This window comes from Podarcis muralis, chromosome 16, assembly GCF_964188315.1.
Source record: "Podarcis muralis chromosome 16, rPodMur119.hap1.1, whole genome shotgun sequence".
In the NCBI taxonomy this organism is placed as follows: Eukaryota; Metazoa; Chordata; class Lepidosauria; order Squamata; family Lacertidae; genus Podarcis; species Podarcis muralis.
In genome coordinates this window covers 4,239,491-4,523,227 of record NC_135670.1, presented here as the reverse complement: position 1 = coordinate 4,523,227, position 283,737 = coordinate 4,239,491, and the positions used below count along the sequence as shown (strand labels likewise).

The following is a 283,737-nucleotide window of genomic DNA, read 5'->3' as shown; positions in this document are numbered from 1 at the left end:
ACTCCCACATAAGTGAGAGGAGGGACACTTGTACAACACTTCACATGTGGTGGAAGTGTGTGTGCAAATAGACTAAAACCCAATTTAGATTAGCTAGGTGTGAAGGACGCTCAATTTTTGTGGGGGGTTGTGTGGCCGTTTAATGCACCAATGTTAATGCATTAGAAATGCTAAAATTGAATTATATGTTCTTGCCTGTTCAAGGTTCAATAGCGGACCCACTATGTGGATTTTCTGCCTCAAGTGACAAAGCATTTTGGGTAGGCAGAGTAATCTATTTCCAAATAGAGATCCTGACTCCCACCCCCTATTCAAAATATTTTATCTTCATAGTTACCCCATAGGACTTTCCCTTTTGGCCAAAGGGGGAGATTACTTATTTATAAATTTTTCTCTTCCACTTCCTAGTCTTTATGTGAGTCTCTGTGGCTTGTAATCTCAAGGGAGATCAGCTGCCACGTAGAAGGATATAAGAACAAAATGTTTTAAAGTATATATTAAAAAATGCCTAAAGCCAACAAAGACCTTTAAACAGAACTGTATTTTGGGTACACTCAGCAACAGTTTATCATTCTCCCCCACCCCCACCCCCCAGCAGCTTATAAAACCAGCAGCACCTATAGCAGAGAGACGAAGGAGCAGAGAGGAACTGTCTGGAGCCAGAACCACAAACCAGGAGAGAGAAGCCAATTCCGTCCGACTTCAATATGGCTATGAAGATACAGGTCCTTCTCCTGGTCTCTTGGTTCGTCCTGGGGCAATCTCTTCCAGGCTCAGGTAGACCTACAAGAGAATCCATCACTAACTACAAGTTGAGATTTCGCTTGCTTTGCTTCCCACTCCCTTTCTTTGTTCCAGACTAGGGCAAACGTGTACAGGATGTTCTGCGGGGTAAGGAGAGAGCTTGCCAAGCGAGATCTGCAAGCTGGCACAGTGTGGGTGGGCTTCAGAATGACCCCTTGCAAGGCAGGCTTCTTGGAAGATGATGACACAGTGTTGGTTTCCCTGAGCATCATGGCAGGGCAGACGTTATTCAGAGGTCACCAGGCAGTGCATCAAGGCTCTTTGGGCACCAAATCAGACCTGAGGCCGGATGGAAAGGGGGTCCAGATATTCCTTTTCCTCCAAACATGTCTGAAGTTGACCAGCCACCACTGCGTCAGCGACCGTGCCCACAGTCACTTCCCCACTCCACCTCTCTCTCTCTCTCTCTCTCTCTCTCTCTCTCTCTCTCTCTCTGTGTGTGTGTGTGTGTGTGTGTGTGTGTGTGTAGGTAAAGGTAAAGGGACCCCTGACCATTAGGTCCAGTCGCAGATGACTCTGGGGTTTGCGGCGCTCATCTTGCTTTACTGGCCGAGGGAGCCGGCGTACAGCTTCCAGGTCATGTGGCCAGCATGACTAAGCCGCTTCTGGCGAACCAGAGCAGCGCACGGAAACGCCATTTACCTTCCCGCCAGAGCGGTGCCTATTTATCTACCTGCACTTTGATGTGCTTTCGAACTGCTAGGTTGGCAGGAGCAGGGACCGAGCAACGGGAGCTCACCCCGTGATCGCGGGGATTTGAACCGCCGACCTTCTGATCGGCAAGCCCTAGGCTCTGTGGTTTAACCCACAGTGCCACCCGCATCCCTGTGTGTGTGTGTGTATAAAACCCAAATTAAAAATGTCTTTAAAAGTAAATCAAATCAAATTAAATGAGCCTGCCCTCTCCCACCCTGCCTCAAAAAGAGAGAGAGAGAGAGAGAGAGAGAGAGAGAGAGAGAGAGAGAGAGAGAGAGACTTGTCTTATACTGCCTACCACACAAGAAAAGGAAATTTGAGAGAGAGAAGTGAAGGAAGAAACCTGGGACTTAGCAAGAGGTGGTGGTGTCTGAGATAAAAAGCGGAGGAGACAGAGAGAATGAAATATAGGGAGGCTGCATTGCCTGCGTCCACTGAGGTCTCTGAGTCTGTGTGGTGGGACAGTATCCACTTGAGCTTTGGCACTGGGGAGCCTTTCCTGTGGAAAGGGCTTGACATGTGGGGCTTGTAAGGTAAAAAGGGGAAGGACCCCTGGACGGTTAAGTCCAGTCAAAGGCAACTATGGGGTTGGGGCACTCATCTCGCTTTCAGGCTGAGGGAGCTGACCTTTGTCCACAGATAGCTTTCTGGGTCATGTGCCCAGCATGACTAAACCGCTTCTGGCAATGGGACACAGTGATGGAAACTAGACTGCATGGAAACACCGTTTACCTTCCCGCTGCAGCGGTACCTGTTTATCTACTCGCACCGGTGTGCTTTCAAACTGCTAGGTTGGCAGGAGCTGGGACAGAGCAGTGGGCGCTTACCTCGTCATGGGGATTCAAACCGCTGACCTTCTGATTGGCAAGCCCAAGATTAGACCACAGCGCCACCTGCATACCTGTGGGCCTGTAGCTGTGGGGAGTTGCCTTTTCTCAGGTTTCTTCAAATTTATTTAACCAATTTATGGGCTGGTTGACGTGGCCATTTCTACATCCGTATGAAACTCACACAAAAAGGTCCCATAATTTTTTAGGGACTGTCACATTTGTAGAGTAGATGCTGGACTCAATGAGACTTGTTGGTCCCTTCCAGCTCTATGAATCTATGTCTACTAGGATCATTCGCTATACCTGGCGTAGGACCCCCCCCTCACATCCTCCACTGGGCAAGATGGAGGGCAGGGCAGCCCCCCCCCCAACACCTCCCTGCGCCAGTCCACCTGCCGCTGGGAGCAGCCATGTCACTCTGCCTAACGGTAGGACCCGCCCTGAACAAAACCTCCCTTTCTAGCTGAGCCCCATCCCACCATAGCTGTCAAGTGTCCCTTATTTGGAGGGACAGTCCCTTATTCCAGCGTCATGTCCCACTGCTGTCCCTTATTGATGGATGTCCCTTAAATGTCCCTTAAATGATGTCCCTGAAATTTCAAAGGAAGCAGCTCCTCTCCCTCCCTCCCTGCCGGCCAGGGAGGAGGGAGGCTCCAACTGTGTTGCTTGGCTGTGTTGCTCATCCAATAAGAAGTCTAAGAACGACTGGGGGGGTGGAGCTTGCATGCCTTGTGTGTGGCTAGTTAATGCAAGCTGAGGGGGTTTTTGAATGCTGGAAGCCATTTTGTTGGACGTGCTGCTGCAAATTTTGCAGTGCAAAGCCAGACAGGGGGGGCCATCTTAAGTTGAGGCTGCATAGGCCTTGTGGTGCATGTGATTCAGATTCTATTCAGTTGAACCTCTGGTTACAAAGTTGGTTGGACAGTGTTCTCGAAGCGACCAGCATGAGTTTGACCAGACTGCAGGAGGACAGGAAGACTGGAGTGCTTGGAACAGGTGAGGCTGCAGGTCCCTTATTTTGGCTGCTGGTCCCTTATTTTCAAGGCTGCTGGTCCCTTATTTTCAAATCTGTAAGTTGACAGCTATGCATCCCACCCCAATCCAGGAAGAGGCAACTGCATCCCTTAACTCAGGTATTAAGGAAGTTGTCAAGGACGTTCTTATGGTACGGTTGTATGGTGCCAGGGGTCAAACTGGGAAGCTCCTTCGTGCAAAGCAGGTGTTCTGCCGCTGAGCCGTGGCACTCCCCTTTTAAAATAAAGTAAGTCTCTAGTCCTCATGGTTCTGAGGAAAGGGCAGCTTCAAATAGGAACACCGGAAGCTGCCTTTGCTGAGCCAGAGCAGTGGTCCCCCTGACCGGGGGCGGGGGCAGTGTGTCTGTCTGAGTGTTCAGGCAGGAAGTCTCTCTAAGCCTCACCTGGCGATGCCAGGATCTGAACTCGGGACCTTCTGCATGCAAAGCAGGCTACAGCCCCTATGCACAACATCGAGTCCTGGCAACGCCACAGTCATTAGATGGAGCCATGTTTTCGGCTTTAAAGGCTTTTAGAATATTTTAACTGGAGCTGCTTTTAGATGCTTTCAAATGTAATAAGTTTTGTTGGGGTTTTTTAAAGAACGATCTAACTGTTTTACACTGTTTTAGCTTTGTGTTTCTGTTTGCTGACCTGGGTTCCTTGGAGAAGGAAGGGAGGGATTTTAATAATAATAATAATAATAATAATAATAATAATAATAATAATAAAATAAAAAATTTTAAAAACAAGACAAAACACCAAATTTTAATGCATCATTCTCTTTATTTTCTGATTCTCCCTACAGTTGATATGAAACAGCGACCGATACAGATTCCTGGACGAGGTTAGAGGGTCTCTTTTCTAACTACTATCCGTGTTGGGGGATGGGGCTAGTTTCTTAGGAAAACAGTCATTTAGAAATTTTAGCTCATGCAACAAAAGAAAATCATATACTAACAAATCAATGTATTTGATATGAATTGGCATTACTACGTATTTTATTGTTTTATATATATCGCTTTGAGACTTTGGTAGGAAGCGGTGAACAAATGGAATACAGTGGTACCTCGGGTTACATACGCTTCAGGTTACAGACTCCGCTAACCCAGAAATAGAACCTTGGGTTAAGAGCTTTGCTTCAGGGTGAGAACAGAAACCGTGCTCCGGCGGCGCAGCAGCAGCAGGAGGCCCCATTAGCTAAAGTGGTGCTTCAGGTTAATAACAGTTTCAGGTTAAGAACGGACCTCCAGAACGAATTAAGTACTTAACCTGAGGTACCACTGTAATGAATAATAATAGAGATATAAAGAGGGCGAGAGAAAGGTTGCTTCTTTCTTTCTTTCTTTCTTTCTTTCTTTCTTTCTTTCTTTCTTTCTTTCTTTCTTGTATTTTGATACAATTTATTAATTTTATGATAAAAAACAAAAACCCCCAAAGAACATCACAATCAAAATCATACATCTTAATTGACTTCCCTCCAACTCCCCCTCCTGGTACAATTTTTAAGTATTTTTTTACTTATTTATACACGTCTGCAGAATCACTCTTAACTATCCAATTTTAAAACCTTATATATATTACTACAAGTGAGCTTTTAAAAGTTCGACTAATGTAGAAATCAATGCACAAAGCTTACTGATTATGCCTGAACATTTCTCCCTTTAAAAAAAAAGGGGGGGGGGGGAAATTGTCTGGTGTGTCCAGTATAGTTTATTAGTTTGTTTTGCCAATCTCCTTCGTCATCTTTGGCAGTGTTCCTTCTATTGGGATGAGCGTAGTTTGATTTCCATCCTTCTCTCTCTCTCATCTTCCCCATGGGCTACTTTTAAAATGAGGTTGCATTTTAAATTGCATTTTAACCTGTAATTTAAATTGTTTTTTTTTTTTTTGGTTTTCCCCTATTATGTTTTTACTGTAATTTTTACTGTTGTTAGCTGCCCTGAGCCCGGCTCTGGCCAGGGAGGGTGGGGTATAAATAAAATTTCTTCTTCTTATTATTATTATTATTATTATTATTATTATTAGTAAGGGTTGAAGGAGGGCCAGAAAAATTCCCACCTGCCCGCCCCAGCGCCAGGAATATCGGGAACATCTGCAAGGATGGGAGTCAGAAGCTGTCCCAGGGCCTGAAAGGCTCCGATTACTCAAACGTCTATGACAAGGCTAATGTCCTCGTGGATCTGGGAGACGCACTGGGCAAGTGCTGCCGGCAGCCTGAAAAGGAGAAGCTCCCTTGCTCCCAGAAAGCAGTGAGTGCTTCTCATTGTCCTCCTTGGCCTGACAAATATGGCAACTGCTTTAATATGGGGACCTTGTGGGGTCAGGGGGGCGCTGCTCTTAGGCTCATTCCAGGGTAAGGGGGGCACTGCTCTTAGATATCCTTTGAAAGACTTGTAATCTTTCCAACTTTTTCCTTCCTTCCTTCCTTCCTTCCTTCCTTCCTTCCTTCCTTCCTTCCTTCCTTCCTTCCTTCCTTCCTTCCCTCCTTCCTTCCCTCCCCCTCCCTCCCTCCCTCCCTTTTCATCCTTCCTTCCCTCTTCCCTCCCTATCCTTCCTTCCTTCCTTCCTTCCTTCCTTCCTTCCTTCCTTCCTTCCTTCCTTCCCTCCCTCCCTCTCCTTCCTTCCTTCCTTCCTTCCTTCCTTCCTTCCTTCCTTCCTTCCTTCCCTCCCTCCCTCCCTCCCTCCCTCCCTCTTCCCTCCCTCCCTCCCTTTCCTTCCTTCCTTCCTCCCTTCTTCCCTTCTTGTCCTTCCTTCCCTCTTCCCTCCCTTCCCTCCCTCCCTCCATTTGGACACATATTAAAAAGAGGGTCTGAGTCGGCCCAGATTAAGAAACCCTACTTAGCCATCTTATTGACCATCTCATCTGTTTCTCTCCTGGTCCAGTGGTCAGCCCTCCTGAACAAGATGTGCGAAAAGCAAGGCGCAGTAAAGATGGAACAGAATGAGTGCTGCCTAATGGTTGGTGCCGCCAAGGAAAACTGTTTTGACCAGAAGTCCCGCTTCCCAAATTACGATTTCAAGAATTGATGGGCGATTCTGTAGTGACCAATGTAACATTTGCAGCTTCTTTGCATATATACTGCGTGTGATTTGACTAGTATTATGTAACTCCAATTAACATGAAGCTGATTCTTACCTGCCTTGATCCTTCCCTATAGAAGCAATCAATCATTGTGGCCGAGGTTGTTTAAATGTTTTCTTTTTATTGTGTTTTTTCAAAAAGATGTAGCCAATGTAACAGCTTTGCAACCTCAATAACTTATCTGTAACATGGGCAAGCTTTTCCTCTGAATGTATGAATCAATTTTTCTTCTGTTTGTTGCACTATACTAGGGTTTCACGGCCAAGTGCCAAATCGTTGGTAATGTTTATTTGAAAACTGCAGAAAAGAGGTTTTCTGGCAAATGAAATGTGACCAACGTAACATGACCGATGTAACAATGTGACAATTCTTTCCTAGACAATCACAAAATAAAGGACTTCATAGCATGTGACATCTTGTATAGTTGGCCAAGTTTAATTCAATCCCTCCAAACCAGATACCTTCAGATCTTGGTGAGATTTCTAGAGAATTATTATTATTATTATTATTATTATTATTATTATTATTAAGCACTGCCTTTTGTGCCACAGAACCTGCTTTTGGATTTGTGTAAAATCTAAATTAATCAGGATAGGTGGCACTGGTGTTTTTTACAACTAATCCAGAATGCGGCAGCTAGACTGGTGACTGGGAGCAGCCACTGAGATCACATAACACCAGTCTTGAAAGACCTACATTGGCTCCCAGTACATTTTCGATCACAATTCAAAGTGCTGGTGTTGACCTTTAAAGCCCCAAAAGGCCTCGGTCCAGTATACCTGAAGGAGTGTCTCCAGCCCCATTGTTCTGCCTGGACACTGAGGTCCAGCGCCCAGGGCCTTCTGGCAGTTCCCTCGCTGCGAGAAGCCAAGTTACAGGGAACCAGGCAGAGGGCCTTCTCGGTGGTGATGCCCAACCTGTGGAACGCCCTCCCACCAGATGTCAAAGAAAACAACTACCAGACTTTTAGACGACATCTGAAGGCAGCCCTGTTTAGGGAAGCTTTTAATGACTGATGTTTTATTGATGGTAGGGATGCGGGTGGCGCTGTGGGTTAAACCACAGAGCCTAGGGCTTGCCGATCAGAAGGTCAGCAGTTCGAATCCCTGCAACGGGGTGAGCTCCCATTGCTCGGTCCCTGCTCCTGCCAACCTAGCAGTTCGAAAGCATGTCAAAGTGCAAGTAGATAAATAGGTACCGCTCCGGCGGGAAGGTAAACGGCATTTCTGTGTGCTGCTCTGGTTTGCAGAAGCGGCTTAGTCATGCTGGCCACATGACCCAGAAGCTGTCTGCGGACAAACGCCGGCTCCCTCGCCCAGTAAAGCGAGATGTGCGCCGCAGCCCCAGAGTTGTCCGCGACTGGACCTAATGGTCAGGGGTCCCTTTACCTTTACTAGCACTGATGGTGACTGCCGTAAAATACTCTTATTCTTATTCTTAATTGAATTTATATACCACCTTATACTGGGAGGTTTCGGGTCGGTTCCCAGAACAAAATCAAAATATAAAACCACAAAACATAGAATCAAAGTAAAAACATATATATGTTCGTTCATATGTTTTATTTTTACAAATGCCTCCAGGAAATGCCCAAAGTGGCAAGCAACAGAGAAAGCAGGAATGCTTTTCAACACCAGACACTGTAAAACTGTTTCATAACATAAGAAAACAACAGGAGAAGAAGCATAACAGCATGCAGAACAACAGCAACATCCTTTTGGCACGGTGAATATAAGGAGATTGTATGAACAACATCCAATAATAGCAAAAACAGCAGAGGTATTTAACCACCAGGGTGCGCCTCTGCATTGGCACTGGCCACTTGCAGCCGGTCTGCAGTGCCAGATCTTTTAGACACGGTTTAATTTGCACCTCAGCAGGACTGGAGCTTTCCTGGCTCAGCTGCACCTCTGACACATCACTCAAGATAGACGCTCAGCCATTTGTTTGGGGAACAGATTTTTTTTTTTGGGGGGGGGTTGTCTCTTCGCCCCCTGGAAAGCCGGAGGAGTCGGAGAATGACAGGACGCATCTGCCTCATGTTCTGGTCATATAATGAACACGATTCGACATCCTAAAGGACACAAAGTCTCCAGGATAAAGCATTTAATTTGGAACCGGTTTAAAATGAAGAATAAATATTATTTTCTGGCAGGGGTAGAGGCAGTGGAAGGTTTATTATGAGCTTTAGGGAGTCAGTGGGGTGGGAGAGGCCAAAATCCATTCAATAGAGTGGGCCTTAGTTGTGCAAGCTGTGCAATGGGTGCAAAAAAAAGAAAAAAGAAAAAAGTTAATAAGGGGTCATACAGGCCTTTTCTTATTTTATTTATTGACCATGTTTCTGGACCAATCAGTCATCTAATTTAGGCACGTCCAACAGGTATCACTGGACGTCTGTGGTAGATCACTGGTAGATCACTGGCTCCCGCCAAAGAAGCTCTCAACAACTTTGGCTCCCCTAAAAAAAGCTCAACATTTTTACCCTGCACCCCAAAAACAGGGCTTTCCTTCTAAAAAAACCTCAACAACCTTGACCTGAACCCCCCAAAAGGGGGTAGATCACTGCTAGTTTTTAACTCTGTGAGCAAATCACAGTCTCTTGGGATTTGGCCACCCCTGAAAAAGAGCGTACAACATTTAAAAAAATGATATATAGATTCATAAAACCAAAAGAACTCGTATTAACGTAAGCTTACCTTTGCAGTTCTCTCTGACTTACTACTCTTTCCCCTTTTATGGCCATCAAAATTAGTGACCATCGCCGCACCTTGTGGTGCTGAGTTCCACAGGCTAAAGGCGCGTGGCGAGAATGGTCCCCAACATTCCAAACTGGCTCAGGGGGTTGAGCCTTTCATACATGGCTGTCGTCTCAACGCTTAGAGTTTATTCAGGTTTCAGAACAGACGTTTACCTAGATTTGGCCTGTTTCTAATTTCTCAAGGGCTTCCTGCGGCAACCTTACCTTGTCCAGGTTCCCTCCAAATGTAGCCAGGACTCCAACCCCCAAGCAGCCAGGATGACCAGTGGTCATTCGGAGATGCGGCCAGCTCAATATATTTTGGCACCCGAGGCAGACCCCCAAAAGGCGTTACCCCAGGGAAGAAGGGGTGAGGGAAGATCTACATCAGGAACAAGGGCAGGGGGCAGAGGAAGATCAGCTCTGGGATCTGCCGCTGCAGCAGATCTTGTCGCCCAATGCCGGCACTTCATCTTGTCTCAGTGAGTTCCACTGGCAGAGTGAGAATTTGGGGCCTTGTCTCTCCCAGGTCCTAGTCCAGGGGTCGGCAAGGTTTACCTCACCTGGGCCAGTTCACTCCAGCGGAGAACCCTCCATGTGTGTAAGCGCCCACACCCGCAATTTCTGGCATCTGCGCAGATGTGATTTCCGGCGCCACGGAAGCAAGTCCCTGCACTGCGATGGTTTAGCGCAGTGTGGGGGGGACTCGCTGAGTGGGTGTCTCGGTTTGGGGGCATCTTGTGGGCCGGTTAAACGACCCCTGTGGGCCTCTTGTGGCCCACGGGCCTTAGGTTGCTGACCTCTCTGCTAAAAGGTAAAGGTGAAAGGGCCCCTGACCATTAGGTCCAGTCGTGGCCAACTCTGGGGTTGCAGCGCTCATCTCGTTTTATTGGCCGAGGGAGCCGGCGTACAGCTTCCGGGTCATGTGGCCAGCATGACTAAGCCACGTCTGGCGAACCAGAGCAGCGCACAGAAACACTGTTTACCTTCCCGCCAGAGTGGCACCTATTTATCTACTTGCACTTTGAGGTGCTTTCAAACTGCTAGGTTGGCAGGAGCAGGGGTCGAGCAACGGGAGCTCACCCCGTCGCGGGGATTCGAACTGCCGACCTTCTGATCGGCAAGTCCTAGGCTCTGTGGCTTAACCCACAGCGCCACCCACGTCCCGACCTCTGTGCTAGTCCAACGCTAATTTTGGAGGGTCCCAGAGTTGGGAAGGAAAGTGCTAGCTTGTGGGGAGACGCTCTCCCATGGCTTCAGCTCATGGGGGCAGCGAAAAACAAACCATGTCAGATATTGATCCATCTCAGAAATGGGACCTTTCCCTCGGACGCAGATTTGGATTTCTTTTCTTTTGGTTCTAAGACGACGTGCCGCTGAGCTAATCCTTGGCTTCTTGTTTCAAAGCTGACCTGTTTTTTCCAGCGACCAAAATAATCCCAGTTCCTTTGGTTTGGAATGGTGAGAGAACGGACTTGTTTTGGGGGGGGTGCAGGAGTGGGCGAACGAAACTTTGCACGACGGCAGCGAGGGACTTGGCACCGGCTGTGTTTAAAACAAACAGGCCCCGGGGGCCTCCTGGTCACATATTGAGGAGGGTGGGGCCGGGCACCGGGCAGCTTGGCCAGAAGGGTGGGCACCCATCCCAACCAAACAGCGTGCAGCTGATACAAGGCCCCCTTTTAACAACACGTCCCCCTTTCAGGCCGCAAAGTTCACAGGGGAAAGAATCACACACTGTGCGGTGTTAGAAAAACCCAGTCTAAGATCACAGGGGAAGGTCCAGCTAGGCCTGGACTAAACAATGGCCCCCTGGCTGGGGGGCCTGATCCACCCCCACCCAACACCCAGCATTGCCCCCCCCCCCACTCCAAAGCCAGTAAAACAATGGGTGGCTTCGAAAGAGAGAAGAGTTGAATTGGAAGGGGGCAGGCGGGCAGAGGACGACAAGAGCGGATGTAAGCTGAGTCCATTTATCCTGGCAACCTCCTTTGGGGGGGGCTGTGTGTGGCTGTCGAAGGAACGCCAGAAGATGTTCTTTTCTTTTCTTTTTTTTAAAAATAGTTATTATTTAAAAATTCAACATAACAATTATCAAAAAATATTATCTTCATTTCCCCCCTCCCCAAGTTAAACCCTCCCTCCCCCACAAGACTTCCCTCAGCTCCTCTCTCTGATTTTTCAACACATGTTATTCTCTGTGTGTTGTAAAATTGTAAAGATCCTTAAATTATCTAACAATAATAAATTTGCGTATGTTTATGCGAAACCTGCCAAGGAATCCAATTGTAAAAAGTTCCCATTCTTCTTTAAAGTCACAGTTGTCCTTGTCTTGCAGTTTGTATGTCAATTTCGCCAATTCCGCATAATCCATCAATTTCTCTTGCCACTGTTCTTTTGTTGGGATTTCCTCATTCTTCCATCCTTGCACTATTAAGACTCTTGCCGCCGTTGTCGCATACATAAATAAATACTCTATTTCCCTTGGCAGGTTTTTCCCTACAATCCCTAACAGATATGCTTCTGGGTTTTTTTACAAATGTTAATTTAAACATTTTCTTCAACTCATTGTACCGGTATATCATTTCCCAATTTTTTTTTATTTCTCTACATTCCCACCACATATGGTAAAAAGTCCCTTATCAGAACACCAGTGTGCCTGCCTTACCCCATCTATGCCCCCCCCCGACCCCTCCAATCATAGCTGTCAACTGTCCCTTATTTGGCGGGAAAGTCCCTTATCCCAGCGCTGTGTCCCGCTGCTGTCCCTTATTGATGATGTCCCTTAAATTTCCTGGGTTTCAAAGGAAGCAGCTCCTCTCCCTCCCTGCCTGCCGGCCAGGGAGGCTCCAACTGTGTTTCTTGGCTGTGTTGCTCACCCAATAAGGAGTCTAAGAATGACTGGGGGGTGGAGCTTGCATGCCTTGCACCAATCAAATCGGCCACGTTGCCTGGGGACTCACCTTTGCTCAGCGCTTCCCAGCAGAGAGGTGACGGTGGTTTCCCTTGCTGCATCCCCTTTGCCGGGTTGCTGCGCTGTGGGAACCACCGCTTGAGGCTTCGTTTGGCTGCTGGCTGGGCTTTCTGCCTTTGGCTCGGAGGGGCTCAGAAGTTGAACATACCTGTGTTCGGAAAATCCCTTATTTTGGCTGCTGATCCCTTATTTTCGAGGCTGCTGGTCCCTTATTTTCAAATCTGTAAATTGACAGCTATGCCTCCGATCCGCAGAACCGGTGCTGTTACAGCTACCCTGTAATACCTGTTCTGCATTTGTATGCACTGGATCTTTTAGAGGGGCTTCGGCCACACTTGGAACTCCCTGCTGATTGACATCACCTTCTCCGCTGTCCTCTTTGGGGCATTTGCTAAAAACGTTTTTGTTTAGGCAAGCCTACCCGGACGTGTGTGTAGAACACGGGGCATGTGCTTCGCTCTGGTTTTTAGCTGGTTGTTGTTTTTCAAAAGAAGCTTTTTAATTTCTGGAATTACTGATAATTCCATTCCCCCTCTCAGAACTACACTTCGCTGGAGAGAGGCATTGGTCATTAAACTGACCAATTAGAATCAGATGGTCTATCAGAAAAAATAAAGAATAAACCAAAACAGGAGTTTGTTTCAAAATGGGTGGTTTTCAAAGAATATTTGAAATATAATTACAGTAGTTTACATTCTGTTGCAGCATGAGAGAAATTTCAGTAATAGTTGCAAGATAGACATAAGAGTTAAGATATATTAAGAAAAAGTAAAATTATGATAAAAGTGTGTATTGGCAATAAGTAATATGAAATTGAAGTAAGGAATAGATGGGATGTCAGGTCTATAGTGTTAAGACCAACTTATGTTTTATTGTTTGTTAAGAAAATTCTGTGTTTATTGTTATTCTTGTGTGTAATTCTGTATCTGTTTTCCTTTTTTGTTGTACAGTGGTACCTCAGGTTACAGACGCTTCAGGTTACAGACGCTTCAGGTTACAGACGCTTCAGTTACATACACTTCAGGTTACAGACTCCGCTAACCCAGAAATAGTGCTTCAGGTTAAGAACTTTGCTTCAGGATGAGAACAGAAATTGTGCTCCGGCGGCGCGGCAGCAGCAGGAGGCCCCATTAGCTAAAGTGGTGCTTCAGGTTAAGAACAGTTTCAGGTTAAGAACGGACCTCCAGAACGAATTAAGTACGTAACCCGAGGTACCACTGTATCAATAAAAAATAAAAAATAAACTGCTCTGGTAGGCAAATAAGGGTCTCCGCCTAATAACTCGCAGCACCCTTAACAAACCACAGCTCCCAGGGTGCTTTGGGAAAAGCTGTGACCATTTAAAGTGGTATTGTAGAAGTTTCCATGTATGGTAAAAGGTAAAGGACCCCTGGATAGTTAAGTCCAGTCAAAGGCAACTATGGGGTTGCGACGCTCATCTCCACTTTCAGGCCAAGGGATCCGGCGTTTGTCCACAGACAGCTTTTCTGGGTCATGTGGCCAGCAGGACTAAACTGCTTCTGGCGCACAGAAACACCATGTGCTGGTCCCGGGGGCTAACCGAGAGGCGAGGTCCAAGTCCAGTCCGAGGTCGAGGGTCCGGTATGGCGGCTGTCCGTTAAAGGCAAGGCGGAGTTCAAGGCAGGGAGTCGGGTGGGGTCAGGAACTCTGGCAGAAGAGCAGGACTGGGTGCAGGCAGGAACAGGCTAGAAGAACGTTGCTCCTGCAACCTGGGACTGGGGCTGGCTGGCTTTTATCTGCCCCGAGGCATAGGGCGGCCCTGGTCCACAGGTGACTCGCCTCTCCTGGCCTGGAGGCGAGAACTCCTCCTGCGGGAACTTAGTTCCCTCCGTCTCTCTGCCCTGAGCCTCTGCAGCTCAGGAGAGGCTGGAGGGTTACCGGACCCAGAGGCAACCTCACCTTCCCCTGACGGGGCTGAGAATGGAGCACCTGCAGGCAATGGGTCCTCCATCACCTCAGGAGCCAGAGCAGACTCAGCTGGTGCCTGCACCTGAGGATCCAGCACAGGTGAGGACCCTTCAGGCTCAGGCCACAGCCCCGGCTCAGCTGGTTCTGGAGGCAGGGAATCCTGTGCAGGCTGAGATTCCTCAGGTTCAGCCTCTGAGTCCGAATCCCAGGCCATCACACCCCGTTTACCTTCCATCCGCAGAGGTACCTATTTATCCACTTGCACTGGTGTGCTTTCAAACTGCTAGGCTGGCAGGAGCTGGGACCAAGCAACGGGAGCTCACTCTGTTGTGGGGATTCGAACCGCCGATCAGATTGGCAAGCCCAAGCGGCTCAGTGGTTTAGGCCACAGCGCTACCCATGCTCTATGAACTTGGCCATAGTTAGGGTGCGTCCCCTGTGATGCCATGTGGTCTGCGCACCGCAGTCTGCACACTTGCAAAGGCAACGACCAAAACCTCGGTACACAATAATCAAATGCTCTGCTTCAGCACATGCGAGGGCGTTGCAATAAAATCGCGATGTGCAATCGTCACGTTTGCCGTCCTCTCTTGAGGCATCGACATCCTGTGTTTTTCTTTCCTGGGGAAAGCGGAGAAGAGCTAGATGGAGCCCAGTTTGCTTTGGCAAGCACCCGTTGCCACTCTCCCGCTGCCGAAGCGACGTTTGCTTTGGCCCGGCGGTGATCTGTGAGGAGCAGGCCACCCTCCCCAGGCCGTCTCCGTCCCTTCAGCCTCAGCTCCGTGAGCCGGCCTGCCTTTCCCTTCACACCTGCATTCCCTCCCCTTGGCCCACAGGGCTGCCAGAAACCTCTTTTCAGTCCCACATTCCTCCCCCTTTCTCTCTCTCTTTCCCCCCACTCCTTTCGGATTGTTTCAGGCTCAAGTTAATGAAGCAAGGCGAAGAAACAGGCAGGCTCAGAGCATCGCGAGGCCGCTATGGGGTCACTGGCTACCTGGGCCAGGTGCAGCTTCCGGCCCCACATCACCTGCCAAAAGACTGCCGGGCGGAATTTTCATACATAGTTTGGAAACAAGGAGGTTGAGGGCTTCTCCGATGGCTGGAGTATGGGCTTCTGGCTGGAGCTGAGAGCCGCCAGCTCAGCTTTTCAGCTCTGCAGAAAAAGGCCTGGCTAAATTCCCCACTTTGAATGTTCAATTGCTGCTGGGCTGTCCTTATTTATTATTTTTTGCTTCCTCTAGCTGCCTCGAAGTTGTGCAAAATACCAGTTTTTGGTCGCGGAGAAGTTTGGTTCCTCACACTCCTCGCTTTTTCCAGTCGCAATTTCTGGCACCGTGTGATGGCAGCAAAATATTATCCGGGCCAAGCTGGGTGCAGAACTGAGCAGAAGGCCAGAAGAACTACATACCTTTTGTTATGGAAAAGTTCCGGGGTGAGAGACTACTCTCAACAGGGACGTGGGTGGCGCTGTGGTCTAAACCACAGAGCCTAGGGCTTGCCAATCAGAAGGTCGGCGGTTCGAATCCCCACGACGGGGTGAGCTCCCGTTATTTGGTCCCTGCTCCTGCCAACCTAGCAGTTCGAAAGCACTTCAAAGTGCAAGTAGATAAATAGGTACCGCTCTGGCGGGAAGGTAAACGGCGTTTCCGTGCGCTGCTCTGGTTCGCCAGAAGCGGCTTAGTCATGCTGACCACATGACGTGGAAGCTGTATGCCAGCTCCCTCGGCCAGTAAAGCGAGCTGAGCGCCACAACCCCAGTCGTCTGCGACTGGACCTAATGGTCAGGGGTCCCTTTACCTTTAGCTGCATCAAAGTTGTGCAAAATACCAATTTTTGGTCACGGAGAAGGTTGGTTCCTCACACACCTCACTTTTTCCAGTCACAATTTCTGGCACTGTGTGATGGCAGCAAAATATTATCTGGGCCGAGCTGGGTACAGAACTGAGCAGAGGGCCAGAAGAACCACATACCTTTTGTTATGGAAAAATTCCAGGGTGAGAGACTGCTCTCAATAGCCCAGCTCATCGGGGTACAAGTCCCCCACAGGTCTATGCGGTCAGTAAAAGAAGGAAGTTCCAGCTAAGTAATTTGGGGCAAAATAGCGGTCAGTAGACCACGATCTTTATTGTTGCGCAACAGGTCCCCACAGGAGTAAGCACCCCGAGCCTGGGGTGACGTCCTCTTTGAAAACTTCCCTCTTTCCCACAGAATACACTTCAAGAGGCATCATTGATACATCATCACTACATCACTAGCATGTCACAAATGGGGAAGGGTATACCAGGATTACACAAGTTCAACATTAGGTCCCTTTATCAGACAACTTTCCCAACACCTCTTAAGTACCCACCACCGAAAGAGCAATAAAACTCTTTCTATATCCTTCCCTCAGGACTTGTCTGGAGATGGGCTTTCAGAACACCTGACTTGCTAAACTGCTTCTGTGGATGTATATCTGAAATAAACTCGGAGTTGAGAGTGGATTTCACGCTCTTTATTCAGCTCATAGTGGTGAGGAGGAATGGAAGTTCCCCCTGAATGTCTGCCTTATATACATTATTTACACAATGGGCCCCACGTGATTGGCTAATTCCGGGATTCTCCTGTAGGCCAATCATATTGCGGATTCCCTTCCACCTGGAGCTGGATTGGGTGGCTCCTGTGGACCAATCAGACTGCTGCATTCTGGACCCTATTGTTCTAGGACATAACACTATCGTTGCCCCCTTGGTCACTCCCTGGGTGGGGGGCCGTGTCTGTGCTCTCATGCTTGGGGAATTATGCCCTGTTCCTGCTGCCTACGTGACTTCCTGCTTCTTGGTTTGTGAAGGGAGGTGGAGCCCAAATTCAACTATCTTAAGGGTTAAAATGGAGGGTCGGTTAAAGTATGGATTTTCTATGGATTTATAAAGCTAGGCATCTTCCCTGAGCTGTCAAGTCAAAAGGATACATTCAGGCATAATATTTGTAACATTGAAACAACTTTAAAGATGTGCCCACCCCCCAACCTTGTCATTTCTGTAACACTTACAAGCGAACAACTTTTTTTGGTAGAATCACAAAATTGTTGAGTTGGAAGGGACCTTGAGGAATCATAGCTTAAAGGATCCCTGAGAGGCGGCTGTCTAACCTCTGCTTAAAACCCCCCAAATAAGGAGAGTTCATCACCTTACGAGGGAGTCCGTTCCACTGTGGATCATCTCCCATCGTCAGAAAGTTCTTCCTAATATTTACTCAGAATCTCCTTCCTTGTCATTTGAATCCACTGGTTTTGGGTCCTCACCTTTCGAGCTGCAGATGTCAGGAGTGTGTGCAGGAGCCGGGCCCTGTGACCAGTAGGACTTTGCAGGACTGGACCCTTGCTAAGTTTGTTCTGGAGAGGCAAGGCGCGGCCGCACAGGTGAGGCCGATTGGTAACTCACAGCACCTGGTGGCAAGAGCCGGGAAGGGATATAAGGTCAGCATTTCCCTTCAGCTCTTTGCCACAGCAACACATTCCCTGCCTTGTTGTGTTTGACTCCTCGCTTCCTGACCCTCGGACCCCTGACTTCGTGACTCCTTGCTTCTTGACCCTTGGACCCCTGACTTCGTGACTCCTCGCTTCTTGACCCTCGGACCCCTGACTTCGTGACTCCTTGCTTCTTGACCCTCGGACCCCTGACTTCGTGACTCCTTGCTTCTTGATCCTCGGACCCCTGACTTCGTGACTCCTTGCTTCCTGACCCTCGGATCCCTGACTTCGTGACTCCTTGCTTCTTGACTCTCGGACTCTTGGCTTCCTGACTCCTGGCTTCTGGACTCCCGTTCCTGCTCCCACCCCGCCATCTTGCCCCCGGTCCCGACGTCCCCAGCCGGGACTTTGATCAGCTGTGAACTGGACCCTGACAGCAGAAAACAGGCTTGTGACAGCCCTTCTGATATCTGAAGATGTCTGTCTTATCTCCTCCCAGCCTCCTCTTATCCAGGCTTTTGCCCAAGAGTTGGGAGTTAAACTATTTGGCCTCCTCTGGCCATTTGAATTTGGTTCAAGTTTTGGGGTGTGGGGCTCAGAGACGCTGTTCCTAAACACCCCAGATTTCTGAGAGACGGAGATCTCTGTGGTCGTGCTTTTTCCGGGGAACAGTGTCTTCGAAAGCAAAGCGAGCAGGCAAGAGACGCTTTCTAGAAACCTTCCTCCCTCTTTCTCCCCCCTCTCCAGATGTGGAGGCTTTTGCCGGCAGCTGCTTGGATCCATCTCGGCCCAGGCGCTGCTGGTCTGAAACGGTTGAGTCGTAAATCTCCACATTTGGGATAGACTCTGAGAAAGGTTGTCAAGGCCTGAATGAGAGCCCATGGTCTGTGGCTTGACAGGAAAGGGCTAAGGAACTGAAGGCCTTTGGAAGTAGCAGGTTGGCCTGTTATAAGAGAACTGCAGGAAGGGCCTCCGAATGTCATCTGGTACGACCGCTTGCAATGCATCCATGACAGAAATTACACCAATTTATCTTTGGGTATTGAAATATACTCGGAGTCAAGAGTGGATTTCATGCTCTTTATTCAGCTCATAGTGGTTGAGGAGGAATGGAAGTTCCCCCAGAATGTCTGCTTTATATATATTATTTACACAATGGGCCCCATGTGATTGGCTAATTCCGGGATTCACCTGTAGGCCAATCAGGTTGCGGATTCACTTCCACTTGGAGCTGGATTGGGTGGCTCCTGTGGACTAATCAGACTGCTGCATTCTGGATCCTATTGTTCTAGGACCAATCAGACTGCTGCATTCTGGACCCTATTGTTCTAGGACCAATCAGACTGCTGCCTTCTGGATCGTATTCAACTCAGTACATAATAGGTATGTATGTCCTACTCTGTTCCATCTAGACTAGCTCAGTGAGGCTGTAGCATGCTGTACTTGTGGGTTCTGATCATTCACTCTGACAGAAACAGGATTCTGGACTACATTATTATTATTATTATTATTATTATTATTATTATTATTATTAGCATTATTAGCATTCATATCCCACCTTTTTCTCCATGGAGCTCAAAGTGGTATGATGGTTCTCTCCCTCCTCCATTTAATCCCCCAAACAGCGCTGCAACTGAGAGACAGAGACTAGCCCAGGGACAGTTGAACCTGGGTCTCTTTCATCCTAGTCCAAGTGTCAGCAAACTTTTTCAGCAGGGGGCCGGTCCACTGTCCCTCAGATCATGTGGCGGGTCGGACTATATTTTTGAAAAGAAAAAAGAACAAATTCCTATGCCCCACAAATAACCCTTTTATTTAAAATGCACCTTTTACTCATCTAAAAACACACTGATTCCTGGACCGTCCGCAGGCCGGATTGAGAAGGCGATTGGGCCGGATCTGGCTCCCAGGCCTTAGTTTGCCTACCCATGTCCTAGTCTGACTCACCAACCGCTGCACCACACTGTCGCTCAAAACCACCTTGTTTGTTGAAATCTACACATCTCCTCTGAATTTCGCATGCATGTAAAGTGTACAAAGGTGCCTGTATTGCGGTAAAGTGTACATCAGTCGATGAAAACAATGTACAAAGATGCATAAAGACGTACAAAGAGGCCTGTAGCTGGACCAGCCCCAAAGGGGGCGGGGCTACCTAGTCCAGCATCCCTGTTTTCACAGCAGCCAGCCAGATCTCTCCAGATGCCTTTCAGCTTAACCTACCTCGCAAGGTTGTTGTGGGGATTAAATGAGGAAGGGGAGAACCTTCCGCGGCACCTTGAGCTCCTCAGGGAGAAAAGTGGGATGCAAATCCAAGAAATGGATACTGTATTTTTCTGTGTATAACACGCCCCTGTGTATAAGACGACCCCTATTTTTGGGGGCCCCAAATTAAGGAAATGGGGAGAGATTGCCCAGAGTTGTTCAGCATTTTTTAGGGAGGATTGCCAACAATCGCCCGCCTCAACCCCGCTGACAATCGCCCACCAATTGGAGGGAGAAGCCACCAATCGTCTGCCCGCTCGCCGCCAGCAGCCGCCAACCACCCGCCAAATTGCTGCAACAGCCAATCGCCAGCAGGCTGACAATCTCCTGCTGGCGACTACAACCAATCGCCTGTCCCCCCTCTGCACTATCTGTGTATAGGACGACCCCCAATTTTTAATGATTAACATACCTTGTTTTATACATGGAAAAATACGGTACATAAAATTTCAGTTCCTGTACTCGTTTACGAGGAGTGCAATTAGGACGATTGCAGCACAAAGCGACTCATGTTTACCGCCCCCTCGATTTCTGGGCATATAATTACGGTACCTGCTTTCTTTGATTTCAAATTGAGGGTAGACTTGCTTTCCCTCTCCCCCCCCCCCAAAACAGAACTGAAGAAGGCGGTTCAAAAGATGCAATAGCTGTTCGTAAAGACTGTACGACTCCTCTTGCTTCTGGTTTGGAAAGTTTTCGTGTGTGTGTGTCCTCCCCCCTCCCCAAGCCTGTTTGATCAAAGGTGAGAGGAGGGCAAGATAAATGTTCACGTGTATTGCAGGGTGTTAGACTTGATGGCCCTTGGCGGCAATAATAATAATAATAATATTTACACCCCGCCCATCTGGCTGGGTTTCCCCAGCCACTCTGGGCGGCTTCCAACACAATATTAAAATACAGTAATGCCTCAAACATTAAAAGCTTCCCTAAACAGGGCTGCCTTCAGATGTTGTCTAAAAGTCTGGTAGTTGTTGTTCTCTTTGACATCTAATGGGTGGGCGTTCCACAGGGCGGGTGCCACTACCGAGAAGACCCTCTACCTGGTTCCCTATAACTTGGCTTCTTGCAGTGAGGGAACCGCCAGAAGGCCCTCAGCGCTGGACCACAGTGTCCGGGCAGAACGATGGGGGTGGAGACACTCCTTCAGATATACTGGACTAAGGCTGTTTAGGGCTTTCAAGGTCAGCACCAACACTTTGAATTGTGCTCGGAAATGTCCTGGGAGCCAATGTAGGTCTTTCAAGACCGGTGTTATGTGGTCTCAGCGGCCGCTCCCAGTCACCAGTCTAGCTGCCGCATTCTGGATTAGTTGTAGTTTCCGGGTCACCTTCAAAAGTAGCCCCACATAGAGCGCATTGCAGTAGTCCAAGTGGGAGATAACCAGAGCATGCACCACTCTGACGAGACAGTCTGCGGGCAGGTAGGGTCTCAGCCTGCATACCAGACGGAGCTGATAAACAGCTGCCCTGGACACAAAGTTGACCTGCGCCTCCATGGACAGCTGTGAGTCCAAAATGACTCCCAGGCTGCACACCTGGTCCTTCAGGGGCACAGTTACCCCATCCCTCCCAACTCTACGACCCTGCGTTGTGTATGCATAGCGCACACCACAGGGAACGAAACCACGCTCAGATTCTCAATTCATTTTTAGAACGACCACAGCGATAGCCTGTCTGCGACCCCAGATGCGATAACTGCTCGGGGGAAAAACGCAGCCGTCTTGCGGACAAGATTTGGCTTTTCGTCAGCGGCTCCATTATTCTGCTTTCATTTCCAAGCAAGCTTGTTGGAGATGGCTCAAGCCCAGGCCTGTTCTGTCAGTGTCTTTTTCCAGGAGAGCTTCTTGCGAGATTCAGAGGCGCCATTCCGACCAAGTTCTTCTGGCAAAATCTCTTTGCTGCCTCCTTCTCCACCCCCACCTCAATTGAATCTCTTCCATGGATCTCTGGATCGGATCCTGACTGATCCTGGTGGCAGGGTGCCAGCACCAACATGCAGTGACCCTATTTCGGCCCCAGTGGGGGCGAAATCTTATTTTTGTCTTGAGAAACAACTTCTGGAGGCAATAATCCATTGAAATGTGCAGGTCTCTGGATTATGTGTCGTACTAGGATTGCCGATACTAGGGGGAAAGCATGCATAAAAATGGACCTGCTTGTGAAATTAATGTGTAAATCACTTGCAAAAAAAACGTGCAAATTAGTCGAAGCTGCAAATGTGTATTTTGGGAGGAACATTTGCATATTACTGGAACCTGAATTTAAGACTGGGGAAATGGGGAAACGAAAGAAACTCAAACTGATTGATTGGTTGCTATCGTACTTGTGGTCTGATAACAGTTAAGTGGGGACCCAGCTGTGCCCTGCAACGAAGGCAGGTTTCAAACTGTCTTCAAGGGCAGCCCCATAAACAGTGCATTGCTGTAGTCTAACCTGGAGGCTATCTCAGCAAGGATTACTGCGGCCACAATTTCCCTTGATAAGCAGGCTGAGAACAGAGTCTGTTTTTAAAAAGAAAAAGTATAAGAACACACCTGCCAGATCAGGTCTAAAGGTCAGTTTAGACCAGGGGTTGGCAAGGCTTACCAGCCATGGGCCGGATCACTCCCGCGGAGATCCTCCGTAGGCCAGACTGGCGCAGCACGATGCTGGAAATCGAATCCGCACGTGCCCAGATGAAGAAAACGCACCTGCGCAGAAGCAGTTTTTTGGTGTCTGGGCATGCGCAGATTTCCAGCACCACTCAGCGAGTCCCCATGCCGCGCTGCACCGGTTTAGCGCAGCGCACAGGAAACTCGCCAAGCAGGCGGCTCGGTTCCTGGACCGGTAAAACGGTCTTCATGGGCCGCATGTTGCTGACCCCTGGTTTAGACCCACCCCTGACGTGGGCAAGCAGATAATGCAATTTTATTTTAATTATTTGTGTTTCCTTCAGGAATGAAGCACAGCGGAGACTGTGTTGTCTTTAGGATTTAGGGCTTATTTACACATATTTACAACCTGAGCCATATATACAACCCGCAGAGGCTCGCAGCATTAGCACCCCCAGTAAGTTCTTGCTTCTCCCATAGCCGCTGTTTGGATTCAAATAAGAATCAAGCATGTCTCTCCTTCACAGGATTCAGCCTGCGGCCTGTTCCAAGCTCTCTCACACCTCAAATCTCTGGCCCACTTCCTTCTTAACAACAACCAGGTGAGGGAACGGGATCCACCGCTTTTATCATCTGGCACAAAGCCACTTCCTTTGTTACCTTAATGACCCATATTTAGGGGGTCGCATTACCAAGAAGCTCTCCTGGCCATTCCAACCATTGAATCCTTGCTGGATCCAGAAATTAAGAGGCACTCATACGCGGGTGGCACTGTGAGTTTAACCACAGAGCCTAGGACTTGCCGATCAGAAGGTTGGCGGTTCGAATCCCCAGGACGGGATGAGCTCCCGTTGCTCGGTCCCTGCTCCTGCCAACCTAGCAGTTCGAAAGCACATCAAAGTACAAGTAGATTGATAAGTACCACTCCGGCAGGAAGGTAAACGGCGTTTCCGTGCGCTGCTCTGGTTCGCCAGAAGTGGCTTAGTCATGCTGGCCACATGACCCGGAAGCTGTACCCCGGCTCCCTTGGCCAGTGAAGCGAGATGAGTGCCGCAACCCCAGAGTCGGCCACGACTGGACCTAATGGTCAGGGGTCCCTTTACCTTTACAGGCATACAGCCTAACTTCCCCGCCAAACTGAAAACACCACGAATATTTTTAAAAACCCAGTACGTAGAGCTTATACCAGAATCACACGCCTCAGTTAGGCCTTAGCTTGACCATATCGATCCGTACCAGTACAGTAATTGTTCGCTGCTCTTTCAGACCATCCTTTTTCCATCTGGGAGCAGAATCCGACCCAGGGAGTGTGAGCTTTTGCTTCCCAACCATAAAACTGCTTTTTTTCCACCCTCTCCCTCTCTTCCACGGTATGTTAGCTTAAATATTTGCACATGGTGTGCGGCAAGAGGTGCCAGCAACCAGAACCTTCCCTCTCGCCAAACCCAGAAGCCGCCAGTCTCCTGCCAGTTAGTGTGAGGTTACAGGAAAATGGGGTGGCAGCCAGTTTTGGGGAGCCCAGGCAGGGCTGGAAGGGGGCGCACGCATTTATTTGGGGAGACCGCCGCCTGGCTGGCCGTGCTGAGTGGCCCGTGTGGGGAAGGAGGCCTCTGGGCTCTCTGGGGTGTGAAAAATAAACAGGTCTCTCTGTAGGAAGCGGGGAGGCCAGCCAAGATTACGAGGCTCCCCACATCTCCGAGCTGAAAGAAGGAGCGCTCAGGGTCAACGGGAAAACGCACCGTCTCTGTTTTCGTGTGTGTTGCATTAACTCTGCTCTGAATGTGGCTGAGTGTGTACCGATGAGAGAGAAGGGACCGTCCTTCTCCAGAGTTCAAAGGAACAGGGCAGCATGACCAGAACCCCTGAGGTGGAAATCCCAGCCTTGCATGATCCAGAAGGAAGCCTCGTGTTGCCTGTGTGTGCATGTGTGCATAGCCTCCAACGTTTCTCCAAAGAAAATACAGTGGTATAGAATAATAATAATTGGGTTGCCCCGGCCACTCTGGGTGGCTTTCAACGTATATAAGATGCTGATGATGTGAGCTGGAGTCTGTCAGCATTGCGTGCTGCCCTCGATTATTACTTTGCTGAGTAAAGAAGCATTTGGCTCACCTTCAGGAGAGTTGAAAGGCCTAAGGAGATAAAGGGATTAAATTGGGAATATTAAGAGCATCCTGATGGGAACGCAAGTGCTCAGAATCGAAGGCATGAGGGCGGTTCCGCTGAATCGGATCACCATGACCCAACCATCCATTTACAGTGGTACCTCAGGTTACATACGCTTCAGGTTACAGACTCCGCTAACCCAGAAATAGTACCTCGGGTTAAGTACTTTGCTTCAGGATGAGAACAGAAATCGGGCTCCGGCGGCGCGGCAGCAGCAGGAGGCCCCATTAGCTAAAGTGGTGCTTCAGGTTAAGAACAGTTTCAGGTTAAGAACGGACCTCCTGAACGAATTAAGTACTTAACCTGAGGTACCACTGTATTTTTTAGAGTCGTTCATTCGTTTTAAAATTGCCACCCTTTTTTTTTAGCTGCTTACCCAAATAGGGGAGGGGGCTGTTTAAAAGTACAGTGGTACCTCAGGTTAAGTACTTAATTCGTTCTGGAGGTCCGTTCTTAACCTAAAACTGTTCTTAACCTGAAGCACCACTATAGCTAATGGGGCCTCCCGCTGTCACTGCGCCGCCAGAGCACGATTTTTGTTCTCATCCTGAAGCAAAGTTCTTAACCCAAGGTACTATTTCTGGGTTAGTGGAGTCTGTAACCTGAAGCGTATGTACCACTGTACCCTCCAAACAAACATTCACCGATTCCCTAGCTGTGGCTCCTGCACCATTAAGTGAGCTTGGGTTGGATTTGAACCCGGCACCTCCTGCGACTTGCTGTGAGTTACTTACTCGAGACTTGCTGCCATTGTTATTTACTGCACTGATATTCTGCCTTTCCCTCCAAGGAGCTCAACATGGTATATGTGGCCCTCCCAATCCCCCCCCCCTTACAACAACCCTGTGAGGTTGGTTAGGCTGGCAGACAGGCAGTGACTGGTCCCCAAGGTTGCACCCTGGGAATGTCATGTGGTCACATGGGGGGAACCCTTGTCTCGCTCAGGTCCTAGTCTAACCACTACACAACACAGCCTTGTATTCCTGGACCAGCGAGCCAGCTCTGAATCAGATTTCTGTCTTTTCTTACTTGAGGCCACCTGAGACACACACACCCCAAATCCCACTGCCACCCCATTTGGTACCCCCCCCAATTATTATTGAAAATAGCTTGTTGTTGTTTAGTCGTGTCCGCCTCTTCGTGACTCCCTGGACCAGAGCACGCCAGGCCCTCCTGTCTTCCACTGCCTCCCTCATGCTGGTAGCTTCGAGAACACTGTCCCACCATCTTGTCCTCTGTCATCCCCTTCTCCTTGCACCCTCCATCTTTCCCAACATTGGGGTCTTTTGCAGGGAGTCTTCTCTTCTCATGAGGTGGCCAAAGTACTGGAGCCTCAGCTTCAGGATCTGTCCTTCCAGTGAGCACTCAGGGCTGATTTCCTTCAGAATGGAGAGGTTTGATCTTCTTGCAGTCCATGGGACTCTCAAGAGTCTCCTCCAGCACCAGAATTCAGAAGCATCCATTCTTCGGCAATCAGTCTTCTTTACAGTCCAGCTCTCACTTCCATACATCCCTACTGGGAAAACCACAGCTTTAACTATACGGACCTTTGTTGGCAAGGTGACGTCTCTGCTTTTTAAGATGCTGTCTAGGTTTGCCATTGCTTTTCTCCCAAGAAGCAGGCGTCTTTTAATTTTGTGGCTGCTGTCACCCTCTGCAGTGATCATGGAGCCCAAGAAAGTAAAATCTCTCACTGCCTCCATTTCCCCCCCTTCTGTTTGCCAGGAGGTGATGGGCCCAGTAGCCATGATCTTCGTTTTTTTGATGTTGAGCTTCAGACCATATTTTGCGCTCTCCTCTTTCACCCTCATTAAAAGGTTCTTTAATTCCTCCTCACTTTCTGCCATCCAGGTTGTGTCATCTGAAAATAGCTTAGTGGAACCTAAATGGACAGTGATAGTCTACCTCCGAATGCCGGATCTTAGGGACAAGTGACAGGGGACAGTCCCCTCCGCTGTGCTTCGAGGACTTTTTAAAAAATTGTACAAACTCACAGTGGGATACGCCTACCAACAGATTTCAGGCCTGGCAGATGAACAGAACCTCCCTGTCCAGATGCAATGTACCTTAAATATTAGCTGGGGGTAGGCAAAGGATGGGGAGAAGGGAGGTCGCTGAAGGATGCAGGCCATCATTGCCTGCTTGGGCCTTTCTGGTGCATCTGTCTGGCTGCTGTCGAGAAGAGAACATAAGAAGACCCTTGTGGATCAGGCCCATGTGGTCCAGCATCCTGTTCTCACAGTGGCCAACAAAAGGCCTCTTTTAGGAAATCCGCAAGCAGGATTCTAGGGCAAGAGCAAGCCTCCCCTCCTGGGGTGTCAAGCTATTGGGGTTCAGGAGATTGAAGCCTCCGCAAGTGGAAGCAGATTATACTGGGCTTTCGTTGCAGAAAATCCTCATGTTTGAAACATGGACCACTTATAAACGCCATCTCCAACTCCTTGAAAGTTTCCATCAATGGTGTCTCCTAAAAAATTGTACACATCACTTGGGAAGACAGGTGAACTAATGCCAGTGTACTGGAAGAAGCAAAGATCTCCAGTGTTGAAGCAATGATTCTTCAACATCAACTTCGTTGGACTGGTCATGTTGTGCGGATGCCTGATGATCGTCTTCCAAAGCAACTCCTCTATTCCGAACTTAAAAATGGAAAGCGTCATGCTGGTGGTCAACAAAAGAGGTTTAAAGACTGTCTGAAGGCAAATCTAAAAAAATGTAATATAAACACTGACAAGTGGGGAACACTGGAATGCGAGCGCTCCAGTTGGAGAACAGCCTTTCCCAAAGGTGTCATGGGCTTTGAAGACACTTGAACTCAGGACACAAGGGAGAAATGTCCTAAGAGGAAGGCACGCTTGGCAAATCCACACTGTGCCCTGAAACCAATGTCCCCACTGTGGAAGGATGTGTGGATCCAGAATTGGCCTCCACAGTCATCGTTAAAACCGTGTTTATGGAAGACAATCTCACTTGGCTACTCGGCGAGGAGCGGAGGGTGTGTGACATTTTAAAACATATTAATTGGCATTGGGACGGAAGTCTATTTCGGGGAGGTAGGCACAGCCAGCTATAAATAGCAGGTTGGATGTGGTTATATTTTCATTTTATTTTTTTTGTTCCGTTGACTCTGACGGATGGCAAATCAGTGGTGGGGGTATTTGTGATGCAGTTGAGAGCATGCTGGACTCCTGCCAAGCCCAATCCTTTCTGCCTCATTTTCCCTCCGCTGTTTATCTTGGGTGTGTGCGTGTTAATGTTCAAAACCGTACATGAGAGAGATGCAGAAAAGAGCATTGAAATTGGGATGCGTGGGAGAGAAGAGGTTAGCAGTCCTAGTTTCTCGCCAATGCAACAGGATCTCCTCTTGTCTTTCTCTCTCACTCCCACCCTTTCTTTTGCTGGCTTCTCCAAGACAGCAATTTTGCACCCGAAAGTCAAACTGGTGTGCCTGACCTTCTCGAAACTCTCCAACAAGTCACAGCAAGCTGAGAAGCTGCTACAGATCATGCCCTCAGATTCCTGTGCCGGCAGGGAGCAGTGCGTGGAGTCAAGCACTCATGACCACAACTGCAACTCAACAGGAGGAAAAAATCCAAAAATCTCACACTGGATGCTTGGCAACACTCACTCTGGAATATTGCTCTAACGGAGAAAATCATGCACAATTTGAGATTTCAGCAAGGACTTAAGAACCTAGGGTTGCCCTATTTAACAAAGTAAAAACAACCGGGATACCCCAAAATTTGTTGAGCTTTTTTTAGACAAACCCCAAAGTTATTGAACTTTTTTTTATATACATAAACACCAAAAGAAGCCACAAAACCCCGCAATTTGACTTCCTAAGATCCAGATAAAAGTGTAAGATTCCCCACAGATGTCAATTCCACCTCTGAATTCCCAGTAATGTCCAGGAAAATCTGGCGCTTTCTATAGAACTTCCAGGCACTTTCTATATCATTTGACATTGCTTTACTACATATACAAGAGAGCCACCATTTTAAAGACAAAAGCACCAATATTCTTTACTTGGGCCGTGTTATTTTATTCCACGTGCCCATTTCATTGTCTGTTTCCCTCATTTTGATTTTCATCTGACGTTGTTACTGTTCTCTCTATTTCATTTTTACAATGTATATAAAGCAAGCTTTTTTTTTTTTAAAAAAAAAGTTTTCATGAACACCGGCCTCCCTGAAAACTTGCGCGTCGTTTTTCCCCGTTTGCTTGTTTCGTATCACGTTTATTGAAGCTTTAAACTTATAAGAAAAGGAGGATTTTTAGGGAAGGAAAATGAAAGAGGGAAGATACCGGAAGGGAAGCATTATACAGCATCGACACAGACGTGGAGCACGAGTTCTGCAGAAATATTGTTGAGGTTTAACAAATGTTCCTACATAATTGGATAAGAAAACGCTGCGGCAATTGCCAACACGTGGACTGGATCAAACAAAAATGGGTTGCGCATCATCCCGCTGCTTTTCCGCTCATGTGCGCACCATAGGAATAAGGTAAAGGTAAAGGTACCCCTGCCCGTACGGGCCAGTCTTGACAGACTCTAGGGTTGTGCGCTCATCTCACTCTATAGGCCGGGAGCCAGCGCTGTCCGCAGACACTTCCGGGTCACGTGGCCAGCGTGACAAGCTGCATCTGGCGAGCCAGCGCAGCACATGGAACGCCGTTTACCTTCCTGCTGGTAAGCGGTCCCTATTTATCTACTTGCACCCGAAGGTGCTTTCGAACTGCTAGGTTGGCAGGTGCTGGGACCGAACGACGGGAGCGCACCCCGCTGCGGGGATTCGAACTGCCGACCTTTCAATCGGCAAGTCCTAGGCGCTGAGGCTTTAACCCACAGCGCCACCCGCGTCCCATGTGATAAACATAAAATATGATAAAATGAAACAAAACGAAAGGGCATGGGTGTGTATGGATTGTATTTTCACGTAACCCATATTATAGCGTTAGTTGGAGGGACCTACTGTTCATATGCCTCCTTAATCATAAACGATATTTTTGTGGGGTGTGATCCATGAGAGGCAGTCAAGTACAACATTCCTTGTAATGTATGGTTACCAGACATCCCCGTTTCCCGGGAGAGTCCCCGGATTTACAAATCCGTCCCCGGACAAAATCCGTCCCCGGAATGTCCCCGGATTTCATTTAATGTCCCCGGATTTATATTTTAAGTGTTGTAGATTTATTAGTAGGGAACGAATGTTGCGTGATTGGTTCAACGGCACAAGACACATCATATGGGGAGGCAAAATGGCGGGCGCCACAGCAGAGAGCAGCTCCTGAAGCCAGCCGGAGTCAACTGCGCTAGCAGGCTGGCTCCGGGCTGCTGAGGCTGCTGCTGTCACTGCCGAGGGGGAACCGGGGACGCCTGGCGAGTCAACTGGGGGAACCGCTGACCCTGCCCCCATGACCCAAATTGAGCCGGGACTGAGAGCACCTGGCTATCCGGCCGACTGCCCAGCGGTGCTCTGGAGCCGTGAAAACCCTGGAGCTGTGTGGGGCTAAAGAAGCCATAGCCGCGGGCAGCCTCTCCCGGCTGGAGAGATTGCGCGTGGCTAAAGAGGAAGCCAAGACAGCCAGTGGGATGGATCCCGATCGCTGTCTTGGCTTCTTTGCTCTTTGGGGCTGGGGCGGGGGGGACCCGGGCTTTCCCCGGCAGCCCCAGCAGCTCTGGAAGAAGCGGACATAATAAGATTTCCCCCCCCTTGATTTCCCCCTCTAAAAACTAGGTGCGCCTTATGGAGCGAAAAATACGGTACATAAAGTCACACCTCATGTTACGGACGCTTCAGCTTACATGTTTTCGGGTTACAGACCGCGGGGAAGCCAGAAGTACCGGAACTGGTTACTTCCGGGCTAAATCGCTCTTTGCACATGTGCAGAAGCACCAAATTGTGCCGGCGCCTGCGCATACACTTCAGGATGCGAACGCTGCGGGTTGCGGGCGTGCCTCCGTCACTAAACGGTATAATTTCTGTAAAATATGCAGGGATTTATGATATGTAAAATGAACCATGGAAAGAGAAGAAGGGAAGTCATTGATATCTTAAGGATGTAAAAATGAGTACATTAAATTGTAAAATATATCTATATCCATATCTATATCTATATATCTATATCTATATATCTATATCTATATCTATATCTATATCATCTATATCTATATCTATATCATCTATATATCTATATCTATATCTATATATCTATATATCTCTATCTCTATCTCTCTCTCTATCTCTCTATCTCTCTATCTCTCTATCTCTCTATCTCTCTATCTCTCTATCTCTCTATCTCTCTATCTCTATCTATATCTATCTATCTCTCTATCTCTATCTATCTCTATCTCTATCTCTATCTCTATCTCTATCTCTATCTCTATCTCTATCTCTCTCTCTCTCTCTCTCTCTCTCTCTCTCTCTCTCTATCTCTATCTCTATCTCTATCTCTATCTCTATCTCTATCTCTATCTCTATCTCTCTCTCTCTCTCTCTCTCTCTCTCTCTCTCTATCTCTCTATCTCTCTATCTCTCTATCTCTCTATCTCTCTATCTCTCTATCTATATCTATACAGTGGTACCTCGCAAGACGAATGCCTCGGAAGACGAAAAACTAGCAAGACGAAAGAGTTTTTCGTTTTTTGAGTTGCTTCGCAAGACGAATTTCCCTATGGGCTTGCTTCGCAAGACGAAAACGTCTTGCAAGTTTGTTTCCTTTTTCTTAAAACCGCTTGAAGAGGTGCAGTTGCGACTTGACCGTGCTTCACAAGATGAAAAATTCGCAAGACGAAATAACTCGCAGAACGAATTAATTTCGTCTTGCGAGGCACCACTGTATATATAACTGGCTTGGGGGCTTCGGTCCAAATTGGAGGCCCCTTCGCTCCAAATTGGCTGGCGGTAGTTTGGTGTTCTGTCAGCAACAGGTTCTCAAAGATGATGCCCTTTCCTTCCTCCCTCGGTCCGGACCCCAAATAATCGCCCCAGAACACCTCTGTGCTACCAGTTCCTTCCGCCTCCTCTCGCGCCCGGCGGCCTGTGTTGAGAGAAGCGATGTCTGAGGAGCTGTCATCGCGCCCAGGCGGTTGGTCTGATGTCTTCCAGCCTTCTAGGCTGGAGGACTAGGGACATCTCAAAGCTTTCCATGTGCTCCTCAAAGCTAAGCAATAGCTTTTCAGAGGAATAATTTTTCACATGGGTGTCCAATTATACACACATATATGCTTAGAAATCCAGTTTTTCCACAGTTCCTGCCCATAGCAAGTGCTTTTATGTATCAGTCAGCAACTACGGGGTGGGGGGAAATGTTTTTGAGCCTGCACTGGGCATCAGTTCTTACTGAAAGCAACAGGATTTCATACCCTCCAACATTTCACTGAAGAAAATAGGGACATGCCCTATTCCATAATAATAATAATAATAATAATAATAATAATAATAATAATAATAATAAACAATAATAATACCCCACCCATTTCAATATATATATATATAAATGTCCTGTAGCACCTTAGAGACCAACTAAGTTTGTTCTTGGTATAAGCTTTCTGCACGCACATGAAAGCTTATACCCAGAACAAACTTAGTTGGTCTCTAAGGTGCTACTGGACAATTCGTTTATTTTATTTTTATATATTTTGATTGCGTCAGACCAACTCAGCTACCTACCTGAATCTACCCCACCCACCTGACTGTGTTGTCCCAGCCACTCTGGGCGGCTTCCAACATATATAAAAAACATAATAAAACATTTTAAAACTTCCCTCTACAAGGCTGCCTTCAGATGTCTTCTAAAGGTTGTATAGTTACTTATCTCATTGGCTGGGGAGTTGCATACCATATATTCGAATATTTCTCCGATGAAAACAGAGACGTCCTACCATAGCCTCTAACATTTCTCCGATGAAGATATGGATGTCCTAAGGAAAAGCAGGAGATTTCAGGATCAAATCAGAAACCGGGATGACTTCTGTAAAACCAGGACTATTCCTGGAAAATAGGGGCACTTAGAAGGTCTGGAATTTGCCAGTTTGTTGTTGTTGTTTTAAAAAATAAAAATAAAATGACCACTAGTTGGAAAAAAAAAAAAGGGAGGTTGGAAAACCCTGGCACTCTGAGCATGTGCAGAGTGCTGTCAACCTGCAGCAAGCTCTCCTGCAGATCCCGGTGCATTCAAGAAAAGGGCCTAGAGTGGGAGCTGCATCTGAGCATGTACAGAGTACACAAGAAATACAGCTGCCATTTAAAGATCACAAGGACCTGTGTGCATGTGTAATCGAAACTGCCCTCCCTCTGTCCACAAAAGTTACCTTTAAAAAACAAGCAAACCACAAGTGCATCTCTCAGTGCAAAACAAAATAATAATGAAAACAGTCAGCAAAACATCCCTCTGAATTTGCCTCTTACATTTTAAGGCCAGAGGATGAATGTCTGCTTAAACCAGGAAAAATCCTGGCTTAGCAGAAAATTGTCTTTCTGATTCCGAAATCTGATTCTGCCTTTCTTCCGATCTTCTTCCTTCACTAAAAGGTTCTTGCAGCAAATAAGTTTATTCCAAGACGAGAGAGAGAGAGAGGGAAGGAAAATCCCCTTGAATTAAATACCTTTCAGCCACCAGCCTCTCGCAATGTCCTTACGATAACAAAATAACTCAATCCGCTTTGATCCTCGTTTTTATTGGAAATGCAACCCATTTTGCAATGAGGTGTTTATTAAGAAAGCTGGCGCGGATGTTCTCAACAATACGATACGAAGGGAGCTTTTGTAGCCACGGATGCTCTGGAAGCAATTCTAGGATGGGGGAAAGAATGTAAGGTTTGTCTTTCTGGGGGCAAACAAAAGGTCTGTTTCGTCCTGCTTTCTAGGCTGGCTGGTCAGATGAGTCCAGAAAAACCAGGCGCAATAGCTCCTGCCTTCGATTTGCCCCTTCAGCGTATGGTGTTAAGGGGTAAATTACCCTTACATACCCTCCAACAATTATCCGATGAAAACAGAAAAGCCCTATTCCATCATCATCTTCATCACCATCACCTAGTTTTTGGAGGAGGAAAACAAGAAAAAAACATATTCTGAATCTCAGAAGCCAGACCAGCAAGAGGGATCGCTGCGCAGTGAAAGCAGCGATCCCTCTTGCTGTTCTGGATTCTGGGATAGCTGCGCAGCCTGCATTCGCTTCATAAGACGCACACACATTTCCCCTTCCTTTTTAGGAGGGAAAAAGTGAGTCTTATAGAGCAAAAAATACGGTATTTATGTGGTAGTTCCCCCCCCTTCCCTTTTGATTTCTCTTTTGTAACCTGAGGTACCACTGTATATGAATATCTATCATGTCCCCTCTTAACTTGTCTGCCCTCTAAAAAAGCACCCAAATGTTCTTCAACTCCAAGAGTCTTTCTTGAGGTGTGTTTATTTTTTTTCCAATTCAGGAAGAAAAAGCATGCCCGGCCTGCTCTAGATTCCCTCGTGCCCTGATAACCTCGCCAAATCCCCGGCAACTGAGGCAACGGCAGGCTTGCCAGAGGGGAACCCCTGGATCGTTTGAGGACAGGTCATGGATCCACCAGATCTTATCAAAACCAGCAGGCCTCGCCGCCTGCCCCTACGAAACCTCGGTCTGCTTTCGACCTTCCCGTTGAAGCGAATTGAAAGTGAGCCTTGGACTGCCTCCCCCGCTCCCGCCGCCTCGTCTATCTTTAGAAAATTAAGCGGTGACCTACAAAAGGCTAATTCATCGGATCATTAGCGTCGCAATCCCTGGCATGCTGAGGGAGGGCGGTTCTGGCAGAGAGATTTGTTTGGCGGTAGATCCAGGGGCAGATGAAGGAGAGCCCGCCTTGATGTGTGGAACTCCTTGCCACAGGATGGCGGCCGCCAGCATCCGGACCGGTTTAAAAATGGGATCGGATGAATTTGTGAAGGGGGAGAAGCAGCTATTTGCGATGACGGGACGCCCATGTTCAGATGGAACCTCCATGTTGAAGGGCAGACTGAAATATACTCGGAGTCGAGAGTGGATTTCATGCTCTTTATTCAGCTCATAGTGGTGAGGAGGAATGGAAGTTCCCCCAGAATGTCTGCTTTATATACATTATTTACACAATGGGCACCACGTGATTTGCTAATTCTGGGACTCTCCTGTAGGCCAATCAGGTTGTGGATTCACTTCCACCTGGAGCTGGATTGGGTGGCTCCTGTGGACCAATCAGACTGCTGCATTCTGGATCCTATTGTTCTAGGACCAATCAGACTTCTGCATTCTGAATCCTATTGTTCTAGGACCAACCAGACTGCTACATTCTGAATCCTATTGTTCCATGACCAATCAGCCTGCTGCATTTTGGATCCTATTCAACTCAGTACATAACACAGACCCTCCGAGTGTCCCTGTTTTCCAGGGACAGTTCTGGATTTACAGAAGCCGTCCCGGCTTCTGATTTGATTCTGGAACATCCGGCTTTTCGTTAGGACGTCCCTATTTTCATTGGAGAAATGTTGGGAGGGTACGGAGTTATGCAAACCGTGAGCCCAGGAGATAGGTAACTATGCAACCTTCAGAAGAAGGCAGCCCGGTATAGGGAAGTTTTTAAATGTTAAAACTTTTATTGTGTTGTTATATACAGTGGTACCTCGGGTTAAGAACTTAATTTGTTCTGCAGGTCCGTTCTTAACCTGAAGCACCACTCTAGCTAATGGGGCCTCCCGCTGCTGCCGCACGATTTCTGTTCTTAACGAGTTCTTAACCCAAGGTACTATTTCTGGGTTAGCAGAGTCTGTAACCTGAAGCGTATGCAACCCAAGGTACCACTGTATACTGGTAGGGGACGTGGGTGGCACTGTGGGTTAAACCACAGAGCCTAGTAGGACTTGCCGATCAGAAGGTCGGCGGTTCGAATCCCCGCGACGGGGTGAGGTCCCATTGCTCGGTCCTTGCTCCTGCCAACCTAGCAGTGATTATAAGTCACCTTGCACGAGACAGAGCGACTAACAAATTTATTAACCAACAGTCTTAATAAACTGAAAGGATAAGGGGCACCTGAGCACGTGCAGAGTGTTTTCCCCTGGCCAGCCTTATTTTAGCCGAAGGGTGAGGTCATTCGCTTCCCATAGGATCTCTGCAGGAGCATCCCAGGAACTCTGAGCCAGTGGGAAGACCGGGAGGTCGGAAGCGAAGTCCGGCTGATAAAACAGATCCTGTTATCTTGCTGGAGACAAATTGTACACCCACTGAGGTTTCTGTGCGTATTTCGTGGGCTAATCTTAGAACATTTTTGTCCTGGTTGCTTTCCTGTTCCGTAGCAAAGGAAATAGGGATAGAGTGAGTCACAGACACCAAAAAGGGTTTTGTTGTTTTTAGTGTGTGTGTATTTAAATAAAACAGGAGATGGAGGGGAAGGTCTTAGCGCTTAATTACTGGGACATCTCCCCAAGGCTGAACCTCTAGCATCCCTCCCCAGTACCAAATCTTCAGCCTATGAAATGAGACGACCACCCACGAGCATGTGCAGAGTGCATTATTACCCTTAATCAACTGCTCACCAGGTCTTCATATGTTAGGATTTAGGCAAGTCGGGGATGCCTTTCAGACCAGAGAGTGATGCTTCCAGAAATATCCAAGCCCTCGTTTTTCCTTCTGGAAATTAAGCACCAGGAATTACTTGCATTGGACAAAAGAGCTTGATTATTTTGGGAGCCAGCGAATGTTCGGAGAAAATAGAAAGCGTAATATTTAGGACCACCCCAAGAGCAGTTGGATGAGAAGCTCGGACTGCAGCCAGTTTCTAGCAAGACGGCCAGAGCTCAGTTTTGGAACAGCTGCCTTGCATGACGAAAGCCCCAGGTTCCAGTCCCTCGTGGCATTTTCAGGTAGGGCTGGGAATTGTCCTCTGTTCCTGAAACCCCGGAAAGTCACTGCCAGTCCGTGCAGACAATATTGAGCTAGATGGACCAAGAATCTGACTCTTCCTAAGTCAACCCTAGATTCAGGACCATGAGGACTGGAATCTTAGGACAGTGGTACCTTGGTCCTCAAACTTACCGTATTTTTTGCTCTATGACTCACTTTTTCCCTCCTAAAAAGTAAGGGGAAATGTGTGTGCGTCTTATGGAGCGAATGCAGGCTGCGCAGCTATCCCAGGAGCCAGAACAGCAAGAGGGATCGCTGCTTTCACTGCGCAGCGATCCCTCTTGCTGTTCTGGCTTCTGAGATTCAGAATATTTTTTTTCTTGTTTTCCTCCTCCAAAAAACTAGGTGCGTCTTGTGGTGTGGTGCGTCTTATAGAGCGAAAAATACGGTGATCCGTTCCAGAAGTCCGTTCCAAAACTAAAGCGTTCCAAAACCAAGGCATGCTTTCCCATAGAATGTAACGCAAAATGTATTAATCCCAGACTTTTAAAAACAACCCCTAAAGCAGTAATTTAACATGAATTTTACTAACGAGACCATTGATCCATAAAATGAAAGCAATAAACAATGTACCGCGGTCCCACAATCAATCAATCAATCAATCAATCAGCGAGTAGGTGAACTGGGTTCCACACAGTCACAAAAACAAAACAAAAAAGAGCTGCAAAAACAAAAAATGCAAAATAAATAGCAAAAACAGACAGACCTCAATGTAACACTCAAAACAGAAATGTGAAAACTCAAAACGGAAGTGTGGCATTCAAATCGGAAGCATACCACTCAAAACAGAGCACGTTCGGCTTCTGAAAAACGTTCGCAAACTGGAACACTTACTTCCAGCTTTGCAGTGTTTGGGCTCCAAGTTGTTTGAGTACCAAGGCGTTTGAGAACCAAGGTTCCGCTGTATTCTTTTAAAGCTAGTCACAGAGTACCTGCTTCGCATGCGGAAGGTCCCAGGTTTGATCCCTGACATGGCATCTTCAGGCAGGTCTAGGAAAGCCCCTTTGCCGGGAGCCCTGGGGAGCTGCTGCCAGTCCGTGTGGACAATATTGACCTAGAGAAACAAGGGTCTGATGCGTCCTATGCACCCCAAAGACAGAGTAAATTGGGGGGGGGTGCAGGGCAATTAAACCCGTTCTTCTCCCAGCAATTGAGGGGAGCTGCGGTGAAGCCCCAAAGCCAGGCCGCTGTCCACCAGGATAGTCTGCTGCGTTTCTGGGGGGGGGGGTGATTCGTGCCCCCCCAGATATCACCAGGACCCAACTCCCATCCACAAAGAAGGCATCTGGGAACACTGGAGCAGAGAAACCTGCTTTACCCTGAGCCATAACATTGGGTTCCATCTAATGCAGTGCTGCCTACACGGACTGGCAGCTGCTCTCTCCAGGGTTTCACCTGGGGGGGGTGCCATGGGGTGGAACTCGTGACCGCCTCTCCTCTCCTCGTCTCCCCTGAGACAGCCTCTGTTGCTTTTCCTGGTCTTTCTGTGTATATCGGCTGTAATCTTTTAAGTCCTGGTATTATAAATATTATTAATACTGTTCCATGAAAGGAAAGTCTCTCTCACTCTGTTTTTGTGGGAATCGTTCCTCCCTCCTCCCCATTTTCTCCTGACGACAGAAAGCAATGCTCTCTCTCTCCACCGGCGAACCCAATGGGCCAGATGCAGCCCTTAGAACCTAGGAATGCAGATAGACTGCCTCTGCGCCTGGAGGCTCTATAGGTACACCAGAAGATCCTGGCTGCTGGATCGGGTCCAAAGGGGCCCAAGTCACCCAGCACCCAGCAGGAAGAACTACCGACGAAATTAAAATGGAGGATGAAACTGATGGACCATGCAGAATTCGATAAACTAACAGGAGGAATTCGAAACCTGCGGGACCAGAGATTCTCAGAAGATTGGAGTAAATTTACGGACTATTTGAAAAGTAATTGCGATGAGCAGATTACGCTGGTAGGTTTGCAAGAAGTTTTGTAAGGTAAATCATTTGAAATAGTGCAAAAAAAGACAATGAGGAGAATTATTAGTTAAGGATACTAAAGGCAATATGAAATTAAGAAATGCATAATGTGTGATTAAATAATGGGAAATGACCAGAGGCGCTGATGGAAGTCCAAAAATATTGTATAGGAAGAGAAGTTAAGTTGTATGAATGCTGGAAATAATATGTTTAAAATATTAATAAAAATGTGTGTGTGTGTGTGTGTGTGTGTGTGTGTGTGTGTGTGTGTGTGTATCCCCTCTTTGGAAGCCCACAAACACGATCTCTGTCCCCACTTCTGTTTCCCCCAAAACTCGGGTTATTCACAGACATTTACTGCCTCTCCTACATTGAAGTCAACCCTTATTGAGCTGCCCTGTTCCGAAACCCAGAGCGATGTTTTACTTTTTTTTCTTAAAAAAATACATCTCTATCAACTCCACTTTCTAATCATAACATAACCGCCCCTTCCAACCACCCCATTCCCCCTTCTGCACCACAATCAAATATTTGGGGCTAGCGGATGGGGTTGTTTGGCAGCTCAGTCTTGTGATTATGGCCAGAAGGGGAGAGAGAGGGGTGTCTTCTGCCGGCATCTGTTCGTTCTTGGGGCGGCGACGGGGTAGGGGAGAGATTGCGAGCTTTCAGATCACACAGCCTGCGGCGCACGTGGGTAACCAAGCAATTGCTAGTTCAAGAAAAACCCCAGAAACCTCAGTGGCCTGCGGGTGATTCTGAGCTGGCCTAGGAGCAGGTGTCTTGGAAGAAGAGAGCTACTGAGTTCAGGACCTGCTTGCAAGCTTTCCACCACTGAGGCATCTGGGTGGTCAGTGTGAGAAGAGGAGCCTGGAGGAGATGGGCTTTGGCCTGATCCAGCGAGGGCTCTTCTGGTGTCTTCCATGAGGACTACGGTTTCCATGAGGAGCTCTGGTTTTCCCAGTAGTGATGCATGGAAGTGAGAGCTGGACCATAAATAAGGCTGGTCGCCGAAGAATGGATGCTTTTGAATTCTGGTGCTGGAGGAGACTCTTGAGAGTCCCATGGACTGCAAGAAGATCAGACCTCTCCATTCTGAAGGAAATCAGCCCTGAGTGCTCACTGGAAGGACAGATCCTGAAGCTGAGGCTCCAAGACTTTGGCCACCTCATGAGAAGAGAAGACTCCCTGGAAAAGACCCTGATGCTGGGAAAGATGGAGGGCACAAGGAGAAGGGGACGACAGAGGACGAGATGGTGGGACAGTGTTCTCGAAGCTACCAGCATGAGTTTGACCAAACTGCGGGAGGCAGTGGAAGACAGGAGTGCCTGGCGTGCTCTGGTCCACGAAGAGTCGGACACGACTAAACGGCTAAACAACAACAACATGAGGACTAGAATCTTACTTTATTTTTAGGGAAGGACTGCGGCTCAGTGGCATGGAGTTCCCCAGGCTCAGTCCCCAGCCAGATCTCCAGGCAGGGCTGCGAATGCTCCTTGCCCAAAACCCTGCAGTGGCTGCTGCCAGTCAGTGTAGACATGATTGAGCTGTTTGAGGTAACATTTGCTGAAACCCAAAGAGCAAAAAGAGCGTTGGCTGAACTTCAGGAGCGATTTACGGAGACTCTGTGTAGATTTAATCTTGCGGGTCATCAATGGGCAGCAAAGTCCTCTCCTTGTCGCCACAAGAGCGAAGTCTTTCTCAATCCTGTTTCCAGAGGGTGGGGAGGCGGCTGCCTTTTCCCGTCCAAAATTCCTGGACCTCTGTGCATTTTTTAATTTTTAAAGCGAAGGAGCCTACACAGTTGTCTTCTGTTCCTGGGGACGGCACATGTTTTCCTTCCTCTGCGAGAGTGTTGCGAACAGTCCGGCCTTTATGCACAGAGGTGCTGAAGAGTGCATTAACCTGGCGTCCAAAATCCACAGCGCCTTGGTCAGCGCTAGAGACAGGAAAAGGCTGTGCGTGTGTGTGTGTTTTTTAAAAAACTAAAACTCTGGAGTTTGCCGTTCCAAAGCGTGGAGGAGTTTCTGCTCCCCGTCTTTTTCTCAATCCCGGGATATTTTTGGAGACCCTCGAAGCGAGGGTCACCTCAGGGGCAAGAGAATTCCATCAGGGCTTGCAAAAGTATCCTTTTCCAAACTCAGCCTGCATCAGGGGAGGCCTAGGACATTTTGCTGCCCGAGCTGAAGAGCCACCCACTTTTGCATGCACCCAAAGGCAACTTTGGGTGAGAGCTGGGCCATCAAGAAGGCTGATCACCGAAGAATGGATGCTTTTGAATTCTGGTGCTGGAGGAGACTCTTGAGAGTCCCATGGACTGCAAGAAGATCAAACCTCTCCATTCTGAAGGAAATCAGCCCTGAGTGCTCACTGGAAGGACAGATCCTGAAGCTGAGGCTCCAAGACTTTGGCCACCTCATGAGAAGAGAAGACTCCCTGGGAAAGACCCTGATGTTGGGAAAGATGGAGCGCACAAGGAGAAGGGGACGACAGAGGACGAGATGGTGGGACAGTGTTCTCGAAGCTACCAGCATGAGTGACCAAACTGCGGGAGGCAGTGGAAGACAGGAGGGCCTGGCGTGCTCTGGTCCAGGGGGTCACAAAGAGGTGGACACGACTAAATGACTAAACAACAACAACAAAGCCAACTGGACTTTGTAAGGATGAGCGAACCTGCCCATTTCAGTTTCTTTCAGTTTCTCATTGGGTCAGGAATTTCCCCCCCAAAAAGTCCTCGTGAAAACTGGTCAGGGTTCGAGGGGCAAACTTCCACACACACAACACACCTCTGGGTACATTTCTGTCACTAGAGGCTCCAATTTTCTCAGTAGCCAGGAGCTGTGTGAATGTTCGGGCAGGCAGGAGAAGATATCTTGTTTATTAATGTCCTTCCTAACTTGCGCTAGCAAGTTCTATAACTTAGCAGAGTTTTACATTCCCCTTTTAAAAGCACAGCGGGTAGCTGGTTGCAGGCTTGTTTATGCCTCTCAATATTAGATTCCTGGTAAGTTCCCTTATATCCCTCTTAAAAGAATAAACACGCCACAGTCTTGTGTAAAGTATATAAAAGAAGTTTACTCACATCATCAGTTCACAGTTGAATCCCTGAAGGCAGACTTAGTTTCAAACAGGTCTCTCAAAGGACCTGTTGAAGGCATTTTACCATTGTACTGTTGAGAGTGTATTAACTTATGGTCTGTGTGTGTGGTTTGGGAGCTGCACGGTCAGGGGAAAAACAATGCTGTCAAGGGTTGTAAAGACTGCGGAGAGAATAATTGGGTGCACTCTTCCCACCTTGGATCAAATCTATGCTTCCAGGTGTCACAAGAAAGCTGCAGAGATAGCGCAGGATAGTGTGCACCCCGGAAATGATTTCTTTCAGCTTCTGCCTTCTGGAAGAAGGTACAGGGTTATAAAGACTAGGACTAGCCGCCTGAGAAACAGTTTCTATTCAAATGCGATTTTGGTTTTAAACGCAGTGTAAGGTAGTCTCTGTGGGAGTATATTGTATTTAATTGTGGGGTATTAGAGTTTTTAGGGGGCTAACCAGGTTGGGATAGCTGGGATAGCAGGCTTGTTGGTTTTTGAATGTCTGATGTAGATTTTTTCAATTTCGTTGTTCTGTATGGGACAATGACAATAAAGATTATCGTATTGCAAAGTATATACATGTGGAGATGCGTAATAATAATAATAATAATAATAATAATAATAATAATAATATGGCTTTCTTGTTGCCCTGTCTTGGTGTTGAATAACCGATACCCCGAGGGAAGGCTGTTGAGTGAGGTCTTGGGCCAGTGCCCTTGTATTTCCCATGGGGGTGACAATAAATTGAGTCAGGGCTCATTTGGGGCCTCGTCAGAGCGGCTTTCATCTGCTGGTGGAGCGTGAGACTGGCCGTGTCAAAAAAATAATAATCCGTAAACGGAGCGCAGAGACTGACCCTTTTAGCAAATGACTAATTAAAGGCTACAGACAAATTGGGGGCGGCTGATGGTGGTGGGGAGAAGAAGAGAATCATTTCTCCCTGTCTGTGGGAGAAACTTTCTATGGCCAGGCAGACATAACAGGCACCCCACCCCCCAAAAAAGTCTGGAGGGCTAAATCTGGCAGACTCGATTTGTGGATTTTAGCCGGGATTAGCTGTCCTCCTCGCCCCCACAAGCCGATGGATATTCCAGTAAGGGGACTGAGCAGAACCTCATGGGTGAACACGGGTTGACTGCAAAGTTAGCTCTACCTAGAGTAGACCCATGCAAAGCAATGGACAGGGCGAGCCAAGATCTGTTAATTTCAGCTTTTGAGCAAAACCTGGTTGGGCACAACCCCGAATCTCCATCTCCAAAGCACGCCTGGTTCCTAGCTACGCTTTCGTCCCATTTTGGGAGGTTTGCCTCCTTCTGACTGCCCCATCGAACCCCCCCAGACGGCACTTAATTTATTAAGATAATATAGATAAATTGTCAAAAGGTTTCCGGGTATTTTGAAAGCTCTGAAGCAGCGGCTTCCCAATGGGTGCTCCAGAGAAGATATTTGCTCCCAACGTGGTATGCAAGGCATTGGTGGCGACTTAGGGGTCTGGTGGTTGGGTCAGGCACTCTGCGCATGCTCAGGAGTAAGGATGGCCACGCCTGTCAGTTTTGGTTGCTCAACCTTCAGTTTTCCGCAGCAGTTTGTGATTTTAAAAAAAGTAAAGGCAAAGAGACCTCTGACCATTAGGTCCAGTCGTGACCGACTCTGGGGTTGCGGCACTCATCTCACTTTATTGGCCGAGGGAGCCGGCGTACAGCTTCCGGGTCATGTGGCCAGCATGACTAAGCCGCTTCTGGCGAACCAGAGCAGCGCACGGAAACGCCGTTTACCTTCCCGCCCGAGTGGTACCTATTTATCTACTTGCACTTTGTGACAGGCTTTCGAACTGCTAGGTTGGCAGGAGCAGGGACCGAGCAACGGGAGCTCACCCCGTCGCGGGGATTCGAACCGCTGACCTTCTGATCGGCAAGTCCTAGGCTCTGTGGTTTAACCCACAGCACCACCTGCGTCCCTTTTCTTTTATTAAAAAAAGTACTTTTAAAAAAGTACTCGTGGCTAATTCTATCTGTATTTTAGTGCTCATTTCAGCTCATCTACACATAAGACACTTAATCTCACGGTTGTGGGTTCAAGCCCCACATCGGGGCAAAAAGATTGCAGGGGGGGGGTGCAACAGTTGACCCCCGTGGTCCCTTCCAACTCTGCAATTCTATAATTCTATGAGGGATATAAAAAAAATTGCAAGCTGTTTTTCCTCAGTATGTTTCATTTCTCATGACGTTTTCCTGGATATAAGCCTTTTCCACACACTTGCTCCTCGCACGTATCTCTCTTACATTATTTTCACAGCTTCCTTTTCTTACACACTTTCTTTCCTCGAATAATTGCAATTTTCGTACGCGTCCTTGGTGGGAGATTTCCGGCATTGCAAAATTCAGAGAAGTACGATTATTTTATTTTTTTCCAAAGGCTCGCTGCTTTTCAGTTTGCTCACCGCTTGGGAAAGTGTGGGTTAGTTGGGTTCTCACCAACCACATTTCATCCCAATCTCTGCTCGGAAGAGAATTTCTTAGCTCCCGAAAACGGGGCAATAATAGCTTTATCGGGCCAGCTTCAATGTCACCCACAGCGTGCCAGCTTCTGGGTCTTGCAGAATTCTTCGTCTGAGTAGAATGGTAGATGAAACGAAGTCTGAGAGGGAAGAAGGGGGAAATCTAATTGGAAGAAATTTAAAGACTATTTGAATAAATAATGTAATATTAAAGATATGTAACCACTTGAAAGAAACTATTAGGCCTAGGATTAAACTGGATTAAAATCTATAAATAAGAAAATGTAAGATAAGGAAAGTTATGTAATATGATTAGGACTGTGATATGGTCTTTTGAAATACTGATATTGGAAACTGCTACATATAATTACTAAGAAATTCGGATGGAAGAGATTCGAGGAAGTCAAAAACTATGTCTATGAAGATGGATGGTACTTAATTTTAATTAATTAAGTGGTAATATGCTGTATGTATCTTTTCATTTCATTTTTCTTTCTTTTATCTTTCTTCTGTTTTATTCTGTTTGTTTTTAACACTGTTACTTTTTTATTATGTTTATCTATTGAAAATAATAAATATTATTTGAAAAAAGAAGAAGGGGGAAATCTGCAGTCAGTGGCAAAGTTATCCATAGCCGGTTCTGACAGGGTCGCTTTGTGTGTTCTAGGAATGGGGAGGCTGTATCGGAAACAAGATTCAAGGATAATCCCTGATGATGAGCTTTGACTCAAACTAAGGCCTAGTTGCATGAACATGCAAATACACTGCTCCTTTATCTGGGCAAGTGTTTCTACATTCCAGACATGCAACTCTCCCAAAAAAACAGGAGGAAGGTATGGATTTCTGAGAGCCTGATAGAGAGGGAAGCTTTCACCCTTGGCTTCAAGAACCTGTTATTTCTTATGTGCGTCTCACCATCACTGCCACCAATGATTAAATATTTTAATTACTGTAACTTTTAAGCATTTCATTGATGCCTAGCGGGCTGTAAATAGATTATATTCAGTTCTCCTGTGCAGCTCTCGAATGTCCTGTCCTCCCCCATTTTGCATCTATTTTGTCTTGGCAGACAGAATTCATAAACCTCTGTGTGTGTGTGTGTGTTGTGAGAGAGACGGGAATTTAAAAGCAAGAGATTCGCCGCGAAACCGTGCGATCTCACCCCTACAATTGCTTCTCACGAAATTAAAGGTAAAGGTACCCCTGCTCGTACGGGCCAGTCTTGCCAGACTCTGGGGTTGTGCGCTCATCTCACACAAGAGGCCGGGGGCCAGCGCTGTCCGGAGACACTTCCAGGTCACGTGGCCAGCGTGACATCGCTGCTCTGGCGAGCCAGAGCCGCACACGGAAACGCCGTTTACCTTCCCGCTAGAAAGCGGTCCCTATTTATCTACTTGCACCCGGGAGTGCTTTCGAACTGCTAGGTTGGCAGGCACTGGAACCGAGCAACGGGAGCGCACCCCGCCGCGGGGATTCGAACCGCCGACCTTTCGATCGGCAATCCCTAGGCGCTGAGGCTTTTACCCACAGCGCCACCCGCGTCCCTTCTCACGAAATTAGGGCTGCGAAATTAGAAGCCTTAGGCTGCGATTCTAGGTGTTCCTTGCCTGGGACAGAAAGCCCCCTTTGAAAATAACAATAATCGTGCAATCTCATACATGCCCTTCTCAGATGTAAGTCCCATGGAGTTCAATGGGGCTTCGCACCAGGAAAGTGGATATGAGACCGCAGCTTAATTTTTGGCCAAAACGCCCAGTCCCGATTTATCGATTCATTACATCCCTACGTGGAATAATGCAATTAAAAATCTTTGCTTGCAAGCACACTGAAATTGCTCCCTCTCTATATGTGTGGATTCAGTACAAATCATGGGGCTTACAATGATATTAAAGGAATTCATGTTTTCTTTGGATTTTTTAAAAAACCTTCTTACATTGCTTCTAAAAATGACCATTCCTTTCGCTCTGCAAACAGATTGGAATTTTTGGAGCAGCTTGTGTTGTGTGTGTGTGTACATCTATCTATCATTACTGTGCTTTATTAATTGCACTGAGCTCATGAGATTCCAAAACCCCCCCCCCCATTGTTCCTTTGTGAAAACCTTCACACATGACTGTCACAATTCCTCTGGGAAGTTGCCAAGAGAGCTCTGAAGCTGGACATATCCCGTAAATGTGGCAAAACAGCCTTATTGGGAATGTCAGCGGAGGGGAAGCCTTTTGGCATATTTTCTGTGGGCCTTTATTAAATTAGCATTATGCATAGCCTGCCCAAACTGGCACAAAAACCACATTTTTAATAATAATAATAATAATAATAATAATAATAATAATAATAATAATAATAATTTACTTATTTTGGTCACGTTCTAGATGTCCATTTTCCAGGGGAGAAGACCTCCCTCTTACCCATTTCCACAAACTAATTTCTGAACCTCTGAGCATGTACAGAGAGCCTTCCTGCCCCAATCCCAGAGTAACTGGTGTTTGTCAGGTTGCAATTAATGAGGGAGGAGGTCTCGGCCGCCGAGACCACATAACACCAGTCCTGAAAGACCAACATTGGCTCCCAGTACATTTCCGAGCACAATTCAAAGTGTTGGTGCTGACCTTTAAAGCCCTAAACGGCCTTGGCCCAGTAGACCTGAAGGAGCGTCTCCACCCCCATCGTTCAGCCTGGACACTGAGGTCTAGTGCCGAGGGCTTTCTAGCGGTTCCCTCCCTGCGATAAGCGAGGTTAAAGGGAACCAGGCAGAGGGCCTTCTCGGTGGTGGCACCTGCCCTGTGGAACACCCTCCAATCAGATGTCAAGGAAATAAACAACTATCTAACTTTTAGAAGACATCTGAAGGCAGCCCTGTATCGGGAAGTTTTTAATGTTTAAGGTTTTATCATGGTTTTATATCTGTTGGGAGCCGCCCAGAGTGGTTGGGGAAACCCAGCCAGATGGGCAGGGTACAAATTAATAATAATAATAATAATAATAATAATAATAATAATAATAATAATAATTATTATTATTATTATTATTATTATTGCTACCTTCCTTTTGAGGATGAAAATACAGTGGTAACTCGGGTTAAGAACTTAATTCGTTCTGGAGGTCCGTTCTTAATCTGAAGCTGTTCTTAACCTGAGGTACCATTTTAGCTAATGGGGCCTCCTGCTGCCGCTGCACCGCCAGAGCACGATTTCTGTTCTCATCCTGAAGCAAAGTTCTTAACCTGAGGTACTATTACCACTGTAGTGTTTCCTGTCTCCCGTGACTGCATACAGAGAACGCAGCCCCCAAATTCTGTTTTTCCCCCTCCTTGCAGTTTCTGGATCACCATAAGAACGCTTCTGGATCAGGGCCAAAGGTGACCCACCGAGCCGGGCATCCTGTTCTCAACCAGGTACCTCACTGAGAAGCCTGCAAGCAAGTGGGAAACACCCCTTCTCTCCCAGCTTGTGACCCTCAGTGACTGGTACCCAGAAGCATATTATCTCAAATCCTGGAGGTAACATGCAGCCATTGTGACTATTAGCCATTGATGATCTTATTCCCCCCGAATTGGCCTAATCCTCTTTTAAAGCTGCTTAAATTGGTGGCCGTTTCTTGCAGGGGCAAATTCCATCCTTTAAAACGAGCCAGTCTTCCGAATGATGCAGAGAGGCACAGACCCAAATATGCTGAGCTTTTGGGGTAATGATATCAGTTTCCCTCCAGATTTTGCTGTCACACTCCAAATAATAAATACGCAGGAATGCACATTTGTTGTTTAGTCGTTTAGTCGTGTCCGCCTCTTCGTGACCCCCTGGACCAGAGCACGCCAGGCACTCCTGTCTTCCACTGCCTCCCACAGTTTGGTCAAACTCATCTTAGTAGCTTCAAGAACACTGTCCCACCATCTCGTCCTCTGTCGTCCCCTTCTCCTTGTGCCCTCCATCTTTCCCAGCATCAGGGTCTTTTCCAGGGAGTCTTCACTTCTCATGAGGTAGCCAAAGTCTTGGAGCCTCAGCTTCAGGATCTGTCCTTCCAGTGAGCACTCAGGGCTGATTTCCTTCAGAATGGAGAGGTTGGATCTTCTTGCAGTCCATGGGACTCTCAAGAGTCTCCTCCAGCAAGGAATGCACATAGGCCATACATTTAAAGCGCACACACCCCTCCCCAAAATGAAATAATTCTGGGAACCCCTCACAGAGCTACAGCTCCCAGGGCCCACAACAACAAAAAACGGTTCCCAGGATTCTTTAGAAGGCGAGGTGTACTCTGTTATATTTTATAAAATTTGTGTGCCATTTGATTGAAAGGAAACCAAAACCTCAAAGCAGTTTACAAGAAAGAAAGAAAGAAAGAAAGAAAGAAAGAAAGAAAGAAAGAAAGAAGAAAGAAATTATCCGTAAAAAAAAAAAACCCCAGTTGAAAGCAACTATTAAGCTAAAACCTGAATATAACACATGGATGTAAAGGCTTGCCTGAACAAAAATGTTTTTAGTGCACAATGAAGGTGCCTGCTGGACATCAATAGGCAGGGAGTTCCAAAGACCGATTTCTTATGTTATTTTTGCATTAAATGGGTAGTGTGAATGCAGCCCTGGGTTTCACCCTTGATGACAATGAGGTTCTTAATTTGCCCCAGTGGGAGAGAAGGTGATTGACAAACAAGTCCTGAGAGACTACAATCTGTTTGGAAAGATTGGTGTTAAATCCATCTGCAGAAACCGACAGTGCAATTATGCCCAAACGAATCTTGGGGGAGGGAGGAATCTATGGAAATGATAATTTGGACGGGCTTGAAGCCAATGCTGGTCCTAGCCAGAGGAGACCCAATGAAATTCATGGGCACGTCTTCACTTTACTCCATTGAAGTCAATGGGCTGCATCTCTGACAAGTCCATCTAGTTCAGTATTGTCTACACCCAACACCAGCAGAAGCTCTCCAGGCTGTCAGGCCTTACCTGGAGTTGTCGGAGGAACTGAACCCAGGACCTTCTGCATACAAAGCAGGTGTTCAACCATCTGAGCTTCGGCCTTCTTACAATTAAGGTTCCAGTCCTCATTACAGTGGTACCTCTGGTTACATACTTAATTCATTCCGGAGGTCCGTTCTTAACCTGAAACTGTTCTTAACCTGAAGCACCACTTTAGCTAACGGGGCCTCCTGCTGCCGCCGCGCCGCCTGAAGCACTATTTCTGGGTTAGCGGAGTCTGTAACCTGAAGCGTATGTAACCTGAAGCGTCTGTAACCCGAGGTACCACTGTATTCTGATTTAATGGGCTGATTTAAACAGGATCACAGACCTACTGAAACAGACAACAATTTAGCCACATCCATTCACTTCAATGGGCCTACTCTGAGCAGGAACTCCAAGCAATGGCTTTAAAAGCTGTCCTCGATGGTTTTCAAACTATTAAACCGAATCCCAACCCCTATTCAACTTAAGTGCTTACAGGCGATCATTGTGGAATGGGATGGAAAACAACCAATGGTTTTTTAAAAACTATTTGCAATGATGTGTTTTTTAAAGCGTTAAGCTGAATCCCAGCCCCTGCTTAACTATTTACAAGCAATCATTATGGGATGCGAATCTAGCAGTGCTTCTGAGCCATCACCCAGCTGTTCCCTTCCAGCCAGATTCCAATTAGAGTTTTTATCCTGAAGTTGTTCCATTCAACGCCCATTCCTTTTACTTTCTGTTTCTGATGGTGGGGAGAGGGGGGGGGGTTCCTTTCTCTCTCCCCCCCCATCCTCAGCACCACCTCTGGGCTATATATTAGCCTGGCAAGGGGGGGGAGGGGGGAGGGCTGGCCAGGAGCAGAGAAAGGGGTGGAGCTACTGGATTGGGGGGGCGTGGTGGGAGGGAGGGAGGTGTTGCCAGAGCGAGGAAGGGAGAGGAAGAGTGAAGGATCGATGCATCTGAAAAGGGGAAGGGGCCAGAGGCAGGCCAGGGAGGGGGGCGGCTTGGGGGCGAAGTGACCGAGCAGGAGAAGGAGGGGGGCAGAAAACGCGGAGAAGAAACAGTCTCTGCGTCCAGTCCAACCTCTCTGCCTGCCATCACAGCCCCCAAGTTTTCCTCCCGCTTCCCCGGGAAAACAAGACTGCCCGGGACCACCAACAGAGGTGCAGAGAGTCCAGGAGGGAGGCGGAAAGTGGGGAGGGGGAAATCTCTCTTTGCAAGCCCTTCTTGGGGTCCCCCCAAAAACCTGCAGCCCGGCCACGCGCTCTGTCCTGGAAAAGGCTGGAAGAGGAGGAGCGGCAGCAACAACAGACTTGGATAAGACACCACTGCCCCACTCCCTCTGGAGAGAGAAACAGAGAGAGAGAGAAATCCATCAGGTTGGGGAAGGCAGGAGAGCTACACCAGGAGAACTTCCACCCGCTTCCAGGGGCTCAGGTGAGTCTTTTGTTTCGCTTGCCTCTGCAACTTTATCCCAGGGTGCTATCATAGGAAGACTTCAAGGCAGGGGACACTGCAGACATTCCCCCACCTCCCAAAACAGTCTTAACTTTGGAAGTACAGGGGTACCTCTGGCTACGTACTTAATTCGTTCCGGAGGTCCGTTCTTAACCTGAAACTGTTCTTAACCTGAAGCACCACTTTAGCTGATGGGGCTTCCCGCTGTCACCGCACGATTTCTGTTCTCATCCTGAAGCAAAGTTCTTAACCCGAGGTACTATTTCTGGGTTAGCGGAGTCTGTAACCTGAAGCGTCTGTAACCTGAAGCGTCTGTAACCCGAGGTACCACTGTAAAGGAATGGAACTTCCCTCCTCACTGACATCCCCCTTCCGTTTACTTGCATTCAGGAAAGTTGTCAAGTCAGTATTATTCTGAGCTGGTATTTCGGTTGGGGTGGGGCGCAATATACCTTCATGAAGCCTTCACACTGTTTTTCCTAGCTGCCGCCTGAGAGACAGAGTTTTGTTTTTAAAGCTGCTCTTTACGAAACTCACGTTATTGTTGCGACGAGGAAGGGCAGGTGGGAAGTTTGACGTGATAATTGTGTGACTATATAACCCTCTGAAGAAAGAAAGGGAGGGAGGTATATCGGACCTTGAAGTCCACATTCTAAACTGATCTCACCAAATCTCTGTATCTATATCTCCCTCCCTTCGTGCTACGGGCATCTATCTATCTGCTCCAAAGTCCTCTGCCCACATTTCCCCGCTTGCCCCCATATCACATTTCTAAATTCCGCCTGCCTGTCACTCAACCGCTCTGCTTGACTTGCTCTTCCATCCACGCGTCCAACTCTTTTATCCTTTAGCCATCCCTCGCTGGACGGCTCCGATTCTCTGCCCATCGCTCCACCAGTTCGCTAAGCCAGACTGCCGTCGAATGCGCTCCTGTCCGGGGCTGTTCTGAGTAGGACTGCAGCCCTGGGGATGGCAATTAAATTCCGTTTGCATTCCAACGAGGAGCTACCCAGTTCACACTTCTCAAAACCCGGTTAGCCTTTGAAATTTGCGCTCCTGCAAATTTCAAAAGACGCAGTTTTTCCCGCGGAACAACACACTTGTGCATTCCCAAAAATGCATGCGTCTGTGAAGATGCCATACAGATGAAAACATTAGGGGAATTTGCTTGTGAATCAAAACTGCATGCAGAAATGCGTGTCTCAGGAGAAATCCTCACTCAAGCAGTGGCGAGTTTTTCACAAGGATTGGAATGCGGAATTTAAGACTGGCGAAATGAGCGAAATGGGACTGATTTGACACTCCCTAGACCAGGATCCCTGGGGTCTTTAATCCTAAACTTTGCTCTGTGGTGTTGGTAATTCCTACGGAGCCAATCTGTTATTCTCTCTTCTACTCGTCTAGGTCTGGAGCTATCGACCGAAATGTCCATTTCCCTGTTCTCCCACTTCAGTGTAGACATCCTTGTCTGAGGTTAACTTTCCTTTCCTGACCCCCTTTCAAAATCTAAGCTTGTGTCTCTTCCCACCTTGGAGACACGCTATTCCTCTCTTGACAGCCTTCCTGAATTTTCCGCCTTCTGCTTCCTCAAAATTTTGACTCTTCCTCTTCATCCCTCTATGTTCCTTCCGCTAGATCACCTGCACATTTAAAAAGACAGGCGTCCATCTGACCATCCTACAGCCAAGACTTTACCTTCCTCTTCTGTTTTCCTGAACTCAGCTCTTCACTCCAGACCGATGGCCAGCAGGTTAGTGCACTTTTAACTAAGCAAAAAAAGAAAAAAAATCAATTGTGGTTTTATTTATTTACCCGCTTGATTTAAATTTGGGGCAAGGAAAAGGTGGCTGAGGTCAACCCTGTGGTTGAGAAAGCGCAGGGTGATTGTGGTTTGTTTTGCAGTTGGGGAGAGCACTCTGCAGATGCTCAGAGGCACAGTCTTCTGAGGAGTCAGACCGAAATGATATCCAGGGCCGAATTCTCCCCATCAGCAATGGTGGTGGTTGCCACTGTGGACTGTTTTAATTTCATGTCAAAGTTTTTAAAAGTGGGTTGCGGGGCCAGAAGGAGAGAAGCGGGCTCCGTTCATGTCTTGCGATGACATCGTGGGTTAGAAATAGTTTGGGTGCGATCCAGCGGTGGCTCAGGACAAATTAAGTCCTGTTGGCTTCAGAGGGCGAGTCAAATCTTTCTGATTTAAATCAATGAGACTTTCTTCTTTCTTTCCTTCCGTCCTCCCCACCTGCTTGTTCCTCGTGCCTCTGCGTTTTGAATAATTTTGGCTTCGGACCACCCACGACAGAGAATGCTTAAAAAAGAGAGAAAAATGTGGGGAAGGAGTTCAGTGTGGCAGATGAACGGTGACTGCGGTCTTGTAATGTAGGTAGTCGTATCGCATGCAGATCTTCCCAAACCGAGCTGCCCTTTTAGGGAGAGAGGACATGGCCTTTTTAATTTTATTTTGCAGAGAATCAGGCCCTACCTAGAACTCAGTATTACCAACACTGACTGTCTCCAAGGTTTCAGGCAGAGAGTTGTCACCTGGAGATTCCGGGAACAGAACTTGCGAACGTTTCGCGAGCGAATCGTGCACTCTGCCAACTGAGTTTTCTATTTTTTCCAAAGCCCCCTTTTTATAGTGCCTTGTCAAATGGTGTGCTCTCGTTACCATTGTCTCTCCTCTGATCGCCAGAGGTTAGTAACCTGATAGGGGAGAGAATGACATTCCACAGAGCTTTGGAAAGCCTAAAGCAGCTGATTTTAATATGTGTGTGAGAGAGGGGGTGCGTCCTCTCTCCCCCCCTGCCCCAAGTACTTTTCCATCCAAGCCTGAGAAAGTAGGTGGAGACGTTTGCGTACAGTACTTGCATTCTTATATAAGAGTCCAAGAACTGTTGGATCGCTGGTGTTCGCTGAGCCCAGAGCGAGGCTTCGGGTGATGGTCAGCCGGACGATTCCAAGAATCTCACAAGCAAAGCAGGAAAGCAGCTCCCTTCCCTTGTCGTATCCCCCCCCCTGTTCCCCAGTGCTGTAGAGATAGACTACCACTGCACCTGGAGGTTTCACTCATCTATCGAGTCTTTAAAGGGCCGTATAAAAATCTCTCTAATAAAGAGTTGACACTGGTGGTGCTGTGGGTTAAACCACAGAGCCTAGGACTTGCTGATCAGAAGGTTGGCGGTTCGAATCCCTGCGACGGGGTGAGCTCCCGTTGCTCGGTCCCTGCTCCTGCCCAGCTAGCAGTTCGAAAGCACGTCAGAGTGCAAGTAGATAAATAGGTACCGCTCCGGTGGGAAGGTAAACGGCGTTTCCGTGCGCTGCTCTGGTTCGCCAGAAGCGGCTTAGTCATGCTGGCCACATGACCCGGAAGCTGTACACCGGGTCCCTCGGCCTATAGAGCGAGATGAGCGCGCAACCCCAGAGTCGGTCACAACTGGACCTAATGGTTAGGGGTCCCTTTACCTTTACCTTTAAGAAAGAGTTGGGTGAACCTGCCACTTTATCTTGGCTTCGCATTCCCCTCCCCGCCAGCCTTTCTTAAGTTTCTTTTGAACCATTTCCAGCATCAGTTTGCAAACCGTTTTTAAAATAAAATATTCTTATTTGCAACAGATTTATTTTTAAAGCCATTGCGAAAGCTTTCTGATCTTTTCGCATTTGTGTCTCCAGTGGCTGCCCTTAGATCTCAGGTTTGGGACCTGAAATCTCAGTTTCTGGGATACACCTGACTATCTGGGCCCAATCCAGCCGAGCAAAGAGGAAACGTGTCTGCTTGCATTGAACCGCTTCCTGTTGTCAAAGGCCCCATTATTAACTATCCCTTTCTCAGAGCTGGAGGGGGACACACATACACAAACAAATATTTGGCATTCTTTTCATCCAATGGCTCTGTGGAAGAAAGCGACGGGGTTTGTGTTTGTGAGAAAGACTGTTTACCACCAGCAATTTCATGTTAACAAGGTCTTGGGTCCGACCCAGCTGGCTTAAGTGATTGCACAGTGCAATTTACATGCGTGTTTACTCAAAAGTCAGCCCTACCGAATTCAGCAAGTCCTAAGGGAGCAGGCCACTCACTGGTCACTAATTGAGCCAAAATTGCGGTTTTACTCCTGACGTGAAAAGCCATAAAGGCTAGAGATGGAGGCATGGTCCTGAATGGGTGTGGCCAAAGACAGGGGAAGTTCTAAATGGGTGTGGCCAAAGACAGGGGAAGTTCTAAATGGGTGTGGCCAAAGACAGGGGCAATTCTAAATGGGTGTGGCCAAAGACGGGCAATTCTAAATGGGTGTGGCCAAAGTCAAAGGGCTGGTTCTGAGCTAGCATGGTCAAAGTCTGAGAGAGTGTTCTGAATTTAGTTTGCTTTTTATTTATTAAATTTCTATACTGCCCTTCATCCGAAAATCAGTGGGCGGTTTACAAAATGAAAACGCAAAAGTATATAAGTCCTAATAACAATTGAAAACAATACAGTTTAAAAGGCTAGAGATTGTTCGCCAAAGACTTGGGAGAAGAGGAATGTTTTTCCCTGGCACCTAAGTAATGAAGGCATCAGGTGCGCCTTCCTCGGAAAAGCATTCCACAAGTGGGGAGCCACTGCAGAAAAGGCCCTGTTGTTGCCCTCCAGACCTCTTGCGGAGAAGGCGCATGAAGAAAGACCTCAGAAGATTTGAGGGTCTGGGTCGGTTTTATATAGGGAGAGCCAGTACTTGAAGTATTGTGTGGGGTGTTTCACTTGCTGAGCTTTTTTTAGGGAACCCCCAAAGTTGTTGAGCTTTTCTTACAAAAAGCGCTGCTTTCCAGAAATTCCCAACGGACGTCAATTCCGCCTTTCAAATCTCATATGCCAGCCCTAATATTGGGGTCCTGAGCTTCATAAGAGGTCAAAACCAGCACTTTGAATTGGGCCCAGAAACTAACTGGCAGCCAGTGCAGTCAGACCAGGATCGACGTTATACAGTGGTACCTCAGGTTACATACGCTTCAGGTTACAGACTCCGCTAACCCAGAAATAGTGCTTCAGGTTAAGAACTTTGCTTCAGGATGAGAACAGAAATCGTGCTCCGGCGGCGCGGTGGCAGCGGGAGGCCCCATTAGCTAAAGCGGTGCTTCAGGTTAAGAACAGTTTCAGGTTAAGAACGGACTGGACCTCTGGAACGAATTATGTACTTAACCCGAGATACCACTGTATGCTCAAACCATCGTGCCCTGGTGAGCAACCGAATTCTGCACCCGCTGAAGTTTCCGAACCGTCCTCAGGGGCAGCCCCACGTAAAACGTGTTGCAGTAATCTAGCCTAGAGATTACCAGAACATAGACAACAGAATGGGTCTGGCCCAAGACAGAGGTGTATTCTGCATGAGATGGAGGGGTAAGGTCTCGTGTATTCTTATGGCCTTCCTTCACCTGCCTGCCCCTTCCCATCTCGTTACGCAAACGAGATCAAGCCAGTGATTTTCCACGATGATTCCTGCCACTCTGGAATTCCCTTCTGAGGGAGGGCCTCCCAGATTGATCCTTCCCAGCGCCACCCCGTCCGCCAAGCTCCTACTTATATCAAAAGCCTTTTGTCTGCCCGTCTTGTGTGTGTTTTGTTTTAAAGGAGAATAGAAAATCTTTCACGGGTATCTGTGGCTTTGTGGCTTGGCGGGAGATCACTCGAGAACCTTGCACTGTGGTGGCGAATTCCTTGAGCTCCGAGGGCGTTTCGGGATTAGATGTTTTAGCAGTTCCAGGCTTTTTGTATATAATTGCAGCATATATGTTTGGCTGTGGGATTTTGCCCAGAGAGAAGCTTTGGCTGCGACGCTGGAGTGTACTTTGCACGTAGAAAAGTGATATATCAACACTGAGAAAAGTGTCCAAGACCAACATTCCTTAGTGTGTGTTTGTTTCGCCGCTTAACATTGCTGAAGTTAAGGACGACTCTCCCAGCTTTTAAGCAGTGCAGGCCGTGGTTGTTCTAGAAATGTAGCCCTTGAATCTTTGGCAACATGCTCACAACATGGAAATCCTGGGAACTCTAGTTTGTCAAGGGTGCTGGGAATTGTAGCTCAATGAGGAGTCAACCACAGCAACCTGGATTCTTTGGGGAAGCCATATGCTTTAAATGCAAGTTTTGCGGACATGGCGTTTGTTATGCTGAGCAGTTCCGTAGTACGTATATATTTCTATCCTTTGTTTTGAATCACACACAGGCCACCACACACCTTCCTTTTGCAGACTGGTTTGGGAGGTGTATTGTTGACGTCACAGAGCCTTGCCAATAGGTCCTCATCACAGCTGTAACACAAATGTGGCATAGAAGGAATCTGCTTTTCAACCAGAAATCTGGTTGAATTTTCATAGGGAACAATGGCGAGCCACAAGCCTGAGGGTCTCTCCTTTGCAGGAGTCCCTCAGAGGCGACTTGCTGCTGTCCCTGAACTGTGGCTAGAATCATTGAGCTATTGCTCATGTCAAAAACCAAATATTGCCAGAGATTCCCTGGAAACTTCCTGTATTTGCCCTAGAGGTTGATAATTTTGCAGAGGCAAACATGGCCCTACAAGATTGATGTCTGTGCTGAAAAACCTATCCACTGGTTTGTGCAGCCTGATTGCTGCTACTTCAGGAATTGGTGGACTAGCACTCTGCACATGCATAGAGGAACCAACCAATATAACAGCTCAGGACTGAGTCCTGGCACGGGTTCTGGGGCCAAATCCTGAAGTCATTTATCCCTGCACCGTAGATATAGTGAGGGTGAAGACAGAGAAATGATATAAGGGATGATTTGCCTGACTGATGCACAGTTTGGAGAATCAGAAACGAGCTATGGGCCTCCAAACCAGCAGTATTTTTCAAATTCCGGAATTGTTTCCGGCATTATCTGCAAACCACCCGGTAGTCGCTGAGCAGTTTGCCACGGTTTGCAAGCAGCGTGCTGTCCCTTCCAGCACAACTGTTGACATTAAAAAAGAGAGAGAGAGTTCAGTTCCAGGTTGCGGGATGGAGGGGAGGAAAAAGATGGGTAATGTTTTCCAGGTATTAAAAAAACCACCCTGTTGCAGAGCCAGGGTGTGTGTGTTTGGCTGACACGTTGAAAGCAGTTGCGACGCAGTGGAAGAATTGCTTGCCTCCCCTTTTCGCAGCCTCCCCGGGTGTCTGTCGCCTGAAGGGATGAGCGAGCCTTTGGAGAGACCTGCCCAGGTGCAGCAGGGTGATTTAGGGAGCACAGGCAGAAGAGCCCAATGGGTGTCTGTGTGTTGCACAGAGAGGAAAGAATCAAGGAGGAGACGAAAACAACGTCTCCAACGCAATTGGTTACAGTTATACCTTAGGCATTTCTGTAACCAATTATACAGTTATACCTCAGTTATACCTCAGGCAAGGGACGCGGGTGGCGCTGTGGGTTAAACCACAGAGCCTAGGACTTGCCGATCAGAAGGTCGGCGGTTCAAATCCCCGCGATGGGGTGAGCTCCCGTTGCTCAGTCCCTGCTCCTGCCAACCTAGCTGTTCGAAAGCACATCAAAGTGAAAGTAGAGAAATAGGTACCGCTCCGGCGGGAAGGTAAACGGCGTTTCCGTGCGCTGCTCTGGTTTGCCAGAAGCGGCTTAGTCATGCTGGCCACATGACCCGGAAGCTGGACGCCGGCTCCCTTGGCCAATAAAGCGAGATGAGTGCCGCAACCCCAGAGTTGTCTGCGACTGGACCTAATGGTCAGGGGTCCCTTTACCTTTACCTATACCTCAGGCTGAAGTTGCTTCAGGTTGAGCGTTTTCGGGTTGCGCTCTGCGGCGACCTGAGAGTAACGGAACGTGTTACTCCTGGGTTTCACCGCTTGCACAAACGCTCAAAATGACATAACGTGCATGCGCAAAAGCGGCGAATCGCGACCCGCGCATGTGCAGATGCAGGTTGCGTTTGCTTCAGGATGCAAACAGGGCTCCGGAACGGATCCCGTTCGTATCCAGGGGTACCTCCCACTGTACTTTTGATCTTAATCTAGGACAGAGGAAGCAGGCCTATGTCAATATATCCAGCTCACTATTGTCTACCGTAAATGGCAGAGGCTGTCCAGGGTTCCAGACCAGAAGTCTCTCCCAAGCCTTGTCTGAAAATGCCAATGATTGGTCCCGGAAACCTCTGTGTTGAGCAAAAGATTCCTGCATTGCAGGGGGTTGGTCTAAATGACCCTCGGGATCCCTTCGAACCAGAGCTAGATTGAAGGGTTGGCGTGGGTTGTTCTCCCGCACAGGGCGCTGAGACGAGGGGACACAAAAGAGTTCGCTTGAGAGCATGCGCAGAACAGAAGGCAAGAAAGGCGAAGGACCCCTTTCTTCCCAAAAGGAATTATTGTGAAAATAAGAAATGCTCCTCGCCTATTATGGACTGGTATAATACTAAGGGGGGGGACACGGGTGGCGCTGTGGGTTAAACCACAGAGTCTAGGGCTTGCTGATCAGAAGGTCGGCGGTTCGAATCCCTGCGATGGGGTGAGCTCCCATTGCTCGGTCTCTGCTCCTGCCAACCTAGCAGTTCGAAAGCACGTCAAGTGCAAGTAGATAAATAGGTACCACTGTGGCGGGAAGGTAAACGGCGTTTCCGTGCGCTGCCCTGGTTCGCCAGAAGCGGCTTAGTCCTGCTGGCCACATGACCCGGAAGCTGTACGCCGGCCCCCTCGGCCAATAAAGCGAGATGAGCGCCGCAACCCCGGAGTCGGCCACAACTGGACCTAATGGTCAGGGGTCCCTTTACCTTTACCTTTATAATACCAAAACACTTTTGGCCTTTGGGCTTAAAGATTTACAAATTACAGCCGTACCTTGGATCTCAAACACCTTGGTACTCGGACATTTTGGCTCCTGAATGCCGCAAACCCGGAAGTGACTGTTCCGGTTTTCAAACGTTCTTTTGGAAGCCGAACGTCCGATGGGGCTTCTGATTGGCTGCAGGAGCTTCCTGCAGCCAGTCAGAAGCTGTGCCTTGGTTTCTGAACGTTTTGGACCGTACCTCCTTTGGTCATCCAGATTGCTGTTTCTACCTCGTTCCTGTTTTGTGTCCTCGGGTTGCTTCAGGTTCTTTCTCTCTGTGCATCAACAAGCAGTGCCGGAACTAAGTCCCCAGACAAGATTTGTTATGTGCGTGTTGTTGGTTATTATGAATATATGAAGCGGTTTCTGCACCACAGCCTTAGGATCAAGTTCTTTGACTGCAAGGTCTGGGGAGGAAAAACTTGTATGTCATTGAAGAGATTTCTTCCCCAAAAGCAGAAATTTAAAAGGGCCAACTCTCTTCTAGCTTGCAAAATAATAATAATAATAATAATAATAATAATAATAATAATAATAATAATAATTAATAATTAAAAATAATAATAGGGGAACTTTTAAAAATTTGTGGAATGCTCTCCCCAAGGAGGTTTGGCTGGCGCCTTCCTTATACACCTTTAGGCACCAGGTAAAAAATGTTCCTCTTTAACTAGGCCTTTGGCTGATTGACATTCAATGCCCTTTTAAAACATGCTTTTATTGTGTGTTTTGAGTTTTTATATTGTGATTTTATGTTGCAACCACCCTGAGACCTGCAGGTATAGGATGGTATTTTATTTAATAATAATAATAATAATAATAATAATAATAATAATAATAATAATAATAATAAATGGCCTGGTCGCTTGTAGCCATTGCTGAGTCACCACTGGTGACTAGGCAACTCAAAAGCCCTGGAGTGTGTTTGACAGTTCCATGCACGTGAAATGACAGAACTCTTACAGCTGCGCCCCAGCCAAAGGGAAGGGATGGTTTTGACCCAATTTTGTGTGTGTGTGTTTACATGGGAGAAACCATTACTCATCCCACTGGCGATGGGTCTCTCTGTGTGTGCTTGCCAGGTGCTCTGTAACAAAGAATATTCCTTTCCCTCCTCCATCCTCTCTGAAGTTTGCTGCTGCTGCTGCTGCTGCTTAACCCTCGATTCGCACCCGTGCCCTACCACTGTTTGCATTCGCGCCGTCCGGGCCCCACGGGGAAGGAAACTTTGGCTGGTCCTCAAGCCTTCCTTTAGAGCGCAGCAGCAGCGATGAAGAGCGCTCAAAATTCTCCCTTTCCCTTGACGGAGAGCGAAAGAACAGCCCTCATTGCTTCATCGGTTAACAATGAACAGATGGACAAACGCGGCTGGACGGGGAGCCTCCCATCTGCAGGAATTGTTGAGTGGTGGAAAAGAGAATCCCAGGCTCACTCAGAACGTTTCTTGGCCCCGCCGTGAGAACGTAAGAAGTAGACCCTGCTGGATCAAGGCCAATATAATAATAATAATAATAATAATAATAATAATAATAATAATAATAATAATAATAATTTATTTATACCCCGCCCATCTGGCTGGGTTTCCCCAGCCACTCTGGGCGGCTTCCAACTGAATATTAAAAACAGTACAGCGTCAGACATTAAAAATTTCCCTAAAGAGGGCTGCCTTCAGTTGTCTTTTAAAAGTAAAATAGTTGTTTATTGCCTTGACATCTGCTGGGAGGGCGTTCCACAGGGCAGGCGCCACCACCAAGAAGGCCCTCTGCCTGGTTCCCTGTAACCTTACTTCTCGCAATGAGGGAACCGCCAGAAGGCCCTCGGCGCTGGACCTCAGTGTCAGGGCTGAACGATGAGGGTGGAGACGCTCCTTCAGGTATACAGGACCGAGGCCGTTTAGGGCTTTCAAGGTCAGCACCAACACTTTGAATTGTGCTCGGAAACGTACTGGGAGCCAATGCAGATCTCTCAGAACCAGTGTTATGTGGTCCCTGCGGCCACTCCCAGTCACCAGTCTAGCTGCCGCATTCTGGATTAATTGCAGTTTCCGGGTCACCTTCAAAGGTAGCCCCACGTAGAGCGCGTTGCAGTAGTCCAAGCGGAAGATAACTAGAGCATGCACCACTCTGGCGAGACAGTTCGCGGGCAGGAAGGGTCTTAGCCTGCGTACCAGGTGGAGCTGGTAGACAGCCGCCCTGGACACAGAATTAACCTGCACCTCCATGGACAGCTGTGAGTCCAAAATGACTCCCAGGCTGCGCACCTGGTCCTTCAGGGGCACAGTTACCCCATTCAGGACCAGGGAATCCCCCACACCCGCCCGCCCCCTGTCCCCCCAAAACAGTACTTCTGTCTTGTCAGGATTCAACCTCAATCTGTTAGCCGCCCGTACTAACATGGCCCGTACAGCCTAGCCTCCTGCTCTCATGGGAGCTGAATGCCTTTAGAAACCTAGAAATGCAGGTAGACTGCCTCTGGACCTGGAGGTTCCATTAGAACATAAAACGAGCCTGCTAGATCAGGCCAATGGCCTACCTGGTCTGGCATCCTGTTCTCACAGAGGCTAGCCAGATTTAAGGAAAACCCGCAACTAGGAAATCCCATCGCAAGAGCCCTTCCCCACTGTGGCTTCCAACAACTAGGATTCAGCAGCATTTGTTGTCGTTTAGTCGTTTAGTCGTGTCCGACTCTTCGTGACCCCCTGGACCAGAGCACGCCAGGCACTCCTGTCTTCCACTGCCTCCTGCAGTTTGGTCAAACTCATGCTGGTAGCTTCGAGAACACTGTCCCACCATCTCGTCCTCTGTTGTCCCCTTCTCCTTGTGCCCTCCATCTTTCCCAACATCAGGGTCTTTTCCAGGGAGTCTTCTCTTCTCATGAGGTGGCCAAAGTCTTGGAGCCTCAGCTTCAGGATCTGTCCTTCCAGGGAGCACTCAGGGCTGATTTCCTTCAGAATGGAGAGGTTGGATCTTTTTGCAGTCCATGGGACTCTCAAGAGTCTCCTCCAGTACCAGAATTCAAAAGCATCAATTCTTCGGCGATCAGCCTTCTTTATGGTCCAGCTCTCACTTCCATACATCACTACTGGGAAAACCAGAGCTTTAACTATACGGACCTTTGTCGGCAAGGTGTTGTCTCTCCAGCTGTGAAGGCAGAGAATATCCATCAAGACTAGTAGCCGTCAATAGCCCTCTCTTCCTCCGCAAATTGGTCTAATCCTCTTTTAAAACGGAATAGGTGTGCGGCCATTGTTGTCTCCTGTGGAAGGGAGTTCCAAAGTTCCATGCTGCACGAAATGCTTTTTTTTAACATCCACCAGTTCTAGCGCTACAAGAGAGGAAGAAGACACATTTCTCAGAGCCTCCAAGTGTCCCTATTTTCCAGGGACATCCCTGATTTAGAGAAGGTTTTTGATTTGATCCCAGAATGCCCCGCTTTCCCTTAGGATGTCCCTATTTTCATTGGAAAAATATTGGAGGGTACGGCATTATCTGACCCCCAAGCCGTCTGAAGACAATCCTGTCCCATGTTTTTAAAGGCTGCTCCCACATCTGAAAAGGCTTGCGTGGCGTGGGTTGGGAGAGCTCTGCAACTCTCAAGGTTTCTTCAGGATTTTAAATATCTATCTATCTATCTATCTATCTATCTATCTATCTATCTATCTATCTATCTATCTATCTATCATCTATCATCTATCATCTATCATCTATCTATCTATCTATCTATCTATCTATCTATCTATCCATCTATCTATCCATCTATCTATCTATATTCTTTTTTGCAAGAGAGAGAGAGAGAGACTGAATGCCTGTATTAATTCCTTCTCCCACAGGCTGGTGGGCTCCGGAAACCACCAGCCTTCCAAGGGTTAAGACCCCAACTTTTTATTTTAGGCCCTAATCCTGCGCGCAAACCCTTTTAAATCCCTTTCCGGTGTCAGCCTGAAGCTAGCACGGAAAAGAAAGGAGATCTCTTTTCGCAGGAGCTAAAGCCAACCGATTGTGACTCTCTGCTAGACGTCCTTCCCAAAACCAGATTTTTACCCCGGCACCTTAATCTTTCATCAAGTTTTTTATTATTGTTGTTTAAGAAAAGACATTGATCCAACAGCACACCTTTTGCGCGAAAGCGCCGTGCCTTAAATAAATGTGTGTGCTTGGACAAACTTCACCCGTTGGGTTTCTGCCTGCTCAGCAGCTGTTAAAGGAATGGAGCCTTATGTCTGCTATTCCCCCCCTCCTTCAGTGAGCACACAGTGGTGAGCTGGACAGAAAACATGACTCAGGTCCCCCCCCCGTCCCCGGTGAAATGCTGAGTCAGATCCGAAAACAGGAGCCCCGCCCCTTGACCCACAGGGCTCCGCCTCTTGCCTGATGTACTTCCAGGTAGGGAATGGACATTTCCACAGACCTCATTCCAGCATTCATAGGCGGGAGGGAATCCAAGTTGTTAGCAGTCAATGGCTCCTGCGGAAGTGAGTTACACAGTTCAGCTATGCACTGTGTAAAGGACTTTCTTTTACCTAATGCAGCCTAGGACCCACGTACCTACGGGACCTCCTCTCCTGGTATGCCCTGCGGAGGACCTAAAGGTCCACAAATAACAACACCTTGGAGGTCCCGAGCCTCAAGATTGGTCTCAACTAGGGCCAGGGCCTTTTCAGCGCTGGCCCCGACGTGGTGGAACGCTCTGTCCCAAGAGACCAGGGCCCTGCGGGACTTGACATCTTTCCGCAGGGCCTGCAAGACGGAGCTGTTCTGCCTGGCCTTTGGTTTGGACTCGGTCTGACCCTTATGTTTCCCTCCCCTTGTGGTCTTGATTTATCAGCTACTTTAAAACGAGGCTGCATTTTAAATGCCATTTTAACCTGTATTTTAAATAGGGTTTCCCCCCCTCTTCTCTTTCCCCCCTATTATGTTTTTACTGTGAATTTTATTGGTGTTAGCCGCCCTGAGCCCGGCTCTGGCTGGGGAGGGCAGGGTATAAATCAAATTATTATTATTATTATTATTATTATTATTATTATTATTATTAATTATTTATTACAGTGGTACCTCAGGTTAAGTACTTAAATCATTCTGGAGGTCCGTTCTTAACCTGGAACTGTTCTTAACCTGAAGCACCACTTTAGCTAATGGGGCCTCCTGCTGCCACTGCCACCGCCACGCGATTTCTGTTCTCATCCTGAAGCAAAGTTCTTAACCTGAAGCACTATTTCTGGGTTAGTGGAGTCTATACCCTGAAGCGTATGTAACCCGAGGTAAGGTAAAGGTAAAGGTACCCCTGCCCGTACGGGCCAGTCTTGACAGACTCTAGGGTTGTGCGCCCATCTCACTCAAGAGGCCGGGGGCCAGCGCTGTCCGGAGACACTTCCGGGTCACGTGGCCAGCGTGACATCGCTGCTCTGGCGAGCCAGCACAGCACACGGAAACGCCGTTTACCTTCCCGCTAGTAAGCGGTCCCTATTTATCTACTTGCACCCGGGGGTACTTTCGAACTGCTAGGTTGGCAGGCGCTGGGACCGAGCAGCGGGAGCGCACCCCGCCGCGGGGATTCGAACCGCCGACCTTTCGATCGGCAAGCCCTAGGCGCTGAGGCTTTTACCCACAGCGCCACCCGCGTCCCTGTTGTAACCCGAGGTGCCAGTGTATTATTATTTGAATCTTCCACGATCAGCTGCATTTGATGCCCACGAAATCTAGTGTTAAAAGAGAAGAAAACTTCTGTCTTTTTCCATTTTCCTCAGGCCATGCGTAATTTTCAAAACTTCCATCCTGCTGCCTCTCGCTCGCCTTTCCTCCAAATTAAGAAGCCCCAAGTGCTTGATGGATCGGCTTGCCCTTTCCTGAACCTTTTCCCAAACTCCCCCATTTCCATTTTGAGGCAAGGCTTTTTTTCCCCTCCCCAAAGGGACCTCAAATTCCAGGGATGTGCCGCGCCCTGGCAGGATCGCAGTGGCGAAAGTATGAGCAAGGCGTTTGCCAAGGGATGCGATCCGCGTGGGGAGGAGACGTCGCTTGCCAAGACCTCTGGCCTAGCTGGCAAGTCCCTTCAGAGAAAGGCCGTGTCCTCCTGGCTCCTTCCTCCTCCTCCTCCGAACGTCGACGCCTGTCTTCTGGGGTCCCTCGCTAGCCGTCACACCAAAGTGTGACCAACGGAGGCGAGCTCTGCCGGCCTGGACGCCTCTCCCACCCAAAAACTCCTCCTCATTCCCTGCGTAGGTCGGCAAAGCTTGGCTCCCCGAGGACGACAGGATGAGCTGGAATGTTCCGGCTGAGCGAGGAGCACGGATCGGAGCCTCTCCGAAGGCTCTCCGTTCCAAAAGTTTGCTTTTTAAGACTTCTTGTGGCGTAATTCCTCCCAGCGCATCAGCCGCTCGTTCTGGCAGAGATCTTGAGCTCTGGAGCAGGTGCCTTGGGGGGGGGGTGTTTCCTGCACCTGGAGGAAGTGGGGGTCTTCAACATCCCATAATACACCAAGCTGGAGACTGAGCCACCCAGGCTGCACCAGATTCGCAGGCCCTCTCCCCATCGCCAGCAGGACGCGTCTGTCAGAGGGTCAGACTAGGCAGACCTGAGTTCGAATCCTCACTCGGCCGCAAAGTGCACTGGGTGTGACCTTGGAGTGGGGTGGCCAGTCGCTGCCTCTCAGCCCAATCTGCCTCACAGGGTTGTTGTGGGGGCTGAGTGAGGAAGGGGAGAACCACACATGCCACCTTGGAGGAAAAAGGTGGGGTGCAATCACAATCGACCGACCGTTCAACCTCCAGGCTGCCAGCTGCCCCCATTCGCCCAGAGCAGCCTTGCCAGCAGAATAAAGATAAAGGTAAAGGGACCCCTGACCATTAGGTCCAGTCGTGGCCGACTCTGGGGTTGCGGCGCTCATCTCGCTTTATTGGCCGAGGGAGCCGGCGTACAGCTTCCGGGTCATGTGGCCAGCATGACTAAGCAGCTTCTGGCGAACCGGAGCAGCGCACGGAAACGCCATTTACCTTCCCGCCTGAGCGGTACCTATTTATCTACTTGTACTTTGACGTGCTTTCGACCTGCTAGGTTGGCAGGAGCAGGGACCGAGCAACGGGAGCTCACCCCGTGACGGGGATTCGAACCACCAACCTTCTGATCGGCAAGTCCTAGGATCTGTGGTTTAACTCACAGCGCCACCCGTGTCCCTGCCAGCAGAATAGGAGACCCTTAATCTCATGGGTCACGGGTTCGAATCCCACACTGCGCAAAAGATTCCTGCATTGCAGGGAGATGAGCTAAATGGCGCTTGTGGTCTCTTCCAACTCTCCAGCACTACGCTTCTATCCCCATGCAACCATTTTCCGCTCCCATGAGCCAAGGTGGCTTGAGAGGGGAGTGGGGGGTGCTTAGGAAATGACCCCCCAGTTGAAAACAAGTTTGAGAAACGTGGCATCGGGAGAGGGCAGGACCTTTCAGCGGTAGAGAACCTGCTTTGCATGCAGAAGGTATCTTTCTTCAGAAACATGAGGACTGGAACCTTGCTTTATTTTTAGAGGAGGGCCATTGCTCAGTGCTGTGAAATCCGCCCTGCATCCAGGAGGTGCCGTTTTATCGCTTTGATTGATTGCTGGAAACTGCAGGAGGGGGGAGTTGCTCTTGTGTTCGAATCCTGGTATCAGATTTCCCACCTGGTTGGCCACGGTGAGAACACGATGCTGGACCGCTTTTGGCCTGATTCTGCAAGCTCTTTTTAGGTTCTTAAGCTCAGCTAAGGGTGATCAGGGCTTTGAGTTGCAAGGCGTCAGGTCCTTGGTGGTCTTCGCAGCACCTTGCCCCTCCCCCCCCCATGGTGAGCGGAATAAATTATGCCCAAATGAGTTTAATTTGCATAGATTATTCAGGCCATTGCATCTGAGTTATGTCTGTTTCGGGGGCAGGGTATGCAGATGGTCAAAACTCAAACCTCCTGCTCCCGGGTTTTCCCCAAATACTGCACAAGGAAAATCCAGATTTTGCAGCTTGCATATATTAAGCTAAATGGCAAACATTTGCATCGTTTTTATTCTAGTTACAGCTGAAAAGCTCAGTATCCCAGCTGATTCCTTCTGTTTTCTCATGCCCTTTTGAGCCTGCTTTTGCAACCATGTGGACTAGAAGCTCGAGCTTCATGGGGAAAGCTGTTCATCTGTGGAACTGCCTGCCTCAGGACGTGGCGGGCTCTCCTTTGCTGGGGATGCTTAAATAGAGCAGAGGAGGAGAACTGCCCTACCCCACTATGGGCCAAATTTGACATCACGATGCTTGGCAGGTGATGTGGAGCTTTGAAGTCCCAACAACCAGCTGGTGGTTGGGACGTCAAAGCCCTGCCCTGTCCTTTGAAGTCCGACTGATATGCTGATCAAGGGGAACTTTAGAAGCTGTTTTGTCAGCCCCAATCAGCTGATTGTCAGGACTTCAGGAGTGTCTAGACTTGCTGATTATCAGCCGGTTGTTGCTGCTTAAGAGGCTGCTTTCAGACTGCCTTTTTACCTGCCCACACCTGGCATCATAGGTGCTTCCAGGTGATTGGCAGGTGGGCTTGGCCTGGCAAAATGGGGAGCCCTGATGCACAAGCCAGAGAAACCCTTAAAGAGATGCTTGATCCCTGACACTACCAGAATCTCTCGCGGGTTCGATTGGATGACCTCAGTGGTACCCCTTCTAAATCATAAATAAATTCTATGATTCTTGTTGTTTAGTCGTTTAGTTGTGTCCACCTCTTCATGACCCCCTGGACCAGAGCACGCCAGGCACTCCTGTCTTCCACTGCCTCCCGCAGTTTAGTCAAACTCATGCTGGTAGCTTCGAGAACACTGTCCCACCATCTCGTCCTCCATCGTCCCCTTCTCCTTGTGCCCTCCATCTTTCCCAACATCAGGGTCTTTCCCAGGGAGTCTTCTCTTCTCATGAGGTGGCCAAAGCATTGGAGCCTCAGCTTCAGGATCTGTCCTTCCAGTGAGCACTTAGGGCTGATTTCCTTCAGAATTTGATAGGTTTGATCTTCCTGCAGTCCATGGGACTCTCAAGAGTCTCCTCCAGCACCAGAATTCAAAAGCATCAATTCTTCTGCGATCAGTCCTCTTTATGGTCCAGCTCTCACTTCCATACATCCCTACTGGGAAAACCATAGCTTTGACTATACGGACCTTTGTCGGCAAGGTGATGTCTCTGCTTTTTAAGATGCTGTCTAGGTTTGCCATCGCTTTTCATCCAAGAAGCAGGCGTCTTTTAATTTCGTGGCTGCTATGATTCTATACAGGTCAAAATTGGGAACATAAAGGGCACCCAGGTGGCAACTAGTGTGTCTGTCTATATAAGAGAGGGCGGAAGTCTAGGCGTCTTTGTGGTGTGCTTTTCGAAGGAACAGTCCTTCTGTCCCCAGGGACTAGTCTCTTGATCGCTCTGAAGCTCGACCTCTGCACTCGCAAGCTGCTTGCCAAATCGCAGAAGGGTGGGGTGGGGTGTCGAGTTGGCCCGCTCCCTCGGAGAGGGAATGGCGTGGTGTGTTTAACCTTGGCTTTCAAGTTCCCCTCGGCTCGCTGCTCTTTTATTTCCCAAGGAACGAGAGCGCTCCGTTCTTTTCCAAACACCCCGGCCAAACAGCTAAACGATTTCTGCTCCTTCGGGTGAAGTAATGCGAGGGGAATGTTACTGTAACTGTCCAGGCCAAGAGGAGGAAGAACTTACGCTGGTTCAGCCTTTTTTCCCCTTTCCCCTTTCTGCAAAGCTGAAGTTCAGGAGTTCAGCTTAGTTTAAATATATACAGTGAGGTGGGGGGGGGGGACGTATTTGATCCCCTGCTAAATTTGCCCGTTTGCCCTCTGACGAAGAAACGACCAGTCCATAATTTTTATTGTAGCTGTGACTTTTGTCTTCTGGGTTTCGGGGGGGGGGGGGTTCCTGTTGTTATTCTGTCTCTCACAGCTACAATAAACCTACCATTAAAGTTATGGACTGGTCATTTCTTTGTCAGAGGGCAAACGGGCAAATTTAGCAGCGGATCAAATACTTTCCCCCCTCACTGTGTGTATACACACACACAAACACACAAGCAAAAGCCTTCAGAGGCTGACAAGTCTCTGGGGATTCTAGCCTGATACAGTTGCCCTCCCTTGTCCCACATTTATTCCTCCAGTGAAGAACAGCAGGCACTCTGCACGTCCTCAGGAGCACCATTATTTTTGGTTACTACTCCAGGTCTGAAATATACTCGGAGTCGAGAGTGGATTTCATGCTCTTTATTCAGCTCATAGTGGTGAGGAGGAATGGAAGTTCCCCCAGAATGTCTGCTTTATTTACATTATTTAGACAATGGGCCCCAACATGATTGGCTAATTCCGGGATTCTCCTGAAGGCCAATCAGGTTGCGGATTCACTTCCACCTGGAGCTAGATTGGGTGGCTCCTGTGGACCAATCAGACTGCTGCATTTTGGATCCTATTCAACTTAGTACATAACAAGGTCTTTTTGCTTCAAAATCATCCGTGCCAGGATGCAACCTTCCACCCTGATCCAAATTAGGGTGTGTGGGTGTCCTCTTTTATGGGAGCAGTCCTCCTTGATGGGGAACTTTTTTCCAGCCATATTGGGCAATCTCCCAAGGGCCATGTGGCGATGGTGGGCGGGGCCAGAGGAGGAAGTGGGCGGGGCGACGAATGCGAAAGAAAGTTCCCTTTGGGCAGGAAAACAAAATGTCATGATTTCTGTTTGCCCTGTGGGACTTTCACCCCCTCTGCTCCCCAGAGCAATAGGGGAATCCCAAGAGCAAATTTAAGGGGAGAGGAAAAGCCTGTTGTACAGATAAATCCTTGCGATTATGGGACACATTGCTCATTGCCACTCTGGATACAGCGCATTATTTTGTCGTTATAAATAGCCATCCTTTTTTTACATTATTTTAGCAGTTGGCTAAATATTTGTTCTATTTATTTATTTTTTAAATGCTCTGCTAGGTTGTAAGAAAACAACAGCCTCAAGGGGTTTGCGAAAAAGATACAACAATAAAATTACCAGGGGGAGGGGAAGCAATAATTCAAGACTTTAAAAACAGTTAAAGTAACATTATACTTTTTTTTTTGAAAGACTTTAAAAACAGTTAAAATAACTGTATACTTAAAAACTTGCTTCAAATTTCCAAACAGCTTGAGTAGGCTTGCCTAAACAAAAAACGTTTTTTAGCAGGCACCAGAAAAAATACAGTGGGTTAGGAAGTATGTGTCTGAACTCAAATGCGTGTCCAGCACTCACAAGTATTCATGCACAAGAGTTTTAGGATGTGGGATTCATTGAGAGCGCTGACTAAGTTCCTTGTCGCAGCATGGAGAGAGCTAACTAACTATTAGGATTTCTGTACTAATTTTAGCCAATGTGTTCTCATGGAGAAGGGGGAGGGGGTTTGAGATGAGCAATTCCTCTAATTCCAATAATTCTGTTGTCTCCTCCCGGAGTTCCCTGCCCGTTTCTCATTTTGTTTATTCCGCTCCATGAAAAGATGAAGGAATATAATAGCAGTCAGCAAAAACTGGTTGTCCTCGTTTGCTTTTTCCTTTTGCCTGTGGAGCCGCCTTTCCTTAACAGGAGGTGTTGATTAGATTTTACTGGTAACTAGATTACGAGCGCTGATCTTTATACAAGGTATTAGGAGCTCAGGATTCTTCAGGGCAGCTTTGAGATAAGACTGGTACCGGGGTCAAGGAAGTTCAAAATGGGGAATCTCCTGCCATATTAAGTTAGGCTGACCTTTTTACTCGCGTCAATAAACCACAGAAAAAGTTGTGATTGACACGGGTAGCGCTGTGGGTTAAACCACAGAGCCTAGGGCTTGCCGATCAGAAGGTCGGCGGTTCGAATCCCCGCGACGGGGTGAGCTCCCGTTGTTCGGTCTCTGCTCCTGCCAACCTAGCAGTTCGAAAGCACGCCAAAGTGCAAGTAGATAAATAGGTACTGCTCCGGTGGGAAGGTAAACGGCGTTTCTGTGCGCTGCTCTGGTTCGCCAGAAGCGGCTTAGTCATGCTGGCCACATGACCCGGAAGCTGTACGCCGGCTCCCTCGGCCAGTAAAGCGAGATGAGCGCCGCAACCCCAGAGTCGGCCACGACTGGACCTAATGGTCAGAGGTCCCTTTACCTTTAGCTATTCACAAGCGAAGGCGCCTGCCTGGTGTCAATAGGCAGGGAGTTCCAAAGTTACACGAAAATATCAAGTTCTTCCAAATGCAGAACAGGTGTAATAATGGTACCTGTAGCAGCACCAGTTCCGCCAGTCAGCTGGGCACCTTGCAGAAAAACTGGTCCCAAATTGTTAATGGCTCTATATACTAATAAGAGCACCTTGAACTTGGCTTGCTAATTATATTAGATATCATATTTGATTTGATTTTTGTGGGGTGGGAAAATCAAATTACCTGATTTGACCAGACCTTTCCATTTCAGTCAAGGTCTTGTCATCTCCTAAGGCCAGATCCTGCACTTGCCTTCCAAAATATTCTAGCACAGGGAGTGAGTGAGGCCCAGTTGTCCTTCGGAAACAATGTTCCTTCAAGGATTTCCCCACACTTCCAAAAAAAATACAAAATATTCCCCAACACCAGCGATCTTGGCAGCTTCGAGGGGTGCTTTTAATTGCTCCTTTTTCAAAGAGGGTTTTTGGATAGCTGACCGTGTCCAAACCTGATCTGTGATTCGTCTCACGGTTTTGGATGTGAAAACATCTGCCTTCATCTGTTCCTTTGGCTGGGCGTTTTAATTCCGCTGGGATGTCTGCCTGTCCTAACCGCTGTATGCCAAATCTTGTCCTCGAGTGCTGGGAAACAGAGGGAAATATATCTCCTCTCTTTCTCCCTTCCTCTTCCTCTGGATATCAACTCTCCCTTTTTAAAACACCTTTCTGTAAACTGAGGCAGCATGCACAGAATCAGTGTCAAGCTCCTAGTCCTCATTGTTTAGGCTTGCCATATTGTTCAGCTTATATATATATATAGAGAGAGAGAGAGAGAGAGCGCTTTTTAGAGCCATTTTTTAGGACAGCCCTAAAATCTCCTATTAATCCCTGTTTCCTCCTCCTCCTCCTCCTCTATTCTAAGCTAGTAAAAGGTAAAGGTACCCCTGCCCATACGGACCACTTCCGGGTCACGTGGCCAGCGTGACAAGCTGCATCTGGCGAGCCAGCGCAGCACACGGAACGCCGTTTACCTTCCCGCTAGTAAGCGGTCCCTATTTATCTACTTGCACCCGGGGGTTCTTTCGAACTGCTAGGTTGGCAGGCGCTGGGACCGAGCAACGGGAGCGCACCCCGCCGCGGGGATTTGAACCGCCGACCTTTCGATCGGCAAGTCCTAGGCGCTGAGGCTTTTACCCACAGCGCCACCCGCGTCCCTTCTATTCTAAGCTAGTTTTTCCCAAATTTCTAGCTGCAGACAAATCCTCTTGAAAATTCTTCTGCATTTCTATAGAATCACGAAACATTAGGATTGGAAGCGATTCAAAAGTCATTTCGTCCAACCCCCTCAGATGTAGGACTTGCAGTGCACATTTCTCCCCACGGACACATTTTTTGCAAGCCGTTCCCCCTGATATAATGCGTTTTGTGTTTTATTTTCACTATTATATTAATTTATATGTGCACTTCCCCCGAATAGATCCACACCCCCCCCCCAAAAAAAACCCCACCACGTTCTGGTTCTCAGTATTTTGGGAAGTGCAAATTTGGTGGATTTGCTTTGAAACGCGAGCTGAATCGAATTCCATCGCCTGCTCCTCCTAGGCTGTGCTTGCAAACTGGCTGAAATGCAGCAATAATTAAAAGCCTTAGGACCAGCTAATTGTCATCCTTAGAAGGTCATTAGAAGGTCAAAAGATAGCCTCTTTTTCCCCCCTTCTTGACTTCCTGGGTGAAAAGATTTCTGCTTCTGTTCTTCGTTCGCCTCGCCGCTGAGGGCAGCCTTGCTTGGAGAGGGCCGTTTGTTTGCAAACAATCCCATCTGATTTACCCATCAACCGTCACTTTCCCAGGCTCCTTGCCAAGATCCTGCCAACCTGTGGCCTGCGCCCACTCAGCCCCTGCTGAACGGATTAGCACGGGGTGGGGTGGGGACGCTGCCATGTCCTCAAGGCCCCGGCCACATCTTTTTTCCAAGAGGGATTTTAAAAGCTACTTTCCATGGATGTAAACAACAAAGCCCTCCACCCCGGACCAATTGCATTTCGCCTTAAAAACCACATCGCTTGCTGAAATGTTTGTGTGCCAAGGGTGCTTTCTCGGGGTGGGGGGGATTCTGCCCCTGAAATGCAGAAAGCACGTCCCTGGGCCAATGCTGGAATTAAGGCACAAGTGCAATGAAGTTGATTAAAACAGTGTGGCATTTGGGCGTGTTGTGTTTTTCAATTTTCAGATTCCAAAGAAGGTGGGGCATTCATTGCCTTGGGCAAATACCAACTTGATCTGATTTTAGATTGCAGATGGCGGAGAATTCAAAAGAAATTGTGTGTTAAATTGATATAATTTCATTTTGCTTTGTAAGTAAAATGTGTGTAAGGTTGCCTGTTGTCGTTTAGTTGTGTCCGCCTCTTTGTGACCCCCTGGACCAGAGCACGCCAGGCCCTCCCGTCTTCCACTGCCTCCCACAGTTTGGTCAAACTCATGCTGGTTGCTTTGAGAACACTGTCCCACCATCTCGTTCTCCGTTGTCCCCTTCTCCTTGTGCCCTCCATCTTTCCCAACATCAGGGTCTTTCCCAGCTAGTCTTCTCTTCTCATGCGGTGGCCAAAGTATTGGAGCCTCAGCTTCAGGATCTGTCCTTCCAGTGAGCACTCAGGGCTGATTTCCTTCAGAATGGAGAGGTTTGATCTTCTTGCAGTCCATGGGACTCTCTAGAGTCTTCTCCAGCACCAGAATTCAAAAGCATCCATTCTTCGGCGATCAGCCTTCTTTATAGTCCAGCTCTCACTTCCATACATCACTACTGGGAAAACCTCAGCTTTGACTATATGGACCTTTGTCGGCAAGGTGATGTCTCTGCTTTTTAAGATGCTGTCTCAGGTTGTCATCACTTTTCTCCCAAGGCGCAGGCATCTTTTAATTTCGTGACTGCTGTCACCATCTGCAGTGAGTAAAGTTGCATAGAAACCATGAAAAAGATTGCCAAGTACTTGCAGATATGATGATGATGAAGAAGAAGATTAAGCATTACCTGAACTTTTCAGAGGGTAAAATTAAAATTATTTGGTTTCCAAAAGCAGTTTATGTATCTGGATAACTCAGTTGATTAGGCTAGAGGATTATCAAGGCCTCTTCCAACCCTACAATTCTTTGATTCTTTGATTCATCAAACGTAGTCTTGCCAAGCTAAATGTTGCACGGTCACATAGTAGCAAATCTGAATCCCTCACACCTCAAAATATATTTTTAAGACTGAAGAAATGTGCAAAAATTAAGTTTCACACCTGTAGTGATAGCTGTGTTAGCAACATGGGTTTTAAACAGGAGAGAGAGAGAGAGAGAGGAAGGAAGGAAGGAAGGAAGGAAGGAAGGAAGGAAGGAAGGAAGGAAGGAAGGGTTTGGTGGGTGCTTTCTCAGGTGCAACTACCTTCCAGGCGTGTTTTGATAAAACAGCATGGCTTTGTTAAGTTGCTAGTCCTCATTGCTAATTTCTCTTTCCACGGTGATACTTACATTAGCAACCTGTGGGTTTTAATAGGAGAAGAGAGAGCGAGTTTGGCATTTGGGCCGAGCGTTCTCTTGGGCGCAGTGACCTTTTCAGACATGTTTTGATTCCACAAAGCGGTGACCTTTCCTTCCACAACTCCCAGCCAAGGGTGCCTTTTTTTTAATGTAGCCGATGTAACTGATTTAGAAAGATAAGTGGGGGAATGTGAGCGGGTATATTTGGACGGTCCACTCCATGTGGTGCCAACGCAACAAAGATTTGGACGGTCCCCAGCCGGATAAAAATACCCAGGACTGGATTAAGCAAAGATTGACCAAACAAAGGGAGTGGGGCCCAGACCTCGCAGGGCTGTCGCTCTTTGAGGATCCATGACAACCTTGCGCCTGGCCAAAGGAGGTATCCAGTCTCTCCTCTTTTTCCTGTGATAACCGCAGTAGCGGGACTGGTCCATGCGACATCGAGACATTTTGGTTCAGGTGGGTGATGCTCAGAGGAGGATGGAAAGGTGAGGGAGGAGCTTTTGGGAGGCGATTTTCTGTGTCAGCTTGCAATAAATAAGGATATTTTTTTATAAACTAGTTGATATAATGAAATGAAGAGGCGACTGGATGGTTGGCACCAAGCTTATGTCGGAAGGTTGTTGCTGAGGACTAGAAACCTAGGGCCAGATTCAACCAATGGGTCCTGCTGGAGGAAGTCCATGGTGAGGACATCGGCGCAGTGGGGCTTTCCCCCCTCTCGCCTCCCCCTGCACCGCCCCCATTCTCCCAAATTGGCTCGGGGTGCCAGGAGAACCCCGACAATGGTGCCTTGGGGCGGAGAGCGGAGATGGTTCTCTCAGGCAAGCAGAAACTTGCCTGAACTTTTTAAAAACATAAAAATAAAGCTGGGAGACTCTGCTTCCTTGGAGGTTTTGAAACAGAGCTCAGTTGGTCATCTGTCAAGGGTTCTTTGGCACTGATTTCTGCATTGCAGGGGGTGGGACTTCCAATGACAGTGGAACCTTGGTTCTCAAATGCCTTGGTACTCAAACAACTTGGAACCCAAACACTGCAAACCCGGAAGTAAGTGTTCCGGTTTGCGAACTTTTTTCGGAAGTTGAATGTGCTCCGTTTTGAGTGTTACACTTCCGATTTGAGTGCCAAACTTCCAATTTGAGTGACACACTTCCAATTTGAGTGTTATGCTGAGGTCTGTCTGTTTTTTCTATTTATTTTGCGTTTTAGTGGCTCTTTTTTGTGTGACTGTGTAGAACCCAGTCCAGCTACTGATTGATTGTGTGACTGCAGTACATTGTTTATTGCTTTCATTTTATGGATCAACGGTCTTGTTATATAGTAAAATTCATATTAAATTGCTGTTTTTAAAAGTCTGGAACGGATTAATCCATTTTGCATTACTTTCTATGGCAAAGCGCGCCTTGGTTTTGGAATGCTTTGGTTTTGGAACGGACTTCCGGAACGGATTAAGTTTGAGAACTAAAGTACCACTGTATACCAGTCTATGGTTCTCTGTGTTATAAGAAAAAACTGCGCCTATATCCCTTATTGGGTATCCAAGAGCCCGTACAGAGTCCTTATGTAGGTTCTCTATCGGTAGGAGAAAATAACAGAGGCCAACCAGAAAATATTGAGAAGCAAAGCAGCTAGCAAGCCTGATCTTTATTCAACTGTTGCAACAGGGTCCCCCGCTCACCCCACGCAGGGAGGGAGGAGAGGAACCCAGAACATTGGTGTCCAAGCTCTTACACACAGTATAGACTTTTGAAATTGCCTCCCCTGTAGCTCAAGACCACCCCCCAAAACATCATACATACATCACCGAAAGAGGTGGTCCTCAGCAGAAATACATCACAGGGGGCAGTCTACAGCAGAAAACCTGTCTGTCAGGGTATCTGATAATGGTCACTGATTGCTTTACCTGGGCAGCCTGGCCATTCCCTTTGAGATGCTAAATACTTAGTTCCTGAATCCAGGTCACTGCTCACCCTATTTATACACAAATACACCCTAAAGACAGGAGTTGGGAGCAAAGAGACAATGGGGAGAATATTTGAGGTTGCTGAAAGATTCAAAATGGCTTCAGGGTTGCTCTCCTGTACTATTTCAGACACGTGTACGTATGTGTTTGCCTTGTAAATCGGGTCCTCCCTTAAAGGGGACACGTATTGTGATGAGTCCATGGGGCGTGCTCTGGTCCAGGGGGTCACGAAGAGTCGGACACGACTAAACGACTAAACAACAACAAACAACAATTGCGATAAGACCTTTAAAAGCGACTCCCTGTGTTGTGGGTGGGTACAACTGGTCATCCACAACACCAGATTAGTAGGTCCCCCAAAGCTGGGTGCAATCTGGCCAATGGGACGCAGTCCAAACGGTTCGAGGGACCTATTTATGCCCATGAATGTGACCCAGAGCTTCCTCTTTCGGCGCGTGCATTCGGGACACCCGCCCACCTCTCCCTACTTTTAGGGCTTTGCGCTTGACCTTGCTATGCCGTCGTGTGTCGTCTGTCTTTGGGACAGGGGCACGGCAGGAATTGCCCCCACTTGGCTGATTGGCTGTTGCCATTTGGGTTCTGCCTGCCGTATAGCAAATCGTCACAACTTGTAAGGTTGCGGATAGGCTCTGGTTCAGGTGATAGGGATGGGAGAACGCTCTTGCCATCCCTATGTGAAGGGTATTCCATTAAAGGAATCCAGGGATTTGATGGTGGGTCAACCCCTGAGAGGGGGTTGTGCCCGTGCCTGAGTCCAGGGGGACATTTGGGTGGCGGAATTAGCCCGTTCCTGGCTTTCCGCTTATCCAGGTGTTCACCCTTGGCTGACCTATGCCGGAACCCTGGGTCAGCGCTACCTGCATGGCAGGGAGCTAGTCGAACCAGAGCCTGTGCAACCAGTCACTTTCTGTAATCAATAAAGTTGTGGCCTAAATTCTGCCCAAATCAAAATTTGAGTCATGTGTGAATTTATTTAAGGGGGAGGTTTCTGGGTCTGAACACGCAAATTTATGAACATTTATTCTATCTATCTATATCTATCTATCATCTATCTATCATCTATCTATCTATCTATCTATCTATCTATCTATCTATCTATCTATCTATCTATCTATCATCTGTCTGTCTGTCTGTCTGTCTGTCTCTGTCTATCTATCTATCTATCTATCTATCTATCTATCTATCTATCTCTATATCTCTATATCTATCTATCTATCTATCTATCTATCTATCTATCTATCTATCATCTATCTATCATCTATCTATCATCTATATCTATCTATCTATCTATCTATCTATCTATCTATCTATCTATCTATCATCTATCTATCTATCTATCTATCTATCTATCTATCTATCTATCTATATCTATCTATGACCTTAGAATTCCTATAACAATTGACTGCTTCTGTATTCTGCTCTTTCTCTTTTGCAAGTCTTGTGCATGGGGTAATTCAGCTCAGAACATGAGTTGTGTATTTTTTCATTGCCTAGGAAAGGATGGGCCCCAAACAGATTTGAGTGCTCGGTTCCTCTTTCTTTCGTTTTGCAAAAAAATCCAGCCTTTGAGGCACAGAGGCGAAACACAGTTGGCACGATGGAGCCCGGTTGATCGGAATCTGTTGCACATTTTTATGAGCCAATTTCCTCTTCTGGTTCTTCACCCCCCTCCCAACAAAAAATGCACTGAGTGACTGATTTATGAGTCACCCAAAACAAGAGTCTGGGTCAGCTTTCCCCCCCTCTTCCTTTCAGAAAGGTCAACGAGGGGTTACGAGTTCAGGCATCGTTCAGGGGGCTTTTACGAGCGAGGCGAGCCCACCCACCCTAAATATTCCCCCTCCAGCCTCCTTTTACAGGCCCACTTCTATAAGTCAACATTTAAAAGTGGCAGAGACACACAAAGAGGTTCCAAGCTTCCGTTGTTGACTTTTGAACGCTGACATTTTCCTTTTTTTTAAAAAAAATTAAATTTGTTCCTTTAGGGAGCTGGAAAGGTCTTGAAACTGGGGGGTCGTCCCCCACGCCCAGGAGAAGAGGTGCTTTGCGGCAGAGAGAACAGGCTGCTACGCAGATGGTGAGGTTGCGAAAGGGGTCTGGTCTTCTCTAAACCGACGGCATGAATCAGAAGGCGATGGGGGCAGCAAGCCACGGCCAGATTGGCAGGTAAGTAAGGGGGCAAACCCCATTTTGGGGGGGGGTTCTGGGGTGGCAGGGTGTCTGGATGGGCTATAGGTAGGGAAAGACTCCTCCTCTGAACCCTTGAGAGCTGCTGCCAGCCAGTGCGGGCCGTACAGAGCTTCCTAAGTTAGCCCTGCATTTGGAACCATGAGGACTGGAATCTTGGCGTTATTTTAAAGCCACTGGTGGAGCGCCTTCTTTGTATGCAAAAGATCCCAGGTTTGATCACTGGCAGATCCCGGTAAGGCTGGGAAGGACTCTTGGTCTGAAACCCCAAAGAACCGCTGCCGACGGAGAAAAAGGGATGCCACTGTCTGATTCTCTAGAAGGCGGCTTCCTGGGTTCCATATGCGCATAGTCTTCTGTGGCACGTGCGATCTCTGCCCCGTGGCGCTTACAGTGCAGGAAAGGAGGCCAGAGAGAGAACTGAGCAAAAGGCAAACGCAGCGTAGTCATTAGAGTGTTTTACTTAGATCCTGCGAGCCCAGGGTTCGAGTCTCACGCTCAGCTACATTAAAAAAAATTATTTTAGCCTTTTTTCTGAATAAACAAATGCTGGGTTTTTAAGCTAGCTCCTTGTCTGTTCTCATTATTTTGGAAGGTTTTAAGTTGCTGTTCTGAATTGGTTGTTGTTGTTTTTCTGGTTCTGTTCTTTTTTTATGGTAAACCGCTTTGAGGTGTTTTTTTAACAATAATAAAACAAATTTTATGAAATAGATAAATAAATATGTTCTATCCTGCCCTCCCCAAAAGAGATAAGGGCATCAAACACAAGCGTGTTAAAACAATACAGTTTAAAAGCAAGCAAGAATGTGTTTAAAACTTTTTTAAAAAATCCTTAAAACTATCTAAAAGCAATTTACCAACCACGTAAAAACATTTGAGAGTACCTAAAATCCTTTTAAGGGACGCGGGTGGCACTGTGGGTTAAACCACAGAGCCCAGGACTTGCCGATCAGAAGGTCGGCGGTTCAAATCCCTGCAACGGGGTGAGCTCCCGTTGCTCGGTCCTTGCTCCTGCCAACCTAGCAGTTCGAAAGCACGTCAAAGTGCAAGTAGATAAATAGGTACCACTCCAGCGGGAAGGTAAACGGCATTTCTGTGCGCTGCTCTGGTTCGCCAGAAGCAGCTTAGTCATGTGGCCACATGACTTGGAAGCTGTACGCCGGCTCCCTCGGCCAATAAAGCGAGATGAGCGCCACAACCCCAGAGTCGGCCACGACTGGACCCAATGGTCAGGGGTCCCTTTACCTTTTTAAAAATACTTTAAAAAGGCATTGCAGACCCTCACAGTTGTCCATTATCAAGCAGCTTTCATGAGGCCTTCATGGAACCACGGTCTCTCAACCTTGAGCCTACCTCAAAAGGTTGTTGTTCTGAAAAAGGAAAGGAAGAGGATCTGCTCCTCTAGCTCCTTGGAGGAAAAGGATGGCTATAAATGTCACGATAAATAAAAATGAACACAGGAAAGTTGGAAACGGAGGCTAAGGCTTCAGCCAGGGGGCGGATGACTGTGGGAGTTATACAGACTTAGCACTGAGAATTAGGGCTAAGCAACTGGGGTCTGTGCTGGAGATTTAACAGGAGAAGGGGAATCTGAAATAACAAAGTCCCTGCATATGCACTTATTTAAACAATTTGCAAGAGTGCGTTTAATCCCACACATGCATTTATTTAAATAAGAATGCTCTTATTTCCACATATGAGTTTATTTAAATTGCCCTGCTTTCCAAAGGGTTTTCCAAACGTACAATAAACGGAGCCTGTTTCACGGCGAGTTCAGCCAGAGGGCTGGACCCAGTCTCCCTGCAGAACCCCTGCAACGCTTTGCGTATTAATTTGACCATTTCACCAATATCCAGAGGGTTTTTTTTGCAATTCCTTTTCCTTTGATTGGTACGACTTGTATTGTTTATTTATTGAATTTATATATCGCCCTGTACCTGCAGCTCTCAGGGCGGTTGACAGAATAAAGTCAAAATATAAAACCACAAAATCCATAATCAGAATAAAATAAAAAAAATTAAAAAGGGCATAGGATGTCAATCAATGGCCAGTAAAGCTATTCTTTTAGCATGTTTTATTTGGGGAGCCTGGATTTTGAAAAAAGTGACCCTTACCTCTCTGGGCTTTTGTTTCTGCTTTTTGTTTTTTGTTTCATGAGAACTAGAAACTTGCATTGCCTCCCCACATATTCCTGGTTTGTGGCATTTTTGTACTGAGGCAGTTTGAGGTCTTTCTCTGTGTATGTGTGTTTGGTTTTAAAGGCTTCTGGGCATAGATTTTGGCAGGGTCAGAAAGGAATCCATCTCTCGCCCCCAGAAGCAGAAGCCAGCCAGGTGCGCCCTGGTATTTATTGATTTCCTCTCTGTCTGGAGTGTTTCAGGTAACAACCTTCCCTGCAGGGCACAGATAGCAGACGCGGTCCAGGTGTTGCACTGATCTGCTTCGACAACTCCCGCCCCCCCCCCGCCGCCATGCCCCCCTACGGCCCTAATTGCAAGGCAACGAACAAATTCACCCCCCCCCTGAAAACAAAATGGAGGCAGCAATGTTCATTGTTGTTGATGTTTAGTTGTTCAGTCGTGTCCGCCTCTTCGTGACCCCCTGGACCAGAGCACGCCAGGCACTCCTGTCTTCCACTGCCTCCCGCAGTTTGGTCAAACTCATGCTGGATGTTCCAGAACACTGTCCAGCCATCTCGTCCTCTGCCGTCCCCTTCTCCTTGTGCCCTCCATCTTTCCCAACATCAGGGTCTTTTCAAGGGAGTCTTCTCTTCTCATGAGGTGGCCAAAGTATTGGAGCCTCAGCTTCAGGATCTGTCCTTCCAGTGAGCACTCAGGGCTGGTTTCCTTCAGAATGGATGGGTTTGATCTTCGTGCAGTCCATGGGACTCTCCAGAGTCTCCTCCAGCACCAGAATTCAAAAGCATCTATTCTTTGGCGATCAGCCTTCTTTATGGTCCAGCTCTCACTTCCATACATCACTACTGGGAAAACTTTAACTGGGAAAGCTTTTACTGGGAAAGCTTTAACTATACAGACCTTTGTTGGCAAGGTGATGTCTCTACTTTTCAATAATGTTCATTATTGATCCCTTTATTTAGCAGAATACCACTTTGACTGTAGCAAAACCTCTCAGCCATTTGCAAGAAGTATTGAAATCACCCACCTGGGAAAAGTTCAAAACTTTTAAAGGTATTTAAAGTTAACAGAAAACAACAACAACAACAAAAAACAGATTTAAACCCTTCAAATTCTATGCGTCTGGGGGCAGGCTTGCCTAAATGACTGCGTTTTAAGCAGGCGTTGAAGAAAAGAGTATAGAAAAGGCATCAAGTGGCAGGGAGTTCCAAAGTTTAGGTCAATTTCTCGCAAATGCAGAACGGATATTATGTGGCGCTGGCTCCGCAGGTCGATGCAGTTGAGGGAGCACGTATCGAAAGGTGAGATCCGAGGGCCAGACAGAGACTGCTTGAGGGCCGCATTTGGGAGTTTGAGGGCCGCATTTGGTCTAGGATGATGACAGGAACTGGAAGTTGGGGGGGAGGCACCGGTCCCACACCCCCTAGCGTGACCTCTTGGGGTCACGCAAAGGAAAAGGGTGTGTGTCTTTTTTTCCATCAAGATTTACGGGATTCCTTTTCACGCATTTCAGGCAGAAAATTCCCACTGAAAGCTCACGGGGCGCAACCGGAAGACCCCCCCCCCCAAGCTGGGGTTCCAGTCCACCAGATGCCACTCCCTTGGTGGGGTTCGTCTGCGTAATGTGGGGGGAGCCAGGAATTTGTTAGCGTTTCCTACCCCAAAGCGTATGCATTCCAGATGGCATAGCAACAGCTTTTCTTTTCTTTTTCTAAAAAAAGGATATAAATCAAAGAGGGGGGTTTTCTTTGGGGGGTGGGATAGTATCTTCTGCCACCTTCCTCTGAAATCGGAGGGCTTTCATCCTTTAATAATTGGCGAGTGGTAGAGACACCATTGTTTCTGTGACATGAGCAGAGGGAACAGGCTGCTAAACCTGAAGTCACGTTAGTCGTCTTCTTCTTTGGCGATCCCTCATAGCAGAGCAAGATTGTCTTCCATAAACAGTTTTATTTTTATTTATTTATTTTTTATTATTAATTTTTATTGAATTTTATAGAAAAAAAGAAAGAGAAACAAAGAACGATACATAGCACTGTAAACACATTTATATACATGTTTTCCAAAATGCAAACTAAAATAAAAAAGACAAAAGACAAAAGAAAAGAAAAGAAAAATACTTTTCATAACCGCTAATATTACCAAATTCGTGCTTCAAACATTACAATATATAAATCCTAGTTAAAATATTATAATAGACTTACACCGCATTCACCGCACATCTCTTAGTTATCTTGCTCGCCTTTACATCTGTTCTTCAATCGTTTCCCTTCCTTAGGTTCATAATCCGTCAAATCTTTATGTTCTCTATATTCTTCCATAAACACAGTTTTAACAATGAGTCCGTAAGTGACTGTGGAGGCCAATTCTGGGTCCACACGTCCTTCCACAGTGGGGACACTGGTTTCCGGGCAGGGGTTGATCCCGGTGTGGATTTGCCAAGCGTGCCTTCCTCTTAGCACGTTTCTCCCTTGCGTCCTGAGTTTGAGTGTCTTCAAAGCCCATGACACCTTTGCTATAGGCTGTTCTCCAACTGGAGCGCTCGCAGGCCAGTGTTTCCCAATTGTTGGTGTTTATACTACATTTTTTAAGATATGCCTTGAGAGAGTCTTTAAACCTCTTTTATTGACCACCAGAATTACGCTTTCCATTTTTAAGTTCGGAATAGAGTAGTTTCTTTGGAAGACGGTCATCAGGCATCCGCACGACATGACCAGTCCAACGAAGTTGATGTCGAAGAACATGGTTGATTGGGAACATGCGACTAACCCCAAATGGGATGTCTGAACTATTTCAGTGAACTAGTTCCTTTCCCCCCACCCCAGTAAATACGCTGAGGGTATATATCTTTTGTGTATTTGCAGGACCTCCATTGAAAAGTTTCTGGGAGCGAAAATCCCGTTGAACTCTTGAAATGGGTTGGGTGGTTCAAAATGGCCGGCAGCAAACTTGTCTTGCAGGGGGGGGCAGGAATCGAACCCTGAATTCGGGTTTTGTTTGGCGGGCATCTCGGAAGCTTCCAGAACAGCTTGCCTGTGGCCCATCAGCTCTCGTTGGGCGGCCTTGACCACGACTGCCGGGTCCCTCCTGAGAGAACGTTTCCTGCCGCCCTTTTCAACGGTTGGCCCTCGTGGCTGCTGGCCATGTCCCACCCTGTCTGGAGAGCATAGTTTCCTGCCCTCCCGAGCCCTTGGCTTTGGAGCGATCAAACTCAGAGAGGCTGAACTCTCCCCCTTCTCAAGAGACTTCTTGTTTGTGGAAATAACTTATCTCTCTTCCAAGCTGCGCGGGACCTCTGCAATCGTAATAATCAAAGGGAGAGTTGACCTGTCATAAAGAAGGAATTATTTTAGGAGCAGAGAGACAGAACGCTGAATTTTGAGACAGATCGCAATCTCAGTTCCAAGAAGGCCTGACGGGGAAGGAAAGCATTTTCCCGCCCCGTGCGACAGAGGCCTGGGACCATGTCCCGTACCCTCCCACCCAACCCAAAAACAAAGTCAAACATGCACAAAAGAATGTCTGCGTACCCGTTATATTTTCACAAGTGCTCGTTCTCTGCTCCCCGGGGTGTTTGCTAGCCGAGGGTGACGTTTGCGATGTTTGGTGACAGTTTTGCCGCGTGGTCAACGAAGCCCGTTGTGAAAGCGGCTTTGAAAATTGTGCCACCCAGGTTGACGTTTTCTGGGAAAGGGGCCTTTCCTCTACCCAAAACCACAGGTTGTGCATGAGCCATGATGGCTGTGTCCCACCTCCCGTGTCGGAGGCAGTAAACACCACTGGATGAGAACAGTTGCTGGGGATCGCCAGGCAAACGAGAATTGCTGTTGCACTCAGATCATCCTTGCGAGTTTCCCTAGTTGCCCCCTAGGATGGGGGTCAGCAAGGTTTATCTTGCCTGTGCCGGATCGGTTCCGTGGAGATCCCTCCGTGGGCCGGATCGCGCCCTTGCCCATGATTTTCGGCGTCTGCGCATGTGCAGGCGCAATTTTCACACCTGCGCAGATGCGATTTCTGGTGCCACGGAAGCGAGTCGCTGCGCTGGTAGCTCGGTTTGGGAGCGGCTTGTGGGCCGGTCAAATGACCTCCGCAGGCCGCTTTTGGCCCATGGGCCTTAGGTTGCTGACCCCTGCCCTAGGAGGCCAGGATTGCTGGACTAGGTGGCCTAGATCCAGGGCTCTTCTGATGGAACCTGCAGGCCCAGAGGCAGTCTACCTCGATCCCCCGGTTCTTGGGGGCATTTGGCTGCTGTGAAAACAGGGCTCCTTTCGCCCTGATCCAGTACCTCCACCTATTCTTATGTTCCTGGAATCTCATGTAGTAGAAATGGGCTAAAGAACTTACCTCCAGGATTTAGATTCTCCGATTTGGCCTTGATCGCCTTGATTCAAGGTATACTGCCTTGAAACAGGGAGGCTCCATATATCCATAAACACATTGGAATACGAGAAGGGATATTCAGCAGCTGGATCTGGCCAACGAGGGGCACTTGTATTACGGCAAACTCTTCTCCCTGCGGCCAGCCAGGTGCCCAAATTGGAAAGTTCAAGAGCAGGAGCTGAGCATAACAGTGGTGCTCTGTGATTCCCTCAAATTCTGCCCCTGATTGGAGAGGTAGAATGTATGCAGCTACCTAGGCAATGGTCCTTACTGAACCCCAGGTAAAGCCACCATTCATCACACCTTGTGACTATGGATTCTCTAAATTAAGTCTCCACTGTACTGCACAAAGGTTGCCGCAGACATAGTTCTCCACCTCAACATTTAATCCCCACGGCAATCCTGTGAAGTAGGTCAGGCTGAGAGAAGCAGTGGCTGGCAGCCCCCAAGGGTCACTGCCCCCCCCCCCCCGTGAGCTCCCAGTCAGCCGAGTGGGAGGATTTGAATCCATGTCTCCTGGGTCCAACACTCAGTGGTGTCCAAACTTTTTTCAAAGAGGGCCAGATTTGATGAAGTGGAGATCTGTGGGCACTGACCAACGGCCCGACCAAAGTTGTTGAGCTTATTTTGGGATTGAAGTTGTTTTTTTAGGGTTGAAGGTGTTGAACTTTTTTTAGGATTTTAGCCCAGGAAGTAAACTTCCACAGGGGCCAGATTAAACGGACCGGCGAGCCGGATTAGGCCCCCAAAATGGACTTTAGACATAACCACTACACTACCACCGTCTCTCTCTTGCGTAAGAGAACTAGTTTTGAGCGGCACGTTAAAAAACAACTGAAAGTCTGGAAGAATAAGAAATCAAGATAGCAAACTTTTTGTAGCAGAATGGAAATGGTTTACTGAATATTTACAGAGAAATTGTAAACAGATAAAAACATGGGCAGGATTATTGTAATAACCTGCAGTTTTGTAAGAGTATATATTTAAAAAAGATGAATTAATGAGCAAATTAAGTTAATTAGGAGATGCAGAAGATACTAAAAATAAATTTGAGGAACCGCAGAAAGAGGGGGAAGGAAGTCAAGCTTTGAAATGTCAAAATGATTATAAAATCAGTGAAATGTATCGACCTGAAAAGCATAAATAAAAAAATTAAACAAAAATGAAAAAAACAACAACCGAAAGTCCGAACAGCATTGAAAGCTGCTGAACAGGAAAATATTTTTAGTGCCAGCCGCTCTCTGCAAGGTGCATGTTGACGGATTAATGCGCTGTGCATTGAGTACAGAACCATGTGTGCGCGCATTAGGGAAGAGAGCGTTCTTTTATTGCTCTGTTGGAAGAAACTCCGAGGGCTGTCTCATCATCACGGGCTCCGTCCTGAGCCAGGACAACCTCTGCAAACATCCCGACCAAATTCCTGTCCAACTTTTTTTCTCCCTTGCAAAAATCATAATTAAAAAGCGCCCCTGGCAAAGGAGATTCCACAGCCGCCTCCCTGCGTGAGTCACCTTCGCTTGGTTTTGCGGCACTTGATTCCTGCTTGCGTAGGTTGATCTCCGGGCGCGGGGGGGGGGGGGGGGCACGTCTTTTTCTTGTGGGGGTTGTTTTGCCCCAATCTGGTTGGTGACAACGCAGGCTACCCATCTGAGCCAGCCTCTGACTAATCCTTGGCCTGCCGCGAGAATCTCTTGGCGGTCACACAGGGTAATAAAACTGCTGCACGCTTGTTCCCTTTATTTCCTTTTGTGCAGGATGGGCGATTTTTCAGGAGAGATGGGGAAGGTGAGAACCGCCCGTCCCCTCTTAGTAAGTGACTCACTTCAGCAAAAGGACAGGGCAGCCTGTTGACCTCTGGATAGGAAAGGATTGGAGCCAGAAAGTTTGTGGTGGGAGGGCACGTGCCCCTAGGGTGAAAATGGGGTAGCTCTCGTGAAAATTTCTTTGGGGAAGAGATTTTGATTTAAATCTGCATTTAAAAGCAAACCTGCCTAATCTGCAATTTCTGCAAAACGGGTATGTGACCCAAAGCACAGCCCTCCCTGGAAATCTCTGAATTTTGCAGGGTAGTTTTTCCAGGCAAGTATCAAAAATTGCATATAACTAGGGTGAAATGTGGAAAGAATGCAGGAAGAACGCATCGAATCGGGCATCGCCGCTTTGCAAAAAAGTGTCCATTCGGCAAAATCACGTTCCGACGTGGGTTTTAGTGGAAATGCGAAACGAAAATGCATCGTATAAGGGGAAATGGCTTTGCAAAAAAAATGTGTCCGTTGGGCAAAATTGCACCAGAAATGTGCGCGTTATGAGAAATTCACACTAAATTCACAATTTGTAGAGTCGTAAGGGACCAAAGGGGTCATTCTAGCCCAGCCCCGTACAATGCCAATGAGTTTTTGCGAGGAGTTAAAAACAAAATCACAAACTGGTATGAAGAACTGAACTTGAGAGACTGAGAGAAATTTGCAGGTGTCCTTCATCCCTAGTACACATTACCCTTTTCAGTCTGCCAGAAGGGTACTCTTAAGATCGGCCGATCTACTATACCTGAGCCATAGAAGGTGCCCAAATGAATGCCATGTATGTTGGTTTGTGTTAGTGTGCTGGTTGTCCCCAACATCGAGTTCGACAAATATTTCCTTTCTTTTTAAATATATTTTTAAATTTTATTAGTATTTTCCACACAACAACAACATGAAAAATATCGAAAAATAACAATACACAAAAACCAACATACAAAATAAACCCAAATCCATATCTTACAAGTTAAAAATATAAACGCTAAAAAGAAAAACAAACGCTGACTTCCACCAATCCCACAAAACCTCCTTTACCTCTCATTGTGTCTTCCTGTTTTCCTTATCACCTCTATCCTGGCATCTAGATATAAATCTAGATATAAATATTTTCATCAATAGGCAGGGAGTTCCACAGTTCCACACTAAGAGATCAGTTCCGTACAAATGCAGAATGGAGTGAGGGAGCTGGCCTATTATTTATTTATTTATTTATTTATTTATTTATTTATTTATTTATACCCCGCCCATCTGGCTGGGCTTCCATCAAAGGCCCCGGTGCTCTCTGAGCAAGGAAGCGCCCATAGTTTCACCCGCCAGATGTCCCCCACCACCCTCTGGCTCTGATGTGCTGGCGCCGTGGCAGCCAGAGACTGATTCGATCTCGGTGCCTGGTGACATAACCGTTGCACGGTTGATGAGGATCCCCAGGGATGCGAGCGAGAGACTCGGAGGCCAGCAAAGCTCTCGCTGCTTGGAATCTGCCTTGACGCAGTGGGGGGAAGCGCTGAAGTCATTGGTCCCGGCGTGAGATCTTCCTCACAGCCAGCTTTCAAAAGGGAGTTTTCTTCTGTACGATTAAATCATAGCGACAGAAGTTGCTGAGCTGGTTTTAAGGCGCATTCCTTTCTCCACCTACCCCAGATGGTCTCGCGATAGCCAACGCAGCGCCCTCCCGAGAGCCTTGTACTCCAGCGCTGGGCGGGCAGCGGCGCTCAGTGGTTAGGGATGATACGAGTTGTCGCCAAGCCAGACCTGTGGGGCCGCTTCCGATTTATTGAAAACATTTTACCCCACTTTTTAACCTTGTTTTGGAGAAAACAATCCCAGGATTACCAAAAATCAGTGGTAAGAACATCCCGAAACCTGGGTGTCCCGAAATACCGCCTCTGGGTGCAAATAGGCATTTTTGGATCTGAATGGGTATGTATTTGGCTCTAATGCTAGTTCTTCACAGAAAAAAACCATGGATGTTAATAAACATGACTACCAATGACTGCTAACCACAATGGCTATGTTTTCCCTTGATGCTCGGAGCAGAACTGCTTCTGAATGCAAAGCGCAGAGAACCGTACTCTAAAGCAAACCACAGCTTTTGCAAGAAGAATCTGATTTTTAAAAATATTATTATTACAGTGGTACCTTGGTTTACGAACTTAATCCATTCCGGAAATCCGTGCTTAAACCAAAGCGTTCTTAAACCAAGGCGTGCTTTCCCATAGCAGCGGGGGACTCAATTTACAACACACTCAACAGGAAGCGAAACGTGTTCTTAAACCAAGGCAAAGTTCACAAACCAAAACACCTACTTCCGGGATTGCAGCTTTTTTCTTAATCCACGTTGTTCATAAACTAAGCTGTCCTTAAACCAGTATTATTAATTAGATAGATTAATTAGATTCAGCAGTGAGTGCAAGACCTCCACAGCTTGCAGGGAACCTTCCTGTGTTCATTGAACGGATCCTCCTTGACTATAAAGCGATGGGGTATTAAAAGCAGGGATATTCCCATCATGCTTTGCTCAGGAACTTTCCTGGAGAGCCTGCCTAACTCAGCACAGCTGCCATCTTCCTGCCTCGACCACAAACAGCAGCTCCCTGACATTCACTGCCTTGTTTTCATTTCCAGGTTTCCCTTGGCTTCCATCTCCTTGACTCTCTCCGCGCTGATGTTGACGGCCAGCCTCTGCCAAGCCGCCGAGAAGGTGAGTCAGTCTGCAGCAATAGGCTTACTCACGAGCAAAGATCTTTTTGCAAAGATTAACTACCTTCGCTTGGAGAAATCGATTCCCCAAGTGAAGGCAGTTAATCTTTGCCAAAGTTCTGGATGGAGAATAAGAATAGGGAGCTGGAGATTGACAGAATGAGAACTCAGAAAAGTGAGGGCTAGCGGCTTGGAGTTTGGTAAGAATCTGCCTGCAATCTGATTGCATTAAGGACATCAGAGGAGCTCAGTTGGATCAGGCCAAGGGAACAAGTCCAGTATCCTGTTCCCAGAGTGGCCAGCCAGAAGCACACTAGCAACGCTCTCCCCTCCTTGACTATGTACCAGTTCTCTTTTAAAGCCATCCAAACTGGTGTCCTGCAGCAGTGAGTTCCAAAGTTTAACTATGTGCTGGATGAAAAAGGTCTTTTTCATTTATCTGCCCTGAATCTTCAAGCGTTCATCTTCTTTGGATGTCCACAAGTTCTTTTCGCTCTTTTCAACACGAGGACTGCCTGAGTCACTCAGCCTCTGGATACAGGTTAAGTGGCCTCCCAGCCCTCAGTTTTCCCCATCTGTAAAATGGGCATAAGAAGCAGCAGCACATTCGGCTTGTTGAAATAGCGTTCTCTTTTCCTCCTTGCAAGAACAGGGGGCACACAAACACACACACAGTTTTATTATCTGCAAAACAAAATTTGTTATAGAGTTGTGTGCAGGCTTTTGCCGCATTAATAGAACTGCTATTTTTAACTTTCTTTGTTTGTTTTTCCTGCCTCTGTTGAAGCCGGAGCAAGGCAACCAGGAAACTTTAATGGTGGGCAGGAGCTAAAATAAATGGGCTCAAGGCCCCCTCACTCCACACTTTGGGGAAATCCTTTTTCAGTGATGGGAAAATCAAGATTCTGGCTATTTCTGGAAGGTTAAAAGGGAGATCTGTTGCCTCCGGAGGCCTAAACATCGGCCTCGATTGTAATCAAGGCTCTTATTTGTTCCACAATAATAATAACAAAAGCTTGTTGTTGTTTAGTCGTTTAGTCGTGTCTGACTCTTCGTGACCCCCTGGACCAGAGCACGCCAGGCACTCCTGTCTTCCACTGCCTCCCGCAGTTTGGTCAAACTCATGCTGGTAGCTTCGAGAACACTGTCCCACCATCTCGTCCTCCGTCGTCCCCTTCTCCTTGTGCCCTCCAACTTTCCCAACATCGGGGTCTTTCCCAGGGAGTCTTCTCTTCTCACGAGGTGGCCAAAGTATTGTAGCCTCAGCTTCACGATCTGTCCTTCCAGTGAGCACTCAGGGCTGATTTCCTTCAGAATGGAGAGGTTTGATCTTCTTGCAGTCCATGGGACTCTCAAGAGTCTCCTCCAGCACCATAATTCAGAAGCATCCATTCTTCAGCGATCAGCCTTCTTTATGGTCCAGCTCTCGCTTCCATACATCCCTACTGGGAAAGCCATAGCTTGAACTATACGGACCTTTGTCGGCAAGGTGATGTCTCTGCTTTGTAAGATGCTGTCTAGGTTTGTCATCGCTTTTCTCCCAAGAAGCAGGCGTCTTTTAATTTCGCGGCTGCTGTCACCATCTGCAGTGATCATGGAGCCCAAGAAAGTAAAATCTCTCACTGCCTCCATTTCTTCCCCTTCTATTTGCCAGGAGGTGATGGGACCAGTGGCCATGATCTTCGTCTGTTTTTTTGATGTTGAGCTTCAAACCATAAAAGCTTACAAGCAAGCAATTCCTGAGCATTATCAGCCTTTAGCCTCATCCCCATAACCTGTGAAATGGACATATTCCAGACCTATCTGGACAACTCAGTTGTGAAGATCATGGCTGACGTAAAGAGCCCTGCACTTTTAACAGTGTGGGGAAAACGTTTGTGAATAAGAAATACTGAACTGAGCAGTGCGTATCAGTGGCGGCTCCACCCCCTCGATCATTTTGCTAGCTTTTTTCTGAACCTTTTCCAGCTCTACAATATCCTTTTTCAAGCGAGGCAACCAGAACAGTCCTTAAAATTCAGTCCTACCATCCCTTTGTATAATGGCCTTATGATAGTGGCAGTTTTTCGATTCTTTTGCTAATGAACTCTAACATGGAATCTGCCTTATTCAGGTGTGGTTGAGAAAGTCAAAGGGCATCTTAGGAGCTGAATAATAATAATAATAATAATAATAATAATAATTCATTATTTATACCCCGCCTATTTGGCTGGGCTTCCCCAGTGTGGGAAGCAGAGAGTAGGGAGTTAATGTGGGGCCGGTGTGGGGTTGGCCGGTGGAGAGAGCAGCCCCCTAATATATACATACTTTCTGCAATATAAATATGGCAATCTTGATTAATGACCATCTAAAAACAGAATCCAAAGAGTCTCTAGATTTGTTCCATCCTTTCATTTCCAATTTAACCTTTTAAATACATGTGCGTAATAAATCAACTCGTCCTTTTGGAAATTATTATTGTGGCCCACGCTTTCTGCCAGGCAGCTGATAAACGTTGGCGTGACTTTGGCGTCGATCGGCACGCTCCCCACCAAGTCTTTATCCTTCGGATTAACTGTATCTTTAAAAAGTCCAAGGAATATAGCATCTGGTTCGAAGGATATTCTATATATCCTATAATTCTGTCCCCCACCCCACTCCCAAAATTGGGTTTTTTTTCTTTTCTACAACAGTCTACTTGCACTTTGACGTGCTTTCGAACTGCTAGGTTGGCAGGAGCAGGGACCGAGCAATGGGAGCTCACCCCGTTGCGGGGATTTGAACCACCGACCTTCTGATCGGCAAGCCTAGGCTCTGTGGTTTAACCCACAGTGCCACCCGCGTCCCTTACCAGGTGGGAACTGGAATCCAACAGAATATGGAGGTGGCCAGGCTGAAGGGGGGAGATGTATATGCAAGCCATGGGTGTGGATTCTGAGCCCTCCAGATGTTTCTGGATTCCAGCCCTTAGCAAGCCAGTGGGGCCGGCCGGAGTCAAGGGTGATGGGAACTGTAGCACAGCAACATCTGGAGGATGCTAGCACTTAAATAACACAGGGGCAGTCCAGAGAGAGAATAAATCCCGATAACACTTTGGAGAGGGAAACTGAACAAAAACAGCGTATGATTCGAATCGAACGAAACAGAGAGGTTTTGTCCCCCTGCTCCTTTGGCGCTTTTCCTCCTCTTCTGCACATGCAGAAGTGCTGAACGGGCAAAGCTTTCCCCAAACTGACTCCCCAGGGACGTTTGCCGCCGGCCGGATTTGTTGCGCGCGAAATAAGGCCTCCTTCTTCGGAAGGGGGACAAAGCGAGAGGTTGTTCAAATGAAAGACCCTTCTCTCCGGTCGGTGTGAGAAGAAGGATCTCAGTTTATTTCTCTCTGGGTCGTATGCGCTGCGTCAGCTTGGACCAGTGTGCATTGAGCATCTGGACTCAATTTTCTAGATGTTGATTTTGTAACTTTAGACGGAGACCCTGGAAGGCGGTGGTTTGGGGTGTTGCATCACGGACGAAATGGAAAGCAGGGGAAAGTTAGCCCCCAAAGGCCCTTCTGATGAGGATCGCTGGTGGAATCAGAACGGGGAATTATTCCAGCCAGAGGTCAAATGTCCTTCCTCGTTGTGCTTGGGGTCAATCATCGCCTCTTAATTTTTTTAATTTATTTTTTTTACACAGGAAATTACTATCTGTACAACAAACCTGTAAGGTAGACTGTTGATATTCTGGTTTTTACAGACACAGGATCACAGCTGAGAGATAACAGAACTCCTATTTGGGGACTTCCCTGGCTTTTTTCTGGCCCACGCAGGACCAGTCTGGATAGTTAGCCTTGGTGAAGACTTGACGTTTTCATCCCCAAAAAAGTTTTTGAGTTTCTGCTGAAATAAGGCTGCATTTTAATGTTGTATTTTAATCTTGTTTTTAAGTTGTATTTCAATCAATCTGTTTTATATTTGGTGTTAGCCGCCCTGAGCCTGGTCTTGGCTGGGGAGGGCGGGGTATAAATAAAAGTATTTATTATTTTTATTTCATTGTTGTTGTTGTTGTTGTAACAGCCCGCCGTCTTTGTAGGTTCTGCTTGGCATGCAGAACGTATCGGGAAGTTTTTAATGCACAATGTTTTATTATGTTTTTATATTTTGCTGTAAGCCGCCCAGAGTGGCAGGGAAATCCCAGCCAGATGGGTAGGGTATAGATAATGAAATTATTCTTTTTATTATTAACGTTCCTGGTAGTCATAAAACTCCTGTTAGAATTATCTCAGGTAGCCAGCGATTCCCTATTTACTTCGTTAAACTGTGGAACTCACTCCTGCAGGAGACAGTGACAGATGCCAATGCAGTCGGCTTTAAAAAAAGAGGGGATTGCATGTTGTTGTTGTTGCATGTTGTTGTTTAGTCGTTTATTCGTGTCCACCTCTTCGTGACCAGAGCACACCAGGCCCTCCTATCTTCCACTGCCTCCCGCAGTTTGGTCAAACTCATGCTGGTAGCTTCGAGAACTGTCCAACCATCTCGTCCTCTGTTGTCCCCTTCTCCTTGTGCCCTCCATCTTTCCCAACATCAGGGTCTTTTCCAGGGAGTCTTCTCTTCTCATGAGGTGGTCAAAGTATTGGAGCCTCAGCTTCAGGATCTGTCCTTCCAGTGAGCACTCAGGGCTGATTTCCTTAAGGATGGAGAGGTTTGATCTTCCTGCAGTCCATGGGACTCTCAAGAGTCTCCTCCAGCACCAGAATTCAAAAGCATCCATTCTTCAGCGATCAGCCTTCTTGATGGTCCAGCTCTCACTTCCATACATCACTACTGGGAAAACCAGAGCTTGAACTATACGGACCTTTGTTGGCAAGGGGATGTCTCTGCTTTTTAAGATGCTGACTAGGTTTGTCATTGCGATAGTGGCCCTTAATCTCATTGCACCCTCGATAAACCTAGCAACCTTTGCTGTTGTCTGATCATTTTGATCTGATAAAAGAAAGATGGTAAGTAAGATGATCTCATTCCTCAGATCTTTATAAAGAAGGAAGTCCATTCCGCTGTCTGTCTTTTCTTCGCCTGGCTAAACATACCCAACTCCCTCAAAAATCAAAATTACTTGACTCTGACTGTCATTAGTTGTGGCGCCCCCTAACTGTTGGGCACCCCGACTTTTGCCCTCTCCCCAGTCCCGACGGGCAGCAGCCACCTGCAAGAGCCTGATTGGTCCATCTGAACCTCCACATTCAGTGGAAGTCTACCTCTGAAAACCAACTGTGGAGGCAATAATAATAATAAATTTTATTTATACCCTGCCCTCCCCGGCCAGAGCTGGGCTCAGGGTGGCTAACACCAGTAAAATTACAATAGAAACATAATGTGTGTGGGGGGGCAATTTAAAATACAGGTTAAAATGCAATTTAAAATGCAGCCTCGTTTTAAAAGTAGCCCATAGATCAGAACCGTAAGGGGAGGGGAATACGTAAGGGTCAGACCGAGTCTAAGCCAAAGGCCAGGCGGAACAGCTCCGTCTTGCAGGCCCTGCGGAAAGATGTCAAGTCCCGCAGGGCCCTGGTCTCTTGTGACAGAGCATTCCACCAAGTCGGGGCCAGTACTGAAAAGGCGCTGGCCCTAGTTGAGACCAGTCTAACCACCTTGCGACTCGGGACCTCCAAGGTGTTGTCATTTGTGGACCTTAAGGTCCTCCACGGGGCATACCAGGAGTGGCGGTCCCATAGGTACGTGGGTCCTAGCGCTTTAAAAGTCAAAACCAGCACCTTAAACCTGACCCTGTACTCCACCAGCAAATAACCCACAATCCTTTTGATTGCCTTTTAGAGCAAAAGCAACCCAGGTTCCCTTTCGCCCGACGGACTGGTGCCTCTGTTATCTTCCGCCCCAGCGCTATCTCTCCCTGCGACTTGGTCCCCCACTCCATAGTGCCAAGGATTTGGGTTATAGAGCACACCAGCCTTTACACATTATTAATAATTTCCTTTTTTGGCTGAAAAATGTGCCCCGTCCAGACCTCTCCAGCTCTGTGCATCCGCGACGCCCTCGCCCAGCGAGGGAGGAAACCAGCTGCCCGGTCAGACGGTCAGCAGCTGGGAAAGATCTCCTGGCACCCCGGACAGTTCTTTCTGTGTCTGTTTGGAACAGGGTGGAAATAATTCTGGCAAGCGGGTAGCCAATTTGGATCGGGAAAAGGCAGAGACCCTTTCCCCTCCTCCCCAGCAAGGCGAAAGTTATAGGAACATGATTAGGGGTTTTTTTTGTACAGAGTGGTGTGGTGCAATGGTTAGAGCACTGGATTTGGACCTGAGGGAGATCACTTGGCCAGAATAACAACAACAACAGCAACAACAATTTAATAGTTATACCCCGCCCATCTGGCCGGGCCTCCCCAGCCACTCTGGGCAGCTGCCAACAAAATATTAAAATGCAGTAATGCATTAAAAGCTTCCCTAAACAGGGCTGCCTTCAGATGTCTTCTGAAAGTCTGGTAGTTTTTATGGCAAAAGTAAGCGTGATTTTAGGACGCGGGTGGCGCTGTGGGTAAAAGCCTCAGCGCCTAGGGCTTGCCGATCGAAAGGTCGGCGGTTCGAATCCCCACGGCGGGGTGCGCTCCCGTTGCTCGGTCCCAGCGCCTGCCAACCTAGCAGTTCGAAAGCACCCCCGGGTGCAAGTAGATAAATAGGGACCGCTTACTAGCGGGAAGGTAAACGGCGTTCCGTGTACGGCTCTGGCTCGCCAGAAGCAGCTTTGTCATGCTGGCCAAGTGACCCGGAAGTGTCTCCGGACAGTGCTGGCTCCCGGCCTATAGAGTGAGATGAGCGCACAACCCTAGAGTCTGGCAAGACTGGCCCGTACGGGCAGGGGTACCTTTACCTTTACCTTTTAAGCGTGATTTTTTAAAAAAGGTTAAAAATTATGGCATATGTAAACTGCTAAAGATGAGGTAAAATGAAAATCAGATAGGGGGGACTTGGGGAAGTCCACCTAACAATGTTTAGAAAAATAAGGATAAGACAAGAATTTGTTCGTATTGTTTCGTTTTTTCTGTTTGTGTTGTTTTGTTGTGTTATAAAATGAATAAACATTTTTTGGGGGGGAAAACAAAAACTTAAACTGCCATTCTTCTCCAGCAGGGATTTTGTCTTTTTTCCATCTTGGGCTCTTCTTATGTACGTGGAGAAGGGGTGACGGGTGGCAACGGGTGGCGGGTTCCGGTCCCGACAAGGGCCACCCCACTGACGATGTATCCCTGCTTCTTCCACCCTCAGGTCCCCCGCAGGAGACCTCGCCAGGCCGCCGAGGAAGATGGCCCCGGGAGCCGGGTGCCCGGCTTGTGGAGCGCCTGGGCATCATGGTCAGCCTGCTCGCAGCCCTGCGGCCTGGGGGTCATGGAAAGGACTCGTGCGTGCCAGTCCCCGTACCAGCGCGTCCCCTGGGCCGGCCGGCCGGAGCTGGCCCCGCAGCCGCTGTACCCTCCGCAGGCCCACGAGAACCGGCCCGCTAGCCCTTACCCGGGACGGCCATCCTACCCTCTCCACACTGAGGGCAGTGCCAGGCCAGGTCTGCCCTTCCGCGGCTCAGCTCTGACCCTCCACGGCCAAGCCCAGCCGCCTCGCACCCCGCGCCTCGGACCCCAGAACCGCCACACCCGCCACCAGGCGCTCCCAGCTGAGGAACTGCCCTCGCGAGACGCCGTCGCGCCCCAGCATGGCCGCCGGAGGGACCCTGCTCCCGCACAGGAGGCTGGGGTCCACCCGCCAAGGCCTCGGGGGAGCCAGGAATCTCGCCGGACCTCCAACCAGCCCTTCAGGCACAGCGCAGCCGCCCGGACCCCTGTCCGGGACGCCATCCCCTTGTTTAAACCCCTGAGGAGGGACAGCCCTGAGGCGGGCTTGAGTCCCGACCGGCCGCGCCACAGTGGTCAAGGGGATGGTGACCACCGCAGCTGGGATACCTCTCCTACGCCGGAGTTGCTGGCGGCCCGGAGGTGAGTTTGGGGTCTGGTTTAGGGTGGGCCTGGACCCTGATTAAAACAAAATATGAGGCTTGGCCAGCAAGACTCTGGGAGGAAGTGCGGATCATAATCTGTCACACCCCGGCCCAGGTCCCTTTTATTAACAAAATAACTTTTAACCCAGTGCTTGTAAGAACCAATCAGATTTCCTCTGAGCATTTCAAAAAACCCACCACGTGGGAACCAGTTACCGTATTTTTCGATCCATAAGACGCACCTAGTTTTTGGAGGGGGAATGCGAGAAAAAAAATATTCTTTAAAGGGAGCGCTGAGCGGAGCCTGTATGCATCAGCAAATATGATGTCCAACACTGAACAGTGATTCCGGATATTTCGAATGAATGTATATAAATGAAAATATCAAATGCTGTGGAACAGTGCTCATGTAATAATGTAGTCACATAAGATGGGTTTATGAAGCAATTCTATATCCTCCCACCACGCTGACGAAGAATTCTACGAAACAGTAGTCAATATCCGGAATCACTGTTCAGTGTCGGACATCATATTTGCTGAATACACAAAGCTTCACAGCTTGCCTTTCATCGTACAAAGTCTGGTACCTCACTCATTCAAAGATTTTCAGAGACTTTTAGACTAAAGATTTCATTTTGTACTTATTATGGTTTGAAGGAATTCTCTAAAGATTGTCTATTGCGTATGTACATGGTCATTGTGTTGCCTAGACATTGCTGACGTTCTCTTTGCAACACAGAGGTTTGTTTGGTTTCAAATTCACATTGTGGCACTTTGTGCCCTCCAGGTCCCGGGTTCGAGAGGCGATCAAGCCAGGCAAGTACGGCTACGGGAAGCTGCCGTTCGCCTTGCCCCTCCACACAGACCTGGCCGAGGGGACCCAGCCCCGATTCAAGAGGCACCACGGGGGCAGAGACGGGGAGCCCCCGTCCCCGCCGCCCCCTCCTCCTCCCCCTCCTTCAAAAAAACAGAGGCGCAAAGCTGTCCGCTCTTCCTCCCGCGAGGAAGAGGAGCTGGAGGAAACTGGCGGGCAGAAGAGGCCCCTGAGCTCCAGGGCCAAACCCAGGACCCCCCTGAAGCCAAAACAGCCTCTGCTGGCGGACGCTGCTGCCCAGCCCCACACACAGGCTGGTGAGGGGTTGAAGAGCCACTCAGAGGGTCATGGGCATATGGCAAACGGAGGGGGCACAGCGGACACAGAGCAGCCCACGGAACCGGGTACGGCCACGCCACAGAAGAGCGAATCTTTGGGGGAAGCAGAGCATCGGGGGAAGGCAGGAGCAAGCTCTCCAGGGTCGCATGGCGAAGCTCAACAGGCAGGGGGCGCCACAGCACCTTCGGGGAACCAGCATCTCCCCGAATCCTCAGCAAGGTCCCACGAGAAGCATCTCCCAGAATCCTCTGCAAGACCCCAAGAGAAGCATCTCCCAGAATCCTCTGCAAGTCCCCACGAGGAGCGTCTCCCAGAATCCTCTGCAGGGCCCCACGACAAGCGTCTCCCAGAATCCTCTGCAAGTTCCCACGAGAAGCACCTCCCAGAATCCTCTGCAAGTCCCCACGAGACGCCTGAAGTGACAGAGAGTTCCACGGGCGGCTCGATCCCCACGTCGGGCGGCGGCAGAGAGGGAGGCGGCCACCCCACAGCGGCCGTGACGCATTCCTCCTCTCAGGGGCCCTCCGTGGCTGGCAGCCCCCTTCCCCATGCGCAGGGGGAGCTGCGGCTGACCCACCACGTCCTCAGAAACAACGGCTCCGCTGCCAAGAGGAAGGGGCCCGGGGCGGGCAAGAGCCACCGGGCCACGCCAGAGCCGCCCCGCCGCCCGGAGAGCAGCTCCATGGCCCAGCCTGATGGGGCGGGACACGCGAACCGCCCGCCCCACGGGCAATCCCGGTCACGGAACCAGAGGCAGAACGAGCACCAGGCGGGGGGCCAGGGCAGGCGGCCTTCGCACAGCGTCTTTGTGGACCAGCCCGTGGCTCCTCGTCCTGCGGAGCCGGACATTTGGCTGCTGCACCGGGGCAACCCTGTTCAGTTCCACGCCAGGGGGCAGCCGGGAGGGGTGCGCCCGGGTGGCGAAGCGCCGCAGTGGAACCTCTACTATCCTGGCACCGAGACATTCCACTGCGAAGGAGAGAGCAAGCAGTTCAAGGCTTGCAGGCAAGAGGTAAGAGATCAGGGTGGGGTTTTTCCGCCCTATAGCAGGGGCTCCCAAATTGTGGTCCACCAGCGGCCTGCGTGCTTCATTTTAATGTATTTGTAATCTTTGATGGAGACGCGGGTGGCGCTGTGGGTTAAACCACAGAGCCTAGGACTTGCCGATCAGAAGGTCGGCGGTTCGAATCCCCGTGACGGGGTGAGCTCCCGTTGCTCAGTCCCTGCTCCTGTCAACCTAGCAGTTCGAAAGCACGTCAAAATGCAAGTAGATAAATAGGTACCACTCCGGCGGGAAGGTAAACGGCGTTTCCGTGCGCTGCTCTGGCTCACCAGAAGCGGCTTAGTCCTGCTGGCCACATTACCTGGAAGCTGGACGCCGGCTCCCTCGGCCAATAAAGCGAGATGAGTGCCGCAACCCCAGAGTCGTTTGTGACTGGACCTAATGGTCAGGGGTCCCTGTACCTTTAATCTTTGTTGGAAGCCGCCCAGAGTGGCTGGAGAAACCCAGCCAGATGGGCGGGGTACAAATAAAATATTATTATTATTATTATTATTATTATTATTATTATTATTAGGGTGGCCTTTGACATGCCTGAAGAACAGGGCAGCAGTAGCTGTGAGCAGGGCTGCTCCATCCTTCTTTAAATTGTTTGGTCCACCCAGAAAGCGAACAGCAATGGAGCAGAAGCAACAGATGTAGGAGCTGTTTGAAAGGAGTGGAGAGGATCAGCAGCGTAGATGGGAGGCGAGAATTAAAGGAGTTTAATTTTAATTCACGGGTGCATATTTCTTGCATTGCGCTTTGCCGTACAGTGGTACCTTCGGTGCTCCGTTCACATCCAGAAGCGAACACAACCCAGTCTGCGCGGGTCGTGATTCGCCGCTTCTGCGCATGTGCATGACGTCATTTTGACCATCTGCGCATGCGCAAGCGGCGAAACCTGGAAGTAACACGCTCCATTATTTCCGGGTCACTGCAGCGCGCAACCTGAAAATACTTATCCCAAAGCTACTTCAACCCAAGGTATGACTATTACAGTTTGAATTCCTCGGACTTCAAATTGCGGTACAGTGGTACCTCGGATTTTCGAACGTAATCCGTTCCGGAAGACCGTTTGAGTTTGGAAACCGGAAACTCAACACAGAAGCCTCAATACGGAAACTGCGTGGCATGTTCAACTTCCGAGGCGTGTTCAAAAACCGAAGCGTTTGCTTCTGGGTTTACGGCGTTAGGAAACTGAAACGCTTGTCGACGTTCAAAAACCGAGGTGCCACTGTAAACAAAAATACAATATCCAGGAAGCAATAAAAATGCAACCCAAAATTGCACAGTGTCTAGCGCAGCGCATTGCGATTGGTACAAGAGGCAGGGGGGGGAAACATTAAGCGGTCTGCCAAGACTTGTTTTATCATTCTTACAGTCTGGTGGTGTGCCCAAAAAATTAGCAGAATGGACCGGACGTAGCAGAGGTGAAGAGACACTTGAAAGGAGTGGAGGGGGTTAGCAGCAAAGTTAACGGGAGGCTAGAATTAAGGAGTTTAAATTTAATGAACAGATATTCCTCCTATTGCATTTTACTCTGTTAGTTGTGTTTCACTGCAAAACAGCCCTGATTCAGCTAATTGGGCTCCTTACATCCCGAGTTTAGAAGCTGGTGCTCAAACTGTTGTTTATTTGCTGATGAAGAGGGCGTACCCAGCACACATTTAAAGCACGCTTTCCACCCCCAAAGAACCCTGGGAACTGTAGTTTGCAAAGGGTGCTGGGGATTGCAGCTCTTGGGGGGGGACTACAGTTCCCGGTATTCTCTAGGGTGGGTGCTTGAAATGTATGGGGTGTACGTATGCAGCCTAAGACTTTCAGAAACGTATGGTGCAGTCTCCTGTTTTTTACTTGTCTTGTAAACAAAGAGTTTTCGAACAGTGATGGGAAACAGACCTCTTTGTTCAGAGAGATGGCTCTGGCGAATTCTTAGGGACTAGAGCCATGGGCGTTTTGCGTGGCTGCTTCCAAGCTTTCCTGTTTGGCCCGTTGGGACCAGACAAACAGCTGCCTTCAAGTTGGGGGGAATTATTTGTAGAAGAGGAAGGCTGTCCGTGAACAAGTACAACTTGGAATTAAACAGACTTGGGCCCTTTCCTCTTTAACTCTACTGGATCCTACTCCTAACTTTGAGCAATTCTGGAAGCCCTAGTGGTTAGAGCAAGGGGTGTGTGTGTGTGTGTGATGATCTTTCAGAGATGACCTTTGGCTTGAGGCAAGCAATTATTTTTTTAAGAGATCCAGAGGGGCATCATTTGCTAGATTTTTCTCATTTTCTTTTCAGCTGCTCTTGACTCCGGTCAAACAGATCCAGCAGGTTTTGGAATCTATGCAAAAGCCTACACAACCTGTTTATCCATGCACCGCAAACCCCTCTTTCAAACCACTTTTAATGCACTGGGAGGAGGCGGAAAGGGAATGTTTTCTCCCAATCCTATATGACCTCTCTGGGCGTCCAGCTTCTCTGCAGATAATGCCTCTATTGTTACCGGCCCTTTGAAGTGAGCAGGAGATAAGCTCGTGATTGAATTTCCTGCTTAATTTCCCAAACCTCCTTTATCGTTAGTACGAGGGCAGCATTTTTGTGCTTTTTACGACGGGTGGGAAACCAAACACCAAAAACGTCCACGTTTTCAAAGACTGTTCGGACAACAGCCATTAATGAATTTGCTCTTAGAAAAGGTTATTAGGATGCATTGACCTGATAAAACCGGTTTCAAGCGTCTTAATTTCCTTCCTCCCCTCCCGACAATAATCAGAGCGGGCTTGCGGCTTGGAGGATGCGAGTTCGAATCCCTGCTTTGATCGCGAAACTTATTGCATGCGCTGGGGCCTGCTTTTCTCTCTGTCTGTTTCTTTCTCTCTTTGACCTACCTGCAAGGTTGTTACATGGATGAAAGATCGGTCTCATTTTGTGCGTGTCCCTCAGAGGCTAAAATCCAACACATTTCTACTCAGAGAAGACCCACTGGAATCAATGGGCCTGCGTTAGCCATGTCCATCAATTTTAATGGGTCTACGCTGAGTAACGTGGGATATAAGGCAATGTAAGGGCTGTACGCAAATGTGTCAAATTACATCCTTTCTCCGAACTGGGAAGTAAGAAGTTTTGCTATATCTCAAGTTCATCTTTTTAAAATCCAGGAGTAATCTGACTCTCTCTCTCTCTCTCTCTCTCTCTCTCTCTCTCTCTCTCTCTGCCCGCCCGGCCTTCCCCCCTTTCCTTCCGCAGCCATGCCCGCCCGATCGACCTGATCCTCGGGCCGTCCAGTGTGCAGCATACAACAACCAGGAGTTCATGGGACGCCTGTACCAGTGGGAGCCCTTCACGGACGGTAAGAGTCCCACCTCTCCAAATTTTAAGGTTGCCCCAAACCTATTTTCAAATTAGGAGTGACTGCCCCAGCTGTTGGTCTGCTGCCTTTGACAGCTGGTCGTACATCTTGTGTCAGTGAGTTCCGCAGTTGACCCGCAGTGCCTGAAGACATGCTTCCAGCTGCTCGATGCTTTGTTGCTATGGTTTGCACGGTCCAGAGAAGGCAGGGCAGGAGCAGGAGCAGAAAGCTGGCGTGTTGTGTTGTGTTGTTGTATTGTGTTGGTGCTGACCTTGAAAGCCCTAAAGAAGCCAAGTTACAGGGAACCAGGCAAAGGGCCTTCTCGGTAGTGGCACCCGCCCTGTGGAACACCCTCCCACCAGATGCCAAAGAGAAGAACAACTACCAAACTTTTAGAAGACATCTGAAGGCAGCCCTGTTTAGGGAAGCTTTGAATGTTTAATAGGTTATTGTATTTTAGTGTTCTGTTGGAAGCCGCCCAGAGTGGCTGGGGAAACCCAGCCAGATGGGTGGGGTATAAATAACAAATTATTATTATTATTATATTGGCCAGGCTTAGATCCAGCATCCGATGTCCCCGGATCAGACACACCGTACCCTTTCGCATGTGCCTTTGCGGCCTTGAGGACTAGCGGCTTGCTCTCAAAGCAGAAACAGCTTCTTTGAGAAGCTGAGTTGCTGTGTTGCTGCACAGATGGGTACCCCACACCTTTTAGCATATGACGGGGGCCTTTTCTGGGGTGTTGGCTTCCTCCAAGCCGCCCTCCCCTCCTGAGCGGACAGCTGGCCTCTGCCTTCTCCAGCTCGCTACGGGCCGGCAGATCTTGGCTCTGCCAGTCGGGTGGGATGCCAGATATCCCTGGCAATCTAGAAGCGCGATCTCGAAGGTTTATACGCTGCCCGCCTGTGACTTTTCTCCCCGTCTGCCCTCTGCGAACAGCAGCTGAGCTCTCCAGCAACCTCAGGGAGGGAGCTGGGGGGGGGGGCTTAGGGAGTGTTTCTTCCCCTCTTTCTCAGCCCCCCCCCCCTATTATTTTAATGAACAATTTATACCAGCATGGGGCCAGTGAGTATTTGTCACTTACATAAGCAGATTTGGAGAGGTCACTGCAAGGACGGCGCGGCTTAGGGAAAAGAAGCTCAGGCGATGCCAGGCTTGGGAGCAGCCAAGCTTGCAACTCCTTGAAGCTGGGGACTGAGGATGATGATGATGATGATGATGATGATTATTATTATTATTTAAAAGACCACACTCTTTCCATTCTGCCCAGAAGGGTCTCCCAGGTTTCCAGACCCGTTTTCTGCAAAGCCCTCCCGCTTAAGCTGCGTTCCTTGTGGGCCTGCGGAACTCCTTGCCACAGGACACTGTGCAAGGGCAATGAAAGGCCGAGTGCTGCCGTTTTCCTGCATTGCTGCAGAGGAAGCTACACCGGTGGGATTTCTGCCTTTCGGGGAAGGTGTGCCGGAACCAGTTTGGAAAGTGAGGCAGGCGGGGGGTGGGAAGGGGACGGCAAACGGCCACCCCCTCATTTCCCACGTGTGTCATTTTTTGAGCTGATCTCATTGGTGGCCCGGGGCCAAAATCTGTATTTATGCTGGGAGATTTAAGGCCTCTCTTCTGGCTTGGAACGAAGTGTGTGTGAGAGAGGAACAAAATTTAATTATTGCCAAGGATTATATATGATATCTTATCGCTTCCACCCATCGCACCCATGAATTTGCTTTATCCCTGGGGTCTTCACCCTCCAACCGTGCCCCAAACATTTGTGGGCGACTTGTGACGTAGGCAGAATGCCAGTGCCCTCTGCTGGCCAGCTGTGGAGAAGACGGCCGCTGTGGCCGTTTCCCTTTTTCCAAAAATACACAACTTGTCAGATCAAAGTACATATTGTGGTTTTGTTTTGGTTTTTTGCAGCAAACAGCTCTCACCCAGCTCGAGGGAACACAGTTCTCTGCCCCTTCCCTCACGTCCTCCTCCTCCTGGGAGGACAGCGTCAGAAAAGGAAGCACTCTTGACATGCTCAGAGTCACACTTCTGAGAAGGCTGATCCTGTAATGGGCGTCTGTCTGTCTCCAAAGACCCCCCTGCTATTAATGTCTTCAGGGAGAGTCTTAATCTTAGCCGTGGCATCTTCTTTCTCAGCCTTGGAACTCCTCGTGACGATAATACGAAACAAGACGACTCTGGAGCATGCGCAGAGTGCGTTTCCCTCTCCCTGGTTAGCTACACCTTGGGGCGCAGTGATGCTCTGAGTCCAGCTTGAGGTTATGGCCTCCAGCCCAACGTGACCCCCAAGACCTCCATCATCAGTATTAGTCTTTTGGTTCTGGGATTCATAGAATTGCAGGCTTTGAAGGGGACCTAAAGGGTCATCCAGCCTGACCCCCTCTGCAATGTAGGAATCTCTGAAATTCTGGCATTATCCGAGCCCTTTATCTTTCCGACTATGCTTTGGGCAGGGGCGCTTTCGGCCTCGGTTATACAGAGATGGTACAAAGCTGCGCAGCTCGTTTTCCAGGCAAGGGAAATGGCATCTGAGCATGTACAGAGTGCATTTGATTGCAGTCTCCTCTCACATGCTGTCAGTAGGTCTTTCTGGGCCTCCAAACCTCCCTCTCTCTCTCTCTTTCGAAAGAGAGTCGTTGCCTCTTTGCCTGCAGCCTGAAACTAAATCCCATGCAAGCTTCCAATGAGCTTAAATATTCTTAAATAAACAAGGGGGGAGTCTGCAGACAGAGTTGTCTCGACCTCCTTCCTCCCCTCTGCCGGCCTTCTTTGTTGACGTCCAGAGCCAATATTTATGTTTTTAAGCACTTCAGGACGGGGCAGGGCTGGCGGTGGCGGCGATGGGGGAGACTTTGCACAAAAAGGCACTTTGTTCTTCGCTTCCTTCGTTCGGCACAGCCCTGGTCGGCCGGGACAGAGGTCTCCATGCTATAGCAAGGGAAGCCAGAAGGGGGCGCTATTGAGCCCTCTCTTGCCATCCAGGCCTTCGCTTGCCATCGCGGCCCTCGCTTGCCAGCCTGAACCGGCAACTTCTTTTTAAAAACAAAACCTGGACAATGTGAAAAACTTCTTCTTGTTGTTGTTGTTTAGTTGTTTAGTCGTGTAGGCCTCTTCATGACCCCCTGGACCAGAGCACGCCAGGCCCTCCTGTCTTCCACTGCCTCCCGCAGTTTGGTCAAACTCATGTTGGTAGCTTCGAGAACACTGTCCCACCATCTTGTCCTCTGTCGTCCCCTTCTCCTTGTGCCCTCCATCTTTCCTAGCATCAGGGTCTTTTCCAGGGAGTCTTCTCTTCTCCTGAGGTGGCCAAAGTCTTGGAGCCTCAGCTTCAGGACCTGTCCTTCCAGTGAGCACTCAGGGCTGATTTCCTTCAGAATTTGATAGGTTTGATCTTCTTGCAGTCCATGGGACTCTCAAGAGTCTCCTCCAGCACCAGAATTCAAAAGCATCAATTCTTTGGCGATCAGCCTTCTTGATGGTCCAGCTCTCACTTCCATACATCACTACTGGGAAAACCATGGCTTTAACTATACGGACCTTTGTTGGCAAGGTGATGTCTCTGCTTTTTAAGATGCTGTCTCAGGTTGTCATCACTTTTCTCCCAAGGAGCAGGTGTCTTTTAATTTCGTGACTGCTGTCACCATCTGCAGTGATCATGGAGCCCAAGAAAGTAAAATCTCTCACTGCGAAAAACTTATTGGCGGCCAAAAAAAAAGTGGGAAGGTCGGGGAGGCAGCCTTGGGACTGCATCTGGAAATGGGCTGTATGACAGAGGGAGGTTCTGCACCACGTTGAAGGTGCTAGTCCTCATTTTTCATAGGAGGCACCTGCTAAAAGCTGTGTTGTTCCAGCAAAGCCTAAACAGGAACAGAGAACGATGAAATGTATTTCTTCCTTTTTTAAAAAATAATCTTTATTAATTTAAATGACACACATGTACAAAGAATTTACAATCTCGTACTACAAAAAGAAAATTAAAGAAAAAAGAATTAAGGAAAAGGAAAAGAAGAAAATATAGTAAAAAGAAAGAAGAAAAAGCAGATTTATGTGCATAAAAAACTTAATCTTCCTAATTAATACTTAAATAAACACTTAAATAAAAAAGACTTCTGACAAAACGAGTTTTCCAATTATTCTCATTGTACTGTTTATACTGTCGTTTTTTTCGCACAGTTTTATATTCTTTAATAGAAGACGGGAAATGTATTTCAATCAGGTTTTTAGTATATCATTGATTTCAACTATATTTTGAAAGTTTAAAATGGTTGTTGTTAACTGTCTTGTGATTTCGTTGTATACCTTTTGTAAAACACTTGGAGGGTCCCCCCCCCCCCATATTTGAGCGGTATATAAATTTTATGAAACAAACAAATAAATATGTCGCTCTCCTTAGGACGCATCTACATCAAGGGCTTTTGCAACAGATTTGATAGGGGTTCTCCCGTTACTATTTGGAAAACTTCTAATTCTGCAAGCGGAAATTTTTTAGAGGTCTTGAACAGAGTATCTTTCACAGATCCCACCAAACAACGACTCAGCTATACAGCTGCAAATAAAATGTTTTAAGTGTGTTTTAAGCGCAATATACAATTTGACACTAGGTGGCGATGGCGAGCCTAATGGAAAATTCAGTGTATTTTAAAAAACGCTTTTTAAAGAGCATTTTCAGAAATGTTTTTATGTGTGTGTAGATTCCACCTAAGGGGATGCGGGTGGCGCGTTCGAATCCCTGTGACGGGGTGAGCTCCGTTGCTCGGTCCCTGCTCCTGCCCACCTAGCAGTTCGAAAGCACCTCAAAGTGCAAGTAGATAAATAGGTACTGCTCCAGCGGGAAGGTAAACGGCGTTTCCGTGTGCTGCTCTGGTTCGCCAGAACCGGCTTAGTCATGCTGGTCTCATGATCCGGAAGCCGTACGCCAGCTCCCTTGGCCAATAAAGTGAGATGAGTGCCGCAACCCCAGAGTCATCCACAACTGGACCTATTGTTCAGGGGTTCCTTTACCTTTAGATTCCACCTAATTCTTACCAAGATTCCCAAGGCAGGATTGGTATTTTAAAAAACTGGCCAGAGTTTGCAGAGCAGCTCTGACTCCTCGTTAATGTTTTGCCTCGGTCTCAAGATTCTAGTCCTCAGTGTGGGAGCTTCTAAACACCACCATCTCGCAACCCCTTTTGAACAATCCTTTCTTGCCCACAGTGTAGGGGATAGTCATGACAACCAAATCAATTTATTCCTTTGTTAAGAGCAGATAGGGCAAAAGTCTTTGTCTCTCTGTCAAGGCTTTGACTCGGGTTCAAGGTCCTAGAGACACAGCCTTGCAGAGGGTCCCCAAAACCCCTAACCCTAAACTTTACTGCCCCCTCCTGAGGTCCGTTGGTTAATTTGCGCTTGCTTCCAGTACTTTCTACTTGCAAATTCTTCTCTGGTTACCTGGAAAGGAGCCCATGATCGCCCCAGGCGACTAAGAATGAACGTGGTCCCCCCCCCCCCCTGATCCTACTGACCCTTCTCCTTCCCTCTCCTCCCATAATGCAGTTCGGGGGTCCCAGCGCTGCGAGCTGAACTGCCGCCCCATCGGCTACCGCTTCTACGTGCGACACACGGAGAAAGTGCAGGATGGGACCCCGTGCGAATCCTCCTCCCAGGACATCTGCGTGGCCGGGCAGTGCCTTGTGAGTTACTCACTCGTTGTTGACTTGTTAACCTGGAAGGGATCTGGTTGTTGTTGTTTTTTAATATTAAATTTTATTTAACATAATTATTGCAAAATACATACAAATACATACATACACATTTTTTCAGATAAGCACACACATATAAAAAAAGAACAAAAAAGAGAATAGAAAGAAAATAAAAAATAAGAAGAAAAATTGCAAAAAGAAGAAAAACTGGAAGAATTTCCTCCAAATTCACTCCACAAATATCTCAACAATAAAACTTCCTTGTTTGACTTCCATCGCATTACGCTGCACTTCCTATATACATTTTAAGCAAATTTGCATCTGTTATTCCGTATTATTCCCATACAATCTCATACAAATATTCTAATCAATAAGTTTTCTAAATCTTTCATAAATCTGTTCTAAACACAACCAACACCTTACACTTAATCCTTGCCTACATAAATCATCATTTAAACATTTGCATTGTTTCTGGATTATATTTTTGGGGTTTTGTCTTATCAGATCTGTCAGCTTTGCTAATTCCAAGGGAAGGGACCTGGTTTTTTTAAGGAGGGCTTGGAGGAGGAGGAGGTGGCAGCACCCGAGAGGGAGGAGAAAATATATTTCTGGGCTGCAGGGGGATGAAGGAGGCATCAGAGAACATCTGGAGAACCAGATGTTGCCCTCTGTATGAAAGGGGACGCCCCTTGTCCTTGCTCAGACTTCGGCTCATCTCTCGAACTCGTTTCTCTTTTCCCATGGCCTCGCCAGACTCCCGGTTGCGACGGGGTCCTGGGTTCGAATCGCACGCTGGACAGCTGCGGGGTTTGCGGCGGGGACCACACCACCTGCAAGCTGGTCGTGGGGAATTTCAGCGACACAGACGTGCCCATTGGGTACCACCGCATCCTGGAGATCCCGGCAGGCGCCACCCGAATCCAGGTTAAGGAAATGACCCGCAGCCCTAACTACCTGGGTATGTGTTTATGCTGTTTAGTCGGGGGGTTGTAGTTTGTTTAATTCGGTGGGTTTATGAATCCGCTTCTTGAAGATGTTCTCCGTGCACGCACATAGAAATTCAACAGTTGGACAAGCGGAGCCTCTTACCAGCGCAGACAATTGGGCCATCTAGCGCAGTATAGTCTACACTGACTGGCAGAGGCTCTGCAGGGTATCATAAAGGGGGACTTTCCCATCTGGAGAGGTTGAGGACTGAGCCCAGGGACCTTTTGCCTGCAAAGTGTGTGCCCTGCCATTAAGCTGCAAATCTTCCTGTAAAAATAAAGTAAGATTCTAGTCCTCATTGTTGTTAATAAAGGGCTGGTTTCACTGGGAACAGCTCAAGCGGGGAAGAGTAATAAATCATCATCATCATCATCATCATCCAAGGTAGAAGCCCTCTACTCCTTAATGTGCTGGCTTAGGCCCCTCGTATTTACGGGACCGCCTCTCCTGGTCTGCCCCGCAGAGGACCTTAAGGTCCATGAATAACCATAGTTTAGAGGTCCAGGGTCCTAAGGAAGTCAGACTATACTCCACCAGGGCCAGGGCCTTCTCAGCGACGAGACCGGGACGGGATGAGGGGCGCTGCTCACCGGACTCCATGGCCCAGTGTACCACCGGTTGACCCTCTGGCACAGACCGCCATTGCATGCCCTCATGTCGGCTGGTTTGGTGCCGGCGCAGTTCTCCTCCACCTGCCCATTGGCGGCGCTGGAAAGGCAGACCACCGAGCGCCGCTGGATCCCCGTCCCGCACTCGGCTGAGCACTGGAGAGGAGAAAGAGGGAATGCAAGTGACATTTCATAAGCTTTATCATACAACTGGCTCTTATAACCATGGTTTAGAGGTCCCGGGCTCCAAGGAAGTCAGACTATCCTCCACCAGGGCCAGGGCCTTCTCAGTGATGGCCCCGACCTGGTGGAATGCTCTGTCCCATGAGACTAGGGCACTGCAGGATTTAACCTCCTTCCATTGGGCCTGTAAGACAGAGCTATCCTGCCTGTCTTTTAATTTGAATTCAGCCTGATGTTTTATTTAACTTCCCTTCCCGCCCCTTTTATGAAGATCACCCGCTCTGAGACCCCACAGCTAACTCTCCCCTGACCTCCTCGCTGGCCCAAGTAGGAGCAATTCAGCCAGCTAGCCCTGGGGATTATCTAATTGATTTTTGAATTTTATTGTCATTCATGTTTTTATACTGTATTTTATGCTGCTTTGATATTTATGTGTTTTAAAGTGTTTTAAATTTGTTGTTAGCTGCCCTGAGCCCGGTTTTTGAACTGGGAAGGGCGGGGGGGTAAATAAATTTTTTAAATTATTATTATTAATGCCAGATCTATGGGCAGGGAGAAGGCAGGCAGGCTGCGTTTCTCTCTGGCGACCCAAGTGCACTCTGTACGGGCTCAGAGGCATTCTGCCATTCTTTCCAAGGTGGCTTCAGGGTGGGGGCCTTGGTTCTCTGAGTTACCCCACCCTCCTTCCCATCTCATGACTCTGTTACAGGTGCCACAAAATACTCACCCTGTGTTTGTAAGAAACCAATTTTTTAGTGTGGCAGCGCCCGCACTTCGAAACTCCCTGCCGATTGACGCCAGGTGGGTGCCTTCCCTCTCCTCTTTGCGGCACCTGCTAAAAATATTTTTTTTTTGTTATAGGCAATGTGTAGAATGTTGACGAGCATTTTAGCCTTGACACGGAGTTTGATTTGAGCGTTCCGTTCCTTTGACCTGTTTTGGGACGCGGGTGGCGCTGTGGGTTAAACCACAGAGCCTAGGACTTGCCGATCAGAAGGTCGGCGGTTCGAGTCCCCGCAACGGGGTGAGCTCCCGTTGCTCGGTCCCTGCTCCTGCCAACCTAGCAGTTCGAAAGCACATCAAAGTGCAAGTAGATAAATAGGTCCCGCTCTGGCGGGAAGGTAAACGGCGTTTCCGTGCGCTGCTCTGGTTTCGCCAGAAGCGGCTTAGTCATGCTGGCCACATGACCCAGAAGCTGTACGCCGGCTGCCTTGACCCGTAAAGCGAGATGAGCGCCGCAACCCCAGAGTCGACCACGACTGGACCTAATGGTCAGGGGTCCCTTTACTTTTACCTTGACCTGTTTTGACTGATAATCTTGTAAACCCAATTGAGCGGTTGTCTTTATGAAAAGCAAGCTGCACCTGGAATGAGGGAATAAAAATATAAATTGCAAAATTGTACGGGAAATTAAAAAAAATGGAAGGAGATAATATAATGTACGTAAAAATCCTGAAATTAAAAAAAGGGGGGGAATAATAAAAATAATAAAAATTAAAATTGCAATGGCGGTGGATGGGGGGGCCACAGAGCGAGGGGAGGAGGGACTTTGAAGGAGCTGTAGCTTCATGTTGCTGTTGACACTCTCTCTCTCCCCCCCCCCAATCCCTATGCCCCCAAATCTCCCAGCCCTTCGGAGCCACAGTGGCAAATCCATCATCAACGGGAACTGGGCGGTGAACCCGCCAGGGCGCTACGAGGCAGCTGGCACCGTCTTTGTGTACAGCCGCCCAGGAAGCGACCGGAGGGAGGGCGAGTCCCTGACCGCAGAGGGTCCCACGACAGAACCTATAGATGTGTATGTGAGTACGCAGTGGGGTGGGGTGGGGTCTCAGGGAGAGGAGAGGTTGAATCGGGTGCTGCTTGGACGTCTGTGGCTCACCCCAAATGCAGATCTCTGCCTCTTTTGTCAAGGAGGAGGTGGGGCTCCGCTTTCGTTGATTCGCTTAAAAAACCCAAGTTCCTAGTCCTCAGGACTCTCAGATTTCCCTCGGTTTTGTTTTATGCTGGTTTTAACAGGTGTGTGAATTTATTTATTGTCGCAAGTGGCTTTGAGTTACTTTTGTTATTAAAAAAAAAGCAGCAATTGATAAGTTTAAGAAATAATCATTGATCCTTAAGCTTTCTGTTATGTAGTCTTACCTCGGGTTCAGCCACTTCACGTTGCGTTTTTTTGGGTTACGGACCGCCGAAACCCGGAAGTACTGGAACGGGTTACTTCTGGGTTTTGACAGTCACGCATGTGCAGACGCGCTAAATTGAACTTTGTGCATGCGCAGACACGCCGAATCGCAACCCGCACGTGCGCAGACGCATTGCTGCAGGTTGCGAACTCTGCAGGTTGCGAACGTGCATCCCGCATGGATCACGTTTGCAACCTGAGCGTCCACTGAACTAAGCTTGGATCCTAGAACAATAGGCAAGTAGGATCCTAGAATGCAACAGCTGATTGGCCTGCAGGAAAAGACCAATCAGGCTCCAGGAGGGAAGCAGGATCAGCCAATCAGACGGGACTCACTGTGTAAATAATGTATATAAAAGCCTGAGGTTTGGGGGGCAATTTAATCCCTCTTTTAAAAGCAGCAATAAAGAGCATGAAATCACTACAGGACTCCGAGTCTATTTCAGCTTCTATTTCCAGGTTGGAAAAGTGTGGTTTGCAAAGTCATAAGGCAGTCCAAAGATTAGAAGTATGAGCACAGATAGGAGCAAAGCCTTCTGTCCAATGCACCTTGGCTCTCCAAAATGGCCTAATCTATAGAGATGCAAATATAGGCAAATGAAATGGGTGTAGTTTGAAGAAAATCCTTTTCTTTGGGTTATTTGGGTGCAGAGTATGTGGGGAAGAGAATCCGAAATTAGCCATGGGAGGGGTCTGTCCGTATTTGGGTGGGAGGGGCCTCCAAGACAGGATTTGTCCTTCTCCACCTAAGGAGCAGCAACAGTGGTAAGAATGTGCTTGAACCCTTTTTTTGCCACGCATGGAACTGCAGGAGACGGTGCACGACAATGGGCTGTGTCATAAACAAAAATCTGCCCTTACTCCCTTATGGGGGACACAAGAGCCCTTATAGAGTCCTTTGTAGGTTCTCCATCGGTAGGAGAAAATAACAGAGGCCAACCAGAGAATATTGAGAAGCAAAGCAGCTAGTAAGCCTGATCTTTATTAAAGCTGTTGCAACAGGGTGCTCCCCTCACACGCAGGAGGGAGGAGGACCCAGAACCCAGGTGTGCTTGCCCTTATATAGACATTTCCCTGCCCTGGAGCTCAAGGCCACCCCTCCATACAACCTACCGGTACATCACAGAAAGGGTGTATCCCAAGACACCCCCCCAAAAAAATCATACATATACATCACAGAAAACGTGGTCTACAACAGAAATTTGAATGTTCTTGTTTTTCCTGTCTGCCAGGTTATCTGATAATGCCTTACCTGATTGCCTTTCCTGGTAGTCTGCCCATTTCTTTGAGATGGTGATTACCCGATTCTTGCCCTCCCTCCTTGCAGAGAAAACATTTGGTCAGTTTGGGAGTCAAAATGGTTTCAGGGCGGTCTTCCTGTTCTGATCCAGACACGTGGTCCGCACATCTATGTATGCGCTTTGTTGGTACATTTATAAACATATATATATATATATATATGACCTTAATTTTTGTATTTCAGCTGAGACGTCTTTAAAGTGGGGAGAGAGTTCAAGGCAGACTGATGATGGGGGGTGGGGTCTGCAGTAGCTAGGTAGAGCCCCCAGATCCAGACAGAGTCTACCTTCATAATCAGATTCTGAGGACAGACAATAGGGGCTTCATGGAGGTGATTTTGTCTGACCCAGCAGGACTTTTCTCTGATGTTCACACTGGGAAAGGGATCCCAAGGCTCTGTTTCTGCCCCCCCCCACCAAAAAAAGAGGAAGGGAACTGTTAATTCCCAACGGGGAAGGGGACTTGAGGTGCTCATTTTACGTTGCCCCCCTTCCTCCCATGCCCTGCTTTAATTCCTTTTCTGCTGCCTCCCACAGATGATCTTCCAGCAAGACAATCCTGGCGTCTCTTATCAATTCTTCCTGGCCTCTGTACAGCCGGAGACCCCCACTCCTGACCTACGTAGCCCCCGGCAGGACTTTGGTGAGCAAACCACCCCCTCCCCTCATGTGGCAGGCAAAAAAACCCCAAACCTCTGTGTTTGCTTCTTTCCTCCTCCATCCCAATCCGTTTTCCTTCGGTGCTATGCCTGTTTTAGGTGGCAGACTTGTGTTTTCCTCCTCCATCCCTGAGCATATTCCTTTTGTGCCATGTCTTTTTTAGCCGACACCCTTTGTGGAGCAAAAAAATCACCTTTCTCTTTCTTCCCACTCCGTACCTGCCAGGTGCCTTGACTGTGGTTTCCTCGGGCAACCAGATGGAGCCCCCGCCCAGCCACCAGCGCCCTGTGCCCGCAGATGCCCGGAACCTCAGCCCGGCCCGCCTCCCAGCTTCGTCCGGCCAATCGGGGAGGAGCCGTGCCGCAGCTCCGCCCCCTCCCGTCTCGTCTGGCCAATCGGGGAGGAGCCCCGGGACCCTGCAAAGGAATGTCCGTGTCCCGCCCCTCCCGCCCCCGCCCCCTCCTGTCCAGCACGGCTCGGACCCCCTGCAGGACTTCTACTGGAGGCGAATTGGCAATACCGACTGCTCTGCCACCTGCGGGAAAGGTAAGTCCTATTTCCCTTGGCAGCTGGTATTCAGAGGTAGACTGCTCCTGCACATGGAGGTTTGGGTCGACTTACTAGCCTCTTACAGCTGGCGCCCATTGGGACAGTAGGGGGCGCCAGAGAATAATAATAATAATAATAATAATAATAATAATAATAATAATAATAATAATAATAATTTATATCCCGCCCTCCCCAGCCGAAGCCGGGCTCAGAGCGGCTAACAACAATAAAAGTAACACAGCATTCTAAAATCAATTCCTTTTAAAATCAATTCAAAATCAAATTAATGGCAATCATTGGGCTAGAGTTCTGTGAGGATTACGGAAGGAGGGGGTCAGACTGTGTCTTGGCCAAAGGCCTGGTGGAACAGCTCCGTCTTGCAGGCCCTGCGGAAAGATGTCAAGTCCCGCAGGGCCCTAGTCTCTTGTGACAGAGCGTTCCACCAAGTCGGGGCCAGTACTGAAAAGACCCTGGCCCTAGTTGAGGCCAGCCTAACCTCCCTGTGCCCTGGGACCTCCAAGATGTTTTTGTTTGAAGACCATAAGGTCCTCTGTGGGACATACCAGGAGAGGCGGTCCTGTAGGTACGAGGGTCCTAGGCCGTATAGGGCTTTAAAGATTAAAACCAGCACCTTAAACCTGATCCTGTACTCCACCGGGAGCCAGTGCAGCTGGTATAGCACCGGGTGAATGTGATCTCGCAGCGAAGACCCCGTAAGGAGTCTCGCCGTGGCAATTTGCACCCGCTGGAGTTTCTGGGTCAATCTCAAGGGCAGCCCCACGTAGAGTGATCATTCTAGTTTTGTCCCACCTCCTTACTAAGTTGCGTCCATTGCATGCGCATCCCATCCACGCCGCTCCAGAAGGTGTGTGCAGTTCTCCTCATTTAAATCCCGCCAAGAACCTTGCGAGGTAGGTTGGGCGAAGAGGTGGCGCCTGACCCCCAAGGTCACACCCAGAGGGGATTTCTGAACCCCGGTCTCTCCCAAGTCCTTGCCTGGTGCCCTAACCACTGTGCCACACTGCCTCTCGATTCTGCAAGGGCGGAACTGAGACTTAAGGTGGAAGAAGGCGACCGGCAGTGTCGCCCGCTGGACTTAGAGGTAAGCAAGAGGTCAGACAGAGTACAGTAAGTGGCTGTCCATGCCTGCAATGGCCCAGTCCTCTCTCGGCTATTAGCAGTTTTAATCCCCCTCTATGGCTTTATAGAGCGCCATGGAGTAGGAAGATTAGCTGCAAATTGGGGAAGTCCCTGGTTTGAATCTCAGAACTGCCACAAACTCACTCGCTACCCATAGCTGAACCACGCGCTCTCGGCCTCAGTTTGCCCCATCTGCAAAATGGGGGGAATTTTAAAATGTATTTGCTTTTATTGAAACGCCGCACCTGCCACTCAGCTACGGCGGTCTCTTAAGCGCTTCACAACCCTCAGAAGGCCGTTGTGGTAAGGATTAGGCCCGCGGAACGCTCTGAGAAAGCGCCAAACAAGCGTTGCGAGTTTTTTTTAATCCTCTAAGCTCGTTAGGCGCCCCCGCAGCAATGGCGAGAACGAAGCCACCGCACAAAGGAAAGGGAGAGGCGTTCAGACCATGTGGCAGGACCACGTTTGCCAGTAGATGCTGAGTTCTCTGGTTCTCGGCCCCTCGATTGCCTTGAGGACTAGAAACTTGATTTTTAAAAGACACAATTTGCTAGTATCACCACCTTTCTCTACAGGTTTCTGGCAGTCTGTCTACCAATGCATCTCTCGCGTTACACAAGAGGAGGTGGGAGAGGAGAAATGCCACCTGATCCCCAAGCCCATCGTGTCGGAGGAAGCCTGCAACACGGAGCCCTGCCCAGCCTAGTGAGTGTCCAGTCCACCCTTGCCTCTTATGGGTCTCCTTTTGAGGCAGCTGCTGCCCTCTGCAGGCCTGGAGGCCTCGTGACAACACCCCCGGACTCTGGCATTGGGCAACTTCCTCTGTCCCTATTAAAATTTGCTTGTGTGGACTTTGGGGAAATGACGGTCTACTTTTGAGTAGGTCACCACCATCTTGAGCAAGACACCCCACGGGCCCCAGCCGCCTCTGCTTGTCACAGAGATAGAAACCCCTCTCTGCAGAAACCCTGGTGCCCCGTGATTTTGCTGTCCCTTGCTCAACGGAGGGTTTCAGCAGCAGCAGCAACAGCAGCCTCTGTTGCAAGAATACAGAGCACAATTTGTCCCCAGCGGATATTATAGGTTTGCATAACCCTGGCAGGTTACCTGTTAATGCTCACTTGATTGGATACCCTGGGGAGCCTGGCCAGTCTTCTGTAGTGACAAATACTTACTTCCTGAGCCAGGTCACAGGCTCACCCTATTCATACACAGATATACCCTTAAGACAGGTTTTGTAAATGAAAAGACAATGGGGAGAGGCTTTTCCATTTTCCTTTGACCTTGCAGAGAAAACATTTTGTCAGTTTGGGAGTCAATATGGTTCCAGGGGTGTTTTCCTGTGCTGCTTCAGACATGTGGTTTATATATTTATGTATGTGTTTGCTTGGTACATTGATGAACATTTATTATATACCGTATTTTTTGCTCTATAAGACTCACTTTTCCCCTCCTAAAAAGTAAGGGGAAATGTGTGTGCGTCTTATGGAGCGAATGCAGGCTGCGCCGCTATCCCAGAAGCCAGAACAGCAAGAGGGATTGCTGCTTTCACTGTGTAGCGATCCCTCTTGCTGTTCTGGCTTCTGAGATTCAAAATATTTTTTTTCTTGTTTTCCTCCTCCAAAAACTAGGTGTGTCTTGTGGTCTTGGTGCGTCTTATAGAGTGAAAAATACGGTATATAAGACTGTTGAATAGGATCCAGAACGCAGCAGTCTGATTGGTCCACAGGAGCCACCCAATCCAACTCCAGGTGGAAGTGAATCCGCAACCTGATTGGCCTACAGGAGAATCCCGGAATTAGCCAATCACGTGGGGCCCATTGTGTAAATAATGTATAAAAAGCAGACATTCTGGGGGAACTTCCATTCCTCCTCACCACTATGAGCTGAATAAAGAGCATGAAATCCACTCTCGACTCCGAGTATATTTCAAAGACCTTAATTTTTTTTATTTCACTTGCGAGGGGATATTCCTTTTTTCTCTGCTCATTCGACTCCCTCCTCACCCTGTCCGTCTCTTTTCCAGCTGGGAGGCGGGCGAGTGGTCAGCCTGCAGCAAATCCTGCGGCCTGGGCACCCAGCACCGCCAAGTCCTGTGCCGGCAGATCTACGCCAACCGCAGCACCATGGTGCACCCCCAGAGGTGCGCACAGCTGGAGAAGCCCAACGCCACCCAGGCCTGCCAAGTCCAGGTTTGCAGCCGCTGGGAAGTCCGCACTAACTGGAGCTCGGTAAGGGATTCGGTGGTAGCCGGGGGGAGGAGAGGATGGGGCGTTGGGGGGGTTGTTTCAGCGTGGGAAGCAGCAGCAAAAACTAGGGGAGGGTATCAGGGATGCCTGCAAAATGGGCATTGATGTAAGGCAATGTGAAATGTGCGTTCAGCAGGAGTGCCAGGAAGAATGGATGAAATAATAATAATAATAATAATAATAATAATAATAATAATAATAACAACAATAATTTATTATTTATACCCCGCCCATCTGGCTGAGTTTCCCCAGCCACTCTGGGCGGCTCCCAATCAAGTGTTAAAAACAATACAGCATTAAATATTAAAATCTTCCCTGAACAGGGCTGCCTTCAAATGTCTTTTAAAGATAGGCTAGCTGCTTATTTCCTTCACATCTGGTGGGAGGGCGTTCCACAAGGCGGGTGCCACTACCGAGAAGGCCCTCTGCCTGGTTCCCTATAACCTCACTTCTCGCAATGAGGGAACCGCCAGAAGGCCCTCGGAGCTGGACCTCAGTGTCTGGGCTGAACGGTGGTGGTGGAGACGCTCCTTCAGGTATACAGGACCGAGGCCGTTTAGGGCTTTCAAGGTCAGCACCAACACTTTGAATTGTTCTCAGAAACATACTGGGAGCCAATGTAGGTCTTTCAAGACCGGTGTTATGTGGTCTCGGCAGCCGCTCCCAGTCACCAGTCCTCAGAAGCAACGGCTCTTCGCCCCGGGCCCCTTCCTCTTGGCAGCAGAGCTGGAAGCCAAGAGAGCATCTTTGACTAAGCAGATGTTGCTTCTTCGATGCATGTAGTCAAAGAGAGAGAGATGGCTGCCCTGCCCTGTGCTTTTGTCGTTACCTGCACAGGTGAGGCCACGCCCACCTCTAGTGACACGCAGAGGAAGTCTGTCCCAGCCCAGAAGGAAACAGGAAGTTTACCTGCCGGCTGGACAAACATTCCTCCCCATGTGTAAACATCTTCATTCTAGGAATGATGTACTTGACTGCTCTTGTGTTTCCCATCCCACACTCCTTCCCCCTTCTAGTGCTCGGTCCTCTGCGGCACCGGACATCGGACGCGCCACGTCCGCTGCGTCAGTAACCACGGCGACTTGCTCCGCGACAGCGACTGCCCGGGGAACCATCGCCCGAAAACCAGCGAAGTTTGCGACATGGGGCCTTGCGTGCGCACCTGGTTCTACAGCGACTGGAGCAACACGGTACCTCCTCTCCCCCTTTTTTTAAACCCGTGGGTCTTCCTCGTCTCTCTTCCCCAGCCCGAAATTCCCCATTTCTCCAAGAGCTAGATTAAAACCCTGCAAAGGCGTTTCCTGCTACGCGGCTACCCTCCTGCCTCGCTTCCGTTTCTGGCCGCGCAAACCGCTCTCCGATACTTCAAATAAATAGCTGCGCAATCTTGCTCTCCTCTCTATTTAAATCTCCCTTTGTGTAGAGATTTTCAAAAGGGAAACATGACAAATCTGAAGTATCTTGAATTGTGCAGGCTGTTTACGTTAGCCAGATTTAATATGATAGTAAGAGGAAGATATTTAGCTCTCCCAGAATCAGAGCGTCTCTGCAAATGTAGTAAACAGGAACCTGATACTTTGGAGCATATTTTCTTTTCTTGTGATTTTGGCATTTATGCCAGAAGACCATTATTAGAGGCCTTAGAACACAATAAGCTCAATTCTATGCGACCAACAGTTCAGGACCTGCTCTCGGACAGGAATGATCAAATTACTTTAATAGTGGCTGAATTTTTGAGTGCTGTCCATGTAGAAAGACCTGGGCCATTATAAAGAGATTTAGTGGTTCTTAATTGATTGGTGGTGTGGTAATGTTGTATTGTATTATTTATGCAACTTGGTTTTCTCTGGAGTTAAAGATCTGACTGTGACAAACCTTCTTATGTTGAGCTCGTATTTTTGCTCAATTTGTATACGGTGTCTGTTTGATAATGTGTGGTTTGCTATGCCTAATAAAGGATATATTTGGGGGGGAAATAGCTGCACAATGCACTTCGGTTCACTTGTGTGACGTTCAGTTAACTCCAAGGCACTTTTTGAACGGAACCCCAGGAATTGCTGCAAGTGAGATATGAATGGTTTGTGGGAGATAGGCTAGAAATGGCTGCCTCTCTTCCCAGTCTTTGCTGGGAACCTCTTCTGAACCTCTCCGCTGTCCGGGGCGATTTAAAAGCCCCTGGGAAGGCAGGCAGGGGGGACAAAGACTTTTGCCCCCGCCAGCCTTCAGAAGAGGTCCTTTGCAAAGTCTTTGCTCCCCCCCGCCTGCCTTCAAAAGCTGTCCGGCCAAGGCTTCGCGGACCTCTCCGCAAGCAGCGGCATCGCTGCCGCTGCTTGCGGAGAGTTGCCGGCATGCCGAAGCCTGCGCGCGCTGAGATCAGCGCGCCCAGGCTTCGCGGACCTCTCCTGCCTTCAAAAGCCGTCCGGGATAGCGGGAAGCGCTTCCCTGCTATCCCGGACTGCTTTTAAAATGCTGGCGGTGGGGAGCAAAGCCTTTCGGCCCCCGCCAGCCTTCCTGGACCTCTTCTGAAGGCCGGAGGGGGGGGGGAAGGCTTTGCTCCCCACCGCTAGCATTTAAAAGAGGTCCCCGGAGATTTCCCTATGGGCTTTCGTCTTGCGAAGCAAGCCCATAGGGAAATTCGTTTTGCGAAGCGCCTCCAAAACGGAAAACCCTTTCGTCTAGCGGGTTTTCCGTCTTGCGAGGCGTTCATCTTGCGGGGTACCACTGTATTTTAAATTGGAAAAGCAGGAAATTGATAAAAATTATATACAAAGAAATAGCTGCCTCTTGGGCTGCTGGGATATTGAGGAGGGGAATTATGATGATGATGATGATAAAATTTTATTTATACCCAAAAACCGGGCTCAGCTAACAACAAATTTAAAATACTTAATTGTAAAAGCAGCATAAAATATAGTATAAAAACACGAATAACAATAAAATTCAAAATTCAGAAATCAATTTAGGGGAAATAAGCATTAGATAATCTCCAGGGCTAGCTGGCTGAATTGGTCCTACTTGGGCCAGCGAGGAGGCCAGGGGAGAATTAGCTGTGGGGTCTCAGAGCAGGTGATCTTCATAAAGGGGGAGGGGGAGGGAAGAGAAGGGAAATAAAAGATCAGGCTGAATTCAAATCGAAGGCCAGGCGGAATAGCTCTGTCTTACAGGCCTGACGGAAGGAGGTTAAATCCTGCAGGGCCTTGGTCTCCTGGGACAGAGCATTCCACCAGGTCGGAGCCATCACTGAGAAGGCCCTGGCCCTGGTGGAGGATAGTCTGACTTCCTTAGGGCCCGGGACCTCTAAACCATGGTTATAAGAGCCAGTTGTATGATAAAGCTTATGAAATGTCTCTTGCATTCTCTCTTTCTCCTCTCCAGTGCTCAGCCGAGTGCGGGACGGGGATCCAGCGGCGCTCAGTGGTCTGCCTTTCGAGCGCCGCCAACGGGCAGGTGGAGGAGAACTGCGCCGGCACCAAACCAGCCGACATGAGGGCATGCAATGGCGGTCCGTGTCAGAGGGTTAACCGGTGGTACACTGGGCCATGGAGTCCGGTGAGCAGCGCCCCTCATCCCGTCCCGGTCTCGTCGCCAGCATCATTTGAACCCGGTTTGCAAAAGCTTAAGGCGTGCACCCCCAGGCTCGGCCCTCCAGATGTTTTGGGACTACAACTCCCATCATCCCTAGCTAACAGGGATGATGGGAGTTGTAGTCCCAAAACAGCTGGAGGGCCAAATTTGGTGATGCCTGGCCTTAAGGCATCCTGGGAATGGTAGTTTTTTGCAAACGAGCGACTGGCGACTAACAGGAGGAGTCCTGGCTTCCTCACAAAACTACAGATCCCAGCATTCCTTGCTGCTTGCAGGGAGCCCCAACAGCTAGACGGATTTTGGACCCGAATTATAGAGTTGGAAGGGACCCATAAGGGCCATCTAGTCCAACCTGCTGCAATGAAGGAATCAGTTGACGTGTTTGCTAAGGGTGTTGAGAGTTGTTAAAGAGGAGACTCCCTATTCCCCTTCCTCACAGAGCCAGATTTCCCAGAATTCCCCGGGTTGACTGTTAAACCACTCTGAGGACTGTGAGGGGATTTTTTTTGGGGGGTGTAGCTCCTTACAAATTTCAGCACCCTTCGTTTTATTTCTTTTTATTTATTTCATAAAATTTATACACTGCTTGATTGTAAAAAAAAAAGCAACACCTCAAAGTGGTTTACAAAAAAGGAACAATAGATTTATCAGTGAAAAAACAGTTAAAAACAACTACCGTATTTTTTGCTCTATAAGACTCATTTTTCCCCTCCTAAAAAGTAAGGGGAGATGTGTGTGCGTCTTACGGAGCGAATGCAGGCTGCGCAGCTATCCCAGAAGCCAGAACAGCAAGAGGGATTGCTGCTTTCACTGCGCAGCGATCCCTCTTGCTGTTCTGGCTTCTGAAATTCAGAATATTTTTTTTCTTGTTTTCCTCCTCCAAAAACTAGGTGCGTCTTGTGGTCTGGTGCGTCTTAGAGAGCGGAAAATACGGTATTTAAAATGAAAAAAAAAATATTGATAGACTAAAAACAGATTAGAACACACATCAACATTCTACAAATGTGGGTTGTCAGGCATAAAACCGAGTCTGAAAGTACAGCTAGCTAAGAGACCTAGACCTTATTCCAGGCATCCCCAACATGCGGCCCTCCAGATGTTTTGGCCTACAACTCCCATCATCCCTAGCTAATAGGACCAGTGGTCAGGGATGATGGGAATTGTAGTCCAAAACATCTGGAGGGCCGAAGGTTGGGGATGCCTGCACCACATTTAAGACACTATCGTAGCACTTTACACAATCCTGGCTTCCCCCAAAGAATTCTGGGAACTGTAGCTTGTCCCTTGCAGAGCTACAGTTCCCAGCACCCTTGGCTTCTCGCAGCGAGGGAACCGCCAGAAGGCCCTCAGCGCTGGACCTCAGTGTCTGGGCAGAACGATGGGGATGGAGACGCTCCTATATTCAACACAGAAAAAATTATTGTTGACAAAGGACAGCTGGACATATAAAGGGCCCTGTTACCTTCAATAGGGGATGCGGGTGGCGCTGTGGGTTAAACCACAGAGCCTAGGACTTGCCGATCAGAAGGTCGGCGGTTCGAATCCCCGCGACGGGGTGAGCTCCCGTTGCTCGGTCCCTGCTCCTGCCAACTTAGCAGTTCGAAAGCACGTCAAAGTGCAAGTAGATAAATAGGTACCGCTCCAGCGGGAAGGTAAACGGCGTTTCTGTGCCCTGCTCTGGTTCGCCAGAAGCGGCTTAGTCCTGCTGGCCACATGACCCGGAAGCTGTACGCCGGCTCCCTCAGCCAGTAAAGCGAGATGAGAGCCGCAACCCCAGAGTCAGCCACGACTGGACCTAATGGTCAGGGGTCCCTTTACCTTCAGTAGCTTAGGGCCTCATCAAACCTGAATCCGGCCCTGATCCGCCCCACCCTCTGCCTCTTCGCCCCCCCCAGTGCTCGTCGGACTGCAGCACGGGCACACAGCGGCGCGACCTCATCTGCATCAGCAAGCTGGGCGCCGAGTTCAACGTGACGGACGCCTCGGACTGCGCCCACCTGGAGAAGCCGCCTTCCTTGCAGCCCTGCGTGGGCACGTCTTGCGAGGCCCGCTGGTTCTCCACCGCCTGGAGCTCTGTGAGTGAGGGCGAGGGTCTGATGCGGGTGGGGCGGGAACCCCCTTCCACACGTAGGATTCGGAGAACGGGCAAAACGGGGAAGGGGTTTGCGGCAGGGAAAACCCCAGGGCGGGTTTGATTTAGATTGAATCAATTTAAATCACAATTTATTTATTTCCCCCCAAAAAATTCTTTATTCATTTTATAACACAAATAAACAATACAAACAATACAACAAATTCTTGTCTTATCCTTATTTTTTCTAAACATTGTTAGGTGAGCTTCCCCAAGGCCCCCCCTATCTGATTTTCATTTTACCTCATCTTTAGCAGTTTCATATATCATAATTTTTAACCTTTTATTTTTATTTTTAACCATTTTCCCTTTCTAGCAAATCCTTATATCTTGTCCAAACATTGTACAAAGATTTTCTAATTACCGGTATATGATTTTTAAATCCTTTGTGAGCTTTTATCTTATCATACCATAAATATGCATGCCAACCGATTTAAATCACAATTTAAATCTCTAGTCAGTAAGTCTTGATTTAATAATAATAATGAATAATAATAATTTTTATGTATACTCCGCCCTCCCCAACCAAAACCGGGCTCAGAGCGGCTAACATCAAATGTTAAATCAATTTTTTTTACAGAAAGACTCATTCTTGCTGGTACAATCTTAATATTTACAACCAGATGTAGGTTACTGTCAGGGGTTCAGGAGCAGAGGCAAGGGCAAGGGAGGAAACAGAGAGCGAAGGGGAGGAGGCAGAAGAAAAGATGAGTGATGACGACGACCCGAGATCTCCGAGTCTTTCCAGTGAATCGGAGGATTCACAGAAAGGAGCACCAGTGGCCAAGGCAAGGGGGGAGTTTAGGGGGGCACCCCAGGAAGATAGAGCCAGAGGGGACTCAGAGGAGAGCAGTTGGAGATCGGGACCAGCGTCACCGCCAGAGAACAGGGAAGAGGAAGGGAGCCAGGGGGCAAGCGCTGGCAGCTCACAACAGGAGGGAGGGCACGAGTCAGGAGTGGCCACACCTCCATCTGGGAGCGAAGAGACGGTTAGACGGAAGGTGGAAGGTTGGGCGCGCGCGCCAAGTTCAAATGCACAGGAAGGCGGCGCAGTAGGCAGCCCGGAAAGGGAGCCGGGTCCTAAAGCCCGGCGCAAGGAGACAGGAGGGTCCGGGGGGTCAGCGTCAGAAGAATCCCGGAAGGAAGAGACCCAGGGGGGCAGAGGGACCCAGAGAAGAACAGTCAGGCGGAAAAGGTGGAGCAGGGCTAGGATATTAAGTTGGTGTACAAGGGGCGGAGATTCAGACGGAGCTTCGCCGATCTAGCTACTAGACGTAGAGTTGCACGCAGCAGCTTGAGAATGGAAACTGTAACTCAATAAAGACTTTTACTTAATGACCGTTGGCTAGCGTGATCCTCTGTGAGCTAGGATCTTGAAGCAACTCTGACAGTTACGTTTTTGGAATAATGAATTTTCAGAGGAGTTTTTGCAGTCCTATCAAAAATCACTGATTTGGTTATACTATTAGAAATACTAGACAGGTAAATTATGAAATTATTGTGAGGTTTAAGAAGTTAACTGTTTATATTTGGACAACTTTTCTGCTGTACCTTCTAAATCCAGCCTGCGGACAGTCTGGGAATCAGCGTGTTTTTACATGAGTAGAATGTGTCCTTTTATTTAAAATGCATCTCTGAGTTATTTGTGGGGCATAGGAATTTGTTCATATTTTTTCTCTTCAAAATATAGTCCGGCCCCCACAAGGTCTGAGAGACAGTGGACCGGCCCCCTGCTGAAAAAGTTTGCTGACCCCTGATTTAGATTTATACATTTTTGCCAGTTTACTCAGTGTTAGAAACCCCCGATATATCATTTTCATATAATTTTCTCTTAAACCGTAACATGCTGTAAATTTTAGGTCCATTTTCCACAACTATTCCGTTTCCCCTTTGTCCTTTCAGTGTTCCAAGTCCTGTGTTGGGGGCGTCCAAGTGAGAGAGGTCCAGTGTCTGACCCAAAACAAGACCCTGAGCAACCTCTGTCCGCCAGATCTCAAGCCCATCAAGAAACGGCCTTGCAACGTTCAGCCCTGCCTCCTGGACCTAGGTAACCCACCCGGCCCCCTCCTCCTCCCTACGGCCAAAAATGGGGGGAGGACGGGCAGGCTGGCTGAAAAACTCCACACGCCCAAGGGGTGCATTTCTGCAAGGTTGTTTATTTGCAGAGATAGTTTTTCTACCTCCAGTTCCTATAGTATGACGTGGTGGTATATGGTGTAGTCATTCAAAGCGGGGCCTTCTGTGTGGCTGCCCCTCTTCCGTGGAATGGCGTCCCTGTCGAGATACGGCAGGCCCTCACTATCTGCCCTTTTCAGAAACAACCGAAGATGGTTTTTTGGTTTTGTTCCAGCAGGCTTTCCCAGCTGGGTAAAAAGATTCTTACAAGCGTCAGCTTGTTAGGATTTTAATCTTGATATAGAATTGGAAGAGACCCTGTGGATTGTCTATTCCAGCGGTTCTCAACCTGTGGGTCCCCAGATGTTGTTGGACTACAACTCCCATCACCCCTGAGCTCTGGCCTTGCTAGCTAGGGGTGATGGGAGTTGTAATTCAACAACATCTGGGGACCCACAGGTTGAGAAAGGCTGCACTTTATTCCAACCCCCTGCAATGCAGGAATTTGCAGCGGTCCCTTATGGCAGTATTGGGACACGGGAGGCGCTGTGGGTTAAACCAACAGAGCCTAGGGCTTGCCGATCAGAAGGTCGGCGGTTCGAATCCCCGCGACGGGGTGAGCTCCCGTTGCTCGGTCCCTGCTCCTGCCAACCTAGCAGTTCGAAAGCACGTCCAAGTGCAAGTAGATAAATAGGTACCGCTCCGGTGTGAAGGTAAACGGCATTTCCGTGCAATGCCCTGGTGCGCCAGAAGCGGCTTAATCATGCTGGCCACATGACCCGGAAGCTGTCTGCAGACAAATGCCGGCTCCCTCTGCCAACAAAGTGAGATGAGTGCCCCTGACCATTAGGTCAGTCGTGACTGACTCTGGGGTTGCAGTGCTCATCTCACTTTATTGGCCGAGGGAGCCGACGTACAGCTTCCGGGTCATGTGGCCAGCATGACTTAAGCCGCTTCTGGCGAACCAGAGCAGAGCACGGAAACACCGTTTACCTTTCCACCAGAGTGGTACCTATTTATCTACTTGCACTTTAGACGTGCTTCCAAACTGCTTGGTTGGCAGGAGCAGGGACCGAGCAACAGGAGCTCACCCCGTCGCGGGGAATTGAACCGCCGACCTTCTGATCGGCAAGTCCTAGGCTCTGTAGTTTAACCCACAGCACTACCCGCGTCCCTGTAAAAACGTCAGATAGTTGTTTTAAATTATTCCGGGAGCTGTGGTTATGAGGTCACTGAAGACGTGAGCCGAGAACTTATCCCAGTGAACAGAGTCGTATTTCCCCATCTGTCGAGAGAGTTAACGGGGCAGGGGACATTCCCAGTCTCCTTGTCAGGTTCGTCAAGTTGGAGACCCCCCAACTCTTTGGGGTTTTTCATGTTGCTTTTCCTCTTTGGCCGGCAGATGAGAACTGTAGGGACAAATACCACAACTGCCCGGTGATTGTGCAGGCCCGCCTCTGCGTCTACTCCTACTACAAAGCCGTCTGTTGTGCCTCATGTACCCACGCCTTGGAGAGGCGCCACGCCGGACCGAGCCGATAGCGCCGGCGAGCGGACGGGATCCTGGACTCCTCGCACCTTTACTTGAACCGGGGACGAGCGAATATATTTCGTGGACTGCGGGAGCCCCCGTCATCTGCAAAAAAACCCAACCCCATCCACTGGAGAGGGATCGTGGCAAAGGCATTGAAGGACCAAATGGGATTCGAACTCGAGGCTTGAGAAATTCCCATCAGCGTCCTCTGCTCTCTCCAGAAGGAGTATTTCATAGTGTACCCCAGTATTTCCAGAGAAACCTACCCCAAGCTACAGACTCATCGTACTTCCTGCATTTCCTTTTAAGCTGTCCCCTTTCACGGAGGCCAGGAAGAGGGGAGGCAAATTGCGACGGCACACACGGCGTTCTGGCAGACCCACAGGTGATCTTGGTGGCCTTGGCTTTTAAGGAACTCCCAAGGGGTACTTTTGCACCCCGCTCGGCCTCCTCCCTCCCTCCCTGAAGACACACCGCCAAAATTTTGGTTCCCTCCTGTTAAGCCATCCCCAATCCCATTCTCACACACACAAACACCCCGAGATGCTCATTTTGCAACCAGCTAAAAGGAGGTCAAAACTGTCTGCACAGCTCCAACTTCAGCTAAGGACACGGCACTACGGGCCGTGCACGGACGACCTGACATTGCCGGCGCTGGGTTCGATTCCTCGCGGAAGCCCTTTGGAAACGCACGGGACATGGTGTGGAGTTCTGTGGTGGGTGGTTTTGGTCCCCGAGGCCTGTGAACTTGCCTGAGACAAAGCCCAGATGGGGAGGGAGCTCTCGACCCGATCCACGCCACCCCGGCCAGTAAAACCCCGCCAGCTGCGGCAAAAAATGGCTGGTGGGTGGACCGGAACTCTGAGCCCTTGCAGTTCCACACGCTCCCTTCCAGAGGGCAGCACTGAGTCTGACACCTCCCAGCCATATTGGCTTTGCTCTAGTATTTCCTTAGGGAAGCGAAAAATATGCATTATTTTTTTTTCCTCCTGAAAATATACAGTATTGGTGCTACTTTGGATTGTGAGGAAAGCTGATTAGCAGCCGAGCAAGACGGTTCCTACAATCTTGCCACTGTTTCCCGATTTACAGTAGGAAGGGGGGACCTGCGGACCCCCAAAGGTCACTGGACTCCAGCTCCCCGCAGCCAGCATGCCCAATGGTGATAGAAGTGGTCAAGCGACCAGCCTAAAACTCCCTCAGTCCAGAATGGACCTGGATTCCCTCGGTTTTGAGGAAACAACACAGAAGGGCAAACGCTTCTGTAGAAAGACGGATCAACTCACAAGTCGCAGCTGGGTTTTCCACGCAGTTCTTGAGGTTGCCAACTTTTTCCTCCTGCCCGTGCTCCTCTGTCCTCGACACCAATTCTGCTCCTCTCCATCCCTAGAGAGAAGCACTGCAGGGTTTTGTTTTTACACATCAAGGTGTCCCTTAAAGGCATGTGAGCTTTGGTTTTTGCTGAAGTTGGCAACCTTAGCACTCAGAGATGTTTCCTTCCTCCTTCCTAGCCTGGGCGGTGTTGCCAAGTGACTAGAAAACCCAGCCCAGCCTGCTGTTATGTTTCCAAGAGGAGCTTTGTCTGCAGAAATGTGGAAGCGAAGCTCCTCTTACAGCCTAGAGATATATTTTTTTTAAAGCGGCTTGACGATGTCTGCAGATGACGCGGCTGCTAAACGCACAGGCGCAGGTCTCAGTAAAACAGTTGGCAACCCTCACCTCTAGAAACAGGAATACATTGCCTCCCCTTCTTTGCAGCTCAAATCAACACACTTTTGTTTTTCTCTCTGCCCTTCCCCCTTCCGAGGGTAGCTTCTGTAAAGGGTTGCCAACTTATTTCTGGGCAGATTTCCTGCGTCGCTAACACTAAATCCAGTAGGAGCAGCCGTTGCCATGTCCATGTCTAGGAGGGGCCTGATCTGTTGGATTTCTGCCTGTCACTGAGCCATTGAATGCAGAAGAACCCTAGCAGGGTGGAAGAAAAGTTTGGAGGGCACACAACCGTAGCATTTATTCTGAAGCTGTGAACCCTTAAGGCTTTGTGATGGAGTTTGTGGGGTGAAGCTTAAGAAATCAACGAGGTCCTGCAGTTAATATTTGGACCTGGAGACAGGGGCGGAGCAAGGGGGGCAGACAGCCCCAGATGTCATCTCCGGGGGGGGGGGGGGGAGCTGCGGTGCGCTAACCCTAACCTTCCCCCTACCAAAAAAAATGCTCTACAACAACTGACAATGACAGTGATCACAGCCAGTCTTTTTATACTGTGAGTCGATCGCAGTCTCTTGCGAGTCCAACTAGATTTCAATGGGGGGCAAGAAATTTTCTGCCCCGGGTACCACCTGACCTTGCTACACCACTGCAGGGAGGGCAGGTAGGGGGAGACACATTTCCGGGGGGGGGTTGGACTAGATGACCCCTGAGGTCCCTTCCAACGCTGCAATTCTGTGATTCTAGATTGACAGAATATCCTAAATCCCATAGTTGACACCTGGCGCTGGATTTGCTGCCCACACTAGCTTCTCCTCACAGGCCCAGGTGACACCTGAGGACAGATGTCATCACCTTGAGTCCTTTGCCAGGGGCCTTTTTTAAATGACAGAAATTCAACAGGTGAAGAGGCATATTCCTCCCTGTAGCAGCAGCTGTGTCATGATGGGGGAAGTACCGTATTTCTCTGTGTATATCACGCCCCCGTGTATAAGATGTCCCCTATTTTGGGGGCCTCAAAATTAAGAAAAGTGGGGGGAGTGTATAAGACTACCCCCCCTTTAGCATTATTTTTTGGTAAAAAAAAAACTAGTCTTAATACACGGAAAAGTACGGTACATCTCTCGGATTCCAGCTTCCTATGCAACCATTTTAAACATACATACATGCGCACAGTGCCGGATTTACATATAAGCTAAACAAGCTATAGCTTAGGGCCCCACTCTCTTGGGGCCCCCCAAAACATGTAAAGGAAAAAAACACTGGATGTACATTTCCAAAATATTAATATACTTAATTGTATTTCAGTTCAACCATTACTTTGACAAAATACATATTTTGTCATGTGCAAATGGCTTTAGATACTTACAAGGTCCATAAATAAATAAATATAGCATATATTCAACACAAAAAAACAGCGACAATTTGTTGCTGGCAAAGGACAGCTGGACGTATAAAGGGCCCCATCACCTTCAGTAGCTTAGGGCCTCATCAAACCTAAATCCGGCCCTGCATGCGCACATACATAATTTGATTTGTATGCCGCGTTTCAAACTTCCAACCCTACAATTCTATGATTCTATGAAACTTATGCTCAAGGCAGCTTACAACATGGGGAAAAAATGCATAACTGCAACATTGCAAAAGTATAGTCATATCTTGGTTTTCAAACAGCCTAGTTCTCGGACGTTTTGGCTCCCGAACGATCGAAACCCGGAAGTGACTGTTCCGGTTTTCGAACGTTCTTTTGGAAGCCGAACATCCGACGGGGCTTCTGATTGGCTGCAGGAGCTTCCTGCAGCCAATCGGAAGCCGCGCTTTGGTTGTCGAACGTTTTGGAAGTCGAATGGATTTCCAGAACGGATTCCGTTCGACTTCCGAGTTACGACTGTAGTCCTATACGATAAATAGAACATTACAAAAACACACAGTCAAACTGAACAGTTTCCACATAAATTACAACAAGACCTAAAACGAAGATACAAAAAAATACCGACAAATGACACAGGAGCCTTTCTGGAAGAAAAAGTTGGCAACGTCCTGTCTTTCTGGTAGGCCAGATGGTAGAATGAGCCACAGGGGAGGATATTGGGCAGTACCAATGTGGAAAGGGCTCTTGTGCATTGGGAAGAGAGAAAAAGCAAACCACCCTAAGTGAATTCCCTGAAGCACTGAGAAGAGAAAAGAAACAGCACCTGTTGAATTTCTTCCTACTACACCACTCTTAAAAGGTACAGGAGCCCTCTTGGAACCAGGGCTTGGCTTCCCACTGAATTGCAAATAGCTGCATCAGATTATCGGAAATGGACAAAAAAAGGAAAAGCATTTATAGGAAAGACTTTTTATAGAAACGGCTCAGAGTGCTCAGATTATATAAATATATATAAAATATATATATTATATATAAATCTCTATGATAAAGCTGAATGTATCTAGGTTTGGTTTGGTTCCCCCTTCCCCAAACACACACATCCCTTTTTTTTTCTTGGTCCAAATCTAATTTATTTTTTATTAAAGATTTATTTGAGGTTTTATGCCTGGAGTTTTCTCTTTATTTCTTTAGATGCACTTTTCTAAACCACTTCACTGTTGTTGTTTTTCCTCTAATCTGCCGGCATTGCAACAGAAAATCAAGGGAACGGTATTCTTAAAAATGGGAGATTCCAACCCAAGTGAAACAGTACTATGGATACAGGAATCTTGTAATCTGGAGAGCCAGTGTGAAAAAGAAATTAGTGCTGAACTAGGACCCCCCCCCGCCCCAAGTAAACCACAACTAAACCCCCCCCACGCCCCAATGATCTAAGTAATCTTACAGGCCTACACAGGGGTAGCTGATCGGCAGCCAGTGCTGCTGCCTCAGTCGACACAGCTGTAGAATGGGCGCATCCAGGCAATGTGGCCACAGAATCCTGCACCTGATGCAGCTTCCAGACCAGTCTCAAGGGAAGCCCCGAATCCAGTATATTACAGTAGTCAGGGGCCAAAGTGCCAATTCCCACTCCCCACCCCACTTTTGCTTGTAAATAAAGGAAGGCACATGGCCCATTTGACCACATCAAAACGGCGTTTTACCGATTTATTTGGGTGAGGCATGTACCAGACGGCTTTGCAGGGGAGTGCAAATTCCTTCCAGGTATGGGAAGATTCCCCCTTAAATTGCACAAAAAATTGGTGTCCTAGAGGACTAGTAACTTGCATGGACCAATCTGCAAAGTGAAGTTGGGGGTTTCCATCTGGGCTGCTGAGATCATTTTGGCGTTGCTTCAGGGAAAACAAACAAAGAATCTGCTACTAAGAGAAATCCCAGAGGATCTGCTGTGTTTTATCTGCTGCAAGAGAGTCAACCAAGACACCACGCAGTCGCTGCTTTAGGAAGTGAGATGAGAGGTGCATTTTTGCCTGGGCTCCCAATTTGCTTAATTCTAATATTATCCACCCTCCAGCAGAGGGCAGCGATGTCCTAGTTCAGCATTCCCTAAGGTCACAATTAGAATAATTCCTCAAACAGCATTAAAAAAAACAACCACCAATCATTAAATGAAAAAGGCTTTGAAGGGCTAGTGTTTTGTTTCGTGATTTTATTTTCCTTAAGGCTTTCTGCGTATGGAAAGCTGGGAGGAGATTTATTTATGTGTTTATTCTTTCCATCAAAATTAATTCCAAAAATCTTGTACCTTGCCACCATAACTGATAATGCACCGAGCTTATCACAGTCCCTCCAGCCATTGGGTGATGCAGAAGAGGACATTTTTGACATTTGCAATACAGTAGCACCTCGGGTTAAGAACTTAATTCGTTCTGGAGGTCCATTCTTAACCTGAAGCACCACTTTGGCTAATGGGGCCTCCCACTGTCGCCACGCCGCGATTTCTGTTCTCATCCTGAAGCGAAGTTCTTAACCCGAGGTACTATTTCTGGGTTAGTGGATGTCTGTAACCTGAAGCATCTGTAACCCGAGGTACCACTGTACCATTTTTGACTGCAATACCATCTGCATAGTGATTGCAACCTGGTGGGTGTGGCTGGGTGTAATCCTGCGCTTTTTCTCAGCGCCTGACTCAGCTGCAAGACAGCAAGTGCCTGGGGCAAAGGCGTTGGCAGAGGGACGCTGAGGTTTCCTTCTTCCTAACTCTCTCTTCTCTGCCAGGACATCCTACCTGCCTATAATTGCCCCAGATCTGCCACCTGCCCTCCTCCTCCTCCTCCATAACTGCACCCAGAACCAAAACAGCCACATGGGAAGGGGACAAGCAAAGTTCAGTTCTGCAGCTGGCCAGCACTGCAAGGAATACCGTATTTTTCGCTCTATAAGACGCACCAGACCACAAGACGCACCTAGTTTTTGGAGGAGGAAAACAAGAAAAAATACCTATTCTGAATCTCAGAAGCCAGAACAGCAAGAGGGATCGCTGCGCAGCGAAAGCAGCGATCCCTCTTGCTGTTCTGGCTTCTGGGATAGCTGTGCAGCCTGCATTCGCTCCATAAGACGCACACACATTTCCCCTTACTTTTTAGGAAGGAAAGAGTGAGTCTTATAGAGCAAAAAATACGGTAATCATAGAATGGTAGGGTTGGAAATGAACCCCAAGGATCATCTAGTCCAACCCCCAGAAATGCAGGAATCGCAGCGTAAAGGATCCCTGACAAATGGCCATCCAACTTCTGCTTAAGAGAGTCCATCACCTTCCGAGGGAGCCCATTCCATTACTGCACAGCTCTTAATCTGAAGCTCCTTGTCATCTGAATCCACTGACTCGGGTCCTGCCGTCCTGGAGCAGCAGAAAACAAGCTCGCTCCATCTTCCACCCAACGTCCCTTCAGATATTTGAAGAGGATTTTAATAAGTAATGGGGAGGGGGAATCATAATTTATCTTAAAAATCATTGCAAACAGTTAAAATCATTAGTAGGATTGGAATAACACTTGTAGTGAATTTTGAAATTGTGAATTTTGGATATACAGTAGTGGCGATGTAAAAAAGAGTTGGATTATTATAAAAGATGCAGGAGGAAATGATTAACAACAGGCAATTCTTTGGAATCTTGCTTTTACGATGTATGTTGGATTGTTGTTGTTTAGTCATTTAGCCGTGTCCAACTCTTCGTGACCCCCTGGACCAGAGCACGCCAGGCACTCCTGTCTTCCACTGCCTCCTGCAGTTTGGTCAGACTCATGCTGGTAGCTTCAAGAACACTGTCCAACCATCTCGTCCTCTGTCGTCCCCTTCTCCTTGTGCCCTCCATCTTTCCCAACATCAGGGTCTTTTCCAGGGAGTCTTCACTTCTCATGAGGTAGCCAAAGTCTTGGAGCCTCAGCTTCAGGATCTGTCCTTCCAGTGAGCACTCAGGGCTGATTTCCTTCAGAATGGAGAGGTTTGATCTTCTTGCAGTCCATGGGACTCTCAAGAGTCTCCTCCAGCACCAGAATTCAAAAGCATCCATTCTTCGGCAGTCAGCCTTCTTTATGGTCCAGCTCTCACTTCCATACATCACTACTGGGAAAACCAGAGCTTTAACTATATGGACCTTTGTCGGCATGGTGATATCTCTGCTTTTTAAGACGCTGTCTAGGTATGTTGGATATCTGATTACAAAACTTTAATTTGAAAAACCAAATGAATAAATTTATTTAAAAAGAACAAGAAGAGGATGTCACCTCTCTCAGTCTCTTCCGTGCTAAACAGCTGACCCCAAAACTGTGTGCTTTGCATTAAGTCTCAGGTTGCATCCCCACTGACTGGCGTCTCCAGGTACTCCTTCTCTGAAGCTCTGAAGAGCTTCTGCCAAATAATGCTGACCTGGAGAGAACCATGGCCTGTCTCCATGCAAGGCAGCTTAAGGTAAATGGGTCTCCTCTGAGCAGCTGCAAACAGATTCGATTTTGGAGATCGGGAAATGTGGGCTATAAATATTATTATTTATTAAATTTTCATACCGCCCTATACCCACAGATCTCAGGGCGGTTACAACCCAAAATCCCAATATAATACAAAATTAAAAACAACCCAACAACACCCCCAATTAATAATAATAATAATAATTCTTTATACCCCGCCCTTCCCGGTTCAGAAAACAGAAAACAACAAATTTAAGACACTTAATTGATGCAACAACAAAAAAGCATAAAATACCGTATAAAACGTGAATAACAATAAATTCAGAATTCATACTAATGCATAAAGCTATTTAAAAATAATAAATTGTATAAAACCAATTACAAGCCACTTAATAGTGTTTTTAAAGGGAAGGTGTGGAAGGGCAGGTTTCCTCGGGAATGGCCCGCAATGACCATCGAGCTTGCAAGGGCGGCCCCGATCCCCGACCCCTCCACGCAGCCACTGACTGCGCCGCTCGCGACTCACAGCGGGGAAACCCGCTGCGCATGCGTGCGTCCCCGGAGCGCCGGCCCCGCCTTCTTTTTCCTCCTCCTCCTTCCCAATCAGGCGCTGGCATAGCCACCTACGGCCCTTCTCTCCATTGCCGCCAACGGGCCCTGACTTGGGGTCCTTCGCCTTCTCCGGGGAGGGGGGGGGAATCGGTTAAATTAATAAAAAATAAAACGAACCCCTCCCCATTCGCGTGTGAGGAGAAAGTCAATCTGAGGTGGGGGGGCGGGAGTTTTAAAAAAAATGTATTTATTTACCTCACGGCGGAGCGGATAGGGAGAAGAAAGAGGCCCCCTCAGGCGGCGGCGAGGGCAGCCCCGGAGCTGGGCCCGGCGACGGCGGCGGCTGGAAGAGGCTGAGGCGGCCGGAGGGAGAGAGACTGAAAGACTGAGAGAGAGAGGCCGCGGAGGGGCGCCGGCTCCTGCCTCCCTCTCTCCCGCCGCCGCCTCTCTCCCATGGACACGGCGTGAGGTGAGTGCGGGGAAGGCAGGCAGGCACCTCCCGGGGCACCCCTGGGGGGTCCTCCGTCCCCTCCCCCCTCAACGCCCCCTCCCTCCAGGGCCCCTGCCCCCTCTCCTGCCCCAGGGGCCCATGGGAGATTTCGCGCCCCCTCCCCTTCAAGCCCCCCCGAACACAGCCAGGAACTGCCCCCTTCTTTTGCCCCAGGGGGGCTCAAGGGTCTTTCTCCCCCCCTCCAACCCCCGCCCCACTGACTCCTTGGGTCTCCCCTCTCCTGCCCCAGGGGCCCATGGGAGATTTCGCGCCCCCCCCCCGCACAAGGCCAGGAACTGCCCCCCTTCTTTTGCCCCAGGGGGGCTCAAGGGTCTTTCTCCCCCCCCTCCAACCCCCGCCCCACTGACTCCTTGGGTCTCCCCTCTCCTGCCCCAGGGGCCCATGGGAGATTTCGCGCCCCCTCCCCTTCACGCCCCCCCCGAACACAGCCAGGAACTGCCCCCCCGTCTTTTGCCCCAGGGGGGCTCAAAGGCTCTTCCCCCCCCACCCTCCAACCCCTGCCCCACTGACTCCTTGGGTCTGCCCCCACCCCACTGCCAGGCCGCCTCTGGATCCGGCCCTCCTTGCCCCCGCCCCAGTTCCTCCTCCTCTTCCCCCGTTTCTTCTGACACGTAAGAGCTCCCACCGTTCAGGTCTCCCTGTTCTCCCCCAAAACTGCCCCCTTGGCTCCTGGGGTTTCTTTCCTCGGCCCCCTTTCGCCCCCTTCTCAGTTTCCTCAAGTGGATCCCACCCCCCCCCCCGATTTCCTCTCCCCCTGCCCCACACCCTCTTGCCCCCATTGGCTTCTGGGAGCCTTTGGCCTCCCAACCCCCCCCTCCAAAATATTATTTCCCTTACGCCCCCTTGTTTTGCATCACTCCCCACACCCCAGCCTCCGCTCTCTTGTCCCCCTCTCTTTGCCCCACTGATTCCTGGGATTTAGTGGCCTCTGTCCACCCCCCCTTTCTGCAAATTAATACTGGGCCCCTTTCTGCTACTGGGCCCCTCACTTTGACTCTTTCCACTCCATTCCCTGACCCCCGTTTTCCCTTCTCCTGTCGTTGGATATGAGACACCTTCCTCACCATTGCTCCTCTGTTACCTCTGACCCATTTATCTGTAACGTTAATGTCATGCAGCGGCTTCTATGGTTTGAATCAGACGACTTCTTCTAAAACAAAACATATTTGGGAGGCTAGTAACTTTATGCAGGAGTATTTCCACACCAGTTGTATCCCACAACTCCTCAAGACTGCCATTTTTTGTTCTTAATGTTAAGGAGTGCTGGGGTTTTAACACCTCACCTTTTCCCTCTTCCCCACCCCACTTTCTCTAGGATTTTTCAGAGTCCTTTTCACCCTCCTCGCTGAGTTGCCAAGGAGCAAGTTTCTCTTTTAAAAGCTCTTTTAATTATACACTCGCTTCCTTGTAGGGACGGGAAGATGCGGCTTTGCCTGTGGTGTGGGGAAAGGAGAGTCAGAGCAAGTTTGCCAACGGTCCTCAGAGCGTTTCTGAGTCCTTGCTGGTTTTGCAGCTCTCGGTGCTGAGTGAGCTTTTCTAAGCTTCAGAGACATCCGATTCCAATTACATTCTTACTTTGCAGTTTCTCTGCCTCTTCCACCCCTCCTCTTCCAAGCATTTCCACTTCAGATTGTCTTATAAACCTACCCCCCAAGTTTATGATTGTTTTGACATCCCTATATCCCTGCCCACCTTTCCCCCTTGTGAGAACAGGCACAGGATTTGAGCCAGGCTTTGCACTTGAACCATAGTGTCCTGAATGTGTATACCAGCTTAAGTTCTGATACAGTGGTACCTCGGGTTAAGTACTTAATTCGTTCCGGAGTTCCGTTCTTAACCTGAAGCACCACTTTAGCTAACGGGGCCTCGCGCCGCTGGAGCACAATTTCTGTTCTTATCCTGAAGCAAAGTTCTTAACCCGAGGTACTATTTCTGGGTTAGCGGAGTCTGTAACCTGAAGCGTATGTAACCTGAAGCATATGTAACCTGAGGTACCACTGTATTGCAGTCTTCAAGGATGAACGCTACCCTTCACCCCTTCAAAAATGGACCGTGCTTTTGAACATGAAGTGATGCGTGGCATCCCTCCAGATTTCTGCAAACACCTTCCTGGTATTTCAGTGTTTGAGAGAGAGATGCTGTGTTTAAAAAGCAGACCAAAAACCCCTGCCTTAAAACTGAAAGGTTGAGCGAGACGTTTCCTCCATTTCCCCTCCCAACGCATCTCGCTTTTCTTCCCTACAGCCGTGAAGGATCATCGCAGAGAATCCCTTTGAGTCCCCATCTCCAAAGATGGCTGACTCGGCTGGCATTGTGGGCGAGCGTCTCAGCAGGGGCAAGCTGCCTGGTTGGATGGGCACGAGAGAGGTGAGTGGTGGACGGGCCTCTTTCTCTGGGCATGCATGATGGGCCTCCTCTGTGGTGTATCGGGCTGTTGTTGTTGTTTAGTCGTGTCCGACTCTTCGTGACCCCATGGACCAGAGCATGCCAGGCCCTCCTGTCTTCCACTGCTTCCTGCAGTTTGGTCAGACTCATGTTTGTAGCTTCAAGAACACTGTCCAACCAGCTCATCCTCTGTCGTCCCCTTCTCCTTGCGCCCTCCATCTTTCCCAACATCAGGGTCTTTTCCAGGGAGTCTTCTCTTCTCATGAGGTGGCCAAAGTCTTGGAGCCTCAGCTCCAATCGGGCTAGTACTTCCCAATTCTTGGGTTTTCAAGAAGAGGAGGAGGGAATCATGATTAACCGCAAGTGTGGGGGAACCTCTGGCCCTCCAGTTGTTGCTGCAGTACCGCCACCCTCATGGCTCAGTTGGTTAGAGCAGGGCGCTGCTAATGCCACGGTTGCAAGTTCAATCCCTGTGTGGGACAACTGCTCAGGGTCCCTTCCAACTCTATGATTCTATGATCCCTGACCTTTGCCCGTCCTTGCCGGGGCTAATGGGAGTTGTAATTCAGCAACATCTGGAAGGCTAGAGATTGCCCCGCATCCGATTTCCTTCTTTCTTACCTCTCAAGTCTGGGCTGTTTCCTTCCCTTTTTATCTTGTGCTCCAATCCGAAGCAGACACACACCCCTACTTCTTCCAGCCTCTTTGCCAGTAAGAAACTGGGGGCCCTCAGCAGCCTGTTTATTTACAGCACCGGTGACACACGAAAAGGCTTCCAGAATGGCTGGTTAAAACAAGGCAGTCTCTGCTCACAGGCTTGCAATCTAAAAGGCATGGCACAAAAGGGAAGAGGGGCAGGGAGGGAAACTCAGGCACAGATTCTTAAAATGTTTAAATAGCAGTTCTATTTAATGGGAATAGTTCAGGGCTAGGAGGCTCCTGATGGAGCTGGTCTTTCTGTGGAGGCGACAGAACGAGCGCTGCTTTCTAACCTGGCTGGCTGAGGCTCCTTCCAGGTGGGTGTTGAGGGGAGAAGAGGCACGATGGAGCTGGTCTTCCAGCAGAGCTGAAGGGCTTCCCTGAGGTTCCCATGAAACACCCTGCCTGGGTGCCTGTTGTGTCCTGTGCTGGTACTGCTGTTCCCTTCTCACTGTTTAGTTACTTTTGTCATCCTTTCCAGAGGGTGCAGCTATCTCTTGCGTTAAGAAGGACAGAGCCTTGCGGCACCTTAAAGGGCTAACAAACTTATTGTGGCACAAGCATCCTTCAGAGACATGAATTGTTGTTGTTGTTTAGTCGTTTAGTCGTGTCCTACTCTTCATGACCCCATGGACCAGAGCACGCCAGGCACTTCTGTCTTCCACTGCCTCCTGCAGTTTGGTCAAACTCATGCTAGTAGCTTCGAAGACACTATCCAACCATCTCGTCCTCTGTCGTCCCCTTCTCCTTGGGCCCTCCATCTTTCCCAACATCAGCGTCTTTTCCAGGGAGTCTTCTCTTTCTTCTCATGAGGTGGCCAAAGTCTTGGAGCCTCAGCTTCAGGATCTGTCCTTCCAGTGAGCACTCAGGGCTGATTTCCTTCAGAATGGAGAGGTTTGATCTTCTTGCAGTCCGTGGGACTCTCAAGAGTCTCCTCCAGCACCATAATTCAAAAGCATCCGTTCTTCGGCGATCGGCCTTCTTTATGGTCCAGCTCTCACTTCCATACATCACTACTGGGAAAACCAGAGCTTTAACTATACGGACCTTTGTCAGCAAGGTGATGTCTCTGCTTTTTAAGATGCTGTCTAGGTTTGTCATTGCTTTCCTCCCAAGAAGCAGGCGTCTCTTAATTTTGTGGCACAAGCATCCTTCAGAGGCGTGAATTGTTACCCTGAGTTCTCTAGTGTTGGCTGCGTATGATGCGTATGCTTTGCCTCTATGATCTGGGGCAGTAATGCTTCTGAATACCAGCTGCTGGAAGCTGCAGGAGCGGAGAGGGCTCTTGGGCTCAGATCCTGCCTGTGGGTTTCCCACAGGCTGCTGTGAGAAAAGGATTCTGGATGAGATGGGCTCCAGCAGGGGCCCCTCTTCCGTTCCTAGGTCCAAGTTACCACTATCCGTCCTCTGCATTTCATTTGCCTCTGACCTTGCCGCTTACAATTCTCCCCCCACTCCTGAAACTGCATACAGTCATACCTCGGGTTACAGACGCTTCAGGTTGCGCGTTTTCAGGTTGCGCACTGTGCTGAACCCGGAAGTACTGGAGTGGGTTACTTCCGGGTTTCGGCACATGCGCAGAAGTGCAGAATCGCAACCTGCGCATACACAGACGTGGCGCTGCGGGTTGCGAACGCTGCAGGTTGCCATCGTGCCTCCCGCACGGATCACGTTCGCAACCCGTGTCCACTGTGTAGCTCAATATAACACTTTTGTATTGCCTACCGTACTTTGCAAGAGTTTATGCCACACACAAAAAACCATTTATCTTTTGAAGTTGCCAAAATACTTTGTTCTTGTTTTTAAATTGTAGCAGCAGTGGTTTGTGTTTAGGCATTCAGTTTGAAACACCCAGAGGACTCTGTGCATGTGAGCCTTCCCCACCCTGATGCCCTCCAGATATTGTTGGATTACTATACCATATTCCCCGAAAGGAGGAACACAGGAAGCTATCAAGTTAGGGGTGGGGGGCGCTGCTTTGCAGTGGTTACGTTCCTAATTGGGTGGTTGTTTCCAGAGGGTGATACTTTGGGAGGGCTCTTTGGCGCCGCGGAGCCTTCAATGTCGAGTTCCTCCGGGTTCAGTTTTATCCCCCTTGCTGTTTTAACATCTACATGAAACCGCTGAGTAGGGTCATCCAGAATTTTGGAGTACGTTGTCAGCAATATGCTGATGCCACATAGCTCTTCTTCTCCTTTACATCTGCAAGTGTGGCATTGGCTGAGCTGAACCGTTGTCTTGCCTCACTAATAATAATAGTAATAGTAATAATAATTTATTATTGGTAGCCCACCCATCTGGCTGGGCTTCCCCAGCCACTCTGGGCAGCTTCCAACAAAGATTAAAAATACATTATGCACTGGATGAGAGCCAACAAATTGAAGCTCAGTCCAAATAAGACTGAGGCTCTGTTAGGGGGTTACACTCCCCCTGAAGGAGCGGGTACGCAGCTTGTTGCTCAGCTGGCCTCAATGGCATGGAATGCCTTCCATCAGCTTTGGCTGCGCCCCTATCTGGACAGGGCTAGCCTAATTTCTGTCATCTGTACAGTGGTACCTCGAGTTAAGAACTTAATTCGTTCTGGAGGTCTGTTCTTAACCTGAAACTGTTCTTAACCTGAAGCACCACTTTAGCTAATGGGGCCTCCTGTGCTGCTGCTGCACAATTTCTGTTCTCATCCTGAAGCAAAGTTCTTAACCCAAGGTACTATTTCTGGGTTAGCGGAGTCTGTAACCTGAAGCGTATGTAACCCAAGGTACCACTGTACTCTGGTAACCTCTAGGCTAGATTACTGCAACACATTATACATGGGGCTGCTTCTGAAGGCAGTTCAGAAACTTCAGCTGGTGCAGATTTCAGCGGCCAGGTTGCTCGATGGGGCAAGACGGATTGAGCATATTACACTGGTCCTGGTCCAACTGCGCTGACTGCCAATTAGCTTTGGGGCCCAATTCAAAGTGCTGGTTTTGACTTAAGAAGTCTTGAACGGCCCAGGACCACAAGAGCTCAAGGACTGCCTATCCCTATATGAACCGACTTAGATCCTGCGACCGTCATTTGAGGGCCTTCTTTGTGTGCCTTCTCCACATGAAAATGAGCCTTTTCTGCGATGGCTCCCTGTTTATGGAATGCTCTCCCCAGAAAGGTTCAACTGGCACTTTCGTTACATATCTTTAGCTGCCAGGCAAAAACATTCCTCTTAAGTCTTTGGCCAATATATATTTTTATATAGAAAGAGAGAGCGCGCACGGTTAATTGGCCAAAGACTTAAGAGGAATGTTTTTGCCTGGCAGCTAAAGATATGTAACGGGAGGAGAGGTATTATTATTAATAATAACATATTTTACCAAGTCAGACCCTTGGTCTGTTTAGCTCCATATTGTCTACACCGACTGGCAGCAGCTCTCCTCTCTCAGTCCTACCTCCAAATGCCTGGGACCTTCTGCATGTAAAGCGGGTGCCCTATGTCACTACCTTTAAAATTAATACTAAGATTCCAGTCCTCATAGTCATGATCCAAGATTTGACTTAGGAATCTGCTTTATACTCAGACCCTTAGTTTATGTAGCTCTGTATTGTCTATGCTGGCAGACAGCATCTCTCTGGGTTTCAGACTGAGTCCCTCCCAGTCCTGCCCGAAGATGGCAGGGATTGAACCCAGGACCTTCTGCATGCAAAGCAGGTGCTCTACCACTGAGCTACTGCCTTTCCCCAGGTTAGATCAGTTAGGCAAATTACCTCTCTAATCACAGACACACAGAACTGCAGAGTTGGAAGGGACCCGAGGGGTCATCTTGTCAAACCCCCTTTCATTGCTCACAGCGATCCTTTCAGGCACGGGTGAGGAGGCTGTGTCCCTCCAGCTCCTGCTGGACTACATGTCCCACCATCCTCCCTAACCTTTGGGCATGCTGGCTGCTGGGAGTTAGAGTCCAGCGAAAGACTTCCGATATGCCCCGCCCTTCCTGTAAGGTAGACCAGCATCATTCATCGCCCAGCGCAGGCAGGTGGTTGCCAAGCGGGTGAGTCAACTGCGACAGAATGGTGTGGGATGGCAAAGTGGTTTTCCAGCGCTCGTGGCCCTCTGTGTGCATGTGAGCACATGGCTGTGATATTCCAGCCTGCAAGAACTCTGGGAGCGATGACTCTTGTCGTCGCTGCTTCAGAAGCAAACCCCCGGCAGTTGCCACCATCTCTGTGTGACTCAGTGGCTTGGTTCAGACTTGCCTCTTTGTGTGTGTACATTAAAAAAAAAAAAGTATACTCATCCTGCTAAATTGCCCTTGCACAAGTTCAGCTGTCTGCTCCTTCCCACCCCCTGTTGAAGTTGCAAAGTTCCCTGGGATCACTGCCTTCTTGGGTAGAAATCTAGGGCCTTCATTTCAGTCACTATCATACCACTTTGTTCCGTTGTGGCTTTTCCCCAAAGAATCCTGGGAGCTGTAGTATGTTCAGGGTGCTTAAAGTTGTTAGGCGCAAGCCTCAGTTCCCTTTACAGCTGACAGGGTAGTTTAACCACCCCTCATTAGCAAGACATGGAAAGGTTCCCCCCCCTTCTGTTTCTGTCTTATCGTTTGCATCATTTTTCAGTTTGCAAAACCTGGTTTAAAACTTGTTTGCGCAAACCCGTTTGGAGGTGGTTTGCAAGAGCCCGTTTCCCTGCTGCTGCGGCCCCCAAGGCATCCTGGGAATGATAGTTCTTTGGAGGAGCTAGGGGTGACTAACAGGAAGAGCCCTGGTTCCCTCAGGAAACTACAGGTTCCAGGATTCCTCGCTGCAGCTATATTTTCCAGTCCCCAGAGAGAGGGATGGATTGTTAAACCGCTCTATTAATTGCCGCTCTGTGAGGGGGAACAAGGGTCTCCTGCTGATAATTTTCAGCACCCTGAACAAACTCCAGTTCACAGTGTGTTTTGGGGGAAGCTGTTTAAAGTGGAATTATAGGGCATATGGGGCCCTACCTATTTCAGAAGCCCTCTCCCGGTATGTGCCTCCAGCCTCTGGCGTTTCAGTGGTAGACTGCCTCTGCAAGTGGAGGTTGCATGCAGCATCGTGACTATTAGCCTCTCCAGGATTACAGGCTTCCAAATTATTTTCCCGGCCTAGTTCAAGGTCTGGGCTTTGAGCTTTTTAAAGCAGGGGTGTGGGGACCTGTGGCTCTCCACATCCTGTGGTTGGGCTCTCAGCTCCCATCAGCCCTAAGAGCCAGTGTGGTCAAGGGGGATGATGATGATTATGATAGCTGGAATGCTGCAACACCTGACGCGCCACAGGATCTCCACCCCTGTATTAAAGCCCCAAAACAGCCCAGAGGTCACACCAGAGACGCACCACCTCCAATCATGTCCTTTTGTGTCCTTTAAGGCCCTCTGCAGATACCCTGCTCTCTGCCCTTGGTGGCAGCTTCCAAGAGCAGAGCCTTCTCTACAGTGACCCCCCCCCCCCCACCAGGACCCTTGTAGAATTCCTGGCTGAAGGAAGAGAGGACAGCAACCAAGGAGAGAGATGTAAGAAATTGTTGACTTGTGAAGACTGGAGGGAGCATGGAGGTGTCTTGGGAAGGGAGGGGAGGAGATTACAGGCCAGGACCTTGAACAGTGAGGACTAGAATCTTGGTATTTATGCAAAGCATCAGCACAAGGGGCCTGGGGTTGATTCAGAGGACTGGGTGACCCTTCCCGCAGCTGCCAGAATCTATCAGAGTGCGCATGTTTTTGACGCGTCCGTAGTGCTTTGGGCTGACCGAACAGGAGACTTTTAATTTATTTATTTTTTAACCTTCCTTGGCTCGGCCTCTGTGGAAAAAGCCTAATTCCCGTCCAGCGAGTCTTTCCTCTACGCCAAGAAGAGTCCTATGCTTGAAAGATGGTGGGGGTTTTCCCAACTGCCCTGTTTAATTTAGGTCTGGATTGGTGCTGCCTTCATAGGCAGGTGTAATCCTGTTCTTCACCTGCCCCCACCCCACCCCAAAGCCCCTGCTTTTCCTGTTGTCGACTTCAGGCTAGGCCTGCTTTCCTTGACCTTTGAAGCGATTTCTTGACATGGAGTCGGAGGGAGCTGAGGGGAGGTTGTGGTGCTTAACGTAGGCCTTGTAAGCGAAACTTCAACGAGAGCCACGTGTTCTGTCCTTGGGAGGTGGGTGGGCAGCAAATTTTGCAAAACGCTCAGCCTTGGGGAGGAAAGTAACACCGTTTAATAGCCACCAGATGTCTGGAGCTTATCCTGGCGCTATCTGGGCTGGTTCCACAATCCCAGCTTCCAGCTTCGAAGGCAAGGCGTAATTAACTTGGAGAGATCGCTAATCCTCTGCCACGGGGTGCAGCCATTGCCTCGGACAGCTTTTTAAAACAATATAATAATATTTATTTTTAAGTTTAGCTCTCCTGGATGGCTGTGAAAGAGCTTTGGATGAATACATGATGCAGGAGAAGGCCACGAGTCACAATGGCTGTGCGCTGCCTCCACGGTCGGATGCAGTAACGCTTCTGAATACCAGTTGCTGGAAGCCATGGGAGGAGAAAGGGTTCTTGCACCCGGGTCCTGCTTGTGAGTTTCCCACAGGCCCCTGGGATGGGCCATTGGCCTGATCCAGCAGGGCTATCCTTGCGGAGGTCTGTTGTGACAGCAGAACCTCCATGCTCAGGAATAATCTACCTCTGAATACCAGATACAGTGGTGCCCCGCAAGACGAATGCCTCGCAAGACGGAAAACCCACTAGACGAAAGGGTTTTCCGTTTTTGAGTTGCTTCGCAAGACGATTTTCCCTGTGAGCTTGCTTCGCAAGACGAAAACGTCTTGCGAGTCTTGCGATTTTTTTCGCCCCCCCCTTTTTCTAAGCCGCTAAGCCGCTAATAGCCTTTAAGCCGCCTAGCCTTTAATAGCCGCTAAACCGCTAATAGCGCTAATCCGCTAGGCCGCTAATAGGGTTGCTTCGCAAGACGAAAAAACCGCTAGACGAAGAGACTCGCGGGACGGATTATTTTCGTCTTGTGAGGCACCACTGTATTGTGGAACGACAACTGGAAAATACTGGGGCACTCCGGTCTCGCTTGTGGCCTTCCTATTGGGGCATCCGCTTGGCCACTGTGAGAACAGGATGCCGGGCTAGATGGGCCCCCTTGGCCTGATCCAGAAGGCAGGCTCTTTTGATGTTCCTAACTCCTTTTGGATGGTTTCACATCCTTAACTTTGTGTTTTGCATCAGGTTGCCTCCGATGCAAAGACCCGTCAAAATGAATGTTCGTGTGACTAAGCAAGGGTGATTAATTTCAGTGGGTCTACTTGGAGTAAAATTTAGCTGGGTACAGCCCATTGACTATGCTGTCACCCTCCCCCCCCTTCAGATATATACAGTGGTACCTCGGGTTACATACGCTTCAGGTTACAGACTCCGCTAACCTAGAAATAGTACCTCGGGTTAAGAACTTTGCTTCAAGATGAGAACAGAAATCATGCTACGGCGGCAGCGGGAGGCCCCATTAGCTAAAGTGGTGCTTCAGGTTAAAAACAGTTTTAGGTTAAGAATGGACCTCCGAAACGAATTAAGTTCTTAACCCGAGGTACCACTGTACAGTCATACCTTGGGTTACAGCGCTTCAGGTTGTGTTTTTTCAGGTTATGGACCACCGAAGCACCGGAACAGGTTACTTCCGGGTTTCGGCGGTCGCGCATGTGCAGAAGCGCCGAATCGCAACCCGAGCGTCCACTGTATATATTTAAAGCACAATCTGTTTTGAGTACTCAGATGAGCAAGGTGAAGGAAAATGTGGATAAATGTGACAGGAGGGCCTGTGTGGGAATCCCCTGAGACATCTTGAGCTGCCTCATCCTCTGGCAGTGGAGAGCTAATTGGCTCTTGGCCTCAGGCACGAACTCCCTGCTGGAATTCCCCCTCCTTGGTTCTCTCCTGCTTCCTACGAAAGAGGAGCTGCGAATTTGGGGAGTGACCATGGGCAAACTGCTTCTCTTCCTTGCCAAATCCCCCCAAAACGTGGGGATGATGACGCTGCCCTGCCTTGCAGGGCTGTTGTAAAGATTTGCAAGAGATCCCTTGAGGAAACGGATATATAAATATGATATAGTGGGGGGGGGGGACTGGGTAAGGCTTCTCTGCAGGGTTCTGTGGTAGAAGTTGCTGTGGGATGGGTTCTCTGATTCTCTTTGGGCTTGTTTACTTTGGAAAGCTGCTGCAGTCGTGGATCCTGGACTACCAATCCCCTATTGCTAGTCCCTGGATTAACCTGAGTCCCCTGAAAGCAGCAGCTCCTCCACATTTATTTTAAGCATTGGTGTGGGAGAGGGAGAGAGGGACAAAAGATCATAGAAGGCAAAATTCCTCTGGGGCTTTTGATGAGAGAAGCCGGCCGTGCCCATGGCCCCACCTTCCAGTGGTTACATCACACGCTAAGCAGATAAAACTGGGTATTCATTCCATCCTTTAATTAGAAGGGAGTCATTTCATTTCGGACCCTGTGACCTGCTAGCGTGTTCTTCGCAGGCTGCAAATCCTCTCTTGTGTGGCGCTTTGAATTTGGGAGTGTTATTGGCAGGAAACTCCTCTAAGTGAAAGCTTCCCTTTTTGGAAAGAAGGGGATTAATTCTTCTGCGCTCTGTGTGTGTGTGTTAATCTCTGGGCGCGTGAGGAAGCATAGCTCTGCTGCAGTGACTCTTAACATTTGAAGATCACAAGGGAAGGGATGACGCTCAGGGCCAGAGCATCTGCTCAGCATGCAGAAAGTTCAGCCCCCGCCATCTCCAGGACAGGCTCCTTACCTGAAGCCCTGGAGAACTACTGCCCGTCTGTGTAGACAATACTCAGCCAGTGCGACCAAGGGGCTGACACTGTGAAAGGCATCTTTATGTGGTTTCCTGTTAAATCAGCCCTTTATTCGCAGCCATGAGGACTATTTGTTGTTTAGTCGTTTAGTCGTGTCCGCCTCTTGGTGACCCCCTGGACCAGAGCACGCCAGGCACTCCTGTCTTCCACTGCCTCCCACAGTTTGGTCAAACTCATGCTGGTAGCTTGAGAACACTGTCCCACCATCTCATCCTCTGTCGTCCCCTTCTCCTTGCGCCCTCCATCTTTCCCAACATCAGGGTCTTTTCCCAGGAGTCTTCTCATGAGGTGGCCAAAGTCTTGGAGCCTCAGCTTCAGGATCTGTCCTTCCAGTGAGCACTCAGGGCTGATTTCCTGAAGAATGGATAGGTTTGATCTTCTTGCAGTCCATGGGACTCTCAAGAGTCTCCTCCAGCACCAGAATTCAAAAGCATCCATTCTTCGGCAATCAGCCTTCTTTATGGTCCAGCTTTCACTTCCATACATCACTACTGGGAAAACCATAGCTTTAACTATACGGACCTTTGTTGGCAAGGTGATGTCTCTGCTTTTTAAGATGCTGTCTAGGATTGTCATTGCTTTTCTCCCAAGAAGCAGGCGCCTTTTAATTTTGTGGCTGCTGTCACCATCTGCAGTGATCATGGAGCCCAAGAAAGTAAAATCTCTCACTGCCTCCATTTCTTCCCCTTCTGTTTGCCAGGAGGTGATGGGACCAGTGGCCATGATCTTCGTTTTTTAGATGTTGAACTTCAGACCATATTTTGCGCTCTCCTCTTTCACCCTCATTAAAAGGTTCTTTAATTCCTCCTCACTTTTTGCCATCGAATTATCTTTTGGGGAAGGACAGCAGTGAGCACCTGCACCGAATGCAGAGGGCCCCGGGTTCAAAGCCCTGTGGCACCTCGGAAAGACTGCCTTTTTAAACCACTGGAGAGACTCTGCCACTGAGTGTCAGCAGCACTGAGCTGAGTTGGACTCTAGGGTCTGAGTTGGTGCTGGGAGCTTTCTGCATCCCAGGGACTCGCAGGTTCTGGCTTCAGTCAGTAGCCAGCTGTTGACTTCTGCTTGCCACGGATCCATTCATTTGCCTGATAGATTTGTGGCTCTCAGTAGACTCAGGTGGGGCCTCTCCATCCTCTCCTCTGGGCTTACTGCCATCCTGCCCAGATCTTCCCACTTCCTTCACCTGCGTTCGGTTCACCTGCCTCTATATCTGCACCTGTCCTTTGGCGCTCTTGACACTTCTCCACGTGTTGCCCAAGTTCATTTTTTCCCTTCAAAATATAGTCCGGCCCCCCACAAGGTCTGAGGGACAGTGGACCGACCCCCTGCTGAAAAAGTTTGCTGACCCCAGATCTAACCTGTTGCTGTAATTTGTTTAGAACTTTTTTAATGCTGCGTTTCAAAGTGTTGCAACCTGCCCTGGAACCTTAGCTTGAAAGGCGGGCAATAAATCAAATTATTATTAATTATAATATTCATTTATTCATTGCATTCATATCTCAGCTTTTTTTTTTTTTTTTAATCCTAGGAGCTCGAAGTGGTGTATGTGGTTCTCCCCTGCCCATCTCATTTAATCCCTGGCACAACCCTATGAGGCAGGTTAGGCTGAGGGAGGTAGCAACTTGCCCCCAAAGACACACCCAGTGAGCTTCATGAGGCAGAGTGGGGGGATTTGAACCTTGCTCTTTCCCAGGTCCTGGTCTGACACTAACCACTATGCCGCCACCAGAGGCTCTTGCCGACAGGGCTGGCGTTTTGGCTGGGCCCAGTCAGTAAAGGGCACACAGCTCCCACCAGACTACAGATCCGTTAGACACTTGCAGCGAACAGAGACTGCTGCCTGTCAGCCTACATGCTTTTCCTGTTCCAGTACCATTAAACTAATCCTGTTAACGACTTCTCGGTCTGGTACGACCTGTGCCGTGGACCTGTGCTGGATCTACGGAGCGGTGGGGGAGATTTTAGTATTTAAACAGCGCCTTCTTGCTGCACAGGCAACATTCTTAGTTCTGGGACGGCCACAAGTTGAGTCACCAGATTCCAAAATGGCGCAGCTGCTTTCGTAAGGCTGCTCTGGGACCAAAATTACTACATTCATTTTTTTACATCCCACCATTTTCTCATACTGAGACTTCAGGCGGCGTACACAAATTAAAACAACACAGATAAAATACAGGACACTGAAAACATATAAAAAATAATAGTAAAAATAAATTAAAGCATAATAGAATTAACGCAACATCAAAACAGATATGTTAAAATATAGATAGTAAATTCATCACAGCACTATTTAAAATCCAGGCAGTTCCCGAAGACCTGTTGGAATAAAACAGTATCCACCTGCTGGCTGAAGGACAGCAAAGAGGGTGTCTGTCTGGCTTCTCTAGGGAAGGAGTTTCAAAGTCAGGGAGCCACCACCAAAAAGGCCTGCCTTCTCCCACCAAATGTGCTTCTGATGGTGGCAGGAGGGAAAGAAGGATACAGTGGTACCTCTGGTTACGAACTTAATTTGTTCCGGAGGTCCATCCTTAAGCTGAACCTGTTCTTATGTTGGGGCGTGCTTTCGCTAATGGAGCCTCCCGTTGTGAGCGCACTTCTGGTGCGCAATTCTCATTCGCATCCTGGGGCAAAGTTCGCAACCAGGAGCAGCTACTTCCAGGTTAGCGGAGTTCGTAACCTGAAGCATTCGTAAACAGAGTAGTTGTGAAGAGGTAGCAGCCCGCAGCCTCTGCCCACATCGTGAGAGAAGTATTCCCACTCTCTCCCTGCCTTCCACACTCCAGGAGTCTCTGGTGGTTTCCCAGAGGTTAGAGAAACTTTAAGCACATGTATGTGGCCAGCGGTAAAAAAAGGAGGGGAGCCTCTTTATGCTCTGCAGTTAACTTTTTAAGAATCTTCTGCCGTGGCGTCAGGACTGGAGGTCACATGCAGGCCTTGAGCTGGTGACCCCAGGGTTCTTGGGCCGGGTTCAGCCCAAGGTGACCACCTCTGGCCAAAGGAAAGAGCCACAGTGAAAACTCAGTAAACCAATAGTATCAATAGCGTTGATACTGCATGGGAGCAGGGTTTGTTTCTACCTTAAGAATGGGTGGCAAAAGTGGGATTTGAATCCTAGCCGCGCTCTGTACATTGGGCCACAGTCTCTCTCATCAAGGGGGAAAGCAAATTCGCTTTAGGCAGCCTTGTCAAAACGCTGGTCACCTGTGGTAAGTCAGAAGTTGTTTCTGGTGACCAAGGAGGAGGAACATTGGCACTCATTCCCCCTTTTTTAAGGCTACAGAGGACTGGCATAGGTCTATGCACTAGCAATCTTGTGGCCTTTTTCCAGCCTGTATTTGCTGCAAAAGAATCCTCTTTCTATGAATAACCATAGTCTTGGTGGCGGAATGTGAAACGGGATCGTCCGTTTGTTTGTTTTTAAGCACTGAAATACAGGCTGTATTTAGCAGGACCACAGCTCAGCGATAATCTGCTTTGTGTGCACAAGGTCCCGGGTTCAATCCCTTGCAGCGTTTGAAGGCAAGGCTAGAAATGTCCCCTGCCAGTCAGTGTAGTCAATACTGAGCCAGATGTACCTATTAAACCAGACCGTTATTTGCAACGGACTAGAGCCTTAGTTTGCTTTTTGGGGAAGGACTAGAGCCTTAGTTTGCTTTTTGGGGAAGGATGCAAGCTCATAGAGAGAACACCTGCGTAAGGCCAGCACTCTGTGCTCCCAGGCTGCCTGGTGAGCGCACGTTCTCTTTTAATTCCCTCTCCTGGTTTGCTTTCCAGCTTTGAAAGAGCACAGCCCGCCTTGGATATGAGTGACTCCGACGCAGACGTGCCGCCGCCAGGGGAGGAGGAAGAGGAGGAGGCGGCGCTGGCCGCAGCGGTGCTGCCGCCCCCAGGAAATGGCGGGGTGGCGGCCCTGGGGGTCATCACGGAAGGCGTGGGCGAGCTGGCGGTCATTGACCCCGAGGTGGCCAAGAAGGCCTGCGAGGAGGTGCTGGAGAAGGTCAAGCTGATGCACTGCATCTCTCCCGACGGGTCCATCCAGCTGAAGGACGGCAGCGCAGGCGCGGCTCGCCGGCCCGGCCTGGCCCTGCTGAACGGCAGCCCCGGCGAGTGCTGCGAGATCAAGTGCCTGGACGACCCTCCGGACAAGATCCAGGAGGAGGAGCAGCAGCACGCGGCCAACTCGGTCAAGAGCGCCCGGCGGCGCCAGAAGAACAACTCGGCCAAGCAGTCGTGGCTGCTGCGCCTGTTCGAGTCGAAGCTCTTTGACATCTCCATGGCGATCTCGTACCTGTACAACTCGAAGGAGCCCGGCGTGCAGGCCTACATTGGGAACCGGCTCTTCTGCTTCCGCAACGAGGATGTGGACTTCTACCTGCCGCAGCTGCTGAACATGTACATCCACATGGACGAGGACGTGGGCGACGCCATCAAGCCCTACATCGTCCACCGTTGCCGGCAGAGCATCAACTTCTCCCTGCAGTGCGCCCTCCTGCTGGGCGCCTACTCCTCGGACATGCACATCTCCACCCAGCGCCACTCCCGCGGGACCAAGCTGCGGAAGCTCATCCTCTCCGACGAGCTCAAGCCGGCCCACCGGAAGAGGGAGCTGCCGGCCCTCGGCCCGGCCCCCGAGGCGGGGCTCTCCCCCTCCAAAAGGACTCACCAGAGGTCCAAGTCGGACGCCACCGTCGGCATCCACCTCAGCAGCAACCTGAAGAGGACCGCCAGCAACCCCAAAGTGGAGAACGACGACGAGGTAACGAGGGGGATAGGTTACTGGGGGGGTTTATCCTTTTCGCCGTTATTCAGCTTTTAATCCTTGTGAAAATGAACAAATCAGGAAAGGGGAAATTCTGCCTAGGGTGGGCTTCCGGCTCTGTGGCAAGTTGGTAGGCAGAGGCCATTCTCGTGCCAGAGAGCTGGGCATAAGGTAAGACATGTGCCAACCAGGTTGTGGCTGCTTTCCTGGCTCAGCCTTGTCCTCCTCCTTTTGGAGTTGAGCCTGATTTCGCTGCCAGCTTTCACGCGGATCCAGCGTGGGACGGGGCGGTTCCATTTCTGCTGCTTATCAAGGGACCGCTTGATCTCGAGCGTCTCTTGGGATGATGTAATTGGGCATTGCCAACCAGTCCCCCCAGTTGCGGTAGAGGAAAATAGAAAGGCCAGGGGGCACAGGTGTGTTGCCCTGATCACCCACCATGGCTCCAATCCCGTGTTTACAGTTTTTATATATGTACCCTGTTCCTCAAGGGTCTTACGGTCGAAAATCCACACGTATTGGGGCAGCCTTGGGAAAGGGCTGTGTCTCTGGGGTGGAACACCTGATTGGCGTGCAGAGTGTCCCAGTTTCCATCCCTGGCACCTCCAGGCAGGGCTGGGAACGTCCCCTGCTTGAAAACCCTGGAGAGCTGCTGCCGTTCAGCATGCCGGCAGGACTGTGGGTATAACTCCATCTAAGGCAGCTTCTTGTGTTCCTTCCGCACCATGACACCTTCCAGATGTTTCAGGCTCCCAGCCGTATTGTTTGCTCCAGGCCAGTGGTGCTGGCTGGGTTGATGGGAGCTGTGAGCCTGAAACATCTGGGGAAGGCCGTGTTAGATAAGGAGATGCTTACAGGAGTCGGCGTCATTAATATGACATATTGGGAATATGTGGGTGAGTTTCTATGCCTCCCGCTCTGAGAAATAGGGTAAGTGGACCTGGGGGGGGGATGGCAATCCCAGGGGGCAGCCGCGCTCACCGTCTGGAGAGTCTTCTAGCCCCTGGCTAGCCACCGATTGACAGTGCCATGGGACAGTGGGCGGGACCTAATTTTAGCTCCGCCTCTACAGTCGATAAAGCCGTCTTGGCTCCGGTATTTTGTTCTCTCCACGAATTCTCTCTTCCACCCAGTGGTGTTGATGGTGTGATTTCTCTCTTTCGGGAAACAAACAAATGTGTAGAAAAGAAACTTTGAAACCCAGAGTATTAATTTGCTTGGCTATCCTTGCCAAAATTGGTGATAGACCTTGGCTGAGATAGAGAGAGGGAACATAAGGTCCTGTGTGTTCTATGGGGAAATCCCATCAAAAATCCTCTTGGTTTTTTATGGAGACAGGGATGGCGAGCATCGGTGGCCTTCCAGATGTTCCTGGACTGCCACTCCCATCGCCCCTCATGGTTGGCTATGCTGGCAGCTGGGGCTGTAGGGAACTGGGGGTCCCAGCCATACCTGAAGGTTCCCCAGCCTTGCAGTAGAGGGGAACAAATGTATCCAGGGGTATTCATGGAATTATGATCTAGTTTTGCATGTTGTAGTTTTTAATCTCAAGCTTCTACCAAGGAGCTCAGGGTGGGTATGTTGCTCTTCCCCATCCTTTCATGTGGACCCTCACAACAACCCTGCGAGGTATGCTAGGCCTAAGAGGTCCTCCAGGAACCTTACTGGCCAGGCAGGGGTATAAACCCACGCCTTGCCAGTCCAACACTCTCAAGAGCAGCCAATGTGGTGCCTTTCAGATGTTCTTCGGCTACAACTCCCATCATTCCTCACCCTCATTTATTATAATTAATAAAACGGGCTCCCAGCCCGACCCAGAGCAAGATCCTTTCTGCCGTCTGCCTTTATTAAAGAAGAAAAACTGGTGAAAGAATTAAAAAGTGGAGGAAAGAGATTGTGCTGGGGGCGGATACCCAATGCTACACCAGCTGCAGAATCTCAATGGGTGTGGACATAGTGAAAGACCCTCGGGATTCCCATGCTTGTGGGGCGGGGGAACAAAAGTTGGAGAGCTTTAAATCATGGGTGGGGATCCCTTTTTTGGCTCCACAGACCAGATCCTTATCAGGATCAGCCTCCAGGGGCCAAATTTGGTGTCAAATACGCGACATCATTTTGGCGTCATGTGATTGACAAGCGGGAGCTGAAATGCACCAGGCCTCTACGGTGCTGCTGGATGTGCCTGTTCTGGCGTCCAGATGTGCTGCTGTGGTTGTCTCTGCCAGACCGTCATCTCTCTCTCTTTCCAGCCCTCGATCTGGCAAAACATTGGTCCGTGAACTCAGCCGCCAGAGGCGAGCCAAGAGGTCTACTTTCACTCTCCCTTTCTCTCTCTCTCTCTCTCTCTCCTACCCCCTTGGCGCACGTTGTTGGAGATCATCCGAGCAGAAACTCTGGGGTGGAATTTCAGTATCGCCGGAGCAGCAAATGAATACTTAATGCGCCAGAACTTTCCCTGTCTTTCCGTAGACTCGGGCTTGCGTCAGACGCGGTTGCCGAGTGCTCTTTGGGTGTGGGGCATTTGAGAGATGCGGGGGTCCCTTGATAAAGCCCAGGGGGAAGTGAGGGGGTGGGTTCGCTGGAATTTTGTGATAGAACTGGGAAACTATGTGGTATATCTACTTAGGACCTCGTGGTGCCATAAGAACATCAGAAGGGCCTGGCTGCTGGATCAGGCCAAAGGGGTCCCATCCTGTCCAGCCTCCTTCTTTCACAGTGGCCAAGCAGATGTCCCAAAGGTGCAGCAGCAACAACTCTCCCCGCCTGCGAATCCCAATTACTTTTTGTTAATCCTCATCCTGGAGTGGGGAGTACACAGCCATCGTGATCAGCAGCCTTCGATAGCTTTATCCTCCATGAATTTGTCTAATCTGCTTTTAAAGATTGGGGGGGGGGGCGGTGAACATGCTAGAAATGCCGAGTTACCAGGAGCCAGCCTCAAGTTTTTTAGCGTATGCAGTGTATAAAAGAAATTCCAGAAATTTCTTTTTCAGGCGTTGAGCTGCATGGAATTCTTCAGAGCTTATGCATGTGGAGAAACCGGGCTCCTTTCCTCCCCTCTTCTCCAATGCAGAGGCTGTACTCTCATTTTTTAAAATCGCATTTCCACCCCATGTTTCCTCCAATGAAATTGCATTTGAGTGCTTGGGAGAGGTATATCTAATCCTGCCCACACAACAACCTTGCGAGGTAGGCTGGTATGCAAGATGCGCAGCCGATTGGCTCCGCATTCGGAAGCCGGCACACTGTCAGGTGCTGCATGCTGACTTGGGGCGCGAAGGCGATCTTCCCCAGACCGTCCCGGCCAAGCCAGAACAATTGACCACCCTATTACGCTCTCGATTCCCAGGCTTGTCTTCCAGATGGCCCCAAAGGCGGCTCGCAGAGCCCTTCCCACTCCCTGCCGCTTCATTGTTCGCAGGGGAACAATGGTCTGATAGAAAGCCGGGAGCTCGGAGGCCGCCGGTTGCCCAGGATGATCCCAGCCACTCGCCAACTGGAAACCGGAGCCCGGAATGCTTATTAATTCACGCAGGGCTGGATTTCTCCTGGCGACGTCCAGAGAGTCTTCTGGGCCCGAAGTGCCGCAAGAGATGTTCCAAGGAAAACGTGGGAAGTGCTGAGGCTGAGCACTTCTTAAAATTGCAGTTCTGGTTGCCTCACCTCAAACGGGATAGTGTAGAGTTGGAAGAGGGAGGGGACGGAGCAACCCCCCTATAGAGAGAGGTTGCAGTTTGGGGACTTTTGCGTTTAGAGAAAAGGCGAGTAAGGGGCAACATGATAGAAGTTTATAAAACTATGGAGAGAGAGAAAGTTTTGTTTTGTTTTGTTTGTTTTATTTTGTTTTGTTTTGTTGGGAAACCCTTTTATTTACACGCAAGACACGAGCCTTCCGAAATCCCCTTACTTCAGAGGAATGAACCGAGAGGAGTGGGTGGCCCCGATTCCAGGTCGGCCGTGCTTAACGGGCTTGTAAGTGATGGAGAACTCTCCCAAATAGTGGCCAGTCACTTCAGGCTTGATTTCCACCTGGTTGAAGGTCTTCCCATTGTACACGCCAACCATGCTGCCCACCATTTCCGGAAGGATAATCGTGTCTCGCAGGTGGGTTTTGACCACCTCAGGCTTCTCCAGGGGCAGGGCCTCTTTCTTGGCCTTGCGCAGCCGCTTGAGGAGGGAGTGCCGCTTGCGGCGCAGGCCGCGGTTGAGCCGCCAGCAGTGGCTGGCGCTGTACAGCTGCATCAGCTGCTCGTAGGCATGTCGAGGAGCTGGTCCGGGTCAGCACCCCGAGAGGTGAACTTCCAGAAAGTACACTTCTTCTTCTGCTTCACTTCCGCCATCTTGGCTGCAGTCTCCTCCAGGAAAAAGAGAGAGAGAGAGAAATATTTTACCTCTCCCATGACACTAGAACTCAGTGACACCCTGAATGCTGGAAGAGTCAGGATACAGTGGTGCCTCGCAAGACGAAAATAATCCATTCCGCGAGTCTCTTCGTCTTGCGGTTTTTTCGTCTTGCGAAGCAAGCCCATTAGCGGCTTAGCGGGCTTAGCGGATCAGCTGATAAGCGGCTTAGCGGATCAGCTGATTAGCGGATTAGCTGTTAAACGGCTTAGCAGATCAGCTGATAAGCGGCTTAGCGATCAGCTGTTAAGCGGCTTAGCGGATCAGCTGTTAAGTGGCTTAGCGGCTTGGGAAAAGGGGGGGGGAGGGAAAAAAACCCTGCAGGAACTCGCAAGACATTTTCGTCTTGCGAAGCAAGCCCATAGGAGATTCGTTTTGCGAAGCACCTCCAAAACGGAAAACCCTTTCGTCTAGCGGGTTTTCCGTCTTGCGAGGCATTCGTCTTGCGGGGCACCACTGTACTTAAATTAAAGGACTTCTTCACGCAGCACAGAGTTAAACGGTGGAACTCCCTGCCACAGGAGGGAGTGATGGCCACCAACCTAGATAGCTTTAAAAGAGCATTAGACAAATTTGTGGAGGAGGAGAGGGCTATTGATGGCTACCAGCCATGATGGCTGTGCTCTGCCTCCAGTCGGAGACAGCAGTGCTTCTCCATACCAGTGACTGGAGGCCGAAGGAGAGGAGAGGGCTCTTGCGATTGGATCCTGCTTCTGATTTGTCTATTGAGGCATCTGTTTGGTCACTGTGGGAACAGGATGCTGTGCTAGATGGTGTGGGAATGTTGAGGGTGGCAGGAGAGGATATATTGATTATTAACATCCTTCCTAACTTGCGCTGTCAAGTTTCTTTATATAGCAGAGTGCGTTCCCCTTCTTACGCAGCAGAAAGCTGGTTGCAAACTTGTGTGAGTCTCTTAAGACAACAAACAATTCAATCTGGCTTGCCCAGATTGAGATATGTTCTGTTATTCCTGGTAAGACCCCTTTGATCCCTCCTAAAAGAATAAAATGGGATGTGGGTGGCGCTGTGGGTTAAACCACTGTGCCACTTGGGCTTGCCGGTCGAAAGGTTGGCGGTTCGAATCCCCGCGACAGGGTGAGCTCCCGTTGCTCGGTCCCAGCTCCTGCCAACCTAGCAGTTCGAAAGCACGCAGCACAAGTAGATAAATAGGTACCGTTCCAGCGGGAAGGTAAACGGCGTTTCCGTGTACTGCTCTGGTTTCGCCAGAAGCGGCTTAGTCATGCTGGCCACATGACCCGGAAAAGCTGTCTGCGGAAGCGGACAAACGCCGGCTCCCTCGGCCTCTAAAGCGAGATGAGCGCCGCAACTCCAGAGTTATTTGCCACTGGACTTAACTGTTAGGGGTTCCTTTACCTTTACCTAAAAGAATAAAGACACAACAGTCTTATTTATAAGTAACAAGAAAGTAGTTTTACTCGTGATCAGGCAGAGCACAGTGTGATCCCTGAAGCAAAGCTTTAGGCTTAAAGTTACAAACATGTACAAACAGGTTTACCCCATATGGGAGATAACCTGGGGGATTGCTGGCAGCCAGCAGTCCAGTCCAGGTGAATTAGGACGTTCGCAGGACGAGAAAGAAGATCAAAGAGAGGGAGTTGGCTGCGTGACATGGCCTTTTACCAGGTCTGAAAGGTCACGCCCCCCTACTAGTCACACGCAAGGAAGGATGCTCCAGGCCAGGAGGAACAGGAAGTTTTGACTGGCTGGACCAACTCTGGCATGACCACTCTGGCAAAACAGGTAATGTTGTACTTGATTGCTCCCAGTGGATTACAACCGACAGATGGGACATTACCCTGATCCAGCCGCCTCTTCTTACGTTCTTATGCTTTGGCTGGTCCGAGCGCCTCTTCATATTACCCCTTAGTCTTGCCACCTCTTAAAATGCACACTTTAGCACGCAAATTGCTAACTCCATTAGCATTGACTGCTTTGGCAGGAGGCTTCCTGTGATTCCTTTTCCCTAATAATCTACATTGTGGCAAGGGATCCTCATATTCCTTGCTTCGGTTTATGACAGGGAGGGAATCCCTGCCCACTGTACCTGCTCTTCTGTTACGTACCGTATTTTTCGCCCCATAGGGCGCACCGGCCCATAGGGCGCACCTAGTTTGGGTGGGTGGGGAATAAAGAAAAAACATTTTATTTCCCCCCCAGGCGCGGGGCTGGGGCGGGGGAAGCCCGAGCTTCCCCCGACCCCAGCCCCCAGAACAGGCTGCTATCCGCAAGCCTAGGGAGCCCGGCGGGAAGTCGCGCCGGTCTCCCCCGGCTTGCGGAGAGCTGTCTGAAGCCCGGGGCACGCTGTTCAGCGCGCCCCAGGCTTTGGGATGCACGCAGCTCTCCGTAAGCCTTAGGAGACTGGCTCCCCAGGCTTGCGGATAGCTTCCTGAAGCCTGGAGAGCGAGAGGGGTCGGTGCGCACCGACCCCTCTCCCTCTCCAGGCTCCAGCGAAAGCCTGCATTCGCCCCATAGGACGCACACACATTTCCCCTTCATTTTTGGAGGGGAAAAAGTGCGTCCTATAGGGCGAAAAATACAGTGTGTGTGTGTGTGTGTGTGTGTGTTGCCCCTACGAATGCATCCTCCTCCTCTTCTGACAACTTTCCACCGAGCTAGTGAAACCTTTAGCCATAAAGCCATAGGCCTGCCGTGATTTAATTTGGTGGCTGGACCTCTGGGCGTGTCATTCCCCTCTCTCCAGCCCTTGGACCTCTCGCTGGGCCCCCACCCTTCTCTCTGCCAGTGCTGTGGGCCCCCCTTGAGTGCCTTCACGTAGCTGGAACATGTCCTTGAACTGTGATATTTGGGTGGAGAGGTGCGTCTGCATGCAGGGGAAATATCTTACTTTTTGCACAGCTGGGGTGTAGGCCTGTTGTGCAGAGGTAAGAGCTGCCTCTGTCGCCCTGCCTCCTTTCCCCTCTGGCCCCCGCCCACCGCTGGCACGCGGCCTCCTGAAGCTTGCCAAGAAGGAAATGCGGTCCTCGTGACTGAAAAGGCTTCTTCAACCCCTCTCAACCAGGAGCAAAAGGCAGATGAAGAGTCTACCAGGAGATCTCTGGGCAGTTGGCAGCTGAAAAGCTCCTGCTTCAGTTGTCGGCGAATACCAGGTGTGGGTTTTTCCTTCCACGGAAGGGCTTTGCATGCCAGGCTCTGGGCTCAAAAGGCATGCCCTGCCCCTCAGAGCCAGCTGTGCATCTGCCCATCTGGGCCACTGTTTTGAAATCTGCTTCTCGGCAGCAACAGATCCTGCAATCCTGATGTCTCCCCACTTTAAAGTACAGCAGTACCTCAGGTTACATACGCTTCAGGTTACAGACTCCACTAACCCAGAAATAGTGCTTCAGGTTAAGAACTTTGCTTCAGGATGAGAACAGAAATCGTGCTTTGGCGGCTCAGCGGCAGGAGGAGGCCCCATGAGCTAAAGTGGTGCTTCAGGTTAAGAACAGTTTCAGCTTAAGAACGGACCTCCGAAACGAATTAAGTACTTAACCCGAGGTACCACTGTATTGCAGAGTTACCAAATGAGGACGGTCTATTTTTCTTCACTTTTTAAAAAAAGCGTTAAGAACAGAAACTTGAGCTTTTTTTTCTCTCTATCTCTCTCTTTCTCTCTCTGTCAGTCTCGCTGTGGCATTTGCACCTGGGCAGGTAATATTGCAGGGGGTGCTGGAGGAGGAGCCAGTTGTGTCCTGCCAGGAAATCCTTGCTGTGTAACATGAGAGCACTTAGGAACCTGCTTTGCGGTGACACAGCAGGCAGGCGTTTTGTGTGTGTGTGTTTGGCAGAGCTGGGCAACCTTTGTGCAAGGAACGCTCCCCTTGCTCTGAGGTCTCTGTGGCAACTGGGTGAGAGTGACTCAGGATGATTCAGACACCGACAAGTGGGGACCGGGGGAATATCGACATCACTGCAGAGGTTTCCTGTTTGGGTTTGGAAACCAGGTGAAATCGGACAAGGGTTTCCGCCGTCTCTGATCCCTTGCGAAGAGGCCTTTTTAATGTCAAGATGGGCAGGCCTGCAGCCAGTCAGCTCAGCAGGGAGGGATGTACATTTCCAATCGGTTCAGTCAGAGAATCACGGAATTGTAGATTCCTGATGAGCATTCTTTAACACTCATTTTCTTATTCATTCATTCATTCTTTCTTTCTTTCACATGAAACAGCATTAATCCAAGGGAAGAAATGGAAGTGATAAAAAAAATTGTTTAATACAGTGGTGCCTCGCAAGACGAAATTAATCCGTTCCGCGAGTCTCTTCGTCTTGCGGTTTTTTTGTCTTGCGAAGCAACCCTATTAGCGGCTTAGCGGCTTTAAGAAAAAGGAAACAAACTCGCAAGAACTCGCAAGACGTTTCGTCTTGCGAAGCAAGCCCATAGGGAAATTCGTCTTGCGGAACGACTCAAAAAACGGAAAACCCTTTCGTCTAGCGAGTTTTTCGTCTTGCGAGGCATTCGTCTTGCGGGGCACCACTGTAATGGAAACTTGATAGTACATATTGCTTTCCTGATATACATAAAACCTCCATATAATTATACAAGAACGCATTATGCTTTGCCTAATCAAGTGTGTGTGTTTGCATTTTCCTGCACTTTATTACACCAGTTCAAGATAAAAAGCTTTATTCTTTTTTTTTCTTTTTAACCACACTGGTGTGTTAAATTTATTTATTTGTTTATTTTATTTCAGGACATTTATACACTGCTTGATTGTAAAAACAAAAACCTCACAGTGGTTTGCCATTATGGATGCATTTGCCTCCCGGGTTCCTTCCGGAGGAACGGTGGGATTTATTATTATTGCAAGGGGTTGGACTAGATGATCCTCAGGGTCCCCTTCCAACTCTGATTCTGTGACATAAAGCTGCTATCTATGAGAGGTCTCAAAGTCCTCTGTAGGGTGTCATACACTGTGTGGGCTTTGTGTGTGTCTGTGAAGGAAGCGCAGTGTTCCCTTCCTCCCCCCCCCCCCCCTTTTAAAGTCTGATCATTTTACATTTTTCTAATGGGCCCAACAGCTACTCCTTTCTCCTGGCCTCGTTCAATTTTTTATTTTTATTTTTTTGGCCCTTTGAACATAAAAGAAGAATTCCAACCATTTCTGTCCCCTCGGTGACTTGGCCAGACTTCTGGCTTCTATGCCTGCTTCTGTTTTCCATAAACTGGGGGGGAACGGTCCTCATTGCGTGATTTGGCCCAGTTTTTGGTACTCTTGGAAATAACACCATCTTCCCTGCGCACGAATAACAAAGCCTATCCCTGTGCTGGGGAGAAAAGCATCGTCAGCGAACCCAGAGCCAGGATGGGGGGAGCAGTCGGCCATTCATCTCCTCTCGACTCGCCCCCGCGAGGACTGCAAGCGGAAAACCATCATTAATAGCCGGCCGTAAATGTGGGGCGAAGTCCATCCATCCATCGCTGCGTCAGTTCTGCAGGAGATAATCTTAATACATAGACCAGGCTTCCTCAAACTCAGCCCTCTGGATGTTTTTGGCCTACAACTCCCATGATCCCTAGGACCAGTGGTCAGGGATGATGGGAATTGTAGTCTCAAAGCATCTGGAGGACTGAGGTTGAGGAAGCCTGACATAGGCTCTTTGGATGAGAGAACGATGGATATTGTGGCCGGTCCATATGAACAGGATGGACTGTTCCATCCACAGAATGGGTCCCTTCCAACCTTTCAGTGATTCTATGAATTTATTAACTCTGGATGGAGAGAAATCCTGTCTTCTGTGATTCCTGCATTGGACTAGAGCAGGCATAGGCAAACTCTGGCCCTCCAGATGTTTGGGACTACAATTCCCATCATCCCTAGCTAACAGGACCCGTGGTCAGGGATGATGGGAATTGTAGTCCCAAACATCTGGAGGGCCAGAGTTTGCCTATGCCTGGACTAGAGGAGCCTTTGGGGATCCTTACAATTCTACAATTCTATATATACAAACACACCCTTCCTCTTGGCATCAATACTGTCTTTTCCTCTCCCTTTTCCTTATGCCGACTTGGTTCTTACTCTCCTCATCCTTTCCCGCATTTGGAAATAGTTGTGCTGAGACGTAGCATAGTTTCCCCCAATCCATCTCAAATAAAATGATAATGGCGAGCTTAAAGGGATGCAGAAAAACATGCCCATGCATGTGGAATGCCTCCCCAGTGAGGAAAGGTCAAAGTCTCCCTTGTATGCTCAGGTTAGGAAGGGAGGAAGCGACTGAAAGATTGGAGAACACAACAGAGGTGTGCAAAATTATGCCTAGCGAGGAAAGCGTGCAAAGCCCTTCTGTGTTGGATCGCCTGGAGGCCTTCGAGAGTCGCCCCAGGTGACCAGGCGACCTGGCTGTTTGAAGCCTGTGCTAGATAGCCCTTGATACCCGCCCCTGGTGTTGGTTTCAGCAGAATGACTCTGGGTTCAGAGGTGGGGAGCATTTCTGGCCCTCCATGCTCAACTCCCAGTTCCGATCAGCCCTGGCAGCCAGCGTGACCAGTGGTTGGGGATGGGAGCTGCAGTCCAGCAGCAGTTTCCACACTTCTATCTGTAAGCTGGCCGAGAGACAGAGTCCTTTCCAGGGTGGTTCATCTTCCTGAAAAAAAAGAAGTGATGTGATTAAGGGAAACTTGTCAAAACAACCACACTGCCCGCTTTTGGTTTCACTTTGGTTTTCTTAAGGTGCGTTCTCTCTCTCCTCCTCTTGTTTTTATTGTTATTACTGGTTTTACATCTTAGTAAGGTTTGGCTCGGATGAAACCCTGGCCTCTTTTTGTAAAAAAAAAAAAAAGTGACACAGTCGACTTGCCCTAAAAGGCTTTTAAAACTCCCTTTTTTGCAAAATGGGAGGGGGTGTGAGATTAATGATGGGGAGGATATAACACAGCCTGAGAATCTTCCCAGTTCTCTCTGTCTGATTCTCACTTTTGTAGAACTCCCCCCCCATCCTCCTGCTAACAGAATTGCTCCCTGTTTAGCACCAACCTGTTCCACCTGTTGCAAACGGGTTATTTTATAGTTTTATTACCTTGCTGTCCATCCAGGGTGTTGCCTGTGTTTTCCTCCCCGAAACCCACCATTCTGTTCTCACAAGCGACTGTCCCAAGGACACCCAGTGGGCTTTGCGCCCTGCCTCGTATTAAGCTGACGGATCTGTCCCAGAAGAGATCCTGGGAGCTGCTGTTCCAGAGTGGATCTGGGTATCTGGTCTCTAAAATCCTCAGCGCCTCTGCCAAGCCTCCAGTTTCCAGAGGCGTTTTGGAAAGCAGGCGACCTCTGGAGAGAGAAAAAGAGACAAGTTCAACCTGTAGGCATTAAGCCAGACCTCTGCCTGCTGCCTTCCATGGCATCCAAGTGTCTTAATTATTCCGCATTAACTTAAAGAATTTGTGGGCTCCAGGGAGCGCTTCTAGCTCAGATAATAATACAGTGGTGCCTCGCAAGACGAAAAGAATCCGTTCCGCGATTCTCTTCATCGTGCGGTTTTTTCGTCTTGCGAAGCAAGCCCATTAGCGGATTAGCGCTATTAGCGGCTTAGCGGATCAGCTGATAAGCGGCTTAGCGGATCAGCTGATAAGCGGCTTAGCGGGTCAGCTGATTAGCGGCTTAGCGGATCAGCTGTTAGGCGGCTTAGCAATCAGCTGTTAAGCGGCTTAGCGGATCAGCTGTTAAGCGGCTTAGCGGCTTGGGAAAAGGGGGGGGGGGAGGAAAAAAACCCTGCAGGAACTCGCAAGACGAAAAGCAAGCCCATAGGAAATTCGTTTTGCGAAGCACCTCCAAAAGGGAAACCCTTTCGTCTAGCGGGTTTTTCGTCTTGCGGGGCACCACTGTAATAATAATAATAATAATAATAATAATAATAATAATAATAATAATAATAATATAATATAATATTATTTGTACCCCGCCCATCTGGCTGGGTTTCCCCAGCCACTCTGGGCGTCTTCCACAGAAACGAAAAATACACTAAAATGTCACACATTAAAAACTTCCCTGAACAGGGCTGCCTTAAGTTGTCATCTGAATGTCAGGTAATCTGGTGGGAGGGCGTTCCACAAGGCGGGCGCCACTACCGAGAAGACCCTCTGCCTGGTTCCCTGTAGCTTTGCTTCTCGCAATGAGGGAACTGCCAGAAGGCCCTCGGAGCTGGACCTCAGCATCCGGGCAGAACGATGGGGGTGGAGACACTCCTTCAGGTATACTGGGCTGAGGCCGTTGATAATCTTCAAATAAGATCATAGGACAGGTTTGCCAACTGCTTGTAGCCTGGATGGCTTAAATCAGGGATGGGGAGCTTGTGGCCTTTACCAGATGTTGTTAGTCGGGGAGTCACAGCTCTGCAGCATCCAGAAGACCACGCAGTTGCACTGGCTTCCAGAATGTACCTCTGAATACCAGGTGCTGGAGCAAGCAGCAGGAAGAGGAGTTGGCTTCCTCTGGCTCTCTTACTTCGGAAGCAAAGCGCTGTTTCTCTGAAGCCCTTCCTCTCCTGAGCAGGAGGACAGAATATTCCGCCACTGAGTTGTTTCGCCTGGAGGGGGGGGGGGCGCGTTGTTTTGCCGTGCAAAGCGCCTGCAGTTTGTTCTCTGTGTTGAGATGGGGCAGGTGGGGAGGGAATGTGCAGAACTGGTTTTTTAAAAAACAAAAAACTTGCCTTTTCTCTCCTCGACTTTCTCCCTCCCTCTCCCTTCCTTTTTTACATTTTTTAAAAAATGAAAACAAAAAAAAACCCCACCCCTCTTCCCCTCCCTCTCATTCATTTCTCAGGAGTTGTCATCGAGTACGGAGAGCCTTGATAGATCATTTTGCTCCGTAAGTGGCCTGCGTTTTAGCTTTTTTTGTTTTTCTCCCCCGCCTCTTCCAACTGGGCTGCCTGCTTCCCTTCCCGTGATTTACCAAAAATCAACAACAAATAATTTCTTTCGCAGCAGCATTTCCTCTCTGTTGTCATCTTAAGCCACTTTGCTAAGCCCGCCAATCACCCTTGGCAAACGCATCTTGCAGAGCATCAAAGGCAAAATCCATTCCTCTCTTCTCTTCCACCACTTTGGGAAAAAATGAAATAAAGTCACCCCAGCGAGCACAATACCACACTGCTGTTAGTCATTTTTGACTGAGCCTCTTTGGCTAACCGACTTCCTTGGCTGTCATGCCTCTCTCTCTCTCTTCCATCACTCATGCGCCACCCGCGTGCATGTTGAGCTTGGGAAGGGGGGTTGTGGAGCTCTGCATGGTATGAGGCTCCCCAGCAGGTTTGTCTTGTTTATACTAAAGTCATGTCAAATGCAGATTGGCAGCCAGCGGTCTCCATGGCGCATAACGCTTAACCATAGTTAATAGAGGCACAGTTGGAGCCACGCCATTGTTTAAAAAGCCTTGGTTTACTGTGTCACCGAATACAGTGGTACCTTGGTTTACGAACTTAATCCGCTCCGGAAGTCCTTTCTTAAATGAAGGCGTTCTTAAACCAAGGCGTGCTTTTCCATAGCAGCGGGGAACTCAATTTACACTCAACAGGAAGCAGAACATGTTCTTAATCCAAGGCAAAGTTCACAAACCAAAACACCTACTTCCAGGTTTGCCGCGTTCTTAATCCAAGTGGTTCATAAACTAAGCTGTTCTTAAACCAAGGTACCACTGTAGTTAAAAAGTGTTAAATAATACAGGCAGATTCCAGGCCGAAAAGCTCTGATAACACTTCACAGAGCAAAGCTGAACAAAACCACTGTATAGAGGAGATAGGAACACAAAGGCTTTTTCTTCCTTGGTTCAAGCCCTTGTACATAGCAGCGAGACGGTGGACCCCATATACAGAGGGGGAAAACTCGATCACAATGACACAGCCAATCAGGGCATGTGCTGCCTTAGTGAATGCCATGCCATTCTATTTCGTTGCTATGCAAAACCTCCACCCCATCCCCCTTTGGGCCAGTTAAGTTGAACGCTTGACAGATTTAACCCTTAAGGTACAAACTAAATGAGCCTTCTGTTAACAGATCCAACAAAAAGCACCAGCCAATAGCTGCTGAACCTTGAAGCAATTTGGACTTTTAGCTACTCTTCACTCGTAAAGCTTTGGGGCAGCAACAGCTCCTAACCACAGTTGAGGTGGTCTCTGTTCACACGTAATGCTCACCTATGCTTAACAGTAAGTTTAATAAATCATTTCCCTTAACGAGCAGCCTCTAACCATAGTTAAGCTGCTGGGCAGCATTCACGCATAGCAATAAACGATGGTTTGACAAACCCTGGTTTGGTAAACCATGGTTTAGTGCTCACATGGGTGGGGGGCAGTGATCCAGACAGACAGTGGAATGGGGAAGAGATATTTCGGAGTTTTGATGGCCCCACAGAGATCTATACAGTGGACCCTCTGGATACGAACGTAATTCGTACTGGGGGTCTGTACTTACCCCGAAAAGTCCGTATCTGGAGGCGCCGCTTCTGTACACTCGCGCGGTGCGATAGAGCGCTCCTGCGCATGCGTGAAGCGAAATCTGGAAGTATACACTTCCGGGTTTGCCGCGTTCATAACTCAAAATTACGTTACCCAAAGGTAACGTCACTCGAGGTACCACTGTACTCCCAAACAGGCAGTGATGTTTCACAACCAGAGTGTATCCCAGTAGTCCCTTCTTATATGATTCCAGCCCTTGCCCTGTGCCATTCTCCCAGGTCTAGCCACACACACACCTCATAGCCCTCAAGCAGGTATTTCAGGCTCTGTAAATTGTGAGAAGCAAACCCGTTTCTAGAAGTGCACCCAGTTTGATTTTCCTGAAATGTTTATAAGTGGAAGGAAGCCTAGCTGCTGCTGCTAAACTATTACATTTTATCCTCTTACAGCTAGAGTTCTAGACCTCCTACAAAGCAAGTACAGTAGTTAATCTCGTGGCCTTTCTTCGTGGTCTTACACGTGGCATTTTATAAGCCCAAAGGGCCTTTTATACATAGGGCAGCCCATTGTTAATTCATATCACTCATGAAGAGTTCAGCATTCCAAGAGCTTTGTTTAGACCTTAGCATTGCATTTGCAGTGACTTACTATTTTATAATATATATGAAGCATCTGAACCCAAACACACAAACATTTAAAAAACAAGATAATTTTTACTTCCTGTTGGCTTGCATTCTAATATACACTGCACCAAAGGAAAATGAATGGGGAGGGGAGAGGAAGCTGAGTAATTTCAGATGCTGATTTTTGATGAAACAAGAATTGACTCCTCCCTTGGGCTCACGGAGATGGAGTCGGCTTTTCAAATTGGATCACACTGCGGAATATTTCATTCTGAATTACGCACTCTCTTCTTATTTTGGGAGCAAAGGGATTTTTGTGTTTCATTTTTCAAAGTCAAGTTCAGCGTATCCACAGCACTACCTCGGGCTGCACAAGGGTGCTGGTGGTGGAAGTCTTGCGGCAAGTGACCTGCCTGCTTTGAAGATACGGCCTGAGCAAGGAAAACATTTGGAACCACCATTGAATTGTTCGTCGCAGGCCTTCCGTATTCATATTTTGTTTCTCTTTGCTCAGATGAGCAATTAAAAGAGGAAATGCTGTTCTCTCTGCTGCCCTTAAATTATTACATATATTTTTAATTTGGCGCGCCTTGTGTTGAGTAGAAATTTTCATTTGCTTGTCTTCTTTCTTCCCTCATCTGTCTACAAATAATTTCCCCCCTCTTTTCGTTGGAATTTTTGCTTTTATCAATTTCACCTGATTCTTCTTCTCCCCTAAGAATACCCGACCCTCTTCTTGATAATGGGTGGAATCAACGTATGAGCTCGTGATGAGAACATAGGCTTGGACTTTGGGGAAGATCCTTCAGTTCCTCCAATTGAAAACTCCTCCCTGTCTTTAAATCCATTCTGTCTTGTGTCAAGCAACCAAGCCTCTCTCTTCTCTCAAATCCATCCCATCTCCCTCTTGCTTCAATATGGGACAAGGGGAGGGGAGGGGATATCAATTTTGGTTCATGTTTAATGCTTCTTAAAACCCAGTACGCAGTACCCCACAGTTCTCTGAGTTTTGCAGTGCAATTCTCCAAAGTTGAATTTATTTATTTTTGTAAAATAAAACAAAAAGTAATGCATGTGCATATTAGGGGAAAGTGTTTACAAAAACAATTCATTTAGAAAACAAGCATGCAGGAAATGTGTATGTTTGGGGGGAGATCGCATCCGAAAATCAGTATATTAGGAATGACGCACGCTAAAACACCAGTGAGTTTGTGAGTGCTTTAAAACTATCCTAATTCAAAGACTGGTGCAGAAATGTGGCAGGCAGAATTTCAGGTGGGAAAGAGGTTGAGAAATCGAAAGAAAGTGGAACGGAAAGATTTGCCTTGCTTCAGTGGACACCATCTTGCTTGCTTGTCAATCTGTTTGGCCACTTCCAAATGTAAGCAGCGCCCCCCCCCCCTTTCCTTGGTTGGCCCTCCCCAGCTCAGGAATACAGTGGTACCTCGCAAGACGAATGCCTCGCAAGACAAAAAACTCGCTAGACGAAAGGTTTTTCCGTTTGCGAGTTGCCTCGCAAGACAAATTTCCCTATGGGCTTGCTTCGCAAGACGAAAACGTCTCGCGACTTTGTTTCCTTTGTCTAAATAATAATTCGCAAGACGAAAAATTCGCTAGACGACAAAACTTGCGGAACGAATTAATTTCGTCTTGCGGGGCACCACTGTAGCTGTAAGGCTTTGCTATAATGTGGGTATGAGGGTGAGGGACTCCGACTCCCATCAGCCCCTGCCAGCATGGCTAAGAGCCAGGGATGATGGGAGCTGAAGTCCCAACGGCATCCAGAGGAGCTGTAGGTTCCTACAGTGTTGGTTTTTTTAGGGGTGGGGGAAGAAGAACGGATCTTCACCTGCTTCCTCTTTGGGTTGTTGCTTATGGTGCTATCTGAGCACTTAGCACTTAACAACAGGCATAGGCAAACTCCAGATGTTTTGGGACTACAACTCCCATCATCCCTAGCTAACAGGACCGGCAGTCAGGGATGATGGGAGTTGTAGTCCCAAAACATCTGGAGGGCCGAGTTTGCCTATATGCCTGCTTAACAAAGTTGTGCCAGCCCCAAGGAGCCTACAGTCTGAATTTGGAAAGGAGACGAGAAGAGATGATTGTGAGCAAACCATAGCTATACATTTGGCCTGACCTGCACGTAACACTAAACCGTGGTTTATTCAGTGGTTTCATGGAGGGCAGGAACAGGAACCTGACTGCAGAAGGCGGCTGAAGCCAGCCAGCCCACCCAGATCAGACACTTTCAGGCCTTAGTTTTTTTCCAGGATCTCAGGCAGTTGATCTTCTCCAGCTCCCACAAACCATACAGATCCCCTCTGCAGGTTGGCCTATAACTCTGCTTCAGACCCTTGCCTCTTCCCCTCCCCTTTGCTGGAAAAACTCTGGAATCTGGAAAACCCAGAGTTCTTTGTTCCAAAATCTTTTTACAGAAACGTTAAGAGATTTCCTATGTTGTTCTTGGCTGCGGTCCTATAATTCCGATTAGGCCAGGGGCAAGTCTCAGCGGGGCCAGGGCTTCTTGGTAAACAGCGCTGCTGAGAACTGACTCCCAGCTACCCTAATTTGCTGCTTTGTGGGGCTCTGTAGCAACCCGAGGTGGGGTATTACCTGTTCGGGGGGGGGAGAGAGAGACCCCAGCAGGGAGTCCTGGTGGCTCCTTAAGGCGTCTTAACGTGGCAAAAGTTCCACTTGCATCAAGCGTGACCTGATTCCCCCAGTGTGGGAGAAATGGGGAACTTTGTTTTGACAACACAGCAGCCCCAAAGCCCACCCCCTTTTCCCCACACACCCCAAAGCTGTCAGGGAATCCCTTCCTACCTCCAGCCAGGGCAGTCTCTCTCCTCTGTGCTCAGTGCCTTCATTCCCCCTCTTAACGTTCTCTTCCCCCGCCCAAAAAACCCCCTTTCCCCCCTCTTTTTTGCGTGCTCTCTACTTCATCACCAGCTTCATACAGTTAACACCCTTCTCTTGCTCCCCCCCCCTTTATTGCATGTCTCTTTGACCAGCGCTTGGTTTTGGTGGTGGCAAGAATGGCTTATTAATTTCAAATTATCCTTTTTTAAAAAATAATAATCCTTCCCTCTGACGGGAGAGTAAACTGCTGAAGTGAAGCTGGTTATTTTTGAAGAAGGGAGGTGGGCAGGGAGCAGTTATTTAGGAAATGGATTTTTCTCCCCACTGCGGTGTTAATAATCACCATCATCAGTGGAAATAATTAGCTGCATATAGTTTCCAGTGCCTAAATCGGTCCAACGTCTCAGCATCCCGATGGCCCTGAAAGATAGTCCAATGTGGCTTTATTGTGAGGGTGACGGGGTCCGAATGCCTTTCTGGAGTGCACCCAAGAGGTGCGCTGACTTCTGGTGCCCTTTGGGTTCAGCCTTCTGTGGTTTTAACTCCAAGGGTGATGGAGGCATCTGTGGCCATCCAGGTGTTTCTCGGACCACGCAACACCCTTCCCTGACCATTGGCCATGCTGGCCGCTGAGACGGGTGGGAGTTGGAGGCACAGCTGTGGGACTCCGCAGGTGTTCCTCATCCTCTTTTCGCAGGTGACGGTTCCTGTGGGTGTCTTCTTGACATTCCTAAGCATTTAATCACTTAACAATTATAAATCATATAAATTCCTTGCTTAAAAAGCAAACAGGAAAACACACAGTCTCTTCTCTTCCTTACTAGGTTGGTTTTATATATATACTGTACAGTCGTACCTCAGAAGTCTTGCGAGTCAAACGTTTTGGCTCCCGAACGCCGCAAACCCGGAAGTGAGTGTTCTGGTTTGCGAACGTTCTTTGGAACCCGAACGCTGGGTCCGATTGGCTGCAGGAGCTTCCTGCAGCCAATCAGAAGCTGCGCCTTGGTTTCCGAACGTTTTGGAAGTCGAATGGACTCTCGGAACGGATTTGGTTCAACTTCCAAGGTACGACTGTATATATAAAGCTGTATATACAAACACTTGTTAACAATTTGGACTTTTTAGCAGCGAGGGCAGCAGCTTCTGTGCAGCACTGCTTGGTGTTCTTTCAAAGGATTCCTAGCTTTTCGCACCCTCTGCTGGCTATTTGAGAAAGAGCAGCCTCTCTCTGGTGTTTTTTTTGGAGAGGAAGGCTGGTGTCAATCAAGAGTAAAAGGTTAAATGTTTTGCTGGGGTTTGAGGTGGGTGGCTTCAGGTTTCAAGACATCTGCAAGAAAATGAGAATGTTGCAAGAGGTGGTGGTGGTTAAAGAAGATTCAAATGTGGATTTGTTGCCTTTTTGCAGTCTAAATCACATCCCCACCATCGTTTTAAAGCACATGGCTTGCCACCAAAGAACTCTTAAGTAGTGTAGCGTGTTTAGGATGCTGGGAAATATAGTTCCATGGGGATAAACTACAGTTCCTGCTTCTCTAATGTTTAGTGTGGATGTGACCCAATAGTGGGCAGGGAGCCTATGTTGTTTAGGCAGCCCCTGTCACATTGAACCCTCAATGCCGTTACTAACCTGTGTAAAAAGGGGAAAAAAATATAATCTTTCAAAGTGAACTCAAAGAATTGTAGCTTATTGCAGGGGTGCCTTCTAACCACTCCCAGTGCCCTTACAGTTCGCAGAATTCTTTGGGGACGCCATGACTGTTCAAAGTGATATCATATTGCCCCACCTGTGTTTCCTATTTAAAGCAACATCATGCTGCTTTAAACAGTCATGGCTTCCCACCTACCCTAAAGAATCCTGGGAACTGTAGTTTGTTCAGGGTGTGGAGTGTTCTCGGAAGGCTGCTTAGGAGGAGGAAAGAGCTACAGTCCCAGAGCTCCCTTTTAAACCACTTTGGGAACTATAGCTCTGTGCGTGGAATAGAGGATCTCCGAACAACCCCCAGTGCCTTTAAACTACGGTTCCCAGAATTCTTTGGAGGGGGAGCCATGATTGTTTGAAGCCGTATCATAGTGCTTTAAATGTATGGTGCGAATGTGGCCTGAGTTAGACGTGAGCTGGATCCCACCCCCAGGGTGGCGGGCAGAAGACTGAACTAGGCATCCTCTCTGCCCGACCTAATCCTGGTCATTCAGATATTAGAATAGGAACCTTTCTCTCATTTGTCAGGCAAAAATTGGCATCCCCCTGTAAGTCTGAGGGTCCTGAAGGCAGGCACCCTCTGTGCAAAAACCGGTTCCAACTTCTGTCTCCTTCTCTCCCTCCCTCTAAAATTGGGGGCGGGGGAGCCCCACAACCCTGTGCAGCCCGTCCGCCTGGCCCCGGAGCGAGAGTTCATCAAGTCTCTGATGGCCATCGGGAAGCGCCTGACGACGCTGCCGACCAAAGAGCAGAAGACGCAGCGCCTCATCTCCGAGCTCTCCCTGCTCAACCACAAGCTGCCGGCCCGTGTCTGGCTCCCCACCGCTGGGTTTGACCACCACGTGGTGCGGGTCCCACACACCCAGGCCGTCGTGCTGAACTCCAAGGACAAGGTAAGGGGGCTGAGGAAGGAACGGGGGCAAGAGCTCCAGTGGAATCGTGTTGCGCCCAACTAAATTCTACTCAGAAGTAGATCCCAAGGCTGAAAACGCATCAGCTGTGTGCGGGAGAAATTGTAAGGTCACCGGCTCATGGATCCACATGTGGTGGCAGTGTCCGAAGTCTTTTTGTTTTGGGCAGAAACGGGGAACGGCACTTCTGTCCTACTGCTGGAAAACTGCTTGACATCTTTCCCATAAGGATCTCGTTTATCACCTGATGACTGCAGCACGCCTTGCTACTGCAAGCCATTAGAAGACTAAACACAGACCTGCTTGAAAATGAAACTCAAAAATCTGGGACTTAGTATTAATGGACAAACCAACAACCCACACATGAGTCAAACAGACAAGAAAAGCACTGCATTTCTCAAACACATGGCTGATCGGTTTTTAGTCCTTTCAGTAGTGGTTGATATGTATACCATCGATGCGTAACTTTGAATGCATTTTTCTGGATCCATGCTGAAACAGTTTGAAGGGAGCTTTTCCCAAGGACATTTCCAGATTCCCCTCCGAAAGTTAATAATGATGGAGGCAGAGGCACACTTTGCAATTAGAAGTAGGAGCCAAGTGTTAGGAAGACCAGTGCACTGAGCCTTCCTTCGCCCAGAGTAGAAATAAGCTGCCTGTCCCCAAAACATCACCACAAATCTCCCGTTCTATTTTGTCAGACGTTGTAAACTTGTCCAGTCAGAGTCCTTCTTTCTCTTTCTCCCTCCCTCCTCCCCGTCTCCAGGCTCCTTACCTAATCTATGTGGAAGTACTTGAATGTGAAAACTTCGACACCACTAACGTCCCGGCCCGGATCCCAGAGAACCGTATCCGTAGCACGCGGTCCGTGGAAAACCTCCCAGAGTGTGGGATCACGCACGAACAGCGGGCCAGCAGCTTCACCACTGTCCCCAACTACGACAACGATGATGAGGCTTGGTCTGTGGACGACATTGGGGAGCTGCAGGTGGAGGTATTTCGATGCAATCATTATCATTTAGCTTTGCTTCGCAAATATGAAAAGGTTGACTTTTTAACATTTTGGTGGAATATTTCCAGTCACTTTAAACTTGTCTTATTAAAACCTTCTGTGCGAAAAAAGGGGGGAAATGCATAAAAATCATTAAGAATTATCGGAGCACATCAGATGCCAAATCTCCTTTATGCATAACAGACATGTAAAAAAGGAGGAGGAGCAAGAAGACGAGAGAAGAAGGCTTGATAAATATAAGCAGAGAAGTCAGCAAGGGGCTTCAGTGCCGTCCAGTGAAATAATTTTCTCTGCTGATGAAAACGAAGGACAAATAGCTGGTGCCTAAGATGAAAATGGGGACGCGGGTGGTGCTGTGGGTTAAACCACAGAGCCTAGGACTTGCCGATCAGAAGGTCGGCGGTTCGAATCCCTGCAACGGGGTGAGCTTCAATTGCTCGGTCCCTGCTCCTGTCAACCTAGCAGTTTGAAAGCACGTCAAAGTGCAAGTAGATGAATAGGTACCGCTCCGGCGGGAAGGTAAACGGCATTTCCGTGCGCTGCTCTGGTTCGCCAGAAGCGGCTTAGTCATGCTGGCAACATGACCCGGAAGCTGTACGCCGGCTCCCTCGGCCAATAAAGTGAGATGAGCGCCGCAACCCCAGAGTCGGTCATGACTGGACCTTATGGTCAGGGGTCCCTTTACCTTTAAGATGAAAATGATGGAAGTTATGAATTGGCATTAATTACACCAAGTACGTACCGCTGCTGCTGTCACCACTTTTATGTGTGCTGACGTGATCACTGATGAAGACAAAAGGCTTATAGTTGGTCACAATAAAGCCAAAAAGGCCCAAGAAAAATCCCTGGATCAGGAATTTGATTACTTTTGTCAAAAGGGTGAAATGGGCTGCATCTTTTTTTTTATGGTCTTGAAGGTACAGCTAAAGCGATGCTGAAAGCAGGGCTTTTCCTTCAACAATGTGCCACAGAAATGGATGAAACCTCTCTGCTTCCACTGAGCTCTTCCTTCCTTCCTTCCTTCCTTCCTTTGTTCTCCAGCTTCCAGAGATTCACACCAACAGCTGTGACAACATCTCCCAGTTCTCTGTGGACAGCATCACCAGCCAGGAGAGCAAAGAGCCCGTCTTCATAGCTGCTGGAGATATCAGGTGAGTGGGAGTCTAGAAGAAACGTCCCCTGCTTGGCAGTGAGGGGTTCAGGTCTAGGAATAAAACATCCCTAATAAAAACCCCAAAAACCTGAGAATAGTATAATCCAGTTCCGCTTCCGTGTGTAGCAAAATCCCACCCCCACCCCCCAAAAATTAACATTTCTCTTCCCTCTTGCAGGAGACGCCTCTCGGAACAGCTTGCCCACACTCCAACGTCCTTCAAGAGGGACCCCGAAGACCCTTCTGCCGTCGCCCTAAAGGAGCCGTGGCAGGAGAAAGTCAGGTGAGGGCACTGCGGGGTCAGAGCAGAGGGTGGCGGGGCCCCAGTTGTGTCTCCACGGCCTGACGTGCTAAGAAGCCAGGCATTGGCTGCAGATGGCGAGGCTCTCCCCATCTCTTGCGTGGGGCAACGGGGCTGTTCGGGTTCCTCAGGGCTCGGCAAGGGTGGCCTGAGCCTCCCGCGCCAGGCCAGGGCGGAACCAACTGCTTCCTGCTGCTTTTTTGCAGGCGGATCCGGGAGGGCTCTCCGTACGGCCACCTCCCAAACTGGCGCCTCCTCTCTGTGATTGTGAAATGTGGCGATGATCTCCGGCAAGAGCTGCTGGCCTTCCAGGTGCTCAAACAGCTTCAGGTAGGGAATACCACACAGCAGTGCCTCAAGGCGCTCTTTCTCTTTCTCCATTCTCTTTCCTCCCTCAAGGGCTTCTGAGTTTGGTCAAGTTGGATGCAGTGCTGGTGTAGTGTTTAGAGTGTCAGACTAGCACCTGGGAGAGTTGTTGTTTAGTCGTTTAGTCGTGTCTGACTCTTCGTGACCCCCTAGACCAGAGCACGCCAGGCCCTCCTGTCTTCCACTGCCTCCCGCAGTTTGGCCAAACCCATGCTGGTAGCTTCGAGAACACTGTCCCACCATCTTGTCCTCTGTCGTCCCCTTCTCCTTGTGCCCTCCATCTTTCCCAACCTCAGAGTCTTTTCCAGGGAGTCTTCTCTTCTCATGAGGTGGCCAAAGTATTGGAGCCTCAGCTTCAGGATCTGTCCTTCCAGTGAGCACTCAGGGCTGATTTCCTTCAGAATGGAGAGGTTGGATCTTCTTGCAGTCCATGGGACTCTCAAGAGTCTCCTCCAGCACCAGAATTCAAAAGCATCCATTCTTCGGCAATCAGCCTTCTTTATGGTCCAGCTTTCACTTCCATACATCACGACTGGGAAAACCAGAGCTTGAACTATATGGACCTTTATCGGCAAGGTGATGTCTCTGATTGGGTTCAAATTCCTGCTCAGCTCTTGGGGGCCTAACCTCCCTTGCAGGGTTGTTGTGAGGATAAAATGGGGCGGAAGAGAACTAGGCATGCCACGTTCAGCTCCCTGGAGGAAAAAAGTGGGATATAAATTTGAATAAAAATCATAATACAGTGGAACCTCGGTTTTCGAGAGTCTCCTCCTGTTTGGGACATCCCTGTAGTCTGTAGATGCCCGTTAAAATTCTGCAAGGGACATTTTGCGTGCTGGACTTCTCCCCCACCCCACCTCCGAAAAACACAAGGGTCTCCTGTTGCAAAACACCTTTAATTTTGTTTTCTTTCCTCCTCCAGTCCATCTGGGAGCAGGAGCGCGTCCCCCTGTGGATCAAGCCATACAAAATCCTCGTCATCTCTGCCGACAGCGGCATGATCGAGCCGGTGGTCAACGCCGTCTCCATCCACCAGGTCAAAAAGCAGTCGCAGCTCTCCCTGCTGGACTACTTCCTGCAGGAGCATGGGAACTACACCACCGAGGCCTTCCTGACCGCCCAGCGCAACTTCGTGCAGAGCTGCGCCGGCTACTGCCTGGTCTGCTACCTGCTGCAAGTCAAAGACAGGTGAGGGGGCCTTTGGGGAAGCTGGGGCGAGGCAGTGGGCAGAGAAGGAGCGCTCAGCACATTGCAGAGAGAAGCCTCGCTGCTGCCAGTTTCAGAGCAAGAGGGAGCAACCCCATAGTGCATCAGTGACAGGGGATGGAGATGGAAAGAAAGGAGAAAGCCACTTTCCAACAATTAAGCCTAGAGCCTAATTAGTCTCCACAATCCCTCAAGTTAAACGCCAATGGTTCCCAAACTTTTTCAGGCAGCGCCAACCTTTCGGTTCCAGAAATTCACCCCCAGTGCACCCTAGGTAAAGGTACCCCTGCCCGTATGGGCCAGTCGTGTCCGACTCTGGGGTTGTGCGCCCATCTCGCTTAAGAGGCCGGGGGCCAGCGCTGTCCGAAGACACTTCCGGGTCACGTGGCCAGCGTGACAAGCTGCATCTGGCGAGCCAGCGCACCACACGGAATGCCATTTACCTTCCCGCTAGTAAGCGGTCCCTATTTATCTACTTGCACCCGAGGGTGCTTTCAAACTGCTAGGTTGGCAGGCGCTGGGACCGAACAACAGGAGCGCACCCCGCCGCGGGGATTCGAACCGCCGACCTGACGATCGGCAAGTCCTAGGCTCTATGGTTTAACCCACAGCGCCACCCGCGTCCCCCAGTGCAGCCTACCCTGCCCTATAAGAAACATGGTTTGGAATAGCGGTTTGCACAACCCACTAAGGAAGGTAACAGCACAATAAAAGTCAAAACGGCAATGATTAATTGCACATTCATTCAAAGCCCAGTTGAAATTATTTAGCTTAGTGAGTTCAGCATAGTGGATGAACTCCATCCAGCGATCTCGGCTTTTCGAAGTCTGAGGATCATTGACAGCTCCAGCGCCAGCCCCTTGCCTCTTAGTGACCCCCTAGTGCAGGGGTCTGCAACCTTTAAGACAAAAAGAGCCACTTGGACCCGTTTCCGAAGGAAAAACAACAACTGGGAGCCGCAAAACCATTGCGACATTTAAAACAAATATAACACTGTGAACGGCTTACCGTGCTTGACTATTTCCTGAGCGGCTACAAAACTAGCATATGTTGTGGAATTTGCAGACTTCACCCAATTCTTGAAATTATTTTTGCTCCTATCAACCTTCCTCATAAGTTCTGCAATGGCTTTTCGTCTCTCATCTCCATCTGGATATTTTTCAGCAAAGGCTGTGTGTTTATTCTGGAAATGTCTTGAAATATTTGACTTTTTGTTGTTTGCAAATTTCTCACCACATATTAAGCATACTGGTAAACCAGTCTTGTCAGTAGAGAAGGCAAATGATTCTGTCCATGTATCATTAAACATTCTGTTTTCTGGGTGGCATTCTGGGTGGCATCACTGGGGTAAGTTAAATATCCCCCTGTACCCTGGACTTCAACTAGGGTGGGCCAACTCACAACAGACGCCAAAGCCCACGAACCCGCTCAGTAAAGCTGCCTTCTACCTGGGTGCCAGAAGTGGGTTCAGGCATAATAATAATAATAATATTTTTAAATATTTTTAAATTTTATTTTATACCCCGCCCTCCCCAGCCAGAGCCGGGCTCAGGGCAGCTAACACCAATAAAATTACAATAAAACATAATATTGAGGGGGGGACAAACAAAAAACCAGTTTATTAAAATATGGGTTAAAATACAATTTAAAATGCAGCCTCATTTTAAAAGTAGCCCATAGATTAAAACCATAAGGGGAGGGAAACATAAGGGACAGACTGAGTCCAAACCAAAGGCCAGGCGGAACAGCTCTGTCTTGCAGGCCCTGTGGAAAGATGTCAAGTCCCGCAGGGCCCTGGTCTCATGAGACAGAGCGTTCCACCAAGTCGGGGCCAGTACTGAAAAGGCCCTGGCCTTAGTTGAGACCAATCTAACCACCTTGCGACTTGGGACCTCCTAAGTGTTGTCATCTGTGTACCTTAAGGTCCTCTGCGGGGCGTACCAGGAGAGGAGGTCCCGTAGAACAGCGTGGGTGTCCCTACCTTTCTGGTCTCCCTCTTCTCAGGAAAAGGATGGTCACAATAAATCTGGTGCTCCTTGAATCACATCCTCTCCGGGCAGCTGCCTGAGTCCAGCTTTGCTGCCACGTAATCTGTGAGAAGGGGAAAGTGTTTGGAAAATTTACAAAAAGCCATGCGGTAGATAGTTGACCTTTTCCAAACAAGGAGGGGGGAAACCTCGTACTCCTCCTTGAGCTGCTTGTAGAAAATGGCAAGATATGAATGCAGTAAATAATGTTTTTTTCTGTCCCTTCTCCTCCCACCCTGCCACCCCCCCCCCAAAGGCACAATGGCAATATCTTGCTGGATGCAGACGGACACATAATCCACATAGATTTCGGGTTCATCCTTTCCAGCTCACCCCGGAATCTCGGCTTTGAGACATCAGCCTTCAAACTCACCTCTGAGTTTGTCGATGTAAGTTGGCGGTGGGTGGAAGGGAGAGAGAACTCCTGCCTTGTATTTTGTCTGCAGTTCTTTGCGCGAAGTTTCTTGGATCAAGCAGTTTTTGAATATTCTAAAGAAGGGGCAGGGAGGACAGGAAGAAGCAGCCTGTGGCCAAGAGGTCTAGTTAAGGCGTATTTCCTATTTATGCTTCTTTGAAGCCGAGGAGGTTGGTCAACCCACAGGCTGTCTCAGGCGCAGGCATCCTTTTGCTGAAACAATCCCATCGAAAGAAATGAATCTCCTCATGGAGGAGAGGGCTATCGATGGCTGCTAGCCATGATGTCTGATGCTTCTGAACCCCATTTGCTAGAAATGGCAGGAAGGGAGAGTTGCCCTTGTGCTCATGTCCTGCTTGCAGGATTCGCACGGGCATCTGGTCGGCCACTGTGAGGATAGGCTGCTGGACTAGTGGGCCATTGGCCTGATCCAGCAGGCTCTTCTAGTGCTATTTGTGGGGTCCTATTGCGGTTGCTCGAGAGCAACCAGGCAGGACTCCGACCTGTCTTTTACAGGCTTTATTTTGATGCAAACTATTTACAGTGAAGGGACGTGGGTGGCGCTTTGGGTTAAACCACAGAGCCTAGGACTTGCCGATCAGAAGGTCGGCGGTTCGAATCCCCACAATGGGGTGAGCTCCCGTTGCTCGGTCCCTGCTCCTGCCAACCTAGCAGTTCGAAAGCACGTCAAAGTGCAAGTAGATAAATAGGTACCACTCTGGCGGGAAGGTAAACGGTGTTTCCGTGAGCTGCTCTGGTTCGCCAGAAGCGGCTTAGTCATGCTGGCCACATGACCCGGAAACTGTACACCGGCTCTCTCGGCCAGTAAAGAGAGATGAGCGCCGCAACCCCAGAGTCGGCCACGACTGGACCTAATGGTCAGGGCTCCCTTTACCCTTTACCTATTTACAGTGCAGAGCATCATAAGTTCATATCTGTCTCAATCGCTAGCAGAATCTGGGAGTGGTCTGTTCTTGTACCTCCCCCAACATAAAAGTTGCGTCACCCCCAGCCTTTTATGCCCCTCCCTGCGCCTCAAACTACTGCGCATGACGGGCGACGGCAAGGGCGTGCCTCCCTCCTCTCTGGCTTTCTCAGGCGCGGTGTTAAGGCTCTTACTAGCTCCTTGCACCTCTTCTCCACTGGAGGTGGGGCTTTCCTCCTCCCCGGAAGAGGAACTGCTTCGCAAGATTTTCGGAGGCTCCCTGTAACACAACTGCCCCTCCACCTCTCGCCTCTGAGCTGATGGCAGTTCCCTGACAGCTATTATTAATTATTACAGTGGTACCCCGCAAGACGAATGCCTCGCAAGACGGAAAACCCGCAAGACGAAAGGGTTTTCTGTTTTGGAGGCGCTTCGCAAGACGAATTTCCCTATGGGCTTGCATCGCAAGACGAAAGCCCATAGGGAAATGCTGGCGGTCGGGAGCAAAGACTTTCGCCCACAGCCGGCCTTCAGAAGAGGACCTCTTCTGAAGGCCGGCGGGGGGCAAAAGTTTTGCTCCCCCCCGCCTGCCTTCCCCCCGCCTGCCGGGGGCGATCTTAAAATGCTGGCGGGCGGGAGCGAAGCGTTCGCTGCCGACCCCCAGCATTTTAAAATCTCCAAGGGACAGCAGAGAAGTCTCTGTCCCGGGGAGGTTTTAAAATGCTGGGGGTCGGGAGCGAAGCGCTGCCGACCCCCAGCATTTTAAAATCTCCCTGTGTCCCGGGAAGGTTTTAAAATGCTGGGGGTCGGGAGCGAAGCGCTGCCGACCCCCTGCATTTTAAAATCTCCCCGTGTCCCGGGAAGGTTTTAAAATGCTGGGGGTCGGCAGCGCTTCGCTCCCGACCCCCAGCATTTTAAAACGCTGTTCCGAAGGGGGGGGGGGGGAGCTGTTCCGAAGCGGGGAGGGAGGGCGGGGACATCTGCCCCAGCCGCCCCACTTCGGAAAGCTATTCCGAAGCGGGGAGGGGGGGCGGGGACATCTGCCCCAGCCGCCCCACTTCGGAAAGCTGTTCCGAAGCGGGGAGGGGGGGCGGGGACATCTGCCCCAGCCGCCCCACTTCGGAAAGCTGTTCCGAAGCGGGGAGGGGGGGCGGGGACATCTGCCCCAGCCGCCCCACTTCGGAAAGCTGTTCCGAAGCGGGGAGGGGGGGCGGGGACATCTGCCCCAGCCGCCCCACTTCGGAAAGCTGTTCCGAAGCGGGGAGGGGGGGCGGGGACATCTGCCCCAGCCGCCCCACTTCGGAAAGCTGTTCCGAAGCGGGGAGGGGGGGCGGGGACATCTGCCCCAGCCGCCCCACTTCGGAAAGCTGTTCCGAAGCGGGGAGGGGGGGCGGGGACATCTGCCCCAGCCGCCCCACTTCGGAAAGCTGTTCCGAAGCGGGGAGGGGGGGCGGGGACACCTGCCCCAGCCGCCCCACTTCGGAAAGCTGTTCCGAAGCGGGGCGGGGCGGGAACACCTTCTGAAGGCGGGCGGGGGGCGAAAGTCTTTGTCCCCCCTGCCTGCCTTCCCAGGGGCTTTTAAATCGCCTCGGACAGCGGAGAAGTCCTCCGCTGTCCCGGGGTTTTTTAAAATGCTGGGGGTGGGAAGAAAAGCCCTTGTCCCCCCCCCCCCAGCCTTCAGAAGAGGTCCGGGGACAGACTGTCCCCGGACCTGGTCTGAAGGCGGTTTCCCTAGGAACGCATTAATTGATTTTCAATGCATTCCTATGGGAAACCGTGCATCGCAAGACGAAAAAACCGCAAGACGAAGAGACTTGCGGAACGAATTAATTTCGTCTTGCGAGGCACCACTGTATTATTATTATAAATTAACTAACTAACTAACTAACTAACCAACCAACCAACCCATCCACCCATCTGGCTGGGTTTCCCCAGCCACTCTGGGCGGCTCCGAACAGTATATGGGTTTGCCACAGTTTTGCATGCAGGAAAGCTTTAAGCCTCCCAGTCCTTCGTGAGGTCTCTGCAATCTCCTCCCTGTTCCTCCAGCCCTTCTTTGGACGCCCACCTTGAACTTTCCTCCTTCCCCTTTTCCCCCTTTCAGGTCATGGGAGGCTTGGATGGCGACATGTTCAACTATTACAAGATGCTGATGTTGCAGGGCCTCATCGCCGCTCGGAAGCACATGGATAAAGTCGTCCAGATTGTGGAGATAATGCAACAAGGTAGCTTTTGTGGGTTTGGGGGTACCTGGGCAGCTTTGGGGTTTCAGGCCAGGCCACCAGGTCACAAACAGCCCCACCCCAAGCCAGTAGAGTGTCTCTTCCACCACATATGAGAGGCTCCCGGTCCACCCATCCACAAAGGGGCACCTGCGCTTCCAGGCCCAGGATCTCTGGGACGCTGCAAAGGGTTCTGGGAACACCGGTCTCCAAACCCACCCAGGTAGTTTTCTCCCAGCGCACACACAAACTCAGGTTGTCGTCTGGTTTCAAAGATCCGCCTTAGCTGTTGAGCCCGCCGTCCGGTCACGTGGTCCTAAATAACCCCGTAACACAGGCGCCCTCTTAACAGAAGTGCAAGAAAACTTGTAAGCCGCTTTAATCAGCGGCCGAAAGGAGGCACAAGCCTTTTAGAAAGGACAGGGCTTTTTTTTGTTTCTCTTTAAAAAGTAACCAGAGCGCTTGTTATCAGTTTGTCCTGCAGGTTGCCAGTGTTGCTTGGGCGAAGCGCAGCAGAGTCAGGCCCCCGCAGTAGCTCAGGTCATCAGTGAGTGTCGAGAGCAGCGTATTCGGATAAGTTGCTAGTCCATAAGAAAGTAACACAACTGCCTTGCTTGATCAGGCCAAAGGTCCGCCTGGTCTGGTGTTCTTTTTGCCGCAAGAGGCTGGTACCCCTCTCTGGAAGTAGTTCCCAGAGACAGTGAGAGCCAGCCCCTTTATTTATACCCGACCTCTGCAGCACCTGGCATTTGGAGGTAGACTGCTCCTGAGCTTTCAGGCTTCCCTTTAGCTACCTACTCCAAACAGCAGCTGTTGGTACTTTTATCCTCCATGAATTGCATAATTCCCGCACTGGTGTTCCTCCCCCTTTTTAAAAAGCTTACCCCTTCCCCAGAAGATTTCAGTGGCCCTTTAAGGACCTGTTGGAGCAAGGCAGTTCAAGGCTTCAAAAAAAGGGCATCGCCGGCACATCCTGCCCGCCCCCCTCTATGAAAAGTGGGCTGCAATTGGGCAGAAGAGCAAGGTCGTGAGAGTGCCTGTTTTGCATATCTGCAGGGTATCATCTGGCATTTACCAAGAACAAGCCAGTTTTAAAGCCCTCGACACAACCTTCGCTTTCCAGGCAGTAACCCACGCCATCAAGTTGAATGGCGGCTACGGAGGGGCCTTCATAGTGGTGGCACCAACCTTTATGGGTGGACACGGTGGGAGGCAATCGTGTTGCCCCCCCCCATCATAACAATACTCAGATATAGAAACTCAGATATATATGCTAGGTCAGGCACCCCCAACCTGCGGCCCTCCAGATGTTTTGTCCTACAACTCCCATGATCCTTAGCGAACAGGACCAGTGGTCAGGGATGATGGGAATTGTAGTCCAAAATATCTGGAGGGCCCGAAGGTTGGGGGTGCCTGTGCTAGGTGCTAAACGACAGCTTACCGTATTTTCCGCTCTATAAGACGCACTTTTTCTCTCCTAAAAAGTAAGGGGAAATGTGTGTGCGTCTTATGGCGCGAATGCAGGCTGTGCGGCTAAGCCAGAAGCCAGAACAACAAGAGGGATCGCTGCGCAGCGACCCCTCTTGCTGTTCTGGCTTCTGGGATTCAGAATATTTTTTTTTCTTGTTTTCTTCCTCCAAAAAACTATGTGTGTCTTATGGTCTGGTGCATCTTATAGAGAGAAAAATACGGTAAATCATAGTTACAGTTGCCATCATGGAGTAGTAATAATAATAATAATTTTATCATTATTTCTGTGCCATCCATCCGGCTGGGTTGCCTGAGCCACTCTGTCTATTCTCCAGGGGATTGGACTGGATGCTCTTTGGGGTCCCTTCCAACTCGACCAATCAATGAGTCTTTGTTGAGATTCCTGTGCGCGGGGGGCTCGGAACGTATATCCCTGCGTAAGGGGGCGGGGACACCTGCAATTTTAACGTTTCGTTCTCTTTGTAAAGCGCTTGGAGGGTTCAGGCAGTGCGTAAACCTTGCGAGATTAAATAAGACAAACACTTCCCAGCCTTCCCGGCAGACAGAGAAGAGCTGGATCGTGTCCTCTCCTCAGCGGCGCCACGCTCCTTGGGCCAACTTGGGGCTCCAGAAGGCGCTGACTCTCCCCTCTCCCTCTCCGCAGGCTCCCAGCTGCCCTGTTTCCACGGCTCCAGCACCATCCGCAACCTGAAGGAGCGATTCCACATGAACATGACGGAGGAGCAGCTCCAGCTCTTGATCGAGCAGATGGTGGACGGCAGCATGCGCTCCATCACCACCAAGCTCTACGACGGCTTCCAGTACCTCACCAACGGCATCATGTGACCGCCTGCCGCGCTCCCCAGACATGCCGGCGAAACCGCCCGGCCCCCCATCCACCCCCACCACAGCCAGAGACCCTCACAAAGTCCTTGTCGGAGGGAGCTGGATGGCGGAAGTAGGGAAGGAACCGAGGAGCTGCCTTCCTCCCGAGGCGTCTCTCGAACGCAGCGCCCCTTTTTACCGGATTCTTTTAGACACTGATGGGGGTCGGGGTGTAGGTTGGGGGCTTCGGAGTGGGGGAGAAGGACCTCTCGAACTAAGCTAGAGACGCTTTACTCTCTTCCCATGCGAAATTCTGAAGGATCATGTAGGAAAGAAAACCTTGAGATCTTTGCTTTTCTTCCCCCAAGAAAAGCAACGAGCGAAAGGACGGAGCCTTTGTTCTCTGGACGTCGGGAAAGTCACACACGAAGAAGAACCATGTTTTGCCCTTGTCCTCGTCGTCGCCATCCTTCCTCTCCCCCGGCCCCCGAAACTCGAAAATCATTTATTTCAGTATTATACCTCGTCTTTGTCCTCTGAACTGTCACTCTCTCGCAACAATCCCGCAAATGTTTTATGGGCCCAGGGAAGAACAGGAGTGGGTTGGATGGGGTTTTTTGGGGGGTGAATGGGGAATGGAGAGAGAGAGAGAGAGAGATGGACCTTTGAAACAGCTCCGGGAAATCATGCATTTCTGAGCCTCCCATTTCCAATACCCCCTTTTCTTCTTCTCAAATGTCCCCCTCCCCTTCCACCCCACTTCCCAACCCATGCATGTTTCTTTCCGTTGGTGTGCGTGTGCGTTTCTGTCGAGACAATTAAACTCCCCGCCATCACCAAACCCCTGTATTATTTCCTGCACGAGTTTCATGCAAAGGCGCCACCATTTGCGAGTTGCACGAAGGCCGGTGTTTTCATGATTCCACACCGCTTCTCTAGAGCACAGTTTTGGGGGTGGGAATTGGCTGCCGGTGGGGCAGGAGAGCACTCAGCCTTTGCCACCACCACCGCCCTGTCCCCACAGCGGGAGTTCTGTCTTGCACCTCTTTCTACTCTCAATATATATATATATTTTCTTACACCATCCATGGCATGGGAAGCATTCACTGAGCGTTTGGCAATACTAGCTGCCGAGTTTTCTTACTGTTCCCTTAGTTCGTGTTGCGTTGAAATCTCCTTAGCACTGCTGCAGAAAACCTCTTGCCGCTGTTCGTCCTGCCACAACCTCCTTAGAGTACGAAAACATTTCTTTTCTTCCTGGGTGTATTTAGTTCACTTATTTCCCGCTGGGCAGCCAATCTCTCTCTCTCTCTCTCTCTCTCTCTCTCTCTCTCTCCCATAGCCATTTAGAGTATTCATCTCCCCCAAATATCTTCTTCTCTCCTCCCTCTTTCCCCCCCTGTTTAACAAGTTGCCCCAGTTTACAGCTCCCAGCATAGTGCAGCCGAGACGGGGCCTGCTCCCAGGGAGCCCCACGCCTCTATGGTTCCCAAGGGTCAACATTCCCTTCTTTGGCCGAGTTTTGCCCTCCTGCCCAGACCTCTGGGTCTTAGACAGTGCCTTCTCCTCCATCGCTCGCGATCGCAAACACGCTGAGATCTGGCACCTCTTCGAAAGCAGCCATCATTGAGCCTGGGAGGTGTCGCAAATGATCGCTGGGACGCAGCTCCCTGGAGACATGAATGTTTTTTGTTTTGTTTTTTGCAATATGAATTTTAGAAACAGGTGTGTGTGTGTAGGGTGGAGCTGTCCTTTGCCCCCTTCCCCCTTTAAAAAAAGAAAAGAGAATTAGTACTTCGAGTCACCGAAAAGTTACGTGGTTCTGTTGCGGGAGGAAAGCGAGCCCATTTCCATGTATTCAAATATTAAATTCTGCTTTTGGGGGGGGGGGCAATGCCATGTGAATGTGGGGGACGTGCATTTGTGTGTCCGATACCTCATTGTGTGAGGTTTTTGTGTTGTTGGGGTTTTTTTGCTTTTCCTTCCCTGTCCGATCTTTTAGCTGACCTCTTCCCCCAAATCTCCTTTCCCGTCTATGATTTCCCCATGCTATACCAAGTGTGTGTACATAGCACTTAAAATCATGCCGTACTTAAAAAAAAAAGAGCAAAGAAATATTTTTTATTTTTTACAAGAGACCCTATATTGAACGGAAGGGAGCTTGAAAATTGCTGCATAAAATGCAAAGAGGTAGCAGACATTCCTTTTCTCTGTATAAAAAATGTGTGCGCTGTTTTTAAATGTGCAGGTTCACCGAGCCCTTTTTTTTTTAATTTTAAAAAATAAAAAGATTAAAAGGGGGGTGGGCGGGGGAGCTGTCAGTCTTGATGCAGCAAGCTGCGTTATCGCAGGCATCTGTTCAGAAACATCTGGGCGGGGGCGGGGGGAGATGGCAGCATCAGGTCTGCAAGGGGCGGGTGATTTAACAAGTCTCTTCCCCCACCCCAGTAAGCCCATGCTCAGGTGTGTGTTTGTGTGTGAATTCCTCCCCCCAGCGGCAAATTCTACTTACACCTTCTGTTTACAAAGTTTTTGGTGGTCCTCGCAGCAGAGCAGCTTGTCATTCTCTCGCCGCCCCCCCAATTTTTAAAATCTGAACTAAGGTAACAAGAAACACAATCTCAAAAAGAGTCTTTCATGATGGACGCTGTCTGCTTTCATCTGTTGCATCTGTCAGTTCCTTCTTGTTAGTTAACCCCTTTTTTTTTAGGTAGGGGGCTTCACAGTCATCCTCAGCCACTCTCTGGCAGGGGGAGAACACCTGGGGGGGGGAGAGACAGGGCAAGGAAGTGTGCACCTTTTAAAAAAACCTGCATCCACACGCAAAAGCAGAAATGGGGAGGAATTTTTATTTTTTTGGTACCCTCCTAACCTTACAATCGTACAGGTTTTGGGCAGCATTGACTGGAAAGTGATGCGTTATGAATGTCTTTGTAAAAAGCACAGTTTTAAAAGAGCGAGAAATTTAGCAGTGTTTTGTCGTAACAATGGCTACATAAATCCCTCTTCCCCTTGCCAGTTCCTGCGGGGAACTTACGAGCTGCTACGCCTTCTCTGTGCCCGGAAGCCTCCAGGTGACTGTAGCAGCTTTGATTTCTGCGACGCCGCCTGCTGCGTGCAGCGCCTTTTTGGGAGCCTCGTGGATGACTTCCTGCAGCAACAGAGAAGGCGACGAGCGTGCGGGGAAACAGATAGCAAGTGGGTCGGGAGCAGCTGTCAAAAGCAGTTACTACTACAGTCACCAGGAGACTTCCGGGCACCCAGTGGTTAGCGGGTGCTCGCACGAACCAGTTTATTGAGATCCCACATAGGGGGTTATTTCTCCCAGCACCCTCTTGATTTGAATTATCTGAACGAGGGATTTGGGGGCGGGTAGCAGGAAGCCACGGGTCTGAATTATAGCTGAACTGGGCTGTCAGCAAATGAGACAGGCTTCTCTGCCAACAAGGGTCGAGAGGCTTATCACTGTTCATAACACCAACCCTACAAAAGTGGGGGAGAGCTGTAGGAAGAGGGTAAGCCATTAACAGCGAGGAAGCAAGCAGTCTCTTAAAATGCATTACAGGTTTCATTTTACACATGCGCGCCCCGCCAGCCCGTTAAAAGTCCTCCCCCATTTTCAGGAGAGTTGCTGATGGCTTCCAAAAATGTTTGTGCATGACCATTCTGTGTGTGCGTGCGTTTTTTTTTCTTTTCTTTTCCTTCCTTTATTCTTTCTTTCCCTAGTTGGTAAGGATGGGCCAAAACTCCAAAATAAAAATCTATGAAATGAACTTACATTTCTAATAAAAATGTCCTTTTTTAATAAATATATATATATATATACATATGTAAAGAAGAAGAAGAAGAAAAATGCAAGCCGAATATTTGCAGAGAAGTTGTTGACCTCTGTCTCATTTCTTTGGGGGATGAATACAATCTTTGTGAACAAAGGGTGTGTTTGCAGTTTGCGGGGAGGTAATTTCGTGGCTGCGGTGCTAGTGATAGTGGCTCTGGTGGTGATTGGCTGAGCTGCCCTGATGTCACCAGAAGGGAGAAGCAGGTGCAGTCATTGGTTCTGAAGCACCTGTGGTGGTTCTCCATCGCTCCACACGCTGGGCGATTTCCCGTGGGTTTTAAGAGCAGGATCGATCCTCTTCTAAAAGGGGCGAGAGGCTGGCAGAGTCTTGCCATGGGCATCTAAAGGGGATTGCAGGAGGGCCCCAGAAAGCAGAGTCTGTAGCAGTCAAGTGGTCAAAGTCTCAGAGCATAGCCTTAAGAAAATGTCGGAGGAATGAGCCAAGAAGGTCCTGGCCGGATTGGAGAGGGAAAGAAAGGCTTGGTGTTTTGTACTGATTTTAAATGAATGGCTCAGCCATTTGCCTTCCATCTGCAGATTTTATTTTGTCATTTGGTAAAGCCATACTTTTTTAACTGGAGAGAGGGCAGTCATTAATTTTAAAAACATGAATAGATAGGTGAGGTTCTTGGGGAGGCCAAAAACACTTTTTGTGGGGCTGGATACAGTCCGTGCAGCACAAGTTAGCCATCCCAATCTAGGGGCCTATCCCTTCCAAACATCAGAGTTGTTCATCCAGCTGAAATCTTGCCGTCGCACTGTAACTTAAAACTGCAGCCCTTAAAACATGGCTGCCGCAAAAATGTTACAGATGGGTAGCCGTGTTGGTCTGCCATAGTCAAAACAAAAAAAATTCCTTCCAGTAGCACCTTAAAGACCAGTCTTTAAGGTGCTACTGGAAGGAATTTTTTTTTTGGTCTTTAAGGTGCTACTGGAAGGAATTTTTTTTGCAAAAATGTTAGTCCTCCATTTAACTGCATTGAACTAAACCACAGCCTTTGGCATTTCAGTCAAGAAATGCTGACCCCTTTTCAAAGATGTGCATCTATTTAAGCTGCTACTTATGAAGTAGGAACTCCATCAAAGAAAAGGAAAGATGTATCTAGCCTTTGTGTTTGGTTCTTTCCCCTCTTTGCCTGACTTCCTCTGAGCTAATCAGTACCAGACAAACTTGAAAGCCTTCCCAGAGCAAGTCCATCCATTGCCCTGGGGCTCTGGGAAATGATGCCATTGCTCCTCCTGTGGGGGGGGGGAGTATTGGAGCTGTGCTGTGGTGTGTTTGCCCTCCAGCACACCACACAACATCTCCCACACACTGCCAGGGAAAAGATATTCTGTGAGCCCATCAATCCTAGGAACACAAAGTCAGCCGTGCTGACGTAATTAACACTTATTCAAAAAGGTGAAATGTCTCATGCGATGAAGGAAGAGTTCCTCCTAAAAGCTGTTCTGACCTTGACTGGCAACAGTGTGGGCTTAACGGGACACTTTTTCAGGGTATCTGGAACCTGGTGAGGTCTGTGGAAGGCAAACACAATTTCCCAGGAATTCTTCCAGATTCTCTCAAGATCCACACATGCAGCAATGTCATTGCCTTATTCCAGGGGTAGGCAAACTAAGGCCAGGGGGGCCGGATCCGACCCAATAGCTTTCTAAATCTGGCCCACGGACGGTCTGGGAATCGGGTGTTCTTTTACATGAGTAGAATGTGCCCTTTTATTTAAAATGCATCTCTGGGCTATTTGTGGGGCATAGGAATTCGTTCATTCCCCCCCAAAAAAATATAGTCTGGCCCCCCGCAAGGTCTAAGGGACTGCTGGAAAAGTTTGCTGACCCCTGCCTTATTCTGATGGGGAGTCTAGGAATATACTGAATATTTAAATAGGAACATAGAAAGTTGCCGGCTCGGATTGTGGCGGAGCCAGTGACCTGGACTAATATTGATGCATCAAAATAATCCCATGGATGTCTTGAGAGTGAATTTTCTAAAAATGCAACATTGATGTTATCTAACTCCTTGGAAACTGTCGAAGATGTACAAAAGTGTCCCAAGCAACAGCTGGAGGTGTGGAGACAAATCAGGCACTTTCTATCACATGTGGTGGCTATGTAAGAAAACCCAGGCATTTTGGGAGAGTATCCACTTAGAATTACAAAAAATGATAAAGATTTTATTTAAGAGGAAACCAGAAGCTTATCGTCTGGGGACTACAGATTCGGATATCCCGCAAAAAATGAAAGGTATCTTTTTATACGCTACAGTGGCAGCAAGAGTTCTTATCGCTAGAAAATGGAAGAGTGATGAAATTCCCTCTATTCATGAATGGATCCAAAAGCTAACAGATTATGCGGAGTTAAGACAGTTTATCAGAAAAAAATAAAGAACAAACCAAAAAGGGAATTCATCTCAAAATGGGAAGTTTTCCAAGTTTATTTCAAAAACAACTACAGCAGTTTAAATTGTGTCACAGCATTTGAATAATTTCAGTGGTAGCTTTAAGAAAGATCTGAGACCTAAGATAAACCAGTAATTAGTTAATTTATGATAAAAGTGTGTACTGGCAACAAATAATATATAATTGAAATAAGGAATAGGGATGTGGGTGCTGTGGGTTAAACCACAGAGCCTAGGACTTGCCGATCAGAAGGTCGGCAGTTCGAATCCCCGCGACGGGGTGAGCTCCCATTACTCGGTCCCTGCTCCTGCCAACCTAGCAGTTCGAAAGGACGTCAAAGTGCAAGTAGATAAATAGGTACCGCTCCGGCGGGAAGGTAAACGGCGTTTCCGTGCGCTGCCCTGGTTCGCCAGAAGCGGCTTAGTCATGCTGGCCACATGACCCCGAAGCTGTACGCTGGCTCTCTCGGCCAATAAAGCGAGATGAGCGCCACAACCCCAGAGTCGGCGGGAGGTCGAGTCTATAGTCCAAGGACCATTTTTTGCTTTATTGATTTGTAATTAACACTGTATCGCCGTTTTTATTTGTATTTTTGTTCTGTTTTTTCCTTTTTTTGGTGTATCAGAAAACGAAACAAAAGCCCCATGCAGTTAAACGTTCATAGGACTGCGTGCCCTCCCCGCCTTCCATTATTTCACACTTCACATAATTACCTTTTTTGAGTCTCCTAACCCGCCGCTGCGATTCCCCCTTTGCCCAGGAGAGGGCAGCCTCGCATAAGCGCCTCGCCCGCAGCTGCGCGCCTTCGCCTTTCTCCTCCACCAGGGGGCGCCTGCGAAACTCACCGCCACCACCTTTCCTTGCCATTTCAATGCAAAACCTCAACCACTCCACCCCTTAGCCAGCCTTGCAAAAAAAAAAAAAAAAAAAAAAGCAAACCTCAATTTCACAGCTTACCTGTCTCTGCCTGCCTGCCTTCCTGCCTTCCTCCTCCTCCTCCTTCTCCTGGCCCAACCCATCTTGCAGAGGAAGAGGGCGATCAGGTCAGGAATGTTTTGAAGGGAGCAGTTGATTTCGCTCGCTCTCTTTCCTCCCCTCCCCCCTCCTCCAGTTCATCCACTTTGGGAGCACTTTCGCTTTGCGGGGGGGTTGGCTGGAGGGAAAGTGCCCCCAACTCCCGAGGAGAACTTTCCCAGCGCTTAGGAAAAAGGAGTTTGCAACGCGGTGAGTTTCTGATGGGCGCCACCTGCAAGTCCCAGTAAGAAAATCAGGAATTGCCTGCGCGGGTGAAGATCTTGCAGACAAGATTCCACCATGGTGAGTGTTTTCGCTTTTCCTTGGAAACAGATTCTGGATCTTCTGCCTTTCCACCCCCCCCCCTTCCTCGTTTTCCTCCCTCCTCGTTTCGTTGGGTCAAGCTGAGCTCCCAACCAACTTCCCTCCAGATCCCACCACCATAAAAGAAAAAGTTGGATCAAGTTTCTCTTTCCGCAGCAAATCCTGAACTTCTTTTGATTTTCTTTCCCGCCTCCCTATATATAAAAAAAATAGGCCCCGATTCTCATGTTCAACTTGTTTGCAGGACGTTCTGGTCCAAAAAATGCGCGCCTGAATTAAATTAATGGGCATCTTGAGAGTAGATCTTGGTGACACTTCTAGAAAGACTGTTGAAATGGGCCGGTTTCTATTTAGCCTCCGATTTAGCAACAGGTGACCCTCAGATTTGGGGTTCTTTAAAAATCACAGCCAGTGCAGAACGAATGCAGTTATATTTTACAGCATAATCCTATGTACTGTCTACACAGAAGGAAGTCCCACTCTATTCAATGGAGTTTACTCCTAAATAAGAATGTGTGTTCTTACTCAAATCATTGATGGTAGATCTTAGCTGTTGGGGGGAAAATGTTTCTATTGTTTCAAAAAGGTTTTGTTTGGAAATGGAAATAATCTTTGCAATTTAAGAGAGGGGGCAATTTTTCAAACAGTATGGAGGCAATTGCTTTCAAGTCCCCTGGGTGCTCTTTTGATATAATTTTAATTGACATGTGCTTAAATTTCATTGGAATGCCTTCTGTCTCAAGGTCTGTCTTTAGATTTTCCCAACAAATGCAGGCTCCAAGGCATACCCTTCAGTCGATATTTTTGGGCTGTGTTTATACCATACATTTAAAGCTAGCACACACAGAGAGTGTGTGAAATAATCCTGGGAACTATACTTTACTCCTTCCTGCTCTATAGTTCCCAGCATCCTTTACAAACTACATTTCCCTGGATTTTTAAGAGTAGGAAAATGTGCTTTCATTAATTATAATAATAATAATAAATTTATATCCCGCCCTCCCCAGCCGAAGCCGGGCTCAGAATGAAGAGTTCTCCAGAACCTTAAGAAAAAAACTTGCTCTTTTGTCACATTTTAGTTGGCCTAATCATCTTCCTCTTTCCCCCGGCTTCCTTAAACTGCGGCTGAATCACCTTCCGAATTGCAACTTAGAGAAACTTCAGATCAGAAATAGCTGAAGAAGGCTTAGGTTTCCTATCGGAGCAGTTCTTGGAAGGAGTGGCACTGGGGTGGGAAGTTTCCCTCTTGCAGTTTTAGAAACAGCCCGAGAGAGGTGATAATCCAGAAAGGACCATCTCCCTCCTGGCTTTTCTTGTGGGCCAGCGAACTGCCCATCAAATGATGGCTGGCATACTACCCTCCAGTTTCCCCTATTTACCAGGAAGAGTTCCTGTTTTCTGAGCCCTGTTCCTGGTAAATCGCTGCCTATTTTTGGTGACGGCTTTTTAGAACAAAGTTGTGAATGCTTAACCCATCACCCTTCCGCTTAATAACTTAACCCACCACTCCTATAACCCAATAACTGCCTATCTACATGGTTGTTGCTGAAATAATAATGTTTCAAAGCTAAGCACATCCAGAACCCCAGCATATGAGAGTATGTATTCCATAGGGTACTGCCTTTGACTGAATCAGATAATTGATTCTTGAATCGCATGGGGTTGGATCCCTCCCAACTCTACAATCCTATGATTGGTCCATGCAAAATCAGTGTTACTTACAATGGCTGGCAGCTGATCTCCTGAGTTTCTGGCAGGGGTCTTTCCTAGGGAAATGCTTGTCGTTGAACCTTCTCTACCATTGAGTTGCAGTCACTTCCCTAAAAATAAAGCAAGAGGCTAGTCCTCATTGTTCTGAAGAAAGGACTGATTTAAACAGGAACAGAGGGAACTGCTTTACAGTCATACCTCAGGTTGAGCACTTTTGGGTTGCGCTCCGCGGCAACCTGGAAGTAACGGAACGCATTACTTCCAGGTTTTGCCGCTCGCACATGCGCAGAAGGTCAAAATGACGTCACGCGCGATGAATCACGACCCGCGCATGCGTAGACGTGCAGTCACAGGTTGTGTTCGCTTCAGAATGCGAACGGGGCTCTGAAACGGATCCCGTTCGCATCCTGAGGTACCACTGTATTAGGATGTGGAACTTTATTTTTTCAGGTTTTTTCGGTGAGGAGTCTTAAAAATATGTTTTTGGTTGTGAGGGATTCAAATTTATTGTTTTTGCGAATGGACAACGTTTAGCTTGGCAAGTCTACATTTGATGAAGAAGCACATGATTTGCTTTCGGGAAGCCAAAGAATTTTCATTTTACCTTTTGAAAATGTCAAGTAATGCTAAATAATAAGAAGAACTTCAGTCATTTTCAATGATTTCTGTGCAATGCTGCACACGTATTACTTTTGAAGCAAAACTAAATTATAGCAATTCCACCAAAATATCTTGAATTCCAAGTCATGCTACAGCTTTTTAGCAGCCTTCATTTTTGGAAGCTGAAAGCTGAAAAATCCAACACACCCTCCTGCTGTCGTCACTCACTACTATCCAACACTGACAGGCAGCAATTTCCCGGGGAGACAAGGAGCCTCTCTCTCTGCCCTACCTGGTGATGCCAGTAGGGACTGAAGCTGGGAGGGCAAAGATCCCCACCAACAGGGGCAGGTCTGTAGCTCCATGGTAGAGCCTCTGCTTTGCATGCATCTCCAGGTGAGATGCTGGGATGCGGGTGGCGCTGTGGGTTAAACCACAGAGCCTAGGACTTGCCGATCAGAAGGTCAGCGGTTCAAATCCCCACGACGGGGTGAGCTCCCGTTGCTCGGTCCCTGCTCCTGCCAACCTAGCAGTTCGAAAGCATGCCAGTGCAAGTAGATAAATAGGTACCACTCCAGCGGGAAGGTAAATGGCATTTCCGTGTGCTGCTCTGGTTCACCAGAAGCGGCTTAGTCCTGCTGGTCACATTACCCGGAAGCTCGGCCAGTAAAGTGAGATGAGCGCCGCAACCCCAGAGCCAGTCACGACTGGACCTAATGGTCAGGGCTCCCTTTACCTTATACCAGGTGAGATGGGGAGGGGCATGAAAAAGACTCTGTCTGAAACGCTGGAGAGCTGCTGCCAGTCTGTGTGGACAATATTGGGCTAGAAGGGCCCCAGTGGTCTGACTCCTAGAAGGCAGCCTCCTGCGTTTGTACACAATTCAGCCCTCTGTTCAGAACCATGAGGACTAGAATCTTGCTTAGTTTTTTAGGGGATGGGCTGGAGCACCTGGGAATGTCCTTGGCCTGAAACCCCGGAGAGCCGCTGGCAGTCAGTGCAGACAATACTGTGCTAGATGGGCCGGTGGCCTGACAAGGCAACTTCCTGGGAATTTGTGGGCATGCCCGTGGGTTTGCTGCAAGGATTCGCGCACCGGAGGCGAGGCAATCTTGCGTGCGGATGCATCAGCAAGTGAGGGAGCCACCGGGACTGATGGCGAGCCATGTGTGCGCCCCGCCAAGTCTCAGTTTCCGGGCACGTGGTGTATGGTTTGGGAGCTGCATAGTCAGGGGAAAAGCAATGCTGTCCAGGGTTGTAAAGACTGAAGAGAGAATAATTGGGTGCACTCTTCCCACCTTAGATCAAATTGATGCTTCCAGGTGCCATAAGAAAGCTGCAGAGATAGTGCAGGATAGTGCACACCCCGGAAATGATCTCTTTCAGCTTCTGCCTTCTGGAAGAAAGTACAGGGTTATAAAGACTAGGACTAGCTGCCTGGGAAACAGTTTCTATCCAAATGCGATTTTGGTTTTAAACGCAGTCTCTATGGGAGTATATTGTATTTAATTATGGGGTATCAGGATGTGGGTGGCACTGTGGGTTAAACCACAGAGCCTAGGACTTGCCGATCAGAAGGTCAGCAGTTCGAATCCCCCTGACGGGGTGAGCTCCCGTTGCTCGGTCCCAGCTCCTGCCCACCTAGCAGTTCGAAAGCACATCAAAGTGCAAGTAGATAAATAGGTTCCGCTCCAGCGGGAAGGTAAATGGCATTTCCATGCGCTGCTCTGGTTTGCCAGAAGCGGCTTAATCATGCTGGCCACATGACCCGGAAGCTGTACGCCAGCTCCCTCGGCCAATAAAGCGAGATGAGCGTCGCAACCCCAGAGTCGGTCACGACTAGACCTAATGGTCAGGGGTCCCTTTACCTTTACCTTATCAGAGTTTTTAGGGGGCTAACCAGGCTGGGATAACTGGGATAGCAGGCTTGTTGGTTTTTGAATATTGATTCCCCCCCCCCCCAATTTTGCTGTTCTGTATGGGACAATGACAATAAAGATTATCGTATCGTACGGGTGGGAGGCAACTACGAGGAAGCGATGAAATGCAGCGAAATTGTACTATGCCCTTGCGACTCTGTTTAGCTCCCTTTCCCCCTGAGTGAAGCAAACCCCTCGTAGCCATGCCAGCGGGGTTAATGGTTAACTTCTTCTGCGGGGGTGTGATTCTGACACCCTACGTGGGTGTGTTTAGAAGTGGGTGGGGAAATCTCTTGTGCCACCCTGCCCAGCGGAGCCCTTGCAGGAAAAATTAGGCAGGACCAGGCTTGATGGAGAAGCCTTTGGAATGCCCCCCCCCGGGGGGGGTGCACTGAATCAGCCTCTTTGGTTCCTCCTCTCTCCCATCCTCCCCCCCACACCCATGTGCTTCATTTATTCCTTCCCCCACAACTAGGTGACCATGCAGAAGCCAGCCCAGGTCTGATTCAGCGGGGCGAGGCCTTCACGATACCGGTGGGTGATGTCAGCTTGCTTGAGGTTGCCTTCTACGCTGCCTGTTTCCCAAGAGCTGATACTCCGAGTGACCCATAGGCAATTTGGCCTCCTTGGATCAGGGATCGTGCCCACGTTTGTTTGGTTTTTTTAACGCAAAGAAAGAAAAACTACATTTTGCTTCTGTTGTAAACAAAATCTGCCCTTTCCCCCTTTTGGGGTATCCAAAAGCCCGTATAGAGTCCTTATTTCTTCTTACTTCTGTGCTTAAACAGGTAAATCTACTCCTGAGTAAGCTTCCTTTAACAAGGAAACTGCAAAGGGGGGGGGGCAATGTTTGCTAAAGGTACCCCCCCATCTCACTTTCCTATGTGTGGTTATTTTAATTCCTAAAATAGGCTTAATATTCCTATGCAAGTACAGAGGTACCTCGGGTTACAGACGCTTTAGGTTACAGACGCTTCAGGTTACAGACTCCGCTAACCCATAAATAGTGCTTCAGGTTAAGAATTTTGCTTCAGGATGAGAACAGAAATTGTGCGGCGGCGGTATGGTGGCTGCAGCGGGAGGTCCCATTAGTAAAGTGGTCTTCAGGTTAAGAACAGTTTCAGGTTAAGAACGGACCTCCAGAACGAATTAAGTTCTTAACCCAAGGTAAAGGTACCCCTGCCCGTACGGGCCAGTCTTGACAGACTCTAGGGTTGTGCGCCCATCTCACTCAAGAGGCCGGGGGCCAGCGCTGTCCGGAGACACTTCCGGGTCACGTGGCCAGCGTGACAAGCTGCATCTGGCGAGCCAGCGCAGCACACGGAAACGCCGTTTACCTTCCCGCTAGTAAGCGGTCCCTATTTATCTACTTGCACCCGAGGTGCTTTCGAACTACTAGGTTGGCAGGCGCTGGGACCGAACGACGGGAGTGCACCCGCCGCGGGGATTCGAACCGCCAACCTTTCGATCGGCAAGCCCTAGGCGCTGAGGCTTTTACCCACAGCGCCACCCGCGTCCCGAGGTACCACTGTACCAAAAATTGTTCAATTGTTCACTTTTGTATTCCGTTTAAATCACTTCCTTTTTGAGAAAGGTCCCTGAAAGACATAGGGTGGGCCCACACTCCACCCCATACCCTGGAATCCCAACTCCCACATTTAAAGTATCCCAAACAATCTTGGGAAGTGTAGTTTGTTTGCCATGCTGGCAGCTGAGAATTGGACGCCAGCAATATCTGGGGGGCCACGAATGTTCCTCTTGAGGGCCATGGGGCTATCCTCCCGAGGCCCGACAAGGAAGGGAAAGAGCTGGTCACATGCAGATGTTTCAGTAGGGGGATTCCTGCCCAGAGGGGGCAACAAGGAATATTGGGCATAGGGGCCGAGAGTCTTCCAGTGTCCTGGAGTTCCGCAGGCAAATGTGATGGGGAGAATGCCAGCGATAAAGGCAGAAAGGTGATTGTTACCCACATTTGTTAAGCAGAACCTCCATGTCCTCCCGCAGTATACCAGATGACATATCAGCCCGCGTGGAAGTAGGTTGTGCAGGCGCTGGGTGTTAAATCATTGCAGTCTACAGATGTCGTCAGGGTGGAGCTGTGTTTGCACGGCAAATAACGCCTTACATTCCTTCCACGCAGGCCTGGAATTTGGAGGGAAGGACACTTCAGACTCTGAATTCCTCTGCCGTGGTTCGGAAACGGTTTTCGTGGCACAAGTTTGCAGTCTCCCCCTGGAGACGGGGTCTCGTGTCCCGGAATGCTCTTGTGGCAGAAGAGCGGGCGGTCGAGTTTGGTTTGGTGTTTCGCCCCACCGGTATCGCTGCCAAACTCTTTCACCTGGGAGTTTTCCCCCTGAGGCGGAAAGGGAATCTTGGAGACTCCCAAGCTGAGTTAATGAGCGAGGGAGAGAGCTGACGGAGGAGCAGGTTTCGCAACCGAGACAGAGAGTTCCGCACCCAAGTTGCGCGGAAGGAAATAAGGGGTTGCAGGCGATCGCTCAAAAGGCAAGAAACTATGGAGGCCGAGTGTGCTTTGGGAAGGGAAGAAGACTTGATGATCATATTGTTACACATTCACAGTGGTACCTTGGTTTAAGAACAGCCCGGTTTACGAACTACAGTCATACCTTGGGTTACAGACCCTTCGGGTTGCACACTGCGCCGAACCCAGAAGTACTGGAATGGGTTCCGGGTTCTGGTGCTTGTCCATGCGCAGAAGCGCTAAATTGCACTTTGCGCATGCGCAGAAGCGCCAAATCGCAACCCGCGTGTGCACAGACATGGCGCTGTGGGTTGCGGATGCTGCGGGTTGTGAACGTGCTTCCCGCACGCATCACGTTCGCAACCCCGAGCGTCCACAGTATTCGGTTTACAAACTCTGCAAAACCGGAAGTGGTGTCCCAGTTTGTGAACTTTACCTCGCTCTAAGAACAGAAGCCGAACGGTGGAAGGGCACCGGTGGCGGGAGGCCTCATTAGGGAAAGTGCGCCTCAGCTAAAGAACGGTTTTGGTTCAAGAACGGACTTCTGGAACGGATTAAGCTTTTCCATTAGTCGCAGCTTAGGATCCAGTACAGATCAAGCATGTCTCTGTGTCTCCTGCTTCCAACCTGCTTCCAGCTGGCTGTCACTCACTAGAGACACTTCAGTGGACAGCTGTAGTCATTGCCTTACAAATAAACTTGTCTGACTAGTTCAGCGATAGAATCCTCTGTTGATAAACCTCACTGTGGAGAGGACCCCAAGAATTGGGAGGAACTCAGGGCATCATCCAGACTCCCCCCTCCCAAAACCCCACCACCATCCCTATAACAATCTGTACATTTACTCAGAAATACGTCCTGTTGAGTTCAATGGGGCAGGCTTACTCCCAAGCGAGTGCTGCATAGGATTTTATCCTGAATTTCCAAATGGAAAAGTTTGGGAGCTAAAGGGAGTCTCAGTCTATTGTTGTTTAGTCGTGTCCGACTCTTTGTGACCCCCTGGACCAGAGCACACCAGGCACTCCTGTCTTCCACTGCCTCCCACAGTTTGGTCAGACTCATGCTGGTAGCGTCGAGAACACTGTCCCACCATCTCATCCTCTGTCGTCCCCTTCTCCTTGTGCCCTCCATCTTTCCCAACATCAGGGTCTTTTCCAGGGAGTCTTCTCTTCTCAGGAGGCGGCCAAAGTCTTGGAGCCTCAGCTTCAGGATCTGTCCTTCCAGTGAGCACTCAGGGCTGATTTCCTTCAGAATAGAGAGGTTGGATCTTCTTGCAGTCCATGGGACTCTCAAGGGTCTCCTCCAGCACCAGAATTCAAAAGCATCCATTCTTCGGCAATCAGCCTTCTTTATGGTCCAGCTTTATGGAGTCTCAGTCATGCTGCCTTAAAGCCCCAGAGGTAGCTGGATGGAGTGTGGGATCTTAGCAAGGATGGCGCATGTAGCAAATGAATTGTAGTGTCATGTCGGGGTTTGTGTGTGTGTGTCTGTGTCTGTGTGTTTGTTCCAAACTTATCACAGCTGACATGCATGCTGACAGCGCTTTATTTCATCTCCCCGACATAATCTTACCTGTTAATTGCTGCATTTCTATGTGATCTTCCACGCGGCGCGGAAAAACCCCCCTACTGGAAATCTAGCAGAAAGCCCTAGCGCTGATTTCCGTGTTGTTCGCTTCCAGACAATATCTCTTTGCGAACCTGGAATATTGCAGGGGTTTTGTGTGGTATGTTTCCTGTAGTTTTTTCCCATGGCTCCCACCCTGCTGTTCACATGATGAAATTTCGGGCGAATTGTGGCAGAAGAGAAGTGGGCCTGTGCAGAAAGGGTGGGAGAGTGGCGGCATAGTTAAACTGTGGAACTCCCTTCCACAGTAGGCAACGATGGCCGTCCTCTTGGATGGTTTTGAAGGACGATTGGGCGAATTCACGGACGAGAGCAGCTAATGATGGCTGCTTCTCCGTCTGGAGACAGCTGGAGGCACCAATGCTTCTGAAAACCTGTGGCTGGAATGCGCAGGAGGGGAGAGCGCTCTTGTGTTCGAATCCTAATTGCGGGTTTCCCAAAAGAGGCATCTGGTTTGGCCAATGTGAGTATATCCACAAAGCATCAAATGTGGTGACAGTAATAATAATGCAACAAAACAACAACACCACAAACTGGCTTATAAGTATAAAACCAAATTTACTAGAATAATAACTAGAATAGAGATAGACTTGTAACCATTCAAGCAACAAACAGACTAAGGTGCCATGAGCAAAACAAAGCCTGGAGATACTGTAAACATGGAGTGGATAAATGTACAACTGTATTTTAACAAGTTACATGTGCAATAAATGTTATGTTGTTGTTGTTGTTTAGTCGTTTAGTTGTGTCTGCCTCTTCGTGACCCCCTGGACCAGAGCACGCCAGGCCCTCCTGTCTTCCACTGCCTCCCGCAGTTTGGTCAAACTCATGCTGGTAGCTTTGAGAACACTGTCCCACCATCTCGTCCTCTGTCGTCCCCTTCTCCTTGTGCATCAGGGTCTTTTCCAGGGAGTCTTCTCTTCTCATGAGGTGGCCAAAGTACTGGAGCCTCAGCTTCAGGATCTGTCCTTCCAGTGAGCACTCAGGGCTGATTTCCTTCAGAATGGAGAGGTTTGATCTTCAAGCAGTCCATGGGACTCTCAAGAGTCTCCTCCAGCACCAGAATTCAAAAGCATCCATTCTTCAGCGATCAGCCTTCTTTATGGTCCAGCTCTCCCTTCCATACATCACTACTGGGAAAACCATAGCTTTAACTATACGGACCTTTGTTGGCAAGGTGATGTCTCTGCTTTTTAAGATGCTGTCTAGGTTTGTCATTGCTTTTCTCCCAAGAAGCAGGCATCTTTTAATTTCATGGCTGCTGTCACCAATAAACGTTATACAGGCTGGATAAATGAACCGTTCAACAAGTAGTCCACTTGCTTTGTGTTTCCAACTCAAGACCCATTGAAGAACATCCCATCCAGTTCAATCTTTGAAAAACAGCTTTGAAAAACTTTTTCATGTTCTCCAGTGTGCTACCCTTGCCATTGTGGCGGCACGGGGTTGCCGTTCTGTGATTGGACTTGCGCTACTTGTTGAACGGTTCATTTATCCAGGCTGTATAACGTTGATTGCACATGTAACTTGTTAAGATACAGCTGTACATTTATCCACTCCATGTTTACAGTATCTCCAGGCTTTGTTTTGCACATGGCACCTCAGTTTCGCCAATGTGAGGACAGGATGCTGGACAAAATGGGCCTGATCCGGCAAGGCTGCTAGTGCGAAGGAAATTTAGCGTGAGAGAGACCTACAGTTCCATAACCCTACAGATAAAGGTAAAGGGACCCCTGACCATTAGGTCCTGTTGTGGCCGACTCTGGGGTTGCGGCGCTCATCTCGCTTTATTGGCGTACAGCTTCCGGGTCATGTGGCCAGCAGGACTAAGCTGCTTCTGGCGAATCAGAGCAGCGCACGGAAACGCCGTTTACATTCCCGCCGGAGCGGTACCTATTTATCTACTTGCACTGGTGTGCTTTTGAACTGCTAGGTGGGCAGGAGCAGGGAGCGAACAACGGGAGCTCACCCCGTCGCGGGGATTCGAACCGCTGACCTTCAGATCGGCAATTCCTAGGCTCTGTGGTTTAACCCACAACGCCACCTGCGTCCCAACCCTACAGATACCTTGGGGCAAAGGGACAGAAGCTGTGGCAGAATTTCCAGGCAAACAAATGCAATTAAAGCTCATGTCGGAAGGCAGCCTTGGGTTTGTGGCAATGGCGGGTGCCAGGCAGCGTGGGCACCACAAGCACTGTGCGGCAAGCAAGTCTCTGGGCTGCCCCAAGTGAAGATGGCAGGCCTGTGTGCCACAGAAAAGGAGGCCCCTGCCAGCGCCAGCCTTGCCAAGGCCTTTGTCCCTTTCTCAAGCACCGCCGGGCCTACGCCGTCGCCCACGGCAACCAAGCCTGGACCCGGCAACTCCGGTCCTGCTTTGTGATTAAAAAGGCACCCATCCTGCGCCCTTTAGTGGCGGCGATGACGGGAGATGTCAACCCTCGTCTTCCTTCGGCTGTGGACTGTTTTGAGCACAGCGGTTATTAAAAGGGGAAAGGGAAAAAACAGGTTTGAAACCAGATGTGGCACAATCCTGAGAACACGGCAAAAAGGGAGGGGGGAAGGGAGGGGAGATCTTTCTCCGAACAGCCGCGAGTCAGAGGTGCACTCGGCACATGCTCGGGTGAACCCTCTCCATTTATGCTGGATGCTGATTCTGGAAGAATTAAGCCAGGGTGCATCCACACAGCCTGCACCCTGGGAACGTTAGTTTGTTAAAAAGCACTGGAAATTGTGGCGCTGCGAGGGGGGAAACTACAGTTGCCAGGATTCTCTGTAGGAAGCCATGTGCTTTAAATGTGCGGAGCTGAATGTATCCGCAGAACGATGGCATGCTCCCTAGAGAGGGCCAAATTGCGGAGGTCTTTTTTTTTTGCTGTTAATTCTGCAGCTCCAGCAATATTCTTGTGGTAGGCATTGTTGCAGATTATGGAAATGGGGGCAGGGGGTGCATTGAAAATTTAAATGGGGACTCCCCCCCCCTTTTTTTTTAAAGGAAACTTAAACTTCTTAGGTTTAAGTTTAGGGCATCCCTGAGAGAAGTTTGCATGACGAAGCCCAGCCCTCGTGGTCAAATTCCGGTCAAATTCCACTCGCTGTGTGACTGAGGCCAAGCATTGGAATTCGAACTCGGTTCTGGAATTTATTATGCCTGCTCCCCCTCCATCTCTCCTTCCTTTATGGGGGGTATTGTTGATAATAATTGCACCCCCTTTTTCTTCTACAGCTGCCTCGCTTCATTTTGGGGTGTGGCCGTGGGAGAATTGCCCCCCGTTTTGAGTCCTGCATGGGGCTGTGTTTTTCTCTCTTGCTTCCAGACTGCCCATCCTCTCTCCACTCTGAGATGGCGACTGTGCCCCTTGCTTTTCTCTTCCCCTCAATCCTGGCATGTCGCCTGGCAACCGTCATTGTCTCAGCCAGCTTGGGAGGAAAGAAGCCTTAGCAACGGGCCTTTTCTAAAGTTTGCAAAAATTTGCACACACACACTCACAGAAAAAGACCACCCAAGTTTGGTGGTGCAAAAGAAATTTGTAGTCCCTGATTTTATTTTATTTTTTGGTGGGGGCAAGGGCTAGCCAATGCAGTTTTGAAGACATTAGTAGGACCTGATTGCCTGGTATATTTAACACAAAAACAAAAAGCTTTCAATGAGTGTAAGAAGAAGGCGAAATGTCCAAGCTCCCTTCACCTCAAAGTTTAGTTCCGTTTATTTCTCCCAGAGAGGTCAGTTGATGGGCCTCAACGAAGTCCATTTCTCTGCTGTTTATTAATTTATGCAAAAGGTTTTTAAAAGCGGTTTTCTGTGTTCCTGTTCCTGTTGTTTTTATGTTAGCCCTTTATTCATAAAAACAAACAAACAAGAGAAAGTGTTCCCTGATCTGTTCCAATAAAGGCCAAAAAAATGAAGTTAAAAAGCAAAGTTGGTAGCCTGTGATTAAATTACAAATCTATAACTTCTAATTTAAAATGCAATTATATAAAAACTATCTCATACCCAAACAAACCAGGAAATTTGTGTGTAATGATATTCCAGTGTCAACGAGTTGAAAAAATATATGAGACAAGTATCTTCTGAAACATATCAAAACCAGACACACTTCGACTATGAAGTCTTCAGATAAATGTGGGAGCACATTGACTTGAGTACAGAGCCATGGAAATGTTTGCAATCCACTTCAATGAAATATTCTCTTACCAACTGAAAAATATAGACCTTTTCGTCTTCCTAAATACATCATTTGGCCAGACCTCCCCCCAAATATATTTTTCTCCAAACAATGAATATTTTTGTACAGACATTTTTTAAGGGAGTGTCCACATCTCAGTGGTAGAGCCCACTGGTTGGACACAGAAGTTCCCTGGTTCAGCATCTCCAGGCTGGGACGGACTCCATCTCCAAAACCCTGAAAAGCTGATGTCAGTCAATGTAGTCAGGACCAAGCTAGATGGATCAGTAGTCTGACATGATAAAAAGCATCTTCCTGTCTTCCTTTTTTTAAAAAATAACTTTTATTCAAAATTAAAACAAAACATATTATCCAGAAACATATCACCCTTATTTCCCTCCCCATTTTCCCTCCCTCCCCTACAGAACCCACCCACCCCACCCCGACTTCCCTCAGTTCCAGTCTTTGATTTCTCTAAAAATGCTGTTTTCTGCATGTTACACAGTTGTATAAATCCTCAAACTATTTAGCTGATTATTATCAATAAAAAGTTTGTGAATGTTTATTCAAAACCAGCCAAGGAGTCCAGTTCGCTTTGTTGCGCCTTCAAATACTTTGTAAAGGGTTCCCATTCATGTTTAAAGTCACAGTTATCCTTGTCCCATAGCTTGTATGTCAGTTTTGCCAGTTCTGCATAGTCCATCAATTTTTCTTGCCATGATTCTTTAGTTGGGGTTTCTTCAGTCTTCCATCCTTGTGCTATTAAAACTCTCGCGGCCGTTGTCACATACATGAAGATGTTTTTCAGCATTTTTGGCAGATCTTTCCCTACAATCCCTAATGAAAATGCTTCAGGTTTTTAAACAAATGTTAAATGGAACAATTTCTTCAATTCATTGTATATCATTTCCCAATTTTTTTTAATTACCTTACAATCCCACCACATATGATAAAATGTCCCCTCCTTTTCCTCATCTTCCTGTCTTCCTATTCTTTCAGCCCTTTATTTACAGTGATGAGGACTTGAACAGGGGTCAGTAACCTAAGGCCCATGGCCGGAAGTGCCCGCAGAGGTCGTTTGACCGGCCCACAAGCTGCCCCTGAACTGAGCTGCCTGCTTGCGCTCTGCGCTAAAACAGCGCAGCGCAGTGTGGGGACTTGCTTCCGCGGCGTTGGAAATCACATCTGCGCATGCGCAGATGCCGAAAATCGTGTCTGCGCATACACAGATGCCAAAAATCGCGGGCAGGCCCGCGATCTGGCCCACGAAAGGATCTCCGCGGAACCGATCCGGCCCAGGAAAGATAAACCTTGCGGACCGCTGGACTAAAAGCTTACTTACAATACTGAGCTAGATGAACCAGCAGTCTGGCTCGGTTTAAGGTGGATTCCTCTGTTTTTGTTATGTACTGAATTTTTGAGGCTGGGCGTTTGTGGTTTATTTTCACTGGCTGTTAAACAACTTGATTATTCTCACACTATGTTGTATTTACTTGTTTTCCGCCTCAGGAATATTTGTCCCCTTTCAAGACAGCGTAAAAATATTTTTGCTGCTACTAATAATAATGTTTTAGATAACATTAAATTACAACATCATCCTTTGGGATTCTTTCCCTCTGTGTTCTTTTTGGCACCAGCAAGACTTCTTAAAGATCTTTCTTGTTTTGCACCTTTGCTGGTATTGTTTTTAAGGTGTCCTGATCGCTAGTGCGCTTCCTGCCCTGGGCTCCTTTTGGGGGGAAGGATGCCTGGATATAATTCAGTAAACACAGCTGTTAATAATACTCTCCTTCCCCAGGTCAGCAAAGAGCGGTATCACTGGCAGACCCAGAATGTCAAGCAGACTGGAGTGGACGACATGGTCTTGCTGTCCAAGATCAGTGAGGATGCCATCGTGGAGAACCTCAAGAAGCGGTTCATGGACGACTATATATTTGTATCCCTTTACACGTGTTGGGTTTTTTTGTGGGGCGGGCCCTAGTCAGCCTTGAGTAAAGGCTCTGACCAATTTCTTTGGGGGGAAGAATTGAGGTGAGGACCCTCTTTTTCCTTTTAAATGTAATCAGCAAGTCCAGGGCAGTTATGACAGGATTCTGGCAGAAATGCCTGCAGAAATTTGCCAATATCTGCTTATTTGTGTCCGGAACGGAAATTGATCCAGAGAATGCGATGGGCGTTTGCTGCAGTTAACAGATTGTGGTTGAATCCTGACAAGACAGAAGTACTGTTTTTGGGAGACAGGGGGCGGGCAGGTGTGGAGGACTCCCTGGTCCTGAATGGGGTAACTGTGCCCCTGAAGGACCAGGTGCGCAGCCTGGGAATCATTTTGGACTCACAGCTGTCCATGGAGGTGCAGGTCAAGTCTGCATCCAGGGCAGCTGTCTACCAGCTCCACCTGGTACGCAGGATGCGACCCTCCCTGCCCGCAGACTGTCTTTCCAGAGAGACACATGCTCTGGTTATCTCCCGCTTGGACTACTGCAATGTGCTCTACGTGGGGCTACCTTTGAAGGTGACTCGGAAATAACTAATCCAGAATGCGGCTGCCAGATTTGGTGACTGGAAGTGGCTGCCGGGACCACATAACACCGGTCCTGAAAGACCTACATGGCTTCCAGTATGTTTCCAAGCAGAATTCAAAGTGTTGGTGCTGACCTTGAAAGCCCTAAACGGCCTCGGCCCAGTATACCTGAAAGAGCATCTTCACTCCTGTCGTTCAGCCCAGACACTGAGGTCCAGCTCCGAGGGCCTTCTGGCGGTTCCCTCACTGCGAGAAGCCAAGTTACAGGGAACCAGGCAGAGGGCCTTCTCAGTAGTGGCGCCCGCCCTGTGGAATGCCCTCCTGTCAGATGTCAAGGAAATAAACATCTGACTTTTAAATGGCATCTGAAGGCAGCCCTGTACAGGGAGGTTTTTAATGCTTGAGGTTTTAATATTTTGTTGGAAGCCGCCCAGATTGGCTGGGGCAACCCAGTCAGATGGGCGGCATATATATAATATAATTATTGTTGTTGTTATTATTTATGGCATTAAATACTGCCCTTTACCCGGAGGTATATTATTCCATCTGCAAATGATATTTCATCGGTCGGGTTTCCGGCCCTCCCGCCATTTGCATTGCAATGAACGAGTAGAATAATGCAATGGCAGCATAATTAGTTCTGTAGAATCATAGAATCATAGAGTTGGAATAGACCACAAGGGCCATCGAGTCCAACCCCCTGCCAAGCAGGAAACACCATCAAAACACTCCTGACATACGGTTGTCAAGCCTCTGCTTAAAGACCTCCAAAGAAGGAGACTCCACCACACTCCTTGGCAGCAAATTCCACTGTCGAACAGCTCTTACTGTCAGGAAGTTCTTCCTAATGTTTAGGTGGAATCTTCTTTCTTGTAGTTTGGATCCATTGCTCCGTGTCCGCTTCTCTGGAGCAGCAGAAAACAACCTTTCTTCCTCCTCTATATGACATCCTTTTATATATTTGAACATGGCTATCATATCACCCCTTAACCTCCTCTTCTCCAGGCTAAACATGCCCAGCTCCCTTAGCCGTTCCTCATAAGGCATCGTTTCCAGGCCTTTGACCATTTTGGTTGCCCTCCTCTGGACACGTTCCAGTTTGTCAGTGTCCTTCTTATGTCAGTGTCCTTCTTATGTAGATTATGTCATTTCACCACAGCGAGTCAAATAATGGAGAAGGTCTGGATTGTCCTTTGGCCTGATCCAGCTTCAAGGCTCTGGCTGTTTCAGCTGGGAGGGAACCTGCTGGATTTGACTGCTGACTGAATTGCTTGCCCATCCTTGTCTTGTTCCTTGACCCTTGACTTTCAAAACATAAAAAGACCTACATTGGTCCTGTCCTGATTTCCGTGAACCCCTTCAAACAACTGCCCTACTTCACCGACCGCGAGATCGACATGTACCAGGGGGCGGTAAGTGACTAGGTTTGCCTTCCTTTTGTTTATGCAGCTGCCGTGGTGAAGAGTGCCCCTGGGCATGTGCAGAGTCCCGCTCCCCCTTCCAGTGGCACTGGCTTCCCCAGCTTCCCTCAAAGCAACTATTGAGATCTGTCATTTGTAGGAATTCCATTTTTCTGAGCCTTGCGCTGACAATTAAATGGGAAGCGTACATTGGCTCCCAGTACATTTCTGAGCACAATTCAAAGTGTTGGTGCTGACCTTTAAAGCCCTAAATGGCCTCAGTCCAGTAGACCTGAAGGAGCGTCTCCACCCCCATCATTCTGCTCGGACGCGGAGGTCCAGCTCTGAGGGCCTTCTGGCGGTTCCCTCACTGTGAGAAGCCAAGTTACAGGGAACCAGGCAGAGGGCCTTCTTGGTAGTGGCACCCGCCCTGTGGAACGCCCACCAGATGTCAAAGAGACCTTTAGAAGACATCTGAAGGCAGCCATGTTCAGGGAAGTTTTTAATGTGTGACATTTTAATGTATTTTTAATCTTTGTTGGAAACTGCCAAGAGTGGCTGGGGAAACCCAGCCAGATGGGCAGGATACAAATATAATAATAATAATAATAATAATAATAATAATAATAATAATATTGTCGAGGCACGCTTGGATTAGAACAGGGCAGGGGAATATCTGTGCCTTTGCCCCACCCCGATAGTGACTCCCCCTCAGATCAGTCCCAGAAGCCAGCATGACCCAACAAGGAGGGAGGAGGATGGGAGTTATAGTTCAGCAGCGCCCAGAGGGCTATAGGTTCCCCAGACCCATCTCAGAGTCTCGGCTAACCCAGGAAAGCTCTTTTGAATACCAAAGCAACAAAAAGATATTCTGTGTCCCGCGCCAGGCAGTCAGGTGCTCAGCTTCCCCTGTTGTATTCCTGCCTGCTGTGCTGCTCCTGCCTTCCAGAACGGGAAGGCGAGGAAGGTGGGAGCTGGCCTGAAACTCTGCTGGAGCCTGGGAATGGCTTCCTCTTCTCCAGTGACGCTGCGAAAGCCGTGAGTCAAAGGAGGAGCGTGGCCACACTCGCAGAGTTGTGCAACTGGAACCTCGGCGCCCAGTCAGAAGTGCCATTGATTTGCCTTGCCCATCTGACCCACATGGAGGTCTGCTTTGCTCTGGCACTGCCATCTAGTGGCCAGTGGGCAGACCATCCCCTTTAACAGCCAGCTGTAGGGAGATAGATTGATGGATGGATAGTAAAGGTAAAGGGACCCCTGACCATTAGGTACAGTCGTGACCGATTCTGGGGTTGCGGCGCTCATCTCACCTTATTGGCTGAGGGAGCCGACGTACAGCTTCCGGGTCATGTGGCCAGCAGGACTAAGCCGCTTCTGGTGAACCAGAGCAGCACATGGAAACGCCGTTTACCTTCCCACCAGAGTGGTACCTATTTATCTACTTGCACTCTGACGTGCTTTCGAACTGCTAGGTTGGCAGGAGCAGGGACCGAGCAATGGGAGCTCACCCCGTCGCGGGGATTCGAACCGCCAACCTTCCGATCAGCAAGTCCTAGGCTCTGTGGTTTAACCCACAGCGCCACCCGCATGGATGGATAGATAGATATTAAAAATGTTTCACAGAATCATGGAATTGTAGGAAGGGACCCCTTAGGATAGCAATCCTTACCTAAGGAGCCATGTGGCTGCTTTTCAAAAAGCTCTGTTTTGCTTTTATTTTCTTTTTCAGGTTTTAATTTGCTCTTGCTGTTTTTCTGCCTTACTCTGTTCCACTATAACTATTTGTCAGGCTCAAGTTGTATTTATATTTCATGCACGAATTAGTTTTTTAATTCGCACATTTGCAGACACACCCAAAAACGCTTTGACGGCAGAGCAATTAACAAATATTTTAAACGGACCGCCACGAATCGGCAGAGCTGTGCAAATAACTTATTATTATTTGGTGGGATCCGGCCAAGTTCTGCTTAGAGAAGACGCAATGAAATGCAGGGACCTAAGTTTGTTCTGTTGATTTTTGCGCTCCCCAAAAAGCATGTATAAATGAATGAATGATTGCTGGAGGGCCGAGTTTGCCTATGCCTGCTCTGAATGGGTGTGTACATTTATGTGTGTCTCTTGCTGTGTGGGATTAAACGAGAAGGGGGGGGGGGAGCCACCTTGAGATATAAAAGCAATAAATAAATAAATTCTCCAGGTAGTCATTTTCATGCCTGTGCCATGATGGGGGATCCCCCCCTCACCCAAGGCCCTTTGTTACCTAGATCTTAAAATACCTTGGAAAGTAAAGGTTCTCTGGAAAATAGGATAATCAAAGGTCTTACGTGGACCATTTCTTCCTCACAGGCGCAGTATGAAAACCCTCCCCATATCTATGCTCTGGCTGATAACATGTACCGGAACATGTTGATCGACGGGGAGAATCAGTGCGTCATTATCAGGTAATGTTACAGGGACAGAAAGGGTGGCGTTGATACGGAGAAAGGTTGTGTTGTTTGGGGGCTTTTAGATTAGAAAAAAAGGCGACATAAGCAGTGGGGGAGATACACGATATCTGTAAAATCCTGCACAGTATAGAGAACTGGGTAGGGAAATTGGGGGGGGGAGGGGTTGGTAAAAATTTTTTTATTTCATTTTAGAAATTAAATATATAAAACAAAGAGATGAGAGCCAGGCAGAAATTGAAAGATGGGGAAAAAAACCCACTACAAAATAGGCACATATAATCTGTGCTGTTGCAGAGAGGTTAAAATGACGAAGTCACGAAAGCAAAAAGCGAGACTAAATGTTATCTACAGATGGAGAATATTAGCATTATCTGACTATCTGATGATGGTTTGAAAATGATAGTTCTCTTGCATATGTAAGAAAGGAATGCCAAATCATATAAAACGTGCGTGCAGGTTCTAGTCCTTGTCAAAATCTTTATTTCTCCACAATAGCTATATTCCAGTGTGATTGGTACCAAGTGTCTGGTGTGTGATTTTAGTACCCTCTCTTTGCAGCTAAACCCTTCTTTGTTCTTTGATATCTTCCTCTCTTTGTGTTGCAGTGGGGAGAGCGGCGCCGGCAAGACTGTAGCAGCCAAATACATCATGGGCTACATCTCCAAGGTGTCCGGCGGAGGCCCCAAAGTGCAGGTATTAAACCACATTGGCTAAATTTCCCCACCCTTGTTTCCAAACAGTGGTGCTTAACATGAGCCAGTTGCATGATGCAGCAGCAAAAAAAGCTAATGCTATTCTGGGCTGTATCAACAGAAGTCTAGTGTCCAGATCAAGGGAAGTCGTAGTCCCACTCTATTCTGCCTTGGTCAGAGCACACCTGGAATCCTGTGTCCAGTTCTGAGCGCTACAATTTAAGAAGGATGTTGACAAGCTGGAAGGTGTGCAGAGGAGGGCGACCAAGATGGTTAAGGATCTGGGAACCAAGCCTTATGAGGAATGGTTGAGGGAGCTGGGTGTGTTTGTCCTGGGGGTAAAGGAGACTGAGAGGAGATGTGATAGCCATCTTCAAATATCTGAAGGGCCGTGTCACGTGGAAGATTGAGCAAGCGAGTTTCCTGCTGCTGTTGCTGCAGAACGTAGGGCCCAAACCACTGGATTTAAGTGACAACAGAAAAAGAATGAGATTAAACCTTGGGAAGGACTTTCAGAGGGTAAGGGGGCAGATTCCCTCAGAAGGTGGTGGACTCTCCTATAATGGAGATCTTTAAGCAAAGATTGGGTGGCCATCTGTCATGGATTGTCACGGTCAGGTCTACGGGCGATTGAAGTCCTGGCTGAGGACGTCGGGACCGGGGGCAAGATGGCGGGGTGGGAGCAGGAACGAGAGTCCAGAAGCCAGGGGTCCGAGGGTCAGGAAGCAAGGAGTCACGAAGTCCAGGATCCAAGGGTCGAGAAGGAGGGAGTCCCGAAGTCCAGGGTCCAAGGGTCGAGAAGCAAGGAGTCCCAAAGTCCAGGGTCCAAGGGTCGAGAAGCAAGGAGTCCCAAAGTCCAGGGTCTGAGGGTCAAGAAGCAGGGAGTCCCAAAGTCCAGGGTCCGAGGGTCGAGAAGCAGGGAATCCCAAAGTCCAGGGTCTGAGGGTCGAGAAGCAGGGAGTCCCAAAGTCCAGGGTCTGAGGGTCAAGAAGCAGGGAGTCACGAAGTCCAGGGTCCGAGGGTCGAGAAGCAGGGAGTCCCAAAGTCCAGGGTCTGAGGGTCAAGAAGCAGGGAGTCCCAAAGTCCAGGGTCCGAGGGTCGAGAAGCAGGGAGTCCCAAAGTCCAGGGTCCGAGGGTCGAGAAGGAGGGAGTCCCGAAGTCCAGGGTCCGAGGGTCGAGAAGGAGGGAGTCCCGAAGTCCAGGGTCCGAGGGTCAAGAAGCAGGGAGTCATGAAGTCCAGGGTCCGAGGGCCGAGAAGCAAGGAGTCACGAAGTCAAGGGTCCAAGGGTCAAGAAGCAGGGAGTCACGAAGTCAGGGGTCTGAGGGTTGAGAAGCAGGGAGTCACGAAGTCAGGGGTCCGAGGGTCGAGAAGCAGGGAGTCAAGAAGCCAAGGTCCGATGGTCAGGAAGCAAGAAGCCAAAAGCAGCAAGGCAGGAAACGAGTTGCTGTGGCAAAGAGCTGAAGGGAAACGCTGACCTTATATCCCTTCCCGGCTCTTGCCACCAGGTGCTGTGAGTTACCAATCAGCCTCACCTGTGTGGCCGCACCTTGCCTCTCCAGAACAAACTTAGGAAGGCTCCAGTCCTGCAAAGTCCTACTGGTCACAGGGCCCGGCTCCTGCACGCACTCCCAACATGGATGCTTTAGTTGAGATTCCTGCATTTCAGGGGGTTGGACTAGATGCCTCTTAGGGTCCCTTCCAAGTCTATGGTTCTGTGATGTTAATTGAGAGGGGCTCTTGCGTGCCTCAGGCAATTGTAAGCAGAGGAGCTGTACCAGATTTAACGTCACCCCCCCAACCCAATTTCCACCTCAGCACGTGAAGGAAATCATCCTGAAATCCAACCCCCTCCTGGAGGCATTCGGGAACGCCAAGACGGTTCGGAACAACAACTCGAGCCGATTTGTAAGTGTCTGCGAAGCCGAGACGGGAGATCTGTTTGTGACATGTGGGCTCTCACTGGGAGGTTTGGCTTTCCTGGCCGCTGACAGCGACTCCATGAGGTCTAGAAACTCAGCAGTGTCGTTTCAAAAGCGGAAACACAAAACACAAATGGGCATTCTGCGGAAGCTGAATTTTTAGGCCCCCAGTAAGATGAGAAGGAATTGTGGCTTACACACAGTCCTGTCTTATTTCTGTGACGTATAAACACGAAGTATCAAATGTGCTGACAGTAATAATAATGCAACAAAACAACAACACCACAAACTGGCTTATAAGTATAAAACCAAATTTCTAGAATAATAACTAGAATAGACTTGTAACCATTCAAGCAACAAACATACTAATGTGCCATGTGCAAAACAAAGCCTGGAGATACTGTTAACATGGAGTGGATAAATATACAGCTGTATCTTAACAAGTTACATGTGCAATAAACGTTATACAGACTGGATAAATGAACCGTTTTATCTGGTGGGAGGGTGTTCCACAGGGCGGGTGCCACCACCGAGAAGGCCCTCTGCCTGGTTCGCTGTAACTTGGCTTCTTGGAATGAGGGAACCGCCAGAAGGCCCTCGGAGCTGGACCTCAGTGTCTGGGCTGAACGATGGGATGGAGACACACCTTCAAGTATATTGAGAAGGTGCCCTGGTATTCTGTTTCAAATCCCCTACAAACTTCTAACTGGAGTTAAAATGATTTGAATGAACCCATTTCGGCATGGCAGGAGTCACCAATGTGGTGCCGCTGGGTGTTTCCTGGGAGCCACAAAGGTCCCTTTGCTCCCTTCACAACACACACTCATTGCTCCCTTGGTTGGGAGGGGATGAGGCCACATTCATCTTGCGAAAATTTCACGGAATGGAAGGTGGAAGTGGGGGGAAGGGGCACTCTGTCCCGCTTTCTCTCTCCCCTCTATGGTCTTTCCAAGGCGAATTCTTTGACCCAGATCTTTTGGAACAGTGAAGGACAGGAGTATGGTGTCTCTGTGGGTGGGGGCTAAGTGGGGGGGGGGAGAGAAGCAATTGGGTGGGTGGGTGCCCACACCACTCGCTCAAATACCCCTATGATTCGGAGGTCTAAAAAAGGTTGGTGACCTCTTGGCTGGATTTATTTTGTTTGCCAATGCAACAGTGATTGGGGGGTCGGGGGGATGCGGGAAGCGTAATTCTAACGGAGTCCCCTTCCTGTTTGCCCCCCAGGGCAAGTATTTTGAGATCCAGTTCAGCCGGGGCGGTGAGCCTGACGGAGGAAAGATCTCCAACTTCCTGCTGGAGAAGTCTCGTGTTGTCAGCCAGAACCCAGGAGAGAGGAGCTTCCATATCTACTATCAGGTGATGGATCAGGCCCGAATTATCTTACGGGAAGAGGCCAGAGGGGTACATGTGTGTGTTTCGGTGTCCTTTGGAGCTAAAACTGGTATCCCCAAACATCAGGGGTGGCACTTGGTGGCCTCAATGGCATCCCCGAGCCACCCCCCTTGCCAGCTCTGCTTCGTGGCCTCAAGCGGTTTATCCTGGAAAACATAGCTGTCAACGTTTCCCTTTTTTAAAGGGAAATTCCCTTATTCCGAATAGGATTCTTCGCAAGAAAAGGGAAAAGTTATGCTGGAAAGGGGGGACAATGCCACTGTTCCACCTTACAATGTCGCTGGAGGTTTGCAGAGTTTTTTGAACTCTTTCTCAATTTTATTTTTATTTATACTTTTCAGATTTATACGCTTCACTGGTTTTGCAATTGTTTTGACTTTTCGAAACTTGACTTCCTTCCCCCTCTTTCTGCAGTTCCTTAAATTTATTTTCAATATATTCTGCATATCCAAATTAACTTAATTTGTTCATTTATTCATCTACTTTAAATATATACTCTTATGAAACCGCAGGTTATTACAAGAATCCTGCCAGTGTTGTTATTGGTTTACAATTTATCTGTAAATATTCAATAAACCATTCCCATTCTTTTGTAAAAAGTTTGTTATCTTGATCTCTTATTCTTCTGGTAAGTTTTGCCATTTCTGCATATTCCATAAGTTTTTGTATCCATTCTTCGTTTGCCGGGACTTCTTCCTTTCCATTTTTGGGCAAGTAACATTTTTGTCGCTGTAGTAGCATACATGAATAAGCTTCTATACAGTGGTTCTGTCCCTATAATTCCCAAGAGAAAAGTTTCTGGGTTTTTTTTATGAACATCATTTTAAGCATCCTTTTCATTTCATTATGTATCATTTTTTGAACTCTTAAGACATTTGTGCTGTTCTACATTGTAAGGTCGTTATAAAGGGTTTGCAGACTTGAGAGGTTTCTTGAGCTCTTAACACGTTTTGCATAGAAACAGTCTCATTTTGTTTATTAATTACCTCTTCCCTTTCCCTTCCCCTCTCACTGCAGCTGCTAGAAGGAGCCAGCGCAGAGCAGCGGGAAAATTTGGGTATCACCTCTCCAGATTATTACTACTACCTCAACCAGTCGGCAGCTTACAAAGTGGAAGACATCAACGACCACCAGGAGTTTCAGGAGACGTTGGTATGAAACCAAGGCTTTTAAATCATCATCCTCATTTCATAAAATTTATAGACCTCTTGTTCATAAAGTGGGGTGGGGGGGAGCCCTTCAAAGCAGAAAATATTATCCGTTAAAAACAACTATTTAAAACATTTGAAAGATTATTTAAAGCTGCTCCAGACCAGATTAAAAGACATGTCAACATGGGTCTGGAGAGAATGGCCTAAACAAAATTGTTTCTAGCTGATGCCGAAAAGAGTTCACTGAAGGCCTGATTTCAAGTGTCAGGGAGTTCCATAGCGTGGATGCTGCCACACTAAACGATTGATTTCTTGCAACATGGAATGAGTATCATGGCGCCAGTTCTATACTTGCTGTGTTTGATGACCTGTGTGTTTTCTGAGGTCACTCAGCTAGAATCCAGGCGCTGAGCGCTCAAGAAACTGTGGTCAGTCTACTTAGAGGACAAGAGTTTCAGGGGACCTAGACCCAGGGGCGGAGCAGGGTGGGAGTGGACCGCCCCAGGTGTCCTCTCTGAGGGGGGTGACATTCGGCGTGCTGCCTGCCCACGACTCCTGCCTACTGCGAGCCGTCAGTGGAGGGGGGGTTAGTTTTGCCGCTTTTTGCCACTTCGTTTTGACAGCCGCACGATCCTAGGCTGCTGAAGAAGTAATGCAGTACAGTGGTACCTCGGGTTAAGTACTGAATTTGTTCCGGAGGTCCGTTCTTAACCTGAAACTGTTCTTAACCTGAAGCACCACTTTAGCTAATGGGGCCTCCTGCTGCTGCCGTGCCGCCGGAGCACGATTTCTGTTCTCATCCTGAAGCAAAGTTAGTTCTTAACCCGAGGTAATATTTCTGGGTTAGCGGAGTCTGTAACCTGAAGCGTATGTAACCCGAGGTACCACTGTAATATCCAAGGCAACACGATGACCAAATACAATGATATGATGTCAATATACACTCTTTATATAATATGAAAGATATGAAATCACATAAACAGAAAACTTAGGAATGTCTGAAGATCACAAAATATGCACTCTTAATGGATTCTCTTGGAATCATAAAAGCAAATAAACATAAGTCTTATAAGTCTCTGAAAGTCTTTGAAGACTATGCAAGTCTCTGAAAGAAGCAATGTATCAGATTCTTATCTGGTGAAAACAGGCTGTAAACCTTATTTTATGGCGTCCAACACTGCCGAAGTAGTTCGCAAACAGACGTTGTGAACAGTGATTCCGGATATACCCACTGTTTCGTGGAATTCTTCTTCAGCACAGCAGAAGGATACAGAAATGCTTCATAAACTATAAAAGAATATTAAAACAATGACCTGCATGTGTATGGTAGCTACAATAAACTCAAAATATTATGAACTATAAGCATAAACTACCGTATTTTTCGCTCTATAACACGCACCTGACCATAACACGCACATCGTTTTTAGAGGAGGAAAACAAGGGAAAAAGCATTCTGAATGAAACAGTGGATGTATCATTTTTGTGCTTCATGCTGTGGCCACAGACATGTGATCTGATGGTGAATTTGGGGTGACCCAATGCAAAGATCCTGAGGATCCATGTGGATCCATGCTTTTTAACCACGTGTTTGCACCATTGCAGCCCCAGGCAACAGTGGGTGCGTGATTTTTTTGGTGCAGGCTGTAGCCATGGACATGCTATATGATCTGATGGTGAATTTGGGGTGACCCAATGCAAAGATCCTGAGGATCCATGTGGATCCATGCTTTTTAACCACGTGTTTGCACCATTGCAGCCCCAGGCAACAGTGGGTGCGTGATTTTTTTGGTGCAGGCTGTAGCCATGGACATGCTATGTGATCTGATGGTGAATTTGGGGTGACCCAATGCAAAGATCCTGAGGATCCATGTGGATCCATGCTTTTTAACCACGTTTTTGCACCATTGCAACCCCAGGCAACAGTGGGTGCGTGATTTTTTTGGTGCAGGCTGTAGCCATGGACATGCTATGTGATCTGATGGTGAATTTGGGGTGACCCAATGCAAAGATCCTGAGGATCCATGTTGATCTATGCTTTGTAACCACATTTTAAGTGGGGAGCGAAGGAAAAACAAAGAAGGGACATGAGAGGGGTGTGCAGAGAAGCAGCTGGCTAAGAATGCAGGGGAGGGATTTAACGGGTGGGAGGCAAAAGTCCCCCCCCCCCCAAGCCAGCCATCTCTCTCTCTCTCTCTCTCTCTCTCTCTCTCTCTCTCCCTCTCCCTCTCCCTCCCCCCCTCTCTCTCCCTCTCCCCCAGCAGTACCGGAGCACAGAGACGACACTTTCCCCTCTGCTTGCCTGGAGGGGAGGGGCTTTCCCTGCTCTTTGTTCCGTTTCAGCAATCACAGCAACGAAACAGAGGAGGGTGGGCAGTAAGACCCTGAGGCAGAATGCAGGAAAGCTGCCACTTCCTCTTTTCAGGTTTCCCTTCTCCGTGAAGAGCGATTTGACTTTTGCTTGATTTTTTGGCTCCAGGGACCACACATTCGCTCCATAACACGCACAGACATTTCCCCTTCCTTTTTAGGAGAAAAAATCTGCGTGTTATAGAGGGAAAAATACGGTATAATATCAAAATAACGTGAAATAAAACCAAAGGTACATACCCCATCTTTATGGTGAATGGAAAAGTATAAACAACAATTGCTAGGGAGCAGTGGTCAAAAAGTTATGTAGTCACTGCTTCTGACCAGATGCGAGCAAAGAGATAAAAAGCTGAGCCCAGGTGCAGCTCAGAGCAGGGAGATTGAGTTTACAGTGCAGTAACGGACAGAAAATAAAGAATCAAATGGAACAACTGAGATCCAATTCAGAATTTGCAACACAGGCGTTAAATTGTTTGGAGAAGTAATGCAGCTCAACAACTTCGGTCCATCCTTCCTCCTGGCAATGACAATGCGTAGATCACAGCCAGTCTTTTTATACTGTGAGTCGATCGTATAGTTCAAGCTCTGGTTTTCCCAGTAGTGATGTATGGAAGTGAGAGCTGGACCATCAAGAAGGCTGATCGCCAAAGAATGGATGCTTTTGAATTCTGGTGCTGGAGGAGACTCTTGAGAGTCCCATGGACTGCAAGAAGATCCAACCTCTCCATTTTGAAGGAAATCAGCCCTGAGTGCTCACTGGAAGGACAGATCCTGAAGCTGAGGCTCCAAGACTCTGGCCACCTCATGAGAAGAGAAGACTCCCTGGAAAAGACCCTGATGTTGGGAAAGATGGAGGGCACAAGGAGAAGGGGACGACAGAGGACGAGATGGTGGGACAGTGTTCTCGAAGCTACTGGCATGAGTTTGACCAAACTGCGGGAGGCAGTGGAAGACAGGAGGGCCTGGCATGCAATGGTTCATGGGGTCACGAAGAGTCGGACACGACTAAACAACAACAAGAACAAAGATCGCAGTCTCTTGGGAGTCCAACTAGATTTCAATGTGGGGGGGGGGGCGGTGACAAGAAATTTTCTGCACCGGGTACCACCTTACCTTGCTACGCCACTGCCTAGACCACACACCCCCAACCAGCGTGTCTTCCGGGGGTTACCCACTTTCCGGGTTGAAAGACGTCTTCCTCACTCTCTCCTAATAATTGAGCCCAAAGGAGTTACCTGGTGGAGTTACCGGAAAGCTGAGAAATTTAGGACCTCTTCCATTCATTGAGTCAGTTGCATTCTTCCAACCTAACCAACCTCGCGGGATTGTTGTGAAGATAAAATGGAGACTGGTGGGGAGAAGAACTACATATAGTCAGGGCCGGATTTAGGTTTGATGAGGTCCTAAGCTGCTGAAGGTATTGGGGCCCTTCATATGTCCAGCTGTCCTTAGCCAACAACAAATTGTCGCTGGTTTTTGTGTTGAACATATGCTATGTGGTAATTTATGGACCTCATAGGTATCTCAAGCCATTTGCACGTGTTGCCCTGCAACGAGTCCATGCAGAATGTAGGCACCCTATATATTGTAGTTGTTGTTTAGTCGTTTAGTCATGTCCGTCTATATATAGAAAGGAGCAAACCAGTGATATTTTAGGGAGCAAGCAGGGCCCATGACTTACATCACAGGAGGCTACACAACACAAAACACTGTTGCTGTGTGTAGGTTTTATTTTATTTGTGCCATCGAGCCCAACCCCACTGCAATGGCATCCCTTTCTCTCTCTCTCCCGTCTCCAGACAGCCATGGATGTGGTGGGCCTCTCGGGGGAAGAGCAAGCCTTGGTGCTCCAGATCGTGGCCGGGATCCTGCACCTGGGCAACATCACTTTCCGGGAGTCGGGCAATTACGCCATGGTGGAGAGCGAGGACTGTGAGTTGTGGGGCTGGCAGCTGAGGGGTTTCAGCAGTGACTGGTTTCCCTTGGGACTGGTAGGGTGGAAGGGAAGGGAGTCCAACAGTAGGGGGCGCTGGTTTCAACACTTGTGACTTCCTCAGGAAAAGAAACCAACAACTGTCGTTTGTTAAGAGTGCTTTCCCCCTCACAGAGCTACAATTCCCAGATTTCCCTGAGGGGGACGAGCAGCTCCAGCACCCTTAGCAAACTACAGTTCCCAGGGTTCTTCGTGGGGAAGCCACGACTGTCTAAAGCAGGGTGGCAGTGCTCTAAATGTGTGCCACAAATCTGGCCTGAAAACAACCGTGGCAGCCAAGTCCCCTCTCTCCCCCAGTCCTGGCTTTTCCATCGTACCTCTTGGCCATCGACCAGCAACGCCTCAAGGAGAAACTGACCAGCCGGAAGATGGACAGCAAGTGGGGCGGGCAGCAGGAGGTGATTGACGTGACGCTGAACGTGGAGCAGGCCAGCTTCACCCGGGACGCCCTCTCCAAGGCCCTCTATGCCCGCCTCTTCGACTTCCTGGTGGACGTGAGTTTCGGGGCTGGGTACCCAAAAGGGCAGTGGGGTGGATGGGTGGACATTTTGAGAAGGTCCTGTTCCAAATACCCACTTGGGTGACCGCATTTGTCACCTGGGTCTCCAGCCTGTGGCGATTTGACTTCTGTCCAAACATGCGTTAAAACATATGTTCAAAAAATACAGTAAAGGTTTGGTTTCTATGCTAGCGTTTGATTGATGTTGGAGTGAGACTGAGTTGAGAAATAAGACTAAGAGCACATACAGTGGTACCTCTGGATACGAACGGGATCTGTTCCGGAGCCCCGTTCGCATCCTGAAGCGAACGCAACCCGCGTCTGCGCATGTCGTGATTCGCGGCTTCCGCGCATGCGCATGATGTCATTTTGACCATCTGCGCATGCGCAAGCAGCGAAACCCGGAAGTAACACGCTCCGTTACTTCCGGGTTGCAACAGTGCGCAACCCGAAAATACTTATCCTGAAGCTACTTCAACCCGAGATATGACTGTATTGATATAGGAATGTATAATATGTAGAGAAATATACAATAATAAGAGTATATTCATTTGTAAAAAAGGAATATACAACGGGAAAGACAGGAAGTCTAGTGTGTTGGTATGTATATGATTTGGGGGGGATTTGTTTTTGTTTTTTCTCTTCTTTTTTTCATTTTCTAGGTATATAAAATTTGTATATAATTTTTGTATACATGTTGGAAATTATATTATAGTAAGCCCTGTAATGTAATATGACAACGTTTACCGGTGTAATATAAGAATGTTAAGAAATAATTAAAATGCAAATTAAAAAAACAACCAACACGTGATAAAACCTGAGTGTCTGCATCTTTTAAAACCATCTTGTGTGGCTTTAAAAGAAGATTGGACACGATTCACGGCGGCTAAGGCTACCGGGGACCACTAGCCGCAATGGCTGTATTTTGCTCCCTTGACGGAGGCAGGATTCCTCTGAATAATACCAATTGCTGAGAATCTGCTTTGGCTCTCGGGTCCTGCTTACAATTTTCCCTTTGGGGGGGCATCTGGTTAGCCATTGTGAGAGCAAAATGCAGGGCTGGATGGGCCCGCTCTGGGCCTGATCCAGCCAGTTCGTCTTATGTTCTTAGTCTACAGCTTCTGTTTTTGAACGCTTCCTTTTTCAAGTCCTCCCTGCAAGTAGAAAACAAACATGGCAAGGTATTAGAAGGATTCATCCTGATGCGTGAGATTTCTACATGCAGGGAGTTTTAAAATTATTATTATTATTCATTCAAAAAAAATGGACACCTCTTGCCTGCCAGGTGAGGTGTTGCCACAAACTGTGCTGACTCATTTGGATAAACGTTCAGACCAGGCCTAAGTAGTACAGCTTGGTGCTGGGTACCAAAATGTCGTCCTGGTCTCCCAGGTCCTAACCTAGCACTCTTAACCACTGCACCACACTGAGTGTGATGTAGCCTTTTACACAAACACACCATCAGCACCATCAAACTTTACCTCCGGCTGCAATATCCAGCCACTTGCAATATTATTATTTTTTTAAAAAAAGAGAAGATCCCAATTTTCCAACTCCTGAATGGTTGGATCGTAGGTGATGCCTGAAAACGGAGCCATGTTTGTGCAAAACACAGCTCTCTGCAGGTCGCTGTTGCTGCAAGCAGAGGACCCCTGCATTATAAGTCCGGGTTATTTAGATTTGATTGTGAAAACTTGGCTTATTTCATGAGATCTGCCCTCCTTCTCCCTCTTCCCTTCTGTCCGCTGCTCTTATTTGCTCTCAGGCTGTCAACAAGGCCATACAGAAAGACCGCCAGGAATACAGCATCGGGGTTCTGGATATCTATGGCTTTGAGATCTTCCAGGTAATATAAAAAAAGGAAGTAGCAGATTCCCCTGAAACGTGGGCACACCCCTCCTCCACCAATAATAATAATAATAATAATAATAATAATAATAATAATAATAATAATAATAATTTGTACCCCGCCCATCTGGCTGGGTTTCCCCAGCCACTCTGGGCAGCTTCCAACAAAGATTAAAAATACATTACAATGCTATGCACCCACAATTAATTTCAGTGGTTTCTGCTTGAGAAACTGTTCTGACTTCCTGGCTGCCCATTTCCCCTCAGAAAAGGAATCAGCAAATATAATAACTAAATAATATATATGCATATTGGTGCACATTTTTTCTACAAGCTGGAGGCAGGCGCAGAGACCCAGGGATTGTTCCAACTGAGTCTCGTTGGTGGAGGGTTGAGAAGCTGAGGTCGGGGCAGCAATGCCCAACATGTCTGCCCCCCTGCCCCAACCCAAATCTCCGACTTCCCCTCCTGCGACTCTCGAGTTCTTCCTGACAGCCCCTTCTTTCTTCCTCGCTGCAGAAAAACGGATTCGAACAGTTTTGCATCAACTTTGTGAACGAGAAGCTGCAGCAGATTTTCATCGAGCTGACGTTGAAGGCTGAACAGGTGAGAGAGAGCGGCGGTTGTGTTTTCCGAGCCACTTGGTTTGCGTTCGGCGTAGGAAGTGAAACGGACAAGAGATCTCCTTAATTGATTGGATCACACACACACCCCTCTTAAATAGATTGCGGGTTCTTTTGAGCTGGTCCTGTGGCTCGTTTTTCAATGTTTCATAGCGACTCATTTCCAGATGATTGTTAGATGCCCTATAAGGAATGTCCACATTACGGCGATCATTGACAGATGTCATCGGCCTCCACCTCCCATCAGTCTCAGCCAGTGTGGGGATGAGGGGAGTTGTAGTTCGGCAGCATCTGGAGGACCATCCCTACTATAGGTAAAGCTAAGGGGACCCCTGACCATTTGGTCCAGTCGTGGCCGACTCTGGGGTTGCGGCCCTCATCTCGCTTTATCGGCCGAGGGAGCCGGCGTACAGCTTCCGGGTCATGTGGCCAGCATGACTAAGCTGCTTCTGGCGAACCAGAGCAGTACACGGAAACGCCGTTTACCTCCCCGCCGGAGTGGTACCTATTTATCTACTTGCACTTTGACGTGCTTTCGAACTGCTAGGTTGGCAGGAGCAGGGACCGAGCAACGGGAGCTCACCCTGTCGCAGGGATTCGAACCGCGACCTTCTGATCGGCAAGTCCTAGGCTCTGTGGTTTAACCCACAGCGCCACCCGCGTTCCATCCCTACTGTAGATAGCACCTATTGGCCAGTGTTCGTGATGTCATTCACACATGGTCCCAGGAGCAGTTTAGTGCTGATGGAAAGAGAGAGAGAGTGTGTGTGTGTGTCTGTTGTGCAAGTTTATCCCGTTGTCCAGCCACTCATTTGTTCTATCCCTTTCCCTGTTCCTCTTCTCCCCTTCCACAATCCCCCTCTTCCGACCCACAGGAGGAATATGTCCAGGAGGGCATCCGCTGGAACGCCATCGACTACTTCAACAACAAGGTTGTGTGCGACCTCATCGAGAACAAAGTGGTGAGTGGGGAAAAGTTGAAGGAGGAGCCTCGCCACCTCCTGCGTCCTGGGGTTCATACCTGCCTGAACAGTCGCCTCTCCCCTCAAAGAACCCTGGGAGTTTTCGCTGGGCAAGGGTGCGGAGTGGCTCCTGTTATAGAGATCATTTGGGGGACGCAAGTTTACTGGGGGGGGGAATAGGGAAGAAAACACCAGAGGAAAAACAAGTCCATCAGCTTAGTAGTGGAATAAGCATCAATCAGTACAGGTAAAGGGACCCCTGTCCGTTAGGTCCAGTCGTGGCCGACTCTGGGGTTGCGGCGCTCATCTCGCTTTATTGGCCGAGGGAGCCGGCGTACAGCTTCCGGGTCATGTGGCCAGCATGACTAAGCCGCTTCTGGCGAACCAGAGCAGCACACGGAAACGCCGTTTACCTTCCCGCCGGAGCGGTACCTATTTATCTACTTGCACTTTGAGGTGCTTTCGAACTGCTAGGTTGGCAGGAGCAGGGACCGAGCAACGGGAGCTCACCCCGTCACGGGGATTCGAACCGCCGACCTTCTGATCGGCAAGTCCCAGGCTCCGTGGTTTAACCCACAGCGCCACCTGCGTCCCTTATAAGCATCAATACATACATCTTAGTTTACAAATACAGATCGATATGTATGCCAGCCAAATGTGCAAACAGGCATCCCAGCGAAAGGGGTGCTTGTATAGAGTACATCCAATTTGGTGGTCGTCACGGCCTTCTGCAGCAGCAAGTTCCACAGATTCACTCTGCGCTGCACGACAAAGTCCTTCCTTTTATTTGTCCCGGGGACTTTGGGTCAGTCGCCCTCCCTCGCAGGGTTGTTGCGAGGATAAAATGGAGAGGGAGAAGTTCGCACTCGGCACCTATGGGCTACTTTTAAAATGAGGCTGCATTTTAACCTGTATTTTAAATTGGGTTTTTCCCCCCTATTATGTTTTTACTGTTATTTTATTGGTGATAGCCGCCCTGAGCTCGGCTCTGGCCGGGGAGGGTGGGGTATAAATAAAAATTTATATTATTATTATTATTAATAATAATAATATTTGGGGGGAAGGGAGAATACAAATGCAACAAGAATATATTAATACTACTGATGATATGAATGTTATGTTATGTAATATCTTTTTTGATATAATTATACTAATTGTTAATAATTGTTAAATAATAATGATGTATCTAATATGCATATGCGCACAATCGAAAACAATCCCCCAATTAATTCAGCTCCTAGCCTCCTTTTATTTATTTATTTTCTCTTTCCCTCCTCTTTACCCCCCTCATTGCTGCACCCACTCCCAGAATCCTCCGGGGCTGATGAGCATCCTGGACGACGTCTGCGCCACGATGCACGCCAAGGGCGAGGGGGCCGATCACACCCTCTTGCAGAAGCTCCAGACGGCCCTGGGGACCCACCCTCACTTCAACAGTTGGAACCAGGGCTTCGTCATCCACCATTATGCTGGGAAGGTCAGTGCCCCCCAAGGAGGGGAATCAATGGCTGGGTCTCCCCTCCCTCATCCACGGAGCTGTGCATTTTTTTTTGAATTGAGGTTGAATCCTGACAAGACAGAAGTACTGTTTTTGAGGGACAGGAGGCGGGCAGGTGTGGAGGACTCCCTGGTCCTGAATGGAGTAACTGTGCCCCTGAAGGACCAGGTGCGCAGCCTGGGAGTCATTTTGGACTCACAGCTGTCCATGGAGGCGCAGGTCAAATCTGTGTCCAGGACGGCTGTTTACCAGCTCCATCTGGTATGCAGGATGAGACCCTACCTGCCTGCAGACTGTCTCGCCAGAGTGGTGCATGCTCTGGTTATCTCCCGCTTGGACTACTGCAATGTGCTCTACGTGGGGCTACCTTTGAAGGTGACCCGGAAACTAAAACTAATCCAGAATGCGGCAGCCCGACTGGTGACTGGGAGCAGCCGCCGAGACCACATAACACCAGGCGTGAAAGACCCACATTGGCTCCCAGTACGTTTCTGAGCACAATTCAAAGTGTTGGTGCTGACGTTGAAAGCTCTAAACGGCCTCGGTCCAGTAGACCTGAACGTCTCCACCCCCATCGTTCTGCCCGGACACTGAGGTCCAGCTCCGAGGGCCTTCTGGCGGTTCCCTCCGTGCGAGAAGCCAAGTTACAGGGAACCAGGCAGGGGGCCTTCTCGGTAGTGGCGCCTGCCCTATGGAACGTCTTGCAGTCCATGGGATCTTCTTGCAGTCCATGGGACTCTCAAGAGTCTCCTCCAGCACCAGAATTCAAAAGCATCCATTCTTCGGCGATCAGCCTTCTTGATGGTCCAGCTCTCACTTCCATACATCACTACTGGGAAAACCATAGCTTGAACTATACGGACCTTTGTTGGCAAGGGGATGTCTCTGCTTTTTAGGATGCAATCTAGGCAAATCTAGATAGCATGCGAAAACTAGTACATAGAAAATACAAACAGCTCCCCACAGTTGTACTGAATCACTAACAATTTCAGGAAAAACAAAAAAAAAATCCTTCCAGTAGCACCTTAAAGACCAACTAAGTTAGTTCTTGGTATGAGCTTTCGTGTGCATGCACACTTCTTCAGATACACACTGTGTATCTGAAGAAGTGTGCATGCACACGAAAGCTCATACCAAGAACTAACTTAGTTGGTCTTTAAGGTGCTACTGGAAGGAATTTTTTTTGTTTTGACTATGGCAGACCAACACAGCTACCTATCTGTAACTGGAATTTCAGGAAATTTAAAGAAGGGGAAAGGCAGGCCGTTGGTGGCTGTCACTGCCACTGACTCGGGCAACAAGCAGGGAGTCTCTCCCGGCCCTGTCTGGAGATGCTGTCAGGGGTTGAAACTGGGACCTTCTGCATGACAAGCAGCTGCACTAACCACTGAGTTTTGTCTGCCCTTCTGCTAAAAGTAAAGCAAGATTAGATCCTGGTCCTCATGGTTCTGAATAAATCAGGATGGGAAGCTGCCGCCTCCCGAGTCAGATCCTTGGTCCGTCCGGTTCAGTTCAGCATTGTGGAGGGCGGGCAGGGGACCCCTCCCCCCGAAATCTGCATGTAACTGCAAAGTCCAGCAACCTGAGCCGCTTTCTTCCCGTGTGCTGCAGGTCTCGTACGACGTGAACGGCTTCTGCGAACGGAACCGCGATGTGCTCTTTACGGACCTCATTGAGCTGATGCAGAGCAGTGAGATGTGAGTGGGGCAGGGTGGGGAGAAAGGTGCCCCTCAAAAGCAAACCTCCAGCCCCCTTGCAACAAAAATTCCTTCCTGGCACTCATCTCTGCCCTGCTAGCATGTCCCTTTCAGATGGTGTTTCACACCTGGAAGCTGCAGGTTTGAATCCCAGCTGAGTTAAATGTCTCCTGGGCGATCCTCAGTCTTCCCCATCTGTAAAATGGGAAGATTTAAGCGATGTCAGGAGATGGTGTTTGAAAGCGGTACCTTTCTTTGGGGCCATGTGAGACATTTCCTACAAGGGAAATGATGGTCCTTAATGTTTTTTTTCTTGTTGTCCAAAGCCCATTCATCCGAGATCTCTTTTCTGAAAACCTCAACGCAGAGAAGAAAGGGCGTCCCACCACAGCTGGCAGCAAGATCAAGGTAGTGTGGTTTGGCAGCGTATGTGGAGACAAGGAAAGTGTGTGCGTGTTTGTATATCCATAAGGGCCAGGATTCTCTGCTTTAAGAAATGCAGTTGTGCAGCAGCTGCTACGTCAAACTGCAGCAGGAAAGGGAACAGAAAGGAAGCAAGTGTTGGCTCCACTTCCCCTGTCCTTAGGACCTGTCCCTGAGAAAATCATTTGCGAGCTTGCTTATTTTTTCCTCCCTCCTCCTCCTCATCCCTTTTCCTTTTGTGCTGTGACTCCAAAAAAAAAAGGGGGGGGGGAATTAAACAGAACAAAATATTTTCTTTTCTTTTCACCTCCTCCCCTCCTGGGAAAAAATTAAAGAGACAAGCCAACGACCTGGTCGGCACGTTGATGAAATGCACGCCGCAGTACATCAGATGCATCAAGCCGAACGAGACCAAGAGGCCCCGTGACTGGGAGGAGAGCAGGTGGGCAGCTGTGGGGCACATGGGGCCGATGGGGTGGGGTCTTCAAATCAGTTCTGGTTCTAGAGATGAAGAGGTGGAATGAGGGGAGACAGTACGACCCCTCCAAAATAACACATGAAGAATAACCAGTGTAGCTGCAGGCAAGGGTGGTTTTTAAAGGGGATTTAATTAAATTTGAGGAGTCTTGGATTCCAGGCAGTTCAGGGGTGATGATGGGACCTGTCGCTCACCAACATCTGGAGAGCTGCTCCAGTTCCCAGTTCTCTGCTTAAACTGCCATAATAACAAGGACAGTGGTGTGATAAAAGGGATACTTAATCCCCCCCCTACACTAATAAGTAATAATAATTTATTATTTCTACCCCGCCCATCTGGCTGGGTTTCCCCAGCCACTCTTGGCTGCTTATTATTTATTATTAATAATAATAATAAAGTGATAAAACATCAAACATTAAAAACTTCCCTAAACAGGGCTGCCTTCAGATGTCTTCTAAAAGTCAGATAGTTATTTATTTCCTTGGCATGTGCTGGGAGGGTGTTGCACAGGGCGGGCGCCACCACCGAGAAGGCCCTCTGCCTGGTTCCCTGTAACTTCGCTTCTTGCAGCGAGGGAACTGCTAGAAGGCCCTCAGCGCTGGACCTCAATGTCTGGGCAGAACAATAGGGATGGAGACGCTCCTTCAGGCATATTGAGAAGGTGCCCTGGTATTCTGTTTTAAATCCCCTACAAACTTCTAACTGGGGTTAAAATGAGTTGAATGAACCCATTTCGACATGGCAGGAGTCACCAACGTGGTGCCGGTGGGTGTTTCCTGGGAGCCACAAAGGTCCCTTTGCTCCCCACACAACACACACTCATTGCTCCCTTGGTTGGGAGGGGATGAGGCTAGATTCGTCTTGCGAAAATTTCACGGAATGGAAGGAGGAAGTGGGGGAAGGGGCACTCTATCCCACTTTCTCTCTCCCCTCTATGGTCTTTCCGAGGCGAATTCTTTGACCCAGATCTTTTGGAACAGAGAAGGACAGGAGCGTGCCGTCTCTCTGTGGGTGGGGGCTAAGTCAGTGGGGGAAGAGAAGCAATTGGGTGGGTGCCCACACCACTCGCTCAAATACCCCTCTGGGCTCAGTTTGAGGAGGATGAGCTTATGCAATATAATAGCTTTTTTAAAAAACCTCCATGTCCAAGAGCACTATATCCCTGAATGTCACAGACAGTAGTGACGAAGGAGAGCTTCTTAATTCCCTGTAGCCCATGAAACAACGTCCTGGACGAGACAGACCTTCACTTGGATCCAGCCAAGGGCCTTTTTGCCTCTTCTGCTGTTTCTCCCATAAATTGGGAGGGGAACCCCACTTTCTTCTTTGTGACATAGCCCGATCAGTTGTAACGAACGGCTCAGTGGAACATCTGTGCCCAGGCGCAGTCTATCTTTGAACAGCTGTTGCCAGAAGGTCAGGCAGTCTCTCCCCTCCCCCATTCCCCCAACGTCCCATTTGATCCAAAAAACTAAGAGCCTCAAACAGAGACGTCTACTCTGCCTCGTCCACAGTTTATACAAAAACACTCGGGTCCGGGTTAGGTGTGACCGACAGGGTCACTTATCCAAGGAAATCCAAACCTACCATAGTGTTAAACAAGGCTGCGTCCTTGCACCTACTTTATTCAACTTCTATATTAATTCCTTAGTAGGAAATATGGGGAAAGAAAATGCTCCCCCCCCCTAAATTGGCTGGTACACCCCTCCCGGTTCTCTTATATGCAGATTAAGCAGTTCTAATTTCCTTCTCCTATGTAGGCCTCAGAAAACTTCTAAGATCTCTCACTGTTTATTGTAATGCTGAACAATTAACAATTAACTATAGCAAATCCAAAGTTATTGTGTTCTCTATGGGAAGGACAATAAGAGGCTGCTTCCGTTGTTCTTGTGGCCCTCAATTTCTGCTCCTTCCCCCAGGGTGAAGCACCAGGTGGAATATTTGGGCCTGCGGGAGAATATCCGGGTGCGCCGAGCCGGCTACGCCTACCGACGGGTCTTTCACAAGTTCCTCCACAGGTGAGGCTTTGTGTGTTGTGCTGTGTCCTTTCTGGGGTTGCCAACTGACCAGAGGAAAAGCCCGTCCTACTCTGCTCCTGCGCCTTTCGACGGAAGCTTGGTCTTTGTGGGCCATCAGGGAAAGCTTCCCCTATTGATGGGGACGAAGCCTTGGACTCTGCAGAAGCAGCCGAGGGGAAGGAGGCACCGGTCAGAAAGGGCCGGACCGTTCCCAAAACCTGTTTCCATCCTCCCCACTTTCACATGTACAAACCCCCGTAGGCACATTCTCTCTCTCTCTCCCTCCCAGGTACGCCATCCTGACCCCAGAGACTTGGCCATCGTGGCGTGGGGACGAGAAACAGGGCGTGGTGCACCTGATGAAATCTGTCAACATGGACCTGGACCAGTTTCAGCTGGGGCGGACGAAGGTCTTCATCAAAGCTCCAGAGTCGGTGAGGGCAGGAGGGAGGGGCAGAGGCTCCCAGGGGGAAGACAGGGAGGAAGATGGCTGTGCTCAAGTGCCTTCTTTCCTCCCTCCATTCCTCCCTCCCTCCTTTTCTTCCTTCCTTCCTTCTTTCTTCCCTCCTTCCCTCCCTTTCCTCCCTCCCTCCCTCCCTCCCTCCCTTCCTTCCTTCCTTCCTTCCTTCTTTCGTCCCTCCCTTCTTTTCTTCCTTCCTTCCTTCTTTCCTCCCTCCCTCCCTCCTTTTCTTCTTTCCTTCCTTCCTTCCTTCCTTCCTTCCTTCCTTCCTTCCTTCCCTTTCCTCCCTCCCTCCCTCCTTTTCTTCCTTCCTTCCTTCCTTCCCTCCCTCCCTCTTCCCTCCCTCCCTTTCCTTCCTTCCTTCCTTCCTTCCTTCCCTCCTTCCTCCCTCCCTCCTTTTCTTTCTTCCTTCCTTCCTTCCTTCCTTCCTTCCTTCCTTCCTTCCTTCCTTCCCTCCCTCTTCCCTCCCTCCCTTTCCTTCCTTCCTTCCTTCCTTCCTTCCTTCCTTCCTTCCTTCCTTCCCTCCTCCCTCCCTCCCTCCCTCCTTTCCTTCCTTCCTTCCTTCCTTCCTTCCTTCCCTCCCTCTTCCCTCCCTCCCTCCCTTTCCTTCCTTCCTTCCTTCCTTCCTTCCTTCCTTCCTTCCTTCCTTCCTTCCTTCCTTCCTTCCTTCCTTCCTTCCCTCCTTCCTCCCTCCCTCCCTCCCTCCTTTTCTTCCTTCCTTCCTTCCTTCCTTCCTTCCTTCCTTCCTTCCTTCCTTCCTTCCTTCCTTCCCTCCCTCTTCCCTCCCTCCCTTTCCTTCCTTCCTTCCTTCCTTCCTTCCTTCCTTCCTTCCTTCCCTCCTTCCTCCCTCCCTCCCTCCCTCCCTCCCTCATCTTTCAACCTTAATATAAGAGCAGCCTTGTCGCTTGATAAGTCTAGCTCCTCCAGCTCCCTGTTCTCCCAGTGGCAGACCAAACACCCCAGTGGGAAGCTGAGATGGGTCACAAGTTCCAGCTTCCAAACATTCTCCCACCCTTAAGTCTGAAAAGTTAAATTGGTTGGAGCTCATTTACATTTTCATTTTCATTTTTCCAACTCTGCCATTCTGTGAATGATCTGTATGGGAGGCAAGAAATTGGCAGCTCCTTCTGGAGTCTGTTGACTCCTTCCTGCCCCTGGCAATGCCGTCCCGATTGATCTCCCTCTCTTCTCCCCTTCCCTCCTTCTCCTGCCCCCTCTCTTTCTCCAGCTTTTCCTTCTGGAGGAGATGCGCGAGCGCCGTTACGATGGCTACGCCCGCGTCATCCAACAGGCGTGGCGGAAACACGTGGCCGTCCGGAAGTACATTCAGATGAGAGAGGAAGGTGAGCTGTTGACTTTTGGGGGGTGGGAAATCCCTCATTGCTCCACAAACATCCCACCCTTGTGGGTGGGGCCAGTAACACCAGCACTTGAATTACGGAGGAGGGGGCAGAGAAGGCTGTTGTGACAGCACCCTTGACCATTATTTAAGCTCCGTTAGTAGAGCATGAGATTCGTTGATCTAAGGGTCCTGGGTTCGAGCCCTGTGTTGGGCAAAAGACTCCTGCATTCCAAGGGGTTGGACTAGATGACTCAAGTGGTCTCTTCCCACTCTACAGTTCCATGATTCTAGGGGGGCCCATATTTGTCCAAAATCAGATGGGGTGGCACAAGGGTTCCTAGCAATTTCTCTCCGCAGTTTGAACGCTGGGTACTCAGTCTTGTACTGGTTTCATGCTCTTTATTGCAGCTTGTAAAACAGTGATTGAATTGCCCCCCAAACCTCAGGCTTTTATATACATTATTTGCACAATGATTGGTTGATTCTGCTTCCCTCCTGGAGCCTGAATGGTCTTTTCCTGCAGGCCAATCAGTTGTTGCATTCTAGGATCCTACTTGCCTATTGTTCTAGGATCCAAGCTTAGTACATGACAGCAGGGCTTAGCCGCTGGGTTGTGTGACTGCTGGGAAACTGTCTCTGAGCCCGCACAGAGTGCCTGGCCGCAGCTGGGCCTAGCTTCTTTCTCGCTTCTGTCTTGCAAAGCGTCCAACATCGTTCTGAACAAGAAAGAGCGTCGCCGGAACAGCATCAACCGCAATTTCATGGGCGACTACATCGGCTTGGAGACCCACCCTGAGCTGCGCCGCTTCGTGGGCCGGCGAGAGCGCGTGGATTTTGCTGACACGGTTGTCAAGTATGACCGGCGCTTCAAGGTGAGCCGGGACACTGCAAGAGTCCTTCTTTGTGGCCATCTTTCTGCATACATTTTCTGCAACATTTTACTGTTGTTAGCTGCTCTGAGCCCGGCTTCAGCTGGGGAGGGCGGGATATAAATAAAATATTATTATTATTATTATTATTATTATTATTATTATTATTATTATTATTATTATTATTTTATTTATTTATATATATATATATATATATATATATATATATATATATATATATATATATATATATAAATAAATATATATATAGCTAGCCTCGTCTTTCTCTCTGAGTCCTGCCCTGTTGCCTGGGCTCTGCCTCCCCGTCGGAGGCAGTAAATGCTGTTGAATATTGTTGCAAGCATGTACCTGAACCCACATGCGTGTCCAGCACTCATGCGCACCCTACAAAGAAGTTTGGGATCTTCTGCTAGAGTTATGATGTGCATCTGTTTATGAATATGTGTTTACCCTTTATCCTTACATCCGCAAGAGGTTCTTACACAAAGGAATGCAGAAAGCTTGCGAGAACAGGAGGGCTGGACTAGGTGGGCCACTGGTCGGATCCAGCCAGCCCTTCTTAATTTCTTACAGAACCTCCAGGCCCAGTGGCAGTCTATCTAGATTCCAAAACTCTTCGGGACGTTTGGCCGATGTGAAAACCGGGCTGGATGTTCTTGTTGTTGTTGCTTAGTCGTTTAGTCGTGTCCGCCTCTTCGTGACCCCCTGGACCAGAGCACGCCAGGCACTCCTGTCCTCCACTGCCTCCCGCAGTTTGGCCAAACTCATGCTGGTCGCTTTGAGAATACTGTCCCACCATCTTGTCCTCTGCCATCCCCTTCTCCTTGTGCCCTCCATCTTTCCCAAAATCAGGGTCTTTTCCAGGGAGTCTTCTCTTCTCAGGAGGTGGCCAAAGTCTTGGAGCCTCAGCTTCAGGATCTGTCCTTCCAGTGAGCACTCAGGGCTGGTTTCCTTCAGAATGGAGAGGTTGGATCTTCTTGCAGTCCATGGGACTCTCCAGAGTCTCCTCCAGCACCAGAATTCAAAAGCATCCATTCTTCGGCGATCAGCCTTCTTTATAGTCCAGCTCTCACTTCCATACTGGGAAAACCTCAGCTTGAACTATACGGACCTTTGTTGGCAAGATGATGTCTCTGCTGGATGTTCTTACGAGCCCCTTTTCGTAATTTCCCTGCAGACAGTGAAGCGGGACCTGATCCTGACCCCCAAGTTCCTCTACCTGATCGGCCGCGAGAAGGTGAAGCAGGGCCCAGATAAAGGAGCCATCAGGGAGGTCCTGAAGAGGCAGATTGAGGTGGAGCGGGTCCAGTCAGTGTCCCTGAGGTGAGTGACAATGACAACGGGCTGTGGGGAGGTCAGGGAGTTGTGGGGAGGCTGGAGTATCAGAGCTCCTCCTTCTATACTGAACAGGGGTGGCCCTCCAAGCATCTCTGCCTGGCCCTCAAAATCCTCCCCAGGTCGCTTTTTTTTGCACCCCAAGGGTTCCAGCTGATGCTAGCCTTACTCAGAGTAGACCCACTGGAATGAATGGACACGTGGGCAAGTTGATTGAGTGTGTTTCTGGCCACATTCACACCACATATCTAAAGAGCTGTGATGCGCCAACCAACACTCGTGGCTTCCCCCAAAGGCTCCTTTAGTTTAAAGATGTAGTTTAAAGATAATAATAATAAATAATAATAGTTTAATAATAGTTTAAAGGTGATGAGAATTGTTAGGATACACCCCACTATTCTCCTCACAGAGCTACAATTCCCAGAGTGGTTCAACAACCAATCCCTCTTCCTGGGAGACTCCGGGAATTGTAGCTCTATGAGGCGCCCTTGACAAACGCCAGCTCCCAGAATCCTTTGGGGGGAAGCCATGACGGTTTAAAGTGGCTCCGTCGTGCTTTAAACGTGATGACTCTGGCCTGAATGCACCCTTGATGTTGATAATATTCTTGAGGCTAATTTGTTTCCCACCATTTCTTTTTTTTAAAAAATATTTTTATTAGTAATTTCAACATAACGTCTTATCAAAAAACATATCATCCTTAAATTCCCGCCCCCCTATTTTTTCCCTCCCTTCTCCCCAAAATATAGCCCACCTTCCCCTCCCCTCTCCTCGACTTCCCTCAGCTCCTCTCTCTGGTTTATCAACATGTTATTTTCTGCATGTTACAAAACTGTACAGATCCTTAATTTATCTATCTAGATGTTATCAATAAGAAGTTTGTGAATGTTTATTCAAAACCTGCCAAGGAGTCCAATTCATTTTGTTGTTTTTTTAAATACGTTGTAAAGGGTTCCCATTCATCTTTTAAATCACAGTTATCCTTGTCATGTAGTTTGTGTGTCAGTTTTGCCAATTCTGCCTAGTCCATCAATTTCTCTTGCCACAGTTCTTTGGTTGGGATTTCCTTGTTCTTCCATCCTTGTGCTATTAAGATTCTTACTGCCGTTGTCGCGTACATAAATATGTTTTTCAGTTTCCTTGGCAGGTCTTTTCCTACAGTCCCTAACAAAGATGCTTCAGGTTTTTTGACAAATGTTAATTGGAACATTTTCTTCAACTCATTATATATCATTTCCCCCCAAAATTTAATTTTACTACAGTCCCACCACATATGTGGTCCCTTCTTTTTCTTTACATTTCCAAGACATATTTGAACTGGTTTTGTACATTCTTCCTAGCTGCACTGGTGTTATGTACCATCTATATATCATTTTCATATCATTTTCTTTGGACAAGGAGCAATCTGTAAATTTTGCTTCCCACCGTTTCTTAATGTTAATATTCAAAAATGAGTGTAACCTGCCCTGGGACGTTATGGTGAAAGGCGGGTAAGAAACTGAAATAAGAATAATACAGTTCCAGGATCAGAGGCAATTTGCTAGATATCAGTTGGTGGGAATCGCAAGTAGGGAGAGCGCGAATTGCTGGACTAGGTGGTCTAGCTACAGGGCTCTTCTGATGTTATGATGGAACCTCCAGTCCAGAGGCAGTCTACCTCGGTTCCTAGTTCTATGGGGTGTTTGGGACTCTCTCAGAACAGGGTGCTGGACTAAATGTGTGTCTGGACCTGATCCAGCTGCAGCAGGCAAGGCTCTCCTTTGGCTTTTTAAAGTCCTTACTCTCTCTCTGTCTCCCATCTTCTCTCGCCCAAGCACCTTGCAGGATGACTTCATCATCATCCACGAGCCCCAATACGACAGCGTCCTGGAGTCGGTCTTCAAGACGGAGCTCCTGAGCCTGCTCTACAAGCGCTACGAGGAGAGGACCCAGAAGCAGCTGCCAGTCAAGTTCAGCAACCAGTGAGTAGCTGCGCGGCTCCCTTGAGAGTATTAGTTGATGATAATAATAATAATAATAATAATAATAATAATAATAATAATAAAAAAATAAATTTATTTATATCCTGCCCTCCGCAGCCAAAGCTGGGCTCAGAGCGGCTAACAATAATAAAAGTAACATAGCATTCTAAAATCAATTCATTCTAAAATCATTCAAAATCAAATTAATGGCAACCATTGGGCTAGAGTTCTGTGAGGATTACAGACTGTGCCTTGGCCAAAGGCCTGGTGGAACAGCTCCATCTTGCAGGCCCTGCGGAAAGATGTCAAGTCCTGCAGGGCCCTGGTCTCTTGGGACAGAGCGTTCCACCAAGTCGGGGCCACAGCTGAAAAAGCCCTGGCTCTGGTTGAGGCCAGCCTAACCTCCCTGTGGCCCGGGACCTCCAAGATGTTTTTGTTTGAAGATCGTAAGGTCCTCCGTGGGACATAACCAGGAGAGGCAGTCCGTTAGGTACGAGGGTCCTGGGCCGTATAGGGCTTTAAAGGTTAGCGGAGTCTGTAACCTGAAGCGTATGTATGTACAGGTACCACTGTATTTGTATTATTGAAATTGTAGCATTGGATGGTATATTGTAAAACACTTTGAGGATTTTGGTTTTTTAAAAAATAAATGCAATATGCGCGCGCGCACACACACACACACACACGCACACACTGTATTTTCCATGTATAAGACTAGGGTTTTTTTACCAAAAAATTAGGTTTAAAATTGGGGCTCGTCTTATACACGGGTAGCGCTGAGGGCTGTCTTCTTAATTTGGAGTCCCCCAAAATAAGGGGAGTCTTCTACATGGGAGTGTCTTATACAGTGGTGCCTCAGGTTACAGGCGCTTCAGGTTACAAACTCCGCTAACCCAGAAATATTACCTCGGGTTAAGAACTTTGCTTCATGATGAGAACAGAAATCGTGCGCGGCAGCAGCAGGAGGCCCCATTAGCTAAAGCGGTGCTTCAGGTTAAGAACAGTTTCAGGTTAAGAACGGACCTCCGGAACGAATTAAGTACTTAACCCGAGGTACCACTGTACATGGAAAAATATGGTATATTGTAATAAACAAGCAAACTCAGGTTTTATTTATTTTACATTTTAAATCCCATTGTTTGTCCGAAAGAATTCAGGGTGACGCGTGCAGTTCATGCAAAACCACCCCCAAGTTATCTTCACAACAACCCTGTGAGGTAGGTTAGGAAGAAATATAGCGGGTGCCCCGAGGTCACCCAGTGACTGCTATCTTTTAATATATATCGTTTTCTCATCTCTCCCTCTCTCCCACTGTCTATTTTTCTCTCCACTGCCCCAGGCTGGAGTTCAAGGTAAAGAAAGACGGGTGGGGCCCCTGGGGGGCCGCCGGATCCCGCCAGATCCAGTTCCAGATCTGCCAGGGGGACTTGACTCTCCTGCGCAACAACGGCAAAGTGCTGGTGGTCAGCATCGGGCCTGGCTTGCCCCGCAACGCCCGTGAGTCTGGGGACATTTTGCAGGGGGTGGTGGTGAAGGTTATTGTTCCCTAGAGGAGAGGACCTGTGGAGGGGAGGGAATAGCCATAGACCCTGATCAAGATATTGCTTAATGGATCTAAGTCAACAAGACAGTTCTTTAATTATTTTATTTGTGTCCTTAAATTTCCCCCGAGAACCCCAAAATACATTCTGGAAGCCTGCATTCCCGTACACCCCTCCCCACACACAGTTTATAGCAGTGTGCCTTTGCAAAACACGCTCTTATTAAGTGACCCACCAGAAACCTTTGGAACTGGTATTCCAAATTCGTCATTTCAACCCTGTATCTCCCATTTTGCATTGACGATATTGGAATGTAACGACTGCCGGCTGAAGGTCTTTGAGGGTGTGGATTGCCCTCCGGCAGTGCCGGATTTACGTGTAAGCTAAACAAGCTATAGCTTAGGGCCCCACTCTCTTGGGGTCCCGCAGAAAAAATTAAAGGAAAAACTGGGTGTACATTTCCAATAGAAGATAAATAAATATAAGATAAATAAAACCTACATACAGCAACAGTGTTTTGTGTTGTGTATGGACCTATTAGGTCCACAAATTACCATATAGCATAAATTCAACACAGAAAACAGTGACAATTTGTTGTTGACAAAGGACAGCTGGTAAAGGGCCCCATTACCTTCAGTAGCTTAGGGACTCATCAAACCTGACCTCCGGTGAGCTTTTGAGTCGGACGGCGCTGAGGGCACCTTTAAGGGCTGCTGCCCCATGCTGGGTGGGTTCCCAGGGGATCGTGGCCACCTCCCCTCAGAGAGCTGACGGTGGGACTCCCTGATTTCAGGACCCACCCGGAAAGACACCAGGAAAAGTCGGAGCCTGGGCAGGGGAACCTCGCCTGGCTGGAATGCCCCGAACACAACAGGTAAAAAATGTTTTCCTTCTGGGGGGGGGGGGGTCCTTGCCTAAGATGGAGGTGTAGAGGCAGGATTGGAGGAATTCAATTCCCCCCACACACACACACATGGGCATCCAAGAACATGCGAAGCTACCGGCGATAGGGCTTGGGCTGGGTGTCCTTTTAAGATCCCATTCAGGTTCATCCTGCCCTGTATTGTCTCCTCTTCCAGGGATCAGGCCAGGTGGGGAGGGGGATTCTCCCAGATTCCCACTTGTAGCCTCTTCCCAGCCTTGGCGTGCTGGGTGTCCTGGGTTCGAATTCAGACATCTCCAGATTTTAAAAAGCCCAGGTTAGGAGAGCTGCCTGGATCCCAGAAGGGTTTGTCTCTTCCTGACAACCTCAGGAGAAGACACCTTTATTGCATGTCAAGTTAGGACAGCCCAGGTGAACCTGGCGCTCCCTCCAGATTAGATTAAACGACGGCTTCCATCACTGTCTCTGACCATTGGTCCTGCTGGCTGCCGAGAGCCCCACCAGCATCTGAAGGGCAGCTGTTTGGGGAAGGCTGTGTTACATTTCCGAGCACAATTCAAAGTGTTGGTGCTGACCTTGAAAGCCCTAAACGGCCTCAGTCCAGTATACCTGAAGGAGCGTCTCCACTCCCATCGTTCTGCTCAGACACTGAGGTCCAGCTCCGAGGGCCTTCCGGTGGTTCCCTCATTGTGAGAAGTGAGGTTACAGGGAACCAGGCAGAGGGACTTCTTGGTGGTGGCACCTGCCCTGTGGAACACCCTCCCACCAGATGTCAAAGAGAAAAATAACTACCAAACTTTTAGAAGACATCTAAAGGCAGCCCTCTTTAGGGAAGCTTTTAATGTTTAATAGGTCATTGTATTTTAGTGTTTTGTTGGAAGCCGCGCAGAGTGGCTGGGGAAACCCAGCCAGATGGGCGGGAAATAAATAAATAAATAAATAAATAAATAATAATAATAATAATAATAATAATAATAATATTATTACAAGGGTGCTTTGGCTGTTTGCTGTGAGGATATTCCAGAGCGGATACTCAAGAATTCAGAAAGACAGGGAACAAACTCAGCTCTTAACACCCAAAACATTTGGGGTGAAGGGGGGGTGGTTAAAAAGGCTAGATGGGCGGGGTATAAATAATACAATAATAATAATAATTAATGTGCTCAGGAACTGTGAAGAAGAATCTACCCAAGCCGCTGAGAACTTTGATCTGTGTTTAGTAGCTGTAACTTTCTGCATGTTTTAAAGCATCGTTGTGCATCATTATTGATTTTATTGTTTTGCGAACCGCTTTGATGCTTGTTTACAATCAAGCGGTGTGTGGATTTTATGAAATAACCAACCGGCCAAAGGGCGACCCACGTTCCCCTCGCAAAGAGTCGGGCGTTGACGCTCTCTTACTTATCCCCCCCCCGCAGGGTCAAAGTGGGGCAACCGTAGGGGTGGCAATGCGGGGACCAGGCCCCCCTTCCAGCAGCGCCTTTCCATGACCAGGCAGGTCAGCATGGAGCAGCCCAGTTTGCCCCGCCAGGGGGCCAGCCCCAGAGCGAAAGTCCTGCCGACTCAGCTGAATCTGGATTTCATGAACGTCCCGGACCAAGGCGTGGCTGGGTGAGCGAGCTGAGTAGACGGTCGTTGGACGTCGCACTTTCCTGATGCTAGACTGAGACTTTGCTTCTCTCTTTCTCTCGCACTCTGGATTACAGAACTAAATCTTGCCTTCCTTCTCTGATTTTCATGCTCATTGCCTCCGACTCCTTTGAGCTTTGCCCAGACCATTTGATTGACAGTTTTAAGGTGACCAGTAGGCTGCAAAAAAACACCACCACCCCAAAAGCAGAAAAACATATTGCCTTAAAACTCAGGTCTTTGGCAAGCTCAGCAGTTTGCCACTTTGCCGTGTATCTCAGGTCTTTTCTGTGTGTTTCCTTACTCTCTGGGCCAGGAAAGGAGCCAGCTTGTGGGGACGCGGGTGGCGCTGTGGGTTAAACCACAGAGCCTAGGACTTGCTGATCAGAAGGTCAGCGGTTCGAATCCCCGTGACGGGGTGAGCTCCCGTTACCTTGTCCCTGCTCCTGCCCACCTAGCAGTTCGAAGTGCAAGTAGATAAATAGGTACCGCTCCAGCGGAAAGGTAAACGGCGTTTCCGTGCGCTGCTCTGGTTCGCCAGAAGCGGCTTAGTCATGCTGGCCCCATGACTCGGAAGCTGTATGCCGGCTCCCTCGGCCAGTAAAGTGAGATGAGTGTCGCAACCCCAGTCGGCCACGACTGGACCTGATGGTCAGGGGTCCCTTTACCTTTTAACTTGCATATTTGGTTGTTTTAAGGATTCTCGTTTAGGCCAGGAAACCTGCAGCTGTCCCATAATGGTCACTCACCGTTGGCCATGCTCGCTGAAGGGTCTGAAGGGGGTTGGACTAGATGGGGCCTGATCCAGATTGCCAGGCTGCTCTTAGGTCCTTCTGGAACCTCCAGGTCCAAAGGCAGTCTATCGAGATTCCTAAGTTCCAAAGGACATTTGGCCACTGTGAGGACAAGATGGTGGCCTGATCTGGAAGGCTCTTAATTTCTCAGGAGTTGTCATGCAGACCCATCTGGAGGGCCAAAGGCTCTCCCCGCACCCCAAGAGCTTTGGAGAGGGCCTTCCTTTCTGGCTGAGGTTAGGATGTGGCAGATCATTTTAGCAGAATTAGGTGGGAAAGGAGAGCTTCCCTTTGCTCCAGTCCCGACGCTGACCTCTCTTTTCTCCAGCCTCCAGAGGCGCCTGTCCAAGGAAGCGAAGCCCATCCCAGGAGGAGGCCGGGCCAAGCCCAAGCCCAAACCGAAACCTCAGCCATGCCTCCCCCAGTGCAGGGCCCTGTACGCCTACGACGCCCAAGACACAGACGAGCTCAGCTTCAACGCCAACGAGTTCATTGAAATAATCAAGGAAGGTAAGCTTTTGGCGGTCTTTTCTTGGCGAGGTGCGTGTGTTGAATGGACCCTGTTTCCCTGCCCAACCTTGAGTTCAGTGGCTGTTGTCCATGATAGCTACTGGAGCCTCCAGGTTCAGGGGCAGTCTAGCTCAGAGTCACATCCAAAACGAGATGGCAAATAAGACGGACCCATTATGGCCTGCTCCAGCGAAACCACTCATGTATTTTTTAAATAAGGTCTACCCATTTTTCTTAGACATCTGCAGGGCACCACATTAGCCAGCCCTGGCTTATTCGTTTATTTCAACAATTTGTATGCTACTTAATTGCCAGGAGTTGGTTAGATGACCCTTTGGGTCCCTACATTTCTACGAGTTACAGGTGTTGTACAATGAACTTAATAAATAAGAGAGAAAATCAGAAATGACTTTAAATGCCTGCTGGAAATTTTTTTAAGGTGGCTTTTAAAAGACAGTGGGGGCTGTCTAATCTCAGACAGAAGGTCCACAAAATGTGGCTTCCAGAGTAAGGAATACCTGGTGCCTGGCTGTATCTATCAATTGTAGATGATGACTGCCTACAGTTTCTGTCATCCCTGCCCCTGTGTTAAGTGGAGGTGATGGGAGCTATGGCCCCAAAAACACCTGGAGCTCCCCATGTTCGTAATCTCCGTCGTAAGCTCTCGGAGGCAGGTGGAACCTCTGTGTGCAGGGGCAGTCTAGCAGAGAACCAGGTGCAGCAAGCGGGAGTGTGAATGTTCTGCTTCTGGTGTCCTCTGATCTGCTGGCTCCTTCTGGGAAATTCGGGAGCTGTATGGGACTCTGATCCAGCAGAGCTCTCCCGATATCTGAGCTCCTGACTCTTATTCCGCCTGTTTGCAGACCGTTCCGGCTGGTGGCAGGGCCGCATCCGTGGCAAAGAAGGTTTGTTCCCGTGGAACTACGTGGAGAAAATCTGAGGCGGGCAGACGACTCCCAGCGTTCTCTTCCTAGACTGCCCCCCTCCACCAGCTGCTGTGGACTTTGCAGGCTAGAGAAGGAACTTTGGCCAGCAAAAAGAGCTGCTTCGTGGCTTGGGAGACACCTGCCTTTCTCTGTTCCATTGCACAAGGACAAGGGGGGTGTGTGTTTCTTTTTTATATATAAATGGCTGCCTTTGAAAGCCATGACAATGCCAGCATGGCTGAACTTTGAAATCAAGAACAGGGTGGGAAAGCGCAGGTCTCCCTTTTTACCCCTCCAGTGGAAGGCGTTTTGTCCGTGAAAACGGGCAGGTTTTTGTTTTTAAGCTTCCAAGCAAGAAAGCCTGTTCAGGGGGAGCGGTTTGCACTCTGCATATGCACCATGACCGTACGAGAGTCACAGGAGCTCCCTGCAGAATCCTGCTGAGGCCAAGAAAGCGCTGGCATTTAAGCAGGAGCGGGACCACAGAACCTGCGTGCGAAATAAATTATGTGCATCAGGAACCCTTTTCTGTAAATGGGTTTTATTGGATGAAAATGTGGGTCGCTGAATCCTGCCTAATTTCTCAGCAAAGGCCCTGCCCTACACCCCTGCAGTGCAGTCCCCGTACATTTCCCAAACGGAGGGGGGGTGAGTGTGTGGAATGGGGTGGGGGTGGGGCATTTCATCGGTTCTACTTTGGGAACGAGCAGGTAATCTGGGATTATGAATTCCAAGAAGCTTTGGAGGATAAATTGCGAAAGCTTCTTGGAAAGACACGTTGCCAAAGGGCTCCTGCACCTTTTAACAGCCGAGGAAGGAATTTTCAGCAGGTGTGGCGTGAAGCGGGGAGTGCACAGGCTGGAATTACCTGTTCTGAAAGTGCAGGAATGCCGTCGTGTTTTTGTTCCCATCTGGCTACCTTCGAAGGATCTTAAGAACTGGGAGTTGCAAGGTCTGGAATAGCTTTGTGGTTGCAGTTTGCAGTGCTCAGAGTTGTAGAGAAAGGAAGTCTATGAGTTACATTTATTCGTTTATCTACATTAATGTTTGCTCTCTTTGGCCAAAATGGCTCCCGGGACAGCTTAGGTATGATCCATAAAACCAAGACAGCTATGCGTGAGGGGGGTCTACATGGGACTTCTGTTTTCAGAGGCTGTGTGTGGAGGATCCTGGAGTGTGTGTGTGTCTGCAGTTGCCCTCCTGCCCTGCTGATGGGCACATGACGGGGGTCATGTGTGGCAAACAGGGAAGTGCACTTGATGGAGGTTTGATGTGATCCAGAAAGACTCCTTAAGTGGAAAAAGAAGGGGGGTGCATACTGGGAGCAAATGCCTTCACTGGGACCAGCACTGGGTCACCCCAAATTCACCATCAGATCACGTAGCATGTCCATGGCTACAGCCTGCACCAAAAAAAACCACGCACCCACTGTTTCGTGGGGCCGCAATGGCGCAAAAACGTGGTTACAAAGCACGGATCCACATGGATTCTCAGGATTTTTGCATTGGGCTACCCCAAACTCACCGTCAAACCACATGTCTGTGGCCACAGCATGAACCACAAAAACCATACATCCACTGTTTCGTTCAGAATATTTCTTTTCTTGTTTCCCTCCTCTAAAAACTAGGTGTCTTATGGTCAGGTGCATCTTATGGAGTGAAAAATACAGTAATCGCAGACAAGACAAAATCATGGATTGGAAGGAGCAATGGGGTCCCTCGAGACATTTTGCCCACTAAGACGTCTCTTGGCTCTGTTTTTCCCTTGTTGGAAAATAAAGCCATTAGTTTGAGTGAGCCTTAAATAATAAAAAACTTCCTACCCCGGACAGGAGGACACACTCAGAGGTGACAGGCCCACAAACGGCTCCGCATGTTGGAAGCCCTCCGCAAAGCCCGCTTGGGTGCCACACGGACGTTCTCAGTGAGCCAGGTTTAGCTCCAAATTACACGTTTCCTTTTTGAGACTTCCTTCGACGTCAGGACGGGGTTTATTACTCAGCCGAAGCCACAAAAGATGAGCTGGGTTGGTTCACAGAGGGAAGCAGGTGGTGAGAAGGTATCGTTTTTCAGTCCTGGCCCGTTCGCAGCCGCCCTGGGATGGCGAAGGAGTGTGTTGCCTCTGAACCGCCACTTCCAGATTTGCAAATTTTATTGCTCGCAAATTTTTGCTGAGACGCGGGGACTTTAACGAAAGCTCTTTTGCAAAACTGTAGCTGGCACCACAGCCTCATGGAAAGCAATGACAGGGTATTTCTTTCTTGCCCCCACTCCCTCTGTGGAAGGAAAGGAGCAAAGGTAAAATCAAAGCACCAGGGATTAATTTCAATTAAGACCAGGCCTGGAGAGGGGTTAAACCACTAGAAGTTTTTAATTGCATTATCAGTACAGTGAAAGGAGTTAACCTGAGAGACTTTTTCAGTGACCAATTTTTTTTTAATGTAGCATAATATTCAGTTCACAGTCGTGACCCCCCTGAACCTCCCATGACCCTCCGTAGTTTTTCACCTGCTAGAAAACAAATATACAGAATTCAGAATCTTCTTTTTTGTTTTTTGTTTTTTAAAAAGCCCACAAGATATACCTAAAGGCACTGAAGTGCGTGCAAGGTAAGAAAAGAAAGGGGGGGTTAGGTTTGGAAGTCAATCTTCAATAATTACAAAGCAATCGATTCTCTTCCGTAGCCCCTAAAACGGTAAGAAAATTCTATGAAACATCATTTACACTTTCAGCTATTTTGTTTTAAAAAAAATCTTTTTTCTTTAAATTAAAAGGGGGTGGGGTGGAAGATGAGTTAAGTAGGTGTTTAACAGAGACAAGAAGTTGCCTAAAATAAATGAACACGTTTTACTTAGGAGGAGGAGGAGGAGGAGGAGGAGTGGGACAGGGGGAGAACCATCAGGTGAATAGCTAGGAAGCTGAGTTCGTCATACAAGATTCATGGGAAGGAACTAAACAGTACTGATCTTCCTCCTCCTCCTCACCCTCAATTCTGCTCTGGTGAAACAGCTCGTTTCCAAAAAGCATCCCCACATAATGGTAGAGTGGATATGATTATTTTTTTAAAAGACATTATGAGGACTGCAATCACATAGCTGATGTTACAGAAGTTCTGTAGGGGGAAAAAATGTGAATTTATTGTCTGGCTCCCTCTCCAGCCCTTATGTTGGATCTCCACTGCATTTCCCAAGCTGGACTTGAGGAGGAGACAAATAAGACAGAACAGAATCCCATGTCCCTGCTAGGGTGGAAATCCCACCTCTCAAATCTGCACCCAGCAGGATTGTGCAAAGTACCACTGAACATCTGGGGCTTTGAGCGTGCAGCTGTTGCACCACAGACGACCCACACCCTCTTACTCACTTCGCTAACCACTCAGCCCCTCTTGCTTGGCATGTTTACAAGGAAGTAGGATCCCATATGGGTGCAGGAGGACTGACTTACATGCAGATTCACGAGTGGGGTTGAGACCCATTGCGGAAGGTTGCCAAAACCAGTTCTGGTGCTAAGGGGGGAAAAGGGCATTAAAAGCAGATGGTGGCAGAGAGGGCGAGGGGAGCATTCGAACTCGGATCCGTAGGTCACAACAGCAGAGTGCTCTGCTCATCCTCCCCACAGAATCTACAACTCCACTGCCAAAGGAGGAGGAGGAGGAGATGGGGAGAACCAGATGGAGCCCAGTTCTATGAAGAGCCATCTTTCCTTCTTAAGCAAGTGTGAACACAGTAATGAAAAGCGCCCATTTCTCTGGCCTACGCTCTTGCCTGTGATGCGTTACGGTTGGGATTAAAAAAGTTAAAACAGTCTAAAGATCGGAAGCGTAACTTTCAGCCACCCCACCCTTCTTCTTCTCTGGCTCAGGGATGGGAAGCTGGTGGCCCTCCAGATATTTAGCTATGCAGCTTACTGCCTGAATAGCCCTATGGCCAAGAGGTGACAGAGGCCTAAGGCAGTCAGATGTTGGGAACTACAACTCCCATCAGCCCCCAGCCATCTGGAGGGCGCAAGGTTGGCAAAGGTTGTTTTAGAGCCGTGTTTCCCCAAGTGTGGTACCTGCGCCCCAACAGGGGTATGTGAAAGGGTTTCAAAGGGTACAGAGATTTTTTTTCTTTTACTTTAGCACAGGCTTTTTTTTTAAGCTGCCAAAAAAAAAAAAAAAAAAAACAATTCAAAGATTAAAAACATTATTATTAAAACTACACCCAAATTATCTTCACCCGAGAAGGGGCAAGCCAGGAAAACTAAACTCTCAGGAGGGGAGTGCGGTTATTTTAAGTTTGCGAAACAGTGACTTAGACGGGCCACAGTCAACTTCTCCCTGCTCTAACCATTTGACAACTGAAAAGGGCCTCCATCTTTTCTATTTCTCCAAAACGAATTTAACGGATGTGCAAACTAATATTTTCAGAAACAGGACATTACAACACTCATTACCTTTTTCGTTTTTCTTTTTAGTTAAAAAAAAAAGTGTATGTTAACAGATTTGTTTAAAGGACACACGCTGGGTTAATAAGAATTAGTGACGAGTCAAAGACAAATAAAGAAAATCCAAGTTACTAAAATAATCACTTGTGCACATTATTTTTTTTTAAAAAGAGATCTACGAGACTCCCTTCCATGGTTTCCTTTTAGACAAAGCACAAAAGTACCCCCTCACAAACCTTTACACATGATCTGATTATGGGAGGGTGTTTTTTTTTAAAAGCACAGAACTGCCGCTTTTCAAACCTTTATTGAAATATGAAGCTGGAGGCTCAACGTTTGTTAGAATAAAGAGGCGGCATTGTATGCTGTTTTCTTGGTCACAAAACCTCGGAATGATCATCTACAGAAGGGACTTCAAGTTCGTTCTGGAGGCAGTGGGGTTTTTGAGGTGGAGGGTGAGGGCAGAGACTCAAGATCATGATTAATTGCTAAATCAGCATGATACAGACAAACACCCCATTTGGCAGTGAAGTTTGTCAATACATGATTAACGCAGCCGATCCAACCGCCAGGGGAGGCTGGCATGCCATTAAGTGTCGACAGAGAGGATGGGGAGGTGTGCTATATATTTGCACAAAGGTTTGATTTGTTTGTTTTAAACACGGGTCATTGGCCTTAATCAAGAGATTGACCGGACTGTCCATCGTAAAATTCTCTCCTGGGAGAGCCCCACTGAAATTGGACATGAGCGGTGGAAGAGCACAGGATTGAGGACGGGGTCAAGCGATGCCTTCCTAACCCTTTTGCAATTAAGGGCAGAAATGGGGCACCAGCATTTTATGCAAGGGGGGGGGGGGAGAGAAGTGTGCAACCGTTTGAATCCCCCAGCTGTAGCTGGAAAAGTTACAGCCGTGTCCGTATCCCTCCACCTGGGTAGGTCTGTTGCCACTGAGACATGTATCTGGTCACTACAACTGCCTTTTCGTTTTCTGTTAAGCCATTTTAAGGGGAGGGTGAAGGCAATATTAACCATCCCCCTCTGCCTCCAGTCAACACCTCCCCATAAATGGATTTTCCTGGCCACCAAATATTAGGAAGTTATCGCTGTGGATCCCAGAGCTCAATAAAAGAACACCCACTCCCTGTTTTGAACCTTCTGGAGGTCCCCACCTCCACCCTTCAGCTGACACACAAACACAGAGCCTTATCTGCCTCCTAACCCCCGTTTTCATTCTCTGTTCAACCACTTGGGAAAAGCTGGAAGACGTGGCACATAGTTTGGCAGGTAGGTCTGGGATGCAGGGGGCAATGACTGCTGACCGAATGCCCATTGTAAAAGCGATGGAGAAGCCTCTGCTCTCCCCAAACGCTGCTGGACTCCCAACTCCCAGCAGCCAACATGCCCAGTGCTCAGGGTCGACGGTGGGAGTTGCGAAACTGGCATCCCAGATAAACCCCAATCCCTGGTCTGGATTCTCATCCACACAACACACACTGTGAGCCAAACACCAATAGTGTTGGGGGCTGTGTGTGTTTGCTTTGCTTTTCAAAACTCTGCCCCTTGGAATGGCTTGGAAAGAGTAGCGCTAATGCACGAAAAAAGGAGTCAGTATTACGATCAGGAGGTCGGAGGGGAACGCCGTGCTTCGGAGAGGCAGAAGAATCGACCCATGATTCCGACTGAGAAGGGCAAGGGGAGAACAGAGGCACTAACCTGTAGCTAATTGCGACTTCCCGTCCTGCAGCTGCAAACATGATTAAAAAAAAATGACGACAAAACAGGAAAGGTGAAGCTGAAACGAATCCCTCTTTTTGAGGAGGGAAGAGAGGAACTAAAACCCAGGAAGCTTTTGGAAATCCTGGAGGGGAGGAAAGAGGGTGGTGGAAAGAGCGGGAGGGGGCAAAGTCAGGGGAGGGAGGGTGGCGGTGGCAGCACCAAGGGGGCAACGCAACGGGGTCATGCACTGGGATGGCTTAGTGCCCCTGGGCAGGGAGGAGGAAGAGGAAAGGAAGAAGAGGAGCATCGCGAGGCTTCGCCTGCCTTTTCCAGTGACCAGCAAGCAAAGCCGACGGGAAGTTCTTGCCAGCAAAGGCAAGGCAAGGCAGGCACCCTGCGTACAGCAGCTTTAATCCACTGGGGCTCAGGGTCCTATTCCTCAGCACCACCATCCTTGCCTTCTGCCCCATGGTATAACCCCAAACTGAAGGAGTTAATAAAAAACAGTAACAAGACACCCCACAACCGAGGTTCCAAGCCAACAGCAGAGACAGCTGCTTATAAATAAGGCTCCTTGCCAACCCCCCCTTCACAATCACAGCTTATTAAGAAGTGAGGCATTGGGGGGGTTCACCACTGCTCCCACCCAGACCTCGGGGCGCTGATCAACCTCCGACCGCTGTCCCTGGGTGGCAGAGGGGCAAGGCAGAGCCTCCCGTGCACACGCTCCTGCTCCCCCCCCCCAAACTAGTTCTCTGCCCCCACGTTCTGCCGGGCTTTGATGAAGGCCATTCCGTGGGTGCGGAAGTGAGTCTTGAGGTTGAGCTGGGTGTCGAAGCCCTTGCCGCAGACGGTGCAGGAGAGCTTCCCCTCTTCGGCCGGCGGGGAGCCTTCCTCGGCGTCGCCCCCCCGGGGGCTGGAGCCCCCCGCGTCGCCCGACCCCCGCTTCTTCTTGTGGGTGATGAAGCGGTGGCGGTTGAGGGAGACCTGAGAGGTGAAGCAGAGCCCGCACTCGCGACACTGGTGGGCGCTCTCCCCTGTCCTGTGCTGGGGGATGTGCTCCTGGAAGTCGGCCGCCGAACACGCCACGTAGCCGCACTTGCGGCAGTGGAACTTCCGGTCGCCCCTGGGGGTCTTCGAAGGCGGGGTGGTGCTGTCCGGCTCCTCGCTGCACGAGTCCCCTTCGTCGGAGAGCTTCCGCTTCCGGCCAGACGCCTGTGGGGGGGGGGGGAGTCTTTATTTTTATATATACAGTGGTACCTCGGGTTACATACGCTTCAGGTTACAGACTCCGCTAACCCAGAAATAGTACCTCGGGTTAAGAACTTTGCTTCAGGATGAGAACAGAAATTGTGCTCCGGTGGCACGGCAGCAGCGGGAAGCCCCATTAGCCTAAGCGGTGCTTCAGGTTAAGAACAGTTTCAGGTTAAGAACGGACCTCCAGAATGAATTAATTACTTAACCCAAGGTACTACTGTATACCGTATTTTTCGCTCCATAAGACACACTTTTTTCTTCCTAAAAAGTAAGGGGAAATGTCTCTGCGTCTTATGGAGAGAATGTGTGGTCCCTGGAGCCGAATTGCCCAGGAGCAAAAAGCAGATCATGCTTTTTTTTTTTGAAAGTGGGAAGTGAGTGTTGAAAAAAGCCCCTGATCGTTTGCCGATCAGGGAGAGAAATAAGAGACGCTAGAGATAAAGGAGGCTGCCTGGGAGGGGGGAGGTAAAGACAGCAAACTTGCAAAGGGGGGAAACAGGAAGACTAAAGCAATAAGGAGAAATTAGAAGAAAAGGAGGAGCAAAAAAACTGCTCCAGCTAAGGAAAAGACACTAAGGCAGACAAGAGGGAAGGGAGTGTTGAAAGGAAGCAGCTGATCGATGGGATTGGAAGAGAGATAAGGGATGCTAGTGGAGGCTGCCTGGGAGGGGGGAGGTAAAAGCCCATGGATCCTCAGGATTTTTGCATTGGGTCATCCCAAATTCACCATCAGATCACATGTCTGTGGCCATAGCATTCTTGTTTTCCTCCTCTAAAAACTAGGTGTGTCTTATGGTCAGATGCATCTTATGGAGCGAAAAATACGGTGTGTATATATGCTTGGTGTCTAGCATGCCGTAGGGCTGATCCTGCTAGCCATGCAAGCAAGAATAACATCATGAGCATCTTTGCTTCTCAGCGAATAAAAACCAAGAGGCAGTGGCATGGTTCTAGTCCTCAGGGCTGAGCAAAGGGGTGGCGGGGTAGACCTGGGGAGGTGTGTGGCAAAGATTCTGGACGCAGAGAGGAACTGAACCCTACTGGGCAGTACAATCCTGACCAGGTGCAACAGCAGGGATCATAGAGTTAACTCTGTTGTCAGAATGGCAGCCCATGGTCTGTGTAGCTCAGCACTGCCTGCAGTGAGCGGCAGAGGCTCTCCAGAGTTTCAGACAGGGGGTGTCCCCTGCATGCCAGGCAAGGGCTCAGTCACGGAAGAATCCACCCTCCCTTAAAAGAAAAGCAAGATTCTAGTCCTCATGCAGGGAAATAGCAACATGGGAAGTGGTTCTGCATCGAGTCTGACATCTGCCACCCCCTGTACCTGCGAGTTCCTGGCACCCATGCGGGTGATCAGCACCTCCTGGCTGCGGGTCTCGTCGGTCACCTTGATGCCATGACGCACCTCAATGTGTTTCTCAAGGATGAGGCGGCTGCTGAAAGTCCGCTTGCCTTCCGTGCAGTACCTGGGATAGGAAGAGGAAAGGGGGAGCAGTGAGAAGCCAGTAGAGGCAGTGTCCCGGCCTGGAAAGAGAAGGGAGGTGGGTTTATATCTTGATTTTATTCTGTGAAGCACCCTGAGCCCCTCGGGCATAGTGTGCTATATAAATTCAATAAATAAAAATGAAAATAACAGACAGTTCTGGACAGCGGTGGCTGCATTACAAAGCGCTTCAGAAGTAGGCTGGGAAGAGAGGTGCAAAGCTCAGAGTGCAGACAAGGAGCCTCTGTTCCCCTTAGGAGATCTAGATCTGTAAGTTCATTGGGGCAGGGCCTGGCACTCTCAGCATCATCTCTCACCCCACCGCTGCCCACTGTGTGTTCTGTACTTTTCGTCAGGACTCCTGTGATAAACGTTGCTAAGGGCATTTCACAATTCTGCACAAGTTATGTGTCAGGACTGGTCGTTGTCCTCTTCAGATCACCACAGAAACGCTTCTTGTTCTTTTATGAAACTTTTTATTGCGTATTAACAAAACATTCTTATAAACAGTTCTTAACTCTTCTTCCTCAGAGTCACTTCTTTCAGATACCTTCTGAGCTCTGCTTCTCCATGACCAGCCACTCTCAAAATGACGAAGGCGCATTTCCCTTCGCTTTCCCGCTCTTTTTTCTAACCTCCTGGCTAGAGCTGGCTTGTATCTCCCCTCCTCCGAATCTGAGCTAGAACTGAGCCCTTGCCTTTCCTGGGAACAGACGGTCCCTCCCTGTTGTTCCTCTTGCTCCCTTCTATTAGATTCACTGCTCTCCTCCCCCCCTTGGGGAATGCTTTCTCCCTCTGATAAACTGAAAACCTCTAACTCTTCCCTGACGTTATGGGATTCACCTCGGGGTGCTGAGAAGTCTCAAACTGCTTCCAAAACAAGTTTATTGTCTTCAGGACGTGGTGGGGATATCTCCAACGGCCTCCACTCCACCCCTTCCCTGTGCCATCAACCCTTGATAAAAATTACCTTGAACTCATCTAAAACCTTACCACCAGGGCAGCTGAATCAATTCCACAGAAGCAAACATAAACACATACTGCCTGATTTTACAGCAAGAGGGCGCAACACACCCACGGGAAAGATGGAGCATGTAGACACGGACACACACCACACACACACACTCTACAACCTCGCCAACCAGCCCAGAGGCCAGGAGGATGGGCTCCTTCCATACCGGCAGGGGTAGACACGTTTGATGCCCTCGTGGTTCACGCGGACGTGTCTCCGGAGGCTGGGGTAGGAGCAGAAGGATCTCTCGCACAGGTGGCAGGGGAACTTCTTTACGCACTGTGGGGCGGGGTGGGTGGGCAGGGGAACACAGAGAAGCCACAGAAAGAAACTCGGGTCAAAAGAAGTCCAAACGCCACCACCAGCATCAAAGCCCGACCCCTCAAGTCCTCTAAACCCTCAAGTCCTCTAAACCCAGCATCCACAAGCATAGTATTTTTTGCTGCAATTCTCCCCTCTGCTTCCATCCCGCTCCCTGTAAGCTCTTGGAGGGGCAGAGACCTGCCTCGTACCTGATTCAGTCCAGTGTAAAGGGGAAGAGGAGAGTTGTGACCCTTTTGAGGTATCCCCCAGCCCCTGGCCAAATCCTGTGCGACTGCCATAAAACTTAGGGAACAGGCTGTACTACCAAAATGATTCAGGTTTTAAATGACAATTTTAGGTTATATTTTAGTGATCAAGATTTAATATATATTTTTAACTGCCACTATATCGGAATTGTCTGTTATATCCAACTGCAATTCAATGTATTCCTGTTGTGTTTTACGATTTTCCTGATATTGTAAGTGAGTTGGAACTGGTTAGTGACCGTAACAATAAAATTCTATCCCCAGGCCCCTTCATTTTCCTCCCGTGTCTTTTGAGTTTTAGATTGTAAGCCTCCTCGGGGCAGAGACCTGTTTTTCTGTTCTTAGCATAGCACACAGAGGGGCATGGCATTATAGGAACGAATGAGTTTCCTCGGCCATGAAGTTCTGTCCCTTCTGCCTCGCAGGTGCCACTCAAGGTACTTCTCCCTGGGCCTTTTAAAACCAGAGATGCTGGTGATGGTCTCCCCACCCTTGCTATCATCCTACTGCTGCCCGCGGCTCCTCCCTCACCTTTCCGTGGATCTTCTTCATGTGCAGGACATACTCGTCCCGCTCCGGGAACCAGGAGTGGCAGATCCCGCAGGTGCAGCCGTTGCTCCGGGAGCGCCCTCCGCTCTCTGACTTGCGCTGGAAGCGGCCCCGCTTACTCTTCCGCAGCTCCGGGGAGCTGGGCGGCTCCTCGTCTTCCGAAGAGGACGACGACGACTCCGAGAGCTTGGAGACGGGCGGCGGGGGCTCCTCTTCGGCCGGCTCCTGCTTGGGGGTGAGCGGGGCAGCGACTGGCTTCTTGGCGGGGTCCTCTTTGGGTTTCTGGGGCTGGTGGGTGCTCTGGCGCCGGGAGGGAAGGAGAGGCAAAAGGTTCAGAGAAGGGCAACAAAAACCGCCGAGGGAATGGAGCGGATTCTTCTATGAAGAACAGGGGCAGCTTCTGAGGACTTTTCAGTTTGGAGTCAAGGCGAGTTAAGGGGCGAAAGGATAAGAGATTTATAAAACGATGTGCGGCATAGAGAAAGGCTTTCCTCTCTCTCTCATAACACTAGACCTCAGGAACATCCAGTGAAGCTGAATGTTGGAAGATTCAGGACAGTCAAAAGAAAATAATTCTTCACAGAGCACATAGTTAAAGTCAGGAGGCTGTGATGGCCACTAACGATACGATACAATAATCTTTATTGTCACTGTCCCATACAGAACAACGAAATTGAAAAATCTACATAAGACATTCAAAACCCAACAAACCTGCTATCCCAGCTATCCCAACCTGGTTAGCGCTCTAAAAACTCTGATACCCTATTTTTAAATACAATATACTCCCATACAGACTCCTTACATTGCGTTTAAACCAAAATCGCATTTGGATAGAAACTGTTTCTCAGGCGGCTAGTCCTAGTCTTTATAACCCTGGACCTTCTTCCAGAAGGCAGAGGCTGAAAGAGATCATTTCCGGGGTGCACACTATCCTGCGCGATCTCTGCAGCTTTCTTATGCCACCTGGAAGCGTAGATTTGATCCAAGGTGGGAAGAGTGCACCCAATTATTCTCTCCGCAGTCTTTACAACATGGATGGCTTCGAAAGAGAAGGGTATCAATGGCTACTAGTCATGCTGACTGTTCTCTGCCTCCAAGTTTAGAGACAGCAATCCCAGTTGCTGTAAACTGCAGGAGAGGGGAAGGGGCTCTTGTGCTTGAATCCTATTTGTGGGTTCCCCACAGGCATCTAGTTGGCTGCTGTGAGAACGGGTTGCTGGACTAGACAGGCCACTGGCCTGATCTAGCAGGCTCTTCTTATGAGAAGGCGGCTGAACTGGTCAACATAATTTCTCAGCTTTTTTTCATGGCTGGGCAGCAGGAAAGTGGAGGGGCTCTTTCCATGCAAGGCAGACGCCCTGCCAGCTGCACCCCTTCCCAAAAGTTAAGTAATAATAATAATAATAAATTTTATTTATATCCCGCCCTCCCCAGCCAAAGCCGGGCTCAGAGCGGCTAACATCAAATGTATAAAACATTAACATAAAATCAGACAATCAATTAAAATACATCTTCTCTCTTCTGAGTCTCTCTTCTGAGATCTGAGCAGCTCTTGCTCACTTTTCCAACCTTATCTTTGTAAACACGAGGACCAGCAATTTCCCTCTCTCTTTTTTTGGTGAAAGCTGCAGTGCTTGGGAGCCAGGATTTTGCAGCCAATGGCTGTGAGGATTAGAAGGAATGAAAGCTATGGTTCTCAGGGACCTGAAAACAGCTATCATATTCCTTTTCTGTGCTGTTGCTGTGGTATACTGCAACACACATGCAGTTCCTGCCTAGAGTGCTATTCCCCAGAGCAGAGGTCAGCAAAAAAAAATTGGGCTGGTCCACTGTTGCTCAGACCTTGTGGCAGGCCAGAGAAGTGGTGCGGGGGGGGGGGGGGGCTGGAAGAAGAGGCGAGGGGGGCAAGTTCTCCTCCTCTCCACCTCCAGCCACTGCGCTTACCTTTCCTGGGGCTGCCACCACCACCGCTGCTTCTCGTGAGTAGGCAGAGCGAGCTCATCCGCTCCGCTCTCTGGCCCACAGGAGAACCAGGGCGGCAGTGGCAGAGGAAAGATGAGCAGTGTGGAAGGGCTGGCTCCAGAGAGGGGCTGCTTAAAATGGCACTCAGCCAGCTCAGCCCCGCCCAGCCCCCTTCCTGCTCTAGGCAGGGCAGGGAGAAGCCAGGAGGAGGGAGGGAGGAGTGGCTGCCGCGGTGTGTGTGTGTGTGTGTGGGGAATGGAATGGCACAGGGGGAAAAAGGGGCAGCCCGAACGACCAGAGTCCCCACACCGATCCACTGACAGTCCGTGGACCAGATCCTGAAGGCAATTGGGCCTGATCTGGCCCGTGGGCCTTAGTTTGCTGACCCCTGTCCTAGAGGGATGAAATCATTTCCTTCTCCCTGTTGGATTGATGGCTCATGCTACCCATTCCCAAAGTAAGTGAAACAGCTCCCTCAACCAAAAACAGCCAGAGTGGAACTAGACCAGGTGTGAGGAAACAGGGAGAAATTACCAATTTCCCCTGTCCCCGTCCCCCCCACCGACTCTTCCCCCTTCTGCCCCACAAGGCCACTCACCTTCAGGTGCTCCAGCATCGTACGCTTCTGGGCGAAAAGAAGAGGGCAGTCGGGGCACTTGAAGACGCTGACCCTCTGGTTGAGCAGGTGCTGGTCGAAGTGGGAGGAGAGCAAGGGCTTGTGGGTAAAGACCGTGTCACACATGGCACACTTGAAGATCATCCTGGAGAGGATGAAAGGAAGAGGAGGGCTCTCAGGAAGGAACTGACCTACTCTGTGGCACCAATGTCTAGGCAACACGATGACCATATACATATGTAATAGACAATCTTTATAGAATTCCTTCAAATCATAAAAAGTTCAGAACGAAATCTTTAGTCTCAAAGTCTCTGAAAAACTTTAAATGAAGCGAGGTACCAAACTTTAAAGCGAGGTACCAAACTTTTATGAAGCATTCTATATCCACCCAGAACGCTGATGAAGAATTATACGAAACAGTAGTCAATATCCGGAATTACTGTTCAGTGTTGGACATCATTGTTGAATACACAAAGCTTCGCAGCTTGTCTTCCACCGTACAAAGTTTGGTACCTCGCTTCATTTAAAGATTTTCAGAGACTTTGAGACTAAAGATTTCATTTTGAACTTTTTATGATTTGAAGGAATTCTATAAAGATTGTCTATTACGTATGTATATGGTCGTCGTGTTGCCTATACGTTGTTGACGTTCTCTTTGCAACACAGGGGTTTGTTTGGATACTTATTGCTGCTCTGCGGCACAGCAGGAATCAGCCGGGGTCCAAGACAAAACAAGGACGCAGGAGGCACTTGCTGGGTCAGGCCAGTGACCCCTCTAGTCCTGCATCCTCTCACAGCGGCTGAGCAGATGCCTCTTTTGGGAAACCCACAGGCAGGATTCAAGCAGAAGAGCCCTCTTCCCTCCTGCAGCTTCCAGCAACCGGGATTCAGAAGCATCGCTGCCTCAAACTGGGGAGGCAAACGGGTAGCCTCTTCTCAGTGAATTTGTCTAATCCTGTAGGAGGGAGTTCCATCGTTTTAACTATGCGCTGAAATGAAGCAGTGCTTCCTTTTATCCGTCCTGAATTGGGGTGTGGGACAAGGTGAGGTTCCGGCTGGATGCAAGGCCGGGTTCAGCTGTGCTCTGAGGAAACCCAGAGCTCTGAAGTGGAGAAACTGAAACCGGCAAGCCCTTTTATAGGAGTAGCATCAGGCGCAGCCAAATTGTTAGGGCCACCCGTGCTTCAATATGCTCTTTTGCTCAAAAGGGCCTGGGCTTCTCTAGGAGCCTCCAGCAGAGGGAAGGAGGCTCAGGGCTTGCGCACAACATGGCAAGGACACATGTTTGGCTCAGGGCGCCACAGTCCCCACCAACTCACTGTCTCGGGGTCTGCGTGCCCTTCCTGTTCAGGTTAAAAGTCTTTGCCTCTGTCACCTGATGAAGAAGGGTCTGGATCCTGGTCCCAAACAGGTCGGAGGGGCTGGGGAACGCTTGTTCCTGTGTCTCAGAAGGCCAAGAAGAAGCCTTCCACTATGGGAGAGTTTCATTTTTTGTTTAAACTATTTGTGCTTTCACCCTGCATTTTTACGTTGAGAACTGCCCTGAGATCTTCAGATGAAAGGAGGTACATAAATTTAATTAATAATAACAACAACAACAACAATAATAATATAGACGTGATGGCTCTGCCCTGCCTCTATGGTTGTTTGGTTGTAAGTCACTCTGGGTTGCCTTGGGCAAGATAACGCGACTAACAAATTTAATAAATATTAAATTAAATTAAATTAATGCTTCTGAACACCAACTGCTGCTGTGCTTGGGTCCTGTTTCTGGGCTTCCGATTAGGGCATCTGGTTGGCCACGCTGAGAACAGGATGCTGGACTAGATGGGCCCCTTTCTGGCCTAATCCAGCAGGGGTTTTCTTACAACTTCTTGTGAAGATGATGGGGGTTAAAAGTCCATCATCTGGAGGCCCAAAGGCTCCCTCCCCATGATCAAGCCCTCCTTCCGCTCTAGTCATTTTTTTGACAGACACAGAGGGTTGTGGCCAACTATGTCCCACTCACAGTGGAGACGTGCCCATTAATTTCAGTGGGTCAGCTCCGAGTAGCGCTAGCACTGGACACAACCCAGACAAACACACACACACACACACACACACACACACACACACACACGCCATCTCACTTGGACTGTTGGTTGCTGAAGCCTGGGTGCTGGGTGTAAATATGGGCATGAGCGCTGGGGGCTGACTTGAACGCCATGGGGCAGATGGGGCACTTGTGGAAAACCTCGCAGTGAGACGTCTGGATGTGGGACTTGATGGAGTTCACTCCGCCAAAGACGACCGAGCAGCTCGGGCACCTGAGGACGAGAACCGGGAAGTCTTACTGATCAATACACCTAGCTGCCCATCTCTAAAAACATTCCCTGGGCAGCTTACCAAAACAAAACAATGATTAAAACTGCAACACACGAGAATTAAAATCAACAATAAAGGCGTAAAAGGTTGCAGCCGATGCTCAGAGACGACCCACTGAAATGAATAAATCTAAGACACTGTTATTTATGCATGCCAAATTATATCCATTTTGATTAAACATTACGGTTAACGTAGTAATACTTTTGGGGTGTTACAATGTTTTGAACAGCTTTGGGTACCAAATTTGTAGAAAACGTAGTCTATAAATAAAATAGTAATTAACAACCTTCATTGACGACAATGGGTCTGCTCTGCATTGGAAAGACCCTAAAAGAAAATATTCCTAGCAGTGAGAGGTGGCAGCCTGGTTTCAAGACACAGACGCACACGCACGCGCGCACACACACACACACACAGAGAGAGAGAGAGAGAGAGAGAGAGAGATGGAAAAAGTATTCATTTTTGCTGACAAGACCACACAGAAGGTGGCGCCTGAGCCTCTCTGGGGAGGCTGACTGAAAAGGACCTCTCCTTGGGAGCTACCTGCCTTCCTTACTTGGTGGAAATGACTAGAGGAAGGTTTGGAGGGGGGAAGCAGGGCCATTCCACTGGACAGTAAAAGTTGGCATCCCAAGTTAAGGACTGACTGGAAAAGCCCTCAAACAGTATCCAAGGTTCTCGCAACCTTCTCCAGGCTCCTGTGGCAGGAAAAAGTTCTTAAGAAAACAACCACTTCCAAGGCCATAAGCTGGAAAATATGGTGTAATGGCAGCTGAGCCCCACTTCCTGAGTTCTACCTGGATGTTGGAGAAAGGGGAAAAGGCCCATCCTGCCAGGTCCTGAACAGAATAGATGGCCCAGCCTTCCTGCTCCCCCTTGACAAAAAGACAGAAGGACCAGGGGGCATTGAGCGGAGATGATCTGAAGGCAGGAGGCCTGGGCCTGGTAAGTGAATGGAAATGAATGATAATACAGTGATACCTCGGTTTACAAACTTAATCTGTTCCGGAAGTCCGTTCTTAAACCGAATCCAGAAGTCCGTTCTTAAACCGAATCCATTCTTAAACCAAGGTGCGCTTTCCCTAATGAGGCCTCCCACTGCCAGTGCCCTTCCACCGTTCAGATACCGTTCATAAACTGAGGTAAAGTTCACAAACTGGAACACTACTTCCGGTTTTGCGGAGTTCATAAAGCGAACAGTTCTTAAACAGGACTGTTTGTAAACTGAGGTAATAATAATAACTGGTGGCCACTTGGGAACCATATGTACAATGTCACCAGGTTCCATGATGGAAGAAAGGCATGAATAAATAAGTAAGGGTGTGGAGGAGAGCCAAAATATCGCGCCAGCATCTTAGGCTCCATCGCCACCCAGACATGGAACATACAATGATCAAAAATGGGAAGCGGGAGCTACAGCAAAGCTTGCTTAATTCTCACATCACCATTTTGACCTCCACTCCATGGATAGGTAAAGGTAAAGGGACCCCTGACCCTTAGGTCCAGTCGTGGCCAACTCTGGGGTTGCAGCGCTCATCTCGCTTTATTGGCCGAGGGAGCCGGTGTACAGCTTCCGGGTCATGTGGCCAGCATGACTAAGCCGCTTCTGGCGAACCAGAGCAGCGCACGGAAATGCCGTTTACCTTCCCGCCGGAGTGGTACCTATTTATCTACTTGCACTTTGACGTGCTTTCGAACTGCTAGGTTGGCAGGAGCAGGGACCGAGCAACGGGAGCTCACCCCGTCGCGGGGATTTGAACCGCCAACCTTCTGATCGGCAAGTCCTAGGCTCTCTGGTTTAACCCACAGCGCCACCCGCGTCCCATTACCACTCCATGGATGCACCACTCTGAAATCAGGGGTGAGTGGGAAAAGCACTCTCAGCTTGGTCCCAAGTTCAGATTCCTGTGTCAGCGGCCGAATCATTAAAACAGGAATTAACTTTATCCATGCTGGGCGACAGAGCTAAAAAAAAGCGGGGGGAAGGAGTCTGCCTTTCGGGTTTCCACTCACACTCAAGACACCCCTACCTGTAGCCTATCCTCCGGGAGAAATGGAGGCAGGCTTCCTTCAGGTGGGCCTCGAAGTTGGCCAAGAGGAAGTTCCCCCCGCACTCGGGGCAGACGTGAGGCGGGCGGTTCTTGTGCATGCGCTGGTGGGCGCCGAAGCTGCACCGGTTGGGCATAATCATGGGGCAGGCGTTGCACACCTTTGGAAAGGAGCAAAAAGAACGGTTAATTTACGTTGGATAAGGCAGGCAGGGGGAGGGAGGGAAGGTGTAACGAGTGCTAACTCTGCCACTGGCAAGGAACTGCAGAAACTGTGCCCTGGAATCAGGGCTTTGCCAATGAAAGAATGGCAGCTGGGTGCCAAATCACCTGTTCAATCCTTGTTGCCTCCAGGTGGGTCTAGGATTGCCCTCTGCCCAAAAGCCTGCAGAGCCGCTTCCAGTAAGTGAGGACAATACTCCACTGAAATGGGGAGGAAGACTCTCAGCCTGACCTACCTCCCGGGGTTGTTGTGAGGACAAGATGGGGGGGGGGAGAACCCACATACACCATCCTTGGAGGGAAAGGTAGATCCATCCCCATCGTTCTGCCCGGACACTGAGGTCCAGCGCCGAGGGCATTCTGGCGGTTCCCTCGCTCCAAGAAGCCAAGTTATAGGGAACCAGGCAGAGGGCCTTCTCGGTAGTGGCGCCCTCCCTGTGGAATGCCCTCCCACCAGATGTCAAAGAGAAAAACTACCACCAGACTTTTAGAAGACATCTGAAGGCAGCCTTGCTTAGGGAAGCTTTTAATGTTTAATAGGTTATTGCATTTTAATATTGTGTTGGAAGCCGCCCAGAGTGGCTGGGGAATAAATTATTATTATTATTATTATTATTATTATTATTATTATTATTATTATTATTATTATTATTATTAAATGCAACACATAAATGTCACAAGGGCTATTACACGGAAGAGGGAGCAAGCATGTTTTCTCCTGCTCTAGGGGGCAGGACTCAAAGCAATGGCTTCAAGTTGCAAGAAAGGAGATTCTGTCTAAAAATTAGGAAGAGCTTTCTGACAGTGACAGCTGTTTGACAGTGCAAAGGTCTCCCTTGGAAGGCTGTGGACTCTCCTTCCTTGCAGTTTTTTAAGCTGAGGTTGGGTGGCCATCTGACATGGATGCTTTAGCTGAGATTCCGACATTGCAAGGGGTTGGACTAGATGGGTCCCTCCAACTCTATCACCCTATGCCAATAATAGTAACAGAATACCACCCTGACGGCGTTCCGAGTGCCCTCACCGTGGAGGCGGAGGCTGTGGCTTGCTGGAAGTGGGCTGCGAGGCCGGCTTTGTCCTTGCAGGGCTCCTTGCACTCCAGGCACTGGCAGGAGTTGGTGGTGGCCTGCTCGGCGCTGCCGTTCAAGGGGAGGACGGGCGGGTCGTGCGTGGCCGCCCCGCTGGCCGTGCCTTCCTGGGCGACCGTGGCCGCGGCGGCCTTGCTGGCGTTCAGGGAGGCCAGGGAGACCAGCGGGGTGATGTCGGGCTGCCCGATCATCTGGTCCAGCGCGATGGGGCGCATGACCAGGTGGGAGCACTGCATGACCAGGCCCTTGTCCTTGTGCTCGCGGGCGTGGAGGAGCAGGCTGCACTTGTTGAAGAAGACCAGGCGCTTGGTGCAGTGGTTGCAGGTCACCTCGATGCGCATGCTGCGCCGGTCGTAGTGCCGCGCCAGGCTCTTCTCCAGGGCGAAGGCGTCTCCGCACTCCAGGCACCGGTACCCGAGCGGCGGGAGGGTCAGGCTGGAGTCTGCCGGGGGCGCCAGGTTGGGCTTGTAGATGGGCAGCAGGTTCTTGCTGTTCAGGATCTTGTTGAAGGCCTCCACCAGGCTGGACTGGCTGCGGGAGATGACCGTGCCGGCCACGGTGGGCGAGGACTTCTGGGACTGCTGCATCACCACCACCGTGGTGCCGTTGACCTTCTGGCTGGCGCCGCCCGCCTGGGCCGCCGCCGCCACCACGCCAGCCTTGGGGAGGGCCTGCGGCACCAGGCTGACGATGTTCTTGGCCATGGCCTTGCTGGGCAGCACCACTGCCTTCTGCTGGGCCACGCTGGCGGCCATCAGCATGGCGCTGCTGGCGTTCTGGATGGTGGAGACGGGCAGCACCGTCCCTTTGATCTTGGTCCCGTCCCCCAGCTGCACGCTGACCACTTTGGGCCCCTCCACAACCTTCGCGGGGCTGGCGGCCACCGCTTTGGGGCTGGGAGGCCCGGCGGCCCCTTCTTCCTTTTCCGCAGAGGCGGGGGGCACGGCGTCCTCGGCGGGAGCGGCCTCTTGCAAGTCGTGGTCCAAAGGCGGCTTGGCGGCTCCCGGCTCCGTGTCGGAGGAGACCCTGGTGACCGTCCTGGTGATGCTTCCGGTCGGAGTCTTGATGGTCTTGATCCTCACTTTCAGGGGCCGCGAAGAATTGGACGAGGGGGAGCCAGCACTCTCATCCTCGTCCTCTTCCTCGCTGGACGCATCCGGCGGGCACTGCACAGGCTTCTCGATGGGCTCCTCCTTCAGGGTCCCGACGCTGGAATGTTTGGGGGAGGTGGAGGGCCCGGGGCTTGCTTCTGCCTCCGGAGGAGAGCTTTTGAAGAGTGAGTCCCCGGGGCTGGAGGGAGAGCGCTTGACCTCTGGGGCGCCGTGGGAGCCGACACAGAGGTTTGCGTCTGAGCCCGGCCAGGGCGCTATGGGGGAACCGTCTGTAGGGTAGCAAATAGAACCGGGCTTCGGGCGGCCCAGTGGACTGGCCCCCTGGCAGGGCGTCTCGCAATCGGATTCCTGTTTGATGGCTGGGGGCACCGGGGGAGCAGCAGGGGTTGGAGGGAGGCCCACACCTCCGCCGGCTGGGCATCCTTCAAAGGATTGTGGGAATGTTGGAGGGAGGGGCCCAGCGGCCTCCCCTGCCGACAGCTCGTGGCAGGCCAGCGGGGGGACCGAAGGAAGCGCATGGGGCGGGGAGAGGGGCCCCTTCTCCTTGGGCTTGCATTCTCGCGGCTGGTCAATGAGATTAGCCTCACTGTCCTCAGGAGGGTCGGGGCTGAAATGGGAAAAGAGGTCCAGGCTTTTGGCCCCCTTTTCTTTGGGGGTCCAACACTCTCCGTTGGCGGTGGCCACCCCTTCTGTGGGGCGCGTGGGGGAGGAATGGAGTGCCTCGGGGGCAGAGAAGCCGTTCTGCAGCAGGCGCGGCCCGACGACGTGGCTGTCTTTGACGCGTCCGTCCACGGGCTCCAGCTGCTCAGGGCAGACAGTGTTCTTCACGATGACGCTGACCGTGGTGATGTCGGCGTGAGGGAGGACGTGTTCGGGGACCACCGCCTCCACAGGGATGGGCTTGATGTGTGCCTCCGCCTCCTCGTGGATGGCCTCGTTGGTGTCGATGTCGGGAATGTCAAAAGCCGCCAGGAGGTCGTCAAAATCTGGGGTTTTCATGTCCCCCATGGCGAAGGATTCAGAAAGCTCTGGAAGGCAAGGAGGGAAAGGAAAACAGTTGCTCTTTTGTAGAAAGACAGGTAGCTCTTGTGTTCATAGACTATCTAGCTCAGTAGTATTGTCTAAAACAATATTTTCCAAACTTGGGTCTCCAGCTGTTTTTGAACTACAATTCCTTTAAAAATATATATATTTATTTTTCGGTTTTTCAAAGATTTACAGACATACAAATTACAAAAACACAAATCACATATATTTCTAATACACATATAATTGACTTCTCCCCCCCCCCCTTTGTGGTTTCTTTTTACTTTAAGTTTTCATACTGCATTTTCCACATTACTCCATCTTTAAGTTATTATTTAGTTCCTCTTAATAAAATATTTAACTGTTGTTTTACATTAACCCTGCTAATGAGCTTCTTTGCATACATGTGTTTTTCAAATATTCCACAAAGTCTCATGTGGCTGTTATCAGTTTGGCAAAAGTCACCCTTGTGCAGGGACATCCTTGAGTGTGGCATTGAAGAAACTAAAACTAATTAAAAGGAAAAAGCTGCGCGCTTGGACATGACCCTTTCGGCATGTGGAAAGACGCACACATTTTAAAAAACAGCAAGCGGGCAAGTTTCAGAGGCAGAGCTCACACGTAATGCGTGCCATGGTTTGCTTCATTCGAAACTGCGGCGCGAAGCGAGGGTTTGCTTATTATGGCTTACCAAATGTGGCTTATTTGGGGCAAAACATGGCTTGATGGCCGGTTAAAACTTGCTGCTGATCCCACCGGCCAGGGAAGAGCGTAAGAATAGGCAGTGATCTCAGCGCCCACGGTAAACCATTAACTCTGGTGAAGTGACAATTGGTCGGCTTTCAAGAAGGAGAGTATTTTGCTTTCAAAGGGAATGAATGGGGCAGGCCCTGAGGGGCTGGTACTTAACCTGAAACTTTTCTTAACCTGAAGCACCAGCTAATGGGGCTTTCTGCTGCTGCTGCCGCCGGAGCCCGATTTCTGTTCTTATCCTGAAGCAAAGTTCTTAACCTGAAGCACTATTTCTAGGTTAGCGGAGTGTGTAACCTGAAGCATATGTAACCTGGAGCGTATGTAACCCGAGGTACCACTGTACATTTCTATCCCACCTTTCCTCCGAAGGTGGCGCACACAGCTGCCCACTTCTTTTTTAAATCGTACAACAACCCTAGGAGGTAGAGATGGCGACTTGGCCATGGCCAAATGGGGATTTGAACCCCCGTCTCCCAAGTCCTTGGCACCCCCACGCCTGAAGATGTGTTATTGAAGCAAGATACGGTTGCTGACAGAAACCATAGACAGAAACCTCAGAGAAAAAAGCCAGGAATTCAAGATGGAGACGGGCTTGCTCAACCTGATAGCAACCTCGGCAAAAAAAAGCAAGCCAACAAAGGAACGCATCACAAAAGCCTATTTTGCTTCACGCTTTGGTGGGGACTGAGATATTGCTTCGGCGAATAAACAAGCCAATAAATATTAATTTTTTTAAAAAAAAACCTCTTCTGTTCCGTGCTTCAGCGACTAAGACACTGAGGAAATCTTTCTCAAGTCAGAGAGGTGGCATTTTTGCTGAAGCCCTTTTTAAAAATATTATTTTAGTTAGTTTCTGGGTTTCTCCAATTGGAAGGGTTATTTCAAGAAACAGCTATTTTGAAGAGAGAGAAAGGGTGGCGGTGGGGAGACGGCTTTTCCTTTTCCTTTCCTGACCGACAAGATATTTTCCTGCACATATGTTTTACTTCTGAAGGGAGAGGAGATATAGGCTCAATTTTTCTCTCAGACAAAGCTTTCCCTGGGCATGAACGGGGGAAATGGCCTCCCGGGCCCCCCCAAACCCGTCTGTCATGGAGGCCAACTGAAACGGCTGCTTTGGCAATAACTACGTGACACGAAGGGATCAGCTTCTGAGGGGGAGAAGGAAGGGGAGGGAAAGGCTTTCACAAGAGGCGGACGGCCGCGTCTCCTGTTGTCCCAGGCCAGGAGAGCGTGGCTCACGATGAAAGGGAACGGGAGGCCTAGGACAAGGCCCAGACCAGGCCCCGGAGTAGGAAGCCGCTCCCCTCGTGTTGGCTTGCCGCCGGCATAGCAGGGGAAGCTTCCTCTGGGCAGAAACGGAGGAGGAAAGGCTTCTTCGCCTGGTGATGTTGCAGCAAGTCAGGCTGCTGTTAAAAGTGTCACGGGAAAGAAGGCTGAAGGGGAAAAAGATGGCCGCCCTCCCGCTCCCTGGCCACTCTCCGCTATTTCAGCCTGACTAAACTGTTTTAAAGGAAGCCCTTTTAAACAAAATGTTTTGCTGCCCGAGGAATAGGCCAGGGGTGATTTGGCGGCGCTTCCAGGCAACCTGTTTTATTGAGCATAAGAGTAGTCTCTCTTCCCCCACCCTGACACAGGTTTGTTCACACATGACACCAAACACAGGCGCAAGTCTTTGCACGCGCTTACTCCGTGCACAGCTACACATGCACACGAAAGCTTATACAGTGGTACCTCTGGTTGCGAACGGGATCCGTTCCGGAGCCCTGTTCGCAACCTGAAAGGTACGCAACCCGTGTCTGCACACACGCGGGTCACGATTTGTCACTTCTGCACATGCGTGTGACGTCATTTTGCACATCTGCTCATGTGGCAAAACCCGGAAGTAACCCTTTCCGGTACTTCTGGGTCGCCACAGGACACAACCTGAAAAAACGTATCATGAAGTAACAAGAGATATGACTGTACCCAGAATAAACTTAGTTGGTCTCTAAGGTCCTACTGGACAATTTTTTTAAAAAAAATATTTTGACTCACAGAGCATTACACGCAAATAACTGTACAAGTGTGCCGGTCAACTCCTTGGTACGCAGGCACACTCACTGAATGTGAACATCGCCAGGGAAACAATCCAACAGGTGAAGTTCACCTCTTTACAACTCTTCTGCATTGGGAAAAGCCGCTCATGGTGAATTTCTGTTACACAGCTGTTTGAAAGGCTCAGGAACTCTGCCAGGAAGGGGGGAATAAAAGGAAGCAACCCTAGCTGGCCCTGATGCTGTCATTAAAAAAATAAAATAAAATGCAACAAGGTTCAAGATTCACACAAACACAAACTGCTTGATGATAACGACGCCCTCTGTGTCGCAGGGGGTTGGAATAGATGACCCCCGGGATTCCCTCCCAACCCAACAATTCTATGATGCAGGGCTAAAGGTAACGTTTGAATATCCAGCGTCACAGGATATGATTTGGTGGGGGGTCCTTGAGAGAAGTGAGAGGGAGATGAGTTATAAAGAGCAGCACATCACAAAAAATCTCCCCCTCCAAGATCCATTTCTGATATACCCCAACCTGGAACTGCTAGCCAGCACTCGCAAAAGAAAAACATAAATTGTGTCCCCAACAACACACAACTCAGTACGGCTAAAGGCCATGCATCCTGCACCGTCAGAAAAGTATGGTATAGAAATTTAATTTTTTAAAAAATCTATGGCCTTTTTAACTAGGGAGGGGGTGGATTGTTTTGTTTGTTACTGTGTTCTGTATTTTTGTGTTTTTCTACTGTAAACCGCCCTGTGATCCTAGGATGAAGGGCGGTATAGAATCTGAATTAATAAATTAAATAAAGTAACATGCTACAGGTCCCTAGACTATGCCACGTTGAGGACGCCAGGTAAAGAGCCAATGGTTCTTCGCAAATCCATTGTGAAAAGTGAGCATGTCAGTACGGTCTAAAAAGAGAAATTTAAACTTGGGCGAACATTTGTTCTCTGCCACCCTAGTTCTCCGATGCTATAGTCCTGGGGAGAGGCCTGGACCTTATCATTGCCCCCTAAATATCCATCTCTAAGCATCTAGCTTGTGGGTTATTAGTCTTACCTTCCCAAAAGCACTGAACACACCTTAAGCACCGGACAGTGCTCCTTTTCAAAATGGCACCTTTTAAAAAAAGAAGAATTAACTCTGAATTTGGGGGCGTGAGCAGGCCTATCAGCAGGCAGTATAGCAAAATGGAGCCCCCATGTTTAGTAACAGTGTACAGTGGACGCTCGGGTTGCGAACGTGATCTGTGCGGAAAGCACATTCACAACCCGCAGCGCCCGCATCCCGCAGCGCCCCATCTGCACATGTGCAGGTTGGCGCTTCTGCACATGTGCGAAAACTCGGAAGTAACCTGTTCCAGTACTTCTGGGTTCGGCATAGTGCGCAACCCGAAATCACGCAACCCAAAGCGTCTGTAACCCAAGGTATGACTGTACCTCAAAAAACCAGATTCTAGAAAGAAGCAGAGGACAGCCTGCCTGGCTGCCTGAAGCCACACCTATGGGTTTTTTGCAGGTCACTTGAAGCACATGGCTTCGCCCAAAGAAACCTGGGAACTGTAGTTTGTGAAGGGTGCCGGGAACTGTGGATCTGCAAGGGATTAACTTCCGCTCCCAGAACTGGTGGGTGGGCAGAGTGGGGTGGAGGGCGGGGAATGGGCTTTCCGTGTGCTTTGAATGCACTGCAGTCGCTGTTTCAAACAGGATGCCGGCTGGAAGCAGGTCTCTATTTAAGTCTAGTTTCCAATGCGCACTCAGGTTTCAGAAGCACATAGATACAACACCGGGCCAGGCAACGTTAAGCACGGAAAACTTCTTGCTGCAATAGGGGGGGAAAGCAAGAAGGGCCCGAAGGAGTATGTGGGGCAGATACTCCTCCGCCCCACAGAAGGTTGGTGGGGCAGAGTAATGGGAAGATGTGCTTGGCGTTCCCCACCCTGTGAAGCTCCCAAGGAGCACCTGGGAATTGGCGGTGGGGAGGGGGAAGAGAGAAAGGGCGTGTTTGGTGGTTCCTCTCTGGTCAAGTGGCAGAGCAGGAGGAACCTGTTAAAAAGGCAGCACTAACCTTACGGAGGTTTTCCCGGAGCAGTGGGGCGGAGGAGCCGAGGGAGAAAAGGAATCAAGCAGGAATGGAGAGGGGGGGGGGGAAGGGGGCGGACGTGGGCCTCCGGTTTCTGGCGACCGAAGGGCAGGGGAGCCAGCGGCTGCTTCTCAAGCGCAAGGGGGCAGGCCGCTGGGTTCGGCTTCCCAGCGTGAGCTCATGAGGTCAGGGCTCGACAGGGACAGCTGCGATGGGAGGGATGCCGGCGGGGGGGCGAGATCGAGCAAAACAAGCACCAAATTCCCATGGGAGCTGAGCGAGGGAGCAGGCGCCAGGCCTACCTTTGCCACGGCACATTCTCCTCCTACTCCTCTGCCAGCCGCGCTCTGCAACTAGCAGGTAGGGCTCCCGCCATGCGGCCAGGCCAGAAACCGAGAAATTTGGCATAGATTTAGCCACCTTTGCATGGGGGAGGGAGGAAAAGGCCTTGCAGGTCTGCACAATTCACCGAGGAAGTGGGGGGCAGAAATGACAGTCGCCGCCCTCAAGACCCTGGTCAGCAACTAGCGTTAAAAGAAGAGCCTGGCTGCAGGATCAGGCCAAAGGGGGCCCTTTCCAGCCCAGCACCCTGTTTTCACAGCAGCCAAATGCCCCGATACACTGCCTAAGATAGACTGCCTTTGGACCTGGAGGGTCTACACAAATAGTCTTGTTGGGTCGGGCCAGAGGGGGCCCATCTAGGATAGCATCCTGTTCCCGCAGTGGTCAACCGGATGCTGCAGCAGGAAGCCCGCAAGGACCCGAGTGCAAATCTCCTCTCCTGTGATTTGCAGCAAGAGGCATTCAGAAGCATTTGGTGGTTTTGCCCACCAGGACTGGGCCTCCAAGAAAACGAAAAGTTATAGGTCAAGGCCCACTGCCACTCCCGGTTTTGCCTCTGGGGCTGTGTGGAGGGGCACACAGCAGCAACACTCAGGAGGGGTGTATTTGGGGGACCTGACCCAGTGGCAGTCAGCTGCAGACCCTCTGAGCCTCAGGACCAAAATAAAGGCAGGTTTAGGAAAGGTTGCCCAAACACAGCGGAGGAAAATGAGGCAAGCCTGGTGAAAACTTCCTTTGGGAAAGGTGAAATACGCGCATTCCAGTCTAGCATTTGCATAGACATAAATGACATCGGATTCGAAACCTGCGGGACCAGAGATTCTTAGAAGACTGGAGTAAATATATGAATTATTTGCAAAGTAATTGTGATGAACAGATTACGCTAGTAGGTTTGCAAGAAGTTCTGTAAGGTGGACTATTCTAAATATTGCAAGAAAGACTATGAGAAGAACTATTACTTAACGATAATTAAGAGTAATAGAGAAATTAAGAAATGCAGAATAAGTGATAAAGAACGGAAAATCATCAGAGGTGTTGACGGAAGTCTAAAACATTGTATAAGATGAAAGTTATGTTATTTGACTGTTGGAACTAATATGTTAAAAAAACGATAAAAATGTATATATATGTATATAAAAGATTACATCACCTCGCCGCCCCCCAAAAAATAATTCAGTGAGCCCCCTTGTGAGGAATGGGGGGTGGGAAAGAAGAATCAGGGTTGCCCTACCTTTCAAGGCTGGTGTAATATTAATTGTTTTGAACACAGTTGTACAAAACTAGGACACTTGTACACAAAGTCTGACTCCGCCCCCCCCTAAAAAAAAACACCCTTAAAGAGTAAGTTAGTAATCTGCTTCAGGAAAGGGCCAAGAAATTCAGGCCAGTCACTCTCATTCAGTTTAACCTATCTACAGGGTTGTTGTGAGAATAATATTCATAGCTGGACTGGATCCTTAAGATTCTGATAATTACTGGGTGGTCTGTGCACACACAAAGATAACTTTTGTATTTGTACTACTGGCAAGCTAGCTGTCCCCCATCTTATATTTGTGCAGCTGTTATTTCTGTCTAAGTGCAAGACCTAACATTTGTCACTATTGAAATTCATTTTGCTAGTTTTAGCCTACTTCTCCAATCTGTGAAGGTAATTTTGAATCCGGGTTCTGTCTTCTGCAGCATTAGCTACCCCTCCCAGTTTGGAGTCACCTGCAAATTGGATGAGCAACCGCTCAATTCCTTTGCCCAAGTCATTTATAAAGACATCATTGAACAACAACGGGCCCAGGACAGAACACTGTGGCAGTCTTCATAAAAAGCCTTACTAAAATCAAGATATACTATGCCCACAGCATCCCCCTGATCCACCAAGCTTGTAACTCTATCAAAATAAGAAAGAAATGAGTTTGGGCTGCTCCTCCTTCTTTGCATTGTTTCTTTTATTTTATTTTTACCAGGTTGGGCATTGCTTTCTTTTTGGGTGAAGACAGAGGCAAAGAAGGCATTGGGGAGTTCTGCCTTCTCTCTGCAACCCAGTAGGACCGCTTGCTTGTTCCTCTTGCTTCTAACATAGCCAAAGAAACCTTTTATTCTTCTTATTTTTAATCCACCTTGGAAGCCTGAGCTCAGAGCACCTGTTCCAAACTATCTGGTGCATTACTGCAAAAGGGAATGAAAGCAGACACCTTCTCTTTTAACAAGGGCTGGTGGCTTTTATCCCAGTTTCAAAACCCCTTTATAGTTCCTTCAATATCTCCAGAAGGGACCTCTAGTCCAGGCACTGGAAGTAGACTAATGTCTCTTCAAACCTCACTGTTATCATTCAGCAAATTAAAAAGCCAGGCTAACTCATCATTAAACAGCCGGAGGGGGCCTGATTCCCACTGCAGAACTTAATCTATTTTTAAAAAATATGTTTATCCTGTAATTAGTACAAGATCACACAGCTGTGATCGATCCTGGGTGTCATGGACTTTGAAGAAACACAAACTCAGGACATAAGGGTGAAACGAGCTGAGAAAAAAGGCACATTTGGCAAATCCACACCGTGATCAACTCCCGCCCGGAAACCTATGTCCTCACTGTGGAAGCATGTGTGGATCCAGAATTAGCCTCCACAGTCACCTATGGACACACTGTTAAAACTGTGCTCACGGAAGACAATCTGACTCGATCACAAGTGATCGCCACAATTACCCTGTGAGGTAGGTTGGGCTGAGAGTTAATGACTGGTCCAAGGTTACCCACCGTGCCAAGTGGGGATTCGAACCCTGTTCTCTCCCACTTCCCTAGTCTCTAACCAGTACACCACACACTGGCTCTCCATGTTAGGGGTGAAAATTCCCATCAGCCCCAGGCAGCAGGGGGCTTGTGGGACTTGTAGTCCAAGACATCTGGAGGGCGCCAGGGCTAGCTAATTCTTCCAGTTGCCTTGGAAGGCTGAGCAATCCTGCAATCGTTCATAGTGACCTTTTCATGCACACACAAACACATGTGATTTTTGGGTGTTGTAAAGGTAAAGGACCCCTGACAATTAGGTGCAGTCGTGGCCGACTCTGGGGCTGCGGCGCTCATCTCGCTTTACTGGCCGAGGGAGCCGGCGTACAGCTTCTGGGTCATGTGGCCAGCATGACTAAGCTGCTTCTGGCGAACCAGAGCAGCGCACGGAAATGCCGTTTACCTTCCCGCCGGAGTGGTACCTATTTATCTACTAGCACTTTGACATGCTTTCGAACTGCTAGGTTGGCAGGAGCAGGGACTGAGCAACGGGAGCTCACCCCGTCATGGGGATTTGAACCGCCGACCTTCTGATCGGCAAGTCCAAGGCTCTGTGGTTTAACCCACAGCGCCACCCGCGTCCCTTTGGGTGTTGAGCACACTGTAAAATCAGAACAAGTTCAGATTAATAGCAAGCAACTGACACAGGGCAACACCTCTGTTCCAACAACAATAAACCAAGGAAATCAAGTAATGTTAAGAGTGTGTGCACACATGTGGTGTGTGTGTGTGTGTGTGTGTGTGTGTGTGAGAGAGAGAGAGAGAGAGAGAGAGAGAGAGAGATAGAGAGAGAGAGAGAGACCTAGCCATCTCCCTTTTCAGAAGCTACCTTGGGGGGGGGGGGGGTTAATGCAGAAAAGAACCCACTAGGAACAGGCATTTGAGATTCCAGCAGGATATCTAAAGACCTATCAAGGAAAATCAGCATCTAAAAAATCAGGGGCTGTGAAAGGAAAGGGGTATTCTTCCAAGCCATCGCCTCCGATAGCCGGACCTCCTCTTAAAGATTTTAGGTTTAAATGCAAGGCATTGTTGGGTTAAATGCAGGACAACTACCCACCCAAAAGGAAGCATTGTCATCGCAAATTAGCCTCCATTCTTCTCCTGAATGAAATGGGGGGTGGGCTTACTCTAATGCAGAGAATGCAATTTATATCCAGAAGGCAGCTTCTAATAAGGCTTCCTTTCGGCCTTTTGAGTTTGTTGGGGAAAGAGAAGGCTTTGTGTGGCCTGCCCTCCACTGCCTGTTGCTTCCCACCCCACCTGCTAGGAACAGCTGCACAGCATGGGCCCCAACTCCCGTGGGGCGCATGTGCGCAGTGGGGCTCTGGTGCTGAGCATGGAGGGTATGTAGCAGCTGGCCCAAAGCCCAGGAGAAAGGCAGGCTCCGGTGGTTCCCCAGAGACTCCAATTTCCTCCCTCCTTCACCCCCTATAGGAGGCCGATAAAAATCGCCCCCCCCCCTGCTCATTCTGACTGTAAGCTCCTTATGGGCAGGGACCTAATGCCCTTTTGTCGTTGCTGTTGCTGCAGTTGTTTAAGTTACACGTGTGCGGGAGGCGGGTAGCGCTGTGGGTTAAACCACAGAGCCTAGGATTTGCCGATCAGAAGGTCGGTGGTTCAAATCCCTGCGACGGGGTGAGCTCCTGTTGCTCGGTCCCTGCTCCTGCCAACCTAGCAGTTCAAAAGCACATCAAAGTGCAAGTAGATAAATAGGTACCACTCCGGCGGGAAGGTAAACAGCGTTTCCGTGCGCTGCTCTGGTTCGGCTTAGTCCTGCTGGCCACATGACCCGGAAGCTGCACGCCGGCTCCCTCGGCCACTAAAGTGAGATGAGCGCCGCAACCCCAGAGTCGGCCACGACTGGACCTAATGGTCAGGGTCCCTTTACCTTTACCTACATGTGTACAATAAAACCACACAGGCAGCTGCCTTAGACCACGTCAGACCATTGGTCCATCTAGCTCAGTGGTGTCTGCACTGACTGGCAGCAGCTCTTGAGGGTTTCAGGCAGAAAGTCTCTCCCCAGCCCTCTTTGGAAATGCCTTCAGGGACTGAAACGTCTGCAAGCAAAGGCCAATGCTCCATCACTGTGCTACTGTCCTTCCCCAAAGATTCCAGTAAGCTTCCAGTCCTCGTGGTTCTGAACAAAGGACTCGTTTAAACAGGGACACATGAAACTGCCTTTTACTGAGTCAGACCTAGCCCAGTATAGTCTACACGGACTGGCAGTGGTTCCCCAGGATTTCAAACAGAGAGTCACTTCCAGCCCAGCCTGGAGACGCCATTGGGGATTGAGCCTGAGTCCTTCTGCAATCCAAGCAGGTACACTGCCACCAAGCTTACTCCAGAGGGAAGGGTAAACATGCCGACGATGGAAATAGATTTTTCTCTTTTTTAAAAGGATTTAAACACACAACCAACACCGATCGCCCGGCCCAGGAGGCAGCGACGGACGGACAAGCCCAGCTTTTTTCATCTCCTCAGCTCGCGAAGCAAGACGCAACACGCCAGGCGAGGCTTGGGGAATGGACAAAAAAACAACAAACAAGGCCTGGGACGGAGGCCTGGCAAGGAGGCCGCTGTGCCAACCTCAGCCCTGGCTGCAAAAAGGGGCAGAGTCAGAGGCGGGGAAAGCCAAGAGCTTTGCAGCGCACAGGATCGGCTGGGAAGAGCTACAAAACCTGTTGGGATTCATCCTGTCTTCTTAGTCTCTCCCTTGGCATTTTGGGAGTGCAGAGGAGTTTTCGGAGGGGAGGAGGCTGTTTTAAAGATCACTGCAACTCAGGAGACAACCTGGGGTGCCCATTTCTGCTCCTGGGCATTTGAGGCCGAGCTCCTGAGAGGAAGGTCTCAGCTCAGGTAAAATGTCCCGCGTTCAAGCCCTGGCGTTGTTGGGCAAGATCCATGCCAGAAACCCTGGAGAGGCACTGCCAGCCAGTGTAGGCAGCAGGAGCTAGAAGGACTAAAGGTCTGCTTCTGCAGTAAGGCAACTTCCTAAAGTAAAATTGAAAGCCAGCCATTCATTCACAACCCTGAGGACTAGAATCTTACTTCATCTTCAGGAGAAACCCTGTGGCAGAGCGACCACCTTGCATGTAGAATATGAGCTCAATCCCAGTGGCATCTCCAGGCAGGACTTCCTTCACCTCTGAAGATGCTGGTTGCTGGGGCTAATGGGATTTGGGAGTCCCAACAACATTGAGTACAGGTAAAGGGACCCCTGACCATTAGGTCCAGTCGTGGCCGACTCTGGGGTTGCGGCGCTCATCTCGCCTTATTGGCCGAGGGAGCCGGCGTACAGCTTCCGGGTCATGTGGCCAGCATGACTAAGCCGCTTCTGGCGAACCAGAGCAGCGCACGGAAATGCCGTTTACTTTCCCGCCGGAGCGGTACCTATTTATCTACTTGCACTGTGACGTGCTTTCGAGCTGCTAGGTTGGCAGGAGCAGGGACCGAGCAACGGGAGCTCACCCCGTCGCGGGGATTCGAACCGCCGACCTTCTGATCGGCAAGTCCTAGGCTCAGTGGTTTAACTCACAGCGCCACCCGCGTCCCTACAACATTGAGTGGAGGGGCACAAAAGCAGTTTCCCACCCCCGGTACAGAAGGTAGCCAGAGTGTGCAGAAGGGCACACTTGGAGATTATTCAGATCAGTGATCTTCAACCGTGCTCCCCAGATGTTGTCGGGACTACAATTCCCATCATCCCTGACTATGCGGCCGAGACATGATGGGAGTTGTAGTCCGACAAGGTAGACGGACCCTGATTTAGACGACTGTTTATTATTCATTTCAACAATTTATATCCCGCCTGAATACAGTCGTCTCCAGGAGGCAATGAAGCCAAAACAAGTTAAAACTATAAGAACCAGAGTTCGGTTAAAAAGCCTGCCACAATTTTTAAAAGTCTTATGTTAGTGCCAGAGGTTCACCGGGTACAGGAGGGCCTGTCTAAAGGGAGTTCCACAAAATCACTGCTCTGAATGCACAACTCCTAGGAGGCATCCAAGTAATGGGGACCACAAACAGTGACTCCCCTCAGAGATTGATCAAAGGGATCAGGAGGTCCTAATATGATGCTGTTGGGGCAAGCAGACCCGCACCCCCTATTTCCAACCACCAAACCCCACACCTCTAAGGGAGGCGGAAGAGGCAGCTGAGATCGGACAGCTCCCAAACCAACACAGCCCAGTCTTGCACTCTGCTGCCCAGGGTTCAAAATCTGTATCCCGGTGGTTCAATCTAGAACCCACCTTTTCCATTCCCTCCTTTGCCCCTGCACCCCCAACCTGAACCGTTTTAATATTTCAGATTAAAAACCCGTCTGCTGCGGCCTTCAGCTGAAGTCTGGCACGCGATTAAATTCCAGTTGTCTTTAAGAGACTTAAGCCTCGACCATCTGCTAACTTCCACGGAGGCACCCAAGTGGGGAAGGAGAGGAAGGCCAGGAAAAGTGCAATTTTTAAAGGGAGAAAACAGAAAATAAAATAAAAAATTGGCAGGCTTGGTGTTGCGTTTCAAGGGCCTCAACATTAGCATAGTGGGCAGACAGACAGGGAACCTGTGGAGCTTTAAAAATCCAGGCTATCTGGATAGCATCTGCTCTCAGGGCCAACGCAACAAACAAGGCCAGGATATGAAACAAGGAGAACCACGTGACAACGCCTGTTCTTGACTGTACAATTTCAAGATGCGATGGAAAGTCACATAGCAAAAAATCCCTGAAAGCAGAAAGTTAGCATCTCAAGGAGGAGCCTTGCTTTCTTCCTGACATGCTAACTATCTTTCGTGTTCTTGGTTCCCAGCGCCCTCCACCCTGCCATTTCCATTCCTCTTGCGTTTGCATTTCAATTCCTGAATGTCAGCACCCATGCTCTGATCAGGAATGCCGGTTCGCAGAAATTACCGGCGCCCATTTAAAGCATACGCGAACCCGCTGGGAATTTGGGACACAGAATTAATGGTGTCCAGCGCAACTCAAAAACATGGATGGCCAAATTGGCATCAATTTCAGAGACCTAGTGGGAGGTTTGAGAAGATCTCCAGTCCTCCAGATGTTGCTGAAATGGCCAGACTAATAGCCATTGGGATTTGGGGGACACTGACAACACCTGGAGCGCCACGGGTCCCCCAGACCCTGACGTAGCGCAAAACCACAATTTAGGGAAGATTTTCCTGCTTTTCCTCCAGGATTTATTTTCAGTTTAGAGGGAAGGGGAGGGTTCTGCATACTCAACAGCCTGTAAACACAAACTGTCCGCAAACAGGCAAACAACAACAACCCGATATTTATTTACGCGAGGAATTGATTTATTTTTCAGGTTTTAGGTATCAATTGGCTGGTGGTGAGATACAGAATTCAATAAGGGGTGATGGCAAACCTCTTAAGATTTCTTCTCTTCCACCTCCACCAAATCCTGGGAGAAGGAAGTCTCACCCCCTCAAAAAAACACCCAATCACAACTGTTGTGTATCTTGGGAGGAAATTTTTTTCTTTCACCCAACCCCCAATCTTGAGAGAATGAAGTTGTTCACTCCTCTCAATAAACTATATGCTTTATATATATTTGTGTGTGGCAATATTAAAATTTTCCTCGGATTTTTTTTGGGGGGGCGGCAGAGAAGAAAAGGGATCTGGAAGTTGCTCTCCACCCCCCTTTACTCTCCCAGGGTTGTTTTTTTCTACTTTTGCTGTGGGGGGCAGGGTTGAAGAGAAGGAATGAAACAGTTTAACTTATTTAAAGGAGTTAAAATCTGGCATTGCTCTCTCAAGTCTACTCCGCTCCCCTAAAATGTTTATTTATCCTGGGACCTTCTGCATGCAAAGTGTGTGGTCTATCACTAACCTATGCGACGCCCCCCCCCCCCCAATTTCTTTAATATATACAGGGAGAAAGAAATTCCAGGTCCCCCCTCCATATTCCTTTACTACACCTTCAGATCAGGACTGAGCTGCATCCTTCTCCCTATTTTGCCCCCCGTAACCCCATTTCATTTTTATGTTGAGATACTCTATATCAGTGGTGTCCAAACTTTTTTCAAAGAGGGCCAGATTTGATGAAGTGAAGGGCCATGAGGGCCAAACAAAGTTGTTGAGCATTTTTCCAATCAATCAATCTTTATTATGGTCCAGAGACCCAAAAAATCATTACAAATCAATGATCAATGCACAATTCATACAGCCTACCTCCAGGTTAGCTTTTTTTAGTGTTGAAGTTGTTGAGGTGTTTTTTTTTAGGATTTTTGGATTTTTAAACTGTCACAGGGACTCCCTTCTCCCCCTGCATCTTTTAGATCTCACCTCGCCAGCGTGAAGGGGAGCACCAATCTCCCCACGCTGCTCTCAATATCATTTTCATGCACAGCCCCACCATCCCATTTTGAGATCTCTCCCACCCCCCAGGTTTTTCAGGAGGGAGCACCCCATCTTCCTTTCCTCTCAAAGCAGAACTCAGATGACCCCATCTCCTCCAGTCTGAGACCCTCCCCACTCCTTGCAGTTCCAGGTTTCTGTTGAGATACATGGATTTTTGGAATTGGGGTGGGGGGACAGCACCCATCTCCCTCCTCCCCTCCCAAAAATCTGCTTGACCTCTCAAAAGCAAAATTGACACGGACCCTTCCACCCATCGTGAGCACCTTTCCACCCCAAGTTTGTTTTCGTGAGTAGGAAACATAAGAAAACACCACCCTCCTCTCCACTTCCTCCTCTTCCAAAACAGGACCGAAGTGGACCAGCACCACTCCATTTTGAGGTCTCTCCCCCCCAGGATCTATTTACGACGAGATGCACTGAAGGAGGCTAACCACCATGTTATTCTGTCTTCTGTCCTCCCCAAAGGGCTTTGTTGGGGGTCACCCCTTCCCACATTTCAAGTCTTCAGCCCCCCCCTAATCCATCCCATATTGGGGGGGTTGCTCTTTTCCTCTCTATATTGCAGGAGGGAGGAGGAACCCCCCTCCACACACCCAATTTCCTACCCCCTCAAAGGAGGACTAAAATGCACCCCCCAAATACCAGAACCTCCCCAGTTTATTTCAGCTAATATCCACTGAGGGATGAAAAGCACCAGCCTGTCCTGTATCTCCCCCCACTTGCAACCCCCAGAGAAGCAACCTTGGTGGGGGGGACCCCTTGCCCCCCATTCCCAGATTTTGAGGACCCCCCCATCCATTTATGCTGAGATACTCCTCCTTCCCCTCCTCCCCATTACTCCTCCACGACCCCATCAATGCAGGAGCCCCCCCCCATTTTGAGGTGCCCCCCATAAGCCTCTCTCCGCGCCCCCACCCCTTTAATCGAGGCCTGGTGGGCGGGGCCTGTCGAGGCCCCACCCCCTTAAAGGGGAAGGCCTTTCGGGCCTACCTGCTCGACTCCGGCTCCCTGGAGCGGCCCGGCGTCGCGTCCGTCTCGGAGAGGGGCAGCTCGCCCAGCGGCTCCTCAGGCTCCCCGCCAGGCCCCTCTCCCGACTGCGGGGCGGCCTCCGCCTCCTCGGCCGCTTCCTGCTTCTCCGCTCCGGCCCGGCCCCGGGTCCCCTCATTGGCGAGGCCGCTTGCCGCTCTGAGGATGACCTCCCGGCTGCCTGGCGCTCCATTGGGCGAACGGGACGTCGGTCAAGGAAGGCTCCCGGTCTCCCCGCCCGCCATTGGGCGAAAGAGGCTATCAGTCAAAGGCGACGTTCCGCCTTCGCCGAACTCGTTCCTCGTCGGAGGCGTTCCGCTCGCTGGGCAGCCCTACTGGCTGCGCGGCCTGCCGCTCAAGTGGCTCGCGCCCTCCTCATCCGCTCTCTACTTGGTGCTTTGCCAAGCCGAGGCTGGAGGAGAGATGTAGTCAGCTGGGGGAGCCTCCCACCGGCCAACGTCTATTGGCTAAGGCATCTATCATTCTCCGAGATATCCAACTAACTATTGGCTAGGGCTGCTTGCCACTCAGCTGGGCGCCAAACAAGCCTTTCTATTGGCTGCGAGCCTTCAGGGAGGCTGGGCTTTAATTTCATTCGCTGGACACCTGAGGGAATACAAAAACGGCAGCAGGTGCCCATTTGCTGAGGCGGCGCGTCTCAGACAAGAACCTCCCATTAGTATTCGGCAGGCGAGATGGGCGGGGCTTGCAGGGGGAGGGAAATAGCGCCTCACGTTCTACCATTCTAATTGGCTGTCCTTCGTGCCTTTTAAAACGAACAAACCAACCACCAGGCTTATTGGGGGAAATCCGTGTCACTCAAATGAGTTGCCCCCGCCTGAGGCTTCTCACCTCATTTTCCTATTGGTAGGCTACTTCTTGGAAGGCGGGCCGTATTCTTGCCATTCAAAATAATGACGCGTGAAGGAACGTCGAACATCTGAGTGGCGATTGACCAAAGCAAACGTCCGTCTACAAACTCCTCGCAGGAGGGATAACGAAGGGAAAGCGACGGTGCCGCAAGGGATTCTGGGATAGTGGCCTTTAAATGGAGGCGCGCAAAGGAGTCTGGGAGGGGGAAGGGGAAAGTGGCCAAAAGCTCTGTGAGCAAAGCATTCTGGGGGAGTGGCGCAAGGGATTCTGGGTAATAATGGACAATTTGAACCCAGGACCTAACAAATTGATTTTTTTAACATCTGGATCAAACCTCCCAGCTTTGGTCTTGCAGCTTCACAACTGCAAGCTCCATTGAGGACATGTTGTTATTTAATATTAATTAATGGTATTACAACCTAATTTTTTTTATTGTTATTAATAATGTTTCTACCAAGGTTGGGGGGGGGACCTGTGGCCTGGAATGTGTTGCTGACCTATAACTCCCAGGGGACTAGTCCCTGGTGGGAGTTGTAGCGCAGCAGTAATGGAAGCGCCTAGGGTCCTTGCCTGTTGTCTTTGTCCATGGAGTTTTCTTGGCAGGGAAACTGGAGTGGCTTGCCGGTTCCTGCTCCAGGTGGGTCACGTTTGGTCAAAACTCTCCACTATGACCTGTACATCTTGGGTGGCCCTGCTTGGCATAGCTCATAGCTTCTATGAGCCAGTGTGGTGTGGTGTGGTGTAGTGGTTAAGAGTGGTAGTCTCGTAATCTGGTGAACTGGGTTCGCGTCTCCGCTCCTCCACATGCAGCTGCTGGGTGACCTTGGGCCAGTCACACTTCTTTGAAGTCTCTCAGCCCCACTCACCTCACAGAGTGTTTGTTGTGGGGGAGGAAGGGAAAGGAGAATGTTAGCCGCTTTGAGACTCCTTAGGGTAGTGATAAAGCGGGATATCAAATCCAAACTCCTCCTCCTCCTCCTCCTCCTCCTCCTCCTCCTCTTCTTCTTCTTCTTCTTCTTCTTCTTTCTTCTTCTCTGAGTTATTCAAGCCCCTTCACCATGGTAAGGCAGTGATCCATGATTTTTTCTTGGGAGAAAAGCAATGACAAACCTAGACAGCATCTTAAAAAGCAGAGACATCACCTTGCCAACAAAGGTCCGTATAGTAAAAGCTATGGTTTTC

General features: G+C 49.0%; 5 protein-coding genes and 1 pseudogene across 8 annotated transcripts; 4 read left to right on the top strand and 2 right to left on the bottom strand.

Moving 5' to 3' along the window:
* The first annotated feature begins 601 nt into the window (after window positions 1–601).
* On the top strand, window positions 602–6,772 carry LOC144325764 (extracellular matrix protein 1-like). Its single transcript, XM_077920017.1, has 4 exons — window positions 602–777; window positions 4,152–4,190; window positions 5,372–5,595; window positions 6,230–6,772. The coding sequence occupies exons 1-4, from the start codon at window positions 708–710 to the stop codon at window positions 6,371–6,373; spliced, it is 477 nt and encodes a 158-aa protein (XP_077776143.1). The 5' UTR covers window positions 602–707; the 3' UTR covers window positions 6,374–6,772.
* Window positions 6,773–49,891: 43,119 nt separating this feature from the next.
* On the top strand, window positions 49,892–130,182 carry ADAMTSL4 (ADAMTS like 4). 2 transcript variants are annotated; one of them, XM_028709876.2, is made up of 19 exons: window positions 49,892–50,366; window positions 52,023–52,137; window positions 78,830–79,010; window positions 89,974–90,049; window positions 97,286–98,004; window positions 98,794–100,171; window positions 103,437–103,539; window positions 109,082–109,218; window positions 109,981–110,185; window positions 112,635–112,807; window positions 115,023–115,128; window positions 115,371–115,691; window positions 117,410–117,539; window positions 118,861–119,065; window positions 120,100–120,273; window positions 122,459–122,632; window positions 124,564–124,743; window positions 126,702–126,846; window positions 128,317–130,182. In XM_028709876.2, the coding sequence occupies exons 3-19, from the start codon at window positions 78,964–78,966 to the stop codon at window positions 128,454–128,456; spliced, it is 4,413 nt and encodes a 1,470-aa protein (XP_028565709.2). In that variant the 5' UTR covers window positions 49,892–50,366; window positions 52,023–52,137; window positions 78,830–78,963; the 3' UTR covers window positions 128,457–130,182. The 2 variants fall into 2 exon arrangements, with proteins under 2 accessions (XP_028565709.2, XP_028565711.2); XM_028709878.2 differs by lacking the exon at window positions 52,023–52,137.
* A 6,675-nt stretch (window positions 130,183–136,857) lies between these two features.
* PI4KB (phosphatidylinositol 4-kinase beta) lies at window positions 136,858–190,335 on the top strand. Of its 3 annotated transcripts, XM_028709880.2 has the most exons (14): window positions 136,858–137,014; window positions 139,301–139,423; window positions 145,505–145,647; window positions 152,755–153,736; window positions 166,912–166,956; window positions 174,391–174,618; window positions 175,403–175,630; window positions 176,690–176,799; window positions 176,980–177,084; window positions 177,309–177,432; window positions 178,391–178,656; window positions 180,958–181,090; window positions 184,146–184,266; window positions 186,398–190,335. In XM_028709880.2, the coding sequence occupies exons 4-14, from the start codon at window positions 152,783–152,785 to the stop codon at window positions 186,577–186,579; spliced, it is 2,496 nt and encodes an 831-aa protein (XP_028565713.2). In that variant the 5' UTR covers window positions 136,858–137,014; window positions 139,301–139,423; window positions 145,505–145,647; window positions 152,755–152,782; the 3' UTR covers window positions 186,580–190,335. The 3 variants fall into 3 exon arrangements, with proteins under 3 accessions (XP_028565713.2, XP_028565712.2, XP_028565714.2); XM_028709879.2 differs by lacking the exon at window positions 145,505–145,647; XM_028709881.2 differs by lacking the exons at window positions 145,505–145,647; window positions 166,912–166,956 and having other exon boundaries at window positions 136,859–137,014.
* LOC114586433 (small ribosomal subunit protein uS19 pseudogene) lies at window positions 157,613–158,094 on the bottom strand (annotated as a pseudogene).
* Window positions 190,336–193,716: 3,381 nt separating the features above from the next.
* LOC114586429 (unconventional myosin-Ie-like) lies at window positions 193,717–245,351 on the top strand. Its single transcript, XM_028709875.2, has 28 exons — window positions 193,717–194,109; window positions 208,429–208,566; window positions 210,474–210,563; window positions 212,898–212,992; window positions 213,604–213,691; window positions 215,507–215,596; window positions 216,835–216,966; window positions 218,020–218,154; window positions 222,320–222,452; window positions 222,811–223,007; window positions 224,778–224,858; window positions 225,380–225,466; window positions 226,359–226,445; window positions 227,755–227,922; window positions 229,555–229,640; window positions 229,967–230,048; window positions 230,399–230,505; window positions 232,461–232,559; window positions 232,849–232,993; window positions 234,248–234,362; window positions 235,064–235,233; window positions 236,429–236,574; window positions 238,401–238,547; window positions 239,887–240,044; window positions 240,882–240,962; window positions 242,390–242,582; window positions 243,723–243,904; window positions 244,768–245,351. Exons 1-28 carry the CDS (start codon window positions 194,107–194,109, stop codon window positions 244,842–244,844), a joined length of 3,312 nt encoding a protein of 1,103 aa, XP_028565708.2. The 5' UTR covers window positions 193,717–194,106; the 3' UTR covers window positions 244,845–245,351.
* A 1,830-nt stretch (window positions 245,352–247,181) lies between these two features.
* On the bottom strand, window positions 247,182–282,079 carry ZNF687 (zinc finger protein 687). Its single transcript, XM_028711008.2, has 9 exons — window positions 281,647–282,079; window positions 264,078–266,281; window positions 262,814–262,992; window positions 260,549–260,725; window positions 258,402–258,564; window positions 255,824–256,141; window positions 254,890–255,002; window positions 253,553–253,694; window positions 247,182–252,186 (listed from the first exon to the last, which is right to left on the bottom strand). The coding sequence occupies exons 1-9, from the start codon at window positions 281,873–281,875 to the stop codon at window positions 251,719–251,721; spliced, it is 3,993 nt and encodes a 1,330-aa protein (XP_028566841.2). The 5' UTR covers window positions 281,876–282,079; the 3' UTR covers window positions 247,182–251,718.
* Window positions 282,080–283,737: the final 1,658 nt, after the last annotated feature.

Coding starts and splice junctions, on each gene's coding strand:
- LOC144325764 (XM_077920017.1), top strand. CDS start 708: ATGGCTATGAAGATACAGGTCCTTCTCCTGGTCTCTTGGTTCGTCCTG. Junction 778..4,151: donor GCAATCTCTTCCAGGCTCAG/GTAGACCTACAA, acceptor TTCTCCCTACAG/TTGATATGAAACAGCGACCG. Junction 5,596..6,229: donor TCCCTTGCTCCCAGAAAGCA/GTGAGTGCTTCT, acceptor CTCCTGGTCCAG/TGGTCAGCCCTCCTGAACAA.
- ADAMTSL4 (XM_028709878.2), top strand. CDS start 78,964: ATGAATCAGAAGGCGATGGGGGCAGCAAGCCACGGCCAGATTGGCAG. Junction 100,172..103,436: donor TCAAGGCTTGCAGGCAAGAG/GTAAGAGATCAG, acceptor TTCCTTCCGCAG/CCATGCCCGCCCGATCGACC. Junction 119,066..120,099: donor TCCGCACTAACTGGAGCTCG/GTAAGGGATTCG, acceptor TCCCCCTTCTAG/TGCTCGGTCCTCTGCGGCAC.
- PI4KB (XM_028709879.2), top strand. CDS start 152,783: ATGAGTGACTCCGACGCAGACGTGCCGCCGCCAGGGGAGGAGGAAGAG. Junction 174,619..175,402: donor TGCTGAACTCCAAGGACAAG/GTAAGGGGGCTG, acceptor CCCCGTCTCCAG/GCTCCTTACCTAATCTATGT. Junction 177,085..177,308: donor CCGTGGCAGGAGAAAGTCAG/GTGAGGGCACTG, acceptor GCTTTTTTGCAG/GCGGATCCGGGAGGGCTCTC.
- LOC114586429 (XM_028709875.2), top strand. Junction 235,234..236,428: donor AGTATGACCGGCGCTTCAAG/GTGAGCCGGGAC, acceptor ATTTCCCTGCAG/ACAGTGAAGCGGGACCTGAT. Junction 236,575..238,400: donor GTCCAGTCAGTGTCCCTGAG/GTGAGTGACAAT, acceptor CTCTCGCCCAAG/CACCTTGCAGGATGACTTCA.
- ZNF687 (XM_028711008.2), bottom strand. CDS start 281,875: ATGGAGCGCCAGGCAGCCGGGAGGTCATCCTCAGAGCGGCAAGCGGCC. Junction 253,695..254,889: donor AAACGTGTCTACCCCTGCCG/GTATGGAAGGAG, acceptor TTCCTATCCCAG/GTACTGCACGGAAGGCAAGC. Junction 252,187..253,552: donor TGGGTGCCAGGAACTCGCAG/GTACAGGGGGTG, acceptor CCCCCCCCACAG/GCGTCTGGCCGGAAGCGGAA.